This window comes from Ranitomeya variabilis, chromosome 5 (assembly GCF_051348905.1).
Source record: "Ranitomeya variabilis isolate aRanVar5 chromosome 5, aRanVar5.hap1, whole genome shotgun sequence".
Classification (NCBI taxonomy): domain Eukaryota; kingdom Metazoa; phylum Chordata; class Amphibia; order Anura; family Dendrobatidae; genus Ranitomeya; species Ranitomeya variabilis.
In genome coordinates, this window is record NC_135236.1 from 382,036,359 (window position 1) to 382,280,151 (window position 243,793).

The 243,793-nt window shown below is 43.4% G+C and overlaps 1 protein-coding gene across 2 annotated transcripts; it reads left to right on the plus strand.

Moving 5' to 3' along the window:
• The first annotated feature begins 18,989 nt into the window (after positions 1-18,989).
• On the plus strand, positions 18,990-225,250 carry CTTNBP2 (cortactin binding protein 2). 2 transcript variants are annotated; one of them, XM_077265000.1, is made up of 23 exons: positions 18,990-19,220; positions 70,208-70,315; positions 100,809-101,033; positions 112,232-113,852; positions 123,044-123,247; positions 157,033-157,132; positions 158,180-158,327; positions 159,004-159,243; positions 167,452-167,569; positions 169,257-169,529; positions 178,018-178,113; positions 179,923-180,002; positions 185,131-185,217; positions 185,300-185,399; positions 186,486-186,641; positions 186,731-186,918; positions 192,039-192,217; positions 193,394-193,599; positions 201,206-201,385; positions 215,012-215,069; positions 215,518-215,650; positions 218,217-218,315; positions 224,345-225,250. In XM_077265000.1, exons 1-23 carry the CDS (start codon positions 19,077-19,079, stop codon positions 224,510-224,512), a joined length of 4,911 nt encoding a protein of 1,636 aa, XP_077121115.1. In that variant the 5' UTR covers positions 18,990-19,076; the 3' UTR covers positions 224,513-225,250. The 2 variants fall into 2 exon arrangements, with proteins under 2 accessions (XP_077121115.1, XP_077121117.1); XM_077265002.1 differs by having other exon boundaries at positions 19,059-19,220; positions 112,232-113,689.
• Positions 225,251-243,793: the final 18,543 nt, after the last annotated feature.

Genomic DNA, 243,793 nt, shown 5'->3' on the forward strand with positions numbered 1-243,793 from the left:
ACTGAGAAGTCGCCAGAGAGTATGCAGTGTGATAGAATTCTGTCCCGAAGCGAGCGGCAGAATTTTAGACGGAAAAATGGGTTGTGTTTCTATTGTGGTGATTCTACTCATGTTATATCAGCATGCTCTAAGCGCACTAAAAAGCTTGGTAAATCTGTTTCCATTTGCACCTTACCGTCTAAATTTATTCTATCTGTGACCCTGATTTGCTCTTTGTCATCTATTACCACGGACGCCTATGTCGACTCTGGCGCCGCTTTGAGTCTTATGGATTGGTCCTTTGCCAAACGCTGTGGGTATGATTTAGAGCCTTTGGAGACTCCTATTCCTCTGAAGGGGATTGACTCCACCCCATTGGCTAATAATAAACCACAATACTGGACACAAGTAACTATGCGTATTAATCCGGATCACCAGGAGATTATTCGCTTTCTGGTGCTGTATAATCTACATGATGATTTGGTGCTAGGATTGCCTTGGCTGCAATCTCACAACCCAGTCCTCGACTGGAGAGCTATGTCTGTGTTGAGCTGGGGATGTAAAGGAACTCATGGGGACGTACCTGTGGTTTCCATTTCATCATCTATTCCCTCTGAAATTCCTGAGTTCCTGTCTGACTATCGTGACGTCTTTGAAGAATCCAAGCTTGGTTCGTTACCTCCGCACCGAGAGTGCGATTGTGCCATAGATTTAATCCCGGGTAGTAAATACCCAAAGGGTCGTTTATTTAATCTGTCTGTGCCTGAACATGCTGCTATGCGAGAATATATAAAGGAGTCCTTGGAAAAGGGACATATTCGTCCATCGTCATCTCCCTTAGGAGCCGGTTTTTTCTTTGTGTCAAAAAAAGACGGCTCTTTGAGACCATGTATTGATTATCGGCTTTTGAATAAAATCACTGTTAAATATCAATACCCATTGCCGTTGCTGACTGATTTGTTTGCTCGCATAAAGGGGGCCAAGTGGTTCTCTAAGATTGACCTTCGTGGGGCGTATAATTTGGTGCGAATCAGGCAGGGGGATGAGTGGAAAACCGCATTTAATACGCCCGAGGGCCACTTTGAGTATTTAGTGATGCCTTTTGGTCTTTCTAATGCTCCGTCAGTTTTCCAGTCCTTTATGCATGATATTTTTCGCGATTATTTGGATAAATTTATGATTGTGTATCTGGATGATATTCTGATTTTTTCGGATGACTGGGACTCTCATGTCCAGCAAGTCAGGAGGGTTTTTCAGGTTTTGCGGTCTAATTCTTTGTGTGTGAAGGGTTCTAAGTGTGTTTTTGGGGTACAGAGGATTTCCTTTTTGGGATATATTTTTTCCCCCTCTTCCATTGAAATGGATCCTGTCAAGGTTCAAGCTATTTGTGATTGGACGCAGCCCTCTTCTCTTAAGAGTCTTCAGAAATTTTTGGGCTTTGCTAACTTTTATCGTCGATTTATTGCTGGTTTTTCGGATATTGCTAAGCCATTGACCGATTTGACTAAGAAGGGTGCTGATGTTGCTGATTGGTCCCCTGATGCTGTGGAGGCCTTTCGGGAGCTTAAGCGCCGTTTTTCCTCTGCCCCTGTGTTGCGTCAGCCTGATGTTGCTCTACCTTTTCAGGTTGAGGTCGACGCTTCTGAGATCGGAGCTGGGGCAGTGTTGTCGCAGAAAAGTTCTGACTGCTCCGTGATGAGGCCTTGTGCCTTCTTTTCCCGTAAATTTTCGCCCGCTGAGCGGAATTATGATGTTGGGAATCGGGAGCTTTTGGCCATGAAGTGGGCTTTTGAGGAGTGGCGCCATTGGCTTGAGGGGGCCAGACATCAGGTGGTGGTATTGACTGACCACAAAAATTTGATTTATCTTGAGACCGCCAGGCGCCTGAATCCTAGACAGGCGCGCTGGTCATTATTTTTCTCTCGGTTTAATTTTGTGGTGTCGTACCTACCGGGTTCTGAGAATGTTAAGGCGGATGCCCTTTCTAGGAGTTTTGAGCCTGACTCGCCTGGTAACTCTGAGCCCACAGGTATCCTTAAGGATGGAGTGGTATTGTCAGCCGTTTCTCCAGACCTGCGGCGGGCCTTGCAGGAGTTTCAGGCGGAGAGACCTGATCGTTGCCCACCTGATAAACTGTTTGTTCCTGATGATTGGACCAGTAGAGTCATCTCTGAGGTTCATTCTTCTGCGTTGGCAGGTCATCCTGGCATTTTTGGTACCAGGGATTTGGTGGCAAGGTCCTTCTGGTGGCCTTCCCTGTCACGAGATGTGCGAGGCTTTGTGCAGTCTTGTGACGTTTGTGCTCGGGCCAAGCCTTGTTGTTCTCGGGCTAGTGGATTATTGTTGCCCTTGCCTATTCCTAAGAGGCCTTGGACGCACATCTCGATGGATTTTATTTCAGATCTGCCTGTTTCTCAGAAGATGTCTGTCATCTGGGTGGTGTGTGACCGTTTTTCTAAGATGGTCCATTTGGTTCCTCTGCCCAAGTTACCTTCTTCTTCCGAGTTGGTTCCTCTGTTTTTTCAAAATGTTGTTCGTTTGCATGGTATTCCTGAGAATATCGTTTCTGACAGAGGGACCCAATTCGTGTCTAGATTTTGGCGGGCATTCTGTGCTAGGATGGGCATAGATTTATCTTTTTCGTCCGCTTTCCATCCTCAGACGAATGGCCAGACCGAGCGGATTAATCAGACCCTGGAGACATATCTGAGGTGTTTTGTGTCTGCTGACCAGGATGATTGGGTTGCTTTTTTGCCATTGGCGGAGTTCGCTCTCAATAATCGGGCCAGCTCTGCCACTTTGGTGTCCCCGTTTTTCTGTAATTCGGGGTTTCATCCTCGATTTTCCTCTGGTCAGGTGGAATCTTCGGATTGTCCTGGAGTGGATGCTGTGGTGGAGAGATTGCATCAGATCTGGGGGCAGGTGGTGGACAATTTGAGGTTGTCCCAGGAGAAGACTCAGCTTTTTGCCAACCGCCACCGTCGTGTTGGTCCTCGGCTTTCTGTTGGGGATTTGGTGTGGTTGTCTTCTCGTTTTGTCCCTATGAGGGTCTCTTCTCCTAAGTTTAAGCCTCGGTTTATCGGCCCGTATAAGATATTGGAGATTCTTAACCCTGTTTCCTTCCGTTTGGACCTCCCTGCATCCTTTTCTATTCATAACGTTTTTCATCGGTCATTATTGCGCAGGTATGAGGTACCGGTTGTGCCTTCCGTTGAGCCTCCTGCTCCGGTGTTGGTTGAGGGTGAGTTGGAGTACGTTGTGGAGAAAATCTTGGACTCTCGTGTTTCCAGACGGAGACTCCAGTATCTGGTCAAGTGGAAGGGATACGGCCAGGAGGATAATTCTTGGGTGAATGCATCTGATGTTCATGCCTCCGATCTGGTTCGTGCCTTTCATAGGGCCCATCCTGATCGCCCTGGTGGTTCTGGTGAGGGTTCGGTGCCCCCTCCTTGAGGGGGGGGTACTGTTGTGAATTTGGATTCTGGGCTCCCCCGGTGGCTACTGGTGGAATTGAACTGGTGTCTTCATCTTCTCTGTTCACCTGTTCCCATCAAGATGTGGGAGTCGCTATATAACCTTGCTGCTCTGTTAGTTGCTTGCCGGTCAACAATGTTATCAGAAGCCCCTCTGTGCTTGTTCCTGCTCCTAGACAACTACTAGATAAGTTGGACTCTTGTCCATGTTTGTTTTTGCATTTTGTTCCAGTTCACAGCTGTAGTTTCGTTACTGTGTCTGGAAAGCTCTTGTGAACAGGAATTGCCACTCTGGTGTTATGAGTTAATGCCAGAGTTTTAAAGTAATTTCTGGATGGTGTTTTTGATAGGGTTTTCAGCTGACCATGAAAGTGTCCTTTCTGTCTTCTGCTATGTAGTAAGTGGACCTCAAATTTGCTAAACCTATTTTCATACTACGTTTGTTATTTCATCTCAACTCACCGCCAATACATGTGGGGGGCCTCTGTCTCCTTTCGGGGTATTTCTCTAGAGGTGAGCTAGGACTAATATTTTCCTCTGCTAGCTTTATTTAGTCCTCCGGCTGGTGCTGGGCATCTAGAATCAACGTAGGCATGCTACCCGGCCACTGCTAGTTGTGCGTTAGGTTTAGTTCATGGTCAGCTCAGTTCCCATCTTCCAAGAGCTAGTTCCTATATATGCTTATGCTATGTTCTCTGGCCATTGAGATCATGACACACCCCCCACATCCGATCACTGGCTCGCTCTTCTTTTCTGCATCTCAAAAACATTTCTAGAATTCGCCCTTTTCTTACTTTCGACTCTGCAAAAACTCTTACTGTTTCACTTATTCACTCTCGTCTGGACTATTGTAACTCTCTACTAATCGGCCTCCCTCTTACCAAACTCTCCCCGCTCCAATCTGTCCTGAATGCTGCAGCCAGGATCATATTCCTCACCAACCGTTACACCGATGCCTCTACCTTGTGCCAGTCATTACACTGGCTACCCATCCACTCCAGAATCCAGTACAAAACTACTACCCTCATCCACAAAGCACTCCATGGCTCAGCACCACTGTTATGATCCGGTGACCTTGGAGCCGCATGAAAACAGACCCCCAAAGGATAGGCAGCCCCCCACGAATAATGACTGTGAGTAGGAGAAGAATAGACACACGCAGGTAGAAAACAGGATTTAGCAAAAGAGGCCACTCTAGCTAAATAGGAAAGGATAGGACAGATTACTAGGCGGTCAGTATTAAAACCCTTCCAAAAATATCCACAACAGATAATACAAAAAGTTCCACAATCTAACTAAAGACATGGAATGTATATCTGCCACTCCAGAGAATCCAGCAAGACTGAGAAAATACTGACACAATCTAAGCTGGACAAGAAAACACAAAGAATAGCACTGAATTGTGAAGCACACAGCATGTGTGCCACAGGAAAAAAAAAACAGACACTTATCTTTGCTGATTAGGCAGAATGACAGGAGGAACCAGGCAGAGGTCCAACACCTCCCAACAACAATTGACAACTGGCAAGTACTAATGAATCCTGCACACCTAAATACCCCAGTCAGAACTGCAATCAGCAGACACACCTGACCAGGACTGCAACCCAGGGACAACTGCATTACCACCTACTACCACCGGAGGGAACCCAAAAGCAGAATTCACAACAGTACCCTCCCCTTGAGGAGGGGTCACCGAACCCTCACCAGCGCCCCCAGGCCGATCAGGACGAGCCAGATGAAAGGCACGGACCAGATCAGCAGCATGGACATCAGAAGCAAAAACCCAAGAATTATCCTCCTGGCCATAACCCTTCCATTTGACAAGGTAATTTTGGTTTTCATCCTCGTTTTTCTTCTGGGCAGGTTGAGCCTTCTGACTGTCCTGGTGTGGATTCTGTGGTTGACAGGTTGCAGCAGATTTGGGCTTATGTGGTGGACAATTTGGTGTTGTCTCAGGAGGAGGCTCAACGTTTTGCTAACCGTCGTCGGTGTGTTGGTTCCCGGCTTTGGGTTGGGTATTTGGTTTGGTTGTCTTCCCGTCATGTTCCTATGAAGGTCTCTTCCCCTAAGTTTAAGCCTCAGTTTATTGGTCCTTATAGGATTTCTGAGATTCACTGTTCTGTTTTGGCTGGTCATCCTGGTATTTTTGATACCAGAGATTTGGTTGGTAGGTCCTTTTGGTGGCCTTCGTTGTCACGTGATGTGCGTTCTTTTGTGCAGTCCTGTGGGACTTGTGCGCGGGCCAAGCCTTGTTCCCGTGCTAGTGGGTTACTTTTGCCATTGCCGGTCCCTGAGAGGCCCTGGACGCATATTTCTATGGATTTTATTTCTGATCTTCCGGTTTCCCAGAGGATGTCAGTTATCTGGGTTGTTTGTGACCGGTTTTCTAAGATGGTTCATTTGGTGCCTTTGCCTTCCTCTTCAGAGTTGGTTCCGTTGTTTTTTCAGCATGTGGTTCGTTTGCATGGTATTCCGGAGAATATTGTGTCCGACAGAGGTTCCCAGTTTGTTTCTAGGTTTTGGCAGGCCTTTTGTGCTAGGCTGGGCATTGATTTGTCCTTTTCCTCTGCAATTCATCCTCAGACAAATGGCCAGACCGAGCGAACTAATCAGACTTTGGAGACTTATTTGAGATGATTTGTGTCTGCCGATCAGGATGATTGGGTGGCCTTTTTGCCATTGGCCGAGTTTGCCCTTAATAATCGGGCTAGTTCGGCTACTTTGGTTTCGCCTTTTTTTTGTAATTTTGGTTTTCATCCTCGTTTTTCTTCTGGGCAGGTTGAGCCTTCTGACTGTCCTGGTGTGGATTCTGTGGTTGACAGGTTGCAGCAGATTTGGGCTCATGTGGTGGACAATTTGGTGTTGTCTCAGGAGGAGGCTCAACGTTTTGCTAACCGTCGTCGGTGTGTTGGTTCCCGGCTTCGGGTTGGGGATTTGGTTTGGTTGTCTTCCCGTCATGTTCCTATGAAGGTCTCTTCCCCTAAGTTTAAGCCTCGGTTTATTGGTCCTTATAGGATTTCTGAGATTATTAATCCGGTGTCTTTTCGATTGGCGCTTCCGGCCTCTTTTGCTATCCATAATGTCTTCCATAGATTTTTATTGCGGAAATATGTGGTGCCCGTTGTTCCCTCTGTTGATCCTCCGGCCCCTGTTTTGGTTGATGGGGAGTTGGAGTATGTGGTTGAGAAGATTTTGGATTCTCGTTTTTCGAGGCGGAGGCTTCAGTACCTTGTACTGTTGTGAATTCTGCTTTTGGGGTCCCTCCGGTGGTAGGTCCAGTTGTACTGTTATGATCCGGTGACCTTGGAGCCGCATGAAAACTTTCTCTGGAGTCGGTGGAACCTGTACTGACCGCAAATCCTGAACTAACACCGCAACTAGAAGTAGCCGTGGGGTGTGCCTAACAAACCCTAGACACCTCGACACAGCCGGAGGACTAAATACCCCTATAGATGGAAATAGGAATGCTATCTTGCCTCAGAGCAGACCCCCAAAGGATAGGCAGCCCCCCACGAATAATGACTGTGAGTAGGAGAAGAATAGACACACGCAGGTAGAAAACAGGATTTAGCAAAAGAGGCCACTCTAGCTAAATAGGAAAGGATAGGACAGATTACTAGGCGGTCAGTATTAAAACCCTTCCAAAAATATCCACAACAGATAATACAAAAAGTTCCACAATCTAACTAAAGACATGGAATGTATATCTGCCACTCCAGAGAATCCAGCAAGACTGAGAAAATACTGATACAATCTAAGCTGGACAAGAAAACACAAAGAATAGCACTGAATTGTGAAGCACACAGCATGTGTGCCACGGGAAAAAAAAACCAGACACTTATCTTTGCTGATTAGGCAGAATGACAGGAGGAACCAGGCAGAGGTCCAACACCTCCCAACAACAATTGACAACTGGCAAGGACTAATGAATCCTGCACACCTAAATACCCCAGTCAGAACTGCAATCAGCAGACACACCTGACCAGGACTGCAACCCAGGGACAACTGCATTACCACCTACTACCACCGGAGGGAACCCAAAAGCAGAATTCACAACACACCACCCTACATCTCCTCTCTGGTCTCAGTCTACCACCCTATCCGTGCCCTCCGCTCCGCTAATGACCTCAGGTTAGCATCCTCAATAATCAGAACCTCCCACTCCCGTCTCCAAGACTTTACACGTGCTGTGCCGATTCTTTGGAATGCACTACCCAGGTTAATACGATTAATCCCCAATCCCCACAGTTTTAAGCGTGCCCTAAAAACTCATTTGTTCAGATTGGCCTACCGCCTCAACGCATTAACCAAACTATCTCTGTTTGGCCTATTAAAAAAAAAAAAAAAAAACATAATCAGGTTCCTCGCATCATGTTCTCATACACTTTATGCAGTTAATAGCACTCTGTGTCTGTACTGCTATACACTTAGGCAGTTAACTGGTTCATGCAGCTTTACATGAACACCCGAGCCTTACACTATGGCTGGTCCAAATAATTAAAGCAATTGTTACCATCCACCTCTCGTGTCTCCCCTTTTCCTCATAGTTTGTAAGCTTGCGAGCAGGGCCCTTATTCCTCCTGGTATCTATTTTGAACTGTGATTTCTGTTATGCTGTAATGTCTATTGTCTGTACAAGTCCCCTCTATAATTTGTAAAGTGCTGCGGAATATGTTGGCGCTATATAAATAAAAATTATTATTATTATTATAACCCCTTCAGATGGGTTTACAGCGTGGGACAAGACTGTAATGACGGAAGGTATGGAATATTGTTGTTTGTTTTTTTTAACTTTAATTCAGGTGACAAGGGTCTTCAGATGGATTAAGTGTATAATAAAACATTAAAACACCATGTGTCTTTATTTAATTAAAATACTTTTTAATAATGTGTGTGTGCTTTATTAACCATTTCATACTATTGGATTAATAATGGATAGGTGTCATAATTGACGCCTCTCCATTATTAACCTGGCTTAATGTCACCTTACAATAGCAAGGTGACATTAACCCTTCATTACCCCATATCCCACCGCTACAGGGGAGTGGGAAGAGAGTGGCTAAGTGCCAGAATAGGCGCATCTTACAGATGTGCCTTTTCTGGGGTGGCTGGGGGCAGATGTTTTTAGCCAGGGGGGGGGGCAATAACCATGGTCCCTCTCTAGGCTATTAATATCTGCCCTCAGTCACTGGCTTTCCCACTCTGGCGGAGAAAATTGCGTGGGAGCCCTCGCCAATTTTTTTTCTGGGATTTAACCCTTTCATTAAATAGCTAGAGCCCCCAAATTTAACACACATACACTTCTAACATTAGTAAAGAGGAATATGTAATAAAAGAAGGGGTATGAAATGGTTTACTGTATGTAAACCATGTCTCATATCCTGTCGGGATTGCGAAGGAGATAGCAAAAGCCGACAATTGAATTACCGGCTTTTCTGCTATCTAGCGCTGAATTAAATATAAATATATATATATATATATGTGTCTCACTGACATATATATATATATATATATATATATATATATATATATATATATATATATATATACACACACATTCTATGTGTACACATTTATTATACCTATTCTATTCTATCAGTGTGATTTTACTGTACACCGCACTGAATTACCGGCTTTTCTCTAGAACACCAGTGCATATTTCTCGCAAGTCACACACATGGTCCGTGTGTAATCCGTAATTTTCTCGCCCACATAGACTTTCATTGGTGTATTTTTTGCGCAATATGCTGACAAACGCAGCATGCTGCTATTTTCTATGCCCGTAACATACCGTATATTACGGATGCGTAATATACGGCAGATACGAGCTGCCCCATAGAGAATCATTGGGCCGTGTGCAATGCGTATTTTCTGGACGTATTTTCTGCGCTCATACGTCCGTAAAACTCGGTAGTGTGACACCGGCCTTACATGTTGCGGTCACAGTACCCTCAGAATCATAATGTGACCCCATTAACGTGTATTGCTGTACTATGATGTAGTGGCAACACCTAGCAATCGTTGCTCGTGCGACAGATGTTGCCGCCAAAGTCGCTCTGTAGCCCTACCCTAAGACCAACCCTAGATACCTCAAATCCTGTGATTCATATTTAGGTTTCTGAACAAGCTTCCTTTCTTTATAAGCATTGCAATGAATACAATGAATGTAATAAAAATATATTGATAAAGAAATGTGTAGCGTCTCTCTAGGTAAAGGTAAGAGCTCTATTATTATGTTATAGCCATTCCTTGGTGGTTTGCTGCAGCTAGAGAAATTTAGAGGAAAACCACTAATGATTTCCTTTAATTAATTATTAATAAGCCACAGTGCAGGACTGTTCCTGGTACAAGATACTGAAGACGTATGTTCTTGTATAGATAGTTTTTGTTATTATACATTGTAATCAGTGACGCTGTGAACATCTCTATCCAGTTTGCAATGTTTTTGGAATCTCATCTGCTTAGCTGATAATGTAAAACACTGCAGATTTTTCCCACATGCCAATCTGCATGGAAAATTGAAAGCAAAAAATGCGCATTGAGTGAATTGGCCAATACATAATTTGCACTTTTTTAATGATCTTATCTTCTTCTGTCTTACGGTTTTCATTTACGGTTTTGCTCCAATTTGTTTTAAATGGTGCAAGTGGCTCATAAATTTTGTACAAAAAGGAAAACTGCTCTTTTTGTTGCTTACCTTTTTTGCACCTTTTTAATGCAAAAAAATCTATCTGTTAAAATTAGTGATGAGCGAGTGTGCTCCAAACTGCTCAATCAAGCATCAGGATACTCAGACCCGCTCAGTACTTGATCGAGTATCTCTGGTGTTTGAGGGCCATGCTCAAGTCCCCGCCATGCATGTTTCGCGGCTGTTTTTCAGTCACTAAACATGGGGGGAATGCCTGCCAATCACAATAATGCCATAGCCATGTTTGCTACTGGCATTACTGTGATTAGTAGACCACATCATGTCATCGGGTCTATATATTGATGACGCAATGCTTGCACACTGTTTTCGGAAATAGTGTAGGGAGAGCAGCTGCATAAGGGAAAGTGAGCGTTATAGGCCTTGTTGGTGAAAAGCCTATAAATAAATATTCATTTTCAGGGTTACATCTATTCTATACAGGGATAGTTAGCTGCTGGAGACGGGGGATATATAATAGTGCATATGAGCAGCCAAGTTCAGAAGAAGACGACGGTGGGGAGCCGCAATTAATGTCTCAAGAGGTAGATGATAAGACACAGTTGCCAGCAAGTCATAATAATAAATCATCTTTATATAGCGCTAACATATTCCTCAGCGCTTTACAGTTTGCACACATTATCATCCCTGTCCCCGATGGGGCTCACAATCTAAATCCCCTATCAGTATGTACAAATCGTGTTCAAAAGTCCTGCATAGTCGTGAAGAAAACTATATGTTTCATACTTCTGCATCTCTACAGTGAAACTGGTGGAACATATATGTTTTTGTAATCCCTCATTGTATGCCATACTGATTTTTGAATGTCCCAAGTGTATAAATTGTTATGGTATGCGCATTTTTGATAATTTTTTTTACAGCATAACCATACCTACACCAGTACAGTGTGTAGAATGGTGAAACAGGTTTCTAAGTTCATTAACTTCCAATAGTGTTGAGCGATACCGTCCGATACTTGAAAGTATCGGTATCGGAAAGTATCGGCCGATACCGGCAAAGTATCGGATCCAATCCGATACCGATACCCGATACCAATACAAGTCAATGGGACTCAAGTATCGGACGGTATTCCTGATGGTTCCCAGGGTCTGAAGGAGAGGAAACTCTCCTTCAGGCCCTGGGAACCATATTAATGTGTAAAATAAAGAATTAAAATAAAAAATATCGCTATACTCACCTGTCCGACGCAGCCGGGACCTCAGCGAGGGAACCGGCAGCGTTGTTTGTTTAAAATTCGCGCTTTTACTTGGTTACGTGAAGTCCCGGCTTGTGATTGGTCAGGGCGGCCATGTTGCCGGGACGCGGACCAATCACAGCAAGCCGTGACGAAATTACGTCACGGCTTGCTGTGATTGGTCCGCGTCCCGGCAACATGGCCGCCATTAACCAATCACAAGCCGTGACGTCACGGGAGGCTGGACATGCGCGTATTTTGAAAAGCGCGCGTGTCCAGCCTCCAGTGACGTCCCGGCTTGTGATTGGTTAATGGCGGCCATGTTGCCGGGACGTCACTGGAGGCTGGACACGCGCGCTTTTCAAAATACGCGCATGTCCAGCCTCCCGTGACGTCCCGGCTTGTGATTGGTTAATGGCGGCCATGTTGCCGGGACGTCACTGGAGGCTGGACACGCGCGCTTTTCAAAATACGCGCATGTCCAGCCTCCCGTGACGTCCCGGCTTGTGATTGGTTAATGGCGGCCATGTTGCCGGGACGTCACTGGAGGCTGGACACGCGCGCTTTTCAAAATACGCGCATGTCCAGCCTCCCGTGACGTCACGGCTTGTGATTGGTTAATGGCGGCCATGTTGCCGGGACGCGGACCAATCACAGCAAGCCGTGACGTAATTTCGTCACGGCTTGCTGTGATTGGTCCGCGTCCCGGCAACATGGCCGCCCTGACCAATCACAAGCCGGGACTTCACGTAACCAAGTAAAAGCGCGAAATTTAAACAAACAACGCTGCCGGTTCCCTCGCTGAGGTCCCGGCTGCGTCGGACAGGTGAGTATAGCGATATTTTTTATTTTAATTCTCTTTTTTACACATTATTACATTAATGTTGTTGCGATACCCGATACCCGATACCACAAAAGTATCGGATCTCGGTATCGGAAATTCCGATACAGCAAGTATCGGCCGATACCCGATACTTGCAGTATCGGAATGCTCAACACTAACTTCCAATGCAAGTTCATACAGACTTAAATTTTACTTTTTAAGATTTATTATTTTTTATTTAATTCAGAGTCCTGCAAAGGGCCTTTTGAGTGCATCTTTAGCTTCTAATACTTTATTGGCCAGTCTTTGCTCTTGAGCACCAGCTTGCATCTCTGTGGCATTGAGTGAACAAGCTTCTGCAGATGTTCACGGGTGTTGATGTGGTTCCAGGCCTGTATCAGAGCCTCAATCAACTCACTCTTGGTCCTTGGCTGTTTTCTAGATATCTCTAATGATACCTTGTGCCACAAATTTTCAATTGGATTGAGGTCTGGGGACTGAGCTGGCCAGTCAATAGTAGCCACCTTGTTCTTCCAACACCATTGGCTGCCATACAGCCCCAGACCATTACTTTCATCGGATGTTTCACAGAGAAGCTCAAACACTCTGGCTTGTACTCTTCATGTGGGAACCTTCTGACATAAGACTTGCCATCATTTCCTAAAATGCAAAAAGTGCTTTCATCACTAAATAGCACTTTTTCCCACTCCTCCTTTTTAAATATTTCAATGCCCACAGTTTTCGCCTTTGTCTTTGTATGGCTGTCATCAATGGCTTCTTTTGGGCCTTGCACCCTCTCAATCCTGCTTCCAAACATCTCTTCTTAACAGTTGATGTTGCTACCTCAATATTGCACTTTTCTTGCCATTCTCACAGAAGCTGAGGAGAGGTGAGCTTTCGATTGGCAAGGGATGTTCTTATCAGTACTCTATCCTCCCTTTTAGTTGACTTTCTGGGCCGACCAGATCTGGGCCTGTCCTGGGTAATTCCAAGCTGCTCATGTTTCTGCAAAATTCTTATGACTGTACTCTGATTACAGCCGACCTTCCTTGCGATCTGGGGGCCAGTATAACCCTCTTCATGTAGCACCACAACTCGCACACCATCCTCCGCCGTCAAAAATCTGAAGGCTCCCATCATAAAACTCTACAGTATGATTCACTAGATAGACCAACAGATAAAACAAACAAAGCAGCAGATGTGATGCAATGTAATGCAATGTGATTGGCTGCCATATCCAGGTTATGATTGGTCACAAGAACCTCATCTGTGATTGGCTAATTTTGGATCTGAAGCTGTACAATATTTAGTTGTGCTTTCAATTCCCATATTGTTGCAATAATTTCAGGCAAAACTGCTTCAAAAGCTAAAAATATTACAGGGAGAGAATGCAAAATTGTATTCTGAACAAAACCATATATAATATATATATAATATGTCATATTAGCATCGAAGATATTTGACAGAAAACGTTTAAAACTTGAAAAATCAATTTATCCTATGCCTATGCAGGACTTTTGAACACCACTGTATTTGGAATGTGGGAGGAAACCCACGCAAATACAGGGAGAACATTCAAACTCCTTTCAGATGTTGTCCTTGGTTGGATTTGAACCCAGGACTCCAGCGCTGCAATGCTAACCACTGAGCCACCGTGCTGCCCAAGTCATGTTGTTAAGTTAACACGTCAGGAGGAGGACCAGAGTGCAGAAGTGGCAGATGAGGTGGTGGATGATGAAATCAATGACTCAACCTGGGAAAATGTCATGCAGAGCAAATACAACAGTTCAGAGGGGGGAGGGTCCGCAGCACCGCAACAGGCAGGAAGATACAATGTTGTGGCCAGAGGTGGGAAAATGCGGGCAACTGTGCCCCAGAGCACCCACACGCAGCAAGATCCCGGGCTAAGAGTTACATGTTCCCCAGTCTGGCGTTTTTTTGCTGAAAGTGGGGAAGACAAGAAAACGGTAATTTGCAACCTGTGCTGTACCAAGATCAGCAGGGGCCTGGCCACTACCAGGCTGACCACCACCATCAACATGCTCAGGCATTTTCCAATACCCTGTCCAGGATGCAGGCACCGATGCCTCCGGCCCTGAACCTGTCGTTGGACCTTTGCAAGCACCATCAGCAACCATGTCCACTTTGTTGTCCCAGAGCAGCTTTCAGCTGTCCCTAACTCAGGCCTTGAAACACAAGCAGAAATACGTATCCACCCACCTACCGACCCAAACACTAAATGGCAACATTTCCAAACTGCTTTTCGTGTAAATGTTGCCGTTTAGGCTTATGGACACTGAGGCTTTCCACAACCTGGCAGCCATCCCTTGGTACTCAACTTAGGGATTCAGTGGTTTCTGAAAACCTACCCAGATTTGCCTGAACTACTTGTTTAGGTATGCCATACGTGCGCCCATTTCAGCAGGTTGGCAACAGCTGCCGCCATTCTGGCAGCGCTGCAGCAGTGCTTGCAAGAGCCTGCTCACTGACTGGTGTACGACGTGACTATGCTCTGGAACACCACATTGCATATGTTGGCAAGGCTTTGTGAGTAGCAGATGGCAGTAGTTGAATACCAGCTACGACATGCCCATAGATATTTCGGTCAGCCTCCATACATACCAACCGACAAGTGGGCATGGATGTTTGACGTCTGTGAGGTTCTACAAAACTTTGAGGAATCAACCAAGATGGTGAGCGCCAATGGCACCATAATCAGCATAATCATGTGGCTTCTGTGTCTACTCAAATGCTCGCTGCTCATGATTAAAGAGGAAGCTTTGTATGTGGACCAGGTGGAGATGGAGGAAGAAAGAACACAGGGTGATACTACCCAGACCAGCCTCATCCCATCTTCTCAGCATGGATTTGGTGATAATGAGGAGGAGGAACAGGAGATGGTTGCCTGTGCTACATCTCTTGTGTTTGTTCAGTGTGGATGGGCTGAAAAGGATCAAGAGGAGAAATGGAAAGTCATCCCCCTGGTGGGGACAAGGAAGTCATGCCTGTTGGGACTTTGGAACACATGGCTGACTTTAGACTTTATGTCCCACTGCCTTTCCCATGACCCTTGCATTGTTCCTGTTTTGGACAACACTGTTTACTGTTTGTTCACCCTTCTCGACCCACTCAACAGGGAGAACAAGGCCCTAGTCAAACAATTAGTACAAAAATTCCCATTTGACAACACTGGCGGTAGAGGTCATAGTTCCTTGGACAGCCAGGGAGTAGAATTGAAGGAGACATACACCAGGCCCAACAGAGGCAGGAGAAGATGATCAAATGTCTGGGACAGTTTCTTTAGACCCTCCTAGTGCACAGGCCCTGATGCACGGGGTAATCTGACAAAGAGGGAAACGGTTTGGAAGATGGGAAAGGAGTGCCTGGCTGACCATACCATACAACTTGGAGGTACTGCCATGCCTTGCCGCTTTCGTTTGGTCAGAACTGGTTTTTAGTGTCATCGGAGGCATAATAACTAATAGGCGCATCCGCCTGTCAACTGAAAATACTGGCAGGCTGACTCTTATCAAAATAAACGAGGCCTGGATTGGCCAGGTTTCAAAACCCCACCAGATGATAGCAGCGGAACATAAAGCCAATTCTAATGTTCCTTATTTACTGGTATATTCCCATACACCCTTTCCCACCCAAACAAGGGTATATCTTGGTTTTTTTTTGTGTGTACTCCTCCTCCTAACAGTTTTTTCAGAATGTGTATGAGGCCCTCCTTTATGTCTAACATGGGGTGCATCAGCATCCCTATTCCTTCTAATTTTTGATGGTTCTTGCATTGTCCGAATAAGCTTTCTGAGTTTCAGAGTCCCGCCTTCATAAATTAAACAGGATGTGTCTGATCATGGCACACACATCATATGCCCAAATAAGATAGTAAAATGTTAAAATTACATTTATCAATTAATATTGTTTTCATCATTGAAAGCAATGAGAAAGTGCAAACACACAGCTAAAACACTAAGTGTGAGCATAGCCTAAGGGGTGGAGGAGGTGGGCTTTTTTCTTGTCTTTTCAATTTTTCCCTATATACAAGTCATCATACAAGAAATAATATTTCCTAACATTTTTTCCTGTAAAATCCATTTTATCTTCTGTTTTGTATGTTTTATTGTCACTAGGTAAAAGTGGCGTAATACTCTGACAACATTGTTCCAACAGCGACCTGGGCATCAGAGATGCATCCAGGCATCTTCCCCATGCTGATCCCATTCCACCTAAGGCCGGTGTCACACTTGCAAGTTCAATGCGAGAAACTCACGCATCAAGTCCTGGCACTGCCATCGGCACTCAGGACCGGAGCATGCGGCTCCATCTATTTCTATGCAGCCGCACCCTCTGCTCCCGAGTGCTGGCGGCAGTGCCGGGACTTGATGCGAGAGACTCGTGCAAATTTATCGCATTGAACTCGCAAGTGTAACACCGGCCTAAGCGTTGTTTCCATCCACTTAAGCAATTTTCTTGCCCCCACAGACCTCCTGGGAGAGTCTGCCAGAAAAATGCTCGAGTTTCCCATTGACTTCCATTATACTCGTTACTCGAGTCAAGCCCATCCGAACGTCCAACCTGCTCGATTCGAGTAACCAGTTCTCAAGCATTTTAGTGCTAGCTCATCACTAGTTAAAATGTCACAAAATTTATGTAAAAAATCAGGCATACTTAAAAATCACTCTGGGGGTTGGAGTGGAGGGTGGCGAATATACTTCGCTTCTTGTCCTTCCTTAGGATGCTGCCGCAATGAGGTGCAGGCGCAGCTCCGTAACGTTCTATCTCTTGCTATGCCTCTGTCAGGATCCCACCCCTGACAGGGACCTCTGTCTGCAGCTCAGATGTTCCTCCTTCTCCCCCTGTCTGCCTGACAGGTCTTCCCTGGGTCGAACCCAGGTAGCTTTCTCTCTAACTTCCTATCCAACCCCCAGTTTTACCCGAGTGTGAGGAGTGGCCTAATAGATAGAACCTTTTGCTCCCCCTGGTGGCCGGAGTGTGAAGTGTAGTGTGTGACTGTGATACCTGGTCAGGTGAACTCCTTTAGTACCATCAGACGTACCATCACTCGACAATACTGCAACGACCAGGACTCTGGGGCGCTGCAACTGCATCTAAGAACTGTGAGTAAAATCACAGAAACTGCACCCTGCTGTGTCCTCTGAATTATTACTGCGTCACCTGCCCTGCACCACAACATCCATCATCACCTTTAATTCCATCACTCCCTGGGGCTAAGCTCTACCTGTGGAGAGCTGTACCAACCCTGCTGCATCACCATCAGCCCCAGTGGTCTCTGAAGCAGCCATCCCTAGCCGAGTACCACAGGTGGCGTCACAAACAATTCCCCATAAACTTTATTTCCCCTTTCATTTCATTTCATCATTTTATTGGAAGCCCAGGGCCACGGACCGGGTCACTGCTGCCGTGACAGCCACCCCGGCCGAGTACCCCACGGCTCTAGCAGGCACTCCATGTGCATGAATATTCATGAATTGTCATTTTGTTAAAGGGAATCTGTCACATCATTTTGGCCCTATAAACTGCGGCCACCGCCATCAGGGGCTAATCTACAGCATTCTGTAATGCTGCAGATAAGCCCCGGATGTATCCTGACAGATGAGAAAAACAAGTTAGATTATACTCACCCAGGGGCGGTTCAGTGCAGTCCGGGTCCGATGGGTGTCGCAGGTCCGGGTCCGGCGCCTCCCATCTTCATACGATGTCATCCTCCTTGCTTCTGTCGCTGGGCCTCTCTGACCTTTCCTGGGCTCTGCGCACTGCAGTATATTGCGCTGCCCTCAACAGGGCAGATAAAGTACGCCTGCGCCGAAGCCGCGACAGAAGCAAGGAGGATGACGACATTGTATGAAGATAGGAGGCACCGGACCCGGACCTGCGACGCCCATCGGACCGGACCGCCCCTGGGTGAGTATAATATAACCTCTATTTCTCATCTTTCAGGTTACATCAGGGGCTTATCTACAGCATTACAGAATGCTGTAGATAAGCCGCTGATGGCGGTGGCCGCAGTTTATAGGGCCAAAATGAGGTGACAGATTCCCTTTACAGAGCCATTCTGGTCCAAGTAATATTATTTTATTCATTCATTAGTTTACATAGCGCTAACATATTCCGCAGTGCTGGATGAGGGACCATGTCACAAGAACAGAGTGAGGACCCGGAAATGACGGATTTACCGCAGAGGGGCACAAAAGGAATGAGCCCGGTACTGTTACTCCTGTCACATAATATTAGTAATATTACTTTTATCACTAATAACACTTTGGCCCTAGAACGCAGGGCTCATTAATAATGAGGATAATGTGTCATTTTATAATGACTCGTTCGTGGACAAGAAAAGAAACCTTTTGGTGATAGCTGAAACCAGATGCCACTCCTCGTCATTTCGGCGGGTGGGGTGACATTCGGGTATGGGGGTCCACATACGCAGGATCTGGTATGCCTTTGGGGGCATTTGGTGAGTGGGCAGTGGTCTTATAAGGGTAACGCGGCTTTTTCTTAGTTCACTACAGAAGATAATATTCCATAGAAACATCTGTTCTTCCAAGGGAGTGGGGGGCAGCACAGATGTCAAGAGTCAAGTGGGGGTTAGGGGCCCGGCAATATGGGGTCTTTCTACAGAACTCTCTCTCTCCATTGCCTTAGCTGTGTCCCCACAGAAGCTCCCCCAGGATCCAGCAGTGCGGTGCTGCCATGTTCCCCCCACCCATGCTGTGCCAGTCACACAAAGCTGCAGGCTTGTATTTAGAGGGAAGATGTACAGTATGGAGGTGGCAGGCAGAGAGGGGTCACTAGTGCAGTGGGTGCTGGATTTCCTCTGTCCTGCAGGTCCACACACAGTTAACAGCCATGGCAGGCAGCAGGTAGGGGAGGAGCACTGAGCAGCAGGCTGTGGTAATGGTATGCTGGTTGTGGGGGCCGTCCTCCACTGTCTCCTCTCCACGGCTCTATTCACTCGCAGTCTGTTACAGCACGAAGATGGCGACAGTCGGGGAGAGCGGGGAGCAGCCGTTCTCCAGTGACCATGGGGAGGCGGACAATGTAAGGAGGCTGTGGGCGCTAATGTGGGGTGTGCAGGCGAGGAATGGTCTGCAAGGGAGGAATGGTCTGCAAGGGAGGAATGGTCTCCAAGGGAGGAATGGTCTGCAGGGCTGTTCGATAATGTAGGGCAGTGCAGTGTATGTGTAGTGCATCCTGGCAGGGCAGTACAGTGTGGTACAGGCTGACAGTGCCAGTGTCTGTGTGAGGTACATGGTTGCAGGGCAGTACATGGTGGCAGTGTGTGGTACAGGCTGGCAGTGCAGTGTGTATACAGGCTGGCTGTGCAGTCTATGACATAAGCTAGCAATGCAGTGTGGTACATGCTGGCAGTGCAATGTGTGGTACAGGCTGTAAGTACAGTGCAGTGTGTGGTACAGGCTGTAAGTACAGTGCAGTGTGTGGTACAGGCTGTTAGTACAGTGCAGTGTGTGGTACAGGCTGTTAGTACAGTGCAGTGTGTGGTCCAGGCTGTTAGTACAGTGCAGTGTGTGTTACAGGCTGTTAGTACAGTGCAGTGTGTGGTACAGGCTGTAAGTACAGTGCAGTGTGTGGTACAGGCTGGCAGTACAGTGCAGTGTGTGGTACAGGCTGTAAGTACAGTGCAGTGTGTGGTACAGGCTGTTAGTACAGTGCAGTGTGTGGTACAGGCTGTTAGTACAGTGCAGTGTGTGGTACAGGCTGTAAGTACAGTGCAGTGTGTGGTCCAGGCTGTAAGTACAGTGCAGTATGTGGTCCAGGCTGGCAGTGCAGGCATTGCTGACTGTCATGTGTATCCAGTTGTGCTGTTGGATAAACACAAGGCTCTATCCATGACCGCAGTGACCACTGATGTCCTGTGCTGCAGTGCGGGGTCACAGCCATTGTGCCCCTCTAGCAGTGCTGCCAGGGACTGGGGACAGAGATGTTCTCCATTCCAGTGAGGTTATGTGGCAGTGACAAAGCTGTGGATCTGATAGATAAATGCCCACGTAGTTGTGCTGACCGTCATTGTGATTTTCTATAGACCCGCAGATAAGCCTACAGTCCTCATACGAGCAGATGCTGCGTGTGACAAACCGAGCTCTGCTCCATTTCTATGTAGTCATGCAGGAGCGGCGGTCAGTAAATGGCGTGCTGCTGGAGTATAAATAGTGGACATGTGCCAGGGCTGGAGGGCTGCTCCGGGAGCAATGCCCTGACACTGGGAGGGCTATCAGAGATACTGTCAGCGCTGCACTACTGACATCAGACATCACTGGGACATTGCCTGCATTCATGTCACCAAGAATCCTGCTCTGTTCTAGCCTGGAACAGAAGGACCTCAGTGTCTGCATGCAGATGGCGGTGACCTAGATGAAGATGTGACTTCAGATCCTTCTAATAATAAGTAATAATCTTTATTTTTACGTAGCGCTAACATATTCCGCAGTGCACATTATCATCACTGTCCCCGATGTGGCTCACAATGTAAATTTCCTATCAGTATGTCTTTGGGATGTGGGAGGAAACCGGACGAAACCCACGCAAACACGGGGAGAACATGCAAACTCCTTGTAGATGTAGTCCTTGGTGGGATTTGAACCCAGGACTCCAGTGCTGCAAGGCTGCAGTGCTAACCACTGAGCCACAGTGCTGCCCAAAGTCATCTATCTATCTATCTATCCATCCATCCCTTATCTATATCCATCCGTGCAGCCGTATTTCACATCTCCGTTTTGTACATTACGGTATAGTGTGAGCTGAGTAAATAGCTATCCCCTAATACCAGCTAATGATATTACTCCTCTCGGAGCCGGAGTGATCCAGTCATCAATGTGTGGGGTTGCAGGTCTGTATTTGCCTGGTGCGGATCTGCAGGAACCCTCAGCAGAATACATATTCCTGCAGCCTGTTCTTTGTACACTGCTGACACAGCCTTGTCTTACACATACTGTGCATGTTTTGCTCTATCCTTTTGTGTACCGCAAATTTTGTCTCAACCCAAGTCATATTCTGCTTTGTGTAGAGAAATCTGCAATTGCATGGCTTATGTCTTGAAAAAATACATTGTAACACATCTATTTGTTTACTGTATGGAAAAACATTGTTTCAAGAAGGAAACAGATGAACAACACACAGACACCTGAGGCATAGATTTCTCCCACAGAAACCTATGAGTCCATCACGTAATATCTATGTATCCTTCAGACCTAAGCCGTAAACATGGTATGACCTCAGCTGTACATCGAGTGATTCCTGTAGTATCATTATATCAGGGTATTGACCTTTCTGCAGATCTCTATTATAACCTTCAGGGTATGTTTTCTTACCGGGGATTGGCCTGAAATCCACAGCAATGTAATAAATGCAGTTTCCTGGCCACACTGCAGTAGATAATATCCACAGTGAAAAGGTTATGTTGGGATATAGCTTCCAGATAAACAGATAGGAACTTTCAGATATACAGCTTGTCCTAGTCTTTCTTTAAACCTGCGTGCAGTTGTGTTAACCCTCATTTGCACTCACTGTGCTGTACCTTGTATTGCATGTTTTCTCTCTGGCGATCCAGATTACTGTCTAGATTGAGAGTTTGATTCGGAAAGTACCCTAGGGGTATTGCATCTTGGCCAGCGATAAATGAAACCTGTTGCCCCCGTATGTGATGCATACACTAAATTGTAAGAACGTCTTCCCGCATCTCTTCATCCACATTCGCGGTAGGAGTACATGGAAGGTGTAGCGGGCATCCTGATTTCTAGAAGGCTTTTCTCCCTATATGTGTAGTTCTTGCATGGCATCAGGGACATTCGGCTTCCCTGTTTGGGGGCTATCGCAATAATGATTAGTAGTCACAGTATTGGACATTATATTGTAGTTGCCGTGTTTTGTTCTTAGACTCAGCCCATGTGAACGCTTAGTGCAGATTCCCTACTGGTCGATATCCCAGTTCTGCAGTAAACATGTAAGGCCTCATTTATCAGAACTGTCAAAAAAATCGTGTCTTGTTACCCATAGAAACCAGTATTCAGCCTTCCATTTTCATCAACAAAAAGCCAACATTTATACCCCTGTCTTGAGTCACTGTGATTTTGCAGATCTGCTCTTTAAAGGGAACCTGTCACGTACATGAAGTCCAATCTGTGGACAGTATGCTATAGAAAAGGAGAAGCGGAGCAGAATGATATTTAGGTGAACAGTAATAGATTCAGTATAACTTGTAATTGATTCATTTGAAATCCCTGGTGTTTGTATGTATGAGTCCAGTTGGCGGTCCTACTAGTGATTGACCGCTATCTCTGCATGTACAGTCATACAGGGACAACTGCATTCACTAGTAGGATCGCCCGCTGGACTTAAGGGTATGCAGACAGCCAGGATTTCAATGCATGAAATGAGTTTTTTACTGAATCTTTTCCCCAAAAATGTATATCAGCTCCTCCTGGTGTTTGCCATCCTGCCTACAGATTAGATACCATTTTCAGCATGACAGGTTCCCTTTAAGGTCTGTCAATCCCTTGAGATGGTCCTCCAGACAAGGAGTAGGATCACTGGGGAGGCATCTTGCAGAAGCCACTAGTGAGTTCTTATTTTCCCTGCAGTGTTGCAGATACAAAGCATTGATTGAAATGAATGCAACTAGTCTGGTCCATGAGAGGAAATGCTACTGTTGTAGATTCTTGCTCTGTCTAATGAAGTCCTTTTATTTGGTGTGACGGATGGGATTCCATCCATTCTGACAAAGCAAAAAAAAAAAAAAAGGATCCTGCATTCCCTCTGCCAAGAAGCTGTGGCAGTGTCTTTGTGGGGAATCCTACATTAAGCTCAGTGAAGGCTATATAAAAAAGCCAAGTGCTGAATCAATATGTAGCTTAGAGACTGCATTCTTTTCTGTAACGGTTGCTTCTGCTATTCCAGCTGAACTCTGGGGGCTTCTTGAAGCGCTTAGTTCTTGTACCTCATCTGCTGTGAGTCATGCACATATTGGATTCCAACGTTGCTGAGCTGTGGCCACTGCCATATAGTTTGTTCTTACTTTGTGAAGCCTGATGCCATAAAGCCTCATCAAGTGTAAGCCACTATAATGCTTTGCCCATACCATGTTATATTTTCACCTTTGGTTCACTGTCGTACAGTTGTTAATGTCACCTGTAGATTACCATTGGGAAAAAAATGCAAGTACCACATGTTTGTTTGTTTTTTAGCAGGCCCCTATTTACTGTGAAAGGTTCACATCATCAGCGTTGAAGAGATCCTAAAAGATCAGGGCCCCAAACTACATGTCTCCCCATATGACCCCCCGCCACTTAAAGGATTATCTATACCTATATAGTTACAGTATACCGCTGTTGCTAACCATATAACACACTATACGAAAAAAGATTATTATCAAAATTACCACTAAACAAAGCCAAAATAATATGGCTACACAATGGCCACCTCAATTATCACTATATAGTGAGTACAAAATACATTATACAAACACTAAAAATACACCTCCCACTATGTAATAACCAAAATACATTAAAGGGCACCTGTCAGGTGATACATACAGCTCCCTCTGTACATAGTATGAAGGTTATACTCTCCTAATCCCGATACTCGGCACTGCAGTCTCTATCTTTTCTTCTGTTTTTTAAAGTGGGCCTTCAGAGGCTGCGCAGCGCAATGACCTCTTCACGCCATCTATGTGGGTGCACTGAAATCTCATAAGATGGAGGCCTATAATGGTCTGTGGCTTAGGAGACTGACCGCAATAGAGTAATAATAATAATCTTTATTTATATAGCGCCAACATATTCCGCAGCGCTTTACAGTTTAACAGTTTCAAACCCAACAGTCATAAGTAACAACGTTAACAATACAATAATTAAAGTGAAATAAGATGACCCTGCTCGTGAGAGCTTACAATCTACAATGAGGTGGGGGAGATACAAAGTACAGGTGTGCATTTACAATGATGGTCCAGCCATCTTCAGGGGGTGGGGGATAGATGGAGATAGTGAATGAGCTACGCACACACACAAACATAAAATGACTTTGACTAGTTTAGTAAACGTGGTAGGCCGCTCTGAACAAATGTGTTTTGAGCGAGCGCCTAAAACTATGCAACTTGTGGATGGTCCTAATATCTTGGGGTAGAGCATTCCAGAGGATTGGCGCAGCAGGGAAGAAGTCTTGCAGTCGGGAGTGGGAGGTACGGATTAGTGCAGAGGTTAGTCGAAAGTCATTTGCAGAGCGCAGCGGTTGGTTAGGCCAATAGACAGAAATGAGGGAGGAGATCAAAGGGGGTGCCGCACTGTGGAGAGCTTTGTGGGTGAGAACATGTACTTTGAATTGTATCCTGTAGTGAATGGGCAGCCAGTGTAATGACTGGCGAAGAGTGGACGCGTCCGAGTAATGATTAGACAGATGGACGACCCCGGCTGCTGCATTAAGGATGGACTGGTGAGGGGGAGGCCAATTAACAGAGCGTTACAGTAGTCCAGGCGAAAGTGGATCAGGGCCACAGTGAGGGCTTTTGTTGTTTCCATGGTGAGAAAAAGGTGGATTCTAGAGATGTTCTTTAGGTGTAAGCGGCACGAGCGGGCAAGAGATTGTATATGGGAGGTGAAGGAGAGATCGGAGTCAAACATAACACCCAGACAGTGCGCCTGCTGCCGGGGTGTTATTATGGTGCCACCCACGGAGAGGGAAATGTCAGATTTAGGGAGGTTAGTAGATGGCGGGAGCAAAAGAAGTTACGTTTTGGAGAGGTTGAGTTTCAGATAGAGAGCGGACATGATGTTGGAGACTGCAGACAGTCAGTGGCGTTCTGTAGTACAGCGGGGGTAACGTCAGGGGATCACGTGTATAGTTGTGTCATCAGCATAAAGATGGTACTGAAAGCCAAATCTGCTGATGGTCTGTCCAATTGGGGCTGTATAGAGGGAGAAGAGAAGGGGGCCAAGGACTGAGCCCTGAGGTACCCCGACAGTGAGAGGAAGAGGAGATGAAGTGGAGCCAGAGAACAGAACACTGAAGGGAGCGGTCAGAAAGATAGGAGGAGAACCAGGAGAGAGCAGTGTCCTTAATGCCTAGTGACTGGAGCCTAGAGAGTAGGAGAGGGTGGTCAACAGTGTTGAAAGCTGCAGAAAGGTCGAGAAGAATGAGCAGAGAGTGGTCACCGTTACGTTTTGCTGTCAGAAGGTCATTGGTCACTTTGATGAGTGCAGTTTCTGTCGAATGTAGGGGGCGGAAACCGGACTGTGGAGAGGTAACGGGTAAAGCGGGAGTATATCAGGCTCTCCAAGAGTTTAGAGATGAAGGGGAGATTGGAGACTGGTCTGTAGTTGTTTATGCAGGATGGGTCGAGAGCGGGTTTCTTTAGTAATGGAGTAATGATACAGTGTTTGAAGGAGGAGGGGAAAATGCCAGAGGAGAGGGAAAGATTAAAGATTGTAGTTAGGTGAGTTGTGACGACTGGAGAGAGAGACTGGAAGAAGTGTGAGGGAATGGGGTCGGTGGTGCATGTAGTCAGATGAGAAGAGGAGAGGAGCCTGGAGACTTCTTCTTCTGTGATGGGATCGAATGTGAAGAGTGAGCCAGGGGAAATGCAGGGACAGATGGGAGTCACTGAACTGGGTGATTGGGAGTGGATTTCCTGACGGATATTGTCTATTTTCTCTATAAAGTGGGAGGCCAGGTCATCAGCACAAATGTCTGTGATAGGGGCTTGTGCTTTAGTAGTGAGCTTTTTCTCGCTGCTCTATCACAGGATAGGACTGTATCGGTGTAATGCGGATGCCAACACAATTCAGTGTGGCAGTCGCAGGAGATCCTACATTCTGGACAAGAAGTTCCGAGCCGGAGACCTTTGATGGTAGCGACGCCTGGTTCACACTGTGGATCGAAACATTGCCACAATGGGCCATTAAAGAGAACCAGTCACCCGGTTTGGCCAATATAAGGTATGGCCATTACCTTTCAGGACTGGTATACATGATTCTATAATGCTGTATATCTGACCCCAACCCGACCTGCAAGACCAGAAAAAGAGCTTTTATTATCCTCACCTGCGCGGCGGACTGGTCAGTGGGGTGTCGCTGGTCTCGGTCCAGTGCCTGCCTTCTTGCTGTGGAGAATGTGTGGATAATGTAGGGACGTGTCATCCACAAGAAGTCAGAAGATGGGAGGCGCTGGACCAGGACCAACGACACCTCATGGACCGCCCCGCCCCACAGGTGAGTATAATAAATAGTCTTTTTCTTCTCTTGCAGGTCGGGTTGGGAGCAGATATACAGCATTATAGAATGTTCTATATCAGCCCTGAAAGGCGATGGCCTCATCTCATATTGGCCAAACCTGGTGACAGGTTCCCTTTAACTTTCCTATTCTTCATATCTTTGGGTGTGCAGCCTCCAATTGCCTTTTGTATCTATCTATATAATCTATCATCTGGACACTTCTCCTTTCTTTAGAAGTCTTCCAGGCTGTACAAAGTGAAGCATATTAGATGCGTCTATTATAATTCGCTAAATATGCACAAAGTGCTTAAAGTTCACTTTTTTTTTTCCAATAAAATGGAGAGAAAAAAGAAAATCGGACCACACTAAGTTGTCATCTGAGTTCTGTCAGATATTTTTCACTGACCCATAGACCAGCATTGCCAATATGATCTGACACTCGGATCCCTAACAGACTCTTATGAACAGCCCCTCACTGTTATGGGTACGAGTGCTATCCGAAAAACCCAGATAGCACTCGTACACAGAAAACTGATATATGAAGGACCCTTATTCACAGTTCATTCAGCCATATCCTGTGAAGGAAAAAGTAGTATGCAGACACAGACCTGTATGAAATGACAAGACTTTTGTTGTGCTTTTCATCAGTAGGTTGGAGAAAAATATTTGGATTTGGGAATGTAATAACCAGTTGTTCCTGTTTCTCATTGAATTAGCTTAGTAAATACCATAGGCAGACATATCCATTGCAGCGTTGATGTGATTGTTGGCTGCTGTATAGAGAATACTCCCACAGACTTGCTTACATAACGAATTTCCCCTATTAGGCTATGGGACTAGTGTAGGAGTTTGTGAGATCAGATCCTTGGTGACCTTTCCAGGGTGGCCATTCCGGGGCACAGAACAGACATGTAATGGAGACCTTTGGGTGTACAGTTTCACGCTGGAAGAGGGGAATTACTACATGAATAATTGGGATTTATGTCCATATTGTGTGGTGGGAGTGGTCGGAGAGAATTGGTATGATCTAGCTGTCTGCTTCCTGAATTCTAATGTGTTGCTAGGCAACTTGTTTATCATAGATGGTTACCTTGAAATGACTTGATGACACTGCTGGGCAACCTGTCATTATTGCAAAATCACGTTCTTGTTATATCTTAAGGGTACTGCATAGGAAGATTATTAATATATTGTATAATGTGTCATAAGACTGTAAGAAACATCACTGCGCAGCTCTACAGTGCATGTAGGTCCCTATATTTATTGCCATGAAGAAGAGTCCGGCTAATTACTGAGCAACCTTCTATCAGCCAGACCTTGACTTTGATCCTGGGGTAAAATCAGTCTGACCAAGGTCCATGTCTGTGCGGAGTTTTCGTTTTCTCCCATGTCTAATGGTTAATTGGCATTCTGTAAAATTAGCTCTTGTATGAACTCGTGCAGACGACCGTATTTTCAGTCCTAGTGCGATCCGACAAAACATCGGATGGCACAATGTTATTCTTTGGGGCCGTGCACATGTCTGATTTTTGTTTTTTTTCCCCCTCGGACCGAGTCTGTCCGGGAGAAAACATAGCTGGATACACAATTTTCATCCGTAAATCGGATCACACACTGCCATGCAAGTTAATGTCCGTTAAAAAAACGTCATACAGGGTACCCACCTGTAGGATTATTGCACACCGTGGCTCGGTCCCCAGCTGCTATTAAAAGAATGTTTTTTTTTTTTTACTGAAACGCCACAGTGTTTCAGGGTCAAACATACATGGCTGTGATCGTACAGCCAGAGCCTGATATGGGCTGCCCACAGTTTGGACAGCGTGTATCCCCAGTCAGGTTCCCTTTAAGCTACAGAAAATAAATGATTAAAGGGGTTGTCCATTACTAGGACAACCTGTTCTTGATCCAAATGTTTGGCTCCTGTAAAATAATAAAGCTTATACTCAACTCAAGTGTCAGCACTCGCGGTCCCGTGGCCCAAATGTGGTTGTTGTGACAAGTAACACCGGCGCTCAATCAGCACTGGCGTCACTGTCCCCGCCTTCAGACAAATCAAGCATGAAGAGGAAGGCAGGGCTTCAGCTGTTCTCGGACTTCTTCCTGCTCAATTCGACAGGAGGCCGGGACAGTGACACCGGCGCTGAGTGGGCACGTGCCTCAACAACCGCACAGGAGACCCGGGAGTGCCGATACTATGGGAACGGCACCAGCACGGGGGGTGAGTATAAGCTTTATTATTTTGGGGGGCCAGGCGAGGGGTATGAGATAAAGTTGTCCAAGTAGTGGACAACTTCTTTAAAAAAGAATAGGAAAGCAGAAAAATCTTTCATTTGGAAAATAATTGGATGTTTTAGTCTGATGAGAGTTTAGTACCAAAAATACAGTGGTGTGGAAGTGCTCTCATTTCCCATTAACTTCATACATTTAGTTCAGTGTTTTATCTATTGTGCATATACCTGTCATATATATCTATTATGCCATTGTTATCTGGTTAGTCCTCTGTGCCAATGAAAGACTAACTATGGATTTTAAATCAAACGAGGTCTGAGCATGGCCTATTTTATTGAATGTACACTTAGGCATATGTATTTGTAAGGACAGCTATAGTGGCATGTAAAAGTTTTGGCACCAATGGTCAAAATTACTTTTATTGTGGAAGCCCACAAAGCAGGAGAAGGCTATAAGAAGGTACCAAAGTGTTTTCAAGTTTCCCTTTACTCAATGCAAAATGAAATTAAGAAATGGCAGTTAACAGAAACGGTGGAGGTCAAAATAAGGTCTGGAAGACCAAGCAAAATTGTAGTGATTTTAGTGAGACCTGCTCGTATAATTGCAAAAGAGGCGAATCTGAACTCCCGCTTGACTGCAAAAGACCTTTATAAAGATTTAGCAGACTCTGGAGTTGTTCAAAGACACCCGCACAAATATGGCCTTCATGGAATAGTCATCCGAGGAAAACCTCTCCTGCATCCTGACCATAAAATTCAGTATCGGAAGTATGCAAAAGACCATCGAAACAAGCCTGATACATTTTGAAAACAAGTCCTCTGGACCATTGAGGTTGAAATAGAGCTCTTTGGCCACAATGATCAAAAGCATGCGTTTAGAAAAAAGGGCACAGAATTTAAGGAAAAGAACATTTCACTAAGCATGGGGGGCGATTCAATCATGCTTTGGGGTTGTGTGGCAGCCGATAGCACGGGGAGCATTTCATGGCCAGAGGGAAGAATGAATTCAATTAAATTTCAACAAATTCTTGAAGCAAAACATAACACCATCTGTAGAAAAGCTGAAGTTGAAAAGAGGATGGATTCTACAAATGGATAATGATCCTAAACACACATCAAAATCCACAATAGACCTCAAAAGGCGCAAGCTAAAGGTTTTACAATGGCCCTCACAGTCCCCTGATCTGAACATCAATGGAAATCTGTGACTAGACCTCAAAATGGCAGTGCATACATGACGACCCAGGAATCTCACAGAACTGGAAGAATTTTTCAAGGAAGAATGGATAAAAATCCCTCAAACAAGAATTGAAAGACTCTTGTCTGGCTCCAAAAAGGTTTACAAGCTGTGACACTTTTTTTCCTTTTTGTAATTTTAAAAATGTAAAAGATGAAAATATATGTATATTTTTGCCTAAAATAACATCTTTAACCCCTTCCCGACCTGTGACGCCACGTAGGCGTCATGAAAGTCGGTGCCAATCCGACCTGTGACGCCTATGTGGCGTCATGGAGGGGTCCCTGCAGAGCGGGTGAAAGGGTTAACTCCAATTTCACCCGATCTGCAGGGACAGGGGAGTGGTACTTTAGCCCAGGGGGGGGTGGCTTTGCCCCCACGTGGCTACGATCGCTCTGATTGGCTATTGAAAGTGCAACAGCCAATCAGGGCAATTTGTAATATTTCACCAATGAAAAGTGGTGAAATATTACAATCCAGCCATGGCCGATGCTGCAATATCATCGGCCATGGCTGGAAAACCTAATCTGCCCCCCCGCCACCACCACCGATCTCCTCCCCAATCCTCCGTTTTGTGTTCCGCTCCCCTCCGTCCTCCTGTCCGCTCCCCTCCGTCCTCCTGTCCGCTCCCCTCCGTCCTCCGATCCCACCCCCCCCCCGTGCTCCGATACCCCCCGTGCTCCAATTTCCCCCCCCCCCTCATAATTACCGATCCTCCCGGTGTCCGTCCGTCTATTCCATGGGCGCCGCCGACCGACAGATTCGTTCCAGGTACATTTTGATCACTGTGATAAAACCTATCAAAGTGATCAAAATAAAAAAAATTGTAAATGAACCCCCCCTTTATCACCCCCATAGGTAGAGACAATAATAAAATAAAGAAAATATATTTACTTTTATTTTTGCACTAGGGTTAGGGTTAGAACTAGGGTTAGAATTAGGGTTAGGGCTAGGGTTAGAATTAGGGTAAGGCTATGTGCACACGTATTTTTCCGCAGTGCAAAACTGCAGCGGATTTATCTCGGATTTACTGCGGTTTTTCTGCGGATTTTACTGCGGTTTTACAACTGGGGTTTTGTATAGGAGCAGCTGTAAAACCGCTGCAGAATCCACAGAAAGAAGTGACATGCTGTGGAATGTAAACCGCTGCATTTCCACGCAGTTTTTTCCACAGCATGTGCACAGCGTTTTTTGTTTCCCATAGGTTTACATTGAACTGTAAACTCATGGGAAACTGCTGCGGACCCGCAGCTGCGGAAACGCTGCGGATCCGTAGCGTTTTCCGCAGCGTGTGCACATACCCTTAGAATTAGGCTATGTGCACACGGTGTGGATTTGGCTGCAGATCCGCAGCGGATTGGCCGCTGCGGATTCATAGCAGTTTTCCATCAGGTTTACAGTACCATGTAAACCTATGGAAAACCAAATCCGCTATGCCCATGGTGCGGAAAATAACGCTGCGTTGTATTTTCCGCAGCATGTCAATTCTTTGTGCGGATTCCGCAGCGTTTTACACCTGTTCCTCAAGAGGAATCCGCAGGTGAAATCCGCACAAAAAACACTGGAAATCCGCCGTAAATCCGCAGGTAAAACGCAGTGCCTTTTCCCTGCGGATTTTTCACAAATGGTGCGGAAAAATCTCACACGAATCCGCAACGTGGGCACATAGCCTTAGGGTTAGGGTTGGAATTTGGACTAGGGTTGGAAATAGGGTTAACCCCTTTCTGACATCGGACGTACTATCCCGTCGAGGTGGGGTGGGCCCGTATGACTACCGACGGGATAGTACGTCCAGCGCGATCGGCCGCATTCACGGGGGGAGCGTGGCCGAGTGTCAGCTGACTATCGCAGCTGACATCCGGCACTATGTGCCAGTAGCGGTCACGGACCGCCACCGGCACATTAACCCCCGGCACACTGCGATCAAACATGATCGCAGTGTTCCGGCAGCATAGGGAAGCATCGCGCAGGGAGGTGGCTCCCTGCGGGCTTCCCTGAGACCCCCGGAGCAACGCGATGTAATCGCGTTGCTCCGAGGGTCTCTTACCTCCTCCTCCCTGCAGCAGGCCCAGACCCAAGATGGCCGCGGCATCCGGGTCCTGTAGGGAGGTGGCTTTACCGCTCCTGCTCAGAGCAGGCGCCGGGAAGCCTCTAGGAGCTGTGCATGTCAGATCGCCGATCTGACACAGTGCACAGCAAAGTGTCAGATCGGCAATCTTACACTATAACATCATGCCCCCCCCCCCCGGGGCAATGTTATAATGTAAAAAAAAAAAAAAAAAATTCCAAAAAAAATGCAAAAAAAAAAAAATATATTGTTCCTATAAATACATTTCATTATCTAAATAAAAAACCAAACAATAAAAGTACACATATTTAGTATCCGTAGCGACCCGACCTATAAAACTGCCCCACTAGTTAACCCCTTCAGTGAACACCGTAAAAAAAAAAAAAAAAAAAAGAGGCAAAAAACAACGCTTTATTATCATACCGCCAAATAAAAAGTGGAATAATACGCGATAAAAAAGACGGATATAAATAACCATGGTACCGCTGAAAACGTCATCTTATCCCGCAAAAAAAGACGCCATACAGTGTCATCAAAGAAAAAATAAAAAAGTTATAGTCCTCAGAATAAAGCAATACAAAAATAATTATTTTTTCTATAAAATTGTTTTTATCGTATAAAAGCACCAAAACATAAAAAAATGATATAGATGATGTATCGCTGTAATCGTACTGACCTGAAGAATAAAACTGCTTTATCCATTTTACCAAACGCGGAACGGTATAAACGCCTCCCCCAAAAGAAATTCATGAATAGCTGGTTTTTGGTCTTTCTGCCTCACAAAAATCGGAATAAAAAGTGATCAAAAAATGTCACGTGCCCGAAAATGTTACAAATAAAAACGTCAACTCGTCCCGCAAAAAACAAGACCTCACATGACTCTGTGGACCAAAATATGGCAAAATTATAGCTCTCAAAATGTGGTAACGCAAAAAATATTTTTTGCAATAAAAACCGTCTTTCAGTGTGTGACGGCTGCCAATCATAAAAATCCGCTAAAAAACCCGCTGTAAAAGTAAATCAAACCCCCCTTCATCACCCCATTAGTTAGCGAAAAATTAAAAAAATGTATTTATTTCCATTTTCCCATTAGGGCTAGGGTTAGGGTTAGGGCTAGGGTTAAGGCTACAGTTAGGGTTGGGGCTAAAATTAGGGTTAGGGTTTGGATTACATTTACGGTTGGGATTAGGGTTGGGATTAGAGTTAGGGGTGTGTCAGGGTTAGGGGTGTGGTTAGGGTTACCTTTGGGATTAGGGTTAGGGATGTGTTTGGATTAGGGTTTCAGTTATAATTGGGGTTTTCACTGTTTAGGCACATCAGGGGCTCTCCAAACGCGACATGGCGTCCGATCTCAATTCCAGCCAATTCTGCGTTGAAAAAGTAAAACCGTGCTCCTTCCCTTCCGAGCTCTCCCGTGTGCCCAAACAGGGGTTTACCCCAACATATGGGGTATCAGCGTACTCAGGACACATTGGACAACAACCTTTCGGGTCCAATTTCTCCTGTTACTCTTGGGAAAATACAAAACTGGGGGCTAAAAAATAATTTTTGTGGAAAAAAAAAAGGATTTTTTATTTTCACGGCTCTGCGTTATAAACTGTAGTGAAACACTTGGGGGTTCAAAGTTCTCACAACACATCTAGATAAGTTCCTTGGGGGGGTCTAGTTTCCAATGTGGGGTCACTTGTGTGGGGTTTCTACTGTTTAGGTACATTAGGGGCTCTGCAAACGCAATGTGACGCCTGCAGACCATAAGTCTGCATTCCAAAAGACGCTCCTTCCCTTCCGAGATTTGCCATGCGCTCAAACGGTGGTTCCCCCCCACATATGGGGTATCAGCGTAATCAGGACAAATTGGACAACAACTTTTGGGGTCTAATTTCAACTGTTACCCTTGGAAAAATACAAAACGGGGGGCTAAAAAATAATTTTTGTGGAAAAAAAAAATAATTTTTATTTTCACGGCTCTGCGTTATGAACTGTAGTGAAACACTTGGGGGTTCAAAGCTCTCATGACACATTTAGATGAGTTCCTTAGGGGGACTACTTTCCAAAAGGGTGTCACTTGTGGGGGGTTTCAATGTTTAGGCACATCAGTGGCTCTCCAAACGCAACATGGCGTCCCATCTCAATTCCTGTCAATTTTGCATTGAAACGTCAAACGGCGCTCCTTGCCTTCCGAGCTCTCCCATGCGCCCAAACAGTGGTTTACCCCCACATATGGGGTATCAGTGTACTCAGGACAAATTGTACAACAACTTTTGGGGTCCAATTTCTTCTCTTACCCTTGGGAAAATAAAAAATTGGGGGCGAAAAGATCATTTTTGTGAAAAAATATGATTTTTTATTTTTACGGCTCTGCATTATAAACTTCTGTGAATCACTTAATGGGTCAAAGTGCTCACCACACATCTAGATAAGTTAATTAGGGGGTCTACTTTCCAAAATGGTGTCACTTGTGGGGGGTTTCAATGTTTAAATTTATCAATCAGATAACAATCTGTACGAGGTAGAGACCATCAAAAATCATATGAAAAACCTCAATACTAAAAACACTTTTATTGATTAAAAACAAGGCAACCAACACCACTAAACGTGATTCAAAAAAACACAAACAAAAGACATGTGCTCAACCAAAAAATGAATAAAAGAAACTGATGGGAGAACTATAGGACCCTATTCAGGGCACCTGTACTGCCCCTACCTGGCTGCGGAGGTAGACGTCCTAGGGGGGAACGTATTGGCGCCCCCGCTCCTTGACGGCTAACCCTACAGGTCCTGATAAGCCCTGCAGCCACTAGTGAGAACCTCTACCCACACACTAAGGGTTCCACTACACTAAACAATAGGTCACTATACTAGGGATGACCTAGTTCCCCAAAAGAAATTTTGCTGATATGCATATAAATATGAACACAGATGGCAGCAGGCGTAGGCTGGATAATAATCACTTTGTAATAGAAGGCCAATTTAACTCAAAATGCAGCGTGGATATTGTCCATCAATAATAATGCTGGTCGGGTGAGCTTAGTATAAACATGAGACATGATTGAATGTGTGCTCATACGTTCCCCCCTAGGGCGTCTACCTCCGCAGCCAGGTAGGGGCAGTACAGGTGCCCTGAATAGGGTCCTATAGTTCTCCCATCATTTTTTTTTTTTTCATTTTTTGGTTGAGCACATGTTGTCTTTTGTTTGTGTTTTTTTGAATCACGTTTAGTGGTGTTGGTTGCCTTGTTTTTAATCAATAAAAGTGTTTTTAGTATTGGGGTTTCAATGTTTAGGCACATCAGGGGCTCTCCAAACGCAACATGGCGTCCCATCTCAATTCCAGTCAATTTTGCATTGAAAAGTCAAATGGCGCTCCTTCGCTTCCGAGCTCTGCCATGCGCCCAAACAGTGGTTTACTCCCACATATGGGGTATCGGCATTCTCAGGACAAATTGTACAACAACTTTTGGGGTCCATTTTCTCCTGTTACCCTTGGTAAAATAAAACAAGTTGGAGCTGAAGTAAATTTTTTGTGAAAAAAGTTATATGTTCATTTTTATTTAAACATTCCAAAAATTCCTGTGAAACACCTGAAGGGTTAATAAACGTCTTGAATGTGGTTTTGAGCACCTTGAGGGGTGCAGTTTTTAGAATGGTGTCACACTTGGGTATTTTCTATCATATAGACCCCTCAAAATGACTTCAAATGAGATGTGGTCCCTAAAAAAAAAATGGTGTTGAAAAATGAGAAATTGCTGGTTAACTTATAACTCCCTAAGAAAAAAAAATTTTGGTTCCAAAATTGTGCTGATATAAAGTAGACATGTGGGAAATGTTACTTATTAAGTATTTTGTTTGACATATCTCTGTGATTTTATTGCAGAAAAATTCAACTTTGGAAAATTGCGAAATTTTCAAAATTTTCGCCAAATTTCCATTTTTTTCACAAATAAACGCAGGTAATATCAAATAAATTTTATCACTATCATGAAGTACAATATGTCACGAGAAAACAATGTCAGAATCACCGGGATCCGTTGAAGCGTTCCAGAGTTATAACCTCATAAAGGGACAGTGGTCAGAATTGTAAAAATTGGCCCGGTCATTAACGTGCAAACCACCCTTGGGGGTAAAGGGGTTAAGATTAGGCTTGTGGTTAGGGTTTTGGTTAGGGTTAGGGGTGTGTTGGGGTTAGGGTTGGGATTAGGGTTAGGGGTGTGTTGGGGTTAGGGTTGTGGTTAGGGTTGGGTTAGGGTTGGGATTAGGGTTAGGGGTGTGTTGGGGTTAGGGGTGTGTTGGGGTTAGGGTTGTGATTAGGGTTATGGCTAGAGTTGGGATTAGGGTTAGGCACATCAGGGGTCTCCAAACGCAATATGGCGCCACCATTGATTCCAGCCAATCTTGCGTTCAAAAAGTCAAATGGTGCTCCCTCGCTTCCGAGCCCCGATGTGCGCCCAAACAGTGGTTTACCCCCACATGTGGGGTACCAGCATACTCAGGACAAACTGGGCAACAACTTTTGGGGTCCAATTTCTCCTGTTACCCTTGAAAAAATAAAAAATTGCTTGCTAAAACATCATTTTTGAGGAATGAAAAATGATTTTTTATTTTCACAGCTCTGCGTTGTAAACTTATGTGAAGCACTTGGGGGTTCAAAGTGCTCACCACATATCTAGATACGTTCCTTGGGGGGTCTAGTTTCCAAAATGGGGTCACTTGTGGGTGGTTTCTACTGTTTAGGCACATCAGGGGCTCTGCAAACGTAACATGATGCCCGCAGACCATTCCATCAAAGTCTGCATTCCAAAATGTCACTACTTCTCTTCTGAGCCCCAACGTGTGTCCAAACGGCGGTCCCCCCCCCACATATGGGGTGTCAGCGTACTCAGGACAAACTGGACAACAACTTTTGGGGTCCAATTTCTCCTGTTACTCTTGTGAAAAAAAAAATTGCGGGCTGAAAAATAATTTTCGAGGATAGAAAAATGATTTTTTATTTTCACGGCTCTGCGTTATAAACTTCTGTGAAGCACTTGGAGGTTTAAAGTTGTTACTGCACATCTAGCTTAGTTCCACAGGAGGTCTAGTTTCCAAAATGGGGTCACATGTGGGGGAGCTCCAATGTTTAGGCACACAGGGGCTCTCCAAATGCGACATGGTGTCCGCTATCGATTGGATCTAATTTTTCATTGAAAAAGTCAAATGGCGCTCCTTCCCTTCCGAGCCCTGCCGTGTGCCCAAACAGTGGTTTACCCCCACATATTAGGTATCAGTGTACTCAGGAGAAATTGCCCAATAAATTTTAGGATCCATTTTATCCTGTTGCTCATGTGGAAATGAACAAATTGAGGCTAAAAGAAATTTTTTGTGAAAAAAAAGTACTTTTTCATTTTTACGGATCAATTTGTGAAGCACCTGGGGGTTCAAAGTGGTCACTATGCATTTAGATAAGTTCCTTGGGGGGTCTAGTTTCCAAAATGGGGTCACATGTGGGGGAGCTCCAATGTTTAGGCACACAGGGGCTCTCCAAACGCGACATGGTGTCCGCTGAAGATTGGAGGCAATTTTTCATTCAAAAAGTCAAATGGCGCTCCTTCCCTTCCGAGCCCTGTCGTTTGCCCAAACAGTGGTTCCCCCCCACATATGGGGTATCGGCGTACTCAGGACAAATTGTACAATAACTTTTGTGGTCCAGTTTCTCTTTTTACCCTTGGGCAAATAAAAAAATTGTTGCTAAAAGATCATTTTTGTGACTAAAAAGTTAAATGTTCATTTTTTTCCTTCCATGTTGCTTCTGCTGCTGTGAAGCACCTAAAGGGTTAATAAACTTCTTGAATGTAGTTTTGAGCACCTTGAGGGGTGCAGTTTTTAGAATGGTGTCACTTTTGGGTATTTTCAGCTATATAGACCCCTCAAACTAACTTCAAATGTGAGGTGGTCCCTAAAAAAAATGGTTTTGTAAATTTCGTTGTAAAAATGAGAAATCGCTGGTCAAATTTTAACCCTTATAACTTCCTAGCAAAAAAAATGTTGTTTCCAAAATTGTGCTGATGTAAAGTAGACATGTGGGTAATGTTATTTATTAAAGGGAACCTGTCACCACGTTTTTGGAAGATGGGATAAAAATAGCGTTAGATAGGGGCAGAGGTGGGCGTTACATTAGTGTGTTTGTTATGCGTTTATTACCCACCTAAGTTGCCGAAATACCTTTGCAAAGTCTCCGTTTTCGCCTGTCAATCAGGCTGGTCTGGTCAAAAGGGCGTCTTGTCTTCCCCCAGATTTTGCGTAGTTTTCCGTTGGTGGCGTAGTGGTGTGCGCATGCCCAAAGTCCTGAATCCTCTGCCAGGGGATTTAAAAGAGCGCGCTGTTCGTTTTCATTGGTGATCGGTGGGCGCGGCCATCTTCCTTTGGCCGCGCGTGCGCAGAAGCGGCGCTCTGCTGGCCGCGGCTTCAGGAAAATGGCCGCGGGATGCCGCGCGTGCGCAGATGGATATCGCGGCGGCCATTTTCCTGAAGCCGCGGCCAGCAGAGCGCCGCTTCTGCGCACGCGCGGCCAAAGGAAGATGGCCGCGCCCACCGATCACCAATGAAAACGAACAGCGCGCTCTTTTAAATCCCCTGGCAGAGGATTCGGGACCTTGGGCATGCGCACACCACTACGCCACCAACGGAAAACTACGCAAAATCTGGGGGAAGACAACGCCCTTTTGACCAGACCAGCCTGATTGACAGGCGAAAACGGAGACTTTGCAAAGGTATTTCGGCAACTTAGGTGGGTAATAAACGCATAACAAACACACTAATGTAACGCCCACCTCTGCCCCTATCTAACGCTATTTTTATCCCATCTTCCAAAAACGTGGTGACAGGTTCCCTTTAACTATTTTGTGACACATAACTCTCTCGTTTAACAGAATAAAAATTAAAAATTTGAAAATTGCGAAATTGTCAAAATTTTAGCCAAATTTCCATTTTTTTTCACAAATAAACTCAAAAATTATCGACCTAAATTTACCACTAACGTGAAGCACAATATGTCATGAAAAAACAATCTCAGAACCGCTAGGATCCGTTGAAACGTTCCTGAGTTATTACCTCATAAAGGGACACTGGTCAGAATTGCAAAAAATGGCCAGGTCATTAAGGTCAAAATAGGCTGGGTCATGAAGGGGTTAACTTTAAGCCTTTTAGAGCTCATTTTATCTTCAACTTGCTTAAAGGGGTTGTCCACTACTACTTATAATAAAAATACCTATACTCACCTCCTATGCTACGCCATTCCAGCGGTGTCAGATCCCACCGCTGTCGTGTGGTTGTTGTGATATGTGACCCTGGTGCCAAATCGGTGTCACTGTCCCTGCCTTCAGACAAATCGAACATGAAGAAGAAGTCCGGTCTGCAGCTGCTCTCACTTCTACTTTATGTTCAATTCGACCAGAGGCATGGACAGTGACGCCAATGCTGATTGGGCGCCGGGGTCCCGTGCAACAACAGCAGCACGATGGAGCGAGTGCTAAAATCGCAGGAAAGGCGCCAGCACGGCAGGTGAGTATAGGCTTTATTATTTATTGGGGCCCAGTGTAGTGCATGAGATGAAGTTGTCAAAGTAGTGGACAACTTCTTTAACTGTTCACAATAAGGGTAAGCTCACACAGGGCGTTTTTGTTGCTTTTTTTTTCTGCAGCAAAACCTGATTTTGGCAGGAAAGAAACTGTGGCAAAAACGCAGGTTTAGATGCGTCTTTTGGTGCATTTTTTTGGTGCTTTTTTTTTCTCTCTTTGTCCATGCTAATGTCCTTGGATTTTCAGCATCAAAAATGCAGCAAATAATGATACCTGCATTTTTTCTGTGTTTTTGTGGCATTTTTTTTCAACACCCATTTAAGTCAACAATGGGTGAAAAAACGCAGCAAAAATGCTGAAAGAAATGACATGCTCTATGTCCAAAAAATGCCACAAAGCACAAAATACTGATCACACAAAAAACCAATGTGTGTGCATGAGATTTCTGAAATCTCATAGGCTTTGCTGGTATTGTAAAAAGCAGCTGAAAATTTGCATAAAAAAACGCAGCAAAAACGCCTTGTGTGAACTTACCCTAAGTGTAATTTTGACCAGGGGTGCCCAAACCTTTACATGTCACTGTAAAGGTATCTTCACACTGAACAACTTAACAACGATAACGATAGCGATCCGTGACGTTGCAGCGTCCTGGATAGCGATATCGTTGTGTTTGACATGCAGCAGCGATCAGGATCCTGCTGTGACATCGTTTGGTCGGAGCTAGAAGGCCAGCACCTTATTTCGTCGCTGGCTCACCCGCTGACATCGCTGAGTCGGCGTGCGTGACGCCGATTCAGCGATGTCTTCACTGGTAACCAGGGTAAACATTGGGTTACTAAGTGCAGGGCCGCGCTTAGTAAACCGATATTTACCCTGGTTACCATTGTAAATGTAAAAAAACCCAAACACTACATATTTACATTCCGGTGTCTGTCGCATCCCCCGGCGTCTGCTTCCCTGCACTGTGTCAGCGCCGGCCGGCCGTAAAGCAGAGCACAGCGGTGACGTTACCGCTCTGCTTTACGGCCGGCGCTTACACAGTGCAGGGAAGCGGACGCCGGGGGACGCGACAGACACCGGAATATAAGTATGTAGTGTTTGGTTTTTTTTTACATTTACACTGGTAACCAGGGTAAACATCGGGTTACTAAGCGCGGCCCTGCGCTTAGTAACCCGATGTTTACCCTGGTTACCCGGGGACTTCGGCATCGTTGGTCGCTGGAGAGCTGTCTGTGTGACAGCTCTCCAGCGACCACACAACGACGAAACAGCGACGCTGCAGCGATCGGCATCGTTGTCTGTATCGCTGCAGCATCGCTTAATGTGACGGTACCTTAGGAGTAATGTGACTTTGTGCTGACTACGGCTGTTCGTATTTGTGGTAGAATCACTTAGGTTTAGGACAAGAATAGCAGATGTGTAGTGTCACTTTCTTTCTTTTTTTTTCTTTTATAAAACAGTAATTTATTTATTTCCCTTTACACTTTTGGACTTGTGTATGCATGCAAATGTACAAGGGATTAAAGTATGACATTCAGTAATAACAGTGGCATTCTCAGGTAAAGATACTGGGAAAAACTCTGATCTTGGCCATTTAACCCTCTGGATGCTGCAGTCATTATCCCAGTAGTTGGAAACAGAGCCAGGAGGCTCACTTTGTTTGCTAATTATGACTGTAATCAACACATGTCTAACTGTGGTCTGCAGGGTGAGTATATTTGGCCCCCTCCCTCCACCATCATTCTCTGCGTCTGCCATGTCAACACAGAAGGTACGATGACGTCATTACAATGTGCCCGCAGCACCCTAGCAGTGCAGAGGATCAGAAGATGTGCTGCAGAAACCAGCAGGGGAATGAGGAGACGTGATTATTTTATTTATTTTTTGTGAGGCTCATTATACTGTATGGAGCACTATGTGGGGGCCATTATACTGTACTAGATGGTGGCCCGATTTTAACGCATCGGGTATTCTAGAATATGTATGCGTAGTGTATATTGCACAGCCACGCAGTACGGGGCCATTATACTGTACTAGATGGTGGCCCGATTTTAACGCATCGGGTATTCTAGAATATGTATGCGTAATGTATAGCGCAGCCCACGCAGTACATTGCGCAGCCCACGCAGTACATTGCGCAGCCCACTCAGTACATTGCGCAGCCCACTCAGTACATTGCGCAGCCCACTCAGTACATTGCGCAGCCCACGCAGTACATTGCGCAGCCCACGCAGTACATTGCGCAGCCCACGCAGTACATTGCGCAGCCCACGCAGTACATTGCGCAGCCCACGCAGTACATTGCGCAGCCCACGCAGTACATTGCGCAGCCCACGCAGTACATTGCGCAGCCCACGCAGTACATTGCGCAGCCCACGCAGTACATTGCGCAGCCCACGCAGTACATTGCGCAGCCCACGCAGTACATTGCGCAGCCCACGCAGTACATTGCGCAGCCCACGCAGTACATTGCGCAGTCCACGTAGTATATTGCGCAGCCCACGTTGTATAGTCACGTAGTATATTGCCCAGCCACGTAGTATATTGCCCAGCCCATGTAGTATATTGCCCAGCCACGTAGTATATTGCCTAGCCCATGTAGTATACACTGTGTTCCAAATTATTATGCAAATAATATTTCCTCATATTTTCTCTAAATTACCTATCTGAATTGCAGTCATTGTTATTTTCCAGTCATCTACTATTCTAGTATAATTGCAATGTTTTGGAACAAACTGGCTATGAAAACAGTATCTTTTTAAAAAAAAAATAAACACTCAAAATGCATGTTCCAAATTATTATGCACAGCAGAGTTTTCAACCTTTTCTTTTTTGAACAAAAAAATGGTCCATTGTGAAGTTATAAGCATTATCAGCTTATTACAAAATGAAATCAAACAGTTTTCCAGTGAAAACTTTATTCTAGGTGATGTTACATTTGCACATAGGACCCCTTGTTCGAAAGAAGCTTCTGAACTCTCTCGTCCATTGAATTTGTCAGTTTTTGGATGGTTTCTGCTTCAATTGTTTTGCATGTGGACAGAATACCCTCCCAGAGCTGTTGCTTAGATGTGAACTGCTTCCCGCCATCATAGACACTCCTTTTAATGATGCTCCAGAGGTTCTCAATGGGGTTGAGGTCAGGGGAAGATGGTGGCCACACCATAAGTTTGTCCTCTTTTATGCCCATAGCAGCCAGAGATGCAGATGTGTTTTTTGCAGCATGAGATGGTGCATTATCATGCATGAAAATGATCTTGCTGCGGAAAGCACGGTTCTTCCTCTTGGACCATGGCGGGAAGTGTTTTTAGAAACTCCACATAGATTATGGAGTTCATCTTTACCCCTTCAGGGATCATAAAGGGGCCGACAATCTCTCTCCCCATGATTCCAGCCCAAAACATTACTCCACGTCCTTCTTGTTGGCGCCTTAGCCATGTTTTCATGGGGTGTCCATCAACCAGCCATCCTCCACTCCATCCATCTGGACCATCGAGCGTTGCACAGCACTCATCGGTGAACAAAACAGTTTGGAAGTCAGTCTTCATGTATCGTTTGGCCCACTGGAGCCGTTTCTGCTTGTGTGCAGTTCATGGAGGTGGTCGACAGGATGGCTTACGCACAGCTGCAAACCTCTGAAGGACCCTACATCTTGTTGTTCTGGGGACGTTGGAGGCACCAGCAGCTTCAAAAACTTGTCTGCTGCTATGACAAGGCATTTCTGCAGCTGCTCTTTTAACCTTACGCAATTGTCTGTTGGAAAAAGTCCTCAATTTTTACTTATCAGCACGCACAAGTGTGTGCTGGGAATCAGCTGCATACTTCTTGATTGTGCGATGATCACGATGAAGTGTCTTGGCAAGTTGATTGTAGTCAAGCCTTGACCTAAATACTCCACAATTTGTTGCTTCTCAGCAGCCGACACATCCTTTTTCTTTCCAATTTTGGCAAAAAATGTAGGCTGCTTAATAATGTGGAACAGCCTTCTTAAGTAGTCTTGCCTTTATTTGGACACACCTGCCAAACTAATTTGCACAGGTATCTGCAATTGCTTTCAGTGATATAAAGAGCCCTGACACACATCACCATCAATGAGTTTAAATGACAAACAAAAAAATTCTAACCTTATCACTCCTAAACTCTTTGTGCATAATAATTTGGAACACACTGTATTGCCCAGCCACATAGTATATAGCACAGCCCATGTAGTATATTGCCCAGCCACATAGTATATTGCCCAGCCACATAGTATATTGCCCAGCCACATAGTATATTGCCCAGCCCATGTAGTATATAGCACAGCCCATGTAGTATATTGCCCAGCCACGTAGTATATTGCCCAGCCACGTAGTATATTGCCCAGCCACGTAGTATATTGCACAGCCCATGTAGTATATAGCACAGCCCATGTAGTATATTGCCCAGCCACATAGTATATTGCCCAGCCACGTAGTATATTTCTCAGCCCATGTAGTATATTGCCCAGCCACATTGTATATTGCACAGCCCACATAGTAAATAGCACAGCCACGTAGTATATTGCCCAGCCCATGTAGTATATTTCCCAGCCACGTAGTATATAGCACAGCCCATGTAGTATATTGCCCAGCCACGTAGTATATTGCCCAGCCCATGTAGTATATTGCCCAGCCCATGTAGTATATTGCCCAGCCCACGTAGTATATTGCCCAGCCCACGTAGTATATAGCAATGTGGGCATCATATCCCTGTTAAAAAAAAAAAAAAAAAAAAGAACTAAAATAAAAAATAGTTATATACTCACCTTCCCGGAGCCCCCGGATCCAAGCGAAGCGGTTACCGACGCTGCTCGTGTGCTCCGGTCTCAAAAGTGCATTGCGGTCTCGCGAGGTGATGAAGTAGCGGTCGAGACCGCTACGTCATCATCTCGCGAGACCGCTACGTCATCATCTCGCGAGACCGCTACATCATCATCTCGCGAGACTGCTACGTCATCATCTCGCGAGATCGCTACGTCATCATCTCGCGAGATCGTAGCATGGACCGGTTACCGGAGTGTCGCGAGTTGGAAAGGCCTGTTGTCGATCCGGGGGCCGACGGACAATGAGTATATAACGATTTTTTTTTTTTTTATTATTATTGTTAACATTAAATCGTTTTACTATTCATGCTGCATAGGCGGCATGAATAGTAAAAAGTTGGTCACACAGGGTTAATGGCAGCGGTAACGGAGTGCATTACACCACGGCATAACGCGGTCCGATACCGCTGCCATTAACCCTGTGTGAGGGCAGACTGGAGGGGAGTATGGAGCGGGCACTGACTGCGGGGAGGAAGGAGCGGCCATTTTTCTGCCGGACTGTGGCCGTCGCTGATTGGTCGTGGCTGTTTTGCCTGTCATGGCTGCCGCGACCAAACAGCGAATGAATATCCGTGACAGACAGAAGGACAGACAGAAGGACAGACAGAAGGACAGACAGAAGGATGGAAGTGACCCTTAGGGTACCGTCACACATTGAAATTTCCATCGCTACGACGTTACAATTCGTGACGTTCTAGCGATATCGTTACGATATCGCAGTGTCTGACACGCAGCAGCGATCAGGGATCCTGCTGATAATCGTACGTCGTAGCAGATCGTTTGGAACTTTCTTTCGTCGCTTGATCACCCGCTGACATCGCTGGATCGTTGTGTGTGACAGCGATCCAGCGATGTCTTCGCTTGTAACCAGGGTAAACATCGGGTAACTAAGCGCAGGGCCGCACTTAGTAACCCGATGTTTACCCTGGTTACAAGCGTAAACGTAAAAAAACAAACCGTACATACTCACCCGTCGGTGTCCTTCAGGTCCCTTGCAGTCTGCTTCCTGCTCTGAGTGCCGGCCGGAAAGTGAGAGAGCAGATCACAGCGGTGCTGCGCTCTGCTCTCACTGTACGGCTGCACTCAGAGCAGGAAGCAGACTGCAAGGGACCTGAAGGACACCGACGGGTGAGTATGTACGGTTTGTTTTTTTACGTTTACGCTTGTAACCAGGGTAAACATCGGGTTACTAAGCGCGGCCCTGCGCTTAGTTACCCGATGTTTACCCTGGTTACCCGGGGACTTCGGCATCGCTCCAGCGCCGTGATTGCAACGTGTGACCGCAGTCTACGACGCTGGAGCGATGATCATACGATCGCTGCGACGTCACGGATCGTGCCGTCGCAGCGATGAAAATTTCAATGTGTGACGGTACAATTATATAGTAGATGGGGCACTATGTGAGGGCCAATTATATTGTAAGGAGAATAAAAGGAAAAGGATTTTCTCCGGCACCCTAACCCGTTAGATAAAATAAAAAACCTTTATTTGGCATGTCAAGCCATGATTAAAATAATAAAAGAACCTGACGCGTTTCTGTGGTGGTAGCGCCCTTAGTCATAGTATACAAGAATGGCAAAACATATGAACATATATAGAAAAAGTGAGCCAAACAAAAACAGCTGAGCGTAATTACATTAGTATGCATAAGGAATGTGCTGTGCTGACATCATAAACATTTAGGCTACTTTCACACACAGCATATTTGCTGCGTATTTTTACGCGCGCGTATTTTGCTGCTGCTTTACCTGCGTTTTTTTACTCAGGCAAAAAACGCAGCTGCTTTCACACACAGCGTTTTTTTGCTGCGTTTTTTGCAGCTGCGTTTTTTTCAGCATTGTGTACTGAAAATAAAGTTTGTTTGAAAAAAAAAAAAAGGGGAAAAAAAAAAGTCATTGAGGTCATTTCCTGTCTTTATGACTCAGAATACAATACACACTGGAGTTAACATCATGTCGATTCTGCCAGCTGCAATGGCCTTGAGCCAAAGACGCCTCAGCAAGCGGAACAGACATCAGCTGGGGTTTACTAACCCCACTGTCACTAACCCCAGGTTATTAGGGCAGGCGTCAGTCAGACGCCCCCCCTCGTAACCCTGTACGGTAAGGGTATGTTCACACGATCCTGATTTCAATCCTTTTTTTTTCAGGACAAAAACCGCAGCTCTTGGCAGAAAACGCAGGTGCGTTTTTGGTGCGTTTTTGATGCGGTTTTTGATGCGGTTTTTAGTGCGGTTTTTTATGCAGTTTTCTCTGCAGATTGTCTGTGTTTGACACAAATAAAGCTTTAACTGCAGTGGGGGAAAAAAAAAAAGAAATGATGTCATTTCCTTGTCCAACCCTTTTCTTCTTCCATCCTCCATTTTGGGACTAAACACCAAAATGAGTGGACGTGTTTTGAATGACAGCGCTCCGCAGAGTGCTGAGCGTAGGCCAGATCACAGCCCGCGGATCCAGCTCTATCCAGCTATTTAAGTCTACGTTCACATTTGCGGTCTGCGCCGCAGCGTCGGGCGCCGCATGCGTCATGCGCCCCTATATTTAACATGGGGGCGCATGGACATGCGTTGCACTTTCGTTTTGCGCCGCATGCGTCACTGCAGCGCACGCATCCGGCCGCAGAGGACGCAGCAAGTTGCATTTTTGCTGAGTCCAAAATCAATCAAAAAAAGGACGCATGCGGCGCACAACGCAAATGTGAACATAGCCTAAGTGCCACGTATTTAAGTGCCACGTATTTCTTTGCCACGTATCACGTATTTCAGTGCCACGTATTTCAGTGCCACATATTTCAGTGACACGTATTTCAGTGACACGTATTTCAGTGCCACGTATTTCAGTGCCACGTGCCACGTATTTCAGTGCCACGTATTTCAGTGCCACGTGCCACGTATTTAAGTGCCACGTGCCACGTATTTAAGTGCCACGTGCCACGTATTTAAGTGCCACGTATCACGTATTTCAGTGCCACGTATCAAAGTGCCACGTGCCACATATTTCAGTGCCACGTATCAAAGTGCCACGTGCCACATATTTCAGTGCCACGTGCCACGTATCAAAGTGCCACGTATCAAAGTGCCACGTGCCACATATTTCAGTGCCACGTGCCACGTATCAAAGTGCCACGTGCCACGTATCAAAGTGCCACGTGCCACATATTTCAGTGCCACGTATTTAAGTGACACGTGCCACGTATCAAAGTGCCATGTGCCACATATTTCAGTGCCACGTGCCACGTATCAAAGTGCCACGCATCAAAGTGCCACGTGCCACATATTTCAGTGCCACGTATTTAAGAGACACGTGCCATGAATCAAAGTGCCACGTATCACGTATTTCAGTGCCACGTGCCACGTATCAAAGTGCCACGTGCCACGTATCAAAGTGCCACGTGCCACATATTTCAGTGCCACGTATTTAAGTGACACGTGCCACGTATCAAAGTGCCACGTGCCACATATTTCAGTGCCATGTATTTAAGTGCCACGTGCCACGTATCAAAGTGCCACGTATTTCAGTGCCACGTATCAAAGTGCCACGTGCCACATATTTCAGTGCCACGTATTTAAGTGACACGTGCCACGTATCAAAGTGCCACGTGCCACATATTTCAGTGCCACGTGCCACGTATCAAAGTGCCACGCATCAAAGTGCCACGTGCCACATATTTCAGTGCCACGTATTTAAGTGACACGTGCCACGTATCAAAGTGCCACGTATCACGTATTTCAGTGCCACGTATTTAAGTGACACGTATCACGTATAAGTGCCACGTGTCACGTATTTAATTGCCACATATTTAAGTGCCACGTATCAAGATTTTCCATGGAGAACAGACACATCCAGAGATATGTCTGCTCTCCACGGCTGCAGCAACACACTGACAGGAGCCATAGTTCCTGTCGGTGTGTCACTGCGCATGCGCGAGCGAGTTTACCGGCGGTCATTGACCCCGGCACTCTCGCTTAACGGCAGTGCTGCGTGGGAAAGTTCAACGCAGCTGTACTGCTGTTAACCGAGACGCCGGAGTCATTGAACTCCGGAACAGTACGCGATACACTGCTAGGAGCTTCGCTCCTGGCAGTGTATCGCCGGAGAGCAGCCGATCGGCGTGGGACACTCGTTTTATGGATTCTGCGGACAGGGAGTATGGATTTGGTTTATTATTTTTGGATTTTTTCCTGGAGGATCGAGGGCTTCGCCTACAAGTGTGCTGTTGGTGAGTATATACTCTGTGTTATATGTTGTATGTACTGTACTGTGTGTCATGTATGTGTATTGTGTGTAGGTGTTTTGTGTAACTTTACAATTGTGCTAAGTCGCCGGACACAGGGACAACTCTCCCATCCTAATATCGGATGGGAGTAGTAGTCCCATACGGCGACTTAGCACAATGGTGGCACTAGCGTCGCATGGGGACACACACACACACACACACACACACACACACACACACACACACACACACACACACACATATACACACACACACTCCATGCTGCTTCACTGGGGGGCGGGGGCTTCCCTCTTCCTGTCCGACGTCACGTCCGGTCCTGGGTGTCAACCCCTCCGTACAAAGACGCCGACACCCAGGACAAAGGCGCTGTGTGTGGAAGGTAATATGGGGCCCTATGGGGCTACGCAGACACGCCGCTGCGTAAAGAATTGACATGTCAATTCTTTTTACGCCGGCGTGTTTGCAGACAAAAGCGCCGCGTTTTTTTGCGGTGTGTCTGAACGGCAAAGTGAATTTCTCATTCACTTTGCCGGCAGACGAAAATGACATTGCGCATTTTTGAAAAGCGCCCGCAAAATAGCGCTCAAAAATGCGCTATGTCTGAAAGTAGCCTAAAGGTGCAAAAAAAAAGTAAATATATAATAAGTCATATGAGTAAAAAAAATGCTAATATACAGTGTATGTATGTATGTATGTATGTATGTATATATATATATATATATATATATATATATATATATATATATATATATATATATATATATATATATAATTGTCTAAGGGTCACTTCCATCTTTTTGTCTGTCCTTCTGTCTGTCTGTCCTTCTGTCTGTCTGTCCTTCTGTCTGTCTGTCCTTCTGTCTGTCTGTCCTTCTGTCTGTCTGTCCTTCTGTCTGTCTGTCCTTCTGTCTGTCTGTCCTTCTGTCTGTCTGTCCTTCTGTCTGTCCTTCTGTCTGTCACGGATATATATATATATATATATATATATATATATATATATATATATATATATATATATATATATATATATATATTGTTGTTTTTTTTGCACCTTTGATGTTTCTGATGTCAGTGCAGCACACTGCTTGTGCATACTAATATAATTAGGCTTTGCTGTTTTTGATTGGCTCACTTTTTTTCTATATATGACCACGTTTTGCCATTCTATGACTAAGGGCGCCACCACCGCGCCAGATACGCGTCAGGTTCTTTTATTATTTTAATCATGGCTTTACATGCTGAATAAAGGTTTTTGAATTTATCCTGTTCGTTGATGTACAGAAAACAAAAATTGTTCTAAATGTGGGCCATAGATGAGGTATTTCCATTGAAGACATGACTGGCATATTCACAAGAAGTGCCATAAATGTGGTACATATTGGGGTTCTGCACCAATTTAGAGCCTTCAGTCATCTGTAATGTAAAACAATTCTCTGCTCTTGAGTATACCGTACTTTAATTTTTAAATATGACCGCTAATGTGTTAGAAGTTGCTTGCAGACATTTATTTGGGTTGTTTTCTGTTAGGCTACGTTCCCATGATGAGCTTTTGTTGAGTTTTTGATGTTGCAGAATTTCTGCACCCTTTCTGCACCTGTTCAATTACCATAGGTTACTTGCATTTTTTATTGCATTTACTGTATGTTTTTATCGCGTTTTTGATGCTGTTTTTTTTTTTCCTCTTGTTGGTCAACCATGCTCCTGGAATGATATATCTGGCTTGTATCTTATCTGTATTGTATTTATACCATTCTTATTAGCAAATGAAGGTAAAGTGAGCCAATCACCTCCAAAAAGTTTATTTATCTGCAGATAGTGTAAAGGTACCGTCACACCCAGCGACGCTGCAGCGATATAGACAACGAGCCGATCGCTGCAGCGTCGCTGTTTAGGTCGCTGGGGAGCTGTCACACAGACAGCTCTCTCCATCGACCAACGATCAGGGGAACGACTTCGGCATCGTTGAAACTGTCTTCAACGATGCCGAAGTCCCCCTGCAGCACCCGGGTAACCAGGGTAAACATCAGGTTACTAAGTGCAGGGCCGCGCTTAGTAACCCGATATTTACCCTGGTTACCAATGTAAAAGTAAAAAAAAAACCACTACATACTCACCTTCTAATGTCTGTCACGTCCCCCGGCGTCCGCGCTGCTGCTCAGAGCTTCCTTCACTGAATGTGTCAGGGCCGGCAGAGCACAGCGGTGACGTCACTGCTGTGCTCGGCTTTACGGCCGGCACTGACACATTCAGTGCAGGAAGCTCTGAGCAGCAGCGCGGACGCCGGGGGACGTGACAGACATCAGAAAGTGAGTATGTAATTTTTTTTTTTTTTACTTTTACAATGGTAACCAGGGTAAATATCGGGTTACTAAGCACGGCCCTAATATTTACCCTGGTTACCATTGTAAAACATTGCTGGCATCGTTGCTTTTGCTGTCAAACATGACGATACACACCGACCTAACGACGAAATAAGGTGCCGGCCTTCTAGCTCCGACCAACGATATCACAGCGGGATCCAGATCGCTGCTGCGTGTCAAACACAACGAGATCGCTATCCAGGACGCTGCAACGTTACGGATCATTGTCGTTCTCGTTGGAAAGTTGTTCAGTGTGAAGGTACCTTTAGTCTACATGTAAATAGTGTTTTATTGCAAATCTGGTTATAAGGAAAATATTAAATGGAACCAGCCATATGTGTTAATGCTATTAACCGGCAGATATAGAGTTAAATTGTAGGTTAATAGCGTTATGAAGGTGTCCAGCCGCAGTGCTTGACAGCAAGGTACTGGGAGAAAATGAACTATACAGACTCCTGTGCACTGATGCACTTCAGATCCGGCTGTCAGTCAGAGTGCCAGGGCATGCCTACAGCCGCCGCTGACTGTCACCATATCGGGCATGCCTGCATGACTGATAGCCGGTGGCTCTAAGGACAAAAGTAGAGTTTATTTTCCCCCCCCCCATGCCACACTTTCATAATGCAATAGTAATATATTAACACCATATCTGCAGGTTAATAGCGTTATCAGACCTGACAGGTTCCCTTTAAGTTTTAGGCTGTAGCCGCACACTTCCAGGCATTGGGGCGGTGCAGGAAGCTGTTAGTCACCACTCACTACACAGTGTGCTGTTCTCATGCCCCTTGCATTTTGAGTGACAGGTTGCTCCGCAGTGTCTGTACAGCATGTGTGCAGAGCCGGCTGTCACTGTAAGTGCAAGGGTAATGATAACAGGCCACTCGCCATGTAGCTAGTGTTGACTATTATATCGCCCTGCACTGCTTTCATAACTGGAAGGCTGCGGGAAGAATAAAATGTAATTTTCTGCCCATAGCCGCGCTTCCAGTAAGAGTGCAGTCAGATCACATCGCAATCGTCAGACCGGCCGGCGCCTCTTCTGACCTGAGCATGGCAGCTGTCACGCTCAGGAGAGCCAACGGCCCGTCCGAGGATTGCGATCCTCACACGGGTAACACTACAGTCTGACTGCGCCCTTAGGGTACTGTCACACAGTGCAATTTTCATAGCTACGACGGTACGATCCGTGACGTTCTAGCGATATCCATACGATATCGCAGTGTCTGACACGCAGCAGCGATCAGGGACCCTGCTGAGAATCGTACGTCGTAGCAGATCGTATGGAACTTTCTTTCGTCGCTTGATCACCCGCTGACATCGCTGGATCATTGTGTGTGACAGCGATCCAGCGATGTGTTCGCTTGTAACCAGGGTAAACATCGGGTAACTAAGCGCAGGGCCGCGCTTAGTAACCCGATGTTTACCCTGGTTACCAGCGTAAACGTAAAAAAAACAAACAGTACATACTCACATTCCGGTGTCTGTCCTCCGGCGTCTCCGGCGTCTCAACATGTTTACAGTGCGATTTACCTGTAAACTAACACTATATATACAGGTAAATAGCATTTTGGAGGTTACTAGTGTAACATTTAGAATTCAACAGTTATGCTTCAGGAACTGCCATAAAACTGTCACGTTCTTGTAACCTAATCACCGCTCCTAAAGTTAGACAAAGCACTCATGACATAATTGTTGGTCAAACAGCCAACATTTATTTATTCCCCCATGTGCACGCTAGCCACGGACAAATGTCCATTTTTTTTTTTTTTTAACCTTCTTTAGAGGCTTCTTCACCCCAACATTAGTGAGTTCAGGCGACTTTTCTCTAATATGCACCTTGATCGAAATAATGTGTACTTTTTCTTCTTCATCCTCCAACTTTTCATTTTCATTTTTGAAAAAATGTCAAATGTATCATCTCCTATCGGAGCAGAGGGGTATAAGGAATGGTAGAAGCTAGTAGTTAGTGACTAAAGGCACTGAGACCTCTACAACTACACAAATACTAGCTGTGGGGGTCTCTTCTGTCTTTCCTTTGCTTTTTAAGGCTGCTTCTACTTGTGTCAGCGCTCAGTGATAGTGGTTGCTGACGTGTTGTGAATTGTGAGCCAGCACCATTTCTTTTCTCAGTGTCTTCAGGTTATTAGCAATAAAAAGCGTGGAATCAATTGAACCAGTAAAATACCTACCAGGCCACCAAGGACATGAGTGGGTGGCAGAGACATGGGGTTCACGGGTCATGTTAACTGTCTGACACAACACTGAACCATAGAATCATCAGGCTGTGCAGTATGTTGAGCCACAGGCTGTTTACAGTGCTTGGCTATTTCATGATTCACAATATTTCCTTTTTTTATACAATTATTATTGTGGGGAAATCCAAATGACTACATTCTCTTTATTTCCTGTAACAATACGCTTTCCGTACAGTCATTATAGTCTCATCGTCAGGTGACCCCTATCCCCGGCCAGGGAAGAAAACAATGGAAAGGAACAGTCATTTCCCTGCACCTTGGATTTTCCATAGCCGTCCATTACAGTATCTGTACTTTATCAAGCATTCATACATTTTTACATTTCTCTGCAGCCCAGTAGTATGGCTGTTTTACAGCACAGTAAACGCTGACAAGCAATTGACACTTATTGCAAGATGCCTGGGAGATGAAACACGCAGAAGCATAGGGAGTATTTATTTTTCTAAATTTCTGCAGACCAATGCATATTTTTTCCATTGCCTATCAAATATTAATGAAACACTATTTGGGTTGTGTGTCTTTAAGACTGGATCACTACAGCGTCATGTCTCCATTGAAGTGTTTGAAAGGGTTGATGCTTGCAATTTTTTGGGAACGCGGCCAATATTTTAATATATACAGAACGTGCAGTTGTAGGGCTTGGTGTGTATCAGGAGCGCGTGCTATGCTGTGAATAATTGTAATGAATGTGGTGAAATGTCAATATTTAAACATGGGGTTATATTGGTCCTATAAGCATAAAGGAAAGTCAATAACCTTTTCCATGATGTTGTCCTTACAGATGTAACATTTTCCCTTTTTTCATGCTGTTTGCTTTGGATTTAGGCACAATGTAGAGTTTCTTTTCCATCATTCTTGTTATATTCTGTGATTTTAATATTCATACTTTATTTAGTTTCAGTTTTTGTATTAAACAGATGCTTCAAAATATTGCTTTGTCAAGTATGGTACATTGTATGGGATCTGAAGCAATGACTTAGTTGCCTATCTTATATTGTGCCTGTACTATAGGGATCACCAGAGTACACAAAGACACAAAAATGCTAACCATAGATATAATGATCATTAAAGGGAATCTGTCAGTAGGGTCAACCCTCCTAGGCCGTCTATATGGGCATATGGTCATAGGAGGCTGAATAAAATGATAACTTGATATCTTTAATCCGATGTCTTATTTTACAGAAAACCACATTTTTCTTAATATGTAAATGAAATGAGCTGATAAGCACATAGATCTGTCAGGGACATCTATGGGCCAGTCATAGATCTCCCTGAGAATCTGCCTCCAGAGCTTATTTTAAGTGAAAGGGGCCGTTACCAGTGTGAGACATGTAAACCAAGAGAACAGACTGTCAGTCATTACATGTCTCACACTGGTAATGGCCCCTTTCATTTAAAATTATCTCTGGAGGCAGATTCTCATGCAGATCAGTGTTCTGAACAGCTCATTTACATAAAAAGAGAAACATGGATTTCACTGAAATAAGACATCAGATTGCAGATATCAAGGTATCATTTTATTCAGCTTCCTATGACCTACATGCCCATATAGATGGTTTAGGAGGGCTGATCCTACTGACAGATTCCCTCTAAACTATATCTGTAGCAATGCAATGGTTTCTTCATTGCTTCCACTTGTGATGACCTGCTTCCAGGTAACACGCAGCGTCCAGATATTACAGCATAGTGGAGGGGATTTTATGAAATACCGTCTCTACTATGCGTGGTAACACGCATCCGGCGGCCCTGCGATTTAAGATCGCAGCATGTCCGTTTACCTTGCGGTGACGCTGCGCCGCCGCAAGGTAAAACACAGGGCCCTATGTGTGGGGTGCGATGATGCCGGATGTGTGCAATGAACACATCCGGCATCATCGCGTCAAAGAAGGGGGCGGAGTGGGTTTGCCGCTCCGTCCAAACCGCCGGCCATCCTGAACGTGGACACGTACCCTAAGGTGGCACCATTGGAAACTTTATATTGCCCAATCTTCCATCAGATCATCATACAGTATCGACAGAGATTTATACATATTAGTCCAAAAAGAAAGGAATCAAGAACACATTCACTATACTGTTACACCAAAAGCCCAACAGATATACAACAAGGTCACAGAATGTTTACGTTCAAAAATTGGAAATTTATTAATAAATAGAATAAAATATATATTTTTTTCACATCACAATACAACAAGATGCCTCCAATCCAATAACTGGTACTAAAGGCGTTGCAGGTGTTTAGCCAATGACAGTATTAAAGATATACACTCACCGGCCACTTTATTAGGTACACCTGTCCAACTTCTTGTTAACACTTAATTTCTAATCAGCCAATCACATGGCGGCAACTCAGTGCATTTAGGCATGTAGACATGGTCAAGACAATCTCCTGCAGTTCAAACCGAGCATCAGTATGGGGAAGAAAGGTGATTTGAGTGCCTTTGAACGTGGCATGGTTGTTGGTGCCAGAAGGGCTGGTCTGAGTATTTCAGGAAACTACTGATCTACTGGGATTTTCACGCACAACCATCTCTAGGGTTTACAGAGAATGGTTCGAAAAAGAAAAAAAATCCAGTGAGCGGCAGTTCTGTGGGCGGAAATGCCTTGTTGATGCCAGAGGTCAGAGGAGAATGGGCAGACTGGTTCGAGCTGATAGAAAGGCAAGAGTGACTCAAATCGCCACCCGTTACAACCAAGGTAGGCCTAAGAGCATCTCTGAACGCACAGTGCGTCGAACTTTGAGGCAGATGGGCTACAGCAGCAGAAGACCACACCGGGTACCACTCCTTTCAGCTAAGAACAGGAAACTGAGGCTACAATTTGTACAAGCTCATCGAAATTGGACAGTAGAAGATTGGAAAAACGTTGCTTGGTCTGATGAGTCTCGATTTCTGCTGCGACATTCGGATGGTAGGGTCAGAATTTGGCGTAAACAACATGAAAGCATGGATCCATCCTGCCTTGTATGGAGCATCTTTGGGATGTGCAGCCGACAAATCTGCGGCAACTGTGTGATGCCATCATGTCAATATGGACCAAAATCTCTGAGGAATGCTTCCAGCACCTTGTTGAATCTATGCCACGAAGAATTGAGGCAGTTCTGAAGGCAAAAGGGGGTCCAACCCGTTACTAGCATGGTGTACCTAATAAAGTGGCCGGTGAGTGTATAAAGAACATTTCCATATTGTCATATGACCTATATCCTGTGGCTAAAAATGTATATTTATGTTCTAATAGGTTGCTAGGGAAAACCCACTATGCTCAGGTGCCAGTAAGGCTATACAAAAGGGCTATAGAATGGCCTATATCGTTTATGTCAAAATTGCAAATAAACCCCAATCTAATTTGTGGCCAAAGCACCATGTATTCAAAAGCACCCGAATTCTGTGCACTCAGTTTGACAAAGGTGTTACACAGGGGAACCCCAGCAATAGCCTAATCAAGAATCATAATTACCTCTGCACACTCTCACGAGACCGGTAAGATACCCCTACGCGCGTTTCGATAAGATTCTTCTCCCGCCCCGGAAGAAGAATCTTATCGAAACGCGCGTAGGGGTATCTTACCGGTCTTGTGAGAGTGTGCAGAGGTAATTATGGTTCTTGATTAGGCTATTGCTGGGGTTCCCCTGTGTAACACCTTTGTCAAACTGAGTGCACAGAATTCGGGTGCTTTTGAATACATGGTGCTTTGGCCACAAATTAGATTGGGGTTTATTTGCAATTTTGACATAAACGATATAGGCCATTCTATAGCCCTTTTGTATAGCCTTACTGGCACCTGAGCATAGTGGGTTTTCCCTAGCAACCTATTAGAACATAAATATACATTTATTCAGTCACCATGACAGCACCACGAGAGGGGATCCGCCCTTCAGGGACAGGAAACCTTCAGACATAAAAGGGCGGCACCTCTCTCCTCCGTCAGTTGGTTTCCTGTCCCTGACAGGCGAACCTCTTCAGACAAGACCTCATGAAGAAGGTTGAAGATTAAGGAAGATTTCCCAGTCCTGGTAGTCCAATGCAGGTAGCGGGAGGGCCCCTACCTCGGACTAGCCAGGGCGCCGGAAGCACCACACAGCAGGGGGACTGCTTGTGTCAGGTGACAGCAGAGAGAAGCAGCCTTCAGACATGGCTTGCTTCTGGGTGACCCTTTTTTGCTACAGGTACGAGGTAAGTATAGGCTACCTGCTCTGGAGCTATGTCTGCGCCTCGGGTCCGGTCACATCCTGCCTCTGCACCGGCCATATGTCTGTGGGCTCGCCGCGTGTGCTGGGGCGTCCCGGTGGTGTCTCTGGGGCGCTTCCTAATGACGCGGCCGGCGCGGTCCATTAACGCGGCTGGGCATGCGCGGTGGCCGCGCCGGATGGGGCGGTTCTATTTTCCTGCCTTTCGGTGGGAGCGCCTGTAACCGGAAGGGGCGTTCCCGGGCGACGTCCTCGTCGGCGCTTTCTGGTGACGCAGCGGCGTGCTCCATTGGCGCGGCTGCGCACGCGCGATCGCCGTGCGGGCCTATCGGCGTTATGGGGCAGGAGCGGTGGTGTGCCGAGGCCTGGGCTGGGGGCGCGGCTCTAGCAGTAGGGGCCAATTAGATGTGTACCGGGCAGGGCACCTGGATTATCCTGCTGACCCCCATCTGGGGGTGGTACCGCTTGGGGGCAGTATTTAAGGGAAATATGGCGGCCGCTGCATGTCTCTGACCCTTTATTATAATGGAGTCGCCGGAGCAGGAAGCACCGCAGGTGCGGCAGCAGCCTCAGCCTCTTGAAGAGACCCGTGCCATCTCCCAGCGTCGATCTAGTGGCAGTAGTCGCGCTGGTGGAGTCAAAAATGTTCAAAAGTCAAGCAAGTCCTCAGGTCATAAGACTACTTTGGCCAGGAAGGACACCCCATTATCTACGGTACCATTCACTACGCATCTGGGTAAGTGATCTACGTGAAAGTTCACCTAGTGATCCTATGTCCCTGTTATGTCCCCCTTTATCCTTATTAGGGGAGAAAATGTACCGCCAAGTCCAAACACAGGGAATGTGGCGAGTGTGGGGATCTACTCCCGGATGCTTATGAGAAAAAACTGTGCAGGCCTTGCATACAGCGCCTTATAGAGGAAGAAGCTTCTGACCTTACGTCTACCTTGAGGGATATGGTTAGACAAGAAGTCAGGGGTTCTATTAGGTCTCTTTCCCAAAAGACAAATTCTAAAGGGAAGAAACTTACTTCCCCAGTTTCAGAAATTGAGTCAGACTCGGCTGAGTTAACCTCGGACTCCTCTCCGTCTTCCTCTTCATCTATAGACGTTGAATCAGGATATTCCTGTTTGCCACTTGATAAAGTGAATCGGCTAGTTAAAGCGGTAAATAACACTATGGGGATTGAGGAGCCTCAGTCAGAGTGGTCTATGCAGGACATAATGTTTAAAGGGTTGGACAAAAAATCCCGTAGATCTTTCCCGGTCATTGAGAAAATAAAAACTCTAATTACAAAGGAGTGGAAGAAGCCTGAAAGGAAAGGTTCACTCCCACCGGCATTCAAGAGAAGGTATCCCTTTGAGGAAGAGTCATCGTCCTCTTGGGATAAAGCCCCGAGATTAGACGCAGCAGTGGCCAAAGCATGTAAAAAATCCTCGCTACCATTCGAAGATTTGGGCAACTTAAAAGACCCGTTAGATAGAAAGGCTGACGTTTTTCTTAAAGGGACCTGGGAAACAGCAGCAGGATCTCGGAGACCAGCAATTGCAGCCACTTGTACAGCTCGGTCACTAATGGTGTGGCTTGACCGGCTAGAAGACCAACTTAAGAGCAAAGTCCCTAGGAGTGAAATCCTGTCTTCCCTTCCTATAATTCAGGAGGCAGCAGCTTTTCTCTCAGACGCTTCGGCAGATTCGGTAAAATTAGCCGCAAGGTCCTCGGCTCTATCAAATGCAGCCCGCAGGGCTTTATGGATTAAATGTTGGCCGGGAGACTTACAGGCAAGGTCAAAATTGTGCGGCATTCCCTGTGAGGGGACACATTTGTTTGGACCTGTACTGGACGAATTATTAGAGAAAGCTGGTGATAATAAAAAACCGATTCCCCTTCCTGGGAAAACCCCCATATAGACGGGAATACAACAAAGGATGGTACAACCGTAGAAGATCATTTAGAGAAAGATCCAGACGGGACAGTAACAGAAAAAGAGGTAGAGGCTATATCTTTGACACCTCTCGGGACTATAAAAAGCCTCAATGACTGCTGGACCAGGTGGGGGGAAGACTTTCAGCCTTCTTCCCTGCCTGGTTGAAAATTTCTAACAGCCCATGGATCCTCAGTCTCATCTCGGCTGGTCTAAGATTTGAATTTCAGACTTTTCCCTATAACAAATTTTGTATAACGCCCGTCCGTTCTTCCTCCACAGAACAGCTGGCTCTAGAATCGGAGGTCCGGGATCTACAGCAAAAGGGTGTGCTGGTTAGAGTACCCACGGTACAGAAAGGTAAGGGGTTCTATTCCCCTCTCTTTCTGGTCAAAAAACCTGATGGATCGTTCCGTACAATCATTAATTTGAAAGGTCTGAATAAATTTCTGCTGATTCCCTCCTTCAAAATGGAGTCGGTAAAAACGGCAATAAAGCTCTTATTTAACAACTGCTTCATGGTTGTCTTGGACTTAAAAGACGCCTATTACCATATCCCAATACACACAGACCACCAACAATTTCTCAGAGTGGCAGTTTCAATTAATGGCTCTATAGAACACTTCCAATACCGAGCACTTCCCTTTGGAGTCGCGGTCGCACCCCGGGTATTCACTAAAGTAATGGTGGAGGTCATGGCACACCTTCACGAACAGGACATCTTAATAATACCCTATCTGGATGACCTGCTGATCGTTGGTCATTCGGAATCACACTGTACTGACCAATTGGGGAAAGTAACATCAGTATTACAGGAATTGGGGTGGATAATTAATCTTAAAAAGTCCCGGTTACAACCCTCTAGGATACAGGAGTTTTTGGGTCTGGTCATAGATTCTAGCATACAGGAATGCCGCCTTCCAGATGCAAAAGTAGATACGATTTCTCAATTGGTGATTAAAATAATTAACAACCCATCAATCTCGCTAAGAAAAGCAATGTCTCTTTTGGGGTCCCTTACATCGTGTATCCCGGCGGTTCTCTGGGCCCAGTATCACACTAGGCCGCTGCAGTGGGACATATTACATAACACCCGTTGCTTGTCAGGACACCTGGACAGTATATTTTCACTATCTACTGAATCTATACAATCTTTATATTGGTGGACACTCACAACAAATTTATGTAGAGGGGTTCCCTGGACAAACGACGTGTCGCGAATAATAACTACAGATGCTAGCCCCAGGGGATGGGGAGCGCACATGGGAAATAGTTGCACTCAAGGACTGTGGTCCCAATCCGAACAGAACTTGGCATCCAACTTAAAAGAGTTGTTAGCAGTGGAACGTGCCTTAAGTAGTTTCCTCATACATCTTCAGGGTAGACATGTCAGAGTGCTCTCAGATAACCAAGTGACTGTAGCCTATATTAACCCCTCTGTGACCTTAGACGTACTATCCCGTCGAGGTGACCTGGGCCTATCTGACCCTCGACGGGATAGTACGTCATAGCCGATCGGCCGCGCTCACGGGGGGAGCGCGGCCGATCGCGGCCGGGTGTCAGCTGACTATCACAGCTGACATCCGGCACTATGTGCCAGGAGCGGTCACGGACCGCCCCCGGCACATTAACCCCCGGCACACCGCGATCAAACATGATCGCGATGTGCCGGCGGTGCAGGGAAGCATCGCGCAGGGAGAGGGCTCCCTGCGGGCTTCCCTGAGCCCCCCGCAGCAACGCGATGTGATCGCGTTGCTGCGAGGGTCTTACCTCCCTCCCTGCCTGCTCCAGACCTGGATCCAAGATGGCCGCGGATCCGGGTCCTGCAGGGAGGGAGGTGGCTTCACAGAAGCCTGCTCAGAGCAGGCACTGTGAAGCAGCCTGCACTTCTCTCAGATCGGTGATCTGTCAGAGTGCTATGCAAACTGGCAGATTACCGATCTGTATTGTCCCCCCCCTGGGGCAAAGTAAAAAAGTAAAAAAAAATTTTTCCAAATGTGTAAAAAAAAATAAAAAAAAATATTCCAAAATAATGAAAAAAAAAAAAATATATTAAATAAATACATTTCTTTACCTAAATAAAAACAAACAAACAATAAAAGTACACATATTTAGTATCGCCGCGTCCCTAACGACCCGACCTATAAAACTGGCCCACTAGTTAACCCCTTCAGTAAACACCGTAAGAAAAAAACGAGGCAAAAAACAACGCTTTAATATCATACCGCCGAACAAAAAGTGGAATAACACGCGATCAAAAAGACAGATATAAATAACCATGGTACCGCTGAAAGCGTCATCTTGTCCCGCAAATAACGAGCCACCATACAGCATGATCAGCAAAAAAATAAAAAAGTTATAGTCCTGAGAATAAAGCGATGCAAAAATAATTATTTTTTCCATAAAATAGTTTTTATCGTATAAAAGCGCCAAAACATAAAAAAATAATATAAATGAGATATCGCTGTAATCGTACTGACCCGAAGAATAAAACTGCTTTATCAATTTTACCAAACGTGGAACGGTATAAACGCCTCCCCCAAAAGAAATTCATGAATAGCTGGTTTTTGGTCATTCTGCCTCACAAAAATCGGAATAAAAAGCGATCAAAAAATGTGACGTGCCCAAAAATGTTACCAATAAAAACGTCAACTCGTCCCGCAAAAAACAAGACCTCACATGACTCTGTGGACCAAAATATGGAAAATTTATAGCTCTCAAAATGTGGTAACGCAAAAAATATTTTTTGCAATAAAAAGCGTCTTTCAGTGTGTGACAGCTGCCAATCATAAAAATCCGCTAAAAAACTCGCTATAAAAGTAAATCAAACCCCCCTTCATCACCCCCTTAGTTAGGGAAAAATAAAAAAAATGTATTTATTTCCATTTTCCCATTAGGGCTAGGGTTAGGGCTAGGGTTGGGGCTAGGGTTAAGGCTACAGTTAGGGTTGGGGCTAAAGTTAGGGTTAGGGTTGGGGCTAAAGTTACGGTTAGGGTTTAGATTACATTTACGGTTGGGAATAGGGTTGGGATTAGGGTTAGGGGTGTGTCAGGGTTAGAGGTGTGGTTAGGGTTACTGTTGGGATTAGGGTTAGGGGTGTGTTTGGATTAGGGTTTCAGTTATAATTGGGGGGTTTCCACTGTTTCGGCACATCAGGGGCTCTCCAAACGCGACATGGCGTCCGATCTCAATTCCAGCCAATTCTGCGTTGAAAAAGTAAAACAGTGCTCCTTCCCTTCCAAGCTCTCCCGTGTGCCCAAACAGGGGTTTACCCCAACATATGGGGTATCAGCGTACTCAGGACAAATAGGACAACAAACTTTGGGGTCCAATTTCTCCTGTTACCCCTGGGAAAATACAAAACTGGGGGCTAAAAAATAATTTTTGTGGGAAAAAAAAAGATTTTTTATTTTCACGGCTCTGCGTTATAAACTGTAGTGAAACACTTGGGGGTTCAAAGTTCTTACAACACATCTAGATAAGTTCCTTGGGGGGTCTAGTTTCCAAAATGGGGTCACTTGTGCGGGGCTTCTACTGTTTAGGTACATTAGGGGCTCTGCAAACGCAATGTGACGCCTGCAGACGATTCCATCTAAGTCTGCATTCCAAATGGCGCTCCTTCCCTTCCGAGCCCTCCCATGCATCCAAACGGTGGTTCCCCCCACATATGGGGTATCAGCGCACTCAGGACAAATTGGACAACAACTTTTGGGGTCCAATTTCTCCTGTTACCCTCGGGAAAATACAAAACTGGGGGCTGAAAAATAATTTTTGTGGGAAAAAATTTTTGTTTTATTTTTACGGCTCTGCATTATAAACTTCTGTGAAGCCCTTGGTGGGTCAAAGCGCTCACCACACATCTAGATAAGTTCCTTAGGGGGTCTACTTTCCAACATGGTGTCAGTTGTGGGGGGTTTCTGCTGTTTAGGTACATTAGGGGCTCTGCAAACGCAATGTGACGCCTGCAGACCATTCCATCTAAGTCTGCATTCCAAATGGCGCTCCTTCACTTCCGAGCCCTTCCATGCATCCAAACGGTGGTTTCCCCCCACATATGGGGTATCAGCGCACTCAGGACAAATTGGACAACAACTTTTGGGGTCCAATTTCTCCTGTTACCCTCGGGAAAATACAAAACTGGGGGCTGAAAAATAATTTTTGTGGGAAAAAATTTTTGTTTTATTTTTACGGCTCTGCATTATAAACTTCTTTGAAGCCCTTGGTGGGTCAAAGCGCTCACCACACATCTAGATAAGTTCCTTAGGGGGTCTACTTTCCAACATTGTGTCACTTGTGGGGGGTTTCTACTGTTTAGGTACATTAGGGGCTCTGCAAACGCAATGTGACGCCTGCAGACCATTCCATCTAAGTCTGCATTCCAAATGGCGCTCCTTCACTTCCGAGCCCTTCCATGCGTCCAAACGGTGGTTTCCCCCCACATATGGGGTATCAGCGCACTCAGGACAAATTGGACAACAACCTTTGGGGTCCAATTTCTCCTGTTACCCTCGGGAAAATACAAAACTGGGGGCTAAAAAATAATTTTTGTGGGAAAAAATTTTTGTTTTATTTTTATGGCTCTGCATTATAAACTTCTGTGAAGCCCTTGGTGGGTCAAAGCGCTCACCACACATCTAGATAAGTTCCTTAGGGGGTCCACTTTCCAACATGGTGTCAATTGTGGGGGGGTTTCTACTGTTTAGGTACATTAGGGGCTCTGCAAACGCAATGTGACGCCTGCAGACCATTCCATCTAAGTCTGCATTCCAAATGGCGCTCCTTCCTTTCCGAGCCCTCCCATGCGCCCAAACAGTGGTTCTCCCCACATATGGTATATCATCGCACTCAGGACAACTTGGACAACAGATTTTGGCATCCAATTTCTCCTGCTACCCTCGAGAAAATACAAAACTGGGGGCTAAAAAAATAATTTTTGTGGGAAAAAATTTTTGTTTTATTTTTACGGCTCTGCATTATTAACTTCTGTGAAGCCCTTGGTGGGTCAAAGCGCTCAAAACACATCTAGATAAGTTCCTTAGGGGGTCTACTTTCCAAAATGGTGTCACTTGTGGGGGGTTTCAATGTTTAGGCACATCAGTGGCTCTCCAAACGCAACATGGCGTCCCATCTCAATTCCTGTCAATTTTGCATTGAAAAGTCAAACGGTGCTACTTCCCTTCCGAGCTCTCCCATGCGCCCAAACAGTGGTTTATCGCCACATATGGGGTATCAGCGTACTCAGGACCAATTGTACAACACCTTTTGGTGTCCAATTTCTTCTCTTACCCTTGGGAAAATAAAAAATTGGGGGCGAAAAATAATTTTTGTGAAAAAATATGATTTTTTATTTTTACGGTTCTGCATTATAAACGTCTGTGAAGTACTTGGTGGGTCAAAGTGCTCACCACACCTCTAGATAAGTTCCTTAGGGGGTCTACTTTCCAAAATGGTGTCACTTGTGGGGGGTTTCAATGTTTAGGCACATCAGGGGCTCCCCAAACGCAACATGGCGTCCCATCTCAATTCCAGTCAATTTTGCATTGAAAAGTCAAATGGCGCTCCTTCGCTTCCGAGCTCTGTCATGCACCCAAACAGTGGTTTACCCCCACATATGGGGTATCGGCGTACTCAGGACAAATTGTACAACAACTTTTGGGGTCCATTTTCTCCTGTTACCCTTGGTAAAATAAAACAAATTGGAGCTGAAGTAAATTTTTTGTGAAAAAAAGTTAAATGTTCATTTTTATTTAAACATTCCAAAAATTCCTGTGAAACACCTGAAGGGTTAATAAACTTCTTGAATATGGTTTTGAGCACCTTGAGGGGTGCAGTTTTTAGAATGATGTCACACATGGGTATTTTCTATCATATAGACCCCTCAAAATGACTTCAAATGAGATGTGGTCCCTAAAAAAAAAATGGTGTTGTAAAAATGAGAAATTGCTGGTCAACTTTTAACCCTTATAACTCCCTAACAAAAAAAAATTTTGGTTCCAAAATTGTGCTGATGTAAAGTAGACATGTGGGAAATGTTACTTATTAAGTATTTTGTGTGACATATCTCTGTGATTTAAGGGCATAAAAATTCAAAGTTGGAAAATTGCAAAATTTTCAAAATTTTCGCCAAATTTCCATTTTTTTTGCAAATAAACGCAGGTAATATCAAAGAAATGTTACCACTATCATGAAGTACAATATGTCACGAGAAAACAATGTCAGAATCGCCAAGATCCGTTGAAGCGTTCCAGAGTTATAACCTCATAAAGGGACAGTGGTCAGAATTGTAAAAATTGGCCCGGTCATTAACGTGCAAACCACCCTTGGGGGTGAAGGGGTTAATCACCAAGGGGGTACCCGATCAAATTCATTAATGAATGTTACGGATCATATTTTTCAGATGGCCGAAAAACACCTTCTGTCTCTCACGGCTCTCCACATAAAGGGGAAACTCAATGTCATGGCCGACTATTTAAGCCGCAACAAACTCGGTCAGGGAGATTGGAGCTTGAACCAGACTATCTTCAATCAGATTGTTCGCTTATGGGGGTGCCCAGACATAGACCTTTTCGCGAACAAGGAAAACCGGAAACTACACCGTTTCTGCTCCTTAAATCCCAGAGAAAACCCTTACGCAGTGGATGCTCTCCTAATTCCATGGCACTTCGATCTCGCTTATGTCTTTCCCCCTCTAAATTTAATACCATTAGTTCTGAGGAAGATACGGGAGGACAAGGCCCGGGTAATCATGATAGCCCCGTTCTGGCCTCGAAGATCATGGTTTCCTTGGCTGAGGAAAATGTCCATCTCTCAGCCGTGGATTCTCCCAGAAACATCGGATCTCCTCTCCCAGGGCCCAATTCTCCATCCACGAGTCGCCAACTTGCATCTAGCGGCGTGGAATTTGAGAGGTCACTATTAAGAGCAAAGGGGTTTTCTCAAGACCTTGTAAACACACTACTAAAAAGTAGAAAACCATCCACAACAAATATCTACGTTAGAATTTGGAAATTTTTTTTAGAGGTTTCAGGGTCACGTATTGACCAAAAAATCTGTGTCAAGAAAATTTTGGAATTTCTGCAAAAAGGGTTACAGATGGGATTGGCCACAAGCACTCTCAGAGTCCAAGTATCAGCTCTGGGGGCTCTGTATAATAATAAATTAGCCAATAATTACTGGATATCCAGATTTTTCAAGGCCGCGTCTAGGTCCAGACCTCTAATTAAACAAAAATTGGTTCCGTGGGACTTAAATTTTGTGCTTTCCGCTCTAATGGAAGCACCGTTTGAACCTATTGACACAGTGCCAATTAAAATCCTATCCTTCAAAACTGCCCTTTTAGTCGCACTCACGTCCGCAAGAAGGGTTAGTGACCTGCAGGCTAGACCGCTTCCATACATGCAGTTTAGAGAAGACAGAGTTATCTTAAAACCTGATCCTCTTTACCTTCCGAAAGTAGCCTCAAAGTTCCATAGACTACAGGAAGTTGTTTTGCCTTCGTTTTGTTCTAACCCCACTAATGATAAAGAACGAAAATTCCATTTGCTAGATGTGAGAAGATGTCTTCTTAAATATATTTCGGTTACCGATGCGTGGAAGAAGGATAATTCCCTATTTGTATCCTTCCAAGGGGTTAGGAAAGGACTTAGGGTGTCCAAAAACACATTAGCTAGATGGATCAGGGAGGCGATTTCTCTGGCTTATTCAGCAGGTGGTGTGCAGATCCCGGAGGGTATAAAAGCTCACTCCACTCGAGCCATGGCTACTTCCTGGGCAGAAAGATCGGAAGTATCGATTGAAGACATTTGTAAGGCGGCCACATGGTCTTCTCCGTCTACTTTTCTTAGGCACTATAGACTAGATTTGGGTAGCTCCTCAGATCTCACATTTGGGAGAAGGGTGCTTGAAGCAGTTATCCCTCCCTAGTCTCTTTTACTTCTCTGAAAGTCTCTCGTGGTGCTGTCATGGCGACTGAATAAATACGTAAGCTACTTACGGGTAGCGGTGTTTTTCAGGAGCCCATGACAGCACCCTTATATTCCCTACCCTCTTTTCTTGTTTGGGTCAGCACCTTCTTTACATTAGGTCCTAAGTTTTATTCACTGGGTGAATTGTACCATGTTTTAATGTTGATATGCTACTAACCTAGGAGATTCTCTCATGCTCTGTAAACCAACTGACGGAGGAGAGAGGTGCCGCCCTTTTATGTCTGAAGGTTTCCTGTCCCTGAAGGGCGGATCCCCTCTCGTGGTGCTGTCATGGGCTCCTGAAAAACACCGCTACCCGTAAGTAGCTTACGTATTTTTAGCCACAGGATATAGGTCATATGACAATATGGAAATGTTCTTTATATATCTTTAATACTGTCATTGGCTAAACACCTGCAACGCATTTAGTACCGGTTATTGGATTGGAGGCATCTTGTTGTATTGTGATGTGAAAAAATATATATTTTATTCTATTTATTAATACATTTCCAATTTTTGAACGTAAACATTCTGTGGCCTTGTTGTATATCTGTTGGGCTTTTGGTGTAACAGTATCGACAGAGAACCTGAATCCAAGGTTGGACATATGGGATGATGGAAAAGGACAATAGTAGCAACAATGAGAACAATTTTCCACATGGAAACGTGTTATCAATCTCTCGATAAGTAAACAGCCTTCAGGCATCCTGATTTTAAGGTATCATATTTCTGATTCGATTCTCACACCATTTTTGCACAGCTTCAACAAAGTGGGTAGGACGGGGAGTGGTAACCCTCCACCTGTCAAATTCATGACAAGCAGCGATCTTCTTCAAGCAGCAAATCTTATTCCAGTTCTAAATTGGAGTAAGATTTGTAGTGAGGATCACATCGAGGTTTCTTCATGAATCGAGAGCGTCTACCTCCAGCACACATCCTTCTTAAGACCACCGTTTTTTACACCAGACTTCATGACTTTTGTATGACTCCAGTGTCATTAGCAATTATTGTACAGTCGTGCAACTTGTAGGTGGCATTATTAGCCTATCTCTATTGTCTTAAAAAGGACTTGTCACCCGGTGAAAAGTGGCCTTATTTTATTCCCGCTGCTCCCCTGAGTGCCATGTGGTTCTAAAGACATGGAGAGAAAAAAAGATAAAAAATCCAGCTAACGCAAAAATGTTCTTTTAGAAAAACAAGTGAAAAAATATTAAAAACATAATTTATTTAAATGCTCTAAAAACTGGACTTTAACTAGACTTTTTGTCTGCCTCCTCATGCTTATCTGAAACCAGAGCCAGATTTTGTCCGTGCTCCACACCCCTTGTGGATCATTATCTGCACTGGTGAGCTGATATGGACCTTTTTATTTAGTGCTAATTTTTGTGGTCTTTACAAAGGGGCATGGCTCACAGAATAATAGGCTAAAGACATGCCCACGGAGAATTGTGAGCCACTCTCCTTTGTCAATGAAATGAAAATGAGCACTTAATAACAAGGTCCACATCTCCGGAGATGTATGGCATATTTACAATAAAAAAAATACTCAGTGGAGCAGTGGGAATAAAATAGGTGCAAAATCTGTCCATTTTCAACTGGCTTGGCTAAAGGCAGTAAATGCTATGAAATACTAAACTCTAGGGTAGCTGGTTGAATCTCCAGTCACCGGAGTACCACCAGTCGGGTGGTCTGCATTAGCCTCTATTTACCTTTCTACAGTGGTCTTGTGTCGTAGACTTCAGCATCACCTCTGAGGTCAGTGATTGGCTCCAGCAGTCATATGTGATCACAGCAGGGAAATACACAGAGAATGTCAGCAAGTACCATAGATGCAACACTAGCGCCAAAAGGAATGTAATAGTTTTGTTCTTTTTTTTGCATTTATTGACTTTAGTGATTTTGTTTTGTTGTTGCCCCTGGAAAAATCCTTTAACCACTTCCTGACATAGATGAATGGGCGGGCTCCGCTTGATGTTTTATGCTAAGTGCCCATGACCCAGAAGTAGCAGCGCTTTGGACGCAGCATGTGTTCGCTGCGTCCAAAACGCTGACTTCTGTCGAACGCTGGTGAATCCATGTGTGTTCACTGCCACACCTGCCTCTATCTAGTACAGCTACCTCTGATCACTGTTGTTTAAACATTTCATTGCTGTTGTGAATCTCTGCTATAGGGGCCTGGGCTTCATACAGTGGGGGAAATAAGTATTTGATCCCTTGCTAATTTTGTAAGTTTGCCCACTGACAAAGACATGAACAGTCTATAATTTTAAGGGTAGGTTAATTTTAACATTGAGAGACAGAATATCAAAAATAAAATCCAGAAAATCACATTGAATAAATGTATTTGAATTTTGCAGTGAGAAATAAGTATTTGATCCCCTACCAACGATTGAGAGTTGCAAGTGCGCAGCGTCCAACCCGCAGGATTTACTAACCGTGGGCCCCTACCCTTAGTCTACTGAAGCTCCATATACATATATCCGAAGGGCAAGGTCTTGGGACATACAACAGTCTCTTCTCAGGGCGGTATTCTGGCTTATGTCTCTCTCTCGTTATCCGGTGTGGTTAGCTACCCCCAGCTGACTGACCAAGGTGACACGTGGCCTGGTTAAAGGCAGAGCCAGCCAGGTGCACCTACTCACAGCATGCACTTATATGCACACAAACACACATATACTGTATTTATAAACTAATAATATGAAAAAAACAATTGCTCTTGGAAAAAAGGGGGAAAAGAAAATAGCCAAATAAAATTAATTTTGAAGGAAGGGGTTAATGTTTTATTACCACTAACATGATAAACAATATTTTTTCCAGTTCTCACACTTAAGTTAATGTAATAAGCTACTCCTCCACATTTCCCAGTTTTGATAAATCTTTGCCATTGTTTGTTCAGAACATGCCGGTCAGAAGCGTCTAATCAGCTGTTTTTATAATGACTTCTCTTTTCAATTTGTAGGCGAAAGATTTTAATATGGAAAACTTGAGCAAGCCGGAACTGCGTTTTCTTTTAAGTATATTAGAAGGAGAGTTGGAAGCAAGGGACCTTGTGATAGAAGCATTAAGGGTAAGTTTTATTTCTCATGCTGTGTCTTGTTTTTTTAATAATGCAATACACATTTTAATGAGCGTACAGAGTAGAAAATGTATAAAGTATCAAAATGTACAGATATTCGGATTACTAAACCATTGGGGAACCTAGGTTTGATACTTATGTGTAGAATTGGCCATGGAGAGAGTCACAAACATTGTAACATTATTAGGGCCCCTTGTAATCCGTCTGTTAGTTTGATGTCATTGAGGTGCTAGCTACAGAGCATTGTCCTCAGTTGGCCCTAACATATATTACTGGTGTACCAGTCCTCCGATAAGTGTGATCCTTGTACCATGATATTGGTTCCCTTCTCTACAGAAATATGTTAGCAGTTTTTAGATGTTATATTTCCATAATGTTTCAATTACATGACCAAATCCTAGGAGCCTACATCTGTTTTTTTTTTAGAAGGTTTATTTTAATATCCTGTTTTTCCTAACCTGTATGTGTCACATTCATCTGCAGTTTGGGTGGTAGTATAATGATGACGTCACTAGGGTTCTTTTCCTAGAATCTATGTTCTATTTCTACACTGTTGTCATGGTGAGCTACCGGCATTTAGAGGATCTAAGTCACCATATTATTTCATCCAGCCTGCTTTGCAGTCTTTAGTTGACTAATGGTCTCCAGGTTGGTTTGCAAAATAACATAAGACAGAAATAGTTGTTGGCTCACCTTGTGACACTTTGGTTGCATTGCAAGGTACTGAGCCACATGTAGTTGAACAGATAAGAAAATAGCCAACATCCGATATGTGATTGTCACGATACGTATTGTGACCCAACGGGGTTCGATAGTGGACAGCACAACAAACTCACAACAGGATGGAAAAGGGGAGAGGAAGGCCCTATCAATAGGGAAATTAAGGAATGGTCACCTCCTGCTCAAACCTAAACCTGTCTGTGCACTCCTCTAATGCCCTAAGTGGGTCCTTTTCCCCACTGCCGTCAGGAACCTTGTCCCTAGTTGTCACCTCACACTGCCCTGGCTAGTGCACTGGCCGGCAAGGAGCGCTAGCCTCACCACTGCAGATGGTACCACACGGGATAGTGACAAACACAAAAGGGATGTGGAAAAAGCACCACACTTAGCTTCCAGACTCAGCTGCCAAGCTCCACACCACAGATGACACTGAAGAGGACCTCAAATAGCTGACACACGCTGGCACCAGAGAGCTCCTCACGCATCGGCTGGTCTCCAGAGAAACTCTTATCGCCAACAGTCAGCTGATGCATCAGGTGACCATTTAAAGGATGGTGAGAGTGGTCACCACCCACATCAGCTGACCCTGCAGCACTGCAGTTACACCAGATTGCCGGCGGGGGAAAAACTGACATTAACCCCTGATGGTCCTGAAAAGAAAAAAGCTACTTTTAAACAGCGTGAAACCAGAGCTGCCTCGAATTCAAAAATGGATCGTGACAGCGATAAACCGTTTTGGCTTTATTTCATCGTTATAAAATCTTGGGTCTATACATACAGTGAAGACCTAAATTTGCCATGTAACGCATTTGAGGCCTATTCAGTCGTTGGTCGTAACCAACTAAGACTAAGGGCTTATCGGTCTAACTCATGTCTTCGTTGATTTAAAAGCATGAAGATACATCAAACTTTTTTGCAGAGAAGCGCTAATCTTTTATCTCAAAATATAATGTACAAAGTGGACCCTAAGATAATGATGAATTTATTAAAATCTGATTTCCCCATTTTTAGTTTTTTACACCTTAAACTCCGTTCTGCAAACTGCAAATGAAATTAACTGCGTTACTTCAAAGCTGGATATGAATGTACTATATCTTGTATCCATATCCAGTTAGTGGACAGTAGTGTGGGCAGCTACATGATATTTTGGGTTGGCTGCACATTGTCAGCCTATGGGACCCATCATACTGTTTATAAAGCAGTGTTTGAAAAATATGTTTCATAATGATAAGAGATGCCAATGGAGTGCTAGAATGTAGAACATGTTCATTTTATGTGGATTAGGAGCAATTTTTTAAAGAAAAAAATAACTCTTGTTCTAGAGGACAGCGCATGCCATAATTCTAGTGTGAAATGCGCTTGCACTGGCTTTTAGGTGAATGGTGATCAGGCTGACTTCACAGTGCGTTGTGGATGATGTAGGGGAAATCGCACTTAGTGGGGCTGCATTATAAGGTTGGCAGGAGATGCTGAGGGCAGTGTGCCCATCAGACTGCCCATCAGTCTGCCCATCCGACTGCCTGGCTGAGTTGGTTAAATGAGTGCACATTTAGAAACCTGTTTTGATGGCTAACAAAGGGGTGGAAGCTGTTTTAGTATGGATAACCTGCTAACAGGTTCCCTTTTTATAGAGTTTTTGGGTTACCATTCTATTCGGTTTGTTTCCATCATGTTCTAGGCCTAATGTAGCTTTTATTTTTCTAAATCCGTCCTAAACTCTGACATGTGCACGCACTTCTACATGTGATAGCTGGAGGGTACACATCCTTTTACAAAAGCGCTGTAAAGTACTCTCGTTATAGAAATTTCTAAAGCTATTTTATACAAGATACATCACAAGTACATTTTATCTGAAATAAGCCAATTAAAGTATCATCTGAGAATGTGCAGAGCGTGACCTGGCCCTTAGGCCTCATTGTGCTTATGGCCACTGCTTCTACCTCTTCTTTGAGGCTGGTATGAGGCTATTAATAATCCAAGACTTTTTTATATTAAATACATAAGGCATTCAAACTGCAGGAAGCAATTTTTCAGGCACTTTGTACTAGCAAGAAAATATCTACAGAGCAGCTTCTTCCCTGGGGTTTTTTAGAAGCCGAGCAGTTTGATGTTATTTGATCCTTTTACAAGGCTGCCCTTGACCAAGGAAGAGTGTTCTTCTCCCACTCACAAATATACAACTGAGAATAAATCTGGGATTTGAATCTTCTTTTAGAAACCTTATCATCATCACCCTTCGAAACATTTTAGTTATGTCTCTGAAAGTTAAGACACTTTTCCTGATGAGCACCATCTCCTTAGAAAAGAAGGGTTGTTGACCATGACCACAAGGGTCATTTTGAATTTCACAACTTATTTGTCGCTATTTTGAGATCATCTAAAGCCACAGACAGTTTGTAAAGTTTGATGACAAGCTCAAGTGGTCAATTTCCAGAGCTTAACACATAAAAAAGCCCATGTCTTGGAGCTGAGCCAGTCTGGCTCAAGTTTTTGCAGTGGTCTGGAAAGACAGAGTTGAATCACAGTGAATTTGGTTTGAACTCTGTTACAAAAAGTCAGAAAAACTCTGACTTCACAGGAAGTCCTTGCAAGAAATTTGAAGCCTGTTAAAAATTCAGACCTTACTACACATTAGACTCTTAAAGTTCTAGCTTTCCTCAGGCGTTTCCAAATTGAAAGATGTGTTAACTGCGGCATGCAGTCAAAACCATGCACCCACTACCTCTATCTACCCACAGAATAGCGCAGTTAATGGCCACCTAATTCAGGAGTGATGTTGGCCATATGTTGCAACGTGAGCTCCCAGCCGAAGGCTGAGTCCAGTTCAGTATTGGTCTCTCATCCAGAGAAAAGGATGATTTTTCTTCTGTATGTGGTTTTCACATAGATCCATTAATTTTTTACATCTGAATGCCATACGTTTTTTACTTGCACAATTAACAAAAATTATTAAGTTCTAAATTAGTTTGCTGTGTAGTCTTTGTAATGAATCCTTTAAAAACAATGCTGTCTTTATGGCATCTGTATTTTTTTTTTTTATGTACCCGTTGAAAATTGGTTACCAAGTCTTATCTGAAAAACAGAAGAGATTAGTCCATGCTACTCTTTTTTCACAATGGCACTCGGTCTGTGTAGAAACACGTTCATCTAAACTGGTCCATTTGTATTGGTTTATGTGCTATCTGTTTTGCAGATGGACAGCATGCGGACTGAAAACCCGGTTGTGTGAACCTGGCCTTTATATATACATCATTAAAAGAAAAGAACAAACTAACCTTTAGCTAGTTAAGCTTTGTAGCAGAAGGGTGTTGACCTGTATTGTTAACACCTGTTACTTTAAAACCTGTGCCAAGAGGTAATCAGTGGCTACACCCATTTGATTCACATGTAATGAATGACTTTGTAAATTATGTGACATCTTTCAAACACCTGTACCTGTGCTTATACATCAGTAATGCAGATTTTGCCTAAAATGTATATGGAATTTAAATTTTCTGCATATTACTCTACCATAGATTATAGTTAAGGTTTCTGTGCAATTTGAAATAACGGTGTTGTCCAGCGAAGTATTTTTTTATTTCTTATAACACTATAAAATAATAAAAGGGGTCATACTTACCCTACTGATTCCCTGCCATTAACTCCCTCAGACAAATCCTGGGAATGAAGGAGCCAAAGCATACTCCCACTCCATTGGATATTGTTCTGGTTATTGTTTGGCTGCAGTTGTTATGTCTGTGTTATTAAAAAAGGTAGACTTTTTTTTTAAATGCAGGCATTTCCTAGCTATCTAGAAGTAAGTCAGTCTTTTTGGTGGAGAGAAGGTGACTGACAAGGCTCTCCACTTGAAGTACTTCTGTATGTTCACTATTTCATGACAAATGCATTTTATTAACTATATGCACAGGAGAGTGAGAGGAGGAGTGAGCCGTAAGACATAGTTTCATGAAGCTTTATCTGCCTATGTTATTGCACAACTACACAGCTCAGTACTGCGGTATAATGTCTTCTTTACTGCTGCTTCTCATCCTTGTGAGCAGGGCTGTAAGCCAAACCTCCGACTCCTCAATTTCCATGACCCCGACTCCACCAATATTGGCTCTGACTCCAAGACTCCTCAGCCCTGCTTGTAAGACATATCCTCTATCTCTGTGTGTGCTGTGTATAGGGTAATCTATGGCAGCTAATCCCACCACCTCAGAGAGAAATGAAGACTAGAAATAGTCTGATTTAAACGTAGACTAGATAGTATAAAAATGCACCAAGAGCGTGAAACACTTTTTAAAGAAAGACTAGTCTATGTTTGCAAACAGTTAGAAACGTCCAGAGAAGCTGATAAGGCACCAGTCCCAACATATAGCGGTATCAATAGTCATCAGAACTCCCTTGCAGAGCAATATGCCGTAAATCACATTTATCGGTGGCGCTCACATTAGAATTTCAAGTCATGCATCCAAGAAAAAAAGAGAAAAGCGGCACTCCCCGGGTATGCGATTCATAAATTCTTTATTTCCAGTTCATTAGAAGAAAGACTAGCAGAGCGGAGGGCAGGGAGTGTGCAGCAGAGAAATAGAACGGTGGCCGTTTCGCGCAGCTGCACTTAAATGAGTTGAAGCGCAGTTGCGCGAAATGGCCGCCATTATCTGTTTCTTTCCTGCACACTCCCTGCCCTCCCCTCTGTTAGTCTTTGTTCTAATGAACTGGAAATAAAGGATTTATGAATCGCATACCCTTTTTTCTTGGATGCATAGTACGGTAAGTTTGCACTGTCTAAAAATAAGACTACGTGCACACGTTGAGTAAATTGATGCATAATTTCTGCATAATTTCTGCATGTTTTGGCAGGAAAAACAAAACGTTTTTTATGTGTTTTTTGCCTGCGCTTTTGACTGATTTGAGTGAAGTCAGTCGTGAAAATGCACAGAGAATTGACACGCTACAGATTATTTTCTGCACCAAATCTGCAAGTCAACAATACTCAGCGTGTGCATGACACGTCCGGTTTCTCATTGACTTTGCTGGCATTAGGATTGCTTCAGGTTTTCCTAGCAAATCTGCATGGCAAAAATGCGCCAAATCTGCAACATGTGCACAAGCCCTGTGACCGTTTTCTCTCTGATTGGTATTTGTGTATAAAGTAATAAACCACACAATCAGAATTAGTACATTATTGGGCTGCCTGTGAGCTAATTCTTCATTAATATTTACTATTATGAACCATCCTTGGAGGCCTCTTTAGAACTGTCACCATGAATCCACTGACATTTAGGATTGTGTTTCCTCTTAAGTAAGTGGTAAGCAAGTTAGGTTATTAATACATACGAGAGCTTATGCTCACTTCATAAAACTTCGGGTAACACAATTCTGGCATCAAACTAATTTGACTGTGGGTTTTGTGACTGTAATTCATGTTTGTGAAGCTTTAGCATTAGTTTGTGCCATTACTGCTGTAAAGAAACAAGTGAAAGAATGGACTTGTGGCTGTAGAACGAGGATCTGACCAAAGTCATCACATAGCATTGCTGAGATGCTTGTAAATGTCACTGATCTGCTTGTAAACATACTGCAGGCAACTGGAAATGTTAGATTTATGTGTCTAGTTTCAGCTTCTTCATATCTTCATGCATAACCCCTGAGCTATACTATTTGTGACATTGCGTGTCTCTGCATACCTACAGTATTTTGATGACTCCCATGTCTGTATCGTACTATTACTTTAAAAAGGACCTGTCAGCTCTTCTGACACATCTGCTATTTATATTCTTCGTAAAATAACTGTGCAGTATGTATTGTGAGAATTATGCATTATGCCACCTTTCTCACTCCTGGATCCTATGGATAAATTCACTACTGGTGTTACCATCTCATTTGCCAAATCGGCATGTTTCTACATATCATAGTCTATTTACAATGATTGGACTATGTCAAACTAAGTAGGGACATACTGCTTTGTCAAGGAGAATGGTAACACCCAGTATTCAGTTTGTTTATACATTTCTAGGAGGAATAATGAAGGAACAACACAATCCAGCTTCTTATGTCACTATTATCTCCATAGGCTTTATCCGGTTGAAACAGGCCTCTGCTCCATGACTTTTCTCCCTTCCTTCTGTACTTCTGGAGGTAGCTGAGTCTTTGCATTGTATCTTTCTCTCAATGCAATTGCATCTGAATCAGAAGTGCATCAAGTGGCAACTAGCTAGCTGGAGTTGTTCTGAAGTCTGGCTCTAAGGCCATCAGCTTCCTTATCTGGGTTCTCCGTTCCCTTAAGGCCTCTATGTACCGTACATTAGACTAATGTAGGTAAACCCACCGATATCGCAGGATCAGCCAACATTCTAATGTAATAATTCTCCAAATTGGTGCCGAAACATGCATCGGAGTCTGGTGGCATCCCTGGTGGAAAGGAACAGTATAAGAGAGTTCATTATACCTTTTGTATTTTGATATGATATGTCTTTCAGTACTCCTTACTTATTCTTGATTGACCTTCATTAATTGTAGGGTTATCACTTGAGCTATTAATCTATTTATTGTTAGTATTTTCTATTTATCACATTTTGTTGCTGTGATCATCCCTACGTATATCCACACTCACCCTACATTTATCATGTATTTTATAAATCGTTTTTATAGTCCTCTCTAGCCTGCTTTGTCGCCCCATTCTTTGAGACGCTATTTTTACTTAGTTTATAACCATATATATTAACAAATACATTTTTTAGTACATTTTTCATGGATATTTTAGTTTTTAAAATGTAAGATTATTATATTTTTTAGACCATCCTCTTTTTAAAACATTAAAGCATTACATGTATTATTTGGCTACTTTCCATATTACTTTATCGTTTAGTCACTGGCGCCCTTATCTCTGTTGTTTTGGATTTACAACATTCTAATATGTATGAGGGCCTCCCAACTCTTTTCTGATAGATGGTGTCCAGGGAGATAAGGATCCGGAACAGCGGATTTCCGACAGCTGATCCTTTTGCTCCTTAGATGATATGCCACCTTAGGAGGAGTCGGGCAGTGGCTTTCTCAAGGAGAACAGAAGAGCTCTTGACTGAGCCAAGTATTCTTGTGTATAGAGGAGTCAAGAAAGATAGCATTGGCTGTCTGACAAAGACCGTGCCTTTGGTGAGAGTACTCAATAAATAGATATTATTTCCGTCCATTTTTCTTTTGGAAAATCTAAACAAAAGGCTTTTGTGTCTACAGCGAATCAGATGATTTGGAAGTAAGTAGCACGTGATTTACCACATTGAGTGCCGTTTTTTGTGAAAAGGTAAAGAATTCTGTCTCTTTTACCTATCTGTGTGTCTGTGTCCAACTGAAACACAAGGAGGTCCCCTAGGTAGATCAGACGCCGTGCTTCTGATGACCTAAGTTTTGAAATTAACACCTTTCATCGTCCACAAAAGTTATATTGGGCATCTAAGAGGCCAAACACCATTATAGTCCATTTTAATGCTCTTATGTGAGTTACATAGTTATACATAGGTTGAAAAAAGACTCAGGTCCATCAAGTTCAACATTTCTCCACCAATTGTACAATTCGTCACTAATTTAGCTATAACCCGCAATGTTATGTGTAACAAGGAAATCGTCCAGCCCTTTTTTAAAATCTTTTATAGTGTCTGCGATTACTACCTCTTGTGGTACGGCAGTCCACATTCTGACTGCTCTAACTGTAAAGAACCCTTTCCTGTTTAGCTGTCGGCATCGCCTTTCTTCCACCCGTAATGAGTCCCCCCTGGTCCTCAGTACAGTCTTTGGAAGGAATACGTCATGTGCCAGTGTTTTGTACTGACCACACATATATTTCTACATGTAAATTAGATCCCCTCTGAGGCGTCTTTTTTTCTAAGTTAATCAAGCCCAACTTTTCCAACCTCTCCTCATATGAGAGGCCTTCTATCCCTTGTAATAATCTAGTTGCCCGTCATTGAACAGATTCTAATTTCTGAATATCCTTTATAAAATGTGGAGCCCAAAACTTGATCCCATATTCTAGATGTGGCCTCACCAGTGATTTATAAAGGGGTAATAATACGTTGGGATAGCGGGATTTTATCTGTTTTTATACATCCTAAAATTGTTTACCTTTGCGGCTGCTGCTTGATATTGAGTACTGCTGCTCAGCTTACTTGTGACCAGAATAACCAAGTCCTTCTCCTGTTGTGTAGTCCCAAGTATACTCCCATTTTAATGTATATGCAGCAATAGGATTACTCCGTCCTAGGTGCATTACTTTACATTTATCTTCCTTAAATCTCATTTGCCAAGTGTTTGCCCATTCAGACATCTTATTCAGATCATTTTGCAATATTGTAATGTCAAGGTCAGATTTTAATATCCTACATAGTTTGGTGTCGTCAGCAAAGACTGACACTTTACTCTCAATGCCATCAGCAAGGTCATTAATAAAGAAGTTAAAAAGAATCGGTCTTAGCACAGATCCCTGTGGTACCCCACTGCATTTCAAGATCAGATCTAGACTTGTCAGAGTGACAGACTAAGGGGCTTTTCTTTGAAAATGATACTTTTCTAGAGGGTATATTTGGCCATTCCTCATCATATTTAAAGCCCAGCATCCTAACCAGATGTTCTCCTAGTGTTTGTTTTAAATATATCTATTGGAAGACCCCATATTTCTCCTCTCCTTTCTTCTGGGAGTGGATGTTGAAAAGGAGACCCACAGATTTAGATACTATTCAGTTAATTGTAAGCTCATAATCATTATCATTACTACTCTCTTCTGTTAATGTCTTTTTCTACTGTCCACTTTAGGTGGCTGTAGGACATCGATCAATCTACTTCTCTCCTTTTTAAATCTTTTCAGGATGCCCATACTCACAAGATAGCTGTTGGCCAAACACGTGTTCATCCGACAGCTATCTTTCCCCAATTCCTAGTACACATAAAATCTCAGTGTTGCCGGGCATTCTTGTTTTTATTGTGGAGAGAGGTGAATGCTACTTCAGACTCCTCTGATGACGACTTACCTCTCCTGAGAACAATAGAGTCGGGCATTTCACTTTAAACTCCCCAGTCCTTCCCTCACCGGACATCAGACCTTGCCCTTATATAAGGGGAGGTAAAGCTACACAAAAGAAACAGGATTCGTCTTCTGGAGGGCAGGATGCTAGTTGTATCAGTTTCCGCCATGCTACGTAAATGTCCACAGAACCCTTCTGAGTCAGTACACCAGCTGACATTGTTGGGGAAGGTTGCACTTGGCCACAGTGATTTTATTTTTCTTCAAATAATTGTTCAATCTTTTGCTTATTTTCTGATATTTGATTGACATGACTATGAAGCTTTATTACCTTTTGAGGAAAAGCGCATCGGAAACCATTGTTACGGGGGGGTATCCCAATAAACCTTTTATTTATAAAAAAAATTAGAACGGCCTCAATGTAAACTTAGTAGCGGGGCACCCAGTCACAATATTAGTGACCTATTTAGCAAAGAGCCCCCTTTGCCCCCTTAGTGGCCAAGCCTAGGTGCAAGTGCAACATCTGCACCCCCTATTCTTCAAAGTTCCAGTAAAGACAAACATTTCGTACAGTGGGATAAGAACTTCTTGCTTGTGCTGTCAGAGTTTTGTCTGCAGAGTCTTGGCCTCAGAGTTTATGTTTAGGAATATAGCAGTTTTACAAAGCCAAATATGGCTGTATGTTGGGGTCTGCAGAAGAGGCGGCGTATATAGCTTTGTCTCCTCTTCCGTGCACACTCGACAGAGCTGCTTGGAACTTTCAGATCTTTATATTCCAAGTGACAGGCGCTGTGTGCTGGCGAAGATTATGCAGCGCCGTCTTGATTAATCTTTCTGTAGCTGACTTGGTCTGTTTTGATTGAATCCAGATGTTCGCTTGTCATTCTTTTTTTGTATTTTGTTACTTTTTGTTTTAAAGTCTGCATTGAAACAAGCATTGCATATTTTATAATGTTTCCTGACATAATTCCTGCAGATTTGTCTTTTACATAAAACAGCAACAGAGAAGAAAAAGGAGTCTCCATTATTTAACCATAAAGGAGATACCGTATCTTATGGAATGTATTTTACTGGGCGTTCTGACTCTTAAAATATTTAGTTTAAGCTATTTCATATTTGCAATTGATAGTTAAAGGTATGATACAGCTACCACGTTCACAGATGCACATTAAATTGGAAGCCATTTGCAGCAGCTGATTGTCAGTGTTAGTCCCCCCATCGATCAATTTTAGTGTCCTGATGACCCCTTGGAGGATTAAATTCATTATCTCATAGAACAATTCTAATGTTAAACATGAAACTTTTTAGTTTGTAATTCCCATTTTAACTAAAGTTATTACAGCAAACATGGCATTGACCTTCATATATTGAAACCATCTTGGAGAAAATGGCAACCAGTTAGACTTTTAAGGAGTTTTTCCATCACAGAAATAAGACGAGCACTGCTGTGCCAGCAAAAACTTTGAAGGTGCCACTTAATTTTCAGGATTGGTGGCAGTTGGACAGACATTGATAATATTCCTTTGAATTCAGCATTATTTGGACTCCATTTTTCTGAAACGCACTGAAGAACAACGTGAAGTCACCCATTTGTTACTATAGACAACAATTCCACTTTTTTCTATTTTTGAGATTACGGTAGTTTGAAAATTGAAGCCCATAGTGATTCAATATCATGGTTAAAGGGATTTCTGCCGTCCAAAAATTGAAATTGAAATTAGCCCCTATAAAAATCATAGTATTACTATAGATATTAGTAATTTTAGTTTTATATACAGTTGTATTAGAAATGTAAGAAGGCATCAGTGAAAAGTTGGCATGGCCAAGGGCTCAATGTACCGTTCTACCCTCTCAATTTCCATCCACCATTCCTTTCCTCTTGCCAATTGATAGCGTTCATTTTAAGGCGCTGCCTGATCTAAATCCCCAACCCTGCACATACTAACACTGCACTGCAGGGACCATGAGCTCACAATGTCATTGTGTGCAGGTGTATTTTCAGCCCTTTCCTGTGTGTACTGAGCCCTCGCTGCACACAGGATCACTAAAAGAAAGAAACTAAAGAGGAAAATGATAATGCTCGTGCTCGTTTTCATCTTCCTCGTGCCAGCATCTGCCGCTATCACCAGTATGATTTTTATAGGGGCTAAGCCCCCTATATGAAAGTCTAAAAAGTTTAATTTCAGTTTTGGGGTTGACATACTCCCTTTAAAGAGGTGATTCAGGACAACAGAGCAGTTTTTCCTCTTTTGGGCTGCTCTGTCAACAGGGCTTGACTGTCTACGTCATGCTGATTGACAGCTGACGTAGACGCAGTTGGGCAGCAGGTAGCCTGATGTTAATCACCATGACATCAGCAGTCACACCCCGTCAACAGAGCGGAAGAGAAGTCACTGCTCTGTCATTGTGATGCCAGCGGTAGCTGCACAAACGCCGGCAGGACCAGTCTGTGACCCCTCTGTGCCAGCAGATAACCAAGCTTGCCAGTTGTGCCGGTGGATGTCACACAAACCTGTACCACCTAATATTTTTTTATCTTAACACTGAATTTTGGTTGGTTTTCGTATGGGGTTTCTTCTGAAATTTTTAGTAAATTAAAATATATTTTACGGAATTATTTTGTTAGCCCAGTACAGGCAGGTAGTTAGCCTGTTAGTTCTTAGGCTCATAGTGAAAACGTAATATAGTCCTGTAACCCCCTTTAAGGCAACTCAGAAAACTCATTTCTAGACTTTTTTCACTTAGTGGCTGTAGTCAGAGATATTCAATAAAGGGAATGTTTAAACCCTTACCGGCATCGGGCGTGATAGTACACAGGTGTCAGTATCCCTCCCTTTGATGTGGGCTCCGGCGGTGAGCCCACATCTTTCCCGAGACATGTCAGCTGTCTTGAACAGCTGACATGTGCCTGCAATAGCCGCAGGTGGAATCGCGATCCACCCGTGGCTATTAGCTCGTTAAATGCCGCTGTCAAACGCTGACAGCGGCATTGAAATGGGGCTTTCGGCAATCGTGCCAAAAGTATGCACATCGGTGACCCGCGCGGGTCACCAGTGTGTCGGCATGACAGCCCGAGGTCTCCTGGAGACCTCTATGGTTGTCACTGCCGGATTGCTGTGAGCGCCACCCAGTGGTCGGCGCTCATAGCAAGTCAGCAATTCTACTACACAGAGGCGATCTGACCATCGCCTCTATGTAGCAGAGCTGATCGAGTTGTGCCAGCTTCTAGTCTCCTATGGAGGCTATTGAACCATGGCAAAAGTAAAAAAAAAAATGTGTTGAAAAATATAAAAAAATGGGAAAAAAATATAAAAGTTCAAATCACCCCCCTTTCGCCCCATTCAAAATAAAACAATAGAAATAAAATCAAACATACACATATTTGGTATCGCTGCATTCAGAATCGCCCAATCTAAAGTCAAAACTTTCCTGTACTGCCCAGGAGATGTGGTATGATCAGACCATATTCCTGTACAGTCAGACATAGCCATTACACAGCACACAGGTGCACATTTATGAGATTATCTCGGCACAGGAACATTTTATTTAAACACATGCAATTGTGGAAATTATTATATTTATAGATCTATTGATTACAATCAACTTTAAAATTAACTTTTGTTCGTGGCAAAACCCGTTGGAAAAAAAAAGATATATATATATATATATATATATATATATATATATATATATATATATATATATATATATATTATATTATAATATTTCATATTTATTTATTTTTTATTCTCTGTATCTTTCTTTATTTGTCACCACTTCAGTTTTTTTTCACCCACTCCTCATTTTGGCTTATAAATACTGATGTAAAATACTGACCGTGTGCGTGTGGGCTAATATTAAGCCTAGTGGTCAGTGTGAAAATTGCTTCATTTCAGATTTCTTTTTGTAGTATAGAAAGTGATATGACAAATATAAAACAATATTCGTAAAAAAATTAAAACTAAATTAACATAAACACCAGATATAAACAATAGGTCATTTCTTAATTGCATATTATTTAAGTAAAATAAGCATTGTGCAAAGGAAGTTACCTTTCATAAATTACCGAATATACTCGAGTATAAGCCGACCCGAGTATAAGCCGACCCCCCTAATTTTGCCACAAAAAACTGGGAAAACTTATTGACTCGAGTATAAGCCTAGGGGGGGAAATGCAGCAGCTACCGGTAAATCTCAAAAGTAATAATAGATACCAATAAAAGTAAAATTAATTGAGACATCAGTAGGTTAAAGGGCCACTGTCATCCCCCTCCAGCCGTTATAAACTAAAAGAGCCACCTTGTGCAGCAGTAATGCTGCAGTCTAACAAGGTGGCTCTTTTAGTTTTTGATTCCATTATTCCCTCAATAAAGCGTTTTAAAATTTGTACAAAATAACCTGTCCTTAGACCTGGAGGCGGTCCGAAGCTTCCTCGGTGAATCTCCCAACGGCCGTCACTCTTCTCTTCTGGGGATGTGGTCGCCGCCCCCTGAGCGCTGTTTCTTCTTAAATCCGGCGCCTGCGCTGTGCGTGCCTGCCTGGGGCAGGGTGAGGGTCAGATGCAGGGTGCCTGACTGCGCCTGTGCCGGCAGTGTGGCCACCCTGTTGCTGAATCCCCGCCCCGCACTGTGTTATTCATTATGCACAGTGCGGGGCTGGGTTCCTGGGCATGCGCACTGCGCTGTTCAGACGCTCCCCCGGTCCCCCGCCTTCCAGCGTTGCCGTAATATACAGGTTTCCTTGCCAGCGTTTGGAATGAAGCAGCCGCAAATAACAACGCTGGAAGGCGGGGGACCAGGGGAGCGTCTGAACAGCGCAGTGCACATGCCCAGGAACCCCAGCCCCGCACTGTGCATAATGAATAACACAGTGCGGGGCGGGGATTCAGCAACAGGGTGGCCGCACTGCCGGCACAGGCGCAGTCAGGCACCCTGCATCTGACCTATGACGGACAATGAAGACTGCGCCTGTCCCAGGCAGGCACGCACAGCGCAGGCGCCGGATTTAAGAAGAAACAGCGCTCAGGGGGTGGCGACCACATCCCCAGAAGAGATGAGTGACGGCCGTTGGGAGATTCACCGAGGAAGCTTCGGACCGCCTCCAGGTCTAAGGACAGGTTATTTTGTACAAATTATAAAACGCTTTATTGAGGGAATAACTGAATCAAAAACTAAAAGAGCCACCTTGTTAGACTGCAGCATTACTGCTGCACAAGGTGGCTCTTTTAGTTTATAACGGAATGTTATGGCCCCATATAGTGCTGCAGGAATGTTATGGCCCCATATAGTGCTGCAGGAATGTTATGGCCCCATATAGTGCTGCAGGAATGTTATGGCCCCATATAGTGCTGCAGGAATGTTATGGCCCCATATAGTGCTCCAGGAACGTTATGGCCCCATATAGTGCTGCAGGAATGTTATTGCCCCATATAGTGCAGGAATATTATGGCCCCCATATAGTGCTGCAGAAACATTATGGCCCCATATAGTGCTGCAGGAATGTTATGGCCCCATATAGTGCTGCAGGAATGTTATGGCCCCATATAGTGCTGCAGGAATGTTATGGCCCCATATAGTGCTGCAGGAATGTTATGGCCCCATATAGTGCTCCAGGAACGTTATGGCCCCATATAGTGCTGCAGGAATGTTATTTCCCCTGTTGTGAATTCCGCTCTTGGGCTCCCTCCGGTGGTTATAAGTAGCATTTTTGTGAGTTCTGCACTTGGGCTCCCTCCTGTGGTTTTGAGTGGTATGGCTGCTTCTTGGATTTAGCATCAGCAGCTGTTTTCACTGATCGTCTTTCTGGCTCTGCTATATTAGTCTGGCCTTTTCCCTAATTCAATGCCAGTTGTCAATTGTTGAGCTTGGAGTCATGGCTCTCTGAGGATTTCCCTGTCACTCTGACCATTTCAGCAAAGCTAAATCCTTGCTTGTCTTTTTGCAGTTCACTTGTTGTAGACTTTGTTGTTTAGCACTTTCTATGTTTTGCTCATTTGTCCAGCCTATCATTATGTATCTAGTCAGCTAAGCTGGAAGCTCTGGGCAGCAGAGTTTGCCCTCCACACCTTTAGTCAGGTGTGGAGATTTTTGCATTTCTCTGCGGTGGACTTTTTCTAGTTTTTATTACTGACCGCACAGTGTTCTGTCCTGTACTAATTCTTTCTAGCTAGTAATCTAAATCTTGTTTCATACTACGTATGTCATTTCCTTCTCCTCTCACAGTCATTATTTGTGGGGGGCTGTCCTATCCTTTGGGGATTTTCTCTGAGGCAAGATAGCTTTCCTACTTCTACATTTAGGGGTAGCTAGATCTTCGGCTGTGACGAGGTGTCCAGGGAGTGACAGGAACATCCCACGGCTACTGCTAGTGTCTGTGTTAAGAGTAGGAACTGCGGTCGGTATAGTTACCACCTGCCCAGAGCTAGTCGCATGTCGCTCCTTAATCACCAGACCATAACAGGCCCCATATAGTGCTGCAGGAATGTTATGGCCCCATATAGTGCTGCAGGAATGTTATGGCCCCATATAGTGCTCCAGGAACGTTATGGCCCCATATAGTGCTGCAGGAATGTTATGGCCCCATATAGTGCTGCAGGAATGTTATGGCCCCATATAGTGCTGCAGGAATGTTATGGCCCCATATAGTGCTGCAGGAACGTTATGGCCCCATAGATGCTCCATACAGACACTTGCCCCATTTGCTGCGATAAAAAAAAAAAATAAATCACATACTCACCTCTCCGTCGCTCAGGCCCCCGCACTTTCAATAGTCACCTGCTCCTCGTTCCGGGCGCCGATCTGTCTCCAGCACTGACGTTCAGCAGAGGGCGCGTCACCGCGCCCTCTGACCTCAGCGTCACTGCTGGAGACAGATCGGCGCCCGGAACGAGGAGCAGGTGACTATCGCGCAGCGCTGCGCTCCCCTCCCCGTATACTCACCTGGTCCTGCCGCTGTGTAGATCCTGCTTCCCCGACGCCGCAGCGCTTCATCCTGTACTCAGCGGTCACATGGTACCGCTGATTACAGTAATGACTATGCGGCTCCACCCCTATGGGAGGTGGAGCCGAATATTCATTTACTGTAATGAGCGGGACCATGTGACCGCTGAGTACAGGAAGAAGCTGCTGCTGCCGGCGCCGGGGAAGCAAGGACTGCACCTGGACTAGGTGAGTATTTTTAGACAGCCCCCGCTCCCCCTCCCCTGCCGACCCCCGGGTATGACTCGAGTATAAGCCGAGAGGGGCAATTTCAGCCCAAAAAAGTGAGCTGAAAATCTCGGCTTATACTCGAGTATATACGGTACCTCTTAAAACAAAAAATAAATAAAAATCCATTTAACAAAAAACCTGATTTAAACAATAGATCATTTTCTGATGACTACTTCCCTTTATGTTTCATCTCTGTTAATTATGAGCAAAAGTGTTGCCTACCTCCAGTGCAGTTGGACCACATACATACGGTAATTGTGGAAATTATATTCCTTTTAGTAATATGAAGATGGTATATGATAATCTTTTAAATAGCACCAGCATATTCTGTAGCACTTTACATTTATAACAGACAAGATAAATGTGAAATAATAAAAACAAAATATCAGATAAGGGAGAGTGGCTCGTTTAGACTAAAGAAGCAATATTTTCTTTCTGAAATCTAATGACCAGAATTGGCTGGCAAATGATTAAACTTAATAATGGCATAACAAGTCTGTGTTGACAGATGGTGTGCTCACTTCAGCTCTTCTAAATGCATATGTATTATAATTCTCTTCCAGAGAGAGAATTTCACCTGACCTTCACTGTGAAAATTCATATATTGGAATTATTGTGGGTTTTTACAGTGATGGTTTGATTTGAAGCCCACACAGAATAAAAATATTTCTACTAATAGGATAAAAAACCCATAGCATTTCTAGACTCCTGCTGTGAAAAACGCTATCTTTACATTGCCATACAGTAATAAAATTCTGGCCTAATGAATGTTTTAGCGTTAGATTTGTAACTTGCATGCTATCACTTTTTATACCTGAAACATTGCATTTAAAGTGAATGTGTCATTGGAAATTACCTATTGTTTGAATTAGGTTTTTGTGTTAAAATTTGTTTCAAGTTTTTGTGCAATGTTTTTTCCAATATAACAATCTATATTAATTCACATGTAAATTAGCATCAATAGACTTAGACCCTGTCTTTTGTGGGAAGCTTAATATTGGCAAGTGCAAAGGTTGTTGTGAAAGAGGGGGATGGGTCAGCTGTGACATGGTGAATGGTGTAAAAGAAAAGCATTGTTAAAAGTGTATATAAATACTGTACTTGACACATTCAGGTATTTAAAGAAACCTTGCAATTTTCATAGTGGACACCAGGAATTTTTAAATTTTAACCTTTTATTGTTTCTGGAAATAACATCTGTAGATAGCCACAATGGTCAGTTCCTGATGTTTTTGTACTGAAGTGTCTAATGATGCAAAGCGCACTGTGAAAGACTGGGTAGCATGCGTGTCATTGCCTATTGTGATTGGTAGAACATGCGTTATCAAGTGGGTGCAGAGGTGTTACCTATCATTGTTAATCTGTCACTTGCTTCCCGCACTGACTGTGAGCGCCGGCCGGCCGTAAAGCCGAGCACAGCGGTGACGTCACCGCTGTGCTCTGCTTTTACTTTACGGCCGGCCGGAGCTCACAGTCAGTGCGGGAAGCAGACGGCCAGGGACCTGACGGACATCAGAAGGTGAGTATGTAGTGTTTTTTTTTTACATTTACAATGGTAACCAGGGTAAATATCGGGTTACTAAGCGCGGCCCTGCGCTTAGTAACCCGATGTTTACCCTGGTTACCCGGGGACTTTGGCATCGTTGGTCGCTGGAGAGCTGTCTGTGTGACAGCTCTCCAGCGACCACACAACGATGAAACAGCGACGCTGCAGCGATCAGCATCGTTGTCGATATCGCTGCAGCGTCGCTTAATGTGACGGTACCTTTAGCAAGAGACAGAATAACAATGATAGGTAACACCTCTGCACCCACTTGATAACGCATGTTCTACCAATCACAATAGGCAATGACACACCTGCTCCCCAGTCTTTCACAGTGCCCTTTGCATCATTAGACACTTGTGTGACCTCGGCCTAAAATAGCCATTGTGAAAATTGCAAGATTACTAATTTTGTTTTTAAGGCTGATCATGAAATGAAAAGAGAAAAGAAAAAAAACATTAAAGGAAAATATGAATAACTGGGTTAACAACTGGCTCAGGGATAGGACACACAGGGTGGTTATTAATAAAGCACACTCGGATTGGTTCACAGTTAACAGTGGGGTACCTTAGGGGTCAGTATTGAGCCCTCTTTTTAAATACCTATTAATGACCTTGTAGAGGGCATACAGAGTAAAATTTAAATATTTGCTAATTATACAAAACTTTGAAAGTTAATTGTTATACATCTGGATTCTTGATCCAGTGCTTTGTGGTCGGCTTCTCTACCCTATGAGCCACACCAGCTGCACCTTTTCTCCGGGTGTTTATTATGTTATCCTTGCTTTAGTCTTTTTAGGTTAACGGGTGTTTTCATCTGTCGACATTATCACCTTTTGGGTTTACCCCTGCTGGTATTTCCTGCTGGGGATATTCTTATTTGTATGTCTAGCCATATTGCCGCCATGTGTCAGTCAGTGAAACATCAACAAGGGTTTATCTTCTGATTATGTTTTTCATGCTATACCTATCTTCTGTTTCTTGCTTAGGAGGTAGCTGGCATACTCTCTAGCAGTACGTACCTTATCTTTTCATTTTGTATTTCGTGGTTTGTTTTACTCACTCTGGATCTCTTTCTATCTCAGCACTCCTTCTCTTCTGTACACCATGTTCCAAATTAATTGGATTTAAGTGTCATAAATAGTGATGAGCGAATATACTCGTTACTCAAGATTTCTCGAGCACTCTCGGGTGTCCTCCGAGTATTTTTTAGTGCTCGGAGATTTAGTTTTTCTTGCCTCAGCTGAATGATTTACATCTGATAGCCAGCATAAGTACATGTGGGGATTCCCTAGCAACCAGGCAACCCCCACATGTACTGTACTTACGCTGGCTATCAGAAGTAAATCATTCAGCTGCGGCAATAAAAAACTAAATCTCCGAGTACTAAAAAATACTCGGAGGACCCCCGAGCATGCTCGAGAAATCTCGAGTAACGAGTATATTGGATCATCACTAGTCATAAAGATTTAATTTTTTTGTTTTTCAAATAAACTCGTGGATGGTATTGTGTCTCAGGGTTCAATGGATCACTGAAATCAATCTTAAACACATGTGATAATTAGTTTTCCAGGTGATTTTAATTAAAGGAAAACTACTTAAAAATGATGTTCCACATTATTTAGCAGGCCACAGGTTTCAAGCAATATGGGAAATAGTATCTCTGCTGCTGAAAAGCTTTAAATAGTGCAATGCCTTGGACAAGGTATGAAAACATTAGATATTTCACGAAAACTTAAGAGTGATCATCATACTGTGAAGAGATTTGTGACTGAAACAGAGCACAGACAGAGTTCATGCAGATAAAGGCATAATAAGGAAGGTTTCTGCCAGACAAATTCATTGGAATAAGCAGCTGCCAAAATACCATTTCAAAGCAGCAAACAGTTATTTGAAGCTGCTGGTGCCTCTGGAGTCCCTTGAACCTCAAGGTGTAGGATCCTTCAAAGGCTTGCTGTGGTGCCTAAACCTACTATTCAGCCACCCCTAAACAGTGTTCACAAGCAGAAACGGTTGCAGTGGGCACAGACTTACATGAAGACTAATTTTCAAACAGTATTGTTTACTGATGAGTGTCGAGCAACCCTGGATGGTCCAGATGGATGGAGTAGTGGATGGTTGGTGGATGGCCACCATGTCCCAACAAGGCTGCGATGTCAGCAAGGAGGTGGAGGAGTCATGTTTTGGGCCAGAATCGTGGGGAAACAGCTGGTAGGGCCCTTTAAGGTTCCTGAAGGTGTGAAAATGACCTCTGCAAAGTATATAGAGTTTCTGACTGACAACATTCTTCCTTGGTATAAAAAACAGAAACGTGCCTTCAGGAGCAAAATCATCTTCATGCATGACAATTAGGGTTGAGCGACCTTGACCTTTTTAGGGTCGAGTCATGTTTTGCGAAACCCGACTTTTTGAAAAGTCGAGTCGGGCGAAATCGGCCGATTACTGCGAAAAGTCGAGGATCGGCCGGAACACGAAACCCTATGCACGTCAATGGGGATTTTTTTTTTTTCCTCCCTCTCCCTCTCCCTCTCTCTCTCTCTCTCGTCCCAGCACAGAAAATCTCGTGTTACACATTGCAAATCCCATAGCTGTGCTAACCCCTATGTCATCACTCTGCCCACACTCCTTCATTGGCTGAAAAAAATGGCGCGAAACGCGACTTTGGCGCCAAGATCGCGTACCGCATGGCCAACCCCACACAGGGATCGGGTCGGGTTTCATGAGACGCCGACTTTGCCAAAAGTCGGCGACTTATGAAAATGAACGATCCGTTTCGCTCAACCCTAATGACAATGCACCATCTCATGCTGCAAAGAATAGCGGAGTCATTGGCTGCTATGGGCATAAAAGGAGATAAACTCATGGTGTGGCCACCATCTTCCCCTGACCTCAACCCTATAGAGAACCTTTGGAGTATCATCAAGCAAAAGATCTATGAGGGTGGGAAGCAGTTCACATCAAAACAGCAGCTCTGGGAGGCTATTCTGACTTCATGCAAAGAAATACAAGCAGAAACTCACAAGTTCAATGGATGCAAGAATTGTGAAGGTGATATCAAAGAAGGGTTCCTATGTTAACATGTAACTTGGCCTGTTAGGATGTTTTGGAGTTAAAGAGCTTTTTTGTTCAGTGAATATGACCTCCTAAGGGCTCATACTCACTTGCGCGAAACTTGGATGAGTCTCGCACGGCAATACCCCGCACTGCACCTGGCACAGAGGAGCGGAGCGTGCGGCTGCATGTATTCCTATGCGGCCGCACGCTCCGATTTGAGTGCCGGCAGCAGCGCCGGGTGTTGCCGTGCGAGGCTCATCTGAGTTTCGCGCAAGTGAGTATGAGCCCTAATGCTGGAAATTCAACAAATGAGCATTTTCAGTTCTTTAAAACATATCAAATGTTTAGAAATTCTACTGTGCCTAATAATTTGGAACAGTGCATTTTGATTTTTTATTCATTTTGGAGATTATACTGTTATCATTGGGAGATTTCTTCAATAAAATTTGATGTATACTCTAACGGGTGATGACTTTTATTAGACTGACTGTCATTTGCACCGACAATTTAGGAAAATCTGAGAAAAATGTCATTTGCATAATAATTTGGAACATGGTGTAGGTAAATTGCACTTTGCTCTGCCTTCCAGTTCCTTAGGGAGAATGTGACATCTCACCGCCTTTTCAGACTGCAGGTCTGAGCAGCCATTGTTTAGTTTGTTAATTCTTGAGCATATTCTGTGTAACACTTTTTACTCTGCTCCTGGCTGCAAGCACGCCATGCATGCCGATTCATCTTGTGACGGACATCCTTGATAAAGGCCTGAGAGCCGAAACGTTGGAAATTTTGTCACATATCGGCTGTAAATAAAGATTCTCTTGTTACACAGAATATTCTCAATAATTATCCCTTTTTTTGAGTGCCGGAGGTGTTTTCTGCTACTGTATATTGTTTTTCCTTCTGGGCACCTACACTCATTGAATTGAGTGCAAAAGCTTCTTACTACCTCTATTGTTTAGTTTGTTGTTAGGTCTGTTCCAGCCCACGTAGGACCCTCTAGAGACTGCTGGGTCAGAATCTCTATTCTGTATAGGAACCGGCTGGGTTAGTTGCAGTTTCTAGTGTTGTACCTATTTCACGTGTGAGTTGTTACACAATGAGAACAGTAATTAACACAGAGGAAGATAATTTAATATTACAGAGGGATGGAGGCTTGGGCTGAGAAATGGCAAATGATGTTTAATCTACTACACAAATGAAAGGTCATGCACTTGAGCAAAATAATTAACATTTACAAGTATGTACTAAGTTGCAGAATACTGGGTAAAACTGTCCCTGAAAAAGATTTGGGCTTATAGGTTAAACGGCAAACTCATCTTTAGTGACCAGTGACATGCAGCTGCTGCCAAGGTAAATAAAATCAAGTAATGCATTAACCCCTTCCCTGACATGTGCTGTATACATACTGCGCTGCGTGTCCGGAAAGCAAAGGATATATACGGCCATGCATCGATCAATGTGATAATAAAGTTTGAGAAAAAAACAAATCCATGTGGCATGCTGTGATTGGTGCTGTCTGAGAAAGCACCAATCACAGCAGTTACAATGGATGGGGTGATGGCGATGTCACCTTGCCTGATTAACCCCTTTGGTGCTGATAGGCTGAATAATAGTTACTGACCAATCGGCGCCAAAGGGGTTAGTCTAAAATAGTGATCACCACTCTGCCCGCCATCTTTTTCTCAGAGTCGGTGTGCAGAGTGGTTATGTTACCTGAGAGAAAATTCATTGGTGGCCAATGTGATCCCCCTGTGATCCGTGCTTTCTCCTGCGATCTCCTGCGCTGTGTGTTGTCTGTGTGCATTGTGACTGATCTATGATCGCAGCAGCTCCCCAATCCCTGTTCCAGTCCCCGCCCCCCATCAGCGCACCCCCCCCCCCAATTGTATTTTTGGTGCTTTTCTGTCTGCGTGTTGTCCTGCGCTGATCGTTCCTGCTCTAATCAGTATTGCTGCTGATCAGATTCTGCGCTAAGGGACTATTTCATTTTTTAGCTTGTTAGAGTAGTGAACGTCGCAGTGTTAGTGGCGTCCGATTTTTTTTGTCTTTTAGGAAAAAAAAAATAATAGTAGTTAGTAAAGTGTAGCTTTTTAGGTAGGGAGGTAGCATATCAGATTAGTGGACGTCACCATGTTAAACGCAACAGAAATGCATTAAGACATTTGCACACCTGAATATTATAAATACATTTTAATTGAAAAAACGACTACCTGACATAATACAACCTAATAAAATCACGATAACAAACTCAAGTCCTACTGAATATAGAATATACTGGGCTAGAATAATCCGTACAGTGCAGACAGTTCTCAGCCATATATTAGTATACCCAAAAAGTCATACACTCTGTGATTGTACACTGTGTTTTAGGATTTTGAACAGTTCTGCATCACTTTGCAAGACTTGTAGCAATTTTTGACTTTCCATAGTCTGATACATCGTTTGCTGTTTTTTTTTTTTTGGCCCATTTTGCCTGAGGAAAACAAGTTACGTAATTGTGCACACCTTGATAAAAAGTGGTGGTATCCTTAGGTCACACCCTCCCTCATTACACAAATACACATCACCTGATCTGCTTCATCCAATGAGCATTTAAGTTTTTGCAGCTTAAAGTTGAAATATCTGCATAAAAATGATATGGTCAAAATACTCGCCTATTAATTCTGCACACAGTGTATACAAGCCACTAGTGCGCCCACACTTAGAATATTGTGTATAATTTTGGGTTCCGATGTATAAGAAAAACATAGCTGACTAGGGCGCGTGCAAAGAAGAGCGACCAAGGTTATTAAGAGAATTATCAAACTTGGGGTTGTTTAGCTTGGAAAAATGAATACTTAGGGCAATCCTATTACAATGTACAAATATGAGGGCAAAATACATACCGTATATACTCGAGTATAAGCCGAGATTTTCAGCCCAAATTTTTGGGCTGAAAGTGCCCCCTCGGCTTATACTCGAGTCATGATCGGTGGTGGGGTCGGCGGGTGAGCACTATCATATACTCACCTAGTTCCGGCGTTCCTGTCGCCCCCCCTGCACGTCCCACTGTCTCCGGGTGCCGCAGCCTCCGTGGGACCGCTCATTAGAGAAATGAATAGGCTGCTCCACCTCCCATAGGGGCGGAGCCGCATATTCATTTCTCTAATGAAGCGGTGCCGGTGACCGCTGATAGAGAAAGAGGCTGCGGCACCGAAGACAGGCAGGGGGAAGGAGCGGGACGCCGGGAGCAGGTAAGTATGTCATATTCACCTGTCCTCGCTCCACACGCCGGGCGTCGCGCCATCTTCCCGGCGTCTCTCTGCACTGACTGTTCAGGCAGAGGGCGCGATGACGCATATAGTGTGCGCGCCGCCCTCTGCCTGATCAGTCAGTGCGGAGAGACGCCGGGAAGATGGCGCCGAGGAGCTGCAAGCAAGAGAGGTGAGTATGTGTTTTTGTTTTTTTTTTTTTATTGCAGCAGCAGCACAGATTTATGTGGAGCATCTATGGGGCAATGGTGCAGAGCACTATATGGCAGAGCTATGGGGCAATGGTGCAGAGCACTATATGGCACAGCTATGGGGCAACGGTGCAGAGCACTATATGGCACAGCGGTGCAGAGCACTATATGGCACAGCTATGGGGCAACGGTGCAGAGCACTATATGGCACAACTATGGGGCAACGGTGCAGAGCACTATATGGCACAGCTATGAGGCAACTGTGCAGAGCACTATATGGCAGAGCTATGGGGCAACGGTGCAGAGCACTATATGGCACAGCTATGGGGCAACGGTGCAGAGCACTATATGGCACAGCTATGGGGCAACGGTGCAGAGCACTATATGGCACAGCTATGGGGCAACGGTGCAGAGCACTATATGGCACAGCTATGAGGCAACTGTGCAGAGCACTATATGGCAGAGCTATGGGGCAACGGTGCAGAGCACTATATGGCACAGCTATGAGGCAACTGTGCAGAGCACTATATGGCACAGCTATGGGGCAATGGTGCAGAGCACTATATGGCACAACTATGGGGCAACGGTGCAGAGCATTATATATATGGCACAGCTATCTATGGGGCAACGGTGCAGAGCATTATATATGGCACAGCTTTATGTGGAGCATCTATGGGGCCATAATGAACGGTGCAGAGCATTATATACGGCACAGCTTTATGTGGAGCATCTATGGGGCCATAATGAATGGTATGGAGTATCTATTTCTAATTTTGAAATTCACCGGTACCTGCTGCATTTTCCACCCTAGGCTTATACTCGAGTCAATAAGTTTTCCCAGTTTTTTGTGGCAAAATTAGGGGGGTCGGCTTATACTCGGGTCGGCTTATACTCGAGTATATACGGTAGTTCTTTCTGATGATCTTTTTACACCTAGGCTTGCAATGGTGAGAAGGGGACATCCTCTTCTTCTAGAGTAGAGGAGGTTCAAGCATAATCACAAAAATTATTCTTTACTATAAGAGTAGTCTATCTGCCACATAATGTAATGGTTAACCCACTTCAAAATTACAAAGAGGGCCTGGATGCCTTTCTTGAAAAACACAATATAACAGGTTATGGGTACTAGATTCTGTGACATACATCCAGAGAACTAGTCTGATTGCCGTATTTGGAGTCAGGAAGGAATTTTTTCCCTAATATGAGGCAGTTAGCATCTGCCTCATGTGTTTGCCTTCCTCTGGATCATCATGTTAGGTTATCAGTTGAACTTTATGGATTTATGTCTACCTTTAATCTTAAAAACAAAATTGCCCAAAATTGTTATAAAATACATGTTAAATAGTCAGTTATTTAATTACGACACATTCCTTTTTAAAGGGATTGTCTTCTTTCCTCTAAAGAAAAATGGGGTAAATGCTGACAATGCTTAAAAATATAAAAATAAATTAGTACTTGTCTGTTAAAATCTCCATTGTCCACACTTGGTCTTTGTTTATATGGCTGCAGCAGTGACCTCATAACACCACAGAGTTCAATGATTGGTCGAAGTGGTATCGTGTTATACACTTGACATCACCGCTGCAGCTCCGTAGACAAAGATTTGTGGGGGCAGCAGAGACTCCATTGGGTAAATTATGCTTATTTTGTACATTTAAAGCCTAAGCAGCCTGGCTACATTTTTTTTTTATGAATCCAGATAACCACTTTAATAAATATCTATATATTAATGCCACAACTGTCACTTCCATTATATATATATTTTTTTTTTTGTGAAATGGGTTCTGAATTTTTCAAGCAGACCAACCTTGAAGCAGTGCTGTCCCATTCGTTAATATATGAAGTAAGTGCAATCTGAACCTCTATTGTAGGAGGCAAAAACAAATACTACTTTAAAAGTACAGTGGCACCTCGCTATTCATCACGAATTGGTTCAGAGACTTGCGACAAGTATCAAAAACTACTACCAAATAAATTTTTCCCAAAAGCAGTAAAGTAAATGTAATGTGTCCCAAACCAAAGACCGTGCATCTTAAGGCAAGTAAAATGATAGGGATGTACATCATTACTTTAAATGAGAAAGAAACCTAAAAATGAATAAACTGTTAAATACAATAAAAAACGTCACTTTACCTGTACTTAGAAGAGTCCTTGGCTTGATGAGATAGTGAGAGGAGAGTGGTGGTTACATGGATGGCCTAGTAGAACATTGGGCACCTGCCCTCTTTCTCTCTGATAAGATCTCAAGGGGATGTGCACAGGAGAAGGGCTACCACGTAACCAGTGCAAGACCCTTTGTCTTGGCTGGACAGAGTAGCGAATCATGAGGCAACCGACATCAAGTTCTAGCTTGTTTGTCGGTTACCAATCAAACGTCGAGTACTCGGACAAAAGTCTCATGTCCCAATGTGGCAAATAACAAATGTAACAAGTTTCAAAACAGTTGAGTGCCAAGGTATGACTGTAATGTTTTCTGTTGAGTACTAATGACATGTTAGGTGGACATTCTGAGATAGAATCTGAAGAACACCATGAGGCACCATGAAAAGTATTGTGTACTGTTGTCAAAGTGTTACATTTATTTTCACTGATTTGAGTTCTTGTTTTAGTTTTGCAACGTCATTACTAATTAAACCCTATGATCTTATCATGCAATATGCTACAGTATTACGTAATCCATACGCAGCAATCGTTATGTGTGTTTTTTTATGTGATATATTTTCTGCTGGAAGTATTGCAGATAACTTGCATTTTACAGTAAATTGATATATTACGCATTTGTTGCAGAATTTGCTTTGCAATGGTAAATCAGTTAATGAGTACGATTTTTTTTTTCCCGGAATGCAGATGAACAAAACAGTTGCAGAAATGTCTTCAACAAATGTGCTATGTATGTTTTCACCTTTAATGAGCAGTGCAGAATCCCAACATGTTAAAGTATCTGAATGTTTGAGGGATCATATTAAAGGTTGACAAATATCTGGCCAGCCTAATATTGGCAACCCGAAACAAAAACTTACCACCCAGGAGAAGTGGACAGCTTTTCTAGATGTAACATGTACAGTAAGCAGTGATACAAGGGGCTGTGTCTCATCGGATATGACAGAGGTTGTCACAACTCATTTTTGCAGAGATGACAGCTCTGGTTCTGCTTTAATTTAAATGTGTTTTTACTTTGGGGCCAGCAAGGGTTAATGTCAGTTCTTGCTGGCAGCTGATGTGGATGGTGACCACTCCCACCATCCATTAAATATTCACATAACGCATCAGCTGACTGTTGGTAATACAGTTTACTATGTAGACCAGGCTAGGAGTTTGCAGCTCTCTGGTGTCAGCGCTGTATCTGATACTTCTGTGGAGTTTGGGGTCCTGTTTACGTATATCCTCTGCTGAGTGGAGCTTGATAGCGGAGCCTGGAGCTAAGTTTCTTGTTTTTTTTACCTTGTCTGTCTTGTGCTTGTCACTACCCCCTATGTTTATATCATCTGCATTGGTGAGGCTAGCTAGAGATTAGGCACGTGGTGCTGCCGGGGGAAGGACCTGTGCATAGGGCAATAGGGGAGCTTAGGGATAGGCACAGGTTGTTGTTAGGCGGTGCCCAATCCCTCGCTCCCTACTGTTAGGGCCTTCCTCTCCCTTTTTCCATCCCGTTGTGTGTGTTGTGCCATCCACCGGAGTTTCCCAGCCCGCGTGTGACAGAGGTCTTTTGTTAGGATCCTAATAATATAGGGAAATGTGGAACCTGTGCAAATGTGGACATCACTGTGAATGAGTGGTTGGTGAACCCCAGGGTCGGACTGGCCATCAGGCATCAGGCAGTTCTGGCATATGCCAGAAGGGCCGGTGCCAGTAGTGGGCCGCTGCGCGCCGACTCCGGTACAGTTGAATGCAATGATGGAGAGAGCATCACCTGATGCTCCCTCTCCCATCATTCCCCGCTCTGCCTCTGACACTGCAGATGCGCGCGCACTCACTGTGTCCCAGGCAGTGCAGCGGCAGCCACCGAGACAGGAGCAGGGAGCACCGCAGGCACGAGGGGAGGTGAGGAGTGTTTTTTTTGTGAGGCCATTCTGGGGGGGGGGGGGAGACCTGTGGACTCTGCTGTATACTACTATGTGGGCTGTGCTATATACTGCTATGTGGGCAGTGCTGTATACTACTATGTTGGCAGTGCTGTATACTACTATGTGGGCTCTGCTATATACTACTGTGTGGACTCTGCTGTATACTACTATGTGGGCTGTGCTATATACTACTATGTAGGCTGTGCTGTATACTACTGTGTGGGCTCTGCTGTATACTGCTGTGTGGGCTGTGCTATATACTACTATGTGGGCTCTGCTGTATACTACTATGTGGGCAGTGCTATATACTACTATGTGGGCTGTGCTGTATACTGCTACATGGGCTGTGCTGTATACTGCTATGTGGGCTGTGTTATCTGCTATGCGGGTTGTGCTATATACTATGGGGGGTATATTATATTCTATGGGGAGGCTGTGTTATATACTATGTGGCTGTTATATACTATTGTGGGGGTATATTATATTCTATGGGGGAGGCTGTGATATACTATGGGGGGCTGCATTATATTCTGTGGGGGCTGCATTATATATTATGGGGAGGTGGGCTGTATTATATTCTATGGGATGGCTGCATTATACTCGGGTGGCTGCATTATATTCTGTAGGGTGGTGACTGCATTATACTATATGTGGGCTGCATTATACTGTATCAAGGATTATGGGGAATACGTTATACTATATGAAGAACTATGGGTGCATTATACTATGGGAAGTGAATTGTACTACATGGATGACTATGGCGGTGCATTATACTATATGGAGCACTATGAGGAGTGTATTATGCTATATGGAGGACTGAGCAGTGCATTATAATATATGGAGGACTATGGGGTGTATTTTACTGAACAAGTAAAATGGTGCATATTCAGATTGTTTTTGCTGGAACAAAAATCATTGTTCTCAGCAGCGCATCACCAGCGTAAACTGTAGATCTGCTGCTGATAACATGATACTGTATGGTGATCTGTTAGTGATCTATTAGTGATCGTTCTGTCCCATCATTATTCCTCAGCTGGTGGAAAGAGGCCGGGAAACAAGTGTTGAACAACTTCAGTATTGTTGATCAAACTCATTTAGCGGCCTGAACTCAGCTTTTGTAAATACAACCAAAATGCTTTTGTGTGATGTGCAATATGTTAGCATTTGGGGCCCCATTTAAACTTTGCCTAGGGCCCCACTTTGCCTAAAACCGGCCCTGCCTACAAGTGTACAAAGATATTATACAGTCACCATGTGACAAGTGGGCCTGTGTAACTTCAAATGCCAGGGCTGAATTTTAGTCCCAGTCCGGCCCTGGTGAACCCTGATTAATGGCATATCTGCAATGGCATAATGATGGTTTTTCAGAAACACCTTTCAAAGACTAGAATCCTGGTTGTATATACTTTACATGGTATGTAGGGTTTAACTTAATGCCATGTTTTTTATTTTTAAGGCACGAAGAAAGGAAGTTTTTGTTCAAGAAAGATATGGAAGATTTAATCTTGGTGACCCATTCCTTGCTCTTCAGAGAGACTGTGAAGCAGGTGCTTTTGACAAGGAGAAGAAACCAATTTGTAGCAACCCTCTTACGATCTTAGAAGCTGTTATGGCACACTGCAGGAAGATGCAGGAGAGGTTGACGGCTCAACTTGCTGCTGCTGAAAGAAGACAAAGAAAGGCAAGTGTTCCTTTTTTCTTCAAGACTTTTTTTTTAGTGCCCAACACTAAAAACTGCACAATGTAACCGTCAGAGACATATGTCAAACTTTATATCTCTTTAAGTTAAAATGCCATATGTTGGCCAACATAAAGATCGAAGCCATGTATATGGACACACATAGCAACTGCTTAGCTACAATTTATCTTATAACATTTTCAAGGCTATTTTATATTTCAGAAAAAAATAGGTTTAAGTTTACACAGACTTTTGTTAGTAATTTTTTGGGGGGTGAATCCTCTCCAAAATACTCCTCAAAAACAACTTCACAAGATGCTTGGAAAACTATTCCTATCCAATTCAATCGGAAGTCCAGTTTGAAGTTCATATAACAAGGTTTTTGAATATTATTTTCCTGAAGAGGTTTAGACAAAAGCCTGATTTGGGGGGGGGGGGGGGGGTGTGTATTTCTCACTACTTTAAAGTGTCCTCTTATATAATCTGCTCCAAACTAAGCACTGTCAAATAAAAAGGCTGCAAGGCTGCTCTCTCAAACCATTTCAGGAAATGCATCAAGGAAATAAAATTCCCTCCCCCAAATAGTTTTTCCTAGAGTGGTTTCTGCTTCAAAAACGTCTAATTTCTGACTATGATCACACAGAGTATTCTGAAGTAGTCAGATCAGCATAGCATACACCATAACCATTGTCCTGTTGTTCAGTACCTCTTGATACAATGCCTTGTTGCTCAAAAAGGTTAAAAAAAATGCTCAATAAGCCCTTCCAATATGCCGAAATGGCAAGTATGTGAGCCAGATCATTAGAGGTCACTGGACAAGAAGATCATTTTTTCATATTTGCCTATATTAGCTGGCTCTTTATGGCTCACATTTGCCCACGTTGCCTTTTAGCTGATGGTTATCTCTCCCGATTCCCCCTTACACATGAGGATCCGCTTAATCAAGCTTCCCTGTGTTCTCTATGAAAGGCTCCCAGATTCCTCTGGCGGTGTATCTACTGAAGAAAGGATCATCAGTCGCAATTTAGACGTGCTGAATGCTTCTCTCCCCATTATAATTTGTTGGGGAGATTCGGAAGCCCACATACAAATTAGAATGTCAGCTGATCCCACAGACAACGGCAGGTTTGGTGATGTTGCGCTACCCTATATACAGACTTTATCTCTTGATCCAATACTCTGATTAAATTATGTTGCTCAGAAAAGCTAACAAAATTATAAATGCTCAATAAGACCTTCTAATATTCAGTCATCAGAAGTCACTTGACAGCACTCCCATGCACTCACGTTTGCCTTTGTTCACTAACTTTTAGTCATTCAGGTTACCTTGCAGCATACAATAACATTCTGTTTTACAATGTCACATTTGGATTCGACTTTGCTTTTGCACAAAATGGCAACATTTGTTATAAGAAGTGTTGTTTTGTTCTTATCAGATTGATTTAAGTTACATCATTTGCTGAAAAGAGTAAAGGCTGAGTCACACATAACGATATCGTTAACGATATCGTTGCAACGTCACGCTTTTGGTGACGTAGCAACGATCCCGCTAACGATCTCGTTATGTGTGACAGCGACCAACGATCAGGCCCCTGCTGGGAGATCGTTGGTCGATGGGAATGAGCAGGACCTTTTTTTGGTCGCTGATCACCCGCTGTCATCGCTGGATCGGCGTGTGTGACGCCGATCCAGCGATGTGTTCACTTGTAACCAGGGTAAATATCGGGTTACTAAGCGCAGGGCCGCGCTTAGTAACCCGATATTTACCCTGGTTACCATTGTAAAAGTAAAAAAAAAAACACTACATACTCACATTCTGATGTCGGTCACGTCCCCCGGCGTCCACAGGGTTAAAACTGCTTTCGGCAGGAGCGCTGCTAATATGCACGCACTGCTGCCGAGTGCTTCCCTGCACTGACTGTGTCAGCGCCGGCCGTAAAGCAGAGCACAGCGGTGACGTCACCGCTGTTACTGCCGGCGCTGACACATTCAGTGCAGGGAAGCTCTCGGCAGCAGCGCGTGCATTAGCCACGCTCTTGCCGAAAGCAGTTTTAACCCTGTGGACGCCGGCGGGGGACGTGACAGACATCAGAATGTGAGTATGTAGTGTTTTGTTTTTTTTTTACTTTTACAATGGTAACCAGGGTAAATATCGGGTTACTAAGCGCGGCCCTGCACTTAGTAACCCGATGTTTACCCTGGTTACCCGGGTGCTGCAGGGGGACTTCGGCATCGTTGAAGACAGTTTCAACGATACCGAAGTCGTTCCCCTGATCGATGGTCGCTGGAGAGAGCTGTCTGTGTGACAGCTCCCCAGCGACCACACAACGACTTACCAACGATCACGGCCAGGTCGTATCGCTGGTCGTGATCGTTGGTAAGTCGTTTAGTGTGACTTAGACTTAAGAAATTAACAATATACTTGCTAAATGGTTGGCATGTTGCCCAACACCTGTTCAATGCTAGTTGTACTCCTCCTTCTGGCATCTGTTACCCTTTTAACTGAAGCAAAGTTCCGAAAAGAGATATACCGTATTTTTATCAATTAAAACTTTTGCAAAAGCTACTTTTAAGAAGCTGCTTCTTACACTGTTATAATTTATACACCATTCAAAGCATTAGCATTGCAAGGAAACATGAAGCAGAGCTACAAATATTAAAGAGTTACAAATATTATTCAAAGATATGTGCTGTTTTTCAATGTTTTTGCAAGTTTCTCCAAAATGGATATACCATGTGTAGAATAAAGCGATAATTAAGGGGAGACATTTTTCTGGACTTCCCAGCATCAATTTATCTGAATTTCGCTATAGTCCTCCTCTCTTCAGCTTGAAACAACTGCTTAGTAGATTACAGGACATATATAGATCAAAATACATTCCGCCAGTAGGCTACGTTAACATCTGATTCTCTACCCTGCCGTCTGGTACATCACTTGAAAGGTATATCAATTTTTAAAAGGTAGGTTCATTTTGCCCAGGATTACTACTTGACATATCGACATTCACAATTTGTCTGACAAAAAGGAAAACTGTTTCCTCCACTTTGAGAAAATGTGAGTGATGTAGCCGATCAGCGATTACTGACTAGTTACAGCACTTCCATGATGCCCTCTCTATTTTGATCCCAGCAGATCAATGGGGGTGGGGGTGGGGTGAAGCGCTGAGTATGAGAAAGAGAGGCTCCAGTCCTGGAAGTGAGTACGAATGTTTGTAGTTTTTCTCACCTCCCTGGGCTCATTAATCATGGGTTATGAAGTAGTTACATTCCCTACACTATTTGACTGTTTTCATATCTGTGTTAGAAGGTTTGTTTTTGTGGAAACAAAAAATTTAAATTATTCAAGGATGGATTCATCACATGACGAACACAAACATCCAAAAGACCCTATTGAATTTATAGCAGTCCGCCTAGTTTCTGTCATTTTACAGAAAAAAATGCAGCATGCAACACTATTTATTCGGACTCCCATGACAGCACCACGAGAGAGAGGGGATCCGCCCCTTTAGGAACAGGAAACCCACAGATACAAAAGGGCGGCACCTCTCCCACGCATCAGTTGGTTTCCTGTTCCTAATGGGACGGGATCCTGCAGAACTTACAAAAGGATCCCAGGCCGGCCGGCCGACTCAGGTAGCGAGGGGGTCTCCTACCTCGGCCGGTGCGGAGTTCCTGGATGATGTCACGATGGTCCGGGCAGGGCTGCATGTCAGTGGCATTCCAGCAGGGAGCGGTCGCCGGTGGTGTCCTGTCTCCAAGCCAGCGCTAGGTAAGTATGTCCCCTGGGTCTCCTCCTTCTCGGGTGGCTGGGGTCTCGGTATGCAGCGGCACTTGGGGGCGCCACCTGGGGTGCTGCGGCTCTGTCCGGCGTCCCTCGCCGCTCTGTGCGCTGATGGAAAGCGCCGGGAGCCGGGGTGACGTCGGGGGAGGAGTCGGCAGTCACTTCCGGGTTTCCGGGGTCCTGCGCATGCGCAGTGTATCCCAAGATGGCGGCGCCCACCGGTATAGCGTCGCTGGCATTCTGAGCCCCAGGGAAAACCGCCTGCACCTGGGGGAGGCGGGAAAAATCAATCAGGGGAGCGCTAGGCACAGCTGCTGACCGGAGGAGGGGTTATTAAAAGAACTCCGGATCGTGGTTCCTTGCTTCTGGCCTCATATTGTTTGGAGATGGAGGACGAGCACGAGCACGTGCAGTTACAGGAAGAGGTATCCCAGAAGCCTAAAGGGAAGGATCGCGACAAAAGGAGTAGTGAGTCTGGCCACAAAAGCTCCTCCAGGCAGGGGTCTGGAGCGTCAGCCAGAGGAAATCCCCCTCGTATTCCGGTACTTTTCTTTGGGCAGCGCTGGTAAGTGATCTTCGTGAAAGTTCACCCAGTGACATGATTCCCCTCATATGTTCTATTATAGGGGAAGAAATGTGCCGGGAAGGCGAAACACAGGGAATGTGGTATCTGCGGGGTTCCCCTACCTGATTCGTGCCCTAAAAAATTATGTGGCCCTTGTATCCAGCAGACGGTGAGGTCTCAGGAAAGGGGAGGGGATAAGAGCATTATATCTACAGGGATTAGATTGCTTTACTTACCCCCTCAGGTAGCGGAGGAATCCCTTACTATGACCACCAGCTTGAAAGAGATGATCAGAATGGAGGTCAGACAATCCTTAAAAGGTCTTTCTCAAGGAGGAAGCTCTAAATCTAAAGCTCCATTACTCTCCGATTCTTCAGTAGAGGAGGATAAGGAGGAAGTTTTCTCCGGTTCAGCTGCATCGTCCTCTTCCTCGGACGAGGACACCGCCCGCTTCTGTCTACCCCTTGATCGAGTGGATAAGCTGGTTAAAGCGGTCAGAGGAACGATGGGCATAGCAGAATCGAGACCCCAACTTTCCAAGGAGGAAATTATGTTTAGTGGGTTGGAGCAGAAAAAACGTAGGATCTTTCCGCTCAATGAGAAAATCCAGGATCTTATCAAAAGAGAGTGGAAAAAATCCGATAGAAAGGGTTCCTTACCTCCAGCGCAGAAGCGCAGATATCCATTTGATGATCCAGCAGTCACCAGTTGGGAAAAAGCCCCTAAGTTAGATGCGGCAATTGCCAAGGTGGCAAAACGGGCATCTCTCCCCTTTGAGGACATGGGGACCCTTAAAGACCCCCTTGATAGAAAAGCGGACACCTTTCTAAAGAGTACCTGGGAGATGGCAGCCGGTTCCCTAAGGCCTGCGGTGGCTTCAACCTGTACAGCCAGATCAATGATGGTCTGGCTGGATCAATTAGAGACCCAGTTGAAAGGAGGTGCATCTAGGGATTCTATTCTGACTGCCTTACCTATAATTCAAGAAGCAGCTGCCTTCTTATCAGATGCATCCATTGACTCCGTTAAAATGGCCGCTAGAGCAGCAGGTCTCTCGAATGCAGCCAGGAGGGCTCTATGGCTGAAATGTTGGCCAGGTGATATACAAACAAGATCGAAACTTTGTGCCATTCCTTGTGAAGGGGAGTATCTATTCGGGCCCACCTTGGATGAACTCCTAGAGAAAGCGGGGGATGACAAAAAGAAATTCCCCAATCTGCTGGGGTCCTATCGTCGTCCCTTTAATAAGAGAAGGTTTGGTCGCGGAGGAAAGCGTACCTTTTTCACCTTCAAGGGATCGGTCTAGATGGGAAGACAGACGTAGACGAGGTACGGGATATATGTTCCGTCGTTCCTCAAAAGAAAGAAAAAAAGAAGACAAATGACTAGGAACCCCGGTGGGGGGTAGACTATTACATTTCGGTTCGGAATGGGCAGAGATCACGAATAGTGTCTGGGTACAAGATACTATTTCTCGGGGTCTTACACTTGAGTTTTGCCATACCCCATGGGATAAATTTATGTTAACTCCCTTGCGTTCTAATCCCCTAGAACAATCTGCGCTAGAAGAAGAGGTGCGGTCTCTTTGCTCTAAGAATGTACTTACACAGGTTCCAGAGTCTGATAGAGGGAAAGGATTTTATTCTCCCTTGTTTCTTATACAGAAACCTGATAACACGTATAGAACCATCATAAATCTCAGGCATCTTAATAGCTATCTGGTTAAGCATACTTTTAAGATGGAGTCTATCAGCTCAACAATAAAAATACTGTTCAAAAACTGCTTTATGGTGGTAGTCGATTTAAAGGATGCCTATTACCATGTACCTATTCATGTGGATTTTCAGCAGTACTTGAGAGTAGCAGTATTAATGGGAGGAGTGATTAATCATTTTCAGTACAGAGCTCTTCCTTTCGGTATAACATCAGCCCCTAGAGTATTCACAAAAATAGTGGCGGAAGTGATGGCTCACTTGCGGGAATCTAATATTCTTATTGTGCCATACCTCGACGATTTCCTCATAGTAGGGAACTCGGTAGAACACTGTTTGTCCCAACTAGAACTAACTAGGGTTAAGCTGGAACGCCTGGGCTGGATAATTAATTTTGAAAAATCTCGGTTACAGCCTCAAAAAATTCAGAAGTTCCTAGGTTTATTATTAGATTCAACTACACAACAGTGTTATCTTCCGGAAAATAAATTAGACCAGATTCAACATCAGGTATTAAAAGCAATTAATACACCCTCTATGACCCTTCGGCAAGCTATGTCCCTACTGGGGTCCCTCACATCCTGCATTCCAGCGGTAAGGTGGGCACATTATCATGCTAGATCCCTCCAGAAAGAAGTTTTGATTAAGGACAGGATCTTGAGGGGTGTATTAGAGGAAAAGATAACTTTAGAACCAGCGACTCTCGAATCCCTAAATTGGTGGCTGGATAGGGATAATTTGTCGGCAGGCGTTCCCTGGATGATAGAAGTATCCCGGGTTATAACTACGGATGCTAGCTCCTCAGGTTGGGGGGCTCACATGAATGACATTGTAGTTCAAGGCCAATGGGAACCATATTCAACATCTTCATCCAATCAGAGAGAATTATTGGCAATCGAATTGTCAGTTAAAAAACTCCTCATGTATCTGCAGGGCCACCATGTCAGGATCCTCTCGGACAACTGGGTGGCAGTCTCCTATATAAATCATCAAGGAGGTACACACTCCGAGACTCTGATGCAGATCACAGATCGTCTCCTCCGGATGGCAGAAGAGAATTTACAATCTTTGACTGCTCTACACATCACAGGAAAAGACAATATAAAAGCGGACTTTCTCAGCCGCAATGTTCTAAAACAAGGAGAATGGTCTCTAAATGGAGACATCTTCAAGCAGATTGTCCGCTTATGGGGTCGACCAGTGGTGGACCTATTTGCCACGAAGGAAAACAAAAAAGTAAAAAACTTTTGTTCCCTAAATCCCAGGGAAAATCCACTGGCAGTGGATGCATTCCTCATAAAATGGGATTTTTCTCTGGCCTACGCCTTCCCACCATTGAACCTATTACCTCTAGTGGTGAGGAAAATCAGAGAAGATCGTGCGAGACTCATTCTGATTGCTCCCTTCTGGCCCAGGAGAACTTGGTTTTCATGGCTCAGGACGATGTCGGTGGACGATCCCTGGGTGCTTCCAGACATCCCAAATTTACTCTCCCAGGGGCCGATACTCCATCCACAAGTGAAGGGACTTCATTTGACGGCTTGGAGTTTGAGCGGTCATTGTTAGAAAATAAAGGCTTCTCTCCTAAATTAGTTGATACCCTTTTAAAAAGTAGAAAGCCAATAACAACCAGAATCTACTCCAGAACCTGGAGAAAGTTCCTAACTTCTTCAGAATTTAACATTAATGATGGGGTACCAATACGTCAAATATTGGAATTTCTGCAAAGGGGGTTAGAGTTAAAACTCTCCACAAGCACATTAAGAGTACAAGTTTCTGCACTTGGGGTCCTGTTCTCATGTAATATTGCGGGCAACTACTGGGTGTCGAGATTTATTAAGGCGGTCGGTAGAATTAGACCGTTATATAGAAACAAAATGGTACCATGGGATTTAAATCTTGTCCTTTCTTCTTTGACAAAGCCCCCTTTTGAGCCGTTGAATGAAGCCTCAGTCAGGATGTTGTATCTCAAAACAGCTTTCCTAATAGCTATAACATCTGCTCGCAGAATAGGAGACATCCAGGCGCTCTCTAGACTTCCCCCGTATACAGAATTTCTCCAGGATAGAGTTATCCTTAGACCGGACCCAGCCTACTTACCAAAGGTAGTATCCCAGTTTCACAGATCGCAGGAGATAGTTTTACCTTCATTTATCCCTAATCCTTCTAACCCTAAAGAAAGTGAGCTCCATACCTTAGATGTCAGGAGATGCCTTCTTCAATATATCTCAGTCACTAATGATTGGAAGAAGGATAATGCACTATTCCTGTCCTTCCAAGGTCCAAGGAAAGGGGCTAGAGCATCAAAATACATACTAGCTAAATGGATTAGGGAGGCTATCTCTCTTGCTTACACGACAGGTGGGGGTCCAGCTCCGCAGAATCTGAGGGCACATTCCACCCGAGCCATGGCGTCATCCTGGGCAGAGAGGTCTGGAGTGTCGGTCGACCAGATATGTAAGGCGGCCACATGGTCATCCCCTTCCACCTTTTTTAAACACTATAGGTTGGACTTGGGGTTCTCCTCAGATCTCACCTTCGGGTTAAGGGTGCTGCAGGCTGTGGTCCCTCCCTAAAATGGCTTACATCTCTGTAAATCTCTCGTGGTGCTGTCATGGGAGTCCGAATAAAGCATTAAGCTACTTACGGGTAGCGGCATTTTTCGGAGGCCCATGACAGCACCCTTAGTTCCCTCCCTTTTCACATAGGGGTTGCACATCCTGGGTTTATAAAGAACTAAATAATTTAAAGAAGAAAGGGTTCTTCTCACGTGTGTTGTCTCAATTGTTACTTTATTAAAATCATTGTGTTCGACTGTATGTAATATTGTATTTACTTGTCATTAACTGCGGTAGTCCTCTCAGGCTCTGTAATCCAACTGATGCGTGGGAGAGGTGCCGCCCTTTTGTATCTGTGGGTTTCCTGTTCCTAAAGGGGCGGATCCCCTCTCTCTCGTGGTGCTGTCATGGGCCTCCGAAAAATGCCGCTACCCGTAAGTAGCTTAATGCTTTCTTTCTTTCTTTCTTACTCATTAAAGGGAAGCTATCATTAGAAAATGACCTATTGTTTAAATCTGGTTTTTGTGGTACGTGCACGTAAAAGAAAACATTGGCAATTTTTTTTTTAACGTCACGATCATTATTTAAAAACAAGCACCAAAAAAACCAATATTCTTTCAATTATCACCCTGTTTTTTTGGCTTTTTTAGACTCATACTCTCTGTCCTTTCTGAAGAGTGTCCAGCAGGCTCTTTATCATCAGACGTAGGCTAACCATGACAGGTAACACCTATATAGACAGCTAATAACACAGGATCAACCAATAACAACAGGCAATATCAAAGCTGACCCTGCTTCCCATCCCTCCATAGTGACCTTTTGTACAGATGTTTCAGTACAAAGGATAGGGTCAGGGTCTGACTATTGTGGCTATGTACATATGTTGTTTGCTGAAACAGGAAGTGAGAGTCTGAAAAAGCGCCAGAAATTTGCAAGAAATCAATATTTGTAATAGAGATTATAATATGGAAAAAAACATTTAAAAAATAAACACATAAATTCAACACAAAAACACAAAAGGACATTTTCTGCTGATAGTGCCTCTTTAAAACAAAGTATTTTGTAACATAGCAAGCAGGTGTAAATGAGGCCTAATAAACATAGGAAACTTGATCCATTCTACATGAAATGTGCTATTCTCTGAACACTGTTTACATAGTAACTCAATGTAAGCACACAGAACAGATAAGTAAGGCTATGACAAAGAAAAGAGGAATGTATTTTCAGAAGCATTTGGTCACAATTGTGTTGGTCTTTCAACTTTGAGATTAGGTTTGTAATCTTGCAAGCAAATAAATTATTAACCAGTAGATTAACCGCATGCTCTAATAATTCAGCAGCACAAATCAAAGAAAGATTGAACTTGCATTCAATAAGGTCATTTGTACAAAAACCATTATGTATATTTTCCAAATTAATTTGGCTGCATAATAATCATAATTTAAACATACATGCCAGACTCACATTGTATCACTTACTGTACATCAGTCTAATACTACTGAGGCGCACAATCTAATATTTATATCTCTGGTACAGATGCACACTTGTTAGGCTGCCATACACATTAGATGGCTGTTCTACTGACATCTATTTCTCCTGACTTTCTCATACATAGTACCATACTCAGTAATGATTGGTCGAGAATGCATTTGTTCTCTATTACAGAGCCACTGTGAGAATCCAAAGAATCAGCTGTCGAAAATCAACAGGCCAGATCCTTCTCTCCCTCAACATCTTCTGTCAAGTGAGAGTTGGAAGGCCCCATACATATAAATGGTTGTCCAATCCTCCCCCATAGCACAATTTCTAACATGTTTTTTGTAATACTGATTTCCTCAAATGTTATGGAAGAACTGTTAAGCATCTTCAGTCACCACCAAGAGCTTTAATGTAAATGCAATTTCCGCAACCCCTATGGCTGTATAGCCTACAGCTATACACCTGCTAAGATTGCTGAGGGTCTTTAAATTTCATACAGTATCTCAATAGGGGCTATCTCATCTCAGTGGAGATATCACTGAACCTGGGCTGCGCTTGTGGGTATGAAGAATCCTCAATGGTATAGAATTAAGGTTTTCATTCCACCAACACATTTCGACAACGGACTGGTGGCAGTCCAGGGCTGAAATGCGTTGGTTGAATTTTATTTTATACATCAAGAATTCTTAATTTCCTCAAGCCCAGGTACCATGATGTTATCAAAGAAGTGAATTGCTGTCTGCAAGATCTTCTCCTCCAACCATGGCGCTGCCGCTGTGGCTTTTCTGTGGGGTTTTCTGTGTCATTTTTATCCAATGTTTTTAAAAGAAGCCATTATTCCATTGTGAACACACCCAGAAGCATGCTATGAATGTGCTAAAATGAGATGTCTCTCTAGTGACAGATTTTGTTTTTGCTGCCTTTACTTTTTGCTTTAGTCTTTGCCTTCTGACATATTCATTGAAGCCAATAAGTTGTTAAAAGGAGCTTCAAGAACATATACATGAACAAGTTATATATTATTAATAGGAGAGAAAAACCAGCAGAATGTAGCATAATTATATGTAACATTAGAATAATTTGGTTTGTTTTTTTCCTAAATGCAGCTCGAGTCAGAAAAAAGTGAGCTTCAAGCCATAGAAGAAGACCACAAAAAGTTATTGGCACGTCTAGAGGAAGAACGCGCCAAAAATAAACATGTTGTACTGATCCTAGTTAAAGAGTGTAAACTTTTGTCCAACAAACTAGTGGAAGAGTCTCAAAAGTTTGATGATGTAGTGTCAAAACTAGAATTGGAAAAGAAGAAGAGTTCTGACCTAGAAGAAGCTCTAGCTACCGAAAAACAGATCAGGTCCCAAATGGAAGCACAGATGGAGGCTCGGGTTGAAAAACAGCTTTCTGAATTTGATACTGAAAGAGAGCATCTCCATGCCAAGCTCTCACAAGAAGAAGCACACACCAAAGAACTACAAGATGAAATAGACAAGATGAAGAAAATGATTGAGCAGCTGAAAATGTATAGAGAAGAAGATAAAACAACTACATCTCTTCGCAAAAATAAAGATAAGCACTCTCTGTCTGCTGGACCTGGATCACGTTCTGTTTTTTGCCAGACATCAGTTGTCGATGGTGACTCTGAAAGTATAAAGAAGTCTCCTTTGACTATACCAGCCAAGCCATCAATAGTTAATCATGTCATGGCAAGCAATGCAAAGGGAAATGTTTGTACAAATTTAGCATTTGCAAAACATGCTACAGATAGACATACTGTACAAAATGATTCCTTAACAGGTCTTCCTACAAACCATGTAGTAGCTTCATTTTTAAGCCGCACAGAAGAGAATGGCTGCTCATCAGAACAGATGAGCATTAATTCTGCCAACCCTAACATTCCATTTTGCACCACACCAGCTTCACCAAGTTACCTGTCTCAGTCTATGCAGAGTTTACATACAACTAGTTCTATCACAACCGTAAACTCAGGTCTTAGCCCTCGTATTCAGGCTGCCAAGTTTAAGTTTCAGGCAAATGCCAATGAGCATGACCAAAATGGAAACACAACTCAAAATCTTCAAACAAGAGAATTATCCCCCAACAGCCGTGAAAATATGGTTGCAAAGCAAATGGCTAGAAATACTGTGACCCAAGTCCTTTCTAGGTTTACTAGTCCTCAGGGGAATGCACAAATAAGACCTGGGTTCTCACACGCAATGGAAACTGGTACATATCCACCAGTTGCTGGACGAACTGGGCATCCATCATTTGCACTTAAATCAACTTCAGTTTCAAGAGTTGATCGAGGAAATCCACCACCTATTCCTCCAAAAAAGCCTGGACTTTCCCAGACTCCATCTGCACCACATCCTCCATTAAAGACTCCATCAAATGTTGGGGTGAAAAATGAGCATAAACCCATTACATCTGCTCCTACCACTTCAACACACGGATTCAGGGTAAACGAGGAAACTGTATCTAAGTCTTCACCTCAGCTGCCACCAAAACCATCTATAGATATACCTGTGGCATCTGCAGGCTGTGTCATACCAGCCATAGGCACATCACAGGTGGGTGCTTGGCATTCCCAATCCCCTGGATGGACCGAACCTGCATGTTCAGAAAGTTCCCTTGTCATTCCCACAACCATTGCCTGTAACTCCTCCATACACCCTGTTAGTGCCTCATCCTGTAGACCATGTGATTCAGACAGCCTCCTGGTAACAGCATCAGGTAATGGGATATCAGCTTTACACTGTTTACTCTGCCAAATGTATCATTCTGTGATTACTTGTTTCTTACCTTCCATTCTTCAGATAAGTCTCTATAGCACATTGTATTTCCTTTCATACATGGGGTATGAGAATCTGTTTTATTACCAAATCAGTTTGCACATTCTTCTCCCAACTGATTTTAGAGATTTATCAGAATTGGGTTAGTGCAATCAAAATATTTCTTTCAAATTCAATATAATACTATTTTTAGGCAAAATATATGATGTTTGAGTGTTATGCGTGAGTGTTCTATATAGAAGAAAAAAATTATAGCATTAACAGCATTGATGACTGCTTGCCAGATGCTGGTTAGTTTTGGAGGACATTTATAATCTACGGTATATTACAGACAAAATAGACAACTGGAAATAAGGATATTTATTAGTTTAGTTGGACTATACAATGAAGCATGGCCCCAGTTGGACAATTTAGGTTCATACATCTTGTTGTATTGCTGTAGCTGTCCATTTCCATTAGGCACTGGTACATGTAATTTTCCCAGAACTTCACTCAACCATATGTAAGGTTCACCTTCATACTCAACAGTGTTAGCTTACTTATGAAAGCAAAACTTTTCTAGAAGGTGCATACTTGGCAATTATAAACCCCCTCTAGTGTAATTAAAAAGAAGGGCCCTATCAAGTCCTTGACTGTATATATTTTGTGACTCTCTAATTGCTTTCAAGTAGCCCAGATGAAAGAGCCCAATGACATGGTGGCAGACTCTGTTTAAGTGTGATGAGCTGCTCATGAACATTTAAGCGACATATAAATTGTGTTTGGACTAAAGTTGCCTTTTCTTCTTATTCCTAGATTTGCCATTTTCCATCAAACAGTCTTGGCTTACTGTGCTCTGCACTTGTTCATGCAGTTTTGAAAAAAGCAGAACATTCTGCCAATTAGGAGGCCCAGCTTCACATAAAAATTCACAAGCGTTTGCCTTGATAGAAGTTAGGTCAGTAACTGTAACCACTTTCTTAATGTAATATTGCCAAAAACGAGTTTATCGGAGACTCTGTGGAGCCTCTTGTCATAATAGTATTTCTCCTGTTTGCTTAGGACTTTGTTTTATCGCACTTCTTAGACCTGTAACTGTTAACAACTCTATATTTCAAGGGGTTCTACAGATTTATGAATTTATTCTTTATTCAGCCTAGCTCTGAATGTGCTCTGAGATTGTAATTTACATCATGTTGGAATTCTGACCTCGATCTTAGAACTGGTGGATTGAGGCTGTAAGGTTGCCTCGTTTTTTTACATACAACCAACTTCATAAGTCTTCAGAGCCTCTTCTAATGGGAGGTAAAATGCTTACAAAAACCAACGAACCTAGAATACTAGTTGTCCTATAAAGAGCTACTAACAAAATATTAATTTATTGAACATTTATATAACATGCAAAAACATCTCAAGTGATGGAATGTCTCTAAGGTCATGGCCATTTCACATCTGGTGACTCTGTTTTTGGCATGATGTGTGAGACTAAAAGAACATTAAAGTAACAGTTTATTAACTGGATTCTGACTAGAGCAACACCTAGTCTTTCTAATTTAATTGTCCCCCAACTAACACCGAAGTATACTTGTGTGGAGGAGTGCCGGCTGTATCTGTCTCTATATGAGGGCTATTGGAACAGTTCTATCTCAGTTCTGTCGATATCAGACTTAAAGGGAATCTGTCACCTCATTTTGCCGCTATACGCTGCTGCCACTGCCATAATGGGCTTATCTACAGCATTCTGTAATGCTGTAGATAAGCCCCCAATGTAACCTGAAAGATAAGAAAAACAAGTTAGATTATACTCACCCAGGATCTGTCCCGGTTCGGGTCTGATGGGCGTCGCAGGTCCGGGTCCGGCCCCTCACATCTTCATGCGATGACGTCCTCTTCCTTCTGTTGCGGCTCCTGCGCCGGGCCTCCCTGACCTTTCCCGGCACCTACTCACTGCAGTACTTTGCTCTGCCCTCAACAGGGCAGAGAAATACGCCTGCGCAGGAGCCGCGACTTACGCAAGGAGGATGACAACATCGTATGAAGATGGGAGGCGCTGGACCTGCGACGCCCATCGGACCCGGACCGCACCGAACTGCCCCTGGGTGAGTATAATCTAACTTGTTTTTCTTATCTTTCAGGAAACATCTGGGGCTTATTTACAGCTTTACCGAATGCTGTAGATAAGCCCCTAATGGCGGTGGCTGCAGCTTAAATGCGAAAAATGAGGTGACAGATTCCATTTAATAGACTAGCGTACAGTCTGTACCTATTACATCATTGGTCATATTCAAAAAGTACAAACATTTAGTAGAATCAGATAATCTTAACGGAGTTAGCTACTTTATAGTTAATATTAACAAATGTTTGTCAAACTATAGACCAAGCAATTTACTAAAATGACACTTTTGCAAAGTCTGCATTTTCAGAAATTTTGGAAAGTATCCATTTTTCATCTTATTAAAGCAATGCCCCCTCGCTCGGTCAACTTTCTTCCCATCTGCACAGCTCTCTCGACCATAAGATAGCTGCTGATGGTGGGTCATTTGTCTGGAAAAGTCACTCTGTCTCTATTGAAACAATCTGCACTGGTGCCATCAGTAATGTAATGCAGGTGACGTGTGTTTCAGCAGAAATGGCTGGTTTATGTGCGTGGTGAAAACATTTTCAACATGACTGCTAGTATCTATGCCATCTATTACATTGTGGCCACAAAAACAGGCTGCGTTAAAGTTTAGGTTTGGCATTTAGGTTCTATTCACATGTGGAAGAAATTTCTGGAACTGTCCCATTAATCTCAATAGTGATTGCAGAAGTCCATGTCATAGTTGCCAAGGACTATCGAGATACTTCAGAATCAATCCCATGAAATTCGAAACATCTATGAAAGAATTGGGGTGGGATTTATATAAAACCTATCGACAAGTAGATTATCCTGTACAATTTTGAATCATTCTTGACAGATTTGGGGGCATTCCTGGGCAAGACTGGTAACAGGACTTAAATGTCCATATAGTTCCAACATCAGTGATTGTAAGTGTGCGATGTGCTTGCTGCCCAAACTGCCCCAGATATATAGACCTGATGATTATCATCTCTCCTGATTCTTAGCCATTACAGCATAATTTGGTTATTTGCAGCCAGCCATAAGTCTCTTGATATTAGTAGTCAATGTTTATACCTAAAGGTACCTTCACACTGAACAACTTAACAACGATAACGATAGCGATCCGTGACGTTGCAGCGTCCTGGATAGCGATATCGTTGTGTTTGACACGCAGCAGCGATCAGGATCCTGCTGTGACATCGTTGGTCGGAGCTAGAAGGCCAGCACCTTATTTCGTCGCTGGATCACCCGCTGACATCACTGAGTCGGCGTGTGTGATGCTGATTCAGCGATGTCTTCACTGGTAACCAGGGTAAACATCGGGTTACTAAGTGCAGGGCCGCGCTTAGTAACCCAATATTTACCCTGGTTACCATTGTAAATGTAAAAAACCCCAAACACTACATACTTACATTCCGGTGTCTGTCGCGTTCCCCGGCGTCCGCTTCCCTGCACTGTTTCAGCGCCGGCCGGCCGTAAAGCAGAGCACAGCGGTGACGTCACCGCTCTGCTTTACGGCCGGCGCTGACACAGTGCAGGGAAGCGGACGCTGGGGAACGCGACAGACACCGGAATGTAAGTATGTAGTGTTTGTTTTTTTACATTTACACTGGTAACCAGGGTAAACATCGGGTTACTAATCGCGGCCCTGCGCTTAGTAACCCGATGTTTACCCTGGTTACCCGGGGACTTCGGCATCGTTGGTCGCTGGAGAGCTGTCTGTGTGACAGCTCTCCAGCGACCACACAACGACGAAACAGCGACGCTGCAGCGATCAGCATCGTTGTCTATATCGCTGCAGCGTCGCTTAATGTGACGGTACCTTAACTATTTTCTAAAGTTGCGTAATAAGTTTGCTTATACGCCCATAGTCTAAACTTGTTAGTAGCTCTTTAAGAAGAAAGTATTTTAGGTATTGGTCTTCATCGATTCTTTAAAAAGTGTTTAACAGCAAGAAAATGTCGACCAATACTCTTTTATATCTTATCTCTTTTTCCTTTTTGTCAAATTGCAATACCTATCAAAGACATGCAGCCGTTTTTACTATAGTTTGCATTTAAATGACTCATTTTTTATGATTTCCAGCATGATGCATTTGAGTTATTGGTTAATTTAAGCTCATAGATTTTCATACCCCATGATATTTATTTTGTATTAAACTGCAATTATTTTTCTTCAAATTGTGAAATCACTGTCTTCACCTCCTTAATATGCAATAATTTTTCCAATGAATGGGATTTGGCTTGGAAGTAGGGCAAAAAGATTAAAATATTGATTTTGGCTCTCAAATTAACCATCTCCACATTCTGAAGCTGATGCCAGAAGCTGTTTTTCTGTCTTTACTCCCTTTTCCATTACTGCATGTTTTTCCGGCTTAAGCAAATGCTTCACTCGTTGGCTTCTTTTGTATGACACATTTTTATTTTGCTTCTTAAATAATTTGTTCCTTTCTTGAAAAGTGAGTTAGACATGTATGTTAAATGGTAAGAAAAAAATTGCCAGTTTGTCAAAATGTATTTTGTTTATTGCATTCACGTTTTTTGCTGTCTTCCCCAACAGACCATATACCATCCAACCAGTAATGTGTTAAACAGTGTTAAATTTCTCATCCTATTTCATAATGATAAACTTCCCTTTTGTTTTCCCAGTCTTTTGACAGTGGCAGAGTTAGCAAAATGTTAAGAGGTCTCTTTAGCAAACTTACTGGATTTCACCAAATTCCCTATAAAACATTTAAAATGGGTTAATGGGCTAGATTTACTAAACGGACACAATTTTTTTTACATTGTTAAATATATCAACTCATTTAAACTTAAAGGGAACCTGCAAGCATAGTTTTAACCTACAAGTAAACACCATTAAAAGCTTTCCTTCCTTACTTGTTAAAGCAACGGCTACAGGGAGAAAATGAAGTTATAGTCTCATTATTATATTATATTCTCCCTGGCACTTTGACAACTGCTCTGCGCACCCACACCACCACACATCCTGCAGAGCAGGCTTTGACTGGAAATGAGCAGCTGCAGGGAGGATATAAGTTCATTTTCTTACTGGTGCCTCTGCTCCAGTAAGGCAGGCATAATCTTAACTCTGTTTTCCTGCAAATTACTACTATATTTGCAGGTATGAACATGACAAATTCCTTTATCATATTAGATAGTTTATACACAGGTAGATATAATGTTAGCTGTAAATTTGTCATACACTTTAGTAAACTTTTGTCCCTTTTAGTTTACAGTCATATGAAAAAGTTTGGGCACCCCTATTAATCTTAAGCTTAATGTTTTATAAAAATAGGTTTTTTTGCAACAGCTATTTCAGTTTCATATATCTAATAACTGTTGGACACAGTAATGTTTCTGCCTTGAAATGAGGTTTATTGTACTAACAGAAAATGTGCAATCTGCATTCAAACAAAATTTGACAGGTGCATAAGTATGGGCACCCTTATCATTTTCTTGTTTTAAATTCTCCTACCTACTTTTTACTGACTTACTAAAGCACTTTTTTTGGTTTTGTAACCTCATTGAGTTTTGAACTTCATAGCTAGGTGTATGCAATCATGAGAAAAGCTACTTAAAGTGGCCACTTGCAAGTTGTTCTCCTGTTTGAATCTCCTCCGAAGAGTGGCATCATGGGCTCCTCAAAACAACTGTCAAATGATCTGAAAACAAAGATTATTCAACATAGTTGTTCAGGGGAAGGATACAAAAAGCTGTCTCAGAGGTTTAACCTGTCAATTTCCACTGTGAGGAACATAGTAAGGAAATGGAAGAACACAGGTACAGTTCTTGTTAAGGCCAGAATCCTCAGGCCACCTCCAGAGATCTGCAGCATCAACTTGCTGCAGATGGTGTCACTGTGCATCGGTCAACTATACAACGCACTTTGCCCAAGGAGAAGCTGTGTGGGAGAGTGATGTGAAAGAAGCCGTTTCTGCAAGCACGCCACAAACAGAGTCGGCTGAGGTATGCAAAAGCACATTTGGAGAAGCCAATTTCTCTTTGGAAGAAGGTCCTGTGGACTGATGAAACCAAGATTGAGTTGTTTGGTAATACAAAAAGGCGTTATGCATGGTGGCAAAAAAACACAGTGCGTTGTATAGTTGACCGATGCACAGTGACACCATCTGCAGCAAGTTGATGCTGCAGCTCTCTGGAGATGGTCTGAGGATTGTCCTTGACTGATCTCACCATTCTTCTTCTCTGCCTTTCTGATGTTTTTCTTGGCCTGCCACTTCTGGCTTTAACAAGAACTGTACCTGTGTTCTTCCATTTCCTTACTATGTTCCTTACAGTGGAAATTGACAGGTTAAATCTCTGAGACAGCTTTTTGTATCCTTCCCCTGAACAACTATGTTGAATAATCTTTGTTTTCAGATCATTTGACAGTTGTTTTGAGGAGCCCATGATGCCACTCTTCGGAGGAGATTCAAACAGGAGAACAACTTGCAAGTGGCCACTTTAAGTAGCTTTTCTCATGATTGCATACACCTGGCTATGAAGTTCAAAGCTCAGTGAGGTTACAAAACCCAAAAAAGTGCTTTAGTAAGTCAGTAAAAAGTAGGTAGGAGTATTTAAAACAAGAAAATGATAAGGGTGCCCATACTTATGCACCTGTCAAATTTTGTTTGAATGCAGATTGCACATTTTCTGTTAGTACAATAAACCTCATTTCAAGGCAGAAACATTACTGTGTCCAACAGTTATTAGATATATGAAACTGAAATAGCTGTTGCAAAAAAAAAAAATTTTTATAAAACATTAAGCTTAAGATTAATAGGGGTGCCCAAACTTTTTCATATGACTGTATATGAAGTCGACAGATCTTTCAGCATTAATGCAGCAGTGTATGTTTTTTCAGATATTGCTGTCTTAGGCTGGGGTCACACTTGCGAGTGCAATGTGAGAAACTCGCGCGAGTCTCTCGCCTCAATACCCGGCACTGCCGCTGGCACTCTGGACCGGAGCGTGCGGCTGCATAGAAATACATGCATCCGCATGCTCCGGTCCCAAGTGCCGGTGGCAGTGCCGGGTATTGACGCGAGAGACTTGCGCAAGTTTCTCGCATTGCACTCGCAAGGGTGACCCCATCCTTAAAGGTAGCCATGCACATTAGACAGAAGTTGATGGTTGAACAATCATTGAATGAGCTATAACTTAACGATCATTATTCTGGCACCATAACAACTGGCCATTCATGTTCATTCAGATTAGTCAATGAGCAAGCAATATTCATCTAAATTTTCTATTAACTTTCTTTTACTGGAAGATTGTTTATTGACCATCGACTACCACATGAAAACTGACTGTCCACATGAGGACAGTCCATGATCATTTAGTTTAAAATATAGTTTATGATCAATTTTACTCAACAAATTGTCATTGTGGTTAAAATCATCTTTCAACTTCAAAGTAATGTCTATGGGCACCTTTTGGTGTCCATAGTCATTATTAAGCTTCCATACAATCAAGAAGCCCTCACAGTGAATCTAGATATCTGAAAGAATTGACTAACTGTTTTTGAAGGTCTACCCAAACTTCTGCCATGATGTTTGAAGATCTGCCATTCTTCACTACTGGAAATGATATGCGGAGAGTTCCCATTCACAGTACTGTAGGTGCCTTGTGTGAGGTTATGCTACCTGAAGGATTTGTCCGCTACTCAGACAACTCCTGAATCCCTATGTTTCCCCCAATAAAGTAATAACACTTATGCTCTCCTCCAGTGCCGTTCCAATCCAGTTGTGTCAGCACTGGCTTTTCTGGGGCTCGTGTGACATTGTGATATTGCGGTCAGTCAGTGTTGGCATCACTCTCCAATCCTTCAGACAAAACAAGACATCTGGAGGAAGTGAGAGAGCAGACAAAGCTCTCTCTTCCTCCTTTGTCCTTAAGAGAGGAGCGTGAAGGCAGCGTTGATTGGCCTCAGGAATCGCTTGACATAACAATATCACATGTTCCCTGGGTAAGCTGGTGCTAACACTGCTGGAATGGCGCTGGCACCAGAGGTGTGTATAGGTGTTATTATTTACATGTTATTATTTTACATAGCAATTTAGAAGGGGTTGTTCCATTAGTGGACAACCCCTTTAAGAGTATGATCTCACAAACTTTTTGATGTGGATTTTTTCCTTGATGATAATAGTGCAGGGAAAACAAGCATTTTGCCACCAAGTCACATGAAATTTCACACTATACAATCAATGGAAAATTAGGTGATATGTATTTCATGTTGTAATGCATTGAAGGAATACTAAAGTAAGAATAAACTACCACTTATCCATGGGTTATGTGATAACTACTAGATTAGTGGGGGTCTGAACGCTGAGATTACGGCACTGCCAGAGATTGCGGTGTGCTGTTCCCTGTTCTGGCAATCAGTTGAGTCTCATTGGTTAGATTTCCACAAACGTAACAATTATCACCTATTCTGTGCATAGGTAAAAACTTTTTTGCTATAGTATTCCTCATAACAATATCATGCATGATATCTTATTGATGCTAGTTCTTAATATAGCCGTATGCATGAAGCCTTAGGCTGGGTTGGAAAACGACAGTGATGGTGAAAGTTACACGCTTCTTAATATTATCTGTATAACATTGTGTATAGAGGGGGAGGGGATGTGCAGGTAGTCCTGATTAATTGTGCTGAACCTGAATGATAATCTAAGTTGTAGTCTAACAAAGCTCTGTGTAGCCCCAGCACTAAAACCATGAGGATTTTTAGTGCAGCCGCAGTTATTCCCATTCACATGTCTATTGGCCACGTAGTTCTGTCTAGTGAATGTAGCCCAAAGACCAAGAAGCCTGTGGTTTACTGGCATAGCTTTACATTTCCCCAAATCATCCTAATTAACTATATAACCATAGTTATCTACCTAACCTGTTTACGTTAACATTTCTAAAAATCTAATCATACCTCTCTTTTGTATCAACCAAGAAATGATATCATTGCTAATGAAGTCCAGAGCCTGTTGTTTTACTTAACCTGCATTCTTTCCTGATACTTATATCTGTATTCCCCTTATCATCTATTACTTTGACTCACAGGCTGGTCACCCTCCTTAACTTCTTTGTTAACAAGTGGTGGTCCTGTTCCCCTGGGAGACAGGTCCACCCTTCTTCACCAAGCTGCTGCCCAGGGAAACGTCACTTTATTGTCAATGCTGCTTAATGAAGAAGGACTGGATCTAAATAACTTATGTAAAGATGGCCATACTGCCTTGTATTCTGCTGCTATCAACGGACATACAGGTAATGTGTTATGCTACCTGGATATACAAGTGTTGTTGTTTCATTTCTTTAGGCTAAAGTTAATTTGCACTGGTTTCATTTTTATCCTAGATTTTAAGAGGGAAATAATGACAATTTGAGGTCCGATTTCATTGCCTAACCTGCATGGCCTAAATATTGGATCCAGGGGATAGGTGCTATTTAATCTAATGCGTGTAAATCAACCCAGTCCGACATTCATAGAATTGGACTTAAAGTGATAACAGTAGTGGACAACCTGTTCTGAAAGAAAAAAAAACCACATGCTCACCTACCAAAAACAAAGAAGTCAACAAATCTCCAAAACGTCAATAAAAAAATATTGAATTTTATCAATCAACAAATTCGTAAAATAATACAAAGCCATGCCATTTAGCAATGGCGTATGAGGAAAGTTTTTCCATGTGTAATAATCAATGAGGTTCACAATTTGAGCCCTTAAAAATAGACAACAAAGGGTCACGCAGCATAAAAATGTACATGAAAAAGTAAAAAGTGAATATAAAACAATGCATCTTCAGTAAGATGTATTGATTTCTATTACTTGTTGGGTCAGTATTGGCTATGCTTGCAGCTGCAATTTGCTGGTACTATTTGGTTATATATACCCGTATTTTTCAGACTATAAGACGCACCGGACCATAAGACGCACCCCAAATTTGGGGTGAAAATTGCAGAAAAAAAGATTTTTTATAAGATGGGGTCCGTCTTATTGTCCGAATTTACAGTATCTTACCTGAGGGCTGGCGGTGGCAGAGCAGGGTCACAAGAGGCATGGTGTCGGCAGAGGTGGGGTGATGTGGTACGGCGTGCACCTGAGCAGGGTCCCTTCCTGCTTAGGTGGGCGACACCATGGCCTGGTGTCCATGGGAGGGTTGCAGCAGTGGTGTGGCGACAGCAGAGGTGCGGGGATAATGAGCAGTATGGCGTGCGCAGGGTCCATTCCACAGGTGAGGTGACGCTGCGGAGCTGGGTTAATACAGGCTTACTGGCAGAGGTGCGGCGGCGGCAGAGGTGCGGCAGCAGAGGTGCAGGGATTAGGAGGCGCAGTGAGCGATATGGCGTGAGCGGGGTCCCTTTCACAGGTGAGGTGATGCAGCAGCCCGGGAAGCAGCAGAGCCAGGTGAATCGTTGTTATCGGTGGTGGCGGCCATCTTCCTGAGGCGGCACGTGTGCAGATGGAGATCGCAGCGGCCATTTTCCTGAAGCCGAGATCTAAATCTGCGAACTCGGCTTCAGGAAAATGGCCACCACGATCTCCATCTGCGCACGCGCGGCCTCCCGCGGCCATTTTCCTGAAGCCCCGGGAAGCAGAGCACTACATCTGCGCACGCTTGGCCTCAGGAAGACGGCCGACACCACCGATAACAACATGATTCACCCGGCTCTGCTGCTTATTGGGCTGCTGCATCACCTCACCTGTGAAAGGGACCCCATTCACACCATACCGCTCATTGCGCCGCCTCCATCCCCGCACCTCTGCCGCCGCCGCACCTCTGCCGCCGCCACACCACTGCCGGTAAGCCTGTATTCCAAATATAAGACGCACACCCCATTTTTTCCCCCTTTTTTTTGGGGGGGGGGGGGGGGGGTGCGTCTTATAGTAAGAAAAATACGGTACATTTCTGCTATATAACTATTAGGTTTTGCACATATATATTTCTCGTACCCCTTCTGCATGTCATACATGGTAACCTCCTTCCTTACTCTCTGTATGTGTTTGGGCGACAGCTGCCCTGTTATGGCTTTACTATTCAGAACCTTTGATATTTATTAAGTGTGTTGGCTTCACACAATCGCATACAGATTTCTGTGATTATATATATATATATATATATATATATATACATACATATGCCATTGCTAAATAGCATGGCTTTTTATTATTGTACGTATTTGTTGATTAATAAAATTCAATATTTTTTATCAACTTTTTAGAGTTGACTTGTTTTTGGTAGGATATTTATACATTGTGGAGTCCTCTGTAATTAATGATATTTATGGTCCTGAAATCCTTTTCCTCCAATGTCAATGCTGTCTTCCAACTGATTTGTGACATTATGCCTCGTGACCTATGCAGACACAGTGGCCACTGATCTTCTCCAGCCTTCACTATTTCATGGGAGCAGTTGTCAGCTGTGATGGAATAATGAAAAGCTGCAGCTGATCAGTGGCCACTGATTAAGAGGATCCGGTTAAAGGGATGTGTGAATGCTTTTTTTCCGGTCCGATGGGCGGCGTTTCGTCTTCATTTCTCCACCCCATCCGTCCCTGTTGTCCGCAATATGTTTGAGAATTGGAGTACTTGTCCTCCATAGTTGGCGCGTGCGCAATGCAATCTTCGCACGCGCAGTATCCTTTGCCCAACTGCGGGCAAGCCGAAAAGCATTACTGCTTTTGTCCCGGAAGTATTTCGCTGTGTTCTGGGACATTGTCTGCGGGTGCATGCGCAGTAATGCGTTTCTTCTAATTCTCGAACATATTGTGGACAACAGGGACGGATGGGGCGGAGAAATGAAGACGAAACGGACCGGAAAAAAAGGCATTTACTTATCCCGCCAATTTAAGCTGACTGGTTCCGTTTAAGGTGTTGTACAATAATGGCCAACCCTTTTAAGGTGTCCAAAGACATGGGTTAGCTGTCAGACAAGCAATAGTTATCTCTCAAATTTTTTTTATAAACATTGATGTTCTGCATAGCTGAGCAGTCATGTGTTTTTAATGCTGAAATTGCTGCCAGACATCTTTAGCAGTGTTGGAGGGTAGTTGAGAGGCAGGAATTTGGAGGCCCTTCTACCGGCAACATATCTGATAGTCATTGTATCCTGCAGAAATCCATGGCTTTGTGTGTGGGTGCACTAAAGGCCCCCGCCCATACTTAATAAATAACTGTTAACCAATTGTTGCTGGTGATGATTTGACTGATCGTTCAGTAGCTATGTCACCCGACTCCTCCATAAACAGACTCCTCGGCTTATCTCGAGAGAAAAGGATTCTCACTCAGATAGCAGACTTGCCAGATTGCCACCCCCCTCCCCCCTTACTTCATCTGTCTCTGAGGCCCCCAATCTGTTGTCTAACAGATCATCCACCAACATTGATGATTTCTGTTATTTCACTGGAAAAAATAAATTCTCGATGCGGAGCTATTGTTTTTACTAAAAGCGAACCTGTCATCAGGATTTTGCTAAGTAAACTACAGGCATTGTCAGGATGGCACTGTTATGCTGATTAAAATAACTGGGTTGAAGAAATCCATCTTGTGGTTGTTTTTTAATCTGTGTTTGCAGTTTTGAGTTAACGAGCTGCTCGTGCTTTGGGGCGCCCTGCGGGTGGGTCTTTTTTTTTTGTGCTCTGGCCTTATCATCATTATTCTAGGCTTAAATTACGGGTCATTGAGCCTTCAGTGATCTGCCTCCTATTTTAAATAGTGCACCTGTGCATTTAATATTCCGGTCTTTAAAAAAATGTTGCTTCAACGAACACCAGCAATGCTCACAATCTGTGCATGCGCCGCACACTGTGTTCTGGGGATCAGTGCGGGAGCGTGCACAAGAAGAGGAAATTGTCGCTACTGAACATAGCAACATTATCGCACAGGTTCCCGAACACAGTGGGTGGCGCATATGCAGATTGAGAGCATTGCTTGCTTATAGATTTCTACTGCGCATGCACCGCTGCCGGCATCATTTTCTTCAAGCAAATTTTTTTTTCTCTTTAAGACCAGAATATTTTGCAGTATTTAAAATAGGAGGCAAGTCACTGAATGTTCAGTGACCTGTCATCTAAGCCCAGAATTATGATGATGCGGCCAGCGCATGAAAAACTGAACCCCTGCAATTCCGTCAGATAATACTCAGTTTCTTCCTGAAAATGATTGCAAACACAAATTCTTTGGTATTATTATCTTCATTTAATTTGTCTTAAAAAACACAAAAGAGAAGGAAGTAAAAAGCAAAACATCGATCATTTCACACAAAACTCCAAAAATGGGCCAGACAAAAGTATTGGCACCCTCAGCCTAATACTTGGTTGCACAACCTTTAGCCAAAATAACTGCGACCAACCGCTTCCGGTAACCATCAATGAGTTTCTTACAATGCTCTGCTGGAATTTTAGACCATTCTTCTTTGGCAAACTGCTCCAGGTCCCTGATATTTGAAGGGTGCCTTCTCCAAACTGCCATTTTTAGATCTCTCCACAGGTGTTCTATGGGATTCAGGTCTGGACTCATTGCTGGCCACCTTAGAAGTCTCCAGTGCTTTCTCTCAAACCATTTTCTAGTGCTTTTTGAAGTTTGTTTTGGGTCATTGTCCTGCTGGAAGACCCATTACCTCTGAAGGAGACGCAGCTTTCTCACACTGGGCCCTACATTATGCTGCAAAATTTGTTGGTAGTCTTCAGACTTCATAATGCCATGCACACGGTCAAGCAGTCCAGAGCCAGAGGCAGCAAAGCAACCCCAAAACATCAGGGAACCTCCGCCATGTTTGACTGTAGGGACCGTGTTCTTTTCTTTGAATGCCTTTTTTTTTCTCCTGTAAACACTGTTGATGCCTTTGCCTAAAAAGCTCTACTTTTGTCTCTTCTGACCAGAGAACATTCTTCCAAAACGTTTTAGGCTTTTTCAGGTAAGTTTTGGCAAACTCCAGCCTGGCTTTTTTATGTCTCGGGGTAAGAAGTGGGGTCTTCCTGGGTCTCCTACCATATAGTCCCTTTTCATTCAGACACCGACGGATAGTACGGGTTGACACTGTTGTGCCCTCGGACTGCAGGGCAGCTTGAACTTGTTTGGATGTTAGTCGAGGTTCTTTATCCAACATCCGCACAATCTTGCGTTGAAATCTCTAGTCAATTTTTATTTTCCGTCCACATCTAGGGAGGTTAGCCACAGTGCCATGGGCTTTAAACTTCTTGATGACACTGCGCACGGTAGACACAGGAACATTCAGGCCTTTGGAGATGGACTTGTAGCCTTGAGATTGCTCATGCTTCCTCACAATTTGGTTTCTCAAGTCCTCAGACAGTTCTTTGGTCTTCTTTCTTTTCTCCATGCTCAATGTGGTACACACAAGGACACAGGACAGAGGTTGAGTCAACTTTAATCCATGTCAACTGGCTGCAAGTGTGAGTTAGTTATTGTCAACACCTGTTAGGTGCCACAGGTAAGTTACAGGTGCTGTTAATTACACAAATTAGAGAAGCATTCCATGATTTTTCGAACAGTGCTAATACTTTTGTCCACCCCCTTTTTTATGTTTGGTGTGGAATTATATCCAATTTGGCTTTAGGACAATTCTTTTTGTGTTTTTTCATTTAAGACAAATTAAATGAAGATAATAATACCAAAGAATTTGTGTTTGCAATCATTTTCAGGAAGAAACTGAGTATTATTTGACAGAATTGCAGGGGTGTGAATACTTTTGGCCATGACTGTATATGTGTGTATATACAGTGTATTCTTCTCCACATTGAAATTGCAAAACCAAGAAGGAAAAGTTGTAGAATAATGAAAATGACTGGATTGATAATATGGAAACAATGAGAAAATGGAGACAAATTTTTCAAATGATCTCAGCTTCTTCAGTATCGAGCATGAGCACCACGTGCAGAAATATATGCAATTCCTTGCTTTGGCATGCTATCATTGAGGTTATTAATGGTTGTGTAAGGAATGTTCTGCCGCACTAAATGCTCTTGAGCACTCACATCATCAAGATCCGCTGTTGGCAGCTCCCTTTGCATTTGTGAACCAATGATGTACCAGATGTGTACGATTGGAGACACTGCAATCCACGGTAGAATGAGTATGCCATGCAGATCGCTCCCAGCATGAGCAGCATGCTGCCTGGTGTTGTCTTGTTGAAAGACCACTACTGGTACCCTTTGGAGAAATGGTTGTACCACTGCCATTTCAATGTAACGACAAGCTGTTAGTGTATCTGGAATGAAGAACAAACACATACCTGCTGGGAGTCGGTAGTCACGCCCCGTAAACAAAGCAGCCTGGAAAAGGAAGAGCTGCTCTGTTGACGTGAAAGTAGCTGTCTGTGATCGCTCTAAGTTGGCGCCAGGCAGAACAGACAAGTAGTTAGCAACTATCTGCCTTTCAATTCTTAGCCCAATGTAAAAAAAAAAAGTCGCTAATTTTACCACCAAAAACTGGGAAAACTTAATGACTCGAGTATAAGCCTAGGGCCTAGGGTGGGAAGTGCAGCAGCTACCGGTAAATGTCAAAGGTAAAAATAGATACCAATAAAAGTAAAATTAATTGAGACATCAGTAGGTTAAGTGTTTTTGTGTTTTTGAATATCAATATTGAATCCATAAAGTTTATGATGGCCCCATAAGATGCTCCATATTAAAATATGCCCCATATAATCCTGCATAAAGGTTAATAATGGCCCCATAAGATGCTCCATAAAGTTATTTGCCCTATATAGTGCTGCACAAACATTATGGCCACACAAGATACTCCATACAGACATTTACCCCAAACAATGCTGCACAAACGGTGATTATGGCCCTATAAGATGTTCCATACAGACACTTGCCCCATATAGTGCTGCACAAACGTTGATTATGGCCCCATACAGACACTTGCCCGATATAGTGCTGCACAAACATTATGGCCCCATAAGATGCTCCATACAGACACTTGCCCCATATAGTGCTGCACAAACGTTATGGCCCCATAGATGCTCCATACAGACACTTGCCCCATTTGCTGTTGCTGCGATAAAAAAAAAATAAAAAAAATCACATACTCACCTCTGTCGCTCAGGCCCCCGGCACTTTCACTATTCACCTGACTTCTTTCCAGCCGCCGCTCCATCTTCAGCATCTTCTGCACTGATGTTCAGGCAGAGGGCGCGCACTAACCACGTCATCGCGCCCTCTGACCTGAGCGTCACTGCAGAAGATGCTGAAGATGGAGCGGCGCTGGAAAGAGGAGCAGGTGAATATCGTGCAGCGCTCCTTCTCCCCATTATACTCACCTGCTCCTGGCGCTGTGCAGTCCCTGGTTCCTCAGCTTCTTCCTGTACTGAGCTGTCACCGTTGCCGCTCATTACAGTAATGAATATGCGGCTCCACCCCTATGGGAGGTGGAGCCGCATATTCATTACTGTAATGAGTGGTACCATGTGACCACTCAGTACAGGAAGAAGCTGGGAAGCCGGGGACCTGCAGGGACCGCGCCAGGAGCAGGTGAGTATAATTAGACATCCCCCGCTCCCTCTCCCCTGCCGACCCCTGTTATGACTCGAGTATAAGCTGAGAGGGGGACTTTCAGCCCAAAAAAAGGGCTGAAAATCTCGGCTTATACTCGAGTATATACGGTGTATATATATATGTATATATATACAGTGGGGCAAAAAAGTATTTAGTCAGTCAGCAATAGTGCAAGTTCCACCACTTAAAAAGATGAGAGGCGTCTGTAATTTACATCATAGTTAGACCTCAACTATGGGAGACAAACTGAGATATAAAAATCCAGAAAATCACATTGTCTGTTTTTTTATCATTTTATTTGCATATTATGGTGGAAAATAAGTATTTGGTCAGAAACAAACAATCAAGATTTCTGGCTCTCACAGACCTGTAACTTCTTCTTTAAGAGTCTCCTCTTTCCTCCACTCATTACCTGTAGTAATGGCACCTGTTTAAACTTATCAGTATAAAAAGACACCTGTGCACACCCTCAAACAATCTGACTCCAAACTCCACTATGGTGAAGACCAAAGAGCTGTCAAAGGACACCAGAAACAAAATTGTAGCCTTGCACCAGGCTGGGAAGACTGAATCAGCAATAGCCAACCAGCTTGGAGTGAAGAAATCAACAGTGGGAGCAATAATTAGAAAATGGAAGACATTCAAGATCACTGATAATCTCCCTCAATCTGGGTCTCCACGCAAAATCCCACCCCGTGGGGTCAGAATGATCACAAGAACGGTGAGCAAAAATCCCAGAACCACGCGGGGGGACCTAGTGAATGAACTGCAGAGAGCTGGGACCAATGTAACAAGGCCTACCATAAGTAACACACTACGCCACCATGGACTCAGATCCTGCAGTGCCAGACGTGTCCCACTGCTTAAGCCAGTACATGTGCGGGCCCGTCTGAAGTTTGCTAGAGAGCATTTGGATGATCCAGAGGAGTTTTGGGAGAATGTCCTATGGTCTGATGAAACCAAACTGGAACTGTTTGGTAGAAACACAACTTGTCGTGTTTGGAGGAAAAAGAATACTGAGTTGCATCTATCAAACACCATACCTACTGTAAAGCATGGTGGTGGAAACATCATGCTTTGGGGCTGTTTCTCTGCAAAGGGGCCAGGACGACTGATCCGGGTACATGAAAGAATGAATGGGGCCATGTATCGTGAGATTTTGAGTGCAAACCTCCTTCCATCAGCAAGGGCATTGAAGATGAAACGTGGCTGGGGTCTTTCAACATGACAATGATCCAAAGCACACCGCCAGGGCAAGGAAGGAGTGGCTTCGTAAGAAGCATTTCAAGGTCCTGGAGTGGCCTAGCCAGTCTCCAGATCTCAACCCTATAGAAAACCTTTGGAGGGAGTTGAAAGTCCGTGTTGCCAAGCGAAAAGCCAAAAACATCACTGCTCTAGAGGAGATCTGCATGGAGGAATGGGCCAACATACCAACAACAGTGTGTGGCAACCTTGTGAAGACTTACAGAAAACGTTTGACCTCTGTCATTGCCAACAAAGGATATATTACAAAGTATTGAGATGAAATTTTGTTTCTGACCAAATACTTATTTTCCACCATAATATGCAAATAAAATGATAAAAAAAACAGACAATGTGATTTTCTGGATTTTTTTTTCTCAGTTTGTCTCCCATAGTTGAGGTCTACCTATGATGTAAATTACAGACGCCTCTCATCTTTTTAAGTGGTGGAACTTGCACTATTGCTGAATGACTACCGTATATACTCGAGTATAAGCCGAGATTTTCAGCCCAAATTTTTGGGCTGAAAGTGCCCCTCTCGGCTTATACTCGAGTCATGATCGGTGGTGGGGTCGGCGGGTGAGCACTGTCATATACTCACCTAGTCCCGACGTTCCTGGCGCTCCCCCTGCCTGTCACACGGTCTTTGGTGCCGCAGCCTCTTCCCCTGTACAGCGGTCACGTGGGACCGCTCATTAGAGAAATGAATAGTCTGCTCCACCCCCCATAGGGGCGGAGCCGCATAATTCATTTCTCTAATCAGCGGTGCCGGTGACCGCTGACAGAGGAAGAGGCTGTGGCACCGAAGACCAGCTGTCCAGGGGAAGGAGCGGGACGCCGGGAGCAGGTAAGTATCGCATATTCACCTGTCCTCGTTCCACACGCCGGGCGCCGCGCCATCTTCCCGGCGTCTCTCCGCACTGACTGTGCAGGTCAGAGGGCGCGATGACGCATATAGTGTGCGCGCCGCCCTCTGCCTGATCAGTCAGTGCGGAGAGACGCCGGGACGGGACGTGAGGAGCTGCAAGCAAGACAGGTGAGTATGTGTTTTTTTTTTTTTTTTTATTGCAGCAGCAGCAGCTATGGGGCAATAATGGACGGTGCAGAGCACTATATGGCACAGCTATGGGGCAATGGTGCAGAGCACTATATGGCACAGCTATGGGGCAATGGTGCAGAGCACTATATGGCACAGCTATGGGGCAACGGTGCAGAGCACTATATGGCACAGCTATGGGGCAACGGTGCAGAGCACTATATGGCACAGCTATGGGGCAACGGTGCAGAGCACTATATGGCACAGCTATGGGGCAACGGTGCAGAGCACTATATGGCACAGCTATGGGGCAACGGTGCAGAGCACTATATGGCACAGCTATGGGGCAACGGTGCAGAGCACTATATGGCACAGCTATGGGGCAATGGTGCAGAGCACTATATGGCACAGCTATGGGGCAACGGTGCAGAGCACTATATGGCACAGCTATGGGGCAACGGTGCAGAGCACTATATGGCACAGCTATGGGGCAATGGTGCAGAGCACTATATGGCACAGCTATGGGGCAATGGTGCAGAGCACTATATGGCACAGCTATGGGGCAATGGTGCAGAGCACTATATGGCACAGCTATGGGGCAATGGTGCAGAGCACTATATGGCACAGCTATGGGGCAATGGTGCAGAGCACTATATGGCACAGCTATGGGGCAACGGTGCAGAGCACTATATGGCACAGCTGTGGGGCAACGGTGCAGAGCACTATATGGCACAGCTGTGGGGCAACGGTGCAGAGCACTATATGGCACAGCTGTGGGGCAACGGTGCAGAGCATTGTATATATGGCACAGCTTTATGTGGAGTATCTATGGGGCAATGGTGCAGAGCATTGTATATATGGCACAGCTTTATGTGCGAGCATCTATGGGGCCATAATGAACGGTATGGAGTATCTATTTTTAATTTTGAAATTCACCGGTACCTGCTGCATTTTCCACCCTAGGCTTATACTTGAGTCAATAAGTTTTCCCAGTTTTTTGTGGCAAAATTAGGGGGGTCGGCTTATACTCGGGTCGGCTTATACTCGAGTATATACGGTAAATACTTTTTTGCCCCACTGTATATACTGTATATATATATATATATATCTATATATACTATATATATATATATATATATATATATATATATATATATATATATATATATATATATATATATATATATATATATATATATATTATTTTTATTTTTTTTTTCTTTAGTGCCTTGCGGATGTATTCGGGCCCCTGGAACCTTTCAACCTTTTCCCTCATATCATGCTTCAAACATAAAGATACCAAATGTTAATTTTTGGTGAAGAATCAACAACAAGTGGAACACAGTTGTGAAGTTGAAAGAAATTTATTGGTTATTTTAAATTTTTGTCGAAATTCAAAAACTGAAAAGTGGGGCGAGCAATATTATTTGGCCCCTTTACTTTCAGTGCAGCACACTCGCTCCAGAATATCATTGTGGATCTCTGAATGATCCAATGTTGTCCTAAATGCCTAATGATGATAAATATAATCCACCTGTGTGTAATCAAGTCTCCGTATACATGCACCTGCTCTGTGATAGTCTCAGGGTTCTGTTTGAAGCACAGAGAGCATCATGAAGACCAAGAAACATAACAGGCAGAACCTTGATACTGTTGTGGAGAAGTTTAAAGCCGGATTTGGATACAAAGTGATTTCCAAAACTTAAAACATCCCAAAGAGCACTGTGCAAGCGATCATATTGAAATGAAAGGAGTATCATACCACTGCAAATCTACCAAGACCCAGCCGTCCCTCTAAACTTTCTTCTCAAACATGGAGAAGACTGATCAGAGATGCAGCCAAGAGGCCCATGATCACTCTGGATGAACTGCAGAGATCTACAGCTGAGGTGGGTCCATAGGACAACAATCAGTCGTACACTGCACAAATCTGGCCTTTATGGAAGAGTGGCAAGAAGAAAGCCATTTCTCAAAGATATCCATAAAAGGTGTTGTTTAAAGTTTGCAACAAGCCACCTGGGAGGCACACCAAGCATGTTTAAGAAGGTGCTCTGGTCACATGAAACCAAAATCAAACTTTTTGGCAACAATTCCAAACGATATGTTTGGAGTAAAGGCAACACAGCTCATCACCCTGAACACACCATCCCCACTGTCTAACATGGGGGTGGCAGCATCATAGTTTGGATCTGCTTTTCTTCAGCAGGGACAGAGAAGATGGTTAAAATTAATGGGAAGATGGATGGAGCCAAATACAAGACCATTCTTGAAGAAAACCTGTTGGGAGTCTGCAAAAGACCTGAGACTGGGACGGAGATTTGTCTTCCAACAAGACAGTGATCCCAAACAAAAAGCAAAATCTACAATGGAATGGTTCACAAATAAACATATCTAGGTGTTAGAATGGCCAAGTCAAAGTCTAGACCTCAATCCAATCGAGAATCTGTGGAAAGAGCTGAAAACTGCTGTTCACAAACTCTCCATCAAACCTTACTGAGCTCGAGCTGTTTGCCAAGAAAGAATGGGCAAGAATTTCAGTCTCTCGATGCACAAAACTGATAGAGACATACCCCAAGCGACTTGCAGCTGTAATCGCAGCAAAAGGTGGCGCAACAAAGTATTAAGGTAAAGGGCAGAATAATATTGCACGCCCCTCTTTTCAGTGTTTGAATTTCCACAAAAATTTAAAATAACCAATAAATTGTGTTCAGCTTCACAATTGTGTTCCACTTGTTGTTGATTCTTCACCAAAAATTAACATTTGGTATCTTTATGCTTGAAGCATGATATGTGGGAAAAGGTTGAAAAGTTCCAGGGGGCCAAATACTTTTGCAAGGGACTAGATAGATAGATAGATAGATAGATAGATAGATAGATAGATTACTCCACTCCACTCCACTGAAACTGCCCTAACTAAGGTCACCAATGACCTATTAACCGCCAAGAGCAAGCGACACTACTCTATCCTCCTCCTCCTGGAACTGTCCTCTGCCTTTGACACAGTGGACCATTCCCTATTACTACAGACCCTCTCATCCCTTGGCATCACAGACTTGGCCCTATCCTGGATCTCTTCATACCTAACTGACCGAACATTCAGCGTCTCCCATTCATACACCACCTCCTCACCTCGCCCCCTATCTGTCGGAGTCCCGCAAGGTTCAGTTCTAGGGCCCCTGCTCTTCTCCATTTACACTTTTGGCCTGGGACAGCTAATAGAATCTCATGGTTTTCAGTATCATCTCTATGCTGATGACACACAGATCTATATCTCTGGACCAGATATCGCCACCCTACTACCCAGAATCCCTCAATGTCTGTCCGCTATTTCATCCTTCTTCTCCGCTAGATTTCTAAAACTTAACATGGACAAAACAGAATTCATTGTCTTTCCCCCATCTCACGCGACCCCCCCCAACGAACCTATCCATTACAGTAAACGGCTGCCTACTCTCCCCAGTCCCACAAGCTCGCTGCCTCGGGGTAATCCTTGACACTGATCTCTCCTTCAAAACACATATCCAAGCCCTTTCCATTTCCTGCCGCCTTCAACTCAAAAATATTTCACGGATCCGTACATTCCTAAACCAAGAATCTGCAAAAACCCTAGTCCATGCCCTCATCATCTCCCGCCTCGACTACTGTAACCTCCTGCTCTGTGGCCTCCCCTCTAACACTCTCGCACCCCTCCAATCTATTCTAAACTCAGCTGCTCGACTAATCCACCTGTCCCCCCACTATTCCCTGGCCTCTCCCCTCTGTCAATCCCTTCACTGGCTCCCCATTACCCAGAGACTCCAGTACAAAAGCCTAACCATTACAAGGCCATCCACAACCTGTCTCCTCCATACATCTGTGACCTCGTCTCCCGGTACTTTCCTGCATGCAACCTCCGATCCTCACAAGATCTCCTTTTCTACTCCCCTCTTATCTCCTCTTCCCACAATCGCATACAAGATTTATCTTGCGCATCACCCCTACTCTGGAACTCTCTACCACAATATATCAGACTTTCACCTATCATTGAAACCTTCAAAAAGAACCTGAAGACCTACCTCTTCCGGCAAGCCTACAACCTGCAGTAACCACTGATCGACCAAACCACTGCAAGATCAGCTCTATCCTCACCTACTTTATCCTCACCCATTCCTTGTAGATTGTGAGCCCTCACGGGCAGGGTCCTCTCTCCTCCTGTACCAGTTGTGACCTGTATTGTTTAAGATTATTGTACTTGTTTTTATTATGTATACCTCTCCTCACATGTAAAGCGCCATGGAATAAATGGCGCAATAATAACACTGGTCAACAGCATTTTTGGTGCCAAAGATATTTCATCGAATTTAGGGTATTTTTAGGGTGCTGATTCTGAATATGTCATCAGTTTTGCCAGATTGGCTCAAGTTTTTGAGATTTTTGGTATCTTATTTATAGCACTTGTTGGTAAATGCGACGCATCATCTCATTAATTTCTTTGGATTAGTACTTGAACTGAGCAGTTCTCAATATAGTTTTGTGTTAATTAGTGTTCTAAAAGTTTGTTCATAGCTTGATTTTTGCACTAACTTTATGTTGTTGTCTGTTTTCCAGTGAAAAGCATGAACTCATCAAGAAGAAGTTGTCTTAACGATCCAGACTCATTCTGTTACATTTGTGGTGAATACACACTGCCAAAACATAGAAGAAACATAACAGACTTCGTAAAAAAAGTGTATTTTGCCTATTTTGGGGTTATGCTTGGGGACCAAGACAAGTTTTGGGCACCACACATAGTGTGCAAAGCATGTATCGAATTATTACGAAAATGGAGCAAAGGACAAAGAAAAAGCTTCAAATTTGGTGTTCCAATGGTGTGGAGAGAGCCAAAAAATCATCATGATGACTGTTATTTATGGTAAACACAGGTACAGGCACATCTTCACAATGAGGGACAGGCCTTCTTGCAGATTCCATGTTACTCCCATTTTCGTTTCTTATGCTTATTGAATCCTTGCACTTGCACTGCACAGAAATAACAGTCATCATGATGATTTTTTGGCTCTCTCCACACCATTGGAACACCAAATTTGAAGCTTTTTCTTTGTCCTTTGCTCCATTTTCGTAATAATTCGATACATGCTTTGCACACTATGTGTGGTGCCCAAAACTTGTCTTGGTCCCCAAGCATAACCCCAAAATAGGCAAAATACACTTTTTTTACGAAGTCTGTTATGTTTCTTCTATGTTTTGGCAGTGTGTATTCACCACAAATGTAACAGAATGAGTCTGGATCGTTAAGACAACGTCTTCTTGATGAGTTCATGCTTTTCACTGGAAAACAGACAACAACATAAAGTTAGTGCAAAAATCAAGCTATGAATAGGGTTGAGCGACTTTCATTTTTTTAAGATCGAGTAGGGTTTTGGGAAACCCGATTTTGTCCAGAGTCGAGTCGAGTGCAGTCGGCCGATTATCGCTAAAAGTCGGGGATCGACCGAAACACGAAACCCAATGCAAGTCAATGGGGAAGCATAGTCGGCAGTGAGTGGAGGCCAGGAAAACACCTACAGTGCCCATTTTAATGCCAAAAACATCCATTCTTGTTTCTGAAGCTTGCCAATCTTAATTAACTGTATAATAATAGTTGGGCATAAGGAATTGGGGGAAAGTTGTGGGGGGAGTAGGGCTGGCTCAAGTTTTTCGTGGGCCCAGGAAATGCGGACTACGTCACGGCGGTGTTGCAGGGAAAGGTAAGTATTTAAAAGTTGCAAGTGCTGTGATCCTGAGCAAGCAGGGGGGGCCCACTCGTTCGCATTGCCACTGGCACAGGGCCCCTCAAAGTACGGCGGTGTGTTTGCATGGCGGGGGCGCCTCCCACCAGCAGCGACACTTTTGCGTACTCTGAGGGGCCCTGTGCCAGTGACGTCGCCAACGAGTATGCCCCCCCACCTGATGAAGGAACCTGCACTTTCATCTGCACCTTCCTCTTTGTCCCTGTGTAAGGTGGTATAACATGCGGGAAGGGGAACCTTACTTTCAGCAGGGTCAGATTCTGGCTGTGTAGAGTACAAGGGGAATGTAGTGGTCTAGGTCAATGTACCAGCAGACTCATTTAGCAGTGGCTGGGCAATGGGCAGGATGAGGAGGAAACAGATATAGGGCCAAAGAATAAAGTAGGCTACATGCAGTTCAAAATTGGTAACAGGACTAAACAGGCGGCATTGCTTTGTTCAGTGGAGTAGCAAACCCAAGAGCAGCAGACACTGTTTCAAGGGCCTAACCACACTAGTAGGCCAAATGCAGTTTAATATCTGATAGTATAGGGCGAAAGCCAGAATGTGGAAGCTCAGCTTTGTTCAGTTGAGGACAACACCAGGGAGGGGCAGACACCTTTAGTAGGCCGGAAAAGCCTATTGCATTTTTTAAAATGGTAATTTGGAGCAGAAGGTTGAAGCTCAGCTTTATTTAGTTGAGGACAACACCAGGGAGGGGCAGAAGCCGTTAGTAGGCCCTAACCACCAATTTTTTTTTTTTTAAAACCACTTAATGAGAGCCGGAAGGTTGAAGCTCAGCTTTATTTAGTTGAGGACAACACCAGGGAGGGGCAGAAGCCGTTAGTAGGCCCTAACCACCATTTTTTTTTAAAAACCACTTAATGAGAGCCGGAAGGTTGAAGCTCAGCTTTATTTAGTTGAGGACAACACCAGGGAGGGGCAGAAGCCGTTAGTAGGCCCTAACCACCATTTTTTTTTTTAAAACCACATAATGAGAGCCGGAAGGTTGAAGCTCAGCTTTATTTAGTTGAGGACAACACCAGGGAGGGGCAGAAGCCGTTAGTAGGCCCTAACCACCATTTTTTTTTTTTTTAAAACCACTTAATGAGAGCCGGAAGGTTGAAGCTCAGCTTTATTTAGTTGAGGACAACACCAGGGAGGGGCAGAAGCCGTTAGTAGGCCCTAACCACCATTTTTTTTTTTTTTAAAACCACTTAATGAGAGCCGGAAGGTTGAAGCTCAGCTTTATTTAGTTGAGGACAACACCAGGGAGGGGCAGAAGCCGTTAGTAGGCCCTAACCACCATTTTTTTTTTAAAACCACTTAATGAGAGCCGGAAGGTTGAAGCTCAGCTTTATTTAGTTGAGGACAACACCAGGGAGGGGCAGAAGCCGTTAGTAGGCCCTAACCACCATTTTTTTTTTTTAAACCACATAATGAGAGCCGGAAGGTTGAAGCTCAGCTTTATTTAGTTGAGGACAACACCAGGGAGGGGCAGAAGCCGTTAGTAGGCCCTAACCACCAATTTTTTTTTTTTTAAAACCACTTAATGAGAGCCGGAAGGTTGAAGCTCAGCTTTATTTAGTTGAGGACAACACCAGGGAGGGGCAGAAGCCGTTAGTAGGCCCTAACCACCATTTTTTTTTTTTTTAAAACCACTTAATGAGAGCCGGAAGGTTGAAGCTCAGCTTTATTTAGTTGAGGACAACACCAGGGAGGGGCAGAAGCCGTTAGTAGGCCCTAACCACCATTTTTTTTTTTTTTAAAACCACTTAATGAGAGCCGGAAGGTTGAAGCTCAGCTTTATTTAGTTGAGGACAACACCAGGGAGGGGCAGAAGCCGTTAGTAGGCCCTAACCACCATTTTTTTTTTTTAAACCACATAATGAGAGCCGGAAGGTTGAAGCTCAGCTTTATTTAGTTGAGGACAACACCAGGGAGGGGCAGAAGCCGTTAGTAGGCCCTAACCACCAATTTTTTTTTTTTTAAAACCACTTAATGAGAGCCGGAAGGTTGAAGCTCAGCTTTATTTAGTTGAGGACAACACCAGGGAGGGGCAGAAGCCGTTAGTAGGCCCTAACCACCATTTTTTTTTAAAAACCACTTAATGAGAGCCGGAAGGTTGAAGCTCAGCTTTATTTAGTTGAGGACAACACCAGGGAGGGGCAGAAGCCGTTAGTAGGCCCTAACCACCATTTTTTTTTTTAAAACCACATAATGAGAGCCGGAAGGTTGAAGCTCAGCTTTATTTAGTTGAGGACAACACCAGGGAGGGGCAGAAGCCGTTAGTAGGCCCTAACCACCATTTTTTTTTTTAAAACCACATAATGAGAGCCGGAAGGTTGAAGCTCAGCTTTATTTAGTTGAGGACAACACCAGGGAGGGGCAGAAGCCGTTAGTAGGCCCTAACCACCATTTTTTTTTTTTTTAAAAACCACATAATGAGAGCCGGAAGGTTGAAGCTCAGCTTTATTTAGTTGAGGACAACACCAGGGAGGGGCAGAAGCCGTTAGTAGGCCCTAACCACCATTTTTTTTTTAAAACCACTTAATGAGAGCCGGAAGGTTGAAGCTCAGCTTTATTTAGTTGAGGACAACACCAGGGAGGGGCAGAAGCCGTTAGTAGGCCCTAACCACCAATTTTTTTTTTTTTAAAACCACTTAATGAGAGCCGGAAGGTTGAAGCTCAGCTTTATTTAGTTGAGGACAACACCAGGGAGGGGCAGAAGCCGTTAGTAGGCCCTAACCACCATTTTTTTTTAAAAACCACTTAATGAGAGCCGGAAGGTTGAAGCTCAGCTTTATTTAGTTGAGGACAACACCAGGGAGGGGCAGAAGCCGTTAGTAGGCCCTAACCACCATTTTTTTTTTTAAAACCACATAATGAGAGCCGGAAGGTTGAAGCTCAGCTTTATTTAGTTGAGGACAACACCAGGGAGGGGCAGAAGCCGTTAGTAGGCCCTAACCACCATTTTTTTTTTAAAACCACTTAATGAGAGCCGGAAGGTTGAAGCTCAGCTTTATTTAGTTGAGGACAACACCAGGGAGGGGCAGAAGCCGTTAGTAGGCCCTAACCACCAATTTTTTTTTTTTTAAAACCACTTAATGAGAGCCGGAAGGTTGAAGCTCAGCTTTATTTAGTTGAGGACAACACCAGGGAGGGGCAGAAGCCGTTAGTAGGCCCTAACCACCATTTTTTTTTAAAAACCACTTAATGAGAGCCGGAAGGTTGAAGCTCAGCTTTATTTAGTTGAGGACAACACCAGGGAGGGGCAGAAGCCGTTAGTAGGCCCTAACCACCATTTTTTTTTTTAAAACCACATAATGAGAGCCGGAAGGTTGAAGCTCAGCTTTATTTAGTTGAGGACAACACCAGGGAGGGGCAGAAGCCGTTAGTAGGCCCTAACCACCATTTTTTTTTTTTTTAAAACCACTTAATGAGAGCCGGAAGGTTGAAGCTCAGCTTTATTTAGTTGAGGACAACACCAGGGAGGGGCAGAAGCCGTTAGTAGGCCCTAACCACCATTTTTTTTTTAAAACCACATAATGAGAGCCGGAAGGTTGAAGCTCAGCTTTATTTAGTTGAGGACAACACCAGGGAGGGGCAGAAGCCGTTAGTAGGCCCTAACCACCATTTTTTTTTTTAAAACCACATAATGAGAGCCGGAAGGTTGAAGCTCAGCTTTATTTAGTTGAGGACAACACCAGGGAGGGGCAGAAGCCGTTAGTAGGCCCTAACCACCATTTTTTTTTTTTTTAAAACCACATAATGAGAGCCGGAAGGTTGAAGCTCAGCTTTATTTAGTTGAGGACAACACCAGGGAGGGGCAGAAGCCGTTAGTAGGCCCTAACCACCATTTTTTTTTTAAAACCACTTAATGAGAGCCGGAAGGTTGAAGCTCAGCTTTATTTAGTTGAGGACAACACCAGGGAGGGGCAGAAGCCGTTAGTAGGCCCTAACCACCAATTTTTTTTTTTTTAAAACCACTTAATGAGAGCCGGAAGGTTGAAGCTCAGCTTTATTTAGTTGAGGACAACACCAGGGAGGGGCAGAAGCCGTTAGTAGGCCCTAACCACCATTTTTTTTTAAAAACCACTTAATGAGAGCCGGAAGGTTGAAGCTCAGCTTTATTTAGTTGAGGACAACACCAGGGAGGGGCAGAAGCCGTTAGTAGGCCCTAACCACCATTTTTTTTTTTAAAACCACATAATGAGAGCCGGAAGGTTGAAGCTCAGCTTTATTTAGTTGAGGACAACACCAGGGAGGGGCAGAAGCCGTTAGTAGGCCCTAACCACCATTTTTTTTTAAAAACCACTTAATGAGAGCCGGAAGGTTGAAGCTCAGCTTTATTTAGTTGAGGACAACACCAGGGAGGGGCAGAAGCCGTTAGTAGGCCCTAACCACCATTTTTTTTTTAAAACCACTTAATGAGAGCCGGAAGGTTGAAGCTCAGCTTTATTTAGTTGAGGACAACACCAGGGAGGGGCAGAAGCCGTTAGTAGGCCCTAACCACCATTTTTTTTTTTAAACCACATAATGAGAGCCGGAAGGTTGAAGCTCAGCTTTATTTAGTTGAGGACAACACCAGGGAGGGGCAGAAGCCGTTAGTAGGCCCTAACCACCAATTTTTTTTTTTTTAAAACCACTTAATGAGAGCCGGAAGGTTGAAGCTCAGCTTTATTTAGTTGAGGACAACACCAGGGAGGGGCAGAAGCCGTTAGTAGGCCCTAACCAAAGTTGAAGGCCAAATGCAGTTTAATTTCTGATACTATAGGCCGAAAGCCAGAAGGTGGAAGTTCCGATTTAGACAGTGGAGGACAATTTGAATTAGGGACTGCAGACAGACTTAGTAGGCTGTCCCCTGTGGACCATGCATCCACCACATTAACCCATTGCGCCGTAATGGACACGTAATCTTCCGTGGCCATGCCTACAGGTCCATGCGTCTGTTGTCAGGTGCACCTTTGTACTCACAGATTGCCAGAGTGCATGGACAATGCGGTCTTCTACATGCTGGTGGAGGGTTGGGATGGCTTTTCTCGCAAAAGAAGTGTCGACTGGTTAGCTTGTAGCGTGGTACAGCGTAGTCCATCATGGCCTTATTAATAGTAAATAAAATATATAACTAGGCTCTATGAACTTTTAAATAGGTTCCAGGGGTACACGGGCAGCATTGGTGTGGTCAGTGGAGGAGTATTGCAAGTAGGGGCTGCAGACAGGCTATCAAAGGCCTAAAATAACAAACAGTAGGCAGTCATGGCAGTTTTACATCGGTTACATGGATACACAGGCAGGCACTCCAGGCAGCATTGTGCTCAGTGGAGGAGTATTGCAAGTAGGGGCCGCAGACAGGCTATCAAAGGCCTAAAATAACAAACAGTAGGCAGTCATGGCAGTTTTACATCGGTTACATGGATACACAGGCAGGCACTCCAGGCAGCATTGTGGTCAGTGGAGGAGTATTGCAAGTAGGGGCCGCAGACAGGCTATCAAAGGCCTAAAATAACAAACAGTAGGCAGTCATGGCAGTTTTACATCGGTTACATGGATACACAGGCAGCTAGGTGGTGAGTGGAGGAGTATTTAAAGTAAGGACCGCAGACAGGCTATCAAAGGCCTAACATAACAAACAATAGGCTCATGGCAGTTTTACAGCGGTTACATGGATACACGGGCAGGCAGCTTGGTGGTGAGTGGAGGAGTATTTAAAGTATGGACCGCAGACAGGCTTCGAAGGCCTAACACAATAAAATGGGCTGGCTGTAGGCACTTTAAAATTGGTTCCAGGGGTACACGGGCAGCAGTGGTCTGGTCAGTGGAGGCCTAGTGGAAGGAGGGACCGCAGACAGGCTTCGAAGGCCTAACACAATAAAATGGGCTGGCTGTAGGCACTTTAAAATTGGTTCCAGGGGTACACGGGCAGCAGTGGTCTGGTCAGTGGAGGCCTAGTGGAAGTATGGACCGCAGACAGGCTTCGAAGGCCTAACACAATAAAATGGGCTGGCTGTAGGCACTTTAAAATTGGTTCCAGGGGTACACGGGCAGCAGTGGTCTGGTCAGTGGAGGCCTAGTGGAAGGAGGGACCGCAGACAGGCTTCGAAGGCCTAACACAATAAAATGGGCTGGCTGTAGGCACTTTAAAATTGGTTCCAGGGGTACACGGGCAGCAGTGGTCTGGTCAGTGGAGGCCTAGTGGAAGGAGGGACCGCAGACAGGCTTCGAAGGCCTAACACAATAAAATGGGCTGGCTGTAGGCACTTTAAAATTGGTTCCAGGGGTACACGGGCAGCAGTGGTCTGGTCAGTGGAGGACTAGTGGAAGTATGGACCGCAGACAGGCTTCGAAGGCCTAACACAATAAAATGGGCTGGCTGTAGGCACTTTAAAATTGGTTCCAGGGGTACACGGGCAGCAGTGGTCTGGTCAGTGGAGGACTAGTGGAAGGAGGGAGCGCAGAAAGGCTTCAAAGGCCTAAAATAACAAACAATAGGCTCATGGCAGTTTTACAGCGGTTACATGGATACACGGGCAGGCAGCTTGGTGGTCAGTGGAGGAGTAGGGACCGCAGACAGGCTATCAAAGGCCTAAAATAACAAACAATAGGCTCATGGCAGTTTTACAGCGGTTACATGGATACACGGGCAGGCAGCTTGGTGCTGAGTGGAGGAGTAGTGCAAGGAGTGTCTGTCCCAGTACTCCCAAAATATAAATAGATGTTAATGTCTCGCAAAACAACCAAAACAAAAAAAAAGATGGCATACTTAGGTACAGGGGTGGGCTCATCTGCTGTGTTTCTGACATAGTAATTTGGCAGTAACTATTTAATGGTGCCAATATAGGACACAGACACAGACTACTTTAAGTTGCATCATAGATGTCTACAAATTTGTATTGTCAGTGCCAGACATTGAATGATGTCAGCGAATAGACTAAAGATTGGTGGAGCTGTGCGACATAATTTTGCACGTAGTACAGCCCAGTTTGAGCTGGGGTAGGGGGGAACTCTCTTGAGGCCGGCGGGACCGCCCCAGGGCCACTCATGTTACAACGGTGTGTCTGACGTTGGGTGCGCACCACCACCGCCAGAGACACTACATTGTACTATGAGGGACCCAGTAGCAATGCCGTCAACCAAAAGCGAGCACACCCACCTCTTCAGACAAACAGCAGTCTCACGGGTGCTTGCGCCAAGTCGCGATACCACGGCCCCGTGTGGGGAGTTTGGCCATTTAGGGAGGTGTAAACATGTCGTATGCTGTACAATCTGCAGCAGCAAATTAGACATTAGAAAAGTAATTCACAGGCAAGAGCTTTTCATAGGAAAGCTAGGTGTCGGCCGGGCAAGGTGGGGCAAAAGATTTTGAAATCCAGTTGTGGTTCATTTTAATGAATGTTAGATCGTCAACATTTTGGGTAGCCAGACGAGTCCTTTTTTCGGTTAATATTGACCCTGCAGCACTGAATACTCTTTCTGATAGGACACTTGCTGCCGGGCAAGCAAGCTCCTGCAATGCATATTCTGCCAATTCTGGCCAGGTGTCTAATTTGGAGGCCCAGTAATCAAATGGGAATGACGGTTGAGGGAGAACATCGATAAGGGATGAAAAATAGTTAGTAACCATACTGGACAAATGTTGTCTCCTGTCACTTTCAATTGATGCAGCAGTACCTGTCCTGTCTGCGGTCATAGCAAAATCACTCCACAACCTGGTCAGAAAACCCCTCTGTCCAACGCCACTTCTGATGTGTGCACCCCTAACACTCCTAGTCTGCTGCCCCCTGGAGCTCGTGTGAGAACGATCACGTGCGCTGTGTGCTGGGAATGCCTGAAGCAAACGGTCAACAAGAGTTGATTGTTTGGTTGCTAATATTAGTTCCAAGTTCTCATGTGGCATAACATTTTGCAATTTGCCTTTATAGCGTGGATCAAGGAGGCAGGCCAACCAGTAATCGTCATCGTTCATCATTTTCGTAATGCGTGTGTCCCTTTGTAGGATACGTAAGGCATAATCCGCCATGTGGGCCAAAGTTCCACTTGTCAAATCTCCGGTTGTGATTGGTTGAGGGGCAGTTGCAGGCAAATCTACGTCACTTGTGTCCCTCAAAAAACCAGAACCCGGCCGTGACACGCAACCAATTTCCTGTGCCCCCGTGAAAGTTTCCGCATTAAAAATATACTCATCCCCATCATCCTCCTCGTCCTCCACCTCCTCTTCGCCCGCTACCTCGTCCTGTACACTGCCCTGACCAGACAATGGCTGACTGTCATCAAGGCTTCCCTCTTCCTCTGGTGCAGACGCCTGCTCCTTTATGTGCGTCAAACTTTGCATCAGCAGACGCATTAGGGGGATGCTCATGCTTATTACGGCGTTGTCTGCACTAACCAGCCGTGTGCATTCCTCAAAACACTGAAGGACTTGACACATGTCTTGTATCTTCGACCACTGCACACCTGACAACTCCATGTCTGCCATCCTACTGCCTGCCCGTGTATCCTCCCACAAATAAATAACAGCACGCCTCTGTTCGCACAGTCTCTGAAGCATGTGCAGTGTTGAGTTCCACCTTGTTGCAACGTCTATGATTAGGCGATGCTGGGGAAGGTTCAAAGACCGCTGATAGGTCTGCATACGGCTGGCGTGTACAGGCGAACGTCGGATATGTGAGCAAAGTGCACGCACTTTGAGGAGCAGGTCGGAGAACCCAGGATAAGTTTTCAATAAGCACTGCACCACCAGGTTTAAGGTGTGAGCCAGGCAAGGAATGTGTTTCAGTTGGGAAAGGGAGATGGCAGCCATGAAATTCCTTCCGTTATCACTCACTACCTTGCCTGCCTCAAGATCTACTGTGCCCAGCCACGACTGCGTTTCTTGTTGCAAGAACTCGGACAGAACTTCCGCGGTGTGTCTGTTGTCGCCCAAACACTTCATAGCCAATACAGCCTGCTGACGCTTGGCAGTAGCTGGCCCATAATGGGACAACTGGTGTGCAACAGTGTCATCTGCCGATGGAGTGGTTGGCCGACTGCGTTCTGTGGAAGAGCTGTAGCTTCTGCAGGAGGACGAGGAGGAGGAGGAGGGGGTGCGAACGCCTACAGCCAACTGTTTCCTAGACCGTGGGCTAGGCACAACTGTCCCTAAATTGATGTCGCCTGTGGACCCTGCATCCACCACATTCACCCAGTGTGCCGTGATGGACACATAACGTCCCTGGCCATGCCTACTGGTCCATGCATCTGTAGTCAGGTGCACCTTTGTACTCACAGATTGCCTGAGTGCATGGACGATGCGCTGTTTAACATGCTGGTGCAGGGCTGGGATGGCTTTTCTGGAAAAAAAGTGTCGACTGGGTAGCTCGTATCGTGGTTCAGCGTACTCCATCAGGGCTTTGAAAGCTTCGCTTTCAACTAACCGGTAGGGCATCATCTCTAACGAGATTAGTCTAGCTATGTGGGCGTTAAAACCCTGTGTACGCGGATGCGAGGATAAGTACTTCCTTTTTCTAACCAGAGTCTCATGTAGGGTGAGCTGGACTGGAGAGCTGTAGATCGTGGAACTTTCGGGTGTGCCGGTGGACATGGCAGACTGAGAGACGGTTGGAGACGGTATTGTTTCCGCCGGTGCCCTACATGCAATATTTCCTCCTACAAAACTGGTGATTCCCTGACCCTGACTGCTTTTGGCTGGCAAAGAAACCTGCACAGATACTGCCGGTGGTGCGGAAAATGGTGGCCTTACAGTGACGGAAGGGATGTTGCGTTGCTGACTAGCTTCATTGGCCGAGGGTGCTACAACCTTGAGGGACGTTTGGTAGTTAGTCCAGGCTTGAGAATGCATGGTGGTTAAGTGTCTATGCATGCAACTAGTATTTAGACTTTTCAGATTCTGACCTCTGCTTAAGCTAGTTGAACATTTTTGACAGATGACTTTGCGCTGATCAGTTGGATGTTGTTTAAAAAAATGCCAGACTGCACTCTTCCTAGACTCTGATCCCTTTTCAGGGATTGCAGACTGAGCTTTAACCGGATGGCAACGCTGTGCTCCAACAGGTTTTGGCTTTGACACGCGTTTTGGTCCAGATACGGGCCCGGCAGATGGAACCTGTTGCGATGTTGATGCCTGCTGCGGCCCCTCCTCCACCTCCGCTTCTGAACTACTGCCGCCTGCACCCTGTTCCCCCAATGGCTGCCAATCGGGGTCAATAACTGGGTCATCTATTACCTCCTCTTCGAGCTCGTGTGCAACTTCGTCTGTGTCACTGTGTCGGTCGGTGGTATAGCGTTCGTGGCGGGGCAACATAGTCTCATCAGGGTCTGATTGTGGATCTGTACCCTGAGAGGGCAATGTGGTGGTCTGAGTCAAAGGAGCAGCATAGTACTCTGGCTGTGGCTGTGCATCAGTGCACTCCATGTCAGAATATACTTGTAATGGGCATGGCCTGTTAAATGTTTCACTTTCTAAGCCAGGGACGGTATGTGTAAAGAGCTCCATGGAGTGACCCGTTGTGTCGCCTGCTGCATCCTTCTCTCTTGTTGTAGTTTTTGCTGAGGAGGACAAGGAAGCGACTTGTCCCTGACCGTGAACATCCACAAGCGACGCGCTGCTTTTACATTTACCAGTTTCGGAAGAGGAGGCAAAAGAGCTAGAGGCTGAGTCTGCAATGTAAGCCAAAACTTGCTGTTGCTGCTCCGCCTTTAAAAGCGGTTTTCCTACTCCCAGAAAAGAGAGCGTTCGAGGCCTTGTGTAGCCTGACGACGAAACTGGCTCCACAGCTCCAGACTTAGGTGGAATATTTTTATCCCCACGACCACCTGATGCTCCACTACCACTACCATCATTACCAGCTGACAATGAACGCCCACGACGACCTCTTGCACCAGACTTCCTCATTGTTTTAAAATCTTAACCAAAGTAACTTTATTTGTTGCTATCAAACAACTTACACGGTGAGCTATAACTTCAGTATGATTTCAATATCCCTTAACAGGTTGGTGAGACCACAAGGAAAATCAGGCACAATGTTACACACTCTGTTTTCTGTGGCACAAAATCACAGAGATGACACACACGCAGGACTGTCACTCAAGCACTAATGTCAATATTAATCTCCCACCTAATTTATTTATTTTTTTTTCTCAGGGAGACTTTAGAAACCAAATAATATTAAAAAAAAAAAAAAAAAGGCTTTCTATGGCCCACAATTAGAGAGAGAGAGGTGGCACAACCAGGAGTCAAGACTGGCGCACAAGCTGAAAGGGCAATATTACTCTCCCACTGTTTTTTATGTTTTTTTTGTTTTTTTCAGGGAGACTTTAGAAACCAAATAATATTAAAAAAACCAAAAAAAAAAAAGGCTTTCTATGGCCCACTGAATGAAAGGGAGAGAGGTGGCACACCCAGGAGTCAAGACTGGCACACAAGCTGAAAGGGCAATATTACTCTCCCACTGTTTTTTTAGGTTTTTTTTTTTTTTTCAGGGAGAATTAGAAACCAAATAATATTAAAAAAAAAAAAAATAGGCTTTCTATGGCCCACTGAATGAAAGGGAGAGAGGTGGCACACCCAGGAGTCAAGACTGGCACACAAGCTGAAAGGGCAATATTACTCTCCCACTGTTTTTTTATGTATTTTTTGTTTTTTCAGGGAGACTTTAGAAACCCAATAATATTTTAAAAAAAAAATAAATAGGCTTTCTATGGCCCACTGAATGAGAGGGAGAGAGGTGGCACACCCAGGAGTCAAGACTGGCACACAAGCTGAAAGGGCAATATTACTCTCCCACTGTTTTTTTAGGTTTTTTTTTTTTTTTCAGGGAGAATTAGAAACCAAATAATATTAAAAAAAAAAAAAAAAAAAAAAAAAATAGGCTTGCTATAGCCCACTGAATGAGAGATAGCACACACAGCAGTGGCACACAAGCCCTTACTGAGGCCAATATTTTTCTCCCACTGATTGATGTAGTGTTTTTGTGTTGAGGTAGAATTTAGAACACAAATCACGGAAAAAATAAATAGGCTTTCTATGGCCCACTGAATGAAAGGGAGAGAGGTGGCACACCCAGGAGTCAAGACTGGCACACAAGCTGAAAGGGCAATATTACTCTCCCACTGTTTTTTTATGTATTTTTTGTTTTTTCAGGGAGACTTTAGAAACCCAATAATATTTAAAAAAAAAAATAAATAGGCTTTCTATGGCCCACTGAATGAGAGGGAGAGAGGTGGCACACCCAGGAGTCAAGACTGGCACACAAGCTGAAAGGGCAATATTACTCTCCCACTGTTTTTTTAGGTTTTTTTTTTTTTTTCAGGGAGAATTAGAAACCAAATAATATTAAAAAAAAAAAAATAGGCTTTCTATGGCCCACTGAATGAAAGGGAGAGAGGTGGCACACCCAGGAGTCAAGACTGGCACACAAGCTGAAAGGGCAATATTACTCTCCCACTGTTTTTTTAGGTTTTTTTTTTTTTTTCAGGGAGAATTAGAAACCAAATAATATTAAAAAAAAAAAAAATAGGCTTTCTATGGCCCACTGAATGAAAGGGAGAGAGGTGGCACACCCAGGAGTCAAGACTGGCACACAAGCTGAAAGGGCAATATTACTCTCCCACTGTTTTTTTATGTATTTTTTGTTTTTTCAGGGAGACTTTAGAAACCCAATAATATTTTAAAAAAAAAATAAATAGGCTTTCTATGGCCCACTGAATGAGAGGGAGAGAGGTGGCACACCCAGGAGTCAAGACTGGCACACAAGCTGAAAGGGCAATATTACTCTCCCACTGTTTTTTTAGGTTTTTTTTTTTTTTTCAGGGAGAATTAGAAACCAAATAATATTAAAAAAAAAAAAAAAAAAAAAAAAAATAGGCTTGCTATAGCCCACTGAATGAGAGATAGCACACACAGCAGTGGCACACAAGCCCTTACTGAGGCCAATATTTTTCTCCCACTGATTGATGTAGTGTTTTTGTGTTGAGGTAGAATTTAGAACACAAATCACGGAAAAAATAAATAGGCTTTCTATGGCCCACTGAATGAAAGGGAGAGAGGTGGCACACCCAGGAGTCAAGACTGGCACACAAGCTGAAAGGGCAATATTACTCTCCCACTGTTTTTTTATGTATTTTTTGTTTTTTCAGGGAGACTTTAGAAACCCAATAATATTTAAAAAAAAAAATAAATAGGCTTTCTATGGCCCACTGAATGAGAGGGAGAGAGGTGGCACACCCAGGAGTCAAGACTGGCACACAAGCTGAAAGGGCAATATTACTCTCCCACTGTTTTTTTAGGTTTTTTTTTTTTTTTCAGGGAGAATTAGAAACCAAATAATATTAAAAAAAAAAAAATAGGCTTTCTATGGCCCACTGAATGAAAGGGAGAGAGGTGGCACACCCAGGAGTCAAGACTGGCACACAAGCTGAAAGGGCAATATTACTCTCCCACTGTTTTTTTATGTATTTTTTGTTTTTTTCAGGGAGACTTTAGAAACCCAATAATATTTAAAAAAAAAAATAAATAGGCTTTCTATGGCCCACTGAATGAGAGGGAGAGAGGTGGCACACCCAGGAGTCAAGACTGGCACACAAGCTGAAAGGGCAATATTACTCTCCCACTGTTTTTTTAGGTTTTTTTTTTTTTTCAGGGAGACTTTTGAAACCAAATAATATTAAAAAAAAAAAAAAAAAAAAAATATAGGCTTGCTATAGCCCACTGAATGATAGCGCACACACAGCAGTGGCACACAAGCCCTGACTGAGGCCAATATTTTTCTCCCACTGATTGATGTAGTGTTTCTGTGTTGAGGTAGATTTTAGAACACAAATCACGGAAAAAATAAATAGGCTTTCTATGGCCCACTCAGTGAGAGATGGCACACACAGGGATGGCACTGTAGCAGAAATGCCAATCTTAATCTCCCACAAAAAAAAAACAAAAAAAAAAAAAAACTGTCCTACAATTACTATCTCCCTGCAGTAATGTAAGCCAGGTATGGCAGGCAGCAATAGGAGTGGACTGATGCACAAATTAAATAAAAAGTGTGGACAAACAAAAAAGATAGCTGTGCAGAAAGGAAGGAACAAGAGGATATGTGCTTTGAAAAAAGCAGTTGGTTTCCACAGTGGCGTACACACAGCAATACAGCTATCACGGAGCCTTCTAGGGCAGCCCAATGAGCTACAGCGCTGAGGGGAAAAAAAAAAAAAAATAGCTTCCACTGTTCCTGCACACCGAAGGTGGTGTTGGACAGTGGAAATCGCTGCAGCACAAGCGGTTTGGTGGTTAGTGGACCCTGCCTAACGCTCTCCCTGCTTCTGACGAAGCGGCAGCAACCTGTCCCTAAGCTCAGATCAGCAGCAGTAAGATGGCGGTCGGCGGGAACGCCCCTTTATAGCCCCTGTGACGCCGCAGACAGCAAGCCAATCACTGCAATGCCCTTCTCTAAGATGGTGGGGACCAGGATCTATGTCATCACGCTGCCCACACTCTGCGTTCACCTTCATTGGCTGAGAAATGGCGCTTTTCGCGTCATTGAAACGCGACTTTGGCGCGAAAGTCGCGTACCGCATGGCCGACAAGCACAGGGGTCGGATCGGGTTTCATGAGACGCCGACTTAGCCAAAAGTCGGCGACTTTTGAAAATGATCGACCCGTTTCGCTCAACCCTAGCTATGAACAAACTTTTAGAACACTAATTAACACAAAACTATATTGAGAACTGCTCAGTTCAAGTACTAATCCAAAGAAATTAATGAGATGATGCGTCGCATTTACCAACAAGTGCTATAAATAAGATACCAAAAATCTCAAAAACTTGAGCCAATCTGGCAAAACTGATGACATATTCAGAATCAGCACCCCCAAAATACCCCAAATTCATGAAAATATTTTGGACACCAGAAAAAAAATTTTTTTTTGTTGACCTGTGTAATAAATAATAATAATAAAATAATAATAAAATAATGAACAAGCAAAAGAGAAATTTTTAAATCAAATCAATATTTAGTATGACTACCTTTTGCCTTTAAAGGGCCACTGTCACCCCCCTCCAGCCGTTAAAAACTAAAAGAGCCACCTTGTGCAGCAGTAATGCTGCATTCTAACAAGGTGGCTCTTTTAGTTTTAGGTTCAAGCATACCCCAAATAAAACGTTTTTATACTTGGCCACAATTCCTGTCTCTAGCCAGGTAGGCGGGTCCTCACTCCCCAGCTTGGCCAGCTCCTCTGCCGTCACTCACATCTTCCTGCGCTTTCGGCGCCACCCCCTCAGCGCTGTTATCGTTTCAAATCCGGCGCCTGCGCTGTGTACTGGTGTCCTGCGCAGACGCAGTAAGCTCTGGACGTCTGAAGTAATGGCTGATACCAGAGAACAAAAGACATCCACAGAACACCAGGATGGATCTGCTGCACAGCAAATAGCTGTAGGACCTGCGATGACGTCACTGCCATGTGATTAGGGCAATCACATGGCAGTGACGTCATCGCAGGTCCTACAGCTATTTGCTGTGCAGCAGATCCATCCTGGTGTTCTGTGGATGTCTTTTGTTCTCTGGTATCAGCCATTACTTCAGACGGCCAGAGCTTACTGCGTCTGCGCAGGACACCAGTACACAGCGCAGGCGCCGGATTTGAAACGATAACAGCGCTGAGGGGGCGGCGCCAAAAGCGCAGGAAGATGTGAGTGACCGCAGAGGAGCTGGCCAAGCTGGGGAGTGAGGACCCGCCTACCTGGCTAGAGACAGGAATTGTGGCCAAGTATAAAAACGTTTTATTTGGGGTATGCTTGAACCTAAAACTAAAAGAGCCACCTTGTTAGAATGCAGCATTACTGCTGCACAAGGTGGCTCTTTTAGTTTATAACGGCTGGAGGGGGGTGACAGTGGCCCTTTAAATGAGCATCCATTTTTCTAGGTACACTTGCACACATTTTTTGAAGGAACTCGGCAGCGAGGTTATTCCAAACATCTTGGAGAACTGACCACAGATCTTCTATGGATGTAGGCTTATGCACATGCATCTGTCTCTTCAAGTAATCACAGACAGACTCGATATTGTGATCAGCTCTGTGGAGGTCATATCATAATTTCCAAGTCCCCTTCCTAATTGCTGAAGATAGTTCTTAATTACATTGGCTCCACAATTTCTTCTGTAACAGGCCTAAGACCCCAAACATACAACCAGTCAGTCATTTTCCTGATGGTAGTGCATGATGGATAAGTATCTGTGTGACTCATCATTGTGGGCATCATTAATCCTGACTAAGTCTTCAATTCCATTTGCTGAAATACGGCCTCAATCTTGCAAGGAACCTCCACCATGTTTCACTGTCTACAGTCAATCATTATTGTACCACTCTCCAGCCCTTTTGTGAACTAACTGCCTTTTGTTTCAGACAAATATTTCAAATTTCAAGTCATCGGTCTAGAGCACTTGCTGCCATTTTTGTCTGTGCCTTACTTTCTATCTTTTCATGCATAGTTGAATTACTTGGCCTTGTTTCCATATTGAATGTGGTCAGTTCAGTATGGATTTTAGGTCACAATTCTTCTATGAAGACCACATCTGGCCAGACTTCAAAAAGTAGATGAATGTAGCTCGATCCCAATGTTTGCTTTCAATGTTGAACTGATAGCACTGCTGGACATCTTCTGATTTCGAAGGGAAGTAAACATGATGTGTGTTTCATCTTTTGCATTGTTTACTTTGTCGACCACAGCATCTGCAGTCATATAAGTTGAGCTGTTCTTGGTGTTTTTACCAAAAGAGCTGTAATTGCCCATCTTAAAACCCCAGTCTGCTTTGAAATCTTTTATCTATAAAAGACCTTACTGATGCAGAATAATCTTGACATGGTGTATGACCTGTTACATGAACATGTTTTCCACAACCTCACCTTTAGCACAATGTGACTGTTCCTCACCCAGTTTTAAGCCTCCTACAAAGCTGTTTCTGCTTCAGTTAATGACTGTGTTTTAACCCACTTATGAAAATGATGATCGTTATCACCTGATTGGTATAATTGCTTACTGATACACCTGACTATAATCCTACAAAATCCCTGATGGGCAAAAGGTGGTGACAACAAATACTGATGTGATTTAAATTACTCTTTTTTTTGCTCATTCACTTTGCATTTTGCTAATTGATATTCAATTTATGAAAGCATCCTAACTTTACAGCATTTTTTTCCACTCTTACATAAAAGTTTGTACTGTATATCTACAAATAAATGTGTGTGTGTGTGTGTGTGTGCATATATATGTGTTTATGTATGTATGTATGTATGTGTGTATGTATATTTATGTATACACACACACATATTGAAGAAAAAAAAATCTAATATATAAAGCTGAATGTGTGTGTGTATGTATGTGTGTATGTCCGGGATTGGCATCTGCACCGTCGCAGCTACAGCCACAAAATTTTGCACAGTCACACGTCTGGCCCCCGAAAGCTTCATAGCCTATGTTGTGAGGTAAATTTTAACCCCGCGCTTTCCAATTCACCAAACAATTTTGCCCCTATCTACATAATGGGGAAAAAGTGAAAGGAAAAGTGTTGGAGGCAAATTGACAGCTGCCAGATGTGAACAAGGGGGACTTAAAGAATGAGAGCGATGGCGCCAAAGAGTATATACCGTACAGTTGCTAAGGTGGGGCCCCGACATGGGATACTCACCACACACGGGGATATGAACACACACACAAAATGCGCCACACACACTACCACGTGCTTGAACACATATACCACCCTCAGCACACATTTCACCACACATACACCAACCTTGCCACATAAAAGTCGAAACACAAAAGTCGCCACTCAAAACTCGCCACGCGCAAAACTCGCCACATGCAAAACTAGGCTCAGGCAAAACTCGCCACACGTGCAAAACTCACCTCGTGGAAAACTCGCCACACGCAAAACTTGCACACGCGGAAAAATTGCCACATGCACAAAAGTTGCAACACATGCAAAAGTTGCCTCACACAAAACTTGCACATACTCAAAAGGCACCACACATAAAACTCGCCACACGCAAAGCTTGCTGCACACAACTTGCTACACTAACCCGCCACCGGGCCCTTCAGCCTGCATGTATGTATGTATGTATGTGTATATACACACACACACACACACACACACACACACACACACACACACACACACACCCCCCACCCACACATATATATATATATATATATATATATATATATATATATATATATATATATATATATATATATATATATATTAAAAAAAAATAAAATTGTATATATATATATATATATATATATATATATATATATATATATATATATATATATATATATATATATATATATATATATATATATATATAAATTTTACTTGCAAAGGTCATTAGTGCCTCTACTGTTCCCATATTGTTTATTGCACGGATTGTATGATCATTCTCTTTATCTACCTCCACAACACATTTCTCTGGCGTCGTTTCTTTCGTTTTGCACCCTCATGCTCTATTTTTGTTCTCTTGCAGACTGTGTAAAGTTGCTGCTGATGTCAGGAGCACGAGTAGATGCTACTGTTTCAAATGGCTTTACTGCCTTATGCACAGCAGCTGCTCAGGGACATTCAAAGTAAGTAGCAGATCACTGTGCAAGTGTAACCTTAATTTTCTAAATAAGTCTATTCAAAATGTTTACTAAAGGTAGGCATATACCTTACTATCATGGAGCTTCAGCCCAAGGCAGCCATAAGGTTATTAAATCGTTTGAGTAAAGTCGCAGCTGAAATATGCCAGGGAGCCTAGTGTCCATAATTTTGGAAAGTAAATAAAGAATAGATATTTGACGTTAACACTGCATTCAGTCTATATGGGGCTCAGTCAGAGGGGCACATCATTCAACCTTTTACATTTTGTTTTCGCCCAAGTCCCTTTATGGTTTATGCTATAAGCTGCCATTACTGGGAGATAAATTCACCCAATAACTCATTACCCAGGTTTCCAAGGTGTTTTTAAACTAATCTTTCCTGTTATCCACATACCACTGCCCCAAGTATATAAATGGTTTGTTGATAAAAATGACAAATCGCATGGCAGCATGTATCTACAATAGAGGTGTGCAACCTTTTTTTGGTCTTTTAGATTAAACCAATCCCAATGGCTGCAGTCAATCCTAAAGGCGTAATGCTTTCTGAGACATGTAAGGCATATCGAAAGTATATACCATAAAAGTATGTTGGGTACCGGCTGACTAACTAGGGAAACCTGTTGCTGATTATTTTTTTTTAGTTCATGCAAAAAAATTGTAATATTCCATGGTGGCCATTCAGATGGGAAACCACTTCTTGGATGTCCCTGTTGCCTAAAAAGGCATATAGGCTGGGGTTGTTCTAAAGCACACCCCCTCTGAAGCTCAACGTAGATTCTAGAGAGCAACAATTCTAGGTTAATGGGAGACATGCTGTATATAAGGATAACTAGAAGATACAGATATACGGTAACTATTTTAGATAGTGGCGAGAAACGGTTGCGACTGGTCATTTTAGTAGATGCACATGATGTACAGCATGTAACTTCTTTTTTTGTACAACTATGGTAAATCTTAACTTCCTCTAAACCTTTAATCATGAAATGTAAGATTAATGTAAGTAATAATTTTTGCTTTACTTTTTTCTTCTAGTTGTGCAAAAGAATTACTTGTATACAATGCTGACATCAACTATGTTGGTGGAGGACAAACCCCATTATATCTGGCTTGCAAAAATGGAAACTGTGAAACTGTTAAACTTTTACTGGACTCTGGTGCCAATAGAAATATTGCAACAAATGTGGGTACAACCTTGTAACTACTATATTTGTTTTTCTCCTAGTGTAAAATGAATTTAAGACCGCAGAGCCTATGATGTAACTCATGTAATTTACATATCTGTAGCCGATAGAATGATGAGCTGTGCTACCATACTCCATTTTTGGGTTGCTTGATAGTAAAAATGGCCAGGATATAAAGAAAAGGTTTGTGTTTGAGACAACCCTATAGTAAGAACATTCGTGTGCCCTTTTGGATCATTGGCAGAGTTTGCATAAAGCCATTCAGCGGTCTATAAAGGACTGGTTCGGCCCGTGTACAGGGGCATGAAAATGGAATAGCATAAATGAAGAAGAGTGAAGGGTTTATTTTACCACTCCATTCTAACTGGGCTCTTCAGGTCCCTCCTTTCAGGGCTCACAACAGTTTGGCTCTCAGTGTTTGGGAAGTTATCCAAAGGATAGGGAATGACTTCTAAACCTGGTATAACCCATTTAAAAATGAGTCCTGGACAAATAGCTTTTCCCAAGATTCATAAGAATAATTTTTTATCTACATGTGGAAGTTGATCTTAGAATTCTTTTTTCTTGCAGTGTAATTTGCTGAGTGTTGATGATCATTATTTAAGCGCTAGTAATGTCTAGATTGATGTTGAATAGTTTTTGCTATTATAAATTCAATGCTTTCTGCTTTTCTAGACTGGCTGGACACCTGTTCACGCTGCAGCCGACTCTGGGAACACAGATTGTCTCAAGCTCCTCATGTATTATGGAGGTCGAAGTCATTGTGATTCCCATAAGGAGTTTGATGTGAGACTTTATGACTTAAAGAACAAGGACAATGGTAATCTCGAAGCTGTCATTTCTGCAACACTAATCAATAGTGCAGACAGTGAGGGATGGACAGCTGCGCATATTGCAGCATCCAAAGGATTTAAGGTGAGCTTTTCAAAATACTTATTTTTTTGTTGTTGTGCCCATGTACGGCTAGAAGGTGTCTTAAAAGAGTGAGTATTAACCCTCCAATAACCTATCCTTTCACCTAAATGTATAATAAGCTCTATTGTTAGAGAGATCATTTGACTGGTCTGAATATTGGGGCCACAAGTTAGAAATGTCAGCAGATGACCTTAGATCTGCTATTACTATAGGAGTGTTGTAGTCGCCGCTATTTTCAGTACAAAAGTAATTACGCCAGCTTCAATGCTGCATAGGCGAACATGTTTCTTCTGTGTGCTTCTCTTTAATGTTTAGATGTGTCCCATTGCGATTAAAAGAGAATTGGCAGTCATTAATGGGGTATTCCCATCTCCAAGATCCTATAATATGTAGTAGGTGTAATATAATATTCGCAAATACCTCCAATTAGAAATGTGGTATAGTACTTCTGATAAGGTATGTTGCTTACCCCATGTGCAGGCATTGCAGGATTTTGGGTATCCATGGTTACAATAACTACCAACTAGCTAAATGTCACTATATCAGGGGTCGTGACCATGGATATCGAAGGTCCTGCAATGCCTGCACTTGAGGAAAGAAACATAGTGATTAAAAAAAAACAAGTCTACATTTCTAATTGTAGACATTTGCTACTATTATTGCATCTACTACATATTGGGTTAGGATCTTGTAGATCGCAATAGCTCTTTAATTTTTCAGTGTCAGATGGATCCATATAGAGAAGCAATCTTTTTTTATTCTTCTAAATACATAGTACCAGACACTTGAAAATCTATAGAACCATAGTTGTGACTGAAGTCAGTATGTTTAAGGGCTAAGCAAAAAAAAAAAAAGTAGTTTCTATGTAGATCATTAAAATAATAATGACTTCCTTAGCACTGTCTTTAGTTCTCAGCTTCTCCTTTGTTCTCACAGTATAGTTCTCTATAGCTTTATCTCAGTGGGAGAAGTTAAATCACAGTCCTGAGTGATCATTGTGCATGGCACCTCCCAAAGTGAAGCCCTCCATTGTTTTTAAAGCGTTTCTGGAGTCTCCTTTTTAATGCAAGCAAATTATTCACAGAATTCACAGCTTGTTCAAATGTGTGTTTCTTTCATTTGGATTTGCATGAAAAAGGCTTCAAACACCACCCCCCTGTCATCTCATCCAGGAAGATTTTGAGAGGAAATGGCTTTGCTAGAAGGATTAGTATGCATTTACACTAAAAGTTTGCGCCCGTTCAATGACCCCTCATCTTCTACACACAGGCTGATCGGGGGTCATTTAATAGCCTGTTTAGACAGGCCGAAAAAAACTTTATATACATGATTGTTCTGTGCAAATAAAATATCATTTTTCTCAGCAGCACGTTATGTTTTCTGCCTCAATTGATGATGTTTAAGTAAGGAAAAAGGTACAGATTTACTTTTGAAAAGTAGAGGTTTAGTACCCAATATTCTTATTCAGGACAAGAAAACAGAAAATATCCATGTGAAAAGTTTGGTGATGGAAAAACAATTAAAAAAGAAAATTGGATTCCTAACATAAGATAACAAGATAACATAAGATGACATTTTGAATGCTCATTTACCGATTCTTGACCTTTCTAAATGCACATTTCGCCATGCGTTACTTTACACTACTAGAGAGTGAATTCCTTACCATGTATTTTTCCTATTGGGCTTTTTCATAAAGATTCACATAGTGAGAAACAGGACCCCTTATAGTTCCTATTTGTTAATTAATATTAGTGATGAGCGCGCGTGCTTGGGTATGGTGTTATCCGAACATGCTCGTGTGCTATTAGAGCATCTTTGGCGTGCTCTAATACTATGTTTGAGTCCCTGCGGCTGCATGTCTCGCTGCTGTTTGACAGCCACAACACGTGCAGAGATTGACTAACAAACAGGCAATCCCTCCTGTGTTGAGGCTGTCGAACCGCTTGAGACATGCAGCCACAGGGACTAGAACATAGTTTTAGAGCATGTTGAAGACACTCGGTTAGCACTCAAACATGCTTGAATAACACCTTAAACAAACAAAAGCACCACAAACCGACCAAGCAGTCCAATATAAAATAGTTTTATTTTATTAATATGTAATTCCAATAAAAGAAGGTACAAAACGGGAAAATAATTACAGGTAAAAATGTTAGGCCACAATGCCAAAATCCAAATGGTACAGAAAAAATTGAACGAGGAAAACAAGGACGCACACCCAGGAGAAAATGCGATATAAATCAAGCTGGTTGAGACACAACAGTGCATGGAGTGATTAAAAAAAAACTATAGGGATCATAAATACATGGATAAACAGGTTATGCTGACAAAAAAATAAAGGTGAATATCACAAACTTTGCCCTGATGTGACCAGTGAGTGTAAGGTATCAAAACCAGCAAACGAAATCAGCATAAACACACAATTATATAAAACAACCATTGTGCTGAAGTGAGTCAAACAAGGTAAAATCCTAAGTAAAAAAGTGAAATGCTCAAGGCAAATAATACCACGTATGGTAAGTGTAAAAGTGAAGAAGAGGCAGGTGATCACAGTGAAAGATGTAAGAATGGTATCAGTAAATGTACCGTCACACTCAGCAACTTTGCAAAGAGAACGACAACAATCCATTACGTTGCAGCGTCCTGGATAGCGATCTCGTTGTGTTTGACACGCAGCAGCGATTTGGATCCCGCTGTGCCATCGCTGGTCGGAGCTAGAAGTCCAGAACTTTATTTCGACGCCAGGTCGGCGTGTATCGTCATGTTTGACATCAAAAGCAACGACGCCAGCAACGAGCATAGGGGGCGCCGCAGCGTCTCCTTCTAGCCAGTCGGTACACTCCGGCTGTTTGACATGGAGCTAACAACCAGCGAGAACGAGAAGTGAGTCGCCGTTACGTCACTGGATCGCTCCTGCATAGTTCTGGAGTTGCTGTGTTTGACTTCTCTACAGCAACCTAAACAGCGACGCTCCAGCGATCTAGTTTAGGTCGGCTCGTTGTCTATATCGCCGCAGCGTCGCTGAGTGTGACGGTACCTTAAGGAAAGTCACTCACAGTGAGACTGTAAATCACTGGCTCCTGGATGGCGTCCTCCTCAACGGCTCTTTGCCTTCTTCTTTTATTGGAATGACATATTAATAAAATAAAACTATTTTATATTGGACTGCTTGGTCGGTTTGTGGTGCTTTTATTTGTTTATGATCTAATTTTCAGACTGTCCATGTATTTTTACACCCATCCGGCTTCTTGGTAGTAGGCTCTATATATTAATTTACTACCACGTTAAGCACTCCTTTGTTTCTATTATTGAATAACACCTTACCTGAGCACGCACGCTCATCACTATTAATAATTTCCAGCTTGAGTACCTTAGCCCCTTCCCGACATCTGCCACACATATACGTGTCGGGCGCGCATGTATAGAATGGGCTCAGAAGTTGTGTTCTACTGCTGACACCTGCCTCTAACCGCGGTGATTGGTGCTAGCTGCGGTCCCTGTTGTCTGACAGCTTAGCTGCAGTTGTGAATTGCATAAAAGCAGTACTTAATTAGGTCTTATTTACCCTAAAATGTCACCAATAAAACTAGCTAACCACACACAAAACACAAATCATGCAACTCCATTGAAGGAAAAATGACAGTTATGCTTCTGAGAGAATACCTTCGCAAACAAATTTTTTTTTCTACATTTTTTGAAAGCAGACAAATCTGAAAAAAGTATGTAAACTGGAATCCCTCAAAAATAGAAAATCATGCTGGCGTGTAATTTTTATTTCATGATGAATGCCTTGAAAACAAACCACCCCCAAAAAAGCAATGGGGTGTTCCTTTTTTTTCCATTTCACCCCACTTGAAATTTTTTTTACAAGTACTTTATTGGGTAATGTGAATGGTGAGATTCACAACTACTGCTCGAACTGTCACAACAGACAAATGAACAACAACAAAAAAAGTTATGGCTCTTTGAGGGAGTGGAGGATAAAAACAAAGTGCAAAATGAACTATTCTAGCAAACAGAAATTAGTAGCAAAGTACATCATAGAATGCCAACAATGCAGTGATGGTGAACAGATAAAATGATGGGTAAATAAAATGCCCAGTGCTGTTTCTAACTGTAAGGAAAGTAGTAAATGATATTGCTGCGGGTGTCCAGCTGCTTTCAGCTTGTTTCCCAGACCTTTCTTTCACTGTGAGATGGAGCCAAGCTGCATGGTGAGAAGCTGTGGAGTCACCAGGAGAGCACCACCTGCTATGTGTCTGAGTACTATTCACGCTTGGCCAGAAAGTTTACTGCACTGGCCATGCCCGCCATATACATGCCAGTAATGGTCTCTTTGTTAGTTACCCATGTATTTCTTTTCTACTAGATATTTTCTTTTATCTGGCGACAACCCAACAGTCCAGCATAACAGTTGTCATCACAGTATAAATTCCTGAAGTACATTTTGGGGAACTTCTCCTTACCCACACAGTAATTCCATTTACTCTTGGCTTTGAATGGAGTAACAGAGAAATGCACGTACAGCTGCTTGCACTCTAAAATAAAAATCAATCATTAAAATCTTTGTCCCCTTATAATTGTTTTGCAGAAATGATATGTTGCCTAGAATTAAGGCAGAGGTGTCAAACTGCATTCCTCGAGGGCCGCCAACAGGTCATGTTTTCAGGATTTCCTTGTATTGCACAGGTGATAATTTAATCACCTTCACAGAATGATTCCAGTACCTTGTGGAATGCTAAGGAAATCCTGAAAACATGACCTGTTGGCGGCCCTCGAGGAATGCAGTTTGACACCTCTGAATTAAGGGATAATAATGTATCTGATTAGTCAAGCAGGCAGATGCAATATTTAATACATGGGCAAATCCATCCCTTTAATGGGCATAAGAGTTAGTGTGTGAAACAATACAAAAAGTTATTCTTCTTTATTTTATTGTATTTTTAATTGCCCCTTTAAATAGGAATCTTAGGCATGAATGATAGCTTGTTGAAGATTTTTTATTTATGATCTGCCTCAGCACTGTTCATGTATGAATAATAGATTTCTTCTGCTGGAGAGATTTTATGTTTTCTGGCCAAAGGCAATAAATGAATGCAGCTAGTCATTGGCTCCCTCTGTGGTGTAGTCTTCAGAGATTTTCTTGAATTCTCCTTCGCTTTACTAAATAGCATTTTATTTTAGAAGCTAAATGCGTCATTGGTTATGGGTTGTTTTTAATGGTTAAATGTAGAGGTAAAGCAGTTGCCCAGCATTTGACTATTAAAGCAGAAGTCATTAGAAAATGACTTTTAGTTTAAATCATTTTTTTTGTGTTTTTAAATGTTTTTTATTTAACTTTTTTTAAAGAATTTTTCATATCACAATCTGTAATATAAAAAACAATAATAAAGATGATCTTACAATTTTCACATTGGCCACTCAGACTTTTTTAGACTTGTATTTCCTTTTCTTAGAGGAGGAATTTTTAGCTGGCTCATTATCACCAGTGGCATAAATGCAATGAAGCGAACACCTATACACAGCTGATAATGCAGGATCCACTATTCACAGTAGTCACAGCTGACCTTCCTCCATCTCCCTATTTAATGACAAAAGATAGTCTGAATCAGTCTTTTCCTGCTAATGTACATATGAGTTTCCCAAAGCAGAAAGTTGTCTAAAATAGTCCAAATGGCCACAATGAACATTGCAAGATTTAATTATTTTTTGATTTGGCGTTATGGAAAATATTGTCAATTTTAAAAAAAATATATTTTTGGCTTAAAATCCTGATCTATAACAAGACCAAAAAAGCAGAAATTTCTGATGACCCATTCCCTTTCACACACATTCAACTATTGCAATATATAGATATATATATGTACATGTACATGTGTATGTATGTGTGTGTGTATATGTATATATATATATATATATATATATATATATATATATATATATATATACTGTATATAGTATAGTATTATTTCAGTAGTGACTGCTGCGTTTCCAGCAGTGTTATGTTGCAGAAATGAAATGGTCACTAAGAACAACGTCTGTGTCTCTTTGATTGGCATTTCTAACAGTAAATCAAAATTATTATGGTGGAAAAGGGAAGAAGGCAGTAGTATATTTAATGTTAAAGTGTGACATTTATTGTTAGCCATTGCATACAGTTGCACTTGCCATTCAGCATCCTTGGAACTGCTGGAGAGAGCAGAGCACTGCACTTGACTATCTTCATCAGTTTCATAAACAATGAAGCAATAGTGAACAAGTTTGACCAGTCCTCTCTTCACACTGGTGATTAGGGACCTTCAGTTCTGGTTATCAGTGGGGGTGCTATTAGTCAGACCACAACCAATCTACCTTTTTATTCTTTATAAATAAATTATGACTCTATAGTGGCCTATACACATATGAGCATTGAATGATATGTTAATGAGCTGCAAGTGCAGCAGGGTTAGATAATGCACTTGCAGCTATTCTGCCTCTCTACTTATTCCCTGCCTACCTCCTGTCTCTGATCAGTCTTATTTCAGTGACCTACCAAGATCTCTCGGCAGTGCAATCAGTGTTGGAGTATGCACAATAAGGTCCTGATAATGTCACAAGATCCAGTGAGTTGATCTGAACCTGACTTGTTTATTATTATTATTATTATTATTATTATTATTATTATTATTATTATTTATATAGCACCATCATATTTCGAAGTGCTTAAGAGTCACCAGCATCACTGGGGCTCTCAATGTAAATCCAACATATGAACTCCTTGCAGATGTTGTCCTTGGTGGGATTTGAACCCAGGACCCCAAGCTAAGTAACAGTGCTAACCACTGAGCCACCATGGTGCCCAACCCGCCTCAGGCACTGATTGTGTTGTTAAGATTAAGAGCTCTCTGTAGGGAAAGCAGGTCACTAATATAAGAGTGACCGGTCAGTCAGAGACAGGAGGCAGGCAAGGTGTAGGGAATAAGGAAAGACAGGAGAGCTATGAGTGCATTCTCCAACACCACCGCACTTGCAAGTCATTAGCATACAGTTTCAGCATAGGATTTCTCTAAAATGTCAGAACAGCTTTCTACAAACAAGGTAAGCATTTAATCAGCATTAAAGTACATGTACATAGATGCCTTTCATAGGCTTATAAATAACTAATCATAGTAAAAAAAATATTAAAAATAAAAAAATGGTTTTTATCTACAATAAATATCATTTTATTAATTACCAACACAGAAGAAAATCAATAAAGTCACCCCATAAGACCCTAAAAAGGGACAGTGTGGTCAAAGTTAAGTCACAGTATGGCATTCTGGACATAATATAAATAAATTACAAATTATCAGAATTGCATAGAAAAAACAACAATAATCCAAGGAAGGAAAGTCACCTTGCATAAAATAAATACTGTACATTCAGGGAATCAAAAACCTGATTGGTAGAAGGAATAACACTGATTGACATACATAGACCGCACAGAAGATGGCCAAATAGTAACTAACAATAGCCAAATGCCAATTAATGATACCAATAAACCCTAAACAGTATTAAAGTGCAATAGTGCAGAGACCCCTTACCCAACAGCAAAGCCATAATATGCCAAAGTGACGGACAGCACTGCCCTGCATCCCGACGCGTGTTTCACATTAGTTTAGTCAGGGGGTATTATGTCAATCGGTGTTATTTTTTCTAGCCAATCATGTTTGTGTAATTTAATAAAATTATGTTTATTGTGGATAAAAAATATATATTTTTTGTTTGTTTTTTCATATTTCTTGACATTGATTAGTTATTTATAGGTCTATACTTGGTTTTGTGAACTGAATCAAACTTATTATTTATTGGTTATGTAGTATGGGTTTTTTGATCCAGTTTTGGTTTATACATGCCTTCTAGTTTGAGGTATAAAATCCTGATGACCGGATAATCCGTCATGACCAATATTAGGTGAACCCTCCAACTTCCTTTTGGAAATGGCATTCATTGCCAATCAGAAGGTGACTGATGAGAGCTGCTCTACAGGCAGGAGAGGTCCCAGTGGCTACACAACAAGAGTCGAACAAGAGTTTCTCAGGGCTTTTTTGACTGCCACACTGGTGTTTTCCACCATTGGTAACTACTGTATATTTAAAACCGTAACAGAACTTGTGTTATGTATTGACGAGCTGATCTGCAGCTGATATTTTCTCCCTAATCCTCCTCAAACTAATCTGTTCTGTCCAGGATTGCTTGGAAATCCTATGCAGTCACTCTGGTCTGGAGCCAGATAGGAAAGATAAGTGTAACCGGACAGTGCATGATGTGGCAACCGATGACTGCAAACAGCTCCTGGAGAATCTTAGTGAGTGAACTTTGTTCTTTATTTATCGTGGTATTCTGGTGGCTCAACATTTAAGCTGCATAGATCGCACATAGTCGGAAAGTCTTATCACATAATCCTATTATAGTCTAGGAAGAAAGATTATCATGTTCCATCTATTCATCTTCAGAAGAAGCAAGAGGAAACCTAAGCAATATAATAATTTCTTTTTAGAATTCTATTACTAAGTAATCAGGGCATCTTCTTCTGCATCTGCCCATATTAGTTCAGATTTTTAAAGTTGTGCAGACTTTTACATCTGTTATATTGGTATGATATGTACGGTAGTTACCCAATAAAGGTATCTCCTATATCATACTTTTGTCTTTTAAAAAATAAAAAATAAAGTACTTACGATCACAGTAGTGTATAATATACAGTACTACCTTATAATAGTGTGTGTGTATGTGTGTGTGTGTGTGTATATATATATATATATATATATATATATATATATATATATATATATATATATATATACCTAATACTACTACAGTACTACCTTATAGTCAAAAATTTGTGTGCTATATCTGTGATTTCACAGCGTACACTTAATGGTTGGTGAACCAATACTAATTCCAGGACTTCCATTGATCCTAAGGATCACGCTGATCCTAAGGATTTCACACTGCATTCAGGCATCCTTTTGGTTGCGCCGTTCGGGCTTACATTCGAACCCCCCGCAAACGGGATTGTGTATACGCCAACGAGGCCACAGACTGTAATAGTGCCGGCAGTGCGAACATTCTGTCTACTACGCCCGAAAATGATGCACGACAGGGCACATAACACATAATTCAATACAAAAGGTAGGGTGTAAGTCAGTCTATTGTTGCTCATGTACTGTACATGTGGATTTCCTGAAAAATCAGGAAAGATGACTCTAGAATAGCCCCAGTGGACAGAGTGAAAATTGCAAGATTTATTTATTTTTTTATTTTTTAATAAAGATTGTTATAAACAAAATTGCTAACATTAAAATATATATATGGAACATGAAAACTTGAATTAAATAGTCATTTTCTGATGAGAGGTTACCTTTAAATCATTCCTCACTTGTTACTTCCAACCCAAGCCAATTACCAGTTTTGCCTTAGTAAGCACACAATTGGTGCCTTGTGACTTGTTACCTGGTTACCCATTTAAAAATGCTATAGTTGTTGGGCATTTGTTCCATAGCAACCAAACAGCTTCACTTTGTTCATCTGTTCAGTTTAAGGGTGGATTGGCATTGTGCTGATGGCAGAGAAAGAAACTTGGCGTGTGTGTGTGTACAGTGGGAGAAATAAGTATTTTATCCCTTTGTGATTTTGTAAGTTTGACCACTGACAAAGACATGAACAGTCTATAATTTTATATTTGATATTCTATCTCTCAATGTTAAAATTAACCTACCGTTAAAATGATAGACTGTTCATGTCTTTGTCAGTAAGCAAACTTACAAAATCACCAAGGGATCAAATACTTATTCCCCCCCACTGTATATGCATGTGTATATATGTGTCTGTGTGTATATAATATATATGTACAGTATGTGTATATGTAGTGTACGCCTTTAAAAATCATATCATCTCTGATCTGGACATCTACAAATAGATAAAATTGATTGTTTCTGAATCATTGAATTATCACTCGCCAGTGACTGCAATGGATGTAAATTTATTTGCAGATGGACTTCGGATCCCTGTTAAGATTTTTCTGGATGATAATATTCACATAAGCGATAGCCCAAGTGATTTTGAGAGTGAGGGCATCTGCTATCTTCGTGTTCTCAGACAAACAACATGGGATGATTTTTCAGCGGCTGTAACTCAGGCTGTATTGAACCATTTAAGTGTTATTATGTCTGATGGATGGGAAAGTCAAGAAGCCATGACATTTAATAACTCTGCAGAATCCAACCTTGGACTTGGGGCAATCACAGACCTGTCATTCAAGCTAGGTACTGAGATTCTTGTAAGATACATGGTCTTCATGGATGTACTTCCATTGTTTCATACTTAAGTGTTTCTTTTTCATCAATGTATTAATATTTGTCTCTAATGGATATGATGCATTACTATAATCAATTAGAGCTGGGACAGACACAATAATGATTGTGACAGTTTCGTTCTTGTTGGTAAAAACAGCATTTAAAAAGATATATTTATATATTATCCAATATTATACAGTCTTTTCATAGAGCTTGCAAACACATGCTCTTTACCTAAGAAACCGGCCACCTCTCAAAGATTGCAGATGTAGCTGGTAACTTTGGGAATGAACAGTAAATTATAGAATTAAAAATCCCTCAGTTAGAATGGAAAGGATTTTAATAAGGCTTACATTGCAGACATATTTATACAAGCATTTTGCAATAATACATATTTAATAAGGTAAGACAACCCCATTAAGAGGCATGTGCCTATTACTGAATTGGCTCATATTACAGCTGCCATGCGCCAGTGTAAGAAATCTACTCCAGTTAGTGATAAGTAAAGTCTTATATTATTATTATTATTATTATTATTATTATTATTATTATTATTATAGCGCCATTTATTCCATGGTGCTGTACATGTGAAAAGAGGTATACATAATAAAAAACAAGTACCATCATGAAGAATACAAGTGACCGACTAGTGCAGGAGATTCTACAATTCTAGTTTCTGTATTTAATGTTGATGTACAACCATGCTGTTTACACGTTGTTTGCACCTAGATTAACGGTGAGCGAAGTCAATATAAAAAATGGAAACTTGTCATTTGTTTCAGCTCTAAAAGTGGAGAGTGTAGTTTACATTTATATCATTTTTGTCCAGAGGTGAAGCGGACCTTTTCTTCTTGGATAGAAAAAACAAACCGCAAAAGAGATTTTTTGGAATCCTAGAAAACTATGCAAAACCTAAACAAAACAAGAATCCCTAAAATATAGCTTTTATTGAAAAACAATTAAAAGGTCTCTTATCATTAATGATCAAAAATAAAGAACAACAAGTTGTGTACCTGTTAGGTCCTAGGGAGGCGCTGCACTTTGCCCTACCTGGCAGTGGGGGTTGGCACCCTAATTTACTGCGGTAGGCGCCCCCACTCGACGTGGACTTACCCTCAAAAATCCCTAGAATTCCCTAAATTCCGGAATCCTAAAAAAGTCCTAAAGAATCCCTATAGGGAAAATACTACCTAACGGTGGGGGTAGGCACCCTAATGTGAAGCGGTAGGTGCCCCCACTCAGCGTCGACTAACCCTAGGGTCCCTAAAATGGGGATAGAAAGATAAAGAAATGTCCCATGGAATGGAAGCTCATTATGTGCGGCTACTGAACCCCTGATGAACCTCCGTTATATCCATGGGGGGGAAACCCGTCAGGCATTGTGTGGGGAAATTGCTGTTCAGCGCTTGATGTGTCATTTGAACTTATCCAGTGGTGTCTTCAGGTTTCTTGGATACAATACTACAGATTTACTACAAACCTACAGATGAGTATTAATGCTGGGGGGACGGTATTATTGATGTGATAACGGGGATGATTGTGTCCCAATACAGGAAACGCTGTTTTTCTGGGAGCCCCATGCTTGTGGGTTTTTTTAACGTATTTTATTGCATTATGCATTTCAACAGTAATTGTAATGCTTATTGCTCCATATGTATATCCTGAGCACCTGCCTAAGGTTATCGATACTGAATATTGGCTAAGCGCTTTTTTCCATATAGTTATGTTTCCTTTGGGTTTTAGGAGGTAATACTCTAACCGGTAGTGTTGATAGTTATAGTACCCTATTATCTTGAGGGTGGGTTGGATGACTGTATCCTTTTACCATAAAGATGGTGGTCTGTGTAGGCTCATGTTTTGTGATTATAGGTGACCATTCACATACATTGTAGCATTATGGCATCCTCTTTTTACCCACTCCTTTACCCTGGGAGCTAAATATGTTTCATTTTGGACAATATTTATGTTATTGCATCCCATTCACCTGTCTTTAATATTTTTTGCGGGTCATACTCTGTTCTATTTACAGATGCCCGGTATATAATTTAGTCTTTTGTATTTACATAAGATCTGAGATATTTTTTCATTATTTTATATATTAATATTTTTTTTGTTTTTTCTTTTTGGTTCTTTTGTTTGTCTTTTTTGGGTGTTGGGGTGTACTGGGACATTTCTTTATCTTTCAATCCCCATTTTAGGGATTTTTTAGGGACCCTAGGGTTAGTCGACGCTGAGTGGGGGCACCTACCGCTTCACATTAGGGAGCCTACCCCCACTGTTAGGTAGTATTTTCCCTATAGGGATTCTTTAGGACTTATTTAGGATTCCCGAATTTAGGGAATTCTAGGGATTTTTGAGGGTAAGTCCACGTCGAGTGGGGGCGCCTACCGCAGTAAATTAGGGTGCCAACCCCCACTGCCAGGTAGGGCAAAGTGCAGCACCTCCCTAGGACCTAACAGGTACACAACTTGTTGTTGTTCTTTATTTTTGATCATTAATGATAAGAGACCTTTTAATTGTTTTTCAATAAAAGCTATATTTTAGGGATTCTTGTGTTTAGGTTTTGCACACTTCTTGGACAGAGCCTGGTGCCCTTACATTTCAGCTTGGGCATCAAAGGGAATGTAGATTACAAGCAGCACATATAAAGATATGCAGTATTTAATAATGCAGGAAAGACAGTTTAATAACTAGTTACAGCCATCCAAGCCAACTTGCAAAAATGAGTAAATACATTTATTTAGTGCACAGGCTTGCTCTGCCGAAAAATGATAATCGGTCACTCCACTGCCGCCAATCACTGGGCTCAGCGGTTATTTAGATTATAGAAGGCACAAGACATAGTAACATAGTTATTAAGGTTGAAGGAAGACTTTAAGTCCATCTAGTCCAACCCATAGGTCCTACATGCTAACCTACATGCTCTAACATGTTGATCCAGAGGAAGGCAAAAAAAAAAACCCATGTGGCAAAGAGTAAGCTCCACACTAGGGAAAAAAATTCCTTCCCGACTCCACATACGGCAATCAGACTAGTTCCCTGGATCAACACCCTAACAAGGAATCTAATATATATACCCTGTAACATTATACTTTTCAAGAAAGGCATCCAGTCCCCTCTTAAATTTAAGTAATGAATCACTCATTACAACATCACACGGCAGAGAGTTCCATAGTCTCACTGCTTTCAGTAAAGAATCCGCGTCTGTTATTATTATTTATTATTATAGCGCCATTTATTCCATGGCGCTTTACATGTGGAGAGGTATACATAATAAAAACAAGTACAATAATCTTAAACAATACAAGTCACAGCTGGTACAGGAGGAGTGAGGACCCTGTCCACGAGGGCTCACAATCTACAAGGGATGGGTGAGGATACAGTAGGTGAGGATAGAGCTGATCTTGCAGTGGTTTGGTCGATCGGTGGTTACTGCAGGTTGTAGGCTTGCCGGAAGAGGTAGGTCTTCAGGTTCTTTTTGAAGGTTACGATGGCAGGTGAAAGTCTGATATGTTGTGGTAGAGAGTTCCAGAGTAGGGGTGATGCGCGAGAGAAATATTGTATGCGATTGTGGGAAGAGGAGATAAGAGGGGAGTAGAGAAGGAGATCTTGTGAGGATCGGACGTTGCGTGCAGGTAAGTACCGGGAGACGAGGTCACAGATGTATGGAGGACACAGGTTGTGGATGGCCTTGTATGTCATGGTTAGGCTTTTGTACTGGAGTCTCTGGGTAATGGGGAGCCAGTGAAGGGATTGACAGAGGGGAGAGGACGGGGAACAGCGGGGGGACTGGTGGATTAGCCGGGCAGCTGAGTTTAGAATAGATTGGAGGGCTGCGAGAGTGTTAGAGGGGAGGCCACAGAGCGGGAGGTTACAGTAGTCGAGGCGGGAGATGATGAGGGCATGGACTAGGGTTTTTGTAGATTCTTCGTTTAGGAATGTACGGATCCATGAAATATTTTTGAGTTGAAGGCAGCAGGAAATGGAAAGGGCTTGGATATGCGGTTTGAAGGAGAGATCAGTGTCAAGGATTACCCCGAGGCAGCAAGCTTGTGGGACTGGGGAGAGTGGGCAGCCGTTTACTGTAATGGATAGGTTCGTTGGGGGGGGGGGGTCACATGAGATGGGGGAAAGACAATGAATTCTGTTTTGTCAATGTTAAGTTTTAGAAATCTAGCAGAGAAGGACGAAATAGCGGACAGACATTGAGGGATTCTGGTTAGTAGGGTGGTGATATCTGGTCCAGAGATATAGATCTGTGTGTCATCAGCATAGAGATGATACTGAAAACCGTGAGATTCTATGAGCTGTCCCAGGCCAAAAGTGTAAATGGAGAAGAGCATTGGCCCTAGAACTGAACCTTGCAGGACTCCGACAGATAGGGGGCGAGGTGAGGAGGTGGTGTGTGAATGGGAGACGCTGAATGTTCGGTCAGTTAGGTATGACAAGATCCAGGATAGGGCCAAGTCTGTGATGCCAAGGGATGAGAGGGTCTGTAGTAATAGGGAATGGACCACTGTGTCAAAGGCAGAGGACAGGTCCAGGAGGAGGAGGATAGAGTAGTGTCGCTTGCTCTTGGCGGTTAATAGGTCATTGGTGACCTTAGTTAAGGCAGTTTCAGTGGAGTGGTGTGACCAGAAGCCTGATTGTGAGCGGTTGAAGAGGGAGCAGGAAGATAGATTGTAGTCTGTAGATTGTAAGCCCGCAAGGGCAGGGTCCTCTTCCCGCTGTACCAGTCTGTCATTGTTAGTTTTGTTTACTGTAAGTGATATTTGTATTTTGATGTAACCCCTTCTCATGTACAGCACCATGGAATTAATGGTGCTATATAAATAAACAATAATAATAATAATAATAATAGATGGGAGGACAGTTCAAGATGGACGTGTTGTTCCAGTAGTTTTGAGGCATAGGGGAGAAGTGATATAGGGCGATAGCTAGATACAGAGGATGGGTCAAGAGGGCTTTTTGAGGATAGGTGTGATTGAGGCATGTTTAAAGCTTGAGGGGAAAACACCAGTTGTTAGTGATAGGTTGAAGAGATGGGTTAGAGTTGGGATGAAGACTGTGGCGTGGTTTGGGATGAAGTGGGAAAGGATCGGGTCAAGTGCACAGGTGGTGAGATGCGATCTTGAGAGTAGAGTGGAGAGTCGATCTTCTGTAATGGTGGAGAAGTTGGTTTTGGAGGTGGAGGGCTGGGTAGTTGGGAGGAAGGGCTCTGGGGGTTGTCGACTAAAACTGTCTCTGATGTTCTCAATCTTCTGCTTGAAAAATGAGGCAAAGTCTTCAGCTGAGATGAGTGGGGAGGGAGGAGGTGCTGGGGAACGGAGGAGAGAGTTGAAGATGTTGAATAACTGTTTAGGGTTGTGAGACAGGGAGGATATGAGAGATGAGAAGTAGGTTTGTCTTGCTGGGGCGAGTGTGGTCTTGGAAGTAGTGAGGGACTGTTTGAATGCGATAAAGTGCTCGTTGGAGTGGGATCTTTTCCATCTCCGCTCAGCAGCCCTGGAAGCTCTCCTCAGTTCTTTGGTCAGGCTGGTGTGCCAGGGCTGTCTGTTGATTTTGCGAGCTTTGGTATGTGTGAGAGGGACAAGAGATTCCAAAGCTGTAGCTATTGTGGTGTTATATAGAGCGGCAGCGTCATCTGCATCGTGTAAGGAATTTATGTCTGTGAGAGGGAGGACGGATTCAGAGAGTGAATGTAGATCAAGGTGTTTAAGATTTCTGCGAGGGTGTGCAAGTTTGTGGGGTGGGAATTGTAGACAAGGTGTGGAGAGGGAAGAGAATGTGAGTAGATTGTGGTCAGAAAGAGGAAGAGGTGAGTTAGAGAGTTTCGACAGGGAGCAGAGGCAGGTGAAGATGAGGTCCAGTGTGTGACCATCTTTGTGAGTGGCTGCAGGAGACCATTGAGTGAGGCCGAAGGAGGAAGTGAGAGATAGAAGTTTAGTGGCAGCTGTGAGGGAAATGTCAATGGGGATGTTGGTAGTCGCCCATGATGATAGTGGGGATGTCCGCAGACAGGAAATGAAGTAGCCAGGTGGTGAAGTGGTCAAAGAAGGTGGTGGTTGGTCCTGGGGGTGATAAATGACAGCCAGTTGGAGGGGGAGTAGATGCGCACAGAGTGCACCTCAAAGGAAGGGAGGGTAACAGAGGGTGGCAGTGGGATTGGGGTGAAGGAGCAGTTATCTGACTGGAGAAAACCAGCTCCTCCACCATGCTTGCTGCTGGGGCAGGGTGGGGTGAGAAAGGTGGAAGCCACCGTAAGAGAGTGCAGCAGGGGAGGCTGTGTCAGAAGGGGTGAGCCAGGTTTCAGTGATGGCGAGGAAGGAATGTTTGTGAGTAATAAAAAGATCATGGATGTTAAAAAGCTTGTTGCAGACAGAGCGAGCGTTCCACAGAGCTCCTGTTAGTGGGACTGGGGAAGCGAGGGCCGGGCGAATGGGCATAAGGTTAGAGAGGTTACGGAAATTTGTGATAGAGCGTGGATGGGAGGTAGAACTGACTGTGGGAATGTGGTGAGGAGGACCAGGATTTGGAGAGATATCACCAGCTGTGAGAAGGAGCAGAAAAAGTGTTAGCAGGTGGGAGCAGGAGAGGGCATGACGGGTCTGTCTGTGCTTTGAGACAGAGGATTGTATGTTGAGGAACAGTTCTGAGGAGGAGGTGAGATGGATGGGGAGGTTTGAGGAAGAGATAAACAGTTGTTTACTAGGTGTTGGGATTAGGGGAGTTAGTAGAAAGTGAAGGATTATAGGGGTGAAAATGAAAATAAACAGAAACATTGTTTACAGTGACTTGCCAGTTACCTTCAGTTCCCTTCTGGTTCAATTCTGGTTTTAATTCTAAACTAATCTACACACTTCTAGGACACACTTATAGGAATCACACTGCAGGCTAAAGTCAATGCAGACTTGTGCTATGCAATATATGTCCAACTAAGTGCATTCAGGTGTGAAGCAGAGAGGAGTGGTCTCTGCTCATCATGGTCAGAGAATTAAGGGTGGACCAGATGCATACAATCAAGCCAGAGTAAACAATGTCATAAATAACACGGGTGGGGTAAAGCTGGGGTTGGCTGAAAGGCATACCATGTGGATGCTAGGAGCAGAGGAAAGTCTGTGTGGAAAGTTGGGTGATGTACTGTGTGCACTTCATAGACAGACAGCAGGAGAGCTGGGTGGCTGAACATACCATGTGGATGCTAGGAGCAGAGGAAAGTCTGTGTGCAAAGCTGGGTGATGTACTATGTGCACTTCATAGACAGACAGCAGGAGAGCAGGCTGGAGAGCTGGGTTCATGAACATACCATGTGAGTGCTAGGAGCAGAGGAAAGTCTTGTGTGGAAAGATGGGTGATGTACTATGTGCTCTTCATAGACAGACAGCAGGAGAGCAGGCTGGAGAGCTGGGTTCATGAACATACCATGTGAGTGCTAGGAGCAGAGGAAAGTCTTGTGTGGAAAGATGGGTGATGTACTATGTGCTCTTCATAGACAGACAAGGCTGGAAAGCTGGGTACATGAAGATACCATGTGAATGCTAGGAGCAGAGGAAAGTCTGTGTGGAAAGTTGGGTGATGTACTATGTGCACTTCATAGACAGACAGGGCAGGAGAGCAGGCTGGAGAGCTGTGTGCATGAACATACCTGTAGGAAGAATAGGCATGCTGGTTAGAGTGCGATGGTCGCAGATAGCAGGGCACAGTCTGCATACATCCTTCTGGTTTTAATTCTAAATTAATCTACACACTTCTAGGACACACTTATAGGAATCACACTGCAGACACGCTTAAAATAAACCTTCTTTCCTCCAGACGTAGAGGATGCCCCCTTGTCCCTGTCTCAGGTCTATGATTAAAAAGATCATCAGAAAGGTCTTTGTACTGTCCCCTCATATATTTATACATTAAAATAAGATCACCCCTTAGCCTTCGTTTTTCCAAACTAAATAGCCCCAAGTGTAATAACCTATCTTGGTATTGCAGACCCCCCAGTCCTCTAATAACCTTGGTCGCTCTTCTCTGCACCCGCTCTAATTCCGCTATGTCTTTCTTATACACCGGAGACCAGAACAGTGCACAGTATTCTAAGTGTGGTCGAACTAGTGACTTGTATAGAGGTAAAATTATGTTCTCCTCATGAGCATCTATGCCTCTTTTAATGCATCCCATTATTTTATTTGCCTTTGTAGCAGCTGCCTGACACTGGCCACTAAATGTGAGTTTAGATTACAGAGCCCAATGATTGCCAATATGGCACCTCAGTGATCATTTAACCAAAGACCGGGGAAGGCAGGGGGTAATTAAGGTTATTTTATTTTTTAGGCAAAAAAATACTGTGTAATAATAATAAAAAAAAAAAAACTTAAAAAAAAATTTAAATTCATAGTTTTCAGCTTGCTCTAGTTTTCAACAATTTTCTTCCAAAAAATATTGACTGTTTATTGCATTTTGCTTTCAGGAAATTCTACCTGGTCTGTTGGTCAAATTTTCCTCCAGTCACCATGGGAATTTCTCAGAATGAGCAGGGTGGATCAAGTAACAGTGTTCATGCCAGGTAAGGGATGTTCTTGGTCCTTTGTTATAGATGCATTTGTAGCGATGTGAGATATAAGAGCAGGTAAGGCTCACCACACAGACGGATTTCTGTTCTACTTCATTGTACTCCTACCCTCTGCGTTGGCTATCCCGTCAGTATTTCTTTAGGGTAATGTATGCCATTAGTCACACCGAGCTAACACTCCAAATTCAGGTTGTGACGACAGCTACACACAATGTAACTTTGGGCCAGAAGAAGGATCTGATGATGGGTCGATATCTTGCTCATCTGTATTGCTGAGACATCTGCCCATTGGAGCAGTGCTGCGGCATATAAATATGGAGATGCGGTTCTCTGCAAGCTGTACAGGTGAAATAGTGCTGCGTGAGAGAAATTGTGCCCGGGAGCAATTCATGTGTCAGTGCTTCAGAATGAAGCTCCGAGAAATAATTCAGCTGAGACTCTGATATTCCCGTGAGACACAAGACATGCTAGCATGCATTTAGGACAAAGTGAAAGCTTTCAGAGATACCAAATATCAGCAAAATAAAAAATCTATAGGAAATATGTGCTGATTACAATGAGTCTGTGCCCCAGTTTCAGAATGATAATTATCATAATGTCCCATGCTGTCCCCCCTAATATGACAAACATTTTACATCTTTTTTTAAAACATTATTATCACATTCTCTATTTTATGACATTCTGCACCAGTGGATCTGTACAAATAGGGGTCCTTTTCCTTAGCACCTTATTTCTGTCTGCTTTTTATCTTTAAAAGGGTTGTCTGATGAAAAAATGTTGTCACGTGTCCATATTATAGGTGACATCTTATTTATCGGTGGGGTCTGATCACTGGGTCCGCACAAATCAGCGGAATGGGGCACTTTTATCGTTGTTGCAATAAAGCAGTTTTGTGCATGCATGGCCACCTTTCCACAGTTATAAGATTATCTCAGCACAGGAACATTTTATTTATACACATCCAATTGTGGAAATTGTTGCCTAGACAAATCCCCTCTGTAGCAGCTCTCCTTTATTTGTATGCTCGATCACTAATTGCCTTCTATAACCATGAACTGATAGGTAGACTGACCTTTCTAGCAGGTACAGATTTATGGATGCCTGAGATAGGGAGATTAGTTAGCACCCTTGGGGGCATGGACTAGTGGGAGTAAATACATTCTCTGCATGCTGCTGTAAAATGTGTGTGCTGGAGAAAAGATAAGTAATGGCGCCCAGATCTGATGCTCTTCAGAGCACGACTACATGCAGAATCCTTTGCAGTATTCATCTTTTTAAGACAAGAAATCAGTTTCTGGTTTTGTACTCGTAAAGTTATAAACTGGGATCCAGTTTTGGGCACCACATTTTGAAAAGGATATAGGAATGCTAGTCCGTTCACAGGCAGGCTAATTACATGGGAGGAAAGAGATCTCTTTAATGAGAGGTTAGAAAAGTTGGACTTGTTCAGCTTAGTAAAACTAGTCCTCAAAGGCGATCTCATTTATATGTAAATTCATTTGTGGTCAATATAATGGCACATGATTCATTTCTTTCAAGGACCTTACAAAAGATGGATGCTTTTCTCCTAACAAATGACATTGTAGGTTATAAATAATCTAGTGATAGAGAAGGTATAACTGGTGGTGAAAGGCTCAACATGATGAACCTGTGTCTTTTTTTTCAATTTATAGAACATGATCTGTTTGGTTAGCAGTAATTTCACCATTTAAATAAAACTGCTTTCTGCTGGCTTCTTTGTAATAATTTTGTGTTTTATATTTAATTGCGATAGTATTTAATATGTTATTTTTATCATCCCAGGTCCAAAAGTTGGATGTCTTAATAGTGTGGCTTATGCATCGATGATCCCACTCCAGACATTGCAAAATTTCCTCCGTTTGGTAGGTTTTAATATTTGAAGTGGCACATAGTATCTTACTGATTTGACAATTATTTTTCTATCATGTGCCATCAGTACCTTATTTGTCTGCTTCGCTGGGACTTTCATTGGCCATGAGAACTATTGGGCAAAGGGCTATTCATATTGAGTCTCCATAAGCAGGTGATGTGCAGAGACTTTATTATTATTATTTATTATTATGGCGCCATTTATTCCATGGCGCTTTACATGTGAGGAGGGGTATACATAATAATAACAAGTACAATAATCTTAATACAAGTCACAACTGGTGAAGGAGGAGAGGACCCTGCCCGCGAGGGCTCACAATTGTATATGTCTTGTATTTTTCAGACTATACCAGGCACCGTACAATAAGATGCACCCCAGGATTAGACGGCAGGAAATAGGAAAATATTTTTTCTAATAATTAAAACTTCCCTGGTGGTGTAAAGTGGAGGGGTCATTATCACAAATTTTAATGTACTAGGGCAGAATAGAAAAGTAATAAATCTATTGTTAGTATCTCCCTTCAGTGTGTATTATACACACACAGCTCTGCTGCTACATATGCCCATGTACATACACAGCTCTACTACATGCACATATAGTCAAACACATTTATGCTACATATGCATATATAGACACACAGCTCTGCTACATGCACATATACATACACAGAATACGTACCGTATATACTCGAGTATAAGCCGACCCGAGTATAAGCCGACCCCCCCCTAATTTTGCCACAAAAAACTGGGAAAACTTAATGACTCGAGTATAAGCCTAGGGTGGAAAATGCAGCAGCTACTGGTAAATTTCAAAAATATAAAAACAGATACCAATAAAAGTAAAATTAATTGAGACATCAGTAGTTTAAGTGTTTTTGAATATCCATATTGAGTCAGGAGCCCCATATAATGCTCCATACAGTATATGATGGGCTCCATAAGATGCTCCATATTAAAATATGCCCCATAGAATGCTGCACAAATGCTGATTATGACCCCATAAGATGATCCATACAGACATTTGCTCTGTATAATGCTCCACAAATGCTGATTATGGCCCCATAAGATGCTCCATACAGATATTTGCCCTCATATCATGCACATGGCCCCATATAATGCTGCACATGGCCCCATACAGATGCCCCATACAGATATTTGTCCCCATATCATGCTGCACATGGCCCCATACAGATGCCCCATACAGATATTTGCCCCCATATCATGCTGCACATGGCCCCATAAGATGCTCCATACAGATAATTACCCCCATATCATGCTGCACATGGCCCCATATAGATGCCCCATACAGATAATTACCCCCATATCATGCTGCACATGGCCCCATACAGATATTTTCCCCCATATCATGCTGCACATGGCCACATAAGATGCTCCATACAGATATTTGCCCCATATGCTGTTGCTGCGATTAAAAAAAAATACATACCTCTCGGGCCCCCGGCACTTGCTATAGTCACCTGCTCCCCGTTCCACCGCTGACAACCGCTGTGTCTTCCCATCCTCTGCACCGACGTTCAGGAAGAGGGCGGCGCGCACTAATTGCGTCACTGCGCCCTCTGACCTGAGCGTCACTGCGGAAGACACAGTGGCGCCGACGGTGGAACGAGGACCAGGTGAATATCGCGCACTGCCCCCGTCATACTCACCTGCTCCCGGCGAGGTGCACCGACGTTCAGGAAGAGGGCGGCGCGCACTAATTGCGTCACTGCGCCCTCTGACCTGAGCGTCACTGCGGAAGACACAGTGGCGCCGACGGTGGAACGAGGACCAGGTGAATATCGCTCACTGCCCCCGTCATACTCACCTGCTCCCGGCGAGGTCCCTTCACGTCTGTTCCCCGGCGCCGCATTTTCTTCCTGTACTGAGCGGTCACCGTTACCGCTCATTACAGTAATGAATATGCGGCTCCACCCCTATGGGAGGTGGAGCCGCATATTCATTACTGTAATGAGCGGTACCATGTGACCGCTCACTACAGGAAGAAACTGCAGCGCCAGGAAGCAGGGACCGCGCCAGAAGTAGGTGAGTATTATTAGACAGCTCCCCCTCCCCTGCCGGCCCCTGGGTATGACTCGAGTATAAGCCGAGAGGGGGACTTTCAGCCCAAAAAAGTGTGCTGAAAATCTCGGCTTATACTTGAGTATATACGGTATGTGGACTGGCAGCAATTGAAACTGCAAATCCATGCCAGAAACCCATGGTTCTGTCTAAGACTTCTAGAGATTCCACAGAAAATGTCACATTTTTCCGATGTGTATTTACTGTGTGAGTAGGTCTCGTAGACCAAATACATCAACATATAAGTATAAAGAAACCTGCAATCAACTCTGTCTGCTCTCAGTGATTAAATTGGTAAGTGTTAAGTGCTAGAAGAAAAATTTCTCTTTAAGGGCTCATTAAGATAAGTATATTATACGGATGAGTTCTACAGTTACGTGCACCCATCTCTGACACACAAACAACACTGTACATCACCACATCTTGCTGTTCCTGATCGGGACCTCAACGGAGGCTGCACAAGCTGAGCAGCCCAAGGACCACACAATTAACTCAAGGACCTGATCACATGACCTGAAAGATCCTTTAATTATTCGGGTGAAAGGTCATTCAGCTGCTCAGCTTGTGCAGCCTCTGTTCAAGTCTCAGTAAGCTTAAGCTTCCTCTCCTGCTCTGCACCAATCACATAAATCAGTATCAGGCAACTATCTCTGTGATTGGGAAGGATGCTGTGTCAACATTCTCCTCCATCACAGGAAGCTGCCTCCGGACTATAAAGGGAATCGCCAAGGAAAAGTATAACTATTGCATATAATCTACAGAGAAACCATCAAAAATGTACTCTCTAAAATATATATTTATTAAATATATTTACTGTATAATCCAATGATAATTAGACAAGAACAACAACAAAATTAGTAGGCCACCCTTGAGGTTCCAACATCATTTAAAAGATATATTATTGTAGGATATTGTTGAAAATCTGAAAAATGCTGGTGTTCTGTTTGTACGTATTACATAGTTACATAGTTATTAAGGTTGAAGGAAGACTTTAAGTCCATTTAGTTCAACCCATAGCCTAACATGCCCTAACATGTTGATCCAGGGGAAGGCAAAAAAAAACCATGTGGCAAAGAGTAAGCTCCACCTTGGGGAAAAAAATTCCTTCCCGACTCCACATACGGCAATCAGACTAGTTCCCTGGATCAACGCCCTATCAAGGAATCTAGTGTATATACCCTGTAACATTATACTTTTCCAGAAAGGTATCCAGTCCCCTCTTAAATTTAAGTAATGAATCACTCATTACAACATCATACGGCAGAGAGTTCCATAGTCTCACTGCTCTTACAGTAAAGAATCCGCATCTGTTATTATGCTTAAACCTTCTTTCCTCCAGACGTAGAGGATGCCCCCTTGTCCCTGCCACCGGTCTATGATTAAAAAGATCATCAGAAAGGTCTTTGTACTGTCCCCTCATATATTTATACATTGTAATAAGATCACCCCTTAGCCTTCGTTTTTCCAAACTAAATAGCCCCAAGTGTAATAACCTATCTTGGTATTGCAGACCCCCCAGTCCTCTAATAACCTTGGTCGCTCTTCTCTGCACCCGCTCCAGTTCAGCTATGTCTTTCTTACACACCGGAGACCAGAACTGTGCACAGTATTCTAAGTGTGGTCGCACTAGTGACTTGTATAGAGGTAAAATTATGTTCTCCTCATGAGCATCTATGCCTCTTTTAATGCATCCCATTATTTTATTTGCCTTTGTAGCAGCTGCCTGACACTGGCCACTGAATGTGAGTTTGTCATCCACCCATATTGGGGGTGTTTCCTGCGTTATGTTTGTCCTGCTGGTCCGAATATCTGGCCAATAGTATATACTACATGCCAATTAATGTCCTTATTGGCACACAGCCCATTTGGGGGGTTATGTGTGAAATGATGTCCAATTTGCCTTTGTTTCTCTATTTCCTTTCTGTGTATAAGAACAACACACAAAAAACAAATATGTGTATAACAAAATGTATAATTGCAATAATTTTCTTGGAGAAATACTTCAGTTTCTGGAGCAATTTCAAGGGTGCTAACACTTTCAGCCAAGACTGTATAATTAGATACAGATGTACCATTCTTAAAATGTCAACTATATCATGATGCCAAATTATATTCCAGCCTTGTCTAGCAATATAAATTCAATGGCTTTGTTGTGTTTAGTTGACATTGTGACCCAGATGTCTCCACTTTGTTCTTATCTGTCCATAGAACATTGTTCTAGAAATCTTCAGATGCAACTTTGCAAACTAGCCTTGCTGCCAAATTGTTTTTAGAAAGCAGCAACATTCTCCTGGTAACCCTTCCAAGCAAACCATACTTGTTCAGTCTTTTTTTTTAATTATTCAGTCATGCACTTAAACATTTAACATTCTAATTGAGTCCTTTGCAGCCTGAGCTGTTGGCTTTTTTGCAATTTATTTGGGCATTTCAATCTGGGGTGAATTTCCACTCTGGAAAGATTGGCGGCTATCTTGAATGGTTGCCAAAACTTTTGCTTTTAGTCACCATTCACACCTTGCAGCCGCTTTGCAGTTTTTGGGAAAATGACATCAGATTGGGTGGTTTTTATGCTACAATTGTGGCAAAAGACAACAATGCGGCCGCAAAGTGTGAACACATCCTCCGATGGTTGTGTACCGTATCCACCGGAGGTTGTTATTAATTAAAACAAAAGTGTACCTGGACCCCATTCTTTCTCAGTTAATTTCGGGCCTAAATAAAAAGGGATCTGAGCCTGTTTAGTTAAGGCCTCATCTAAAAAAAGATGGCAGATGGACTCGCATACAGGTCAAAATGTGTGCAGTGTACCTCACCTCTCTACGTATTTATGTACGGTATATAATGTTTACAGAATATTTGTGTGTGCAGGTAGAGATGTGTATATATATATATATATATATATATATATATATATACTGTATATATACTGTATATATATATATATATACATATTTATATCTATTTAGCCTTGTCAATTGGAACATCATTATTTCTATAATTCGCGTGAGTATGAAGCTTACTAATGGTTACATTGTATTGCAGGTTGAACAATATCACAATATTATCTTTCAAGGTCCAGAGGGAAGCCTGCAGGAATATATAGTGGATCAGTTGTCATGCTGCATTAAGGTAGTACGCTTTGGCTGGTTGCTAAGTATGGATGCATATGAATAAGTCTAGACGGCTGACAAATGGCATCTTTTCATAACAGCACAAAGAAGAGGCTACTGGATTTAGCTGTGATATTGTTAAAGTTGAGGTGGAGTCTGAGTTATCGAAACAGCAACTTGTAGACATATTCATCAATTCAGGTAAGCATCTCATGGGATAAAATGGTTAATAATTATTTTGTATAGCATGCATAGGTATGCATATGTCATCATTTTGTTTTATTGCATGTGTTTTTTATTACTGCTGCAGACCAGGAATGGTGTGGTCTGGATGTTTTACCATGGTTACCTAATCTTAGTTATTTTATTGTATCTGTGCGGTACGCTTTGTTCTGTTACCAAATCTATGCCTTGGCCTTGGATCTGCTACAGTGCCTAAACAGGAATCTCATCTACTCAATACACTTCTTTGTATTTTCAGTGGCGTTACTTGAAGTTCTTGGACCCCAATGCTAAATCTCCATTGGGACCCCCAGCTATCACAGGTCCTTTAATAATACTGGTCTCGTTTGACCCAAAGGGACCATTTGTGCCTCCTAGACTATTTGGACCTGGTGTGAATTTCAAGCCCTACACCCACTATATTTATACCCCTACTGTGTATCCAGTGGATATGACTAAGGGCTTAAAAATGGTTGTGCAGTACTACATGTGCCACACTCTGTACCCCAGTCCCACGAGACACTCATTAACAGATGCCTGACGCACACCTAATCCTCATCTACTGTACACAGTATGGTGGTAGCATGCAGTGTATAGTTTACAACGTTATTAGAGTGTGTTTTAACTTGTAGTGGTTTACCATGAATACATACGGTAATTATGGAATAACCATCCATAATTTCGGCTGTACTCAGTAACGCAGCTCAGTCACTTCATAAGGCCAGACCTAGTCGTTTGTGTAGATGCACTGTCCTACCTGAAAAACATTGACTTGGTTTGTACAGCTGTTTTGTCCATTCTGCTGATCAATGATTGTTGAACCCAAAAGATTAGTAGATGATAGTGCATTGTAGCAATATACATGTACTCTCAAAACCATTTTGCTGGCCATACAAAAAATATTTGGTAACCTTAAAAATGGTGGTTATTACCGGAAACTCACCATTGTGTGAACATGACTGAATATGTGATTAGTATGACTAGCCATTATTCTTTTCTGGTCACATTATAGGTTATTGCAGGGATAATTAGACGTTCATCATTAGTTGATTGTTTTCTATTCAGGCTGCCTGATTCCAGTTACTAATGCACCACCTTCTAAGAAGAAAATCATTATTGTTCTGAAAAAATTGGAAAAGGTCTCCATGTTGGAGCTGCTCGGAGATTTAATGTCTTCCTTAGAAAATCGAGGCTTGGAAAATGCATTTTGTGTTCAGAGAGGTAATTAAAGATTGGTACAATGTTTCTGCTGGTTCATTCCCAAGTGTTGTAGATATCACTGTTAATCTGATGTGTGTGTGCTGTTTTAGCCAATGGAGTGTCCGAGGCATACTACTTCCATGAAGATTGCTTTTTGATGGGTACAGTAGGAAGATCTCGTCTACAAGGATCTGAACTACTAGTTCAGCAACACTTCCGTTGGGTTCAGCTAAGGTGGGATGGAGAACCAATGCACAGTTTACTGCAGAAGGTTTTGAAGAGGAAGGTTTTACAGAAGGTATCACCTTAACTGTTGTTATGCCATACAAAAATAGATTATAGCACAGTTTTAGATCACTATAGACATTTGATCCCTCCCTGGCTGCCATAGATTGGGGGGACATTTGTAACAATACATTTCTATGATACTGAAGCGATAAGTGTGGTGTCCTAGCGGCTGAAAAATGGCTAGTTTCCTGCTTCCTGGACCCAGTTGTTGGTTAAAGAAGAGGTTTGCCTCTTAACTATCTGACTGATATACCGTGATTGATCAAAAGAGTACACGGTAAACCCATGTATTTTAGTTTTGTCCATAGATTGACCTTAATGTTCAGCAAAAAAAAAAAAAAAAAGCATTTTGAACAGAATACTTCTACTTTTATACATAATGTGTTTATATCACAAGCGTGAAATGGTTAAATGCCATAGATTCTTCTTTTTAAAACCCTGCATCCTTAATAAGGTGTGTATCCTGGAGAAATGTCACCATTGATTTGTGGCCTCAGCACATCTATTGATCATCCCCTGCTGTGCTTATAAGACAAATGAGAGTTGTATGCAACATGTTTTCCAGTCACATTGTGCTGATCCGCTATTGGAAAGTACTTCATGCCAATCTATAGAATGTGAGATCTATAAAATGTAAGAGGTGTCAGGTTTGCAATAACCAGATTAAGTTTTGATTTTCTTTTGCATCTTCTACTCATCTGGAAATAAAACATTGCATAATTTGAAGCCATTAGCTATGTGTGTCCTTTGAATACAACCCATGAGAATATTTGATTATGTATTTATATTGTTCGTACAATCGTCAGGAGACTGCTGCTTAACCCCTTAATGTCCAATGACTGATGTATTCAACATTGAACGCCTCCCCCTGTTTGGTGCGAGCTCCAGCGATGAGCCCGCACCTTTTCCGGCACATGACAGCCCATCAGCGCCCGTGTCACATGGACGTGGGTTGCCGATGGGTTGGCATGACAACCCGGGGTCTCCTGGAGACCCCTGTGGTTGTCATAGCCGGATAGCTATGAGCGCCGCCCATCAGTCAGAGCTCATAGAAAGTGAGCGTTTCTGCTACATAGTGCAGGGTTGCATCCCTGCTCTATGTAGCACAAGCGATACTGAGCATGTCCATAAAGTGCAGCATGGATTCATCTCACCTAAAAGCCGAGAAACAGACATTTATAGGACATTTCATAACTTTCCAAAATTCTTATGAAAACATTTGCAGCACATACTGCACTGAACTACTTAACCCAATTTATTATATACACTGCTCAAAAAAATAAATGGAACACTAAAATCCCACATCCTAGATATTACTGAATGAAATTTTCCAGTTGTAAATCTTTATTCATTATATAGTGGAAAGTGTTGAGAACAATAAAAGCTAAAAATGATCAACGTAAATTACAACTAATATCCCACGGAGGTCTGGAGTTGGAATGATGCTCAAAATCAAAGTGGAAAATGAAGTTACAGGCTGATCCAACTTCAGTGGAAATGCCTCAACACAAGGAAATCATGCTCAGTAGTGCGTGTGGCCTCCACGTGTCTGTATGATCTCCCTACAATGCCTGGGCATGCTCCTGATGAGGCGGTGGATGGTCGCCTGAGGGATCTCGTCCCAGACCTGGACTGAAGCATCTGCCAACTCCTGGACAGTCTGTGGTGCAACGTGACGTTGGTGGATGGTGCGAGACATGATGTCCCAGTTGTGTTCAATCGGATTCAGATCTGGGGAATGGGCCGGTCAATCCATAGCTTCAATGCCTTCATCTTGCAGGAACTGCTGACACACTCGAGCCACATGAGGTCTGGCATTGTCCTGCTTTAGGAGGAACCCAGGGCCAACCGCACCAGTGTATGGTCTCACAAGGGGTCTGAGGATCTCATCTCTGTACCTAATGGCAGTCAGGCTACCTCTGGCAAGCATATGGAGGGCTGTGCAGCCCTCCAAAGAAATGCCACCCCACACCCACTGCCAAACCGGTCATGCTGAAGGATGTTGCAGGCAGCAGATCGCTCTCCACGGCGTCTCCAGACTCTGTCACGTCTGTCACATGTGCTCAGTGTGAACCTGCTTTCATCTGTGAAGAGCACAGGGCGCCAGTGGTGAATTTGCCAATCCTGGTGTTCTGTGACAAATGCCAAGCCTCCTGCATGTTGTTGGGCTGTGAGCACAACCCCCATCTGTGGACGTCAGGCACTCAGACCATCCTCATGGAGTCGGTTTCTAATTGTTTGTGCAGACACATGCACATTTGTGGCCTGCTGGAGGTCATTTTGAAGGGCTCTGGCAGTGCTCCTCCTGTTCCTCCTTGCACAAAGGCTGAGGTAGCGGTCCTGCTGCTGGGTTGTTGCCCTCCTGCGGCCCCCTCCACGTCTCCTGGTGTACTGGCCTGTCTCCTGGTAGCGCCTCCCGCCTCTGGACACTATGCTGAGAGACACAGCATACCTTCTTGCCACAGCTCACATTGATGTGCCATCGTGGATGAGCTGCACTACCTGAGCCACTTGTGTGGGTTGTAGAGTGCCTCATGCTACCACGAGTGTGAAAGCACAACCAACATTCAAAAGTGACCAAAACATCAGCAAGAAAGCATTGGTACTGAGATGTGGTCTGTGGTCCCCACCTGCAGAACCTCTCCTTTATTGAGGGTGTCTTGATAATTGTCCATAATTTCCATCTATTCCATTTGCACAACAGCATGTGAAATTGATTGTCAAACAGTGTTGCTTCCTAAGTGGACAGTTTGATTTCACAGAAGTTTGATTTACTTGGAGTTATATTCTGTTGTTTAAGTTTTCCCTTTATTTTTTTGAGCAGTGTATTTTCAGAGTCGGTGCATTTTATATCGCCTCCGACTCCTCGGCCCTGGTTTCAATACAATGACTGTTTTATCACCAGGAGCTTATCATTTCCCAGACGGGTGCCCAAATGAGACCTGGTCTAACACCCCCAGTAATAATTAGCAATTTACTGTCAATATACAATGTGCACAGAAAGCTCTGGTGTGGATGAAGGCAGCTTTCTGAACTCTGCTGCATCTAAAAGCTCTGAATGTATCACAACTGCTGCACCCAGTAATCAAAGTGATACATCACTGGAATCAAGGTCTCTTTTCCTACATTATGCTGCTCTCAGATGTGGTAGCAAAAATGTGGTGACAGATTCCCTTTAACCCCTTCACCCCCGGAGTTTTTTTTTTCGTTTTTTGTTTTTTGCTCCCCTCCTTCCCAGAGCCATAACTTTTTTATTTTTCCGTCAATATGGCCATGTGAGGGCTTATTTTTTGCGGGACTAGATGTACTTTTGAATGATACCATTGGTTTTATCATGCCGTGAAACAGAAAACAGGAAAAAAATTCCAAGTGCAATGAAATTGCAAAAAAAGTGCAATCTCACACTTGTTTTTTGTTTGGCTTTTTTGCTAGGTTCACCAAATGCTAAAACTGACCTGCCATTATGATTCTCCAGGTCATTACGAGTTTATAGACACCTAACATGACTAGGTTCTCTTTTATCTAATTGGTAAAAAAAAAAATCCAAAGTTTGCTAAAAAAAAAATAAAAAATTGCGCCATTTTCCGATACCCGTAGCATCTCCAATTTTCGTGATCTGGGGTCAGTTGAGGGCTTATTTTTTGCATGCCGAGCTGGCGTTTTTAATGATACCATTTTGGTGCAGATACGATCTTTTGATCGCCCGTTATTGCATTTTAATGCAATGTTGCTGCGACCAAAAAAACGTAATTTTGGCGTTTTGATTTTTTTTCTCGCTACGCCATTTAGCAATCAGGTTAATCCTTTATTTTTATTGATCGATCGGGCGATTCTGAACGCGGCGATAGCAAATATGTGTAGGTTTGATTTTTTTTTTTTTATTGTTTTATTTTGATTGGGGCGAAAGGGGGGTGATTTGAACTTTTATATTTTTTATTTTTTTTATATTTTTAAACACTTTTTTTTATTATTTTGGCATGCTTCAATAGCCTTCATAGGAGGCTAGAAGCATGCACTACACGATCGCCTCTGCTACATAGAGGTGAAGCACAGATCACCTCTATGTAGCAGAATTGCAGGGTTGCTTTGAACGCCGACCACAGGGTGGCGCTCAAAGCAATCGGCCATCAACAACCATAGCGGTCTCAAGGAGACCTCTGGTTGTTATGGCAATACACCGATGACCCCCCATCATGTGACGGGGGTCAGCGGTGCGAGCACTTCCGGCCGCGCAGCCGGGAGCGCTAGTTAAATGCCGCTGTCAGCGTTTGACAGTGGCATTTAACTAGTTAATGGGCGCGGGCGGATAGCGATTCCTCTCGCGCTCATTGCGCGCACATGTCAGCTGTACAAAACAGCTGACATGTCACGGCTTTGAGGTGGGCTCAACGCCGGAGCCCCTGTTCTGCCAGCTGACGTACTATTCCGTCAGCTGGCAGAAAGGGGTTAAATGTATTGTTTGTTAAAGGTGTTTTCTTAGTTAGACAACCTCTATTGAAGTGCCATTGGGGACCGGTGTAATATTTTATTTTCCTCGTGGTAGTGCTGCATGGGAGTTGAATCCTTGATACTGGATCTTCCAATGTTACAGCTGAGGATAATAAAAATGTGGCATATCCTGTGATCACGTAATTATTATGACAATTTCTAACACGTTCTGTCGAAAGTTAGGGTTCACATTCTGATTTTAATCTCCACTAAGTGCCTATCCCAGAAAAAGCTCTTGAGGTTCATGACAAGCATATTCCAGGGGCATGACGGAAGGAAAAAATAGTTATTTGGGCCTGTACAGTTATGTTATTCTGTAGCTTTATTGGTATATCACTAAAAGGTTCTAGAGTGTTGTAGTAGCCTATGGCATTTCATACAATGGTGTAAGTATGAACCACACTCCTCCAGTAAAAAAGCGTGTAATGCGAATATGCATTTTAACAATGGGACTCTATAGGGGATGGATACCACTTTATTGCATTTGTTAAACTCGAGAGTTTCTTTGGTCATGTACTTCCAATGGAGACCCTAAACATAATGTGAATGGAGCCTTTTTTATACACGAAGTTTAAAATAAGCATTCATTTTATATTTTATAGGTCTTCAAATAAAATACATTTAATCTGTTGTATGTTTTAGTTCAAAGGTAAAACGCCTTCACCCTGTGACCCTGTATGCCGAGGCACTGACTGGATATACATGGTTTGGCACCAGCTGAACTCCTGCTTATCCCGCTTAGGCACCCCAGAGGCCCTCATAGGCCCCCAGCCATTTATGTCTTGCCCAATAGTACCTGGAAATCTTCATATAATGGTGAAGTAAGTCCACAATTCTGATTCTTCATACCTGATTTATCATTTCGTTGTAATGGTATCTTTCTAAAAATGAAAGCTTTTAATATTTCATGCTCTACTTATAAGAACACTTTAGCATATACACTCACCGGCCACTTTATTAGGTACACCATGCTAGTAACGGGTTGGACCCCCTTTTGCCTTCAGAACTGCCTCAATTCTTCGTGGCATAGATTCAACAAGGTGCTGGAAGCATTCCTCAGAGATTTTGGTCCATATTGACATGATGGCATCACACAGTTGCCGCAGATTTGTCGGCTGCACATCCCAAAGATGCTCCATACAAGGCAGGATGGATCCATGCTTTCATGTTGTTTACGCCAAATTCTGACCCTACCATCCGAATGTCGCAGCAGAAATCGAGACTCATCAGACCAAGCAACGTTTTTCCAATCTTCTACTGTCCAATTTCGATGAGCTTGTACAAATTGTAGCCTCAGTTTCCTGTTCTTAGCTGAAAGGAGTGGTACCCGGTGTGGTCTTCTGCTGCTGTAGCCCATCTGCCTCAAAGTTCGACGCACTGTGCGTTCAGAGATGCTCTTAGGCCTACCTTGGTTGTATCGGGTGGCGATTTGAATCACTGTTGCCTTTCTATCAGCTCGAACCAGTCTGCCCATTCTCCTCTGACCTCTGGCATCAACAAGGCATTTCCGCCCACAGAACTGCCGCTCACTGGATTTTTTTTCTTTTTCGGACCATTCTCTGTAAACCCTAGAGATGGTTGTGCGTGAAAATCCCAGTAGATCAGCAGTTTCTGAAATACTCAGACCAGCCCTTCTGGCACCAACAACCATGCCACGTTCAAAGGCACTCAAATCACCTTTCTTCCCCATACTAATGCTCGGTTTGAACTGCAGGAGATTGTCTTGACCATGTCTACATGCCTAAATGCACTGAGTTACCGCCATGTGATTGGCTGATTAGAAATTAAGTGTTAACAAGAAGTTGGACAGGTGTACCTAATAAAGTGGCCGGTGAGTGTATGTCCTGTATGTCTATACTTTTAATAATTTAGGATAATTTGAAAATGTTTTGAAGACCCTTACTTATTGAGGTTTAATTTCTGATGACCCTAATGAGTTATAGAAGTGGTTAATAGTTATTCAATAACTTAGGGCGAAACCTGATGTGTTTTTATAGGTGGATGTCAAAATTGTGGAATGCAGTAATAGCTCCAAAAGTCCAAGAAGCCATTCTGTCCATTGCCACATCAAAACGGGCCTCTGTTCTCCGACAAGTTTCAGCCACAAAAACGCCAAGCCAAGGTCAACAGGCAATTGTTAAGGCTGCTCTCAGCATTCTGCTTAACAAAGCTATTCTACATGGCTGCCCAGTTCCAAAAAATGGTAAGAATGGCCTGTGAAATGGTTAGGATTAGTATTCAGAGTTAAGTAAAAATAATCGCATTACAACAGTCTTTCACAGGGTGATTGTTTTTAGACTAAAGGAGTTGTCCGGCCTCAGGGTACAAGTCTGCAGTCACTATGTGTGACTGCAGACTTGTGAGTCCTCACATTGCGCACACTACGCTGTGAGGATTCTCCGGTGCTGGCATCTGGAGCAGGTGGTCATGTGATCGCAAATATGCAGTTTGCATGCTTCTGGCCTCATTAGAACTAGACGTGTCTGGCCTTGCTAAAGTACACTTGCATTGAGCTAGGCAGCGCATGTCTACTTCATGGTGTTGTTTGGTTAGTGGGGCCTCTTGTTAATGGCGTTGCAGCCTCTATGGCCTTTCAGAAAAGGTGTGTATATACTGACAGACCATGCGACACTTAGATTGCGCCAAGGTGGACTTCCTTTCACTAAGCATGTGACTTATGAAGGTTATTACTTGCACCAGAAATGTTTAAGTGCTTCATCACAAAAGCAGTGAATACATATGCACATGCCAATTTTTAGTTATTTGATCCTATAAATTTAATCTATGCCTATATTTTTCTCACTTCACTTCACCAACTTAGACCATTTAGTGCTGATACATTACACACAAATCGGATTGCAAAAATATTTAAACACAGGATGTAATGTAGCAAAATAGGTAAAAAAACAAGGGGGTGAAAACTATTGCAATCCACTGTAGATGTTTCTTTATGCTCTCTAGTGGCCATCTGTGTGTGTTTAAACTAATAACTGGAAGCACAGATTACCGAAATACATGAAAATCCAACATAGGAAGCGTTACGGTTAAGAAAATAAGCTTTACTGCCTCAGGGGTGTATCACTATGGACACAAATTCTTGTACAGTATTCATACATCACTGATTTTTATGGTACCCAAAAAGAATAACCGATTTTCATTCAAGTTTTGGATCCTAATTTCATGAGTGTTTGGTCGATGTGTCAGTTTTTGGCATCAGTAATTTTCACATATAAATAAATAACAAATATGTTACCAATTACAAATGTTAATCCGGACAGCACATGGATGTCCATGTATGCTGTAAGCGATTTTTCACACACTTATATGCAGCTTTTTGATTTGTAAAGTTGATGAATACTAGACATGTCTCTTTTTTGTTTATTTTTGCGGACCACTCAGTTTATCTAATATAATAATCACCAGTTGGGACTTCCGGCCGCTGTCCCAGAATCTCATAAGGCACCGCGGCAGTGTCGGTTGCGCAGGTGCAGGTCGTGGCCACAACTGCGCACTCTACCCGCGCAGTATGATAATTTCACCACACTCCCGATGCTATCGCATCGGGCCCATTTCTAGTACTATAATAGTTATGTGTTCTGTCCACGATACAACAGGTGATCCACGACCATCTGAAGGAGGCCTTAGTAAGTGTAAAAATGGCCAGTACGCAGCCTGGTTTGCATGCGGTAATGCATTTGACATTACATCTGACAGATGCAGAATATGTACAGTATTTTTCTGATTATAAGACACGCCTTTTTTCCCCAAAAAATTTTTGGGGAAAATGAGGGTGCGTCTTATAATGCGGATATACCTTACCGGTACCGTTGCTGCAGGCTGGGATGAGGGGGTGTCCCGTGTTGCTGTTGGTGTCTTCGGTGCTGCGTGGGTTCTGCCAACATTTTGTGAAAGGCCAGAACCCCCGCAGTTCCATGGTTTCCTGTGCGGTGGACACCCCGGCAGCACCGCCAGACACCCCCGCAGGACCGGGTGCAAGCAGCGGCACGCCACTCATCGTAAAATCCCCTCATCACAGCATGTGGCCTGCAGCATCACCCACTTCTGGCAGCGACCCTCGGACCCCACTTCACTGCAGCCACCACCCCCGGTCAGCATTAAGACACATTGTTTATAAGAAGCACCGCCATTTTATAAAAAAAAAATGTTTCCTATTTTTCTCCTCAAAATTTGGGGTGCGGCTTATAATTCAGAGCATCTTATAATCCTAAAAATACGGTATATGACATCATGCATGAAATCTCATCCAACATTTCCAAGTCACCTTCCTCTGATAATCAAGGCTTTGTAGCTAAGATTGTAACAGGAAACAAAAATTGAAATCTCTATATACACTGCTCAAAAAAAATAAAGGGAACACTTAAACAACAGAATATAACTCAAGGAAATCAAACTTCGGTGAAATCAAACTGTCCACTTAGGAAGCAACACTGTTTGACAATTAATTTCACAAGCTGTTGTGCAAATGGAATAGACAACAGATGGAAATTATGGACAATTATCAAGACACACTCAATAAAGGAGTGGTTCTGCAGGTGGGGACCACAGACTACATCTCAGTACCAATGCTTTCTGGCTGATGTTTTGGTCAGTTTTGAATATTGGTTGTGCGTTCATACTCGTGGTAGCATGAGACGGACTCTACAACCCACACAAGTAGCTCAGGTAGTGCAGCTCATCCAGGATGGCACATCCGTGCGAGCTGTGGCAAGAAGGTTTGTTGTGTCTGTCAGCGTAGTGTCCAGAGACTGGAGGCGCTACCAGGAGACAGGCCAGTACACCTGGAGACGTGGAGGGTGGCCGTAGGAGGGCAACATCCCAGCAGCAGGACCGCTACCTCAGCCTTTGTGCAAGGAGGAACAGGATGAGCACTGCCAGAGCCCTTCAAAATGACCTCCAGCAGGCCACAAATGTGCATGTGTCTGCACAAACGGTTAGAAACCGACTCCATGAGGATGGTCTGCGTGTCCGACGTCCACAGATGGGGGTTGTGCTCACAGCCCAACACCATTCAGGACGCTTGGCAGTTGCCACAGGACACCAGGATTGTCAAATTTGCCACTGGCGCCCTGTGCTTTTCACAGATGAAAGCAGGTTCACACTGAGCACATATGACAGACGTGACAGAGTCTGGAGACGCCGTGGAGAGCGATCTGCTGCCTGCAACATCCTTCAGCATGACCAGTTTGGCAGTGGGTCAGTAATGGTGTAGGGTGGCATTTCTTTGGAGGGCCGCACAGCCCTCCATGTGCTCGCCAGAGGTATCCTGTTTGCCATTAGGTACCGAGATGAGATCCTTAGACCCCTTGTGAGACCATATGCTGGTGCGGTTGGCCCTGGGTTCCTCCTAATGCAGGACAATGCCAGACCTCATGTGACTCGAGTGTGTCAGCAGTTCCTGCAAGATGAAGGCATTGAAGCTATGGACTGGCCCGCCTGTTCCCCAGATCTGAATCCGATTGAACACATCTGGGACATCATGTCTCACACCATCCACCAACGTTACACCACAGACTGTCCAAGAGTTGTCGGATGCTTAGGTCTGGGAGGAGATCCCTCAGGATACCATCCACCGTCTCATCACTGGAGCATACCCAGGCATTGTAGGGAGATCATACAGGCACGTGGAGGCCACACACAGTACTGAGCATCATTTCCTTGTCTTGAGGCATTTCCTCTGAAGATGGATCAGCCTGTAACTTAATTTTCCACTTTGTTTTTGAGCATGATTCGAACTTCAGACCTCTGTGGAATATTAGTTGTGATTTACGTTTATCATTTTTAGGTTTTATTGTTCTCAACACATTCCACTATGTAATTAATAAAGACTTACAACTGGAATATTTCATTCAGTGATATCTAGGATGTGGGATTTTAGTGTTCCCTTTATTTTTTTGAGCAGTGTATAAGGGAGTCATCTGCACCACTAGTCAAATAATTTGCTAATTTAGAAAGTGTAAGGGTTAAAGTAAAACGCAAATAAAATCTCACAATCCTCATTTGTCTGATGTCAACTGGTTGCTGAAATAATATACCGTACTGCTGTTCCAATGCTAAATACCAAAGTGTCCATCTGGTTCTTCAGCAGTGCTCAGCTTATTGAGTTCATTAACGCCTTCACGCCAGGGCCGTTTTCTGTTTTTTGTTCCCCTTCTTCCAAGCCATAATTTTTTTTTATTATAACCGTACGAGGGCTTCTTTTTTGGGGACTAATTGTATTTTTGAATTGCACCTTTCATTCTACTGCATGGTTTACTGGAAAACGGGAAAAAAATTCCAAGTGTGTTGACATTTTTTTAAAAATAGGACAGTTTCACAATTATGTTTTGGGTTTTTTATTTACCATGTTCACTATATGGCAAGACTGACCTGGCAATATGATTCTCCAGGTCAGCACAGTATGCGGATAGTAAACATGTATAGTTTTTATTTTAAGTGGCGAAAAACGATTCAGAAATTTGTATGAATTTTTTTTATTTTTATTTTTTTGCTTTTTTCACCATTTTCCAAGACCTGCAACATTTTCATTTCTGGGGATCTGAGGCTATGAGAGGTCTTATTTTTTTGTGCCTGAGCTGACATTTTTATTGATACCACTTGGGGGTAGATGCAATGTTTTGATTACCTGTTACTGCATTTTATTGCAATGATGCAGCAGCCCCCCAAAAAAGTAATTCCCGTGTTTTGATTTTTTTTTCACTACGCCATTTACCGATTGGATTCATTTATTTTATATTTGATAGATCAAGCTTTTACGAACGCGGCAATCCCAAATATGTTTATATTTTATTTTTTTTAAGTTGTTTTATTTTTAGTAGGGGGGGGGGGATTTAGACTGTGTGTGTTTTTTCTTTTTTTAATATTTAAAGCAAAAAAAAAAATAACTTTTTGCTGGCTTTAATAGTCCCTGCAGGGAACTTGTAGCTACGATCTTCCAATTGCTTGTGCATTAGCACTGCTATGTATAGCAGAAATCATGATCTCCTATAAACGACTGCCACATGCAGGCTTTTACAGGTGGATCATAATGACAAGCACGAGGGTTTTCAGAAGACCCCCAGCTGCCTTTCAAGCCTATCGGCGCCCAGCGATCATGTCATGGACGTGGCAATAGTGTAGAACGACGTACGCACCTGTCAGCACGTGTTAAATGCCGTTGTCAGAGATTTACAGCAGGATTTAACAGGTAAACAGCTGTGGGTTGAGCTGAAAACCACCTACGGATGTTAGAGCCACACGATGGCTAATTAAATCAGCCTTCATGTGCAGGAAAAGATGCGGGCTCATCGTGCGAGCCTGCATCAAAGTTTTCTTCATATGTCGTGAAGGGGTTAAAGCAGTGTTCCCCAACTCAGGTCCTCAAGAGCCACCAACAGGTCATGTTTTCAAGACTTCCTTAGTATTGCCCAGGTGATAATTGCATCATCTGCACAGGCCGGAATTCCATCACCTGTGAAATACTAAGGAAATGCTGAAAACATGACCTGTTGGTGGCTCTTGAGGACTGGAGTTGAGGAATACTGGGTTAAAGCTAACTGGAAACTAGACCCCAGCCCTTTTCTCTAAAAATTGGATTTCAACAGGTATGTCACACTCTGGGAGGCAGGAGCCTTCTATGTCTGCAAGATTTCAGAATCTATATACAGTGAAGAAAATAAGTATTTGATCCCTTGCTGATTTTGTAAGTTTGCCCACTGACAAAGACATGAACAGTCTATATAATTTTAAGTGTAGGTTAATTTTAACATTGAGAGATAGAATATCAAAAATAAAATCCAGAAAATCACATTGTATAAATAAATTTGTTTGCATTTTGCAGGTGAAAAATAAGTATTTGATCCCTCTGGCAAACAAGATTTTATACTTAGTGGCAAAAACTTTGTTGGCAAGCACAGCAGTCAGACGTTTTTTGCAGTTGATGATGAGGTTTGCGCACATCTCAGGAGGAATTTTGGTTTACTCCTCTTTGCAGATCATCTCTAAATCATTAAGTCGCTTGGCAACTCGGAGCTTCAACTCCCTCCATAAATTTTCTATGGGATTAAGGGCCCCTTCACACTGTGCAATCAAAGTCTGAACGAGCGTTCGATTTGTGACGTTTATCCGTCCTCGTTCCGAGGTTGCAAAGTGTGACATGGCGTTACGATTTGCGACGCAGCCCAGCATCGTACGATGTGAAAGAAAGAGCAGAACTTTCTTTCGTCGTAAATGTCTCGCTGTGGCGGTCGAAATCGTAGTATGTGACGGCGGTCATACGAGCTCGTAATGCGACTACGTGGGTTGGGCTTCCGCATACCTGTCTCCTGATTGGGCGTGACGTTTTAGCACGCCCATGCTGGTAATACGTCACGCTCGGAGTCGTAGGACTATGGCGGTGTGAAGGGTAGCGTACGATTGCGACGCGTGACGTTCACATCGCAACTACGTCAGAAAAAGCGTTAACATCGTAGAGTGTGACCGCTGGCTACGAGCTCGTACTGCGATGTCGAATATGACGCAAATGCGTCGTAATCGTAGCAGAATCGACCAGTGTGAAGGGGCCCTAAGGTCTGGAGAGTGGCTAGGCCACTCCATGACCTTAATGTGCTTCTTTTTGAGCCACTTCTTTGTTGCCTTGGCTGTATGTTTTGGGTCATTGTTTTGCTGAAAGACCCAGCCATGACCCATTTTTAATGTCCTGGCGGAGGGAAGGAGGTTGTCACTCAGGATTTTACAGGACACGGCTCCATCCATTCTCCCATTGATGCGGTGAAGTAATCCTGTGCTCTTAGCAGAGAATCACCCCCAAAACATAATGTTTCTACTCCATGCTTGGCAGTGGGGACGGTGTCCTTTGGGTCATAGGCAGCATTTCTCTTCCTCCAAACACAGCGAGTTGAGTTAATGCCAAAGACCTAAATTTTGTCTCATCTGACCATAGCACCTTCTCCCAGTCACTCTCAGAATCATCCAGGTGTTCACTGGCAAACTTCACATGGGCCTACACATGTGCCTTCTTGAGCATGGGGACTTTGCGGGCACTGCAGGATTGTAAACCTTTACGGCGTAATGTGTTACCAATGGTTTTCTTGGTGACTGTGGTTCTAGCTGTATTGAGTTCATTAACATGCCCCCCCCCCGTGTAGTTTTAGGCTGATCTCTCACCTTCCTCATTACTGAGGATACCCCACGAGGTGAGATTTTGCATGGCGCCCCAGATCGATGTTGATTGACAGTCATTTTGTATTTCTTCCATTTTCTTACTATTGCATCAACAGTTGTCTCCTTCTCACCCAGCGCCCTACATATGGTTTTGTAGCCCATTCCAGCTTTGTGCAGGTCTATGATCTTGTCCTTGAGATCCTTATAAACTCTTTGGTCTTGCCCATGTTGTAGAGGTTAGAGTCTGACTGATTAATTTAGTCTGTGGACAGGAGTCTTGTATAAAGGTGACTGTAAGAGAGCGGTCTTTAATGCAGGTAACGAGTTAACTAGGAGCGTCTAACTGGTCTGTAGGAGCCAGAACTCTTAATGGTTGGTAGGGGATCAAATGCTTATTTCTCAGTGCAACATGCAAATAAATTTATATAATTTATACAATGTGATTTTCTTGATTTTATTTCTGATATTCTCTCTCTCAATGTTAAAATTAACCTACCCTTAAAATTATAGACTGTTCTTGCCTTTGTCAGTGGGCAAACTTACAAAATCAGCAAGGGATCAAAAACTTATTTCCTTCACTGTATATATAGTTTGCGCTGAAAGAGAGGGATATCTTTGTATATAATGTTTACAACCTTGTAATGTTTCAGATATAGAACAATATATGGCTGATTTTAAAGGAGGAAGTTTTACCTTATCAATGAGCTCTACATATAAGTGTGGAGGAAAGAAGAAAGGAGAAAATGGAGCCTGGAGAAAAGTCAGTACAAGTCCTCGTAAAAAGTCTAACCTGAACGCCTCATGGAGCTCTACAGATGAGAGGAAAAAAGGTGATTTTACTAATATTTGTTGCAAAAGTAGTTTCTAAAATTCACTAATTTACTGATTAATAATAAAATAGATGTTAATATTTTACTGTCTAATCCAAGTGGTGTAATATATAGAATAATATTTAAAAGGTAACTTTTAATATACAGTACAGACCAAAAGTTTGGACACACCTTCTAATTTAAAGATTTTTCTGTATTTTCATGACTATGAAAATTGTACATTCACACTGAAGGCATCAAAACTATGAATTAACACATGTGGAATTATATACTTAACAAAAAAGTGTGAAACAACTGAAAATATGTCTTATATTCTAGGTTCTTCAAAGTAGCCACCTTTTGCTTTGATGACTGCTTTGCACACTCTTGGCATTCTCTTGATGAGATTCAAGAGGTAGTCACCGGGAATGGTCTTCCAACAATCTTGAATGAGTTCCCAGAGATGCTTAGCACTTGTTGGCCCTTTTGCCTTCACTCTGCGGTCCAGCTCACCCCAAGCCATCTCGATTGGGTTCAGGTCTGGTGACGGTGGAGGCCAGGTCATCTGGCGTAGCACCCCATCACTCTCCTTCTTGGTCAAATAGCCCTTACACAGCCTGGAGGTGTGTTTGGGGTCATTGTCCTGTTGAAAAATAAATGATGGTCCAACTAAACACAAACCAAATGGAATAGCATGCTGCTGCAAGATGCTGTGGTAGCCATGCTGGTTCAGTATGCCTTCAATTTTGAATAAATCCTCAACAGTGTCAACAGCAAAGCACCCCCACCCCATCATACCTCCTCCTGCATGCTTCACGGTAGGAACCAGGCATGTAGAGTCCATCCGTTCACCTTTTCTGCGTCGCACACAGTGGTTGGAACCAAAGATCTCAAATTTGGACTCCTCAGACCAAAGCACAGATTTCCACTGGTCTAATGTCCATTCCTTGTGTTCTTTAGTCCAAACAAGTCTCTTCTGCTTGTTGCCTGTCCTTAGCAGTGGTTTCCTAGCAGTTATTTTACCATGAGCCAGTTTCTTTGTAGCGCTTGATGGTTTTTGCAACTGCACTTGGGGACTCTTTCAAAGTTTTCCCAATTTTTCAGACTGACTGACCTTCATTTCTTAAAGTAATGATGGCCAATCGTTTTTCTTTACTTAGCTGCTTTTTTCTTGCCATAATACAGATTCTAACAGTCTATTCAGTAGGACTATCAGCTGTGTATCCACCAGACTTCTGCTCAACACAACTGATGGTCCCAACCCCATTTATAAGGCAAGAAATCCCACATATTAAACTTGACAGGGCACACCTGTGAAGTGAAACCCATTTCCGGTGACTACCTCTTGAAGCTCATCAAGAGAATGGCAAGAGGGTGCAAAGCAGTCATCAAAGCAAAAGGTGGCTACTTTGAAGAACCCAGAATATAAAACATATTTTCAGTTGTTTCACACTTTTTTGATAAGTGTATAATTCCACATGTGTTAATTCATAGTTTCTTTATCGCTTCATTGGGGGACACAGGACAACCATGGGTGTATGCTGCTGCTGCTAGGAGGCTGACACTATGCAAAAAAGGAAAAAGGTGTACCTCCTCCCCGGCAGTATACACCCACCGACAGGCACCAAGCACCTCAGTTTGTGCTTAGTGTCTGTAGGAGGCGGACCTGGATCTTCAGATCCGCTGCTAATCTTGATTCCTTTACAGGTTTTGTTGTTTTTATTAACATTTTGGCTTTTCTTTTTCAGATACAGCATTCAGGGATTCAGGGTGCAATCTTTCACCCTGCCTCCCCAGGAGGGCGGCTGAGCGAGCAGTGTGGTGTCGTCCGCATCGCAGCTCTCAGACCGCCGGCAGGACATTATCCCCTGTCACCCTCCCAGGTGCTCCAGGGTCTTTATGGTGGCGGTCCTTGCCAAACAGTCCCCCTCACCCCTCTCCTCGGAGAGGGCTGCGAGGAAGACGGTGGTCATCAGCGGTGACCATCCCCCTTGTTTTGCGGTCGAGGCCGTCTTCTGGATGAAGGATTCTGTTCCAGCGACCCCTCTCTCATCAGGCCCCTGGTCGATCCTCTCTCCCTCTACCTGTGGAACCAGAACATGCAGGTACCAGCACTTCAGCAGCCGCTCCCCTGCAGCAGTATTTCCCTGTCTAAATGTACAGTGCTTTCACACAGAGTCACGGCCGTTTTTACTTTCACTTTCACGCTGCGGCCGGCCACGCCCCCTCCGATAGGCCACGCCCCTCCTTTTTCGGTGCTCTTTTCCTCCTCCACTCAGAGGGGTTTTTACATCCCGGGCACACCCTTCCCTTTCGGTGCGGCCCTATCAGGAGCCTTGGCTTATTCCTCTCAGTACAGCACCACCCCTTCTTCTCTGCTGGCACTTGCTGCTTCAGCAGCTCCGTGCACAGGAGACATTGTGTGTTGGGGGACACGGACAACTCTGCGCTGCGGTGCGGTAGGATTGCGACGCTATATTGGCCCCTCCCTGGTACTATCCATACCACTGTAGGCCCTTTAGTCTTTTCTGTAGTATAGTGCTGCAGAATATCCTTATGTCCAACTCTTCTGTAGCCTCCCTTACCAAACCTACCATAACTCACTACGCCTGTGCTCGTTGTAAGATAAAGTGGTCAGTAGGCCAATCGTCGCCTCTCTGCCAGTCCTGCAGTCCTCCTGCCATGTCTGCCCCGCAGGAAGCCTCCGAATCTCGGGATGGGGGCACTCTCCCTCCCCCTGAGTGGGCCGTTGCTATCTCGCAGTCGGTCTCTGATGTATCTCAGTCCCTGGTCCAGGCGCTTGAACGTCTTCCACAGCCTTCAGCCACCAGCGCTCCGACCGTCTTCCATGGCGAGTCGGCCGCACCTAACCCTGAACCACAGGAAGACAAATCAGCCAGCCGCTCTAGAAAGAGGACTCTGTCTGGCTCTTCGTCTGGTTCTCCAGATCCCTCCGCAGCACTCAAGCTGCTCTCCTCCTCCCAATTCCCCTCTTCGGAGGAGGACATTGGGTCTGATGTGGATTCCCAGTCCGGTTCTGACTCCGATTCAGACCAGACTTCTAGCATGCAGGCTGTCGTAGATAGTCTTATTTCGGCTATATCGCTAACCCTAAAACAAGACGAGGTTTCCCCCCAGGATTCCTCTGTCTCCTTTAAGCGGGTGAAGCGTCCCTCTCGCTCCTTTCCTACCCATGAGGAGTTTGAGTCTACCCTGTCTAAACACTGGGAACATCCTGAAAAACGTTTTTTGGGTAGAAAACATCTGGACGTGCTCTATCCCTTTAGCGCTGAATCTCCCAAGGTCGATCCACCGATCTCCCGTCTTTCCTCCAAGACTGTTCTCTCCTTACCGGACGGCGCGTCGCTTAAGGACGCATCGGACAGACAAATTGAGGCGCTGGCCAAATCCGCTTTTGAGGCAACGGGTGCTTCCCTCTGCCCCAGCTTTGCTTCCACATGGGTGGCTAAGGCCATATCTGCCTTGGCCAAGATTCTCCGCCGAGGCATTTTGGCTTCGGCCTCTCCTACCGAGCTGGCTGACCTCGCCGACCAGATTAACGACGCGGGGAAATACCTTCTCACTGCCTCCTTAGATGCAGCAGCCTGTTCAGCCAGGGCAAGCAGCAACATTGTCGCTATGCGCCGCATTCTTTGGCTCAAAGCATGGAATGCAGATGCTACTTCCAAAAAGTCTCTCACCAACTTGGCGTTTCAAGGTTCCAGGCTTTTTGGCGCTCGTCTGGATCAAATTATCTCAGACGCGACTGGGGGCAAGAGTACCTCTCTCCCCCAGTCCAAGCCCAAATGCTTCTTTAATCCAAAGGCTCCTCGAACATTTCGCCCCTTTCGTCCGTTTGCAGCCTCTTCGCCACAAGAGCGACCCGCTACCACGGGTGAACGTGAAAACCCTCTTACAAGCCAGCTCCCATGTGGAGATCCAGGGCTCCACCTCCCAGGTCTTCCGGACCTCGTTCCAGCAGATACCATTCCAAGTGACGGGTCGCCCCCACCTGGGAATCTTTCCAGGGTGGGAGGCAGGCTTCTTCTCTTCAAAGACACCTGGCTGTCAGTGATCAGCGACGCCTGGGTCAGAGAGATTATCACCTCCGGGTACAAGATCGAATTTTCTACCCTCCCGGAAAATCGCTTCTTTCTCTCTCGCCCCCCAAAGCAACTGTCCCATTTACCCGGCTTGCTTCAAGCCGTAACGTCTCTGGTCGCCGACGGAGTCGTAATTCCCGTTCCTTCCGAAGACCGTTTTTGCGGGTTCTACTCGAACCTTTTTGTAGTCCCAAAGAAGGACGGGTCTCTAAGCCCTATCCTGGATTTGAAGCTTCTGAACCGCCACGTCCGACCTCGCCACTTCAGAATGGAATCCCTGCGGTCAGTGATCGCCGCCATGGAACCCGGGGAGTTCCTCTGCTTGGTCGACATCCAAGATGCGTACCTTCATGTCCCCATCTACGTACGGCATCAGAGATTCCTTCGGTTTGCTGTCGGGGACTATCACTACCAGTTCACGACTCTCCCCTTCGGTTTAGCGTCTGCCCCCAGGGTCTTCACCAAAATCATGGCGGCGGTCATGGCCCTCCTTCATTCCAGGGGGATCCTCGTTATCCCCTACCTGGACGATCTGTTGATCAAGGGGTCCTTTCGTCTAGACTGTGCCCAGTCTCCAGGTCTCCCTGGACACCCTGACCCATCTCGGCTGGATTATCAACCGGACCAAATCCTCTCTGATTCCATCCCAACGACTGTCCTTCCTGGGCATGGTGTTCGACACAAACTTAGCTCGGGTCTTCCTCCCAGAGGACAAGTTCTCAGTACTCCTCAAGGCGGTCCGCCTTCTCAAACGCCCAGCCCCTCAGTCACTTCGTTTCTGCATGGGAGTCCTGGGAAAGATGGTGGCCTCCATGGAGGCTGTTCCTTTCGCCCAGTTCCACACCCGCCCCCTCCAACTATTCCTCCTATCCACCTGGAACAGGTCCTTGGACTCCCTGGACCGTCCCATCCACCTTCCTCTCCAGGTCCGTCAGTCCCTAACCTGGTGGACGTTGTCCTCCTCTCTCCTGAGAGGAAGATCATTTCTTCCCCTTCAGTGGCAGGTCATCACCACCGATGCCAGCCTTCTCGGGTGGGGAGCAGTCTTCCGACAACACACGGCTCAGGGCCGTTGGACCACCCAGGAAGCTCTCCTTCCCATCAACCTTCTGGAGATCAGGGCAATCTTCCTTGCGTTAATCTGCTGGCAGTCTCTTCTGTCGAATCTTCCTGTCCGCATCCAGTCGGACAACGCCACGGCCGTGGCGTACCTAAACCACCAGGGCGGGACTCGCAGCGGCCAAGAAATGTCAGAAGTGGCAAAGATTCTTTGGTGGGCAGAACGCCACTTTTCGGCCATATCAGCCATTCTTATCCCCGGGGTCGAAAACTGGGCAGCCGACTTTCTCAGTCGCCAGGGTCTAGCAGCGGGCGAGTGGTCTCTCCACCCCGCAGTCTTCAATCAAATTTGCCTCCGCTGGGGTACGCCAGACGTCGATCTTATGGCGTCCCGGATGAACCACAAGGTCCCTCAGTTTGTCGCCAGGTCCCGGGATCCTCTTGCCGTCGGCCACGACGCTCTGGTAATTCCATGGTCCCAGTTTCAATTTCCCTACCTGTTCCCACCCCTCCCCTTGATTCCAAGGGTGGTAAAGAAGATCAAGTTGGAAGGGATTCCAGTCATACTGATAGCGCCGGACTGGCCAAGGCGGCCGTGGTACGCCGAGCTCGTAAACATGCTCGCGGACACTCCTTGGAGACTCCCGGATCGGCCAGATCTCCTCTCGCAGGGACCTCTCTACCACCAGAGTTCTCAGTCGCTGAGTTTAATGGCATGGCCGTTGAGGCCGCAGTCTTGAAAAACTCTGGTCTCTCTTCCCAGGTCATACAGACCATGATCAGAGCCATAAAACCGGCTTCTTCCCGTATCTACCATAGGTACTGGAAAGCGTTCTTTCGTTGGTGCAAAACCAACGAAGTTTTTCCAATGTCCTTTTCTCTTCCGGATCTTCTCGGTTTCCTCCAGTCTGGTCTCGATTCGGGCTTATCCCTCAGCACACTCAAGGGACAAGTGTCCGCTCTGTCGATTCTCTTCCAGAGTGACCTTTCCTCCATTCACCAGGTTCGGACTTTTCTACAGGGAGTTGCGCATATCGCCCCTCCTTTCCGTCCTCCCTTGGAACCTTGGGATCTTAACCTGCTCCTTGGCGCCCTTCAGGCTGCTTCCTTTGAGCCTCTTCATGACGTGCCCTTTTCCCTTCTCTTGGAAGGTCGCCTTCCTCATTGCCATTACATCCATCAGGAGGGTCTCCGAGTTGGCAGCCCTGTCATGTCGTTCCCCTTTCCTGATTCTTCATCAGGATAAGGTCATTCTTCGACCGGTTCCTGAATTCCTTCCCAAGGTGGTCTCGGCTTTCCACATCAACGAAGACATTGTCCTTCCATCATTTTGCCCTTCTCCGGCTCATCCTTTGGAGAAGTCTCTTCACAAGCTTGACGGGGTCAGGGCCATTCGGGTCTATCTTTCTAGAACCGCTCCCTTCCGTCAATCCGATTCTCTCCTTGTCGTTTCTGAAGGTCGTCGGAAGGGCTTTCAAGCATCTAAATCCACCATTTCGCGCTGGATTCGCTCGGCAATTTCAGAATCGTACCGTGTTCATGAGGCACGTCCTCCCCCGGGGGTGCGAGCTCACTCCACCAGAGCTGTCGGAGCTTCTTGGGCTGTTCGCCACCAGGCCTCCGCCTTACAAGTTTGCAAGGCCGCAACCTGGTCGTCTTTGCTCATGTTTACGAGGTTCTATCGGGTTCATACCCAAGCCTCGTCCGATGCAGGTCTTGGTAGGAAGGTACTGCAGGCGGCAGTCGCACACCGGCCGACCTGAGACCCTTCCTCTTTTCCTTTCTACCCACCCTTTTCCGGGACTACTTTTGGACGTCCCATGGTTGTCCTGTGTCCCCCAATGAAGCGATAAAGAAAGAGGGATTTTTGGTACTTACAGTAAAATCTTTCTTGGAGCCTTCATTGGGGGACACAGCACCCTCCCTACTGGTTCTGGTACCGTGTTTGGGGCCTGGAGACCCTAGTTGAGTTGGTACTTTTACTGTTATGAGTTCTGTCGCTTCTCCTACTGCTTTTTGCACTAACTGAGGTGCTTGGTGCCTGTTGGTGGGTGTATACTGCCGGGGAGGAGCTACGCCTTTTTCCTTTTTTGCATAGTGTCAGCCTCCTAGCAGCAGCAGCAGCATACACCCATGGTTGTCCTGTGTCCCCCAATGAAGGCTCCAAGAAAGAGATTTTACGGTAAGTACCAAAAATCCGTCTTTTGATGCCTTCAGTGTGAATGTACAATTTTCATAGTCGTGAAAATACAGAAAAATCAGAGGTGTGTCCAAACTTTTGGTCTGTACTGTGTATTTTCAAATAGAATATATTACACAAGAACAGAAGTGACCAGAATTTCTCTAGCAGTACCTAGAGTAAATATTACTGCTACCAAGCAATATCCTCAGTCAGTATATATAACTATTGTGATTATCAGGTTATGCTATATTAGCATTCAGATCTCGATTATGAACATGAAAAAATGATAACCAATATCACACTATTGACCCCAATGGCCCAGAAATCCACATATTCAAATATCAACTCAGGATTTCAATTCCATACTAGTATAATTAATGGGAGTCTAAGTGTCAGTTGTCATATATGATACACATATTAGTGACATAACCACAACCAACACATACAGTGACTGACATTCTAGTAAGTGGCATGATAACCAACATCACTACATATATCAACTGACCACTAACAACTAGGATTGGTTCTCCTACAATCAAAGCCCTAAGGGCATGTGCACACGCTGCGGATTTCATTGCGGAATTTTCCGCAGCGGATTTGATAAATCCGCAGTGCAAAACCGCTGCGGTTTTTACTGCAGATTTATTGCGGTTTCCTCTGCGGGTTTTCACCTGCAGATTTCTATTGGAGCAGGTGTAAACCCGCAACGGAATCCGCACAAAGAATTGACAAGCATGGGCACTGCGGATTTCGTTTCCCATAGGTTTACATTGTACTGTAAACTCATGGGAAACCGCTGCGGACCCACAGCTGCGGAATCGCTGCGGTTCCGCAGCAAAAGCCGAAACGTGTGCACATACCCTAAGACTACAAGGATAGCAGAGTTTTAAATCACTAGCCCTAGGACTGCAGAGCTATCCCTACGCGTTTCTTCAATCATTGGTTACTGCTGTGAATCATCAGGGGCTAGCAGTGTGTGTACATGTCGATAATCATGATAAACTGTGATATAACAGCACTGGCAGGATTGCTGGCGCAGTCTTTCTGTTAGAGACATTCTGATCAGTTCCGTTCTTGTGCAGTATATTCTATTTTAAAATAAATATTAAAAGTTACGTTTTAAATATTTTTCTATATTACTCGAGTTGGATTAGACAGTGAATTATTTCTACGTTTCATTCTAACATACAGGCCGTACCTGAAAGCATGAGACCACTTTTTGACTTATATCATATAAATACTTATAGGGGTTGTGATGACGATCCTATATTGTTCTCTTCTTTCCATTAAAGTAAACAAGCATGTTTATGGTCGTGTCTGGTTGTTGATAGCCAGCTTTACTAATTGGAAGCAGTTGATTCATGCTGACCAAACAGCAGGCGGCATGAATCACAGCGTGACAGCTCAATTGCTGGCAGGAATATTTTTCTGTGAGATGCCCTGCCATTTCTAAGAAAATGTAGTTAGGACATCCATCCGGGGGAGTACAGGCAGAAATAAAACTAGTCCGCACGGCCCTTGGCTGACTTCTGATGATTGTCAGGTCTCTCTCATAGCAAGAAGACCTATCAGTTACCTGGAGTGGTGAAGGGGGATGCCAGCCATGGTCGACACCAGACTAGTTTCCTATCTCCCTATTAGAAAGTACTGCACATATAATATTCACCCCACGTGAAAAATGAGAGGCCTTCTCCAATTTTATGATTCAGCAAGGGTAAGATTATTGTAGAGACCTCATCATGTTTGGGCTGTTAGAATTGTAGTTCTGTCATTGAGGGTGGAGATTTGTCATCCCACACATGGTAATAAAATAACACTATCTTGTTGGGTGATACAAAAATGTGATCCATTTATGAAAGTGTCCCTGTGGTAAGGTATATGTGGGCAGACCACTAGAATGATCAGGATTCGTTTGAGTCACTGTTCAACAATTAAATTGTTTAGTGTAAAAATAAAAAAAGATAATTAAATTAGATCAGAAGGGAAAATAACAGAATAAGATTGAAAAACAATATGGTGAAACAACTGTGTTCGGCATTTTTGTGAATTTGTCCATATGGCGGCGTGTGATCTAGTGCGTTTTAGAAGAAATTGATAATGAGCAAATTAGGATAAGACGTTAACGGAGGGAAACTTACTATTATTTGGATTCAGTATGTCCTAAAGGACTTAATGACATATTGAATATGAATGTATATATGCTAATGGCACTCAGTATACTTGAGTACAATTCAGCGTTTAATGCATCTATTTAGTATATCTGGTAGAATTATTGATAGACTTATATATAAATAAAATGTGGGTATTTTGTATATTTATATAATATGTTTATTTTTTTGTTAATGATATATTGATAAATGTATATTTCTATGTGATCTCACTATAGATATTCTTGGAACTAATTGTTTTGCCTCTATACAGAATTTTATATTATGTTTTTAATTGTTTGTTTGATTTTTTTTGATAGTTATCAAACTAATTAAACCAGTTTTAAATTAACAAGTAACAATCAATCCACTATTTATTGTTGGAGCAAAATGCAGTATGCATGCCTGGGGAAGGGCCATGTCCCTGAAACATTGTGCCATTATGTCGTGTGCCTCTACATGCTGAAAACTCTGATGAGGTCTCTAAAATAATCTTAATTTTACTTTTACTACATCATTTAATTGAATAAGGTCTCTCATTTTTGCACGCTGGGTGAATATCATATGTGCAAGACTTGTTAATATGAATTATGTTGTGGCATATGGAAGTTACAAATTCTTGGCTTGTATTTGCAAGAAAAGAATATAAGTCTTGAAGAAATATTACCGCATCTTGTGGTTGGTTACTATTGTGAGGAGATTGAAGATATCCTTACATACACTTGGCGGTTTCATTGTGCTTCAAAAAGGTTTTTGTTATTGTTTGACTTTGTCTGCCATTGTAAATAACAGGACACAGGTAGGTCCAGAATTATTTGAACAGTGACATTGTTTTCATCATTTCTCCTGTATACAAGAGTACAGTGAATTCAAAAGGAAGCCTTCAAGATGTAGCGTATATACTCAAGTATCAGCCGACCCGAGTATAAGTTATAAGCCGAAGCACCTAATTTTGCCACGAAAAACTGGGAAAACTTATCGACTCGAGTATAAGCCTGGTATGCATGTCCTCCTCATCCCTATCCTTGTATGCACGGCCTCCTCATCCCTATCGTGGTATACATGGTCCCCTCATCTCTATCCTTGTATGCATGGCACCCTCATCTCTATCCTTGTATGCATGGCACCCTCATCCCTATCCTGGTATGCATGGGCCCCTCATCCTTATCCTTGTATGCATGGTTCCTCATCCCTATCCTTGTAGACATGGTCCCCTCATCCCTATCCTTGTATGCATGGTCCCCTCATCCCTATCCCGGTATGCATGGTCCCGTCATCCCTATCCTGGTATGCATGGTCCTGTCATCCTTATCCTGGTATGCATGGTCCCGTCATCCCTATCCTGGTATACATGGTCCCCTCATCCCTATCCTGGTATGCATTGTCCCCTCATCCCTATCCTTGTATGCACGGCCTCCTCATCCCCATCCTGGTATACATGGTCCTCTCATTCCCATCCTTGTATGCATGGCTCCTCAACCCTATCCTTGTATGCATAGCGCCACCCTCATGCCTATCCTGATATGCATGGCTTCCTCATCCCCATCCTGGTATGCATGGTTCCTCATTCCTATCTTGGTATGTATGGTTCCTCATCCCTATCTTGGTATGCATGGTCCCCTCTTCCCTATTGTGGTATGCATGGTTCCTTCATCCCTATCCTTGTATGCACGGTCTCATCCACATCCTGGTATACATGGTCCCCTCATCCCTATCCTTGTTTGCATGCCTCCTCATCCCTATCCTTATATGCGTGGCACCCTCATCCCTATCATTGTATGTGTGGCACCCCCATCCCTATCCTTATATGCATGGCCTCCTCATCCCCATCCTGGTATACATGGTTCCTAATCCCTACCCTGGTATGCTTGGTTCCTCATCCCTATCCTGGTATGCATGGTCCCCTCATCCCTATCCTGGTATGCATGGCTCCCATCAAAAAGGCGCAAAAGAACACAAACATCCTACTTACCCTTCCTGCGCACCCTCGTAGCGTCTGCTTCTTGTTCCGGTGCCAGCAGCTGCTTTATGCTTGTAAGCAGTGCATGGCAGTAATGTCATGTGCTGCTTACAAGCAGAGCACAGCTGCCGGAATACTCACTGCCCTCTACTTCGGGACTATGTGCGTGGAGGGCAGTGAGTGTCCGTTGCTATTAAGTAGTGCGCACAGTGTCAGCCGCAGCCGGCGTGTGAGTATATGTCCCCGCTACTTAAGGGAATGAATATTCACTGCCAGCGCAGTGGATATTCATTTCTTTTTACAGCGGGCACAGGAGTTAGGCGCAGCCGCAGGCTCCTGCCTCCTGTGACTCGCTGCTGCCGCTCCCCCTCCATCCTCTGGGACTATGACTCGAGTATAAGCTGAGGGGGGCATCTTCAGCACAAAAACAGTGCTGAAAAACTCTGCTTATACGCAAGTATATATACGGTAATTGAAATCTTGAGGTTTTATGAAAATTTAATAAAAGGGGTTATCATGAAAACAAGTTATCAACTTTTCACAGGCTAGGTGATAACCTACTGATCAATGGAGGGTGAAACACAACTGCCTGAAGAAGTCTGGAGCAGCGCTCAGCAGCCTCATAGGGAAAGAATAGAGCTTTAGTCGAACATGTGCACTGCCATTCTATTACAATGGGAATATACCGTCCCAGCAGGTGATCACTAGTGATCGAACGTGCTCGGAAAATGTCATATCCAAGCAAGCTCGGATGTTATCTGTGTATCTTGGGCGTGCTCGTATATTATGTTCGAGTCCCTGTTGCTGCATGATTTGTGGCTGTTAGACAGCTTAAACACGTGGAGATTCCCTAACAAACACTCAATCCCCACATGTGTTGAGGCTGTCTAACAGCCGCAAATAAATGCAGCAACAGGAACTCTAACATAATATACGCACATGCCCAAGATACTCAGATAATACGCGAGCATGCTCGGATAAGATGTTATCCGAACATGTTCTCTCATCACTAGTGATCACCCAACCTATCCTATGGATAAGTGATAGCCTCTTTAAGTATTCTTGAATTACAGACATTAAAGGGAACCTGTCACCCCCAAAATCGAAGGTGAGCTAAGCCCACCTGCATCAGGGGCTTATCTACAGCATTCTGTAATGCTGTAGATAAGCCCCTGATGTATCCTGAAAGATGAGAAAAAGAGGTTAGATTATACTCACCCGGGGCGGTCCCGGTATGATGGGCATCGCAGTCCGGTCCGGGGCCTCCTATTTTCTTATGATGACGTCCTCTTCTTGTATTCACGCTGCGGCTCCGGCGCAGGCGTACTTCGTATGCCATGTTGAGGGCAGAGCAAAGTCCTGCAGTGCGCAGGCGCCGGGAAAGGTCAAAGAGGCCCGGTGCCTGCGCACTGCAGTACTTTGCTCTGCCCTCAACAGGGCAGACAAAGTACGCCTGCACCGGAGCCGCAGCATGAAGAAGAGGACATCATCTGATGAAGATAGGAGGCGCTGGACCGGACCGCGACGCCCATCGGACCGGACCGCCCCTGGGTGAGTATAATCTAACCTCTTTTTCTCATCTTTCAGGATACATCGGGGGTTTAACTACAGCATTACAGAATGCTGTAGATAAGCCCCTGATGCTGGTGGGCTTAGCTCACCTTTGATTTTGGGGGTGACAGGTTCACTTTAATGATGTCTATTGTCACGAACACTGCCGGCTCTCTGCACATGTGATTCAGACTTGACTGTAAAGGGGTACTGGGGTACTTGACTACTTGCACTCACTCATACACTTACCAATCACAATAGACTACGAATGAGCTAAGTACACCCCCAGCCAATCCGCACATCTACACCAGACTTTTGCTGCCACCATTCACCATTTTGTTAGGCTAGTGAATGCCTACCTCGGGTAACACACTATTGCACCCAGCTTTTCAAAACCATACTGGTACATTTCCAGCCTTCTGACATACACAGGGTAACACAATCAGGCTGTATTTTGCCACTTTGAGTTTGTGGGTACATTTAGAGCCGGAAGTAATAAACATATTCAATTTTACATTTGATATACAAAAGGTATAATGCTTACAAAAGTTCTAAAAAAATGTAGCTAGAAAAAGACACACACCAGGCAAAACTGTACAAAGGGATAAAGAAAGTTATCATGAAAACTTGTTGTTTTCAATACAGGAGACTCCTCAAGGAATGAGATAGAGAATGGAAGCAGTTCTTCAAGGACCAAACAAAGGTATGACCTGTTTAATTGTGTTTTTATTTTCCTTTAAAATGCTAAGAAGTTTCAGTAAATGAGTTGTCTCAAGTTTTCAAATGGGTACAATTGCAAAATGCTTTTAAAAACAAGGAACTTTGCAATTTGCCTCATCTTGAAAATTCTCTCCATTCTAACAGCGTGATTTAAAATGTTATAGTTTACAGCTTCTTTTCTCGATTACTGGTGAATCTGGTGACCAGTTACATTAGTAAGGAGCGTGTGGTACAAGTGGGCTCTATGCTTTAGTGTCTGCTCGCATTGCCCTAAAAGTGGAAGCATAACTAGATCTGGCCAGCTTCAATCCCTTCTTGCATTTCCAAGGCTACAGATTCAAAACTGCCTCTGCTAGCAGTATGGGAGAGGGCACAGTATATTTTATATGTTAAAGTGGGTGGAAAATGTTTATGATTTATATTTTCCACAGATCTCTAGGAGGTGATCATCCCAGATCTCTCCACATGGAGCAAAGACTGTCAGCCTGTTCTGATGACGAGGCTGACCTCGTGAAAGAACTGCGCTCAATGTGTTCCAGCAAGTCAGAACCAGACATTACCAAGGTAACAGATAAATAACAGATTTCTAAGAATTAGAATCCCATGTGCAACTCATGGACGAGTTTGTCGTTTTTTGTTTGTTTATGTTTTTTTAATAGACCATTATTTATATTCTAATATTTAATTAAATTTGCCATATTCGTAAGAGGCTTACCTGGGCTCTGAAGAAATGTCCTACATCCATTAGACAGTGTTAGTGAAGGTAGTGAACCTCATATGTTGTGCAATTTTTCTTTTTACCGTGATTTCAGTACTTTCCACTGTCTTGCTTTGCTTATGGACTTAATGAATTGTATACATAATCCCCAAAACATGTTCCTCAATACGTATTGCATTGCATACATATGCCTTTATATGCTGAATTGCATATTGCGAAATAAAGGGACTCAAAATTACATGATACACAAAAAAGAGAGAGAGTCATGCTAAATCATAGAAGTATATTTAAACAACTTTTATTAATTAAATAAATCACACAAAATATGTTAAAAAATAGGGCTTGAAAGAGCACAACAAATAGCCCAAAGTGTCACAGAGCAATTAAATAGATAAAAAAGTACAAAAGTATAACAGGTAAGTGACAAATAGTCCAAGCTAAAATAGGAGCCAGGTACAGCACCAGGATGTATGGGGCAGATACGTAAATAAACAGTGATATCGCTATTGCACAATCTCCATCTGAGGGTACAAAAGGAGTCCCACCTATAATGTCAGAGGGTGCTAATGAATGTAGCAAGTCCGTAGTTTCAACGATATACTGAAAACGATATCTCACTAGATACCTCTCTATCCCCCACTCTTCATTTTGTACAATGCTGTGCATGATAAGATGGAAACAAAAACGACATCTACAGAATGGGAGAAATAATACTAAGTAACAGCATGTGTGAAAGAGACTGCACGTGAGTCAACAGTGTGATGCAGCAGCAAAAAAAGCAAACACAGCTTTGGGATGTATTAAGAGAAGTATAGAGTCTAGATCACGTGAAGTAATTATCCCCCTCTACTCCTCCTTGGTCAGGCCTCATCTGGAATACTGTGTCCAGTTCTGGGCACCACATTTTAAAAAAGACATAGAAAAACTGGAGCAAGTTCAGAGAAGAGCTACCAGGATGTAGAACACACTGCAAAGTATGTCCTACGATGACAGTTTAAAGGATCTGGGAATGTTTAGCTTGCAAAAAAGAAGGATAAAAGGAGACCTAATAGCTGTCTACAAATATCTGAAAGGATGTCACAGTGTAGAGGGATCATCATTCTCGTTTGCACATGTAATGAAACTAAAAGGGAGAAGATACAAGTTAGATATCAGAAAAAACTTTTTGACAGTGAGGGTGATCAATGCGTGGAACAGGCTGCCACAAGAGGTGGTGAGTTTTCCTTCAATGGAAGTCTTCAAACAGAGGCTGAACAGACATCTGGCTGAGATAGTTTAGTGAATCCTGCATTGAGCAGGGGGTTGGACATGATGACACAAAAGCTATGTGCTCATGTTGCGCTTTTTTATGCGTTTCTGCCGGGGATTTTTTCCGCAGCGGAAAGGCTTAAAAAACGCATTCCCATACAATCCTGGGATTCCGCAGTTGCTGTGCCCATGCTGCGGATTTTCCCACTGCGGAATCGCATAGTGGCAAAATATGCAGCATGTTCATTATTTCTGCGGAATCGCAGCGATTCCCCAGCCATAGGATTGCATTGAAAGCTCACTTTACGCATGTGGCTATGCCAACAATGCGTAAAGTGAGCGCTTCATGTGCGGATGGTACCCGGGTCTGGAGAAGAGGAGACTCTCCTCCAGGCCCTTGGGAACCATATTTCTGTAAAAAAAAAAAAAAACTAATTAAAATAAAAAATAGGGATATACTTACCTTCTGATAACCCCGGAGTCCTCCCGCCTCTCAGCGGTGCACGTGGCGGCTTCCGTTCCCAGAGATGCATTGCGTGAAGGACCTGGGATGACGTCGTGTTCACGTGACCGTGACGTCACAAAGGTCCTTCGCGGAAAGCATCCCTGGGAACGGAACGTACCGGGAGCGCCGCTGAAGAGATCGTGGGCCGTCGGAACGTGAGAATAACCATATCTTTTATTTTTTTATTATTTTTAACATTCTATCTTTTACTATTTGTGCTGCATAGGCAGCATCAGTAAAATGCTTGTCACACTTGTTAAGCACTCTGCCTGACAAGTGTGACCAACCTGTCAATCAGTTTTCCAAGTGATGCTTCAAATCGCTTGGAAAACGCAAGCATTCTGCAAGCTAAAAATGCTTGTGTTTTGTGGGAAAACGCATGCGAATTCCGCATGCGTTTTACCCGCGGCAGGGAGTTGCTTAAATGCTGTGGACATTTCCGCAGCATTTCTGCAATGTGGGCACATAGCCTAAAGGTCCCTTCCAATTGTAACATTCTGTGCTTCTAAGTCACTAATTTCAGCAATATACTGAAGACGGTGTCTCCCTAGCAACCTCTCTATCCCCTGCTCTTCTGTTCCATTTTGTACAATACTGTTCATGATAAGATAGAAAATTTGTACACACTTTTGCAATACCATCTTCTTTTATCCTTACAGATTGCAGACCTGGATAACTGTCTGGTGATTTTTAAAAGTCCTTCGAATGACCAGAGTTCAGCAACAGTTAACAAACTGTGCTATCAAAAGCCACATAAAGTAAGTAGCATTTCTTCTAAGGCAGTGTTCACATTGCCTACTTTGGATGATTACCTGCACCAAAACTGTAACTACAGCTTAAAGGGAGAAGTGTAACTGAATTATTTATGTGTCTCCTATTTTATGAGCTATTCCTAAATTTGTCTAAAAAATGTGTAAACAGAAAATACATCATAGCAGATGTGGACACGAACAGTGAATTCCCCCTTTGCTGGTCATGTGTCCCCCTAAGTAATCCCCAGCCTATTATTTTATACACACGCACATACACACATACATGAACAATATACGCATGCATATTTAATTCATATTAGACCCACATATATCACACACAAGTATATTACATTGCCCACACATTATACACATATTACGAATGGGTGCACATAGAACACACACCCATACATGTACAGTTGTGCTCAAAAGTTTACATACCCTGGCAGAATTTTTGCTTTCTTGGCCTTTTTTTCAGAAAATATGAATGATAACAACAAAACTTTTTCTCCACTCATGGTTAGTGGTTGGGTGAAGCCATTTATTGTCAAACTACCGTGTTTTCTCTTTTTAAGTCATAATGACAACCCAAAACATCCTAACGACCCTGATCAAAAGTTCACATACCCCATTTCTTAATACCGTGCATTACATCAATGACAGAGATTGAGTTGCTAGAGTTGGTGGGAATTTATTCCCACATCCCATTCCATTGGCCTTGACTTTACAGCATCTATGGCTCTTCTTTTGATTAGCTGGCCTGACTCAACATCATATGTGCATCGTGCCGCAAAAGTGACATAGTGCCAGGCCAACCAATCAAATGACGAGCTACAGATGCCGCCAGTTAAGAGGCGGTATTGATTCTCCCATCCAGCAACCACAGTCCGCTGTCGTGGCTGATGGGATGGGACGTGCAAATTGATTTGCAGCAATTCTAGTTCTAGCATAGATGCGCTCTATACAAGGTGAGAATTTACTTTAATGTATTCACTGAGCACAGTAAGATGTCAAAGGGGTCTCTCCACCTTTGTCCTAATTCCTTGGAGGAGAATCTACACACATGATAAAGAGAAAACACTGAATATGTACTAGGATTATAATGGAGCCAGTCAAATCACCATCCATCATTGATACAGATTGGTTTCCTGGCTAGACCCCCTCCCTCGGTCCTTGTGCGACTTAAGTTGGTATACATTCAGTAAATCATATTCCATGTCAATATACCCTATCTTGCATCCTAGATATGCTCACAAATTCATAAATAATTTATGATACAAATTTAAAAATGCAGCGCTTCAACAGTATTTTCAAATGATTCTTCACATTTAGGCCACGTTCACACTTTGCGGTGTGCTCTGCAGGTTTATCCCGCAGCGGAATTGATAAAATCTGCAGGGCAAAACCGCTGCGGTTATCCCTGCAGATTTATCGCGGTTTGTTCCGCGGTTTCCGCTGCGGGATTACTCCTGTACTATTGATGCTGCATATGCAGCAATATGCAGCATCATGCAGCATCAATAGTAATTATAAAAATAATAAAAATTGGTTATACTCACCCTCTGATGTCCCGATCTCCTGGGAGCTGCACCCGGTGCTCCGGTTCCAAAGATACTGTGCCGAGAAGGACCTTCGTGACGTCACGGTCATGTGACCGCGGCGTCATCACGGTCATGTGACCGCGACGTCACCACAGGTCCTGCTCGCACAGCAAACCGAAGACCGGACGGCCGCGGGCAGCGCTGAGAGGTGAGTATAGCATCATTTTTTATTTTAATTCTTTTTTTTTTTACACTATTTATGGTTCCCAGGGCCTGGAGGAGAGTCTCCTCTCCTCCACCCCGGGTACCACCCGCACATTAACCGCTTACTTCCCGCAACGTGGGCACAGCCCCATGCGGGAAGTAAGCGGTTCAATGCATTCCTATGGGTGCAGAATCGCAGCGATTCTGCACAAAGAAGTGACATCTTGCTGGTTTTAAACCGCTGCGTTTCTGCACGTTTTTTCCCGCAGCATGTGCACAGCGGTTGGCGGTTTCCACAGGGTTTACATGTTAATGTAAATGCTATGGAAACTGCTGCGGACCCGCAGCATCAAAATCGCCGCGGATCCGCAGTAAAAACTGCAAAGTGTGAACATGGCCTTATATAAATTTTACTGCCAGATCTTCCATGAGAAAAGCACCCTTTATTTGTTTTAGACAGGAAAAAAACACCAAAGGGCCGATTTATCAAGACTGGCGTAGCACATGCTGGAGTAGAAGGAGCCAAATACATTAAGAGGCGTGCTACATATTGAATTTGACACCTCTTCAGGGGCCACCCTAGAAACGTGCCACAACAGGAATACTGCTTCCGTCAGGGACCCATCCCGCCCTGGCTTCTCTCTAGCCCTGCCCATTTCAACTGACTTTTCTGACAAAAACTTTGATGAATCAGCCCCCCAAGTGTTGGCAATAGATATATCCTTTGAGATTTCTAGAAATAAATTCCATACCGTATGCTGCAGTGGCAAAACAACGCCCAGCATTTACATATTTGCCAATGCCCAGCATTTACATATTTAAACTCCTGATAGCTAACATTAGGACAGTGCATATTTTTATCTCTTGTGCCATAAAGTCCATCTAGGTATACCACAGGATATGACACAAAGTAGGTGTTTTGCCAATTGTAGTTTTGGTTGAGGCCCCAATATCTACCACAATTGTCCAGGGAGTTTGGGCTCCCTTGATGACATGTACTGTAGACTTGTTATTGTAAAAGGTTGCTGTTATTTTGGACAGCAGTGTTCTTCATTTTTCATCCAAAATCCATATTTTCATTTTTTTGTCATATATAATAAATTGTATGTGCAGATAGGACACACACTCTGTTTTTCCATCAGGATTTAGCCATAAAATCTGTTACAGTATCTTTATTGTAGATGGAATTCTATGAATAAGAAAAAACTATAATCCTTCAATCCTGCAAACTCCTTGCAGATGTTGTACTTGGTGGGATTTGAACTCAGGACCCCAAGCACTGCAAGTCTACAATGCTAACCACTGAGCCACGTGCTGCATCTTAAATTTTAATACAAAATTTCATGCGTAAAGAAAATATGTTAATGTTTGCGTAAGTGCGATTATGGTGACACCAAATTTCTATAGCTTTTTATGTTGTGCTCATTTTGTAACATTTAAAAAATAATAATTTTGTGTCCGTGCATTCCAAAAACCATAGCTTTTTAATTTATCCATGAATAAGGCTGTATGAAGGCTTGCTTATGTAGGACGGGCTTTAATTTTGGTGTACCATGAGTAATCAATAGGGTCATTACAACCATACCAGTTGTCTACTCCTTATGCTTTTTATTTTTTGACCTATTTTAGGAATTTGCAGGGAGAAACTGTTTTTCTATTTTTTCTTTAATAGGGTATTTTTCTATTTTTTTCCCCTTTGGGACTTAACCATGAGATGATTTAATTGCTTCCATAATATGCAGCAGTAGTTGTGTTTTTCAGCGTATTATGACTGTCCATGTAAAACTGAGGAGCAACCTGATAGACCCCGGATCTGTCTAGGCCCTAGTGCTTTTCGTATGTTTAACCACTTTGATACCATGGTCAAAATTGACCATGAGAATCCAAAATAAGTAGAGGTTTAAATTAATAACACGTAGGATATACTGTATTTTGTGTAAAATCTGAGGTTTTGCACAATGGAGCTTGTCACTTCTTTCAGCGTTTTTACAGCATTGTTCATCCATTGAAAGTAATGAGTGGTGAAAAAAATGCTGAAAAAATGCAGGTACCACATTTTGCTGCTTCTTTTGAGCCGAAACTTGATGAAGTAGCATAAGATTTATTTTTTTGGCACTAAACTTTATCAGCATGCACGAGAGACAAATGTAGTATGACAAAAACGCAGCATAAAAACAAGCAACGGCATATGCCACCAAGGGATTAACATAAGGTACAATGGAACATTTTAGATAGGTGTGAAAATAATTCTGAAAAGTAAGAATGCTTTAAAGAATAGAAGAGTCAAGTTTATTTTTTTTATCAATTAGCAAAATGCAAGGTAAATGAACAAACGAGAAATGTAAGTCAAATCAATACACAGGGAAAACATGAAGAGACAGAAGGGTTTGTGTAAGCCTACACCCACAGAAGATCTGTTCTTAGTTCTCAGACGTTTGGAACAATCTCCCTGTGGAGTTCCTTCAAAAACTGTGTACAGTGTACCTAGAACTGATGCTTTCATACTGGTTTGAAGACAATATAATGATCTAGATTTCTCTCTTGCTTTCACACTTAGTTTATTTTGTTTAATTAACCAGATACAATCAATTCATCTATTGTGAAAACATTCTTACTTTGCAGCATTTTTTTCACAACTGCCTAAAACTTTTGCACAGTACTGTATATTAAAGTTTTAAACATATTTCTCATTATTCTTGCCTCATTACTGCCACACCTGTTCTCAATCAAGAATTGACTTAAATAGGACCTACCTGACAAAGTGAAGTAGACCAAAAGATCCTCAAAAGCTAGACATCATGCCATGATCCAAAGAAATTTTGGAACATATGAGGAAAAAAAGTAATTGAGATCAATCTGTTTGGAAAAACTCCTAAAGCCATTTCTAAAGCTTTGGGGCTCCAGCAAACCACAGTGAGATCCATTATCCACAAATGGCAAAAACATAGAACAATGGTGAACATTCCCAACAGTGACCAGTCGACCAAAATACCCCCAAGAGCGCAGCGGTGACTCATCCAAAAGCCCCACAACAACATCCAAAGGACTGCAGGCCTCACTTGCTTCAGTTAAAGTCAGTGTTCATGACTCCACCATAATAATGGCAGAGTTCCAGGTCCAAAACCACTGCTGAACAATAAGAACATAAAGGCTCATCTCCGTTTTGCCAGAAAACATCTTGATAATCCACAAGACTTTTGGGAGAATACTCTGTGGACTGACAGCACAAAAGTTGAACTTTTTGGAAGGTGTTTGTCCATTGCATCGGGCTTAGAAGTAAAACAGCATTTCAGAAAAGGAACATCATACCATCAGTAAAATATAATGGTGATAGTGTAATGGTCTGGGGCTGTTTTGCTGCTTCAGTACCTGGAATAATAACTGTGGTGAATAGAACCATGAATTCTGCTTTTAAAAAAAAAAACAAAAAAAAAACTTGAAGGAGAATGTCCGTCCATCTGTTTGTGACCTCAAGCTGATGCGCACTTGGGTTATGCAGCAGGACAATGATCCAAAACACACACACCAGCAAGTCCACCTCTGAATGGCTTAAGAAAAACAAATTAAGACATTGGAGTGGTCTGGTCAAAGTCCTTAATTCAATTGAAATGCTGTGGCATGACCTTTAAAAAGGCGGTTCATGCTCAGAAACCCTCCAGTGTGGCTGAATTACTACAATTCTGGAAAGATTAGTGCGCTAAAATTCCTCCAGAGTATTGTAAAAAACTCATTGCCAGTTATCGCAAACACTTGATTGCAGTTGTTGCTACTCAGGGTGGTCCAACCAGTTATTAGGTTTAGGAGGCAATCACTTTTTCACACAGGGCCCTGTAGGTTTGGATTTCTTTTTCCCTTAATAATAAAGACCTTCATTTAAAAACTGCATTTTGGGTTATCTTTGTCTAATATTTAAATTCGTTTGGTGGTCTGAAACATGCAAGCATGACAAACATGCAAAAGAATAGGAAATCAGGAAGGGGGCAAACACTTTTTCAAACAACTGTATATCACTGTCTTTTTGTATGAGAGGTCTCCAGAACTTCAGACAGTTATCCTAATGTGGTCTTGGTAGATCTCCGTATAGTGCCCCTTTCTACTGGCTATATCTCTAGCTGTAGATCTAAGAATCCTACTTCCTTTTTTTAACTGCCTGGCTACACTGTTCACTTACGTTGATTCTATAAAAAATCTATACCTCTAAATCCATTCAGTCATGTATATATCCTCAAGTATATTCTGTTTACTTACATTGAAACTTAACAAGTAACTTCCCAAATTTCTTTCTTTTCACAGAATGGGAATTGTCCTCTCAACAACAGTCAGATGTCAGAATACAGTGACCAAAAGCCAAAACTAGAACCTGGCAGTACAAGAGTCAAATCATTGCTTCCCATACCAAGAAGTAATAGAAAAAGCAGCAGTAATACAAGGCAATTAGCCATTACTAAAGACTCGAAATAGGAATTCTGAAGCTGCGTACCAGGAATTTATACCTGTCGTGTATTTAACCTGTGGTGTGCAGAAGGAACCTGAAATATATTGCTGTGTTGTAATATATCGAAGGCCTTCCTAGTACAACAGGATAACTATTTCTTGTATAAAGTAATGTACATAATGAACACTTCCCTGTATTATAGATTGTAAATGGGGCCACAGATGCGTTATATGTATATATGTTTATATTGTATTGATGTGAGTCGTTTCAGTGGAATATTCAAGTATTGGGAATCTTGGCTGTTTTACTAACTCATTATTGTTAATATTTTTTAGGAAATGAACAAAATGATTGTTTTGCCAAATGTGTAAAGTGTTTATGACAGAGGTATTACAATTGACCACATTCAGGAGGATCTGATTCCTGTGTTGTATTATGCACAGACCTGGTTCACATGGAATCTACCTTTCCACTTATATCTATTTTTAATATTCACTTTCTGTACTCGCAATTGCAATGCAGCGTGGCAATAACTAGACCCACTGATTTGATTAATGCACCTTTTTTTTTTACACAAGCCATAGACGAAATGTTGACTGTTTATTTTAATCAGCCTGAAGATCACACCTTGCATCTTGTGTAGAGCATATATTGCCGTTTTTCTTTTTTGTTTTTGCTTGCTCTGATTTAATTGTTGCTTCACTACTTCTGTACAAAAAGAGTTCTTATTGCAATAAACACAACATTTCTTGTCTAGTAGTGTTTATGGTCCAAAAATGTGTTTATTTATGTTGATTTGTACAGCACAAGTCATTTGGTACATTGTTGCATATGACATGTTTTTTCAACAATCGCTATAAATGATAAAGTGACATAAGCAGGCTCGCTTAGACATAGTGCTGCTATAAGTTTTCCATAATGTCCATGACGAGAGCGAAATAGAATATCCAGTCATATAGGGACCAGCTACGTGTAAGCCTGAGTGACAAGTATTTCAGCTTAATGTTACCTGATTACATCAATTGTAGGATGCACAGTTTTCAAGAAAACATGATAGATTGAAGGCAAAAAGATCATGGTTCATCTGATCTGATTTTTTTATTAGTACCTTTTTTAACCTAGGAATTAATCATTTCTTATCCCAGAAATGTTTTAATTGCATCTGTCTCCAGGTCAAAAGTGACCAGTTTTTGCCCTTATTTTCTTCCCGTTGCTTCCCTGAGTATTCTGTTTTTGTTTGTTTTTTAATTTTGCATACAGCTCCAGAGATATGGGCCTTTTTATTTAGTGATCGCTTTTATGGTATTTACAAAGGAGGTGTAGCTCACAGGATTCTCTGGAGATGTGTCTTCGGGTTAATCAGCATTATTACCCTGTGTGCCACACCTATTGGTAAAAAGAATAAAACCATCAGTAACTAAAAAGAATAAAACCATCAGTAACTAAAACGGCCAGGTCTCTGAACTTGTATGGTTGAGTAAATAAATGGAATACATTGGTAGCGGTTATATACTTTATTATATGACTGCAGTGCTGTTTCTTACAGCAACACAACAGGGAATGTACAAAAATAAGCGTTGCTTATCCTGAAAGAGCTGCCCACGCGCCCTTTATCAGGATAATATTAGTAGGGAACAGATACCCTTTTTTTTGAGAATGACATATTAGACTCTGAATATCTCTCCAGGTTATTCTGGGGCTGATAAGTTTTGTGCTATATTTCTGAAATGTTCCATTCAACAAACATCTGTAAAAATCTTATTTGTGATTCTGGTTAATTTTCTTTTGTGAACACTAGAGGGAACCAAAGCTCACAGGTTGTCTCTTCTGCACCAGACTGATCTATTTTCATGTAAATACCTTGTAATACGGTATTTAATTTCTACATAAGGTTCTTCTTGTAATATATACATAATACCTTCATCTACTATAGACAAGTTCATAAATAAAAGTGGTAAGACTCCTGGGAAGAATAATCACAGCCAAAGTTCCAAGCCTATAACATACTCAGCAAGAAGAAAATATGCCCATGGATGGAGACAACTCACAAACTACTGCCCAGGCTTTTACATCTTTACTTATGCCTACTATAGATACTCTCCTAACTACTTTCCAGTCTTCACCTTATAGTGTTGCAAATTACAGACCATGGGAACAGGATTTCCACTTCTGAACAAAGAATCTCTGACTGAAAGGACTCAGATCACACACTAAGGCCGGTTTCACACGTCAGTGATTCTGGTACGTGTGGTGACAGTTTTCTCACGTACCGGAGACACTGACACACATAGACACATTAAAATCAATGTGTCTCTGCACATGTCAGCGTGTTTTCACAGACCGTGTGTCCGCGTGCAAAACACAGAGACATGTCAGTGTTCGTGGGAGCGCACGGATCACACGGACCCATTAAAGTCAATGGGTCCGTGTAAAACACGTACCGCACACGGATGCTGTCCGTGTGCCGTGCAGGAGACAGCGCTACAGTAAGCGCTGTCCCCCCAGCGTGGTGTTGAAGCCGCCATTCATTTCTTCTCTCCAGCAGCGTTCGCTAGAGAGAAGAAATGAAAAATCATTGTTTTTTGGGGTTTTTTGCGGTTGTAATAAAGATGTTTGTCACCACCCCCCTCCCACCCCCTGTGCGCCCTACCGCTGGAAAGAAAATACTCACCCGGCTCCCTCGAAGCGTCCTCTCCGCGCTGCAGCTTCTCCTGTATGAGCGGTCGCATGGTGCCGCCCATTACAGTCATGAATATGCGGCTCCACCCCTGTGTAAGGGGCTATGTTGTTGCTCATGCTGTGTATGTGGGGGCCATGATGTATAGGAGGCTATGTTGTGGCTCATACTGTATGTAGATGGCTATGTGGAGGCTCATACTGCATATAGGTGGCTGTATGGGGCCTATACTGTATATAGGAGCTATGTGGGGCATATACTGTATTTAGGGGGATATGTTGTGGCTCATACTGTGTGCAGCGGTTATTTGGGGGCTTATACTGCATATAGGGGCTATGTGGGGGGCTCATACTGTATATAAGGGGCTATGTGACGCCTTATGCTTTATGTAGGAAGCTATGTGAGGGTTCATACAGTATATAGGAGGCTATGTGGGGCCTATAATGTATATAGGAGGCTATGTGGTGGCTCATACTGTGAACAGGGAGCTATGGGGGGCTCATTGTATATAGGGGATATGCGAGAGTCATGCTGTATATTGGGGGATATGTGAGGGCTCATGCAGTGTATAGGAAACTATATGAGGGCTCATGCTGTATATGGGAGGCTATGTGGGGCTCATGCTTTATATGGGAGGCTAATGCTGTATATAGAAGGGCTATGTGGGGGATCATACTGCATTAATGTATATAGGGCTGTGTTCCACAACTCCGGTCCTCAAGAGCCACCAACAGGTCATGTTTTCATTAGTATTGCACAGGTGATTGAATGCTTGCTTGTCCAGGTGATACAATTATCACCTGTGCAATAATCTTTTATAATATTAATCTTTTATTTTTATATAGCGCTAACATATTCCGCAGCGCTTTACAGTTTGCACACATTATCATCGCTGTCCCCGTTGGGGCTCACAATCTAAATACCCTATCAGTATGTCTTTGGAATGTGGGAGGAAACTGGAGTACCCGGAGGAAACACACACAAACACGGGGAGAACATACAAACTCTTTGCATATTGTTGTCCTTAGTGGGGCTTGAACCCAGGACTCCAGCGCTGCAAGGCTGCTGTGCTAACCACTGTGCCACCGTGCTGCCCCTAATACTAAGGTATTACTGAGAACATGACCTGTTGGTGGCTCTTGAGGACCGGAGTTGGGGAACACTGATATAGGGGGTCATGCAGGGATTATACTGTATTACTATATATATATATATATATATATATATATATATATATATATATATATATATATATATGTGTGTATATATATGTATATATATATGTGTGTATATATATATATATGTGTATGTATATATATGTGTATGTATATATATGTGTATGTATATATATGTGTATGTATATACATATGTATACACATATATATACACATATATATATATATATATATATACAGTCATGGCCAAAAGTATTCACACCCCTGCAATTCTGTCAGATAATACTCAGTTTCTTCCTGAAAATGATTGCAAACACAAATTCTTTGGTATTATTATCTTCATTTAATTTGTCTTAAATGAAAAAAACACAAAAAGAATTGTTCTAAAGCCAAATTGGATATAATTCCACACCAAACATAAAAAAGGGGGTGGACAAAAGTATTAGCACTGTTCGAAAAATCATGTGATGCTTCTCTAATTTGTGTAATTAACAGCACCTGTAACTTACCTGTGGCACCTAACAGGTGTTGGCAATAACTAAATCACACTTGCAGCCAGTTGACATGGATTAAAGTTGACTCAACCTCTGTCCTGTGTCCTTGTGTGTACCACATTGAGCATGGAGAAAAGAAAGAAGACCAAAGAACTGTCTGAGGACTTGAGAAACCAAATTGTGAGGAAGCATGACCAATCTCAAGGCTACAAGTCCATCTCCAAAGACCTGAATGTTCCTGTGTCTACCGTGCGCAGTGTCATCAAGAAGTTTAAAGCCCATGGCACTGTGGCTAACCTCCCTAGATGTGGACGGAAAAGAAAAATTGACAAGAGATTTGAACGCAAGATTGTACGGATGTTGGATAAAGAACCTTAACTAACATCCAAACAAGTTCAAGCTGCCCTGCAGTCCAAGGGTACAACAGTGTCAACCTGTACTATCCGTCGGCGTCTGAATGAAAAGGACTGTGGTAGGAGACCCAGGAAGACCCCCACTTCTTACACCGAGAAAAGAAAAAAGCCAGGCTGGAGTTTGCCAAAACTTACCTGAAAAAGCCTAAAACATTTTGGAAGAAAGTTCTCTGGTCAGATGAAACAAAAGTAGAGCTTTTTGGGCAAAGGCATCAACATAGAGTTTACAGGAGAAAAAAAGAGGCATTCAAAGAATAGAACACGGTCCCTACAGTCAAACATGGCGGAGGTTCCCTGATGTTTTGGTGTTGCTTTGCTGCCTCTGGCACTGGACTGCTTGACCGTGTGCATGGCGTTATGAAGTCTGAAGACTACCAACAAATTTTGCAGCATAATGTAGGGCCCAGTGTGAGAAAGCTGGGTATCCCTCAGAGGTCATGGGTCTTCCAGCAGGACAATGACCCAAAACACACTTCAAAAAGCACTAGAAAATGGTTTGAGAGACAGCACTGGAGACTTCTAAGGTGGCCAGCAATGAGTCTAGACCTGAATCCCATAGAACACCTGTGGAGAGATCTAAAAATGGCAGTTTGGAGAAGGCACCCTTCAAATATCAGGGACCTGGAGCAGTTTGCCAGAGAAGAATGGTCTAAAATTCCAGCAGAGCATTGTAAGAAACTCATTGATGGTTACCGGAAGCGGTTGGTCGCAGTTATTTTGGCTAAAGGTTGTGCAACCAAGTATTAGGCTGAGGGTGCCAATACTTTTGTCTGGACCATTTTTGGAGTTTTGTGTGAAATGATCAATGTTTTGCTTCATTCTCTTTTGTGTTTTTTCATTTAAGACAAATTAAATGAAGATAATAATACCAAAGAATTTGTGTTTGCAATCATTTTCAGGAAGAAACTGAGTATTATCTGACAGAATTTCAGGTGTGTGAATACTTTTGGCCATGACTGTGTGTGTGTGTGTGTATGTGTATGTGTATATATGTATATATGTATATATATATATATATATATATATATATATATATATATATATATATATATGTATATATATATATATATATATATATATATGTATATATATGTATATATATATATATATATATATACAATGTATATATATATACAATATATATATATATATATATATATATATATATATATACATATATATATATATATATATATATATGTATATATATATATGTATATATATATATATATATATATACATATATATATATGGATCATACTGTATTAATGTATATAGGGTGTCATACAGGGATTATTACTATATATAGAGAGTTATGCGAGGGATCATACTGTATAAGGGGGCTATGTGGGGGTTTCATACTGTATATAGGGGCTGTGAGCGCAAACAGTATATAGGGGGATGTCATTATGCATAATTCTGTTCAATATTAAGTGATGCAATTAATATTAATAAAAAATAATTATAATTGATATGATATTAATATTGAAGTGAATTAATTTCAGCCTGTTGGTATGGTCCTCCACAACAGTCACGGTCTCTCATGTGGACCCTCGGAAAAATTAATTGCTCTTCTCTGGTCTAGACTGAGGCGACCATGTGGAAAAATCAAGACCAGTTTCTTTCAAGCTGCTTAACTTTCAGGACAAAATGAAGATGTGGAAGCATTTAGGAAATTACAACCTATCATCAGGGCCGGTTTTAGACAGAGCGGGGCCCTGGGCAAAAGTTTAAAGTGAGGCCCTAAAATGCTCACATATTGCATTAGCACACAGAAACATTTTGGTTGTATTTACACATGCTGAGTTCAGGCCATTATATGAGCGTGATCGACAATATTGAAGTTGTCCGATGCTTGTTCCCGAGTTTCTTTACACCAGCAGAGGAAGAATGATGGGGACGGATAGTCCTCAATAGAGTATAATGCAGGTCCCACATAGTACATATAGTCTAATGCACTCCCCATGGTACTTGATAGACTATACTGCAACCCCCCTACACACACACACTACAATGTATATGCACACAGTATAATGCATACACATACTGTATATACACACACAGGGTAATGTAGACACTTGCACACATACAATAATTACCTCTCCCCATTTCCCCGCTGCTCTGGCTTCTGCAGAGGGTCTCATTAACTCCATTGCTGGCACAGTGTGGTGCACAATGCAGTGACTTCATTGCGCACCCGCTGAGTTACAAGTTGAGGGGAATGATGGGAGAGAGCATCACCTGACGTTCTCTCTTCCATCACTGCTTTCAACTGTATGATGATAAGTTGAATGTGCGATGCGGGGGTGGGGGCATGTCGGGCACCTCTTACTCATGGGCCCCATAGCATCCACATGATGTGCCCCTATTAGCGGCACACCACTTGCTGGGGAGAGGGGGCCCTAGGCAGCTGCCTGGTCTGCCTGCTCCTAACGCCAGCCCTGCCTGTCATACATGTAGGCAAACACGTCTTTTTCAGGACTTCTCAGCATCAGACTGAAAGCCTGGGGCTGCCTGGATGAAGAAAGTTATTTTCCTGCCAGTAACTGCACTTTCAGTCTGGCAGTCAGGCTGTTTTGGAATGCTATTAACCTGCAGTTTAAGCACATAACTGGAGGTTAATAGCATTTTTTGGATGTGACAGGATCCTTTTAAATCATTTACATAAAATACGCTCACATACGGTATTCCTCCAAGAGACACATCAAAAAGAAACATCCACCTTTATGAAGTAAAAGATACCCTAATTGTATCAAAACCTCTTTAAAGCAAAATATAAGGGGTAGTAATTCTATTTAGTTCCCAAATTAATTATAAACTACTGGATGTTCGTGAAGAACCAGTGAGCAGATGTGGTCAGAGTAATCCTTGAAAGTCAAACCTAATGCTTGATCAATGTATACACCCCTAATTCTCCAAATCTAAGGCCACTCCTTAACGTTGTTTTTCCCGGATTTACGAAATACATAAATTCTGACCATGCCCTCATAACTATAGATATATCTCTTTCTAGATCCATTCATGTATTTTGCAGGTTGCCTTTTCCTTCACAAGATTGCTTCCTTCACAAGATTTTAACTGGTTTCTGGGAAAATTATGGAGATGATAACATCGCCCACCTAGACGATATTAATCTTTTCAGGTCTGACTCAAAGGCAGTCATTAGAGGTCAACTAACTGAATATGTTTTGCGACAAAAGAAAAACAGAGGCAGTTCACTAAAAATTAATCAAACACTTATAAGCAAACAGCCGTCTTAATATTCCAGATACTCGACAGGCTTTCCTTGATGTTAAAAGTGCTTCTGATACTTTAGCTCATGGATGTGCCCTCACAAATCTTGATTATCAAAAACAGAAATATTTTAAATGGGGTAATAAACCAGGAAGACTTTTAGCCTCCTTGACTAAACCTTTTACATTGGCTACAAAAATTACCAAATTAAAATCTAACATAGGGAATCGGCTCACAGATCCTAGAGCAGGCCTGAACAACATAAGGCTCGAATAGGAATGGAATGGAGACAATGCGGGCAATGGTAAGTGCTGCATGGAGGAGCCAAAGAATACATATTTTATCATAGTGGATAAGGGGGTTAAAGGGGTTGTCCACTACTTTCAATTAACCCCCCAATGTATCCCCCCGGGGCCCCTGATGATTTGTGTAAATACCTTCTTTAGCCGTTTTCGCCTGTGAGCGGCGCTATGCTGGTGCCTGAGTCCGGGTCACGTGACCCCCAGGCTTCAGCCGCCGCTCATTTCTGCCGACGTCACGTCAATTTCCAGACTCTGGAAATTGACGTGACGTCAGTAGCAGGCGTGTCCCCAGGCTCCACAGAGAGCAGTCACTCATAAAGAGTGACTGGGCTGTGGGCGGGGCTGAGGCTGACTGCGGGGCTGTGCTGGGGGCGGGCGGGGCTAGGCAGGGATGTGCGGTCCCCGGCGCTGTGCGGACCGGCGCCGGTATGTGCTGGGGGGTGGTGTGTGTGTGTGTGTGTGTGTGCAGGCATCGTCCGATGGGACAACAAGTCCCATCGGGCTCTGCCTGCTACAGTGGCAGTGAGTGACACATTAGCCAATGATGGGACAGTAGTAGTCCCATCATCCGGCTAATGTGTTGAATGTAATAAAAAAATACACATATACATATACAGTACGTACGTACGTACATACATACATACATACATACAACACACACCATGCGGTGACGGCATGCGCCATGCGACGACATGCGCCATGCGACGACATGCGCCATGCGACAACATGTGACATGCACCATGCGACGACATGCAGCATGTGCCATGCGACGACATGTGCCATGCAACGACATACGCCATGCAGCATGCGACGACATGCACCATGCGACAACATGCGCCATGCATCGACATGCAGCATGTGACGACATGCGCCATGCAGCATGCGATGCCATGCGATAGCATGCGATATGCAGCATGCGACAACATGCGCCATGCGACGACATGTGCCATGCGACGACATGCGCCATGCGACAACGTGCGACATGCAGCATGCGACGCCATTCGCCATGCGCCAAGCGACAACATGCGCCATGCGACAACATGTGACATGCAGCATGCGACAACATTCACCATGCGATGACATGCGCCATCATGCGCCATGCGACGACATGCAGCATGCGACGACATGCGACATGCAACGGCATGCGACATGCGACGACATGCAGCATGCGACGACATGCGCCATGCGACAACATGCGACATGCGCCATGCAACGGCATGCGACATGCGACAACATACAACATGCAGCATGCGACGACATGCACCATGCGACGACATGTGCCATGCGACAACATGTGCCATGCGACAACATGCAGCATGCGGCGGCATGCAGCATGCGACATGCACCATGCGACGACATGCGACAACATGCGACATGCCGCATACAGTACAGACATACAGTACAGACATACAGTACAGACATACAACATACATATAGACATACAGTACATGTAACAGATTACATATTCACCACCACTTGTCACTTTGATCCCCGAAGCCATTGTCATCTGTAAAAAATATTAAAATAATAAACAAACACTATACTCCCTGATCCGCAGAAATCCAATTAAAACGAGTGTCCCTCGACGATCTCCCGTGGAGAGCAGCAGCATCAGATGATGCAACCACTCTCCAGAGGCTCCAGGAACACAATGAGGGGAGGAAGGTATCCTTCCACAATGTATTCCCCACAATGTATTCCTACGCCCCTGTGAGAAAATAGTCCCTAGTCTCACTTTATGGCATTGCTGTTGAGAAATTTTCCCACACAGCTTTTTGCCATAAAGTGAGACTTTGTCCTAAGGTAACCTCAGTGATGCACTGCAGGAGCCATTGTCTCCTGTCAGTGTGTCACTGAGGGCCCTATAGAGCAGTGACATCACCCGATGTCACTGTTCTATAGAGGAGATCGTCGTGGGACACTCGTTATTAATTGGACTACGGCGGACAGGTAGTATACGGTTTATTATTTTACGTTTTTTGCAGGCGCTGAAGTATGGTAAGTATGGTTAAATGAAGAATATTAAAATACTTTTTTCCTAATGTGTGTGTGTTTTATTAACCCTTTTCTACTATTGGATTAGTAATGGATAGGCGTCTTATTGACGCCTCTCCGTTATTAACCCGGCTTAATGTCACCTTACAATAGCAAGGTGACATTAACCCCTTATTACCCCATATCCCACCGCTACACGGGAGTGGGAAGAGAGGGGCTAAATGCCGGAATTGGCGCATCTTACAGATGCGCCATTTCCGGGGCGGCTGCGGACTGGTATTTGTAGCCGGGGGGGGGGACCAATATCCATGGCCCCTCTCTAGGCTATGAATATCAGTCGGCAGCTGTCTGCGTAGCCTTTCTGGCTATAAAATATAGGGGGACCCCACGTCATTTTTTTGGGGGGGGGTCCCCCTATTTTAATAGCCAGTAAAGGCTATGCAGACAGTTGTGGGCTGATATTCATAGCAGGCTACAAATATTGGCCCCCGGCCGTCGGCTTTCCCGCTCTGGCGCAGAAAATTGCGCGGGAGCCCACGCCGTTTTTTTTAAAAAATTACATAACCATAGTGTTTATTAACCCCTTTCTGCCAGCTGACGGAATAGTACGTCAGCTGGCAGTATCCCCCACTTTGAGGTGGGCTTCGCGGTGAGCCCACTTCAAAGCCGCAACATGTCAGCTGTTTTCAATACAAAAATAAAACATGTACTTGATCGCTAAACGGCATAGCGAGAAAAAAAAATCAAAAGCCAAAATTATGTTTTTTTGGTCTCCGCGACATTGCATTAAAATGCAATAATGGGCGATCAAAAGAACGTATCTGCACAAAAGTAGTATCATTAAAAACGTCAGCTCGGCACGCAAAAAATTAGCCCTCACCCGACCCGATATCTCAGAACATATAGACGCTACAGGTATCAGAAAATGGCGCCATTATTTTATTTCTTTTTAGCAGAGTTTTGAAATTTTTTTTACCACTTAGATAAAAAATAACCTAGACGTGTTTGGTGTCTATGAACTCGTAATGACCTGGAGAATCATAATGGCAGGTCAGTTTTATGCTGTATGCATACGTTGCAGATTTGGGTGCAGAATTGTCTGCACAAAATCTGCATCTCCTTGCAGAAAACGCAGCTGCGTTATGTTTTTGCGCGGTTTTGATGAGGCTTTTTTGTGTGGTTTTGATGCTGTTCTTGGTGCGGTTTTTGGTGTGGTTTTTGCACGGTTTTGATTCATTTTTTGCTGCAGTATTTGGTGCGGTTTTTTGCGTGGTTTTGATTCAGGTTTTTGATGCTTTTTTATGCAGTTTTTGGTGAAGATTTGATGCAGTATTTGGTGCAGTTTTGATGCAGTTTTGGGTGCGGTTATGATGCAGTTTTTGGTGCAGTTTTTGCGCGCTTTTGATGCTTTTTTAAAAAATTTGGTGCGGTTTTTGCGTGTTTTTTGTGCGTTTTTGTATGCGTTTTGTTTTTTGTGCGTTTTTGTATGCGTTTTTGAAAGCTAAAGATGTATTATTGAACATTATTGCGTGATGTCTTTTCTGTCCAACCTCCTCTTTTACATTTGTTCAACCCACACTCAATTACACACAGATAGATAGATGATAGATGAAATGGATAGACAGAGCTACATATAGATAGATCTATAGATGCATACATCTATCTATTCTTATATCTATCTATAGATATATGTGGATAGATATATCTATTGATAGATGTATGGATAGTGTAGGGTGCGTGTCCACTGTCAGGATTACATCCGAAATAGCTGCAGATTGGATGCTGCGTACTTGTAGTACCATTGGATGATCCCCGCACACACCCGAACAGTGCCGCACAGCGCCACACACATCCAAACAGTTCCCCAGAAACATCCGAACAGCCCGCAGACCCCGCACACACCTGAACAGTCCCGCACAGCGCCGCACACATCCAAACAGCCCGCAGACCCAGCACACACATACACGCACACAGTCACTGCCCACATTCCGCCCACCAGGGCCGGACTGGCCATCGGGCACTTCTGGCAAATGCCAGAAGTGCCGGTGCCAGTCGTGGGCCGCTCGATCCTCCGCCCCCTGCCGCCGCCGACTCACCCCCCTGCCGTCGCATTCAACTGACGCCGGTACAGTTGAATGCAATGATGGAGGAGAGAGCGTCTACAGACGCTCCCTCTCCCATCATTCCCCGCTCTGCCTCTGACACTGCGGGTGCGCGATGACGTCATATCATCGCGCACCTGCTGTGTCCCGGACAGACTGCTGCCGGCGAGACAGGAGCAGGAAGCAACGCGGGCAAGAGGAAAGGTGAGGAGTGTTTTGGTTTTTTTTTTACCGGACTGTGGGGACATTCTCGGGGGGGGGGGGGGGGAGGAGGAGGAGAGAAGCGGGCTGTGCTGTATATACCACTGTGCGGGCTGTGCTGTATATCCCACTGTGCGGGCTGTGCTGTATATACCACTGTGGGCTGTGCTGGATATACCACTGTGCTGCCTGTGCTGGATATACCACTGTGCGGGCTGTGCTGGATATACCACTGTGCGGGCTGTACTGTATATACCACTGTGCGGGCTGTGCTGTATATACCACTGTGCGTCCTGTGCTGGATATACCACTGTGCGGGCTGTGCTGTATATACTACTGTGTGGGCTGTGCTGTATATACTACTGAGTGGGCTGGGCTGGATATAGCACTGTGCTGCCTGTGCTGGATATACCACTGTGCGGGCTGTGCTGGATATACCACTGTGCGGGCTGTGCTGTATATACCACTGTGTGGGCTGTGCTGGATATACCACTGTGCTGCCTGTGCTGGATATACCACTGTGCGGGCTGTGCTGTATATACCACTGTGCGGGCTGTGCTGTATTTACCACTGTGCGTCCTGTGCTGGATATACCACTGTGCGGGCTGTGCTGTATATACTACTGTGTGGGCTGTGCTGTATATACTACTGAGTGGGCTGTGCTGTATATACTACTGTGTGGGCTGTGCTATCTACTATGCGGGCTGTGCTATATACTATGTGGGCTTTGCTATATACTGTACTATGGGGAGGCCATGTTATGTACTATGTGGCTGTGGTATATACTATTGTGGGGGTATATTATATTCTATGGGGGAGGTTGGGTTATATACCATGGGGGAGGTTGTGTTATATACTATGGGGGGCTGCATTATATTCTATGGGGGGCTACATTATATATTATGGGGAGGTGGGCTTTATTATATTCTATGGGGTTACATTAAACTCTGTGGGGTGGCTGTATTATACTCTGTGGGGTGGCTGCATTATACTGTGGGGTGGTTGCATTATACTGTGGGGCGGCTGCATTATACTCTGTGGTTGCCGCATTATATTCTGTAGGGTGGTGGCTACATTATACTATATGTGGGCTGCATTATACTGTATCGTGGAGTATGGGGAATATGTTATACTATATGAAGGACTATGGGGTGCATTATACTATGGGATGTGAATTGTACTACATGGATGACTATGGCGGTGCATTATACTATATGGAGCACTATGAGGAGTGTATTATGCTATATGGAGGACTATGAGGAGTGTATTATATTATGTGGAGGACTGAGCAGTGTATTATAATATATGGAGGACTATAGGGAGTGTATTATACTATATGGAGGACTGTGGAGCACATTATAATATATGGAGGACTATGGAGTGTATTTTACTAAACAAGTAAAATGCTGCATATTCAGATTGTTTTTGCCGGAACAAAAATCCTTGTTCTCAGCAGCACATCGCCGCTGTAAACTGTAGATGTGCTGCTGATAACATGATACTGTATGGGGATCGGTTAGTGATCTATTAGTGATCGTTCTGTCCCATCATTCTTTCTCAGACGGTGGAAAGAGGCCGGGAAACAAGTGTTGAACAACTTCAGTATTGTCGATCAAACTCATTTAGCGTCCTGAGATCAGCGCATGGAAATACAACCGAAACACTTTTGTGTGATGTGAAATCTGTTAGCATTTTGGGCCCCATTTTAAACTTTGCCTAGGCGTAGGGCCCCACTTTGCCTAAAACCGGCCCTGCCTACAAGTGTACAAAGATATTATACAGTCACCATGTGACAAGTGGGCCTGTGTAACTTCAAATGCCAGGGCTGAATTTTAGTCCCAGTCCGGCCCTGCCGCCCACACACTTCCCTCCTCCCGAACTGCAGCGTTTCTCGGACCCACATCCGCATCTAAACTGCAGATCTTTTTTACATCTGCGGTTTTGCTGTGGATGTGCCCGAATCAATGAAAGTCTATGGGTGCAGAAATGCTGCAGTTCGGCACAAAAGAAGTGACATGCTGCAGAGAAAAAAAAGCTGCGTTTCTGTGCGGCTTTTTCCGCAGCATGTGCACAAGTCTGCGGCTCCCATAGACTTACATTGGTTGTGCACTACACTGCGGATTTGATGCAATTCTGTGCAGCAAAAATCCCTGCGGATCTGCGATCAAATCCACAACGTGTGCACACAGCCTTAGCATTTAGTGACCCTGGCAAAAAAAGCCAAGCAAAAAACAAGCGTCGGATTGCACTTTTTTTGCAATTTCATTGCACTTTGCCTTATTTTTCACATTTTCTGTTACACGACATGGTAAAACCAATGGTGTCGTTCAAAAGTAGAACTTGTCCCGCAAAAGATAAGCCCTCACATGGCCATATTGACGGAAAAATTATGGCTCTGCAAAGAAGGGGGGCGATAAACGAAAACAAAAAAGCTCCAGGGTGAAGGGGTTTAGAAACATGGATATGGACATATCTATGGAAATAGACATAGATATATCTGTATGTATCAATCTATCTATCTATCTATCTATCTATCTATCTATCTATCTATCTATCTATCTATCTATCTATCTATCTATCTATCTATCCGTGTGTAATGGAGTGTGGGTTGGACAGATGTAAAAGAGGAGGTTGGACAGAAATGACATCACAAATCTTTCTGAAGCTAGAGGGGGGAGAGGAGGGAGGGGTTGGGGTGTATTTTGGAGTGGGTGTGGTAGGTTCGTGCTTAGTGGCAGTGCAATGCATCATGGAGCTTGTAGTATTAGAGCACAGTAACTCAGGAGAAAGGAAGTTGTCGATTAACCCCATGAGAGCTGAATCCAGCACTGAAAATGTACAGCATGATAAAAGGTAATATTGCTAAAATAAAGACAATGGATGTTTTCAGTGGCACATAATAGCAAGATTTATGGAAAAAAAAAAAAAAAGGTTATTGTAGTGGACAACTTCTTTAATGTAAGGCTACGTTCACATTTGCATTGTGCGCCGCAGCGTCGGCGCCGCAGCGCACAACGCAAACAAAAACGCAGCAAAACGCATGCACAACGCTGCGTTTTGCGCCGCATGCGTCCTTTTTTTAATTGATTTTGGACGCAGCAAAAATGCAACTTACTGCGTCCTCTGCGCCCGGACGCGGGCGGCGCAACGACGCATGCGGCGCAAAACGCAAGTGCGACGCATGTCCATGCGCCCCCATGTTAAATATAGGGGCGCATGACGCATGCGGCGCCGCTGCGGCGCCCGCCGCTAATGTGAACGTAGCTTAACTGTGAGGCCACATATTGGGGGAACAATTGTGAAACGGGGCACAGCATTGCAGAGGCAGTGAGGGGGAGGAGGGGTATTTTATTCAGAGTGAGTATATTTTGCAGAGGGACAGTGTGGAAGGACATATTGCAGAGGGGCAGTGTGCAGGGACATTTCACAGATGGGCAGTATGTTCGCACATTTTTTGTAGCAGAAACTGAGCAGAATCTTTCCAAATCCTCAAAACTTGGTTCTGGTTATGTATTAACCCTGCTGTACTGTTCGGGTCCATATGACTCAAAATGAAATTTCAGACCCTGCAGATTTTTTATTTCATCAAATGAGGAAAAGTCAATTAATCACAAGTTTCAGATCCGTGTAACAAATAATCTACAGGGTCTCAAATTTTATTTCAGGTCATATGGACCCGAACAGAACAGCAGGGTGAATATAGTGGTTCTAGGGATGTATTCATGTAAGTACCCCTTTAAAAATGTTTGCGGCCCTTGGACCACAAAAAGTTGTGCATTCCTGTCCCAGAGCAATAGGTGTAGAATTTGGAAAGTTTTATGCATCTTTATATAAAAAAGAAACCAAAAATCTATATGAGGGAGTCAAATGTTTAAAAGAAGCCTAGGTACCCAAATTAACTAATGATCATTGGGAAAAATAAAATTGCCCAGTTAGAAAAATATGAATTGAAATGACCATAAAATCTATTAATTGAACTCCTTCCCGACATGTGCAGTGTATGTACGGCACTGCGGGAGCTGCGTTCCCTTTAACCGCCGACTAAAAATTTCCCCAAACCCACCTCGCTCATGCTGAGCGCCGCCGCAATCAAATGCGGATGTAAGCTCTATATGCGAGCTGACACCCTGCAACAATGCACATGATCGGTGCTAGCAACAATCGTATGTGTTTAACCCCTCTGATGCCACTGTCAATAGAGACAGCAACATTGATGGACATCACAGAGGGAGGGAGCTCCCTCTCTTCTCCCATCAGCACAATGCAATTGCGATCGTGTTGTGCCGATGGTCTCCATGATGACCCTCGGCCTAAAAATGGCTGCAAGGTCACCCACTGACGGTGGCCTGTAAGCTCTTGTCCAGAGCAAGAGCTGACACGCCTCCTTTCTGCCTGTGATGCAGAGATCTAACGCCCTGCAAAGCAGAAGCATTGCAGAGCGTTAGATCAGTGATCAGGGCAGGGAAAATTGATGTCACATAGTTGGAGAAAAAAAGGTTTTAAAAAAATTACTAAAAATTGTAAACATAAAAAAATCACTAAATAAAGAGCAAAAAAACGAAAAAAATATGAATCCAATAAATACATTTATTTGTGTAAAAACAAAACTATACCAAAAAAGTACACATATTTGGTATCGCTGAACCCGGAAAGACCAGACCTATAAAACTGTGCTACTAGTTAACTCCTTCAGTGAACACCATAAAAAAAGCGAGGCAAAAAACTATGCAATCCAAACAAAAAGTGGAATAAAAACATGATCAAAATGACAAATGTAATTAAAAATTATGTCTCTGAAAATATCATCTTGTCCCACATAAAACAAGCCACAATACAACTCCGTTAGCGGAAAAATAAAAAAATAATAAAATAAGTTTTTATTGTATAAAAGCACCCCCCCCCCCCAAAAAAAAAAAAAAAAAACAATATAAATGTGTTAATGCTCCCTGAATTGTTTGCCTGGAGCGTGTCTCTAGAAGAATGAACTGGGCACTGCAACATACTGGTTACTAGAACGTCTTGAGCACTACAATGGCAGTTTACAGTTTTCACTCAGTAACATCCAATACTGGCTGTTACTGGAGAATTCCCATGGAGTTAAAATCGTCACTACACATGTAGATAAATTCCCAAAGGAGTATGATTTCCAAAATGGAGTCAATTGGGGGGGGGGGGGGGGATTCTGCTAACATTTAGGGACTCAGTTAATGGAGCCTGCAAACTATTCTAGGAAAATCTGTGGTCCAGGAGGCAAATAGCATTCTGTCCCTCCCGAGTCTCGCCGTGTGACTAGAAAGAAAGAACCTGGCACTCAACTTAATGCTTGTGTCAATTTTTAATGTAGTACCCAAAACGTTTCGGTCCTATGACGGGACCTTCATCAGTTACTACAAGAGTGATATAAAAATATATACTGTACATAAATACAAACAAAGGAAAAACATGAAAGAAAGTATATACAAGAAATGCAAAATATCAAAATCGTAGTGAGAGATAGTACAACAAGGTCATATTGGATAAACTGACATGGATAATATAATGTCCAGCAGAATGAGATCAACCAAGTATCAGGCATAAGTGAATATGAGAGCAGGGAGAGGTGGGAGAGACCATATATTGAAACGTACCGTACTAGTAGTATAATTTTTGGTATTGGTGACAATAATGTCAGTGGGTACACCGTGGTCTACGATGACGTAAAGTAACCGATAATGTCGGTGTGCACTGGTGATATGTGGGAGGTGTATAAAGGCATACCTGTTAATGTGCAGATACTATAGCAATATAGGGTGGACTAAAAATAGAGGTAAATGGCATTTGGTTAGTATACCACAGTGGTATGTATGCGCAGCGATAGCAGGCAGTGACGACCAGTGGAAGGCTGTAGACGAGTTACCTTATATGTCTCATAACGCTGATGTGTACCCGTGTCCAGACGCGGTATCCCCCGCTGGTCTGGTGTGGTGATGTAAAGTGCGCGTACTTGTAGAAAGGGGGCGGTGCCCGAGAAGTTTCGGCGGCCAAATGGGAGAGCGCACGGTGAAAACCGGAAGTGACATAGCTGGAAATGGTATGGCCGTGCGTGTCACTAGATCAGCGGTATGCGTTCCACCCTCAGTGAGGCCGGTATGTATACATGCCGGGGGAGGTTCCTGCAGAGGGAAGGTGCCTGGAATGCCCGGAGTACTATGGAAAAGTCTATGGAGAGGCGGTCCAAAGGTGGATCTAACAGACAGCGGTCCAGTGGTGGATCTAAGCGACAATGTGTGAGAGTGGAGTTATCCGGTGGAGAGAATCTAAGTGGGAGATACTATGGTGAATGGTGCAACATCATCAGTATAGTCGGCTCTCGCCGTGTGACTAAGCAGCACTGTACAGCCGTATATAGGGGTTTTCTACATTCAGCAGAAATTGTGGGACAAATTTTGGTTCCCTTTTTACCCATTTCCCATTGTGAAAATTTTAAATCTGGGGCTAAAAATATTTTCTGGTGGAAAAAAATTTAATTACCGTATGTGTAATATTTATTGAGATGTGTAGTTTGTAAAATGGAGTCACTTATGGGGGGTTCTGCTGTTCTGGCACCACAGGGGCTCTGCAAATGTGACTTGGCACCCTCAAACCAGTCAAGCAAAATCTGAATTCCCAATATGGCGCTTTTTCTCTTCTGGCATCAAAAGTAGTTTTCTACCACATATGGGGCATCGTTGTATT

Excerpts from the sequence above, each read along its gene's own strand:
- CTTNBP2 (XM_077265000.1), top strand. The coding sequence starts at position 19,077 with ATGGTATGCTGGTTGTGGGGGCCGTCCTCCACTGTCTCCTCTCCACGG. Across the intron at positions 159,244-167,451 it reads CAGCATCCAAAGGATTTAAG|GATTGCTTGGAAATCCTATG; the intron begins GTGAGCTTTTCA and ends TGTTCTGTCCAG. Across the intron at positions 178,114-179,922 it reads AGTAACAGTGTTCATGCCAG|GTCCAAAAGTTGGATGTCTT; the intron begins GTAAGGGATGTT and ends TTATCATCCCAG.